This window comes from Nomascus leucogenys, chromosome 18 (assembly GCF_006542625.1).
Source record: "Nomascus leucogenys isolate Asia chromosome 18, Asia_NLE_v1, whole genome shotgun sequence".
Lineage (NCBI taxonomy): Eukaryota > Metazoa > Chordata > Mammalia > Primates > Hylobatidae > Nomascus > Nomascus leucogenys.
Window position 1 is genome coordinate 2,591,365 of NC_044398.1, and position 288,358 is coordinate 2,879,722.

General features: G+C 37.5%; 2 protein-coding genes across 11 annotated transcripts; one reads left to right on the top strand and one right to left on the bottom strand.

The window, feature by feature from the left end:
- The first annotated feature begins 78,962 nt into the window (after nucleotides 1–78,962).
- Nucleotides 78,963–238,626, top strand: SNAP91 (synaptosome associated protein 91). Of its 10 annotated transcripts, none has more exons than XM_012497051.2 (30): nucleotides 78,963–79,332; nucleotides 80,699–80,858; nucleotides 123,055–123,197; nucleotides 126,651–126,726; nucleotides 127,457–127,559; nucleotides 129,968–130,061; nucleotides 132,176–132,287; nucleotides 147,848–147,954; nucleotides 165,551–165,592; nucleotides 171,856–171,926; nucleotides 174,046–174,051; nucleotides 178,177–178,204; nucleotides 181,022–181,131; nucleotides 183,038–183,156; nucleotides 187,839–187,853; nucleotides 188,000–188,167; nucleotides 194,986–195,093; nucleotides 195,724–195,987; nucleotides 196,204–196,281; nucleotides 196,446–196,517; nucleotides 196,923–197,006; nucleotides 198,169–198,252; nucleotides 206,917–207,051; nucleotides 208,693–208,842; nucleotides 213,238–213,268; nucleotides 214,162–214,273; nucleotides 230,607–230,690; nucleotides 231,343–231,447; nucleotides 235,264–235,366; nucleotides 237,220–238,626. In XM_012497051.2, exons 2-29 carry the CDS (start codon nucleotides 80,729–80,731, stop codon nucleotides 235,354–235,356), a joined length of 2,724 nt encoding a protein of 907 aa, XP_012352505.1. In that variant the 5' UTR covers nucleotides 78,963–79,332; nucleotides 80,699–80,728; the 3' UTR covers nucleotides 235,357–235,366; nucleotides 237,220–238,626. The 10 variants fall into 10 exon arrangements, with proteins under 10 accessions (XP_012352505.1, XP_003258333.1, XP_004091145.1 ...); XM_003258285.4 differs by having other exon boundaries at nucleotides 79,257–79,536; XM_004091097.3 differs by lacking the exon at nucleotides 78,963–79,332 and adding an exon at nucleotides 79,530–79,806.
- A 23,858-nt stretch (nucleotides 238,627–262,484) lies between these two features.
- Nucleotides 262,485–274,571, bottom strand: PRSS35 (serine protease 35). The gene is made up of 2 exons (XM_003258284.4): nucleotides 274,474–274,571; nucleotides 262,485–263,832 (listed from the first exon to the last, which is right to left on the bottom strand). The coding sequence occupies exon 2, from the start codon at nucleotides 263,810–263,812 to the stop codon at nucleotides 262,571–262,573; it is 1,242 nt and encodes a 413-aa protein (XP_003258332.1). The 5' UTR covers nucleotides 263,813–263,832; nucleotides 274,474–274,571; the 3' UTR covers nucleotides 262,485–262,570.
- Nucleotides 274,572–288,358: the final 13,787 nt, after the last annotated feature.

The window sequence follows — 288,358 nt, forward strand, 5'->3', positions numbered from 1 at the left end:
GCTGATATTCCACAGAGGTTTTGTCTGTAAAATAATCCCTTACACCGTATATTCTCCATCTCACTTCCTTACACCAAGATTATTTTAAATCAGATGTGAAAAGAACAGGCACCAGGCTTTGTACCTGGGGTCTTAACTAGACTTAATGAGAATTAAGCAGTAAGATCTTAGATGCAAAAACTGTTAAATGTATTCATCAACTGAAGTTCTTTTAGCACTTACTTTGTACCAGGAACAGAGCTGTGCATGAGTGATGGAGAAATGGGTGTAATGTGATTCTTATACTTAAGGAAAATGTAGTTTTGATAGGTGAGAAAGATACATAGGCAAACAATTATGACACAATAGGTTTGGTGGTAGACTAACTTACGCAGTGATACAAGCACAGGAGAAAAGGATAATTAAACGCTCTTCCCAGAATCATGTAAGTGGTTATAGTGGCAGGGTTGAGTCTAGTATAAGTGCTCCTGCCTGCCATTCTATTATCCTGGCTTCAACAACTCCTAATAATAATTTAATACCTTGGATTTACATTTTTACTATGTTATTTTGCAATCGCAAATCCCTCTCACATAAATCATCTCACTTTTTGTAAAACGATCATGCCCCTCCTTTCCGGTGTGGTTGTGCTTTGCTGGGTAATGAGAGTCTGCATACCATCTCAGAGTAACTGCTTTCGTAAGGCAATAGCACTCTCCTCATCAGTGCTGAGAGGCAGCAGTACAATAAGGCAGGAGAGGCTGGAATGAGACATTGTGAATGTTAAGAATGGCCAATCAATATACAATTTCTGCCACCTAATGGTTTTTCAAAGTTATTTGCATGCTTGATGCAAATTCTTTATACCAAAGTATAAAGATTTGCCTGATAGTTCAACAATATAAGGGACTGTGACAAGAAAAATGTTTTAGTGTTTCATCATGTGACAAAAGCAATGTTTACATATAGAGCTTAATTTTTGAGATCTGATAACACACTTCCTAAATGTCAATATTAACTTAAATAGAAATAAGGAATAATTACATAAAAAAGGCATTACACTGCTTGCTTGTGTTTACACCATTGTGAGTATTAGTTCTAAAATCAATTTTTTTTTTCTTTAGAGGAGTTGTCAAGGAAAAAGTTAAAATTAGAATAGCTTTTGGGGACTAGGTAAGGGAAAGAAATGTCATGCAGGGAGATTCAAAATATTTGAAAGAAGTTAAAGGTAGGGAGCTTTAAGCCTTGCTTTTGATGGAAATCTGAAAACATTTTAACAAAATTCTTGAATCCTCTGTTATAAGATGGGGAGTAAATCAATGAATTGAGTGAAGTGAAAGAAACACTCAAGTATGTTCTTTCTTTAACTGAAGGAAGAGTCATCTTAGTCATTTTAGGAAGAGTCATCAAAGGGACACAAGCTCAAATAAGGGGAATAAGTTATTATTTGCTTGTCTCTGGTGAAGATGCATTCTATCTGTGAAAACTGCTTTATACCCTAATAAAAACATTGCTTCTCTTCTCTAGGAACATAAACAACTGTAGTTTTGTTTTCTTCCTTTTCTCATAGCATTAGTGATTTTGACATGGCATAGATTACATGGTACATTGGTACTAAATGGAACATAATGTACCAAATGTAATCATCACTCAAGACAAACAAATATTGTCTTCACATCGAGGTTTAGGAGAAACCACAAAACAGCATATTATTAAATATTCAGCATATTTCCTCTCTTCTCTTCATCAGAAATTGAGTATTGCATTGGAGTATACTCAAAGTGAAAAGTTGGTATGTTTTTCCCAATAACACACCTGCTCTCTAAATAGAGCTAGCTTCTATTTCGAGAGACCTAACTGAGATCACATCATACAATAAATTTCTTGTTTCCTTGGGTTGTGTTACAGTGTACTGCCATGACAAGTGAGCTATATCAAGTCCAAGAAAGTCTGAGTTAATAAATTAACTCCTTTTGGTCAAATTGATAATTAATATTGTTCAAAATTTTGATTGATAAAACCATTAAGTCTACAAATATTTTCCCATTTCCCTTTGATGTCAACACTTTATATATTCTATGGACTTAACTCTTAATTTATGGAGTCAGAAAAATTGTGTTCTAATCTCAGGTTTGCTGCTAATGAACTATGACACCTTGGTCAGGTCACTAAATTCACTGTCACTCAATTCCCTAATCTGTAAAATGAAGTGTTTTATGAGATGATTCCTAAGACATTTTTCACCTCAAAAATTTTCATTCAATTCATGAAATTATAATAGAATGCATTCTCTCAGCATTTTTATGACTACAAAATCAATAATAAAATATTATGACACGTCATTTATATTATATATTATGTATATATAATATGTCATATATTAAATTACATATAAATCAACAAGTGAATCATGATTTAGGATTGGGACTGGATCAAGACCATTTACAGATCTCTGTCAGTTTCAGAAGAAAATTAATTTTGACTAGATTCAAGGACCTCAAAGGTGCTAAACATTAAGTTACTATTTGTTTTATTGAATAGTTGAATTCCATTCAGTCATGTTAGATATTTCCTAGTTGAGTCCTAAAGGATAACTGTTTCTTAACAATAAAATCAGCAGAACTATTGTGCATATTATAACATTGCATTTCTAAAATTGTTCATGTATTTTTACCAAGTTCCTTTTGTTAGACCTAGGGGAGGAATAGACAGTGATACAAGTTTTAGAAGTTGGGACCTTGAAAATGGAGTGTGTAGGAGGAACTAGTAGCCATGACCGAGTCCTACTTCTCCCTAAATTGGTTATAACATGTAATTAAAACAATGTATTATTTTCTGTGCTTATTAAATACAGTTTTCTAGTCAGTTTTTTTGTTAGTAAACTTTATTTTTTTTAGAGAAGTTTTTGATTCACAGTAAAACTGAGCAAAAAGTGCAGGGAGTTCCCACATATCTTTATCTACACACACACACACACACACACACACACACACACACACATCCTCTTCCTCTTTCATTATCAACATCCTCACTAGAGTAGGACGTTTGTTACAATTGGTAAACCTACACTGACATACCATTAGCACCCAAAGTCCGTAGTATACATTAGGGTTTATTCTTTTTTTTTTTTTTTTTTTTTTTTGAGACAAGATCTTACTCTGTTGCCTAGGCTGGAGTGCAGTGGCACAGTCATGGCTCACAGCAGCCTCGACCTCTCAGGCTCAGGTGATCCTCCCACCTTAGCCTCCCAAGTAGCAGGGACTACAGGCATGTGCCACCATGACCAGCTAATTTTTTTGTATTTTTGTAGAGACAGAGTTTCACCATGTTGCCCAATCTGGTCTTAAAGTTTTGGCCTCCGAAAGTGCTAGGATTACAGGCAGGAGCCACTGTATCCAGCCTCGTAAGGGTTTATTCTTGATGTTGGGGCTTGGACAAATGTGTAATGACAAGTATTCACCACTATTGCATTATACAGCATAATTTCACTGCCCTAAAAATCCTCTGTGCTTCACCTGTTCTCTGCTCCCTCCCCCAAAACCTCTGGCAAAAACTGATCTTTTTACTATTTCCCCAGTTTTATCCTTTCCAGAATGTCAAATAGCTAGAGTCATAAATATGTTGTATTTTCAAATTGGCTTCTTTCACTTAGTTATGTGCATTTAAATTTCCTCCATGGCTTTTCATGTCTTGATAGCTCTTTTTTTAATGCTGAATAATATTCCATTGTCCGTATAGTCCAAGTTTATTTGTCCATTCACCTACTGAAGGACATCTTTCGTTGCTTCCAAATCTTGGCAATTATAAATAAAGCTGCTATAAACATCCATGTGTAGGCTTTTCTGTGGATATAAGTTTTCAGTTCATTAGGGTAAATACCAAGGAGCACAATTGCTGGATTGTATGTAAAGGGTATATTTAGTTTTGTAAGAAATTGCCAAATTATCATCCAAAGTGACTGTACCATTTTGCATTCCCACCAGCAATGTATGAGAATTCATGTTGTTCCACGCCCTTGCCAGCTGTTGCTGTTGTCACTGTTTTGAATTTTTATCATTCTCATTAGTAGGTAATGGTATCTCACTGTTGTTTAAATTTATAATTCCCTAAGGACATATGATGTTGAATATATTTCGTATGTTTTTCATAAGCATCCATATATCTTCTTTGTTGAGGTGTCTATTCAGGTCTTTTGCCCATTTTTTAACCCAGTTGTTCATTTTCTTATTTTGAGTTCTAAGAGTTTGTTGTATATTTTGGATAACAGTCCTCATCAGATGTGTCTTGCAAATATTTTCTTTCAGTTTGTGGCTTGTCTCCTCATTCTCTTGACATTGTCTTTCATGAAGCAACAATTTTTAATTTTAATGAAGTCCAGCGTATCAACTATTTCTTTGATGGATTATACATTTGGTATTGTATCCAAAAAGTCATTTCTGTACCCAAGGTCATTTAGGCCTTCTCTTATGTTACCTTCTAGGAACTTTATAGTTTTGCATTTTTACATTTAGGTCTGTGATCCATTTTGAGTTAATTTTTGTGAAGGGTGCAAGAGCTGTGTCTAGATTCACTTTTTTGCAAATGGAAGTCCAGTTGTTTCAGACCATTTGTTGAAAAGACTATCTTTGCTCCACTGTATTGCCTTTGCTTCTTTATCAAAGATGGTGTGATGATTAACATTGAGTGTCAACTTGATTGGATTGAAGGATGCAAGGTATTGTTCCTGGGTGTGTCTGGGAGGGTGGTGCCAAAGGAGATTAACATTTGAGTCAGTGGGCTGGGAGAGGCAGACCTACCCTCAATCTGGGCGGACACCATCTAATCAACTGCCAGTGCAGCTAGAATAAAGCAGGAAGAAGTTGGAAGAACTTGACTTGCTGAGTCTTTCAGTCTTCATCTTTCTCCCATACTGGATGCTTCCTGCCCTCAAACATCAGACTTCAAGTTCTTCAGCTTTTGGACTCCTGGACTTAGACCAATGAGGCTCTTGGGCCTTTGGCAACAGACTGAAGGCTGTACTGTTGGCTTCCCTACATTTGATATTTGGGGACTTAGACTAGCTTCTTTGCTCCTCAGCTTGCAGATGGCCTATTGTGAGACTTCACCTTGTCACTGTGTGAGTCAGTACTCGTTAATAAACTCCCCTCCATATGTACATCTATCTTATTAATTCTGTCCCCCTAGAAAACCCTGGCTAATACAAATGGGTTGGCTATATATTTGTGGGTATATTTCTGGGCTCTCTATTCTGTTCCATTGCTCTATTTGCCTATTCTTTTGCCAATGTCACACTGCCTTCATTAGTGTAGCTTTAAAGTATGTCTTGAAGCTGAGTAATGCCAGTCCTTCAAATTTATTCTTATTTAATAGTTAGCTATTCTGGCCTTTTGCTTCACTGTATAAATCTTTTTTTGTGTGTGGCGGGCAGCGGAAGGGGGAGACACAGTTTCATGCTGTGGCTCAAGTTGGAGTGCATGGTGCAATCTCAGCTTGCTGCAACCTCTGCCTCCTGAGTTCAAGTGATTCTCATGCCTCAGCCTCCTGAGTAGCTGGGATTACATGTGTGTGCCACCACACCCGGCTAATTTTTGTATTTTTAGTAGAGACAGAGTTTCGCCATGTTGGCCAGGTTGGTCTTGAACTCCTGACCTCAAGTGATCCACCCACCTCAGCCTCCCAAAGTGCTGGGGTTACAGGCATGCACCATCGCACCCAGCCATATTTCACTGTACAAACTTTAGAACCAGTTTGTTGATATCCACAAAATAACTTGCTAGGATCTTGATTGCATTTGCATTGAACCTATTGATCAAGTTGAGAAGAATTGAGATCTTGATAATATTGTCTTATTTTCAATAGACTGGAATATCTTTCTATTCAATTCTTCTTTGATATCTTTCATCGGACTTTTTTCATCAGATTTTTGTAGTTTTCCGCATATAGAACCTCATATAAGGTTTACATTTGTAATCAACAAAAAGCTTATATGAGAAGATAAGTCATAAAAACATATTTTGTAAGATTTATTCTTAAGTATTTTACTTTGTGGAGGGGTGCTAAATGTGTTTTTAATTTCAAATTCCACTTGTTCATTGATGGTATATAGAAAAGCAATAGACTTTTATATATTAACCTTGTAACCTGCAACATTTCTTGTTAGTTCCAGAAGATTTCTTTGTCAATTCTTTCAGAATTTCTACATGAAGTTGGCCCTCTATATCTGCAGGTTCCACATCCACAGATTCAAACGACAGTGTATAAAAAATATTCAGAAAAAAATAATAAAATGAACAGTACAACAAAGTTAACACGAATTAAAAAGCAATACAGTATAACAACTACTTAGAAAGCATTTACATGGTATTAAGCATTACAAGTAACCTAGAGATGATAAAGTATACAGGAAGATATGTGCAGGTTATATGCAAATACTATGTCATTTTATATAAGGGATTTGGGCATCTGTCAATTTTGGTTTGTGAGAGAGGTCCTGTAACCAATACCCCATGGATACCAAGGGATGACTGTAGATGATCATGTCATCTACAGAAAAAGATAGTTTAATTTCTTCCCAATCTTTTTGCCTTTAATTTCCTTTTCACATCTTGTTGCATTAACCAGGACTTCCAACACAATGTTAAGGAGCAGTGGTGAGAGAGGACATTATTGCCTTGTTTCTGATCTTAGCAGGAAAGTTTTGTTTCTCACCATTAAGTATGCTATTCACTGTAGGATTTGTATAAATATTCCCTCTTAAGTTCAGGATATTCTCCTCTATTCCTAGTTTACTGGCTCTTTTTTTCCATGAATGGATGTTGGATTTTGTCAAATGCTTTTTCTGCATCTCTTGGTATAATGATGTGATTTTTCTTCTTTAGCCTGTTCATGTGGTAGATTAATTAATTTTTGAATGTTAAACCAATCTTGTATTCCTGAAATAAACTCCCTTGATCATGATGTTTTAGCTTTCTAGCTGTAATTGGATTTGATTGCTATAATTCTGCAAGTATTTTTACATCTATATTCATAAGAGATATTGGTGTATAGTTTTCTTTTCTTATAATGTCTTTGATATTGGCAATAGAGTAATGCTGGCCTCATAGAATTAGTGAGAAAATATTTATTTTGCTTATATCTTCTGGAAGAGATTGCAGAGTATCAGTATAGTTTTTCCCTTAAATATTTGGTAGAATTCACCAGCGGACCCATCTGGACCTGATGCTTTTTGATTTGGAATGTTATTAATTATTGATTAAATTTCTTTAATAAATAGAGGTCTATTCAGATTGTCTATTTCTTCTGGTATGAGTTTTGGCAGATTTTGTCTTTCAAGGAATTGGTCCATTTTATCTATGTTATTGAAGTTGTGGGCATAGAATTGCTTGTAACATTCATTCCTGTGTTATCCTTTTACTGTCCGTAGGATCTGTAGTGATGTCACCTTTCAGTATTTGGGTTTTAAATGGATGAGTTGAACATTTCTTATTTTTCTGAAAAAAACAAGTTATTTTTCTTTTTACATGACCACAGTGGATTAACATTTAAAACTGGTGGCCCTTATCTAATCAAACTAAAGAGCTCCTGCACAGCAAAAGAAACTATCATCAGAGTGAACAGGCAACCTGCAGAATGGGAGAAAATTTTTGCAAGCTACTCATCTGACAAAGGTCTAATATCCAGAATCTACAAGGAACTCAAACAAATTCACAAGAAAAAACAAACAGCCCCATCAAGAAGTAGATGAACGGTATGAACAGACACTTCTCAAAAGAAGATATTTATGCAGCCAACAAACATAAGAAAAAAAGCACATTATCACTGGTCGTTGGAGAAATGCAAATCAAAACGACAATGCGATACCATCTCATGCCAGTCAGAATGGCAATTATTAAAAAGTCAGAAAACAACAAATGCTGGCAAGGCTGTGGAGAAATAGGAATGCTTTTACAGTCTTCGTGGGAGTGTAAATTAATTCAACCATTGTGGAAGACAGTGTGGCAATTCTTCAAGAATTTAGAACCAGAAATACCATTTGACCCAGCAGTCTCATTACTGGATATATGCCCAAAGGATTATAAGTCATCCTACTGGATAAAGAAAATGTGGCACATGTACACCATGGAATACTATTCAGCCATAAAAAAGAATGAGTTCATGTCCTTTGTAGGAACATGGATGAAAATGGAAGCCATCATTCTCAGCAAACTAACATAAGAACAGAAAACCAAACACTGCATGTTCTCACTCATAAGTGGGAGTTGAACAATGAGAACACATGGACACAGGGAGGGGAGCATCACACACCGGGGCCTGTCGGGGAGTTGGGGGCAGGGGCAAGGGGAGGGAGAGCATTAGGACAAATACCTAATGCATGTGGGGCTTAAAACCTAGATGACAAGTTGATAGGTACAGCAAACCACCATGGCACATGTATACCTATGTAACAAACCTGCACGTTCTGCATATGTATCCCAGAACTTAAAGTAAAATAAAAAGTGAATAAATAAATAAAACAATTTAAAAAAGAAATTAGTGGCCCTTGATGAACAAAATAGGTTATGTACTTAAGCTTTCTAATTTGATTCATAATTTGATTTTGTTAACATTAGCTATAGTCTTCTTAATAAAGAACAACACAACTAAAATACTCCTGTGAAAGGGCTACAGTAACCAAAACAGCATGGTACTGGTATAAAAGCAGACATATAGATGAATGGAACAGAATAGAGAGCCCAGAAATAAGGCTGCACACCTGCAACCATCTGATCTTCAACAAACCTCATAAAAATAAGCAATGGGGAAAGGGCTCTATAGTCAATAAATGGTGCTGGGATAACTGGCATATGTGGAATATTGAAAGCAGACCCTTTCCTGATACCATATACAAAAATCAACTCATGATGGATTAAAGACTTAAACGTAAAACCCAAAAGTATAAAAACTCTGGAGGACAGTGAGGCAATACTATCCTGAACATAGGAACAGGCAAAGATTTCATGACAAAGACACCAAAAGGAATCACAGCAAAGGCTAAAATTGACAAGTGGGATCTAATTAAACTTAAAAGCTTCTGCACAGAAAAAAAAAACTATCAACAGAGTAAACAGGCAACCTATAGAATGGGAGAACATATTCGCAAACTATGCATCTGACAAAGGTCTAACAGCCAGCATCTATAAGGAAGTTAAACAAATTAGCAAGAAATAACAACCCCATTAAAAGGGGTCAAGGAACATGAACAGACATTTTCAATAGAAGACATACATGCAGCCAACGAGCATATGAAAAAAAAGCTCAATATCACTGAACATTAGAGAAATGCAAATCAAAACCACAATGAGGTACCATTTCACACTGTTCCAAATGGCTATTGTTAAAAACTAAAAAAATAACAGAGGCTGGCAAGGTCGACGAGAAAAGGGAACACTTATACACGTTGGTGGGAGTGTTAATTAGCATAACCATTGTGGAAAGTGATATGATGATTCCTTAAAGAGCTAAAAACAGAACCACCATTCAACCCAGCAATCCCATTACTGGGTATGTATCCAGAGGAATATAAATCATTCTACCATGAAGACACATGGATGAGAATGTTCATTGCAGCACTATTCACAATAGCAAAGACACAGAATCAACCTAAATGCCCATCAATGACGGACTGAATAAAGAAAATGTGGTACATATACACCATGGAATACTATCAAGCCATAAAAAGAATGACATTGTATCTTTTGCAGGAACATGAATGGAGCTGGAGGCCATTATCCTTAGCAAACTAACACAGGAACAGAAAACCAAATATCTCATGTTCTCCCTTATAAGTGGGAGCTAAATGATGAGAACATACAGATGTAAAGAAGGAAACAAAAGACGCTGGGGTCTACTTGAAGGTGGAGGTTGGGAGGAGGGAGAAAATCAGAAAAAAGAACTATTGGGGACTGGGTTTAATACCTGGGTGATGAAACAATCTGTACAATAAACCCCTGTGACACGAGTTTACCTATATAGCAAACCTGCACAAGTACCTCCGAACCTAAAATAAAAGTTAAAAAAATAAATAAATAAAATGCTCCTGTAGAAAAGAACCCATTCTGTTAATGTGTTTCTTTAAGAAAAGAAACTGCTTTAAAATATATGGAATTCCCCAAAGAGTTCACTAAATTTTATACTGAACATCTATCATTCTAGTTGACAGTTTTCTAACTTCTGCTTTTTATCAAGAAAGAATTCAAGAATTAAGTATAAACTCCTCTCATTTAACAAGTAAAAAAACCACCCTTCTTGGAAATTTTGGTCATTCCCATAACAATATGCTTTGAAGAATTATTTTTCCAAGAAAGTCTTTCCATGACACCTATCACATAGAATTAATGAATTTATGCCAGCATCTAACACTTTATCATACATTTTTAATTATGATAAATGTATTAAATATCTAACAAGCAATTATGATAAATGCCTATAAATGTATTAAAATATTAGCCATGCTTCCAACTGCAAGAAAAAATATTACTTCATTTTTTTCAATTTTTTGGCATCTCATCTAAGTATATAAATTTTTGTTTACCAATAAGTAGCTCAAAATATTTTGAACATCCTTATAAGACATTCTTTCAAGGTATTCCTTTTGAGAAATCCAAAAAAGAGCAAAACAGAGTTCTATTTCTTGGCATTATAAATCCTCATGTCCATTTTGCATAATAAATTACTAAGTTTCAACCAAACAAGCAACCAGTAAAACAATTGTTCAGATACATAACTAGGAACAAAATAACTTTTGTCTCTCATTTATTTTGCAACTTTTTTTTGATAGCATTGATATTTAATTCATGCATATTTTTAAAAACATTTATTAATCAATTTCCTAAGGTCAAAAATATTTCTTTGACCCAACTTTTTTTTGTTACTGAAGTTTTGCTTTTGTGAACTGTGTTTCGGGTTCAACAAGATATTTAACATTTTTAATTTGCTTAATTAATTTCTTTATGTTAGCACCAGGGATTTATGGTGTTTCTTCAGACCTCTGTTTATTTGTGCATAATTCACAATGACAATGCTATGGAGCAGTGAGTGACCAAGGTGGGCCCATAGTCTTGGAGAAATTATGGACGTCAAACCCTGGGCTGACTTCCTCCCTGGTCAGGGCTAGTGGAGAGGGAATGGGTTTCCTTGTTCCTTTCTGGCATGGAGTAAATCCCAAGCAAACAGAGAAGCCTAGGGGGAAAGCGAAGTCTGTGGTCTAGAACAAGCCTTATTTGCTCTTTTCTTTCCCTCTTCTCTTCCTCTCTCCCTTTCTCTCTTCTCTTGCTATTTCAGTTTAGACTCTTTTACATACTCAGAACAGAAATTTGCTCATATTAGTTCCCATAATGATTTAATGTTAAAATCCAGAGAATTTAGCTCAGCATGGTGGCATGTGCCTGTGGTCTCAGCTACTCAGGAGGCTGAGGCTGGAGAATTGCTTGAGCCATGGAGTTGGAGGTTGCAGTGAGCTGAGATCAGGCCACTGCACTCCAGCCTGGGTGATAGAGTGAGACCCTGACTCAAAAAGAAGAAGAAGGAAAAAAAAAAAAAAGGCCAGGCGCAGTGGCTCAAATCTGTAATAGAAGCACTTTGAGAGGCTGAGGCAGGCAGATCCCTTGAGTCCAGGAGACCAGCCTGGGCAACATGGCAAAACTCCACCTCTACAAAAAATTCAAAACTTAGCTGGGTGTGGTGGCGTGTGCCTGTAGTCCCAGCTGGTTGGTAGGCTGAAGCAGGAGGATCACTCCAGCCTGTGAGGTCAAGGCTGCAGTGAGCCAATTGGCTCACTGCACTCCAGCCTGGGTGACAAAGTGAGACACTGTCAAAAAAAAAAAAAAAGCACCCCCCAAAACAAAACAGATTTTGCAGGAACCCACCCAAGAAAATGTGTTAGGAAAAACAGAAGATTCTCTCTCTCTCTCTCTCTCTCTCTCTCTCTCTCTCTCCCTCATATGACCTTTCTCTCATGACATCTCTGTTTTTCTGGGTGCATTTGCTCAATTCGCATCTATTAACTAACATCTTCTTCCTATAATTTCCATTTCCACTATGCCTCTATATCCTGACTCTACATCATACCTTCAACTCCAGTTGCCTTTTCTAATTCACTCAGTTTCTCATTCCCCAATTCCAAAATACCAATAAATAAATCTGATTGGCTCAGCTGGTCTTTTCAAGCCAGGCCATTGATGGTCCTGATCCACTCAGGCTGAGGGATAGGATCACATGGATACAGAAAGGGCTATGAGCAGGGCAGGCAATGATCAATATCTCTAGTATAGTCTTCTATTTTTCTCTCATTTCTTTTTTCAAATAGCTACTGAATACCCACCATGTACCCACCATTATTCTAGCCTCAGTCTCTACTTTCAAGAAGCTAATTGTCCAGAGAGCAAAGGAAGATGGGGATTCCAGAGAGACTCCTCAGGTAAGATGATGCCTGAACAATGTCTAAAAGAATAAGTAAGAGTCACCTCAGTGATGGGAGTAGGAGGTTGGCAAAGAAGAAAAGGAAGAACACAGAGGATTCCTGGCAGATGGAGCCATTTGTAGAAAGGAACAGAGGTTAGAAATTCACTGTAAATCCCTGGGACTGCAGGTGGTCCAGCAATGCTAGGGGTCTGGCAAGAAACAGGCTGAAGAGGTAGGTGGGGGAAGATCATAAGGTGTCTTGCAGGCCTCAAGTTTGGAGGACAATGGGACCACTAAATAATTTTCAGTAAGGCAGTAATACAATTGGATTTGTGTTTTATAAAGATATCTCTGGTAGCAATGTTGGCAGTGGATTGGACAGGTACTACTGAAGTCTAAGAAATGAATTAGAAGATCACTCTAGCCTTCAGGGTAAGAAATGATGTGAGGGTTGGAATTAAGGCATGCCACTGGAATGGAGAAGAGATGGACTTGAGAACTCCAAGGAAAGAGAATCAATGCATACAAACTCAAGATCTGAAAGGAAGAGTGACTAGAGGTCTGGTGGCTTTACCCCCTTGAATACTTTCTAAGCCCACCCCCAACACAAGTACTAGTCAAATATCTACTTCTTCTTCCCTATGTCTTACCATTGGTGTGCACAAGCAGATGAGAAGAAGCTGGGAGAGGTTATGGCTTCATTTTTAGCATCTAGGGAGCACTGTTTTACAAACTCTCTAACCCTCCTTACAAAACCTTATCCATTTGTATTCCTCAAATCTCTACCATTGGACCTGTCTTCCAGTCCATTCTTCCAAGCCCTATTTTCCTTCTTTGGCTGCTCTGCTTTTTCACATTCGCTTGACTGATATTGTCTAGAAATCCCTAACATTCACTCACTCGCACATTCAGTCAACATTTGTTAATTTCCTACTATAGACAAAGAGAAGAGAGTGATCAAAGAGCAACCCCTCCATGACACCCAAGCACTTTCTATAGCTTTGAGGCAGAAGAGCAGTGTAGACAAATATAACTACAGTGGGATTAGCAAAAAATGAGCCCTTCAGCAAGGCTTTAATGAACTCAGTGTGAGCCCAAACTCTGCAAGAATCAGAGGAGGCTCCATATAGATTTATAGATTTCACTATCTATGGTCAACAGCAAAGGTAGGGACTCATGTAACTTGGGCTATTTTCTTTTGGAGGTCCCTCTGGCCCATCTCACCTGCATGATATCCTAGATGTGCTTTCACTTGCCAGCATGCAAGCAATAAAACAATAATTTTATTTTAAAATAATTATATTTTAAACAGTAAATATTTAATATTAAACAGTAAATATATATGAAACAGTAAATATTTAAAATAATTAGTGTTTAGGGCTAGAAAAGTGGACTTTTGGAGGGTCATTAGCAGTTATCCTCCTGCCTAGAAGTGTAGCTTAATCTCCAGCCTTAATGACTCCCTGCCAACTGATTTGTCTCTAGTATAACTAACCACAAAGGATGAGAAGAGAGAAAGAATTGGAAAGGGATCCTTATTCTGAGTTTTAGCGTATACTGGCCTCAAGAGCCACATTCAACACTGGAACTAAGCTGCCTTCCTCTTTCTCATCAGGCACTTGATTCACCACAAATGAGCAAAATATTTTTGGTTCATTTCTGGAAAGGAAGTGAAACTGTGTGAATTCAGGTTACCCAACAGGGAAGGCACAGTAGGAAGAACAATAGCTGAGCACATCGGCACCGGCTTCATAGAGACCAGCAAGCAAGATGGGGTGGGACAGGGGATCAGTACATCTAATGGTCTGATATAATGCTTCATGGTTTCACAGAAGCACAGTTGGGAACAATTTAACATGGTTTGTGACAGCCGAGAAACACTTATCTGACTGAAAATCCTAGACTGCTGACATCAGGGCCCAGGGGATTCCTATTGGGCTGAAGCAATGCAGACTACAAAAAAGGCATAGCTGTAAATCATGCCCTAGAGGTCAAAACACTTACACAAGGTTACACATGGAATTCTTGCAGCCAACCAAACTGGAACAATCTTTGTCTTGGCTGCTATGTCACAGCCACATAAGATGGCCAAATACAGCTGCAAAAAGGCTTTCAGCAGTTTCACCTAGTTTACCTTCTATGTCTAACACCCAGTAGACCAGAAGATTCCCCTGATGAGACTGTTTCCCTTGGAGCATGATCCTTCATGTTCTCACACGGTCCTTTCCCCATTTCTTCAGTCAGCTGTATGGGATGCACAAACATTTTACTACCTGTAAAGCACGTGAGTTACGGCCTCATGAGTTTGGAGCGATACGTTATTTTCGGCATAAGTTGACAAATGTGATGGCATTTTATGGCAGTTTCACAGGCCCTTTCCTGATTTCCGTGTACTTGCATCTTCCTTGAAAATCAGAGCCAATTCTCCCAGCCTCCTTATTAATAGGAAAGCGAAATTTCTTCTCTTTGAGCTACAGGTTCACCCCCATTTCCTGGTAATATTCATTTCATTGCTTAAATCTACTTCAACTGTAACTTAATTTGTTCATAAAATTATCACCAGTTACATATCCTGGTTCAGAGGCTGAAAGTTATTTATGTTGTAACTACTTCTTCATGTTTTGAAACCTACTCTAAAAACTCTTAAGTTTGCTTTCAATTTTTCCAATGATTTTTTTCTAACTCCTAGGATCTCCTCAGTCCCCAGGGAGCTTACACTCCAAGGCCCACATCTAGTCTGTACCCTCTAAACAACCCCAAATGAAACATTATAGCACCTTGCATTAGTCTGTTCTTACGCTGCTAATAAAGACATACCCTAAACTGGGTAATTTATAAAGAAAACGAAGTTTAATGGACTCACAGTGTCACATGGCTGGGGAGGCCTCACAATCATGGCAGAAGGCAAAAGAGGAGAAAGGCACATCTTACATGGCCACAGGCAGGATTGCGTGTGCAGGGGAACTCTCCTTTATAAAACCATCAAATCTCTTATTCACTAACAGGAGAACAGTGTGGGAAAGACCCGCCCCCATGATTAAATTACCTCCCACCGAGACAATTCCCATGACATGTAGGAATTATGGGAACTACAATTCAAGCTGAGATTTGGGTGGGGACACAGCCAGACCATATCACACCGCTTCAGACAGACTTTATTGGTCTCATTTTCTGCCCGTTTGAATTATTTTACCGTCTAGTTTTCATTTTAGTTTTTGTGTGGATTTTGTTGGGAGATGCGTGTTCTTCTGCATGTAGTTAAGCTGTGTTGGCAGGACTGTGGGAGTCAGGGAGGCCAAAGGAGCCGAATGTAAATATGGAAGGTCAAAGCTGGGGCAGAGGGGAAAAGTGAGGGAGAGAGAGATTGAGTCTCCATAAAATTCCAACCTGCTGCAGTAGCTAATCCTTTCAAAGTCACTTCAGATACTGCTAAGTTAATGGAGGCAGTCATTTTTCCCAGATAGTGGTCATATTTGTTACCTGGACAACCTACTCATTTATTCTCTACTCCTCCCCTAAATAGGACTGCAGTCATTTCTGCACGAAACAAAACTCACAGTTCAACAGAGCCACACCATTTAGTTTGTTTAATTATAATGCTTACTTTTATAAATACCCAGCAGCACATTTTTAGAAATCTAACAAATAAACAAATACATCCTTAGATCACAGACACAGCTCTCCTATTTTGTTTGGTACAAAAAGGAAAGAACACTTATCACACCTACACACTATTTTTCCCCGTTTCCATCCACTTAAATGCACTTAAATCCACTTAAATGGAGAAATGACATGATTCCTAGTTTTCTAAACCATAACTAGAATTTACTCTGGGGAATTAGTGTGAATACTCTCGGAAAATCTTTTGTAATGATATTTAATTCCTCTTTTGTACTTTAAAACAACTTCATAACTGATCAAATAAGCAAACAAAAATTGTGGGAGTGGGGTGGGGGGCATACACAGGCTAGAGAATAACTAGAAGGCTATTCCAGAAACCCACCAAGACTTTGATTTTGGAAACTGACCAGATGGCTTCACTGGTGAATTTTTCTGAATGTTTAAAGAAGGAATAACACTACTCTTACATAAACTGTGAGTATGGAGAAACAGGAAACATTTCCAAACTTGTTTATGTGGCCAGCATAATCCAGGTTAAAAAAAACTGGCAAAGACATTATAAGAACAGTGAATTATAACCCCATATATCTCATGAACTTAAATGCAAAAAATATTTTTAATAAATGATTAGATATGCATATGGAAAAATGAAACTTGAACCTTAATTTATACTAATTCCAAATGGATTGTAGTTAGATCTAAATATAAATGCTTTGAGAATACTAGTTGTGAGAAGAAAATATAGAATATTTAATGGCCATGGGGCAGGCAAAGATTTCTTAAATAAGACACAAAAAACATTAATCATAAACCACAACAAATTACATTTCATTAAATTAGACTTTATTAAAATAATAAATACTATCAAGAGACAGCATCAACTAAATGAAAAATCACAGAGAGGGAAAATAATTTTTCAATAGATATGTTTAACAAAAGACTTGTATCTAAAATATATAAAAACGACTACAGCTCAATAAAGAAAAGCAAACCAATTTTTAGAGGTCAAAAACTCTAAATAGGCACTTCATAAAAAAGGTTACCTAAAGGTTAAATAAGAACTTTTAGAAAATGCTCAAGATTGATAGCCAGTAGGAAAGCGCAAACTAAAACCACAATGAAATACCATGACACAACTGCCAGTATGGTTGAAAATTTTTTAAATGATGATACCAAGCGTCAGAAAGGATATGAAGCAACCAGAACTCATACGCTGCTGTTTGGCACAACCTCTTTGGAAAATTGATTGGCAATAGCTATTAAAGATAAATATACAAACCCCTGTGATCCAGCAATTCTACTTCTAGGTACCTACCCTGAAGAAATGAGTATGTATTTATACTATAAGGCAAGATGAGATACCTACCCTGAAGAAATGAGTATGTATTTATACTATAAGGCACAGATGAGAATTGTTACAGCAGTATTCTATTCATAGCCCCTAACTAGAAACAACCCAAATGACTACCAACAGGAGAATGGAGAAATTATGACATATTTATACAATGAATGTTTTACAGCAATAATAAAGAATAAACTATTAATATATGGAACAAGGAAAATTTCACAGAAATGATGTTAAACTTAAAAAGCTAGCAGAAGAAAAGTACATTTTGTATTATTTTGTTTTATTAAGTTCAAAGAAAGGCAAAACTAACCTATAATGATAGAATTTTTTTAAAAAGCTCCCAAATTATTCTAATGTGCATCTAGGTTTGAGAACCACTTATATACAGAGGAGGTAACTGAGGGCCCAGAAGGTGAGGCAATTTGGCCAAGGTCTCTTGATTCCTAGCTGCTGCTGCTGCCATTAGGGAAAAAAGATTCAAACCAGCACTTCATTATATGTATTACACAATGGAATCCCAAATCTTAAACTGTGTATATTTTCCCTAATAAGCCCACTCTATGTAGATTCCATGGGCTGTCCGAGAGATCTCTTTCACCTAAGAGTGAGTGAATATTTCTGTCTCTTTTCCCATGAAAACTTTCTTTGATAATTTCTACTATTTAAAAATGACAATGCATAAGAGTATCTATAAATAAATATGAAAGAAGTGATATATATTTCTCTCAGGTGTCTTTTTATATTTCTACCTAACATTAGTTAAACCAATGTTCTGATATCCTCAGTATTAATCTTCTGATTTTTGGTGGTTTTCACTTTCTGTTTATTTAAAAAAGTATTTAAAAAGATTCTGCAAAGATTTCAGAAAAGAAGAGTTTCTCTCTCCATCAGGAAATTGAGAAACAGTGGTCCATTGCAAAATGCTTATTATGTTCATTCAGTGCTTTAATTCTACTTGACAAGATAATGAAGGCAGAAAAATGCTCACATTTTCTGCTTTTGGGGTGAGCAATGTGGAAGGCAATCAGATCAACAAAATTCAAGAATATCTCCGATGTAAACAAAAGAGATGCATTGGCACTTTGCACATCTAGTTAATAGCAATCATGACAAATAGCCCAACAAAGAAAAATCAATTGACACATTTATATGTGAAAATAATTTGAATATTCACAGTTGAAATTCACAAATGTGGGTATTGATAATCCCTGAAAAACCACAGGAAAAGTTAAAAAAAAAAAGAAGCTAGTAAGAAGAGTGACCAAAAATAATCAGCTTTATTTCAACAAGTTACATTGGTGGGGAGAACCTTCACATTTTTTTGCTTTGCTAAAATCTTTAATGCCTTCTCAACTATTTGTTTTTCTTTTCACTATTCGAGAGAGTTATCACCTATACAGAATGTCCTATGGCCTAGAAATGTGTTTCCGTATTGGTTTCTCTGAATCCCCACTCACTTTCTATCGGTAGAAGCACTGTTTCTTCACCTATAGCTTTTCTTTATCTTCAAATTTGTCGGTGATGCTAAGCAATAGCTATCCAATGTCATTTTCTTTATATTTACTATTTCCTCATACTTCTCAACAAGGCTGATAAATCACATCTGCTAGTGAATTTTTTCCACCAGTATACCATCCTAATTCACAGTCAATGCCAGGTGCACTGTGCTCCATCCACCACCATTACTGGAGTCCTTATTGTTCACTGGACAACAAGTGATACAGCTGCAAAGCTCCATCTTATCACCTGCACTCTGGCACCACTCCTGGTCGTGTCTCAGACTAGCTGCTCAGGATTCAGAAATCAACTCATGTATAAGGGAGAGGCGGGGCCAGAATTGGGCAAAGGGATATGCTAAATTGTGACATAGGATGACAGCCTCAGCCAATCCCCAGGGGAGCTGGAGCACATACGTTCATCAGAGGGGTACCACATTGGTCCTCTACACTCCACAACCATCGGTCATTGTATCTGCCATCAGTCATTGGATGTGGGCTTCTGGGAAGGCCTTTGCCCTTGAAAAATGGGGCTGTGCAGCTGAGGCAAACTCAGAAGGTGCTGACACCTGAGGCATTAAGTTCTTTCTGGAAGAGGGATTGATTGTTTCTACCACAGAGATCCATGAGGACAAATGCAGATTATATCAGGTCTGAAAAGAATTCTAATCCTCCAAAATAACCCTAGATTTCACTTGAAAGACTATAGGCTTCTTTCAGGCCTGATCTTAATTTGCAGCCCAGAGTATGGGCCAAAATTTTCCCATTTGGTTTGGAAAACACTCCAAAATCTCACTGACCTAAATACTTCGTGCACTGTAAGGTCACTAAGAGAGTTTTTGAAAATGTATTTTGGAAGGGATTTCCAGTTTAGTTTGCAAAAAAAGACGACATATAAAAAAAGGTTTTTGGAGGAAATGATGTAACTCTAACTAAAATTGATTTAATAGCATCTTATATAGGTGTGTTTGACTGTAGGCTCTGCTTTAGGTATTACTTTCTGACCTTATGAGATTCAGGCCGATTCTAGGGGTCTGGGGACCATTTTCAAAAAATCTCCTTAGTCTTTTCCTGTCTGCTGGATCCAGACCAGAATTCCATAATTCTGTAGTTTAAATTCCATCCTGGGCACTGAAAACTTTAGCCACTATAATTAAATCTAGGAGACACTTAAAAATTTCTAATTTGGAAGCATTAATCTTTTTCCCTCTTGAGAGTTTTCTTTCCTATCCTTACCATAAAACTGAACACCATGTTACCACTAAGCTTTCCCTGCTTGAAACAGCTACCATTAACCAGCAGAGTGCCCTAAAGAAGAAAAAGGTCCATTGAGCAGGCATGATGTTATCCAAAGACGCCAGAGCTTTGCTGTGAACTAATTTTAAATAAATTTTCTATGCATTAGATTTCACAAGGTCACACTATACATTTCTGTTATCAGGCCAATAAAAGTACCTTCAATAACAGTTTCAACAACAGGAAAGTGAAACCATTGTTTTTAATTGCCTTACCAAATGTCAAACCAACTTTCTTTGTTTCTCTGGTAGCCAATAATTTTATCAAATATATTTCTTGAAATAAAAACAAAAAAGTTTATTATTATAAATTTAGAACATATTTATTAATATTCCCAATATATAGTTGGATCCTACTAATAATGTAAAAATGGAATATCAACTTTATTGTAAGTGTTTACATTTTATTTCAGAAAGATATGGAGGGTTCCTTAGGGTGTATGCCTTGCAATGAAAATCAGTGTTCTCGTTTAGTATTAAAGGTATTCCTGGAATGCTTCCCTTTGTTCAATTAACTTGATTGGGATCAATTCAGATGCAACGTTTTGTCTTATTAAATGCACACTACCTCAAAATTTCTTCAAACAAAGCAAGGTTAACTTGATGTCCTCAGTTCTCCTAAGTAATTAACAGTACTCCAATTTTTCTCACTTTCTCATTGCTTCTCCAATTTCTTGTCTCCTCAAGTGGGGTGTCAGCTCCTCCAGAGAAAAAAATATCAAGCATCATTGTTTTTTATTGCCTTGAGTGTCCTGCATCAGTCTGCTGGGTAAAACAGTCCCTATGGCCTGGAAGAATGGGACAACTGAAAGTAATTTTACAATTTGATGGGGTTGAAGCTGTGTCACATCTCAGCCTGATGGGCCTATTTAATTAGTTCCAGTGAGAAGGCAGGAGAAGGATGAAGTGTCATAAAAATAGAAGTCAGTCAGCCAATGCAATTCATGTCAGCACGTAATTCTGCTTCCTCCTCCCTCCACTGTCACCATTCAACCACCTTTTTGACACTGACAGTCACAATCTGGCAGATGTCACTTCCCACCTCTGCCCTCCAGCCAAAGGACTTAAGTTGATAAAATTGTTGGTAAGGAGACAATGAAGAAAAGGCCCTTTACAGCATAACTAGTGCTAAGTCCCACAGCTCTGTAGGAATCATCTTAATAGTAAGAAATGATATCAGAGACGTGAAGTTGTTGGGGGCCTCAGAGTTCTCTAAAATCCTGCTATTAAAAGTAATGGTTGGATAGAAATGCAGACTCTCAGGCACCCTCTCTAACTACTGTCCCAGAATCTGTGGTTTAACAAGATCCTCAAGTCATTCACATACACAGAAAATTTGAAAGCCACACCTTTCATTAAATGTGCCAGAAAACTGAGCTAGAGATCTAAAGTAGGTATCTAATAAATAGATCTCAAGCTAGGTATCTAAATAAAATGTGTTAGTAAAAATTTGCTGATCAATTAATTCATTGGTCCTGAAGAAACAGTAACATGAAAATATATAACAAACATTATTAAGAGCAGGGTTTTAGTTACTAACAAAATACCAATAATTGAATGATAAGTTAAATTACATGACAATACATTGGAGTATAATTCCACAGTTCATAAATATTTCTAAGCTCCATCATAAGAACTACTTAGTAAATATTTGCATTAAGTGAAATAAAAATATTAATTTTGTTTATGTACTAGTTGCTTTGTTTTGTTTCTGGCCTGGGTTAGGTCAATACAACCTCTAAAAAGCACACCAAAGTCTTGGTCACTAGGCAAGATTTCTAGGATTTCTAAGATTTCTAAGTTGTTACTTCTTTCATCCTTGAAGTTTCTGACTGGCCTGTTATTCCCTCTCCAGCCTATCTTTGATTTTATTTTATTATTTGTTAATAAAAGGCAATATATGGAGAATACAGGAGAGTATTTCAAAGCATATAAATTATCCACAATTAAAGGAGAGTGATGTCACCAAGATGGCAGAATAGAAGACAACCTAATAATATTCCCCCACAAGAATTCTGCACCTATCCACATTCTCTCAGCAAAAGCCTCAGGATTCAGGTAAGAGTTTGTGAAACCCCAGTGGAGTCCAAGATCTTGGAGGGTCACTTTGAGAGTGAAAACCAACACCCAGGTGGCTAATCTGCCAAGATTGCTCCTGGGTTCAAGCCTGGAAATGGCCCAGTCCTCCAAGGGGCTTGGCTACAGCCCCATTTGGCCTTGAATCTGCAAATAAAACCATCTGCCAAGGGGTCCAGAAGGAATTGCACACACTAGTGCTTGGCAGAAAGGTTCATCTACTTACTGACAGCAGTCACAGCAGTGAACCTGAAAGTTGTTCTGTGGCTGGGCTCCAGCCCCCTTCAGCTGAGGTCATAGCTCAGAGCCGCTCACACAAGGACCCAGAGGGAGATTCACCCATGTCTCACAGCCCAAGAATCTGAGCTTCCCAGATGGTCTCACCAATCTCCTTCCCACAGATCCTGAGGGTACGCAGTCTCAGCTCCAGCTCCTCCTACTGCAGTCAGAGAACTATCCCATATGGGCAGGGACTTGTTGGGAGGTGTGTGCCACTTTGATCCAATGAGACCCAACTCTCCAGCCTCTCTCTCTCTCTCTCTTTTTTGGAGACAGAGTCTCACTCTGTTACCCAGGCTGGAGTACAGTGGCACAATCTCAGCTCACTGCAACCTCTGCCACCCAGGCTCAAGTGATTCTCTTGCCTCAGTCTCCTGAGTAGCTGGTACTACAGGTGTGCCCACCATGCCTGGCCAATTTTTTATTTAGTAGAGATGAGGTTTCATCATGTTTCCCAGGGTGATCTCGAACTCCTGAGCTCAGGTAATCCACCTGCTTTGGCCTCCCAAAGCGTTAGGATTACAGGCATGAGGCACCACACTCAGCTTCTCCAGCCTCTTTCTTACAGCAAATCTCAGATTCCAGTCTCAGTTCCAGCTCCTTCTCCTACAGTTAGAGAACTAGCTTGTTCATGTATGGACATGCTGGGAGATGCATACCCATCTGAGATAACATAATAAACATGCCAACCTTCATTCCACAGCAGATCCTAAGAAGACCCCATCTCAGCTCTGGACCCTCCTATTGCAGTTGAGGTACTACCTGGCTTTTGCAGGGTCCTGCAGGGTGATGCACAGCCACCTGAGCCAATGAGATGGGCCTACCAGCCTCATTCCTACCAGTAAATCCTGAGGGGGTCCAGTCTCAACTCTAGCCCCTCTCAGTGCAGTGGAGGACCTATCTTGTATGTGCAGAGACCTGCTGGGAGGCACACCCATCTGGGCCACTGGGACAGTCTTCTGAACTCAGGTCCCTACCCAGTGTTGCCATATAAACCTCAGAGCACTCATGAGACTTGCAGCAAGCCTGGACTTAGAGAATTCTCTACTGCTGAGGCAGCTGCAGTGGTCACAGGCTCAGTGAACACAGCAGTCAGTCTGCTTAGAATCTCTGGAAGGCCCTCTGAAAAAGGACAAGAACAAACAAAGCCAGACTGTGAAGACTAAAATAAATACTTAATCTCTCAATGTGCAGACATTGTTGCATGTTCATAAGCATCAAGAAGATTCAGGGAAATATGGCCTTACCAAATGTACAAAATAAGGTGTAAGAGAATGAACCTAAAGTGATAAAGATATATGATCTCTTACAGAAAGAATTCAAAACATCTGTTTTAAGAAAGCTCAATGAACTGCCATAAAACACAAAAAAATTAATTCATAAATTTATCAGAAAACATTTAAGAGATTGAAATAATTTTTTAAAATTAAGCAGAAATCCTGGAGCTGAACAGCATAGTAAATAAAATGAAAAATGCAACAGACAGCATCAACAGAAGAATTGATCAAACAGAAGAAAGAATCAGTGAGCTTGAAGACAGTCTGTTTTAAAATAGAGAAGACAAAAAAAAGAATAAAAAAGAAGGAAGCCTTATGAGATCTATGAGAAAACATCAAAAGAGCAAATAATTGAGTTATTGGAGTTAAAGAAGAAACTGAGAAAAACAAAAGGGTAGAATGCTTATTAGAAGAAATAATCACAGAAAACTTTCCAAACCTGAAAAAAGATAGAAATATCTAGATACAGGATGGTCAAAAGTCACCAATCAGATTTAAACCAAATAAGAATACCATAAGACATATTATGATCAAACTCTCAAAGGCCAAAGCCAAAGAGAAGATCCTGAAAACAGAGAGGGAAAATAAACAAATAACATATAAGGGAGATCCTATACACCTGGCAGCAGACTTCATAGCAGTAACCTTACAGTCCAGAAGGGAGTGAGACGATATATTCAGAGTGCTGAAGGAAAAATAAAAAAGCTGTCAACCAAGTACGCTATACCAAGCAAAGCCGTCCATCAAAAACTAAGGAACAATAAAGACTTTCCCAGACAAATGAAAGGTGAGGGAATTAGTTGCTACCAGAACTGTTTTACAAAATAGGCTACAGGGAGTTCTTAAAACCAAAAGAAAAGAATGTTAACATGATTGTTACACTAATATTGTAACCTTGGTGTATAAAGCACTTATATCTTTACAACAATACTAAAAGGAAAACTATTAAAAAGAATAACTACCAAACTTTTTAAAGAGATAGACAACATAAAAGTGTAAATTGTGATATCAAAAATTTTAAATGTGGAAGGAGAAGAGAATTAATTTATACTGACATTTTTACTGGTGGTCTTTTTTTTGTGATAAAAGTTAAATTGATGTCAGTTTTAAATAACTTGTTAGAACTATAGCAAGCTTATCCCATTCATGGCCCAGTGGCCCAGGACAGGCTTCAATGTGGCCCAACACAAATTTGTAAACTTTCTTTTTTTTTTTTATTATACTTTAGGTTTTAGGGTACATGTGCACAATGTGCAGGTTTGTTACATATGTATCCATGTGCCATGTTGTTTTGCTGCACCCATTAACTCATCATTTAGCATTAGGTATATCTCCTAATGCTGTCCCTCCCCCCTCCCCCCACCCCACAACAGTCCCCGGAGTGTGATGTTCCCCTTTCTGTGTCCATGAGTTCTCATTGTTCAGTTCCCACCTATGAGTGAGAACATGCGGTGTTTGGTTTTTTGTCCTTGCGATAGTTTACTGAGAATGATGTTTTCCAGTTTCATCCATGTCCCTACAAAGGACATGAACTCATCATATTTTATGGCTGCATAGTATTCCATGGTGTATATGTGCCACATTTTCTTAATCCAGTCTATCGTTGTTGGACATTTGGGTTGGTTCCAAGTCTTTGCTATTGTGAATAGTGCCGCAATAAACATACATGTGCATGTGTCTTTATAGCAGCATGATTTATAGTCCTTTGGGTATATACCCAGTAATGGGATGGCTGGGTCAAATGGTATTTCTAGTTCTAGATCCCTGAGGAGTCACCACACTGACTTCCACAATGGTTGAACTAGTTTACAGTCCCACCAACAGTGTAAAAGTGTTCCTATTTCTCCACATCCTCTCCAGCACCTGTTGTTTCCTGACTTTTTAATGATGGCCATTCTAACTGGTGTGAGATGGTATCTCATTGTGGTTTTGATTTATGAGATTTTTTGTGTGATGTTTTTTAGCTCATCGGCTATCATTAGTGTTAGTGTATTTTATGGATAGCACAAGACAATTCTCCTTTTTCCAATGTGGCCCAGGGAAACCAAAAGATTGGACACCCTGGAACTATAGGATGTTTTTGGTAAGCCTTATTGTAATAACTAAGCCAAAGCATATAATAGATACATTAAAAATAAAAAGTAACAAATTAAAACATACTACCAAAGAAAATCACTTAATCACAAAGGAAAACAGTAGGAAAAGAAGAAAGGAAGACAGGAGTTACAAAATAGCCAGAAAACAAGCAACAAAATAGCAGTAGTTATTCATTGTTATTACCTCTCAATAATAACACTGAATGGAAATGGACTAAATTTTCCAATTGAAAGACATAGGCTGAATGAAGTAAAAAATAAGGACCAACTATATGCCGCCTACAAAAACTCACTTCACCTGTAAACACAAACATAAACTGAAAGTGAAGGAATGCAAAAAGACGTTTCAGCAAATAGAAAGCAAAAGAGTATAAGTAGCTATACCTATATAAGATGAAAGAGACTTTAGGTCAAAAACCAGGAAAACAGACAAAGAAGACATTACATGATAATAAAGGTGTCAATTCAGCAAGAGGATATACCAATAGTAAATATATGTGCACCCAACACCAGAGCACCTGAGTATATAAAGCAAATAGTAACAGCTCTAAAGGAAGAGATAGACTGCATTACAGTAATATTAGCAGACTTCTACACCCCTACTTTTGGCAATGAAAAGATCATCCAGGCAGAAAATCAAGAAAGAAACATGGAAGTTAAACTATTATCTGGACCAAATGAACCAAATAGACATTTATATATTCATCCAACTGCTGCAAAATACACATTCTTCTCATCAGCACATGGAACATTCTCCAGAATTGGCCATATGTTAGGCCATAAAATAAGTCCCAACACATTCAAAAAGTCAAAATTATATCAAGTATCTTTTCTGGCCATAATAAAATAAAACTAGAAATTAATACCAAGAGGAACTCTAGAAACTGTACAAATATATAAAAATTAAACAACATGCTCCTGAATGACCAATGGGTCAAAGAAGAAATTTAAAATGATTTGAAATAAGTGAAAATGGAAACACAACATATCAGAACCCATGGGGTATAACAACATAAGTACTAAGGGGGCAGCTTATAGCAATAAACATCTACATCAGAAAAGTAGAAAGACTTCAAATAAACCTAACCATGCAACCCAAGGAACTAGAAAAGCAATAACAAATAAAACCTAAAATTAGTAGAAAGAAACAAGTAATAAAGGTCAGAGCAGAAATAAATAAAATTGAGATTAAAAACAAATACAAAATGTCAAAGAAATAAAAAGTTTGTTATTTAAACAGATAAACAAAATTGACAAACCTTTAGCTAGACCAAGTAAGAAAAAAGAGAGAAAATGAAAAATATAAAATGAGATTAAAAAGAAAATATTACAACTGATACAACAGAAATACAATAGATCATTAGAAACTACTGTAAATGACTATATGCCAACACATCTGACAACTTGTGAGATATGGATAAAATTCTGGAAACATACAACCTATCAAGACCAAACACGAAGAAATAGAAAAATTGAACAAAGTAATAATGAGTAAAAAGAATAAAGCAGTAATAAAAAGTCCCTCATCAAAGGAATGCCCAGGACCTGATGGATTCACTGTTAAATCCTGCCGGACATTTAAAGTAGAACTGATACCAATTCTCCTCAATCTATTTCAAAAAAATTGAAGATACGGGAATACTTTCAAACTCATTCTGTCAGGCGAGCATTACTCTGATACTGAACTCAGACAAGGGCATTTAAAAAAAAGAAAACTATAGGCCAAAACCAAACAAGAACATAACAAAAAAGAGAGAAAACTGTAGGCCAATGACTCAATAAACATAGATCAACAAATACTCATCAAAAATCCTCAGAAAATACTAGCAAACAGAATTCAAAAATACATTAAAAGTATCATTCACCATGATCAAGTGAGATTCATCCCAGGGATGTAAGGATGGTTCAACATACACAAATCAATAAATATGATACATCACATCAACAGAATCAAGGACAAAAACACACGATCATTTCAATAGATGCTGAAAAGCATTCAATAAAACTCAACATCTTTTCATGATAAAAAACTCTCACTAAATTGGGTATAGTAGAAACATACCTCAATACGATAAAAGCCATATATGACAAACCCACAGCTAATAACGTACTAAATGGGGAAAAATTGAAAGCCTTTGCACTAAGACGTGGAACATGACAAGGATGCCCACGTTCACCACTTCTATTCAACATACTACTGGAAGTCCTAACCAGAGCAATTAGGCAAGGGAAAGAAACAGGGAGGATCCAAATTGGAAAGGGAGAAGTCAAATTTGCCTTGTTTACAGATAACATAATCTTATATTTAGAAAAATGTCATAATTACACCAAAAAACTCTTAGAACAGGTAAACAAACTCAGTAAAGCTGCAGGATACAAAATCAACATACAAAAATCAGTAGCATTTCTATATGCTAACAGTAATCAATCTGAAAAAGAAATAAAAAAGCAATCCCATCTACAATAGCTACCAAAAATAAAATAAAATATCTAAAAATAAATTTAACCATAGAAGTGAAAGATCTCTACAAAGAAAACTTTAAAGCATTGATAAAAGAAATTGAAGAGGACACACACACACAAAAAGATTGGAAAAATTAATATTGTTAAATTGTTAAAATGTCTATGCTGTCCAAAGTGATTCACAGATTCAATGCAATTCCTATAAACTGTTATGAAATTATTTACACAAATAGAAAAACAATCCTAAAATTCATATGAAACAACAAAGGACCCCAAGTAGCTAAAGCAATTCTGAGCAAAAAGAACAAAGCTGGAGGCATCACACTGCCTGACTTAAAAACATATTATGAGACTATAGTAACCAAAACAGCATGGTACTGGCTTAAAAACAGTCACATAGACAAATGAAACAGAATAGTGAGCCTACAAATAAATCCACGTATTTACACTCAACTTATTTTCAACAAAGACACTAATAAGAAAGGATGGTCTCTTTAATAAATGGTGCTGAAAAATCTGTATCTCCATATGCAGATGAATGAAACTAAATCCCTATTGTTCACCATATACAACAATCAACACAAAATGGATTAAAAACTTGCATATAAGAACTGAAAATATGAAACTACTAAAGGAAAACATTAGGAAAACACTACAGGACATTGGTCTGGGCAAAGATCTTTTGGGTAAGACCTCAAAAGCACAGGCAACAAAAGCAGAAATGGACAAATAGGATGGCAAGCCAAAAAGCATCTATATAGCAAAGACAGCAATTAACAAAGTGAAGAGACAAACCACAGAATGGGATTAAATACATGCAAACTACCCATCTGACAAGGGATTCATAACCAGAATATAATCAACTCAAACAACCCAAAGCCAAAAATCAAAAAATCCCATTGACCCAGCCATCCCATGACTGGGTATATACCCAAAGGATTATAAATCATGCTGCTATAAAGACACATGCACACATATGTTTATTGCGGCACTATTCACAATAGCAAAGACTTGGAACCAACCCAAATGTCCAGCAATGATAGACTGGATTAAGAAAATGTGCCACATATACGCCATGGAATACTATGCAGCCATAAAAAAGGATGAGTTCATGTCCTTTGTAGGGACGTAGATGAAGCTGGAAACCATCATTCTCAGCAAACTATCGCAAGGACAAAAAACCAAACACCGCGTGTTCTCACTCATAGGTGGGAATTGAACAATGAGAACACTTGGACACAGGAAGGGGAACATCACACACTGGGGCCTGTTGTGGGGTGGGGGGAGGGCAGAGGGATAGCATTAGGAGATATATCTAATGTTAAATGATGAGTTAATGGGTGCAGAACACCAACTGGGCACATGTGTATATATGTAACAAACCTGCATGTTGTGCACATGTGCCCTAAAACTTAAAGTATAATTTAAAAAATGGGCAAAAAGACCTGAATAAATATTTCTCAAAAGAATACATATGAATGGCGTATATGTATATAAAAAACTCTTTACAAGTGTTGGTATTCAGACCATCTCAACAGAGTTTCACAGACCCTTAAAGCATTTACTAATTTCAATAGGGAAAATCTTATTGTTTAAATAGAAAATTCAAATTTTATATTGTATATTTTCTTCTGCAAGTAATTCATTTTTTCCAATGCTCATTTATCTAAAGTTCATAGTGTTTATCTCATTAATTTGTATGTGATATTTATAGTTACAGATAGTCTTTATTTGAATTATGTTGCAATTGTTTTTTGCTTTTAAAATTGTACACATTTTAATATACAAAGTTTTTTTAGAAAACTTCTATGTAAACAAACCTATCTTCTGCTTACTGAATATTTTCTTTGCTTCTAGGCTTAGAAAATACTCTCTCACCCAGAGAAAAAAATATTTATTTCTATTATTGTGTACTTATTTTCTGTCTTGACTTTTAGACTCAACTGTTTAGTCTATCTGGAATTGATTTTGGTGTATAATACAAGGATGTGAAGGAATTTTTCCAAGTTATGATATAATTGTTTTAATGCAATTTAATAAATCTTTTTATTTTCTACTTAATCATTATGCCACACACATATCTATGCACACGCACACACACACACACACACACACATGTACATATAATTTTACATATTCTATGGCCTGGTTCTGAGCTACCTACCTATTCTTGAGTGTAAAACACACTCTTACAATTATTGTAGCTCTGTGGTATGTTCACATATATGATTGGCAACTCTTATCTCATTTTTTTCAAACTTTTCCTATATATTTTCATCGTATATGTTTTGACTTTTTAACTTTTGAATTCTAATATTCTCTTATAATGGAGAATTTTATCAATATTGTACTGTTTTTTTGGAATTTGCTGAAGCTCCTTTGGCCTAGTACAATGTCAGTTTTTGTAAATGTTCAGAGTGGACTTGAAAAAAAGGTGTATTCTTTGATTAGAAGGTGCAGGGTTCTATATATATTCATTAAATAGGATTGCTGTTTCATTGTTAAGATCTTTTATATCCTTCTTAATTTTGTATTTGATTCATGAATTTTTGAAAGCTCTGTTAAATCACCCACAATAATTGTGAACTTGTCAAATTTGCTTATTGCTTTCTTAGTTTTTGCCTTAATCTCAGCTCATTGCAATCTCCACTCCTAGGTTCATGCGATTCTCTTTTCTGTCTCTCAATTAGCTGGGATTACAGGCATGTGCCACCATGCCTGGCTAATTTTTGTAATTTTTTTTTTTTTTTTTAGTAGAGACAAGGTTTTGCCATGTTGGCCAGGCTGGTCTCAAACTCCTGGTCTCAAGTGATCCACCTGCCTCAGCCTCCCAACATGCTGGGATTACAGGCATGAGCCACCATGCCCAGCCTAGTGTCTTTTTTTTAAAAAAAGTTTTCACATCTCCCACTTCCTTCTTCTGCTGATTTAGAAGCTGGATATTGTATTTCTACTCTTTCGTTGACTACTCTTAAATTTTTAAAATATATATGTAAATGTTTCTAATAGTCTACTTTTATCAGTACTTCTCTTTTTCTCTCAAATTATTGCAATTTACCTATTCAGCTACTCTACTTACAATCTTAATGTTATCTAGCATTTTATTTTTATTTTAATGCAAAAATTATTGTTAAAGTCAATTATATTTAATGACTCTTTTTCATTAATCATCTTCTGAGCTTACAGTTGTTTCCTGGATTACATGCCTCCACTCTTGATTTAGTGTTCTTAATGCTTTTATTATTTATTTATTTATTTTTTCCATCAAATATTTATTTATGAATTAACACCTTTTTATTATAAAATATAACACATACATGGAAAACTGCTTGAAACAAATGTATAGGTTAATCATGAATTTAAAAGATGCAACAACTACTCAGGTACAGAAAATAACATTGTTAGACAATCCAAAAGTGCTGCGTGTGCTCTACTCCAGTTGAAATCGTTTTTCCTCCAAATGTAACCACCATCCTAACGTTTATGGTAATGACTTTTTTGCTTTTCTTGTAGTTTTATCCCCTGTGTGCATTTCTAAACACCACATTTTTTTCTTTGTCATTTAAATCACTTAATCTACAAATTCCTCCTCAATCTCTCCTTTTTCTTTGCCATTAATTTGTTGAAGAAACCAGGTTTTGACCTATTGAATTTCCCGCAGTCTGGATTTTGCCAATTGAATCCCTATGGTGAGGCTATGTTCGTTTATCTTTTGTATTTCTCATACATTGGTACTTGGATCTAGAGCTGTGCTGTTCAATATGGTAGCTATTGAGCACTCGAAATATGGCTAGTACAAATTGAGATGTGCTGTGTCAAAATGCACACTAATTTTGAAGATTTATTACAAAAACTAATATGAAATCCCTCATTAATAGTTTTTTTTTTCTCCCTAGGAGACAGTCTTGCTTTGTCACCCAGACTGGAGTGTAGTTATACAGTCATATCTCACTGTAACCTCAAATTCCTGGGCTCAAATGATTTTCCTGCCTCAGCCTCCCAAGTAGCTAGGACTAAGGGCACATGCCACCAATGCCCAGCTGATTTTTTAATTTTTCACAGAGGTGGGGGTCTTACTGTATTGCCCAAGCTGGTCTTGAACTTCTGGCCTCAATCCCAAAGTGCTTGAGCCCAAAAGGATTATAGGCATGAACCACTGCACCCTGCCCTTAATAGTTTTTTTATTGATTGCATTGAAATAATATTTTGGATATACTGGGTTACATTTATTAGAAATAATTTCCACTTTGTTATTTTTACTATTGATAATGCAGCTGCTAGAAGATTTAAATATATGTGTGGCTGGCATTGTATTTCTATTGGACGGCACTGATCTAGAGACTCATCTCTGGTTTTGTTTATTACTGGGTTTTGCAAGACTACCTCATAAGTGGTTGTGTGTTCTCATTAGGAGGCATGTAGTCTGCTTATCCTCCTTATATAATTTAGTAAAGGTCTAGAGGGAGTAAATTCTCCTTTTCGGAGTTTTTCTGACTTTCTTCTTTTAGTTTTACCCCCCACTTTTGTACAACGGTTTAGCCACCTATTATTTTAATTTGCAGATAAGTTCCTTTGGCATCTTAAAGATATTGCCCCATTATGTTCTGACATTCTTGTGTTGCTGAGGAAAAGTTTGTGGCCAGTTTCAAAGTGTTTCCTCCCTATTTAATTAGTGTTTTCTCCTTCTCATCGCCAACACTTTTATTTTTCCTTTGATGTTCAGCAGTTTCATCATAATGTATCTTGGTTTGAATTTATTTATTCTGTTTAATACTCATAATGTACTTATGTTATAAAAATCATATATTTCCTCAGCTCAGTTATTATTTCTTCAAATATTATTTTTCTTCAATTCTCTTCTTATGGCACGTCTAATAGACATACAATAGAGCAGCAATACCTATTCTCTTTGTCTCAACTGATTTTTCCATATATCTTATCTTTTTGCCACTCTGAGCAAACTTTTCGGTACCGTCTTTCAAATTGCCAGTTCTCTTTTTTACTAAGACCAATCCAGAGTATATTGTCTTTTTAGAGTTTTTAATTTCAATGGCTTGTTTTTATTCTCACAACTTTTTTTCCTTCTACATATTTCTTTATTAATTATTATGTCAACGGTTTTAGGGGAACAGGCGGTGGTTACTTACATAAAGAAGTTCTTTAGTGGTGATTCCTGAGATTTTGCTGCACCCATCACCTGAGCAGTATACACTCTTCCAAGTGTGTAGTCTTTTATCCCTCACCCTCTTCCACCTTTCCCTCTGAGTCCCCAGAGTCCATTACAATCATTCTTACACTTTGTGTCCTCACAGCTTAGCTCACACTTATAAGAGAGAACATACAATGTTTGGTTTTCCATTCCTGAATTACTTCACTTAGGATAATGGTCTCCAACTTCATCCAGGTTGCTATGAATGCCATTATTTCACTCCTTTTTATGGCTAAGTGGTATTCTACGGTACACATATACCACATTTTCTTTTCTTTTCTTTCTTTTTATTTATTTATTTTTTTTTAGATGGAGTCTTGCTCTGTTACCCAGGCTAGAGTGCAGTGGTGCAATCTCGGTTCACTGCAACCTCCGCCTCCCAGGTTCAAGTGATTCTCCTGTCTCAGTCTCCCGAGTAGCTGGGATTACAGGCGCCCACCACTGTGCCTGGCTAATTTTTGTATTTTTAGTAGAGACGGGGTTTTACCATCTTGGCCAGGCTGGTCTCAAACTCCTGACCTCATGATCCACCATTGGCTGATGGGCATTTAGGCTGGTTCTATATTTTTGCAGTTTCGAATTGTGCTGCTATAAACGTGAGTGTGCAAGTGTCTCTTTCATATAATGACTTCTTTTCCTCTAGGTAGATACCCAGTAGTGGAATTGTTTAATAGAATGATAGTTCTACTTTTAGTTCCTTATGGAGTCTCCATACTGTTTTCCATAGGGGTTGTACTAGTTTACATTTCCACCAGCAGTGTAGAAGTGTTCCCTTTTCACCACATCATACTAACATGTATTTTTTTTATTTTTAAATTATGGCCATTCTTGCAGGAAGAAGTTGGTATCACATTTTGGTTTTGATTTGCATTTCCCTGATCATTAGTGATGTTGAGAATTTTTTCATATGTTTGTTGGCCATTTGTTATCTTCTTTTGAGAATTGTGTATTCATGTCCTTAGCTCACTTTTTGATGAAATTATTATCTTTTTTCTTGCTGATTTGTCTAAATTTCTTGCAGATTCTGGATATTAGTCCTTTTTCAGAGGCATAGTTTGCGAAAATTTTCTACCCACTCTGTGGGTTGTCTGTTTACTCTGCTGATTATTTCTTTTGCTGTGCAGAAGCTTTTAAGTTTAATTAAGCCTCATTTATTTTTTCTTTTTTTAAATTTTATTATTATTATACTTCAAGTTTAGGGTACATGTGCACAATGTGCAGATTTGTTACATATGTATACATGTGCCTCATTTATTTATCTTTGTTTTTGTTGCATTTGCTTTTGGGTTCTTAGTCATGAACTCTTTGCCTAAGCCAATGTCTGGAAGTTTTTCCAATGTTATTTTCTAGAATTTTTATGTTTTCAGATCTTAGTTAAGTCTTTGATCCGTCTTGAGTTGATTTTTGTATACAGTGAGAGATGGGGATCCAGTTTCTTTCTTCTACATGTGGCTTGCCAATTATCCCAGCACCATTTATTGAATAGGGTGTCCTTTCCCCATTTTATGTTTTTGTTTGCTTTGTCAAAGATCAGTTGGCTATACGTATTTGGCTTTATTTCTTGGTTCTCTATTCTCTTCCATTGGTCTACATGTCCATCTTTATACCAGTAGCACACTATTTTGGTGACTATGGCTTTATAGTATATTAATTGTTTGAAGTTGGGTAATGTGATACCTCCAGATTTGTCCTTGTTTCTTAGTCTTGCTTTGGATATGTGGGCTCTTTTTCTTTATTCCACATGAATTTTAGGATAGCTTTTTCTAGTTCTGTGAAAAACGATGATAGTATTTTGATGAGAATTTCATTGAATTTATAGATTGCTTTTGGCAGTATGGTCATTTTCACAATATTGATTCTGCCCATCCATAAGCATGGGATGTGTTTCCATTTGTTTGTGTCACCTATGATTTCTTTCAGCAGTGTTTTGTAGCTTTCCGTGTAGAGATCTTCCACCTCCTTTGTTAGGTATATTCCTAAGTATTTTATTTTATTTTTTTTTTGCAGTTGTTGTAAAAGAGGTTGAGTTCTTGATTTGATTCTCAGCTTGGTCACTGTTGGTGTATAGCAGTGCTACTGGTTTGTGATCATTTATTTTGTATCCTGAAACTTTACTGAATTCATTTATCAAATCTGGGAGCTTTTTTTGATGAGTTTTTAGAGGTTTCTAAGTATACGATCATATCATCAGTGAACCGTGACAATTTGACTTCCTCTTTAATGATTTAGATGTCTTTTATTTATTTCTCTTGTCTGATTGTTCCGGCTAGGACTTCCAGTACTATGTTGAATAGAAGTGGTGAAAGTGGGCATCCTTGTCTTGTTCCAGTTCTCAGGGTGAATGCTTTCAACGTTTCCCCATTTAGTATAATGTTGGCTGTGGGTTTGCCATAGATGGCCTTTATTACCTTGAGGTATATTCCTTCTATGCCAATTTTGCTGAGGGTTTTAATCATAAAAGGATGCTGGATTTTGTCAAATGCTTTTTATGCATCTTTTGAGATGATCATATAATTTTTGTTTTTAATTCTGTTTATGTGGTGCATCGCATTTATTGACCTCCGTATGTTAAACTGTCCCTGCATCCCAGGTATGAAAGACACTTGACCGTGATGTATTATCTTTTTTATATGCTGCTGGAGTCAGTTAGTTGGTATTTTGTTGAGGATTTTTGCATCTATGTTCATCAGGGATATTGGTCTGTAGTTTTCTTTTTTGGTTATGTCCTTTCTCGGTTTTGGAATTAGGGTAGTACTGGCTTTATAGAATGAATTAAGGAGGATTCCCTCTTTTTCTATCTTTTAGAATAGTTTCAGTAGGATTGGTACCAACTCCCTTTTGAATGTCTTTCTTTTCCTAGGATTTTGGACTATTTAGAAAGTTTAGTCCTACATCTTCTTGGATCTATTTCCTACAGTCATCTGTTTCCTTTTTTAAGGTCAATGTTAAGGCCCAAGGCCAGAAACAGATGGCCTTCTGCCAAGAACAGAATTAGTCTATAAGGTAGAGCAGCAGTTGTTGGTGGAGGGCATGTGTGGGTGTGTGTTTGTGTCTGTGTATGTTTTTGCCTGCTAGGGATACCTGCTTGTAAGTCTTTAAAGAAAGGAATCTTTTCTAGTAATTGTTAAGCTCTACTTCCCCTGCCTTACACTTTGTTGATTATAAAGTATTTGTCCTGAATTTTAATTATTTGAGAGGGGGGAATTATGGAAATCTAATATAAATATGCCATTATGTTCATATTTAATCCATTAAAAGTGTTTTTTCATATGTAAGCTTTAACACTTAATATGTTAAACATAGGAAGTTGTAAAACCATAACTTGGTTTTATTTGGCTGTGTGTTTATTCAGCAGTGGGAACTTTCAAATGTTCATGGATACCAGATGCCAGTATGTTATATGCTTGAACCTAATTAACTCTGTTCATTTTAATTTATTTATATCTGCTATATTTGCAATAAATGTCACTTGGCCTACTATTCACCAAGAAAAAATAGATTAAAATATAAATACTTTCTTCTGAGATTTGACAAAAAAAAATGTTACAAAGTAGAATAATTTCTGAACTATTTTTGAGATGACAAGTAATATCTACCTATGATATATATACGTGTATATATATACACGTATATATATCATATACGTGTATATATATCATATATGTGTATATCTATATATACACACATCATACATACATACATATTTTCTTTCAAAATAAGACCATAAAATTTAAACCGAATCAAAGTTGCAAGTTCAACAAAATTTCTGGTGATACAATAACAGCAAACACCAAACAAAACAATACAAAATCTCATCAGACAAGAAGGATGTAGCCAAATTGTCTTGAAATAAAATGTATGCTACATAGGTCATCTCTTTTGGAGCCCCAAAATCAATTTTCCGCAGGATAAAATAGTTTCAATCAATCATCTTTAATCAAACTAGTTTACTACAGCACCCTATTACCCATATTAAAGAACTACACATAGTATTTATAGTTTGTAAGAACTTTAAAAATAGATACCAAAAGTTATCCTTAAATTTCCACATTGAAACAAAAACTTCAAGATCTAGTAGATTAAAGTGAGCTATAATAAGAAGGAACTTCTGAAAGATTAGTCATTCTTCAGTGATTACACTGTGCAACACTTCAAGGGTCTTGAGAAGACACCAAAAGAGATTCAGAACAATCCTCAGACTGAAGTATGTCCTTGTCGTTTGTCACAAATCATTCAATTAAAACAAAAAATCTTAAATTATTATAATATAATCTGAACCTCTTCGTTTATACTATTAACCCAAAGAAAATAATGCTGTTCTATGAAAATTGTTGAAGCAGAAAGCAATAAATATACTATCATATTGGAAACTTTGGGTAGACAGGTCTTTAATAGTTAATCACAGAAAATTTTTAGTTCAGAAATTAGCTCTCCATGAATAAAATGAATCCACTTCAAAATACATTTTAAGTACATCTTTTATCCTCATAGACCAGAAACTATGTGTGGCCATAGCTGTTTCTCTAAGGTTCTGCAATGTTTTTTCAACATTCTTTCTGAGAATTTAAATGGATTTAATTTTTACTGGAATTAAATTTTAATGAAACTATCCTTCATTTCAAAAAGTCAGTGATTGGAATATTTACCATAACACAAGGTTTCTGCTACTCATCAAACTTTTGATTACAGCAGGATTTGATAGCAGCACCTTCTTCAAGTCATCTCTTTCATCTTTAAATATCAGTTTTCTTCATTTCAGCTGTCGTTCTCATATCTTATTCAGTCCTTTGTCATTACTAATCCTAAACTCAGTCCAGAAGAGAAACAACAAGTAGGTTCTGCAGGTTTGGAAGAGCTTTTGCCAGTTGTGAGTTTCTTCAGAGGACATTACTTTGCGTTGTTGAGTTCAGGACTGGGATACATGTTAAATGACATTTATTACAAACTCTCACCGCCTCTGCAATATCTCCTACAGGTTGTAGACAGCATCTGGCTAAACCAGTCCAACTCCAAGGAATTTATTATTTTTCATAACAGAATTTTTTTAATTTTGGGGGGGTGGGGGGGACAGAGTGAGAGGGTGGAGTGCAGTGGCGTCATCTCAGCTCAATGCAACCTCTGCCTCCTGGGTTCAAGCAATTCTTGTGCCTCAGCCTTCCGAGGAGCTGGGATTAACGGACATGCACCACCGAGCCTGGCTAATTTTTGTATTTTTTAGTAGAGGCAAGGTTTTGTCATGTTGGCCAGGCTGGTCTCAAACTCCTGGCCTCACGTGGTCCGCCTGCTTTGACCTCCCAAAGTGCTGGGATTATAGTTGTGAGCCACCACGCCTGGCCCATTTTGTTTTAAATACTAACTAAAGTATACTATTAATGATCTTAATTCTATAAACCTAGATCTGCCTTCATGTAATGTCCACTAATTAAGACTCCTGGATTTACATAAAGTTCATTCTGTCTTCTTCAAGACAGCTCTTAAATCTTCTTCTTGTGCTTTTGCTCCATAATATAAAATTTACTTTCTGGGGAAGTGATATCAAATTATTGTTTCATTTTGAATTTACAGTTGATTAAGCTCTTGGGCCTTTTTATCTGATGTGTTATCACACTAGTGTCCTTAATTTAGTATTTATCTTTTTGGACCTATATGACAAAATATTCTTTATTTTCTCTTGTAATAAATTTAATTATCAAAAATAAAATCCATAAATAGAATTCTAGCAATCTAAGCATGTCAAATCAATTACGTAAATTTTTCCCTGAAGTCTTTCCCATATACTTGGCAGTAATCATACCACAGATACCATTTTAAATTTTTTCATTTCACATTATGTCATAAACGTGTTTCCACATTTTTACAGGGATCCTCAAGTTTTCATCTTTTTAAAATCTTCTGCAAAATTTTCCATCAAGTTGATGTGCCAGATTCATTAAGCTTTTTTTTGGGGTTACTTTGTTATTATATTTTTTGTTATTTTAAATAACCTTACTTATTGCCTTAGAATAAACTCTCAGAAATATAAAGTTAGGGAAGCCCTCTATGAATCCACAGTACCATTGCCAAGTTGCTTCCAAAATGAAAGGAGATGCTATCCTCTAAGCGTTTAAGAGCATCTTTGTTTCTCTCAGCTTGAGGCATGGACATTAAACATATTGGGTTTAACTTCTTAGTGTTAGAAAATGAAGAACAGTTAGGATCCTTTCCTACTTTGTGCCATGTTTCCTAGCAATGCTGTGTAAGCATCTGTTATAGTCTGGCCTGCAATTACCTTTCCCAGATGCTTTCCTCCTACTTTCCTCTCTTCCTCTAAACCAAGTTAAGAACTTCCGCTTCTCGGTTCCAATAACCGCTTATACATGTGCATGTATAAGGTATACAACTCATCACATTGTTTCATAATTGTCTACGTATTTGTCTCTCACCTAGACTGTGGGGTTTTCGAGGGGAGGATGGGGTCTTAATTTTTCTACTACCGGTACCTACAAGTGTACCTAACATAAAGAATCAGGGTTTTACGAACATATCCATTCAAACTTGTCTACAGTGGTATTATCATTATAATAGTAACTTGTTATTGGTTTAAGATACATTCCATCAATTAGTATTAAGGTTGAAAATCATCTATTGTGTGCACGCCTGTAATCCCAGCACTTTGGGAGGCCGAGGCGGGCGGATCACAAGGTCGGGAGATTGAGACCATCCTGGCTAACACGGTGAAACCCCGTCTCTACTAAAAATACAAAAAAATTAGCCGGGCGTGGTGGCGGGCGCCTGTAGTCCCAGCTGCTGGGGAGGCTGAGGCAGGAGAATGGCGTGAACCCGGGAGGCGGAGCTTGCAGTGAGCCAAGATCGCGCCACTGCACCCAGCCTGGGCAACAGAGCCAGACTCTGTCTCAAACAAAGAAAAAAATCATCTACTGTGTGATTGTTTATGTTCTTTTAGCCCATTTATATGTTGGGATAGGCCTTTATATTACTCCCGTCAACCTGAATGTTCATCGAATTTCTTTTTATTTAACAAATGCTTAAATAGCACTTATCTACCATGTATTATTCTAAGCACTTTAAAAATATTAACTCAATCCTTGCAAAGTCGCTTTGAGATAGGTGCTGTCATGGTACAGGGGTATATAGAAACTAAGTAGTTTTTCTGAAGTCACATAGTTTGTAAATGGTAGAGCCAGGATAGAAATCTAGGGAGTTCAGAGTCGGTGCTCCTAATTCCTATTTTATGTATTCCTATTTTATATTTTAATTAGCTTTTCATAATCTCTGCTATAATCAATCAACTCATCTTTTGTGGTTTTTATAGCTCTTTTATTGTTTTAATTTTATAGTTTAATATTAGTCGTATTGATTTTTTTTTTTTTTTTTTTTTTGAGACTGAGTCTTTGCTCTGTCACCCAGGCTGGAGTGCAGTGGCACAATCTCGGCTCACTGCAGGCTCCACCTCCCGGGTTCACGCCATTCTCCTGCCTTAGCCTCCCGACCAGCCGGGTCTACAGTTGCCCGCCATCACGCCCGGCTAATTTTCTTTTTATTTTTTTTAGTAGAGATGGAGTTTCTTATTAGCTAGGATGGTCTCGATCTCCTGACCTCATGATGATCCACCCGCCTTGGCCTCCCAAAGTGCTGGGATTACAGGCATGAGCCACTGCACCTGGCCAGTTGTATTGAAATTTTAAAATAATTTCAGTGTATAATAGGATCCCGACCAAAGCTGGATTATGGTCCTTGGAACCCCACTCCATCAAATAGGTTGGTTATTTTTAATGTTGATTGGCCCGGCCTGTCATCTGACATCTCAAAGTAGGCTCTGAGCATCCTATTTATTGACTCCCCATCTACCCACACAATCCTGATCGTGAAAATTCTACCATTGTTTCCGGAAAGTAATTCCCTTTCGCTGCTAGTACTGAGATTCATTTATCTAATCAGACTGATTCTCCATCACTTTTGCCAGCTTCCACTGCTGGAGATTGTGCTGTTCCTCCATCAGATCAGCCTACTCATCTCAGGCAGGCCACCTGGACACTACTAGGTAGACTGTACCTTTTCCTGATAAACTCCCACTACTTTGCCCCAACTATGAGAATTCTGAGTGATAATAAAAGGTTTCCTTTGAGTCTGAACCCACCTCATCTTTTGGACGTCATGATTTTAAACTTCTTTTTACTCCTACAGACTATGGCATCCCTTAGAGTATTAATGCAGTGCCCCCCAATCTCCAAACCACAGTCCAGATACAAACAAGCATATGCTCCCAGTTTTAGCATCCTCTGACACTTCTTAGTTTTACACTGACCACTGCCCCCTATAGAGATTCTAGCCTACCTCATTGCATTGAGAAAACCTATTGGTCTTTTCCTTTACCATTTGTCCACTTATTTCAAAGCTCAGAAAGTGGACAGATTTTGAAAAACATTGGGACTGGCAGGGAAGTGTCATGCTCTTCCTTTAAGTCTTAATCTTGGTCTGGCGTGGTTGCTCACGTCTGTAATCCAACACTTTGAGAGGCTGAGGCAGGAGGACCAATTGAGGCTAGGAGTTCAAGATCAGCCTGGGCAACATAGTGAGACACCGTTTCTACAAAAAAAAATTAAAAACTTAACTGGGCGTAGTGGTGCATGCCTGTAGTCCTACCTACTCAGGAGGCTGAGGCAGGAGGATCACTTGAGCCCAGGAGTTGATGCTTTGGCAAGCCAGGATCATACCACCACATTCCAGCTTGGGCAACAGAATGAGATTTTGTCTCAAAACACACACACACACACACACACTCAAAAAAAATCATCTTTTTAATTTGACCCATTAATATACCTTTCAGGGTCCTTCTGAATATAAATTCTGTTCCTCAATATATTCCCATGAGCAAATTTATCATATAAAACTTGATAAGGGCCAGGATCTTGCCTGCAATCTTAGGGCTTTTGGAAGGCTGAGGCAGGAAGATCACATGAGGCCATGAGTTCAAGATCAGCCTGAGCAACATAGGAAAACCCTGTTTCTACAAAAAAAAAAAATTTAAAAACTAGCCAGGCACAGTGGCATGTACCTATAGCCCTAGCTACTCAGGAAGCTGAGGTAGGAGGATTGCTTGAGCCCAGGAGTTCGAGGCTGCAGTGAGCCATGATTGCACCATTGCACTCCAGTCTGGGCAACAGAGCAAAACTGTGTCTCTAAAAACAGAAACAAATAAACAAACAAAAACTTGATAAGGTAAATGTTTCTTATATCTTCACATAATTTACTGACTCAAAATTTGTGTCAAATATAGGATTGCTGACATGCGCTTAAGTTCTTCTCTCTTCTTTAAACACTTAGGGGTCCACGCAGCTGCACTGTAATCTAGTCCACATCTCTCTCTCTTGTCCACTATGTCACCATAAAAAACTTTGAGAAATGCCTTCCTGAAATCCAGGTAGATAATTAATACAGATTTGCCTAATAAAATAATCTGTTTCTGTGTTATGAGAGGAAGCGATGTCCCTAGGGATTTTTTTTAATATATCTGTTTTATTTTTATCTTAGTTGTATTTCTCTTCTACATTCAGAAGTTGTAAAGTTGATGTTGAATATTCCTAAATGGCTATTGATCTTCATCTCTCCCAAAAGCCCCTGTAGGTTTCGTAAGTAAGACCACTACCAAGGTCCCATGTTTTATAGTTTCTCAAAGTTCCTCTGAGTTAGTAAGTTTTCTTGGAAGAGTCATTAATATTTCAGAAGGTAGAATTGACTGTTACTTTATATAACTCATCAGATGTTTATTGATCACTAGATTTGCATGAAAATAGATTTCCAGGAGAGGTGGAGCAAGATGGCCTAACGGAAGCCTACTCAGACCCCACTGCATGAAGACCAAATTAACTAACTACACACAAAAATCACTATCATAAGAACCAAAAATCAGGTGAGCAATTACAGTACCTGGTTTTAACTTCGTATTCCTGAAAGAGACATTGAAGAGGTCAGGAAAGATTATCTTGAAGTGCTGATGCTCCCTCCCCAACCCCCCAGCGGTGCTGCACAGAGAGGGAGAGTGCAGCAAATGTGGGGCTTTCTAGTGAACTCTGTGCTGCTCTGTCACAGCAGAAAGCAGAACCGGGTCGAACTCAGCCAATGCTCGCCCATGGAGGGAGCATTTGGACCAGCCCTACACAAAAGGGAAATTCCTGCTCCAGTAGTTGGAGCTTGAGTTCCAGCAAGCCTTGCCACTGGGAGGTGAAGTGCTCTGGAGCCCTAAATGAACTTGAGGGGCAGTCTAGGCCACAATGACTGCAATTACTAGGCAATTCCTAGTGCTGAGCTGGGCTCAGAGCCAGTGGATTTGGGGGGCACATGACTTACTGAGACACCAGACGGGGTGGCTAAGGGAGTGCTTGTGCCACTTCTCTCCCACCTCCTGGCAATGGGTAGGTGGCATGGAGAAATCTATGTTTTTGGGAGAGGGAGAGGGCAGCAATGGGGGGCTTTATATTGAACTCTGCTGCCTTGTCATAGCAGACACCCAGCAGGATTCATCACCTGATGACCAAAGAGCTCCTGGGCTCTGAATGACCAAAGCAATACCCAGGTAATATGCCATGGGCCTTGGAGTCTGAGACTTGCTGGCTTCAGGTGTGATCCAGCACATTCACAGCTGTGGTGGCTATGGTGGAAAGACTCCTTCTGTTTGAGAAAAGCAAGGGAAAAATAAAGGGGACTCTGTCTGGGACCTTAGGCACTAGCTTCGTTACAGTGGGGCAGAGCACCGAGCAAGCCCTTGTGGTTCCCAAGTCTAGACCTAAGTTATAAACCCGCCCTGGGGCCAGAGGGGGTGCCCACTGCCCTGAACAGTTAGTCTTGGGCCTGACAGTATTAATCACAAGCTGACTGAAGAGGCCCTGGGCTTTAAGTGAACACCGGTGATGGCCTGGCAGAACCCCCTGTGGGTCGATGATGGTGGTGGCCATATAGAGGGGCTCCTCAGCCTGTGGAAAGAGGAGAGATGAGTGGGAAAGGTGTAGTCTTGTGTGGTTTGAGTGCCAGCTTAGCCACAGTGGACTAGAACACCGAGTAAGTTTCCAAGATTTTTGACATCAATCTCTGGCTCCCAGACAGCATCTCTGGACCCACCCAGGGCCAGGCGGAAGTCACTGCCCTGAGGGGAGGGACAAAAATCTGGCTAGCTTTGCCACCTGCTGATTGTATAACCCTAGGGACTTGAGTGAACTTAGGTGGCAGCCAGGTAGTGGTTACAGCAGGCCTTAGGCGAGTGCCAGTGATGTGCTAGCTTCAGGTCTGACCCAGTACAGCCCCAGTGGTGGTGGCCACTGGGGTGCTTTGTCTCGCCACCCCTAGTTGTAGGAGGCTCAGCATAGAGAGAAAGACTCTATTTGTTTTGGAGAAAGTAAGGGAAAAGAACAAGAGTCTGAGCCTGGTAATTCAGAGAATTCTTCCAGATCTTATCCAAGATCACCAAGCGGTCACTCTGTGAATCTTCAAGAACCACAGCATTATTGAATTCGGGGCCCCAATCTTTTCAAATACCTGGAAGGCCTTCCCAAGAAGGGCAGGTACAAACAAGCCCAGACTGCAAATACTACAATAAATGCCTAACTCTTCAATGCCCAGACACCAATGAACAAGCATCAGGACCATCCAGGAAAACATGACCTCACCATATGAACTAAACAAGGCACCAGGGACCAATCCTGGAGAAACAGGGATATGTAGCCTTTTAGACAGAGAATTCAAAAAAGCTGCGTTGAGGAAACTCAAAGAAATCCAAGATAACACATAGAAAGAATTCAGAATTCTATCAGATAAATGTAACAAAGAGATTGAAATAATTACAAAGAATTAAGCAGAAATTCTGGAGCTGAAAAATGCAACTGGCATACTGAAGAACATGTCAGAGTCCTTTAATAACAGAACTGGTCAAGCAGAAGAATAAATTAGTGAGATTGAAGACAGGATCTTTGAAAATACGCAGTCAGAAGACACAAAAGAAAAAAATAAAAAAGAATTATGCACACCTACAAGATCTAGAAAATAACCTTGAAAGGGCAAATCTAAGAGTTATTGACCTTAAAGAGGAGGTAGAGAAAGAGATGGGGTAGAAAGTTTATTTAAAAGGGTAATATCAGAGAACTTTCTAAACCTACAGAAAGATACCCATATGCAAGTAGGAGGAGGTTATAGAACATGAAGCAGATTGAACTCAAAGAAGACTAACTGAAGGCATTTAATAATAAAAGTCCCAAAGGTAAAAGATAAAGAAAGTATCCTAAAAGCAGCAAGAGAAAAGAAGCAAATAACATACAATGGAGCTCCAATATGTCTGGCAGCAGACTTTTCAGTGGAAGCCTTACAGGCCATGGGAGAGTTACATGACATTTTTAAAGTGCTTAAGGAAAGGAATCTTTACCCTAGAATAGTATACAGAGAAAATATCCTTCAAACACGAAGGAGAAATAAAGACCTTCTCAGACAAGCAAAAGCTGAGGGATTTCATCAATGCCAGACCTGTTCTACAAGAAATGCTAAACGGTGTACATCAATCTAAAAGAAAAAGATATTAATGAGCAGTAAGAATTCATAAAGAGGTACAAAACTCACTGGTAATAGCACACAGAAAAACAAATAATATAACACTGTAACTGTAATGTGCAAAATATTCTTAAGTAGAAAGACTAAACTATGAACCAATAAAAAATAATAACTACAACAACTTTTCAAGACATAGGCAGTACAGTAAGACATAAATAGAAACAATAAAAAGTTAAAAAGGAGGGGGACAAAGTTAAAGTGCAGACTTTTTATTAGTTTTCTATTTGTTTACTTATTTGTCTGTTTATACAACCAGTGTTAAGTTGTCCTTAGTTTAAAATAATGGGTTATAAAATAGTATTTGCAAGTCTCATGGCAACCTAAAAGTGAAAATCACACAACAGATACACAAAATGTAAAAAACAAAAAATCAGCTCATACCACCAGAGAAAGTCACCTTCACTAAAAGAAAGACAGGGAGGAAGGAAGGAAAGAAGGAAGAGAAGACCACAAAACAACCAGAAAACAAATAACAAAATGGCAGGAGTTAAGTCCTTACTTATCAATAATAACATTGAATGTAAATGAACCAAACTCTCCAGTCAAAAGACATAGAGTGGCTGCATAGATTAAAAAAGTAAGACTCAATAATCTCTTGCCTACAAGAAATAAACTTCATTTATAAATTCACACATAAGCTGAAAATAAAGGGATGGGGAAAAATATTCCATGCCAATGGAAATAAAAAAATACCAGAAGTAGCTACACTTATACAGACAAAATAGACTTGAAGATAAAAACTATAAAAAGAGATGAAGCAGGTCATTTTATAATGATAAAGGGGTCAATTCAGCAAGAAGATATAACAATTATAATAAATATATCTGCACCTAACACTGGAGCACCCAGATATATAAAACAAATATTATTAGAGCTAAAGACAAAGATGGACCTCAATACAGTAAGAATTGGAGACTTCAACACTCCACTTTCAGCACTGGACAGATCTTCCAGACAGAAAATCAACAAGGAAACATTGGAATTAATCTGCACTGTAGAACAAATGGACCTAATAAATATTTACCGAACATCTCATCTAAAGGCTGCAGTATACACATTCTTCCCCTCAGCACATGGATTATCCTCAAGGATAGACCATATGTTAGGTCACAAAACAAATCTTAGAACATTCGAAAAATTGAAATAATATCAAGCATCTTCTCTGACCACAATGGAATAAACTAGAAATCAATAACAAGAGGAATTTTGGGAACTCTGCAAATGCACGGAAATTAAACAATATGCTCCTGAATGACCAGTGGGTCAATGAAGAAACAAAGAGGGAAACTGAAAAATTTCTTGAAACAAATTATAGTGAAAACATAACATATCAAAACCTATGGGATACACCAAAAGCAGTAATAAGAAAAAAATTTTTAAGTGTCTACATCACTAAAGGAGAAAAAATTCAAATAAATAACCTAACAATGCATCTTAAAGAACTAGAAAAGCAAAACAAACCAAACCAAAAAGTTAGCACAAGAAAAGAAATAATAAAGACCAGAGAACTAGACAAGAAAGAGCAAACCAAACCAAACCAAAAAGTTAGTACAAGAAAAAGACCATAGAAAAGCAAGAGAAAACCAAACCATAAATTTAGTACAAGAAAAGAAAGAAAGACCAGAGCAGAAATCAATGAATTAAAAAAAATTTAAATTAACAAAATTGAGAAACGGTTAGCCAGGCTAACTAAGGAAAAAAAAGAGAGAAGACCCAAATAAGTAAAATCAAAGATGAAAAAGAAGACATTACAACTGATACTGCAGAAATTCAAAGGATCATTAGTGGCTACTATGAACAACTATATGAAACAATTGCTAATCTAGAGGAAATGTATAATTTCCTAAATTCATACAATCTAAAAAAATTGAAAATCTAGAGGAAATGTATAATTTCCTAAACTCACACAATCTACCAAGATTAAACCATGAGGAAATCCAAAACCTAAACAGACCAATAACAAATAGTGAGATTAAAACTGTAATGAAAAATCTCCCAGTACAGAAAATCCCATGATCCAATAGCTTCACTGTTGAATTATACCAAACATTTAAAGAATTAATACCAATCCTACTCAAAATATTCTGAAAAACAGAGGAGAAGAGAATACTGCCAAACTCATTCTCTGAGGCCAGTACTACCCTGATACCAAAACGAGACAAAGATACATCAAAAAAAGAAAACTACAGGCCAATACATGAGATGGATATTAACGTAAAAATCCTCAACAAAATACTATCAAACTGAATTCAACAATACATTAAAAAGATTATTCATTATGACCAAGTGGGATTTATCTCAGAGATGCCAAGTATGGTTCAGTCTACACAAATCAATCATTGTGATACATCATATCAACAGAATGAAGGATAAAAACCACATGATCATTTCAATTGATATTGAAAAAGCATTTGATAAAGTTCAACATCCCTTCATGATAAAAACCCTAACAAACTAGGCATAGAAGGAACATACCTCAGCACAATAAAATCCATTTAAGACAGACCCATAATTAGTATCTTACTGAATGGGGAAAAACTAAGCCTTTCCTCTTAGATCTGGAACAAGACAAGAATGCCTACTTTCACCAATATTATTTAATATGGCACTGGAAGTTCTAGCTAGAGCAATCAGACAAGGCAAAGAAATAAAGGGCATCCAAGTTGGAAAGGAAGAAGTCAAATTATCCTTGTTTTCAGATAATATGATCTTATACATGGAAAAACCTGAAGATTCCACCAGAAACATATTCGAACTGATCAACAAATTCAGTAAAGCTGCAGGATACAAAATGAACACACAAAAACTAGTGGCAATGCTATATGCCAAGAGTGAACAATCTGAAAAAGAAATAAAAAAAGTAATCCCATGTGCAATAGCCACAAAATAAAATTAAGTACCTAAGAATTAACCAAAGAAGTGAAAGATCTCTACAATAAAAACTATAAAACACTGATGAAAAAAATTGAAGAGGACACACAAAAAATCTAAAGACAGTCCATGTTCATGAATCGGAAGAATCAATATTGTTAAAATGTACATACTATCCAAACCAATCTACAGATTTAATGCAATACTTATAAAAATACCAATAACATCCTTCACAGAAATAGAAAAATCAATCCTAAAATTTATACGGAACCACAAAAGACCCCGAATAGCCAAAGCTATACTGAGCAAAAAGAATAAAACAGGAGAAATCACATTACCTGACTTCAAATTATACTACACACCTATGGTAACCAAAACAGCATGGGACTGGTATAAAAACAGACACATAGACCAATGGAACAGAATAGAGAACCCAGAAGTAAATCCATGCACCTACAGTGCACTTATTTTCAACAAAGATGCCAAGAATATACATTGGGGAAAAGACAGTCTCTTCTATAAATGGTACTGGGAAAACTGGATATCCATATGCAGAAGAATGAAACTAGACTCCCACTTATCACCATATACAAAATTCAAATCAAAATGAATTACAGACTTAAATCTAAGACCTCAAACTATGAAACATTGGTTTGGGCAAAAAATTCTTGAATAGTACCCCACAACACAGGCAACCATAGCAAAAATGGACAAATGGGATCACATCAAGTTAAAAAGCTTCTACACAGTGAAGGAAAAAATAAATCAAAGAAACAACTCACAGAATGAGGGAAAATATTCGCAAACTAACCAACTGACAAGATAACCAGAATACATTAGGAGCTTAAACAACTCCATAAGAAAAAATAATCTAATAATCAGATTTTAAATGGGCAAAATATTTGAATAGACATTTTTGAAAAAAGACATACAAATGGCAAGCAGGCATATGAAAAGGTGCTCAACATCACTGATCATCAGCGAAATGCAAATCAAAACTACAATAAGACATCATCTCATCCCCGTTAAAATGGCTTTTATCCAAAAGACAGGCAATAACAAATGGTGGTGAGAACATGGAGAAAAGGAAAGCCTTGTACACTGTTGGTAGAAATGTACATCAGTACAACCACTATGAAGTTTGGAGGTTCCTCACAATACTAAAATAGAGCTACAATATGATCCATCAATCCCACTGCTGAGTATATACCCAAAAGAAAGGAAATCAGTTCATTGAAGAGATATCTGCCATGCTGTTTGTTGCAGCACTGTTCACAATAGCCCAGATTTGGAAGCAACCTAAATGTCCATCAGCAGATGACTGGATAAAACATGTGGTATATATACACAACGAAGTACTATTCAGTCGTAAAAAATAATGAGATCCTGTCATTAGCAACAACACGGAGAAAACCGGAGGTCATTATGTTGAGATAAGTCAGACACAAAGACAAACTTCATGTGTTCTCACTTATCTGTGCGTGCTAAAAATGAAAATAATTGGCCCAGCACAGTGGCTCATGCCTGTAATCCCAACATTTTGGGAGGCCAAGACAGGTGGATCACTGGAGGCTAGGAGTTCGAGACCAGCCTGGTGAACATGGTGAAACCCTGTCTCTACTAAAAATACAAAAATCAGCAGGGTGTGGTGGTACAGGCCTGTAACCCCAGCTAATTGGGAGGCTGAGACACAAGAATCACTTGAACCTGGGAGGCAGAGGTTGCAGTGAGCTGGGATCACGCTACTGCACTCCAGCCTGAGCGACATAAGTGAAAATATAATTGAAGAACTCTTAGAGTTAGAGAGTTGAAGGATGGTTACCAGAGGCTGGGAAGAGTAGTAGGCAGGTGGGGAACAAGTGGAGATGATTAATGAGTATGAGAGAGAGAGAGAGAGAGAATGAATAAAACCTAGTGTTTGATAGTACAACAGCGTGACTATAGTCAAATATATACATATTTATTATTTATTTATTTATTTTTGAGATGGAATCTCGCTCTATCACCCAGGTTAATGTGCAGTAGCACAATCTCAGCTCATTGCAACCTCTCTCTCCTGGGTTTAGGTGATTCTCCTGCCTCAGCCTCCAGAGTAGTTAGGATTACAGGTGCCCACCACCACCCCTGGCTAATTTTTGTAGTTTTAGTAGAGACCGGGTTTCACCATGTCAGCCAGGCTGGTCTTGAACTCATGACCTCAAGTGATCTATCTGCCCACCTCAGCCTCTCAAAGTGCTGGGATTACAGGCATGAGCCACTGCATCTGGCCATTATTCATTTAAAAATAACTGAAAGAGTATGATTGGATTGTTTTGGGAGTTTTGTTTGTGTTTGTTTGTTTGTTTGTTTGTTTGTTTGTTTGTTTTTGAGATGGAGTTTCACTCTTGTTGCCCAGGCTGGAGTGCAATGGCACGATCTCAGCTCACTGCAACCTCCACCTCCCAGGTTCAAGCCATTCTCCTGCCTCAGCCTCCCAAGTAGCTGGGATTACAGGTGTCTGCAACCACACTTGGCTAATTTTTGTATTTTTAGTAGAGACAGGGTTTCACCATGTTGGCCAGTCTGGTCTCAAACTCCTGACCTCAGGTGATCTGCCCGATTCAGCCTCCCAAAGTGCTGAGATTACAGGCATAAGCCACCGCACCCTGCCGTTATTCATTTAAAAATAACTAAAATAGTATGATTGGATTGTTTGCAACACAAAGAATAAATGCTTGAGGGGATAGATACCCCATTTTCCATGATGTGATTATTGCTTATTTCATGACTGTATCAAAGTTCTAATGTACCCTGTAAATATAAACACCTATGTACCTACAAAATTAAAAATAATAAAAAGATTTCCAGTAAGTATTGTAATATAAGTAGTTAGATTTTTTTAATAGTCATTAAGAAATACTAGGAATTATTTTGAGAAGAATGCAGTGGAGACTTTTCTTCTTCATAACAAATAATTTTGTTGCTTTCAAAATTAAGCTATTTCAGTGGTTTATAGAGACAGGTCTCTTTCCACTTTACCCCAGGGGATTTCTGTCTTCATATGAAGGACTCCAGACACTTCTCTTCAATTATTTTGTTGACCTATGTAAAGTTGATTTTGGGTGAAACTGGAAGCACAAAATTGTAGGCACATTTAACTAAAAATTCAGTGACCTAATTACTTACAGAATTCAACTTCTGCCTCAGACATTATTTTGTATTACAAAATAAATTTTCAATGGTTTAGATTTAAGAAAATGGTTTCACAGCCATGATCTTAAAACTTGGAATAAAAGTCCTAAAGTGACTGCGTGTAAAAAATTCCATCCTGTTCAACATTAACCCTAACGACAGGGAAGCATAATAGAAATGAAAACCTTTTACCTCCTCTATGAAATTCTCGACATTTTCTCACTGCTATGGGGATTTTCTTCGCTGAATGCATACACATGACTTTCAGTTAGTGCTTCCCTATGGCAAGCTCTCATGATATTTTTCTCTGGTGTTCCAAGGCTAAAACTGTTAGTTTAACTCCTCACCATTAAAAACAGAATCTAATACAGATTTCTGTTTTTAAGTTTATATGTTTCTAGGGCAATGTGTAATTTATTAGTTCAGTAATCTCTCATTTCTCTAAGCAAGACTGAAAAGAATGAGTATTTTGTAATTAGGAAATTCAGTAACTGCCCCCACTGAATACTAGAAAGCAGAAAATGAGAAAGCTTGCACTGTTTTTGGCTCCTTAAATCCAGTGTTTTTTCAATGATTCATTGGCAACACCCAGTGAACAACTGTTTTCTGGTATGAAAGGCATCCTTTTACTTTAACATGTTGTCAGGAATAACACGGTCAAAATCTAAACTCTCTGTTTTAATTATCAAATACTATTCTGCTCATGTATTGCGCAGGACAATTTCTGGGCCATTTTCCTTCAAAATCTAATCATAAAAATAAACTAGCAACATATATGACTACCTCTGCAGTCACACACACTTGAGTTCAGTTCTGTAACGCTTATAAATGGGCAATTAACACTTTTGCATACTCAATTTAAGAAAGCCAGTTTAGGCCAGGCGCGGTGGCTCAAGCCTGTAATCCCAGCACTTTGGGAGGCCGAGGCGGGCAGATCACAAGGTCAGGAGATTGAGACCATCCTGGCTAACACACTGAAACCCCATCTCTACTAAAAATACAAAAATTGGCTGGGCGTGGCGGCGCGCGCCTGTAGTCCCAGCTTCTGGGGAGGCTGAGGCAAGAGAATAGCGTGAACCAGGGAGGCGGAGCTTGCAGTGAGCCGAGATTGCGCCACTGCACTCCAGCCTGGGCGACAGAGCAAGATTCTGTCTCAAAAAAAAAAGAAAGACAGTTTAATGTGATGTTAGCTATTAATCTTTTGTCACAATTCATTTTATTTTAATGCAGGCATCAAGCAAAGACATCGAATGACAACATCTACTGAAAAAGATACTTGTGGCCACTTTAGGAAAGATTAATGGTTATACACACACACACACACACACATAACAGAGTGATGAGTGTAATGAAAAATGTTAAATCCTCACATTGTAGTGATAAGTAAATTTTGCTCTGTCACAGTACAAGTAATGGAATAAAACAAATTTGCCCTTGTCTGTGTGCTAACAGAGTTTCATATTCATACACCATATACACGATAATTAGTGACACTTCACACTCTCAAGAATCATAGAGTGTAGAAAACAAGTGGAATAAAAGAGTATTATCTAATGCACCAACAATTTAAATGCACATGTGATAAAATGGGTGCTTTTAGTATAGTATGCACGGAATGAGATCTTCGAAATTTCTCGGTAGCAGGTGCTAGATATATAAATATACAGCTAGAACTTTATATTTGGCTTCTCCCGATTTGTTTCCCTTTCTCTGTTACGCTTCTCTTTTTTTAAGACATTGACCTTATTGCTATTCAATAATAGGTTACCCGAGGTGATTTTCATGTTCTTCAGATTCGAACAACAAAGGTATAGTTATTCTGTGCTTTCATAAAATTCATCTATCCACCGAGAATACTTCCTTATGAAGGGGGAATTGTTTATTCTAAAAATAGATAGCTTTTTTTAGACAAAAACAAGCAATGGGGAAAGGACTCCCTATTTAATAAGTGGCACTGGGATAACCAGTTGGCCATATGCAGAAGATTAAAACTGGGCCCCTTCTTTACACCATATACAAAAAGCAACTCAAGATGGATTAAAGAGAAATGTAAAAACCAAAACTATAAGAACCCTGGAAGACAACCTAGGCAATATCATTTGGGAACTAGGAACCTGGCAAAGATTTTATGATGAAGACTCCAAAAGCAATTGCAACAAAAGCAAAAATTGACAAATGAGATCCAATTAAACTTAAGAGCTTGTGCATAGCAAAATAAAGTATCAACAATAAGGGAAATGGTGAGTAAATTGAATGTGGTATCTTAAAAAGAGTATTAGGTAACAACCAAGGAAACCTAAATAAGTATGGACTTTAGTTAATAATAATGTATATTAATAAACCACTAATCTGCTTTCTGTCTTTAAGGATTTGTATATTCTGGGTATTTCATGTAAATGCAATTACATAATATGTGGCCTTTCGTGTATAGCTTCTTTAACATAATGTTTTCAAAGTTCATCCAAATTGCAGCATGTGACAGTACTTCATTTCTTTTTATGGCTGAATAACATTCCTTTGTATGGATATGCCACATTTTGTTTTTCTATTAATCAGTTGATGAATATTTAGGTTGTTTTAATGTTTTGACTGTTGTGAATATTGTTGCTGTAAACATTCATGTAAAAGTAATAACAAGAAGAAACTATCAACAAAGTAAACAGACAAACTACAGAATGGGAGAAAATATTTGCAAACTATGCATCTAACAAATGTCTAATAGCCAACATCTTTAAGGAACTTAAACAAATTTACAAGAAAACAACAAGCAACTCCATTAAAAACTGGGTAAAGGACATGAACAATTTTCAAAAGAAGACATACATGTTTCCAACAAGCTTATGAAAAAAAGCTCAATATCACTGATCATTAGAGAAATGCGAATCAAAACCACAATGAGATACAATCTCATACCAGTCAGAATGGTTATTATTAAAAAGTCAAAAAATAACAGATGTTGGTGAGGTTGCAGCACAAATGGAACACTTATACACTGTTGGTGGGAGAGTAAATTAGTTCAAACCTTGTGGAATGCTGTGGGTGATTCCTCAAAGAGCTAAAAACAGAACTATCATTTAACTCAGCAATCCCATTACTGGGTATATACCCAAAGGAATGGAAATCGTTCTAAGACACTTACACTTCTATGTTTATTGCTGCACTACTCACAATAGCAAAAACATGGAATCAACCTAAATGCTCATAAATGGTAGACTGGATAAAGAGAAGGTGGTACATATACACCATGGAATACTATGCAGCCATAAAAAGAATGAGATCATGTACTTTGCAGGAACATGGATGGAGCTGGAGGCCATCATCCTTAGCAAACTAATGCAGGAACAGAAAATCAAATATCACATGTTCTCAGTTATAAGTGAAAGCTGAATGATGAGAACACATGGACACAAAGAGGGGACAACAGACACTGGGGCCTACTTGAGGGTGGAGAGTGGGAGGAGGAAGAGGAACAGAAAAGTAACTATTGGTAATAGGCTTAGTACCTGAGTGGTGAATAATCTGTACAACAAACCCCCATGACATGAATTTACCTATATAACAAACCTGCACAAGTACCCCCGAACCTAAAATAAAAGTTTAAAAATATAAAATAGATATCTTTTTTTTACTATAAGAAATCCATCTATTTGATTATTTTGGATATAAAATTCATTGCCTAGTACACAATCTTCTGATTATAAGCTCTATGAAGGATACATTTTGTGCAGTATACTTTTGAAAAATTACTTATCGACTCCTGAGACTCATGATCTGCTCTTAATAGGATAACTGCATGTTTTTTCTTTCCCTAGACTATCTATAAGTGGCATTTTTCATTTTGCAAGGTTCAAGAAATGAAATATGCCAGATATTCAAATAGATGTTTCTTCCTTTGTTTTATTTTGAAGAATCATAATATTGCTTTCTAATCTGTACCACTATCTTACATGCCTAATGATTAAGAAGACTTACTCCAATGATTTAACACTGCACAGAAACTTTCAAATAAATTTTAGTTAACAAGCTCCAGCCAGCTTGCTAGTGCTATCAGGGCTCAGAACATGATACCCCGAAGTATGGCACATTGGCATGCTGAGTATTTTGAACTGAAGGAGATTGAAAGGCCTCAGAAGAAAATTTTCTATGACCTTCTCCTGCCCTCTTCTCTCTTTCCCCTTGTTCTCCCCAGAAACAGGTCATAGAAGCCAAAATTCCTCTTTCAAAGTCAGTAATAGACTTGATTATGACTTGAGTCATAGAAATTAGAACCTCTCTCCCTCAAAGCAAGCCATGAAGTCTATAAAGGTCTTTCCCCTCTCCCTTTTCCCTTGAAGATCTTCATTCCAGAGGGGTGTTGTCTATACGTCAGAGGAAGGAATGCTACACAGACAGACCAAGGAAATCTGTACAGAAAGGCCTTGCTATGTTTCTCCCACCAGTCTATTATCATTAGATCATATCCTTTATCCAATCACATTCGTACATGGCTCTCCATTCTTCATCGAACCTACAACAGTTTTCCCTGGGCCTTTAGATCTTCATTTCTGAGGCTCCTGTGTCACATAAAACTTAGATTAAATAAATTTGCTATGCTTTTTTCTTGTTAACCTGTCTTTTGTTATAGGAGTGTTGACCGTGACCCTTATGATGAGTGAGGACAGGGAGCATACCTTTCACCCATGCAGTGCCACAAGGGCAGGGCCCACTCTAATTGTTTATTACTGTACAACATCTAGAAATAAGTCTGGTACATAAAAGGAGATCAAAGAAGGCTTTTGGTATACATCCATTAGGGGAACTAGATAGCACAATCCAATGTAGTTACGATTGACTCACTTAGCTCTCCCACCATTAGAGGCTCTTCTAGGACTAATGAGAATGTTCACTGGCCTATAAAAGCTGGAACCAAGGGTTCCACCTCAGTTTGGAGGCAAACCATGTGTTTTGCTCTGTGCTTTTAACTGGTTTCTGAAAAATCTAGTCTTCTGATAATGATATGGTAAGTTAAACTGGAATGCAACAGAACTTCAATTCTGACAAAACTATTTGTTCTACATTGACCTGTACAAGCATGCCTTATAACTAATCTCAGGAACTAAAAAGGTCATCACAAGCCAAGGTTAATAATAATATTACTCTTTTCATCAAAATTATATTTGTAAATCATTTTTAATGATATAGGAAATTACTTTTATTTCAAATAACATGGGAAAATTAGGATAGCATATAATCAAAACTATTTTTTAATTATTAGAAAAATACACCAAGGAAAGACAGCAAAGTAACAACTGATTATCTTTGGATGGTAGGATTATTGGTAAGTATTTTTCTTATTTATACCTTCCTATATCTCACAATTTTTGAAAACAATAAATAGGTACTATTTGTGTAAGTAAAAAACTTCATGCTTAAAATGTTATAAAATCACTATTAATTTTTCATATATTTCATTTCTAGCTAATTGCTGCAATCACTTCTGTAGTTGAAGACGTATATTTTCATAAATTATGTGAATTAGAACATAATTCTGTTTGAAGAAATGTGTGTCAACGCTGTTATGAAAATAGAAAGATGGCCTACACTAGAACTTTCCTCCAGAAAAAAAAAGATAGACACTTGGAAATGCCAATGTATTTCTCTGAATTATATCTTTTAAAAATAAATGCATGTGAATATCTCATCTTTGTTCTATGTTTCCCCGTATTAACCTGAATTCATTGTGAATATTAACTATAACTTCGTGTCAGCTTTTTGGGAAGAATTTAAGAATTACTTTTAAAAATTATTTTTAGAAAAGGAACTACCATTTGTGGTTGCTGAATGTTTCAGTTCCCACAGTTGGAAATATCAATTAAGTTTTAGAACAAATTCCCTTTGTTTTGGGAAATTCACCAGGATGGAACTTTTAATTACATGAAAGTACCTATCATTGTTCCCGGAGAAAATTGTGAAGTCTCCACAAATTTGGATGTAGTAATATAAATGGCTGCATTTTTAGGCAGACTATAGACTTGTAGAGTTTGAGAACTGTTTTCCCAAAATATGGATACAAACAGAATGTCAGTGGCCTCCATAGTAAGATTGAATTATCCAAAAACTTGGAAGTACATTTTCACCCACTATGATTGCATTATCTAACCCTTGACTGTCAACCCATGCCTAGCTTCTTCTGCTAAAAGAACAGGTACCTATTTTCAATATCAGTCTAGGTGGGGCAAGAATTGGTGGGTCTGGTCCTTGGGACATTTCTGAAATATAGGACCAAAGAATAGGGGTCTTGAAGTGAAGGAACATGGAAATTTCTCCTTGGCTGGAGTAGTGTACTGGCGTCGAGACACCCAGGAATCTGCACAGAGCTAGGCTACAACCCCAACACGAGATTCTAATGTCCATGGTAAATCACTGAGGTACCAGAGTTTATCTCCCAAACAGTAAAGCATCATTATTCCTCACTTTGCTGAGATTTGGAAAGTTTAAGAGAAAGGGTATGTCTATACTAGGAACAAAGCAGTGTGTTGTGAACAGTGTCAGTTTTCACTTAGAAATGGCCAAAGGTGACTTGGAGAGTTCTGTAGGGCAGAGTGGCCACCAGGATGGGTTAGAAGGATGTGGTAGCATTCTCTAAGGATTCCCAGGAATACTTGAGGACAGAAATCCTAGAAAGGAGATGTCAGATTTAAATAGTCTGGGCAAGTGGGAATCGCCAATCATTATGGCTTAAACAGTAAAAGTAATGTAACTCCAAGCTAGATAAGGGTCTGCTGTCTATGCATCTATAATCTGGTATTTATAATATATTAAAACATAGTTTTGGACTTTTAGTCAATCAGATGCCAATTTTGAGTTCTCAGTTCAAGTTGTTAAAATGTGTTTAGCAAACGCTTCACCAAAAATACCCTTCCACATTGTGTTTTCAACTCTACCTAATTTCCGATTTTTTTTTCTCTTGACCTAAGAAATTATCACTCAATTCTTGTAAGTCTCATTGTTAGTTCTTTTTAAAAATGTTTTTAAATTATTATACTTTAAGTTCTGGGGTACATGTGCAGCATGTGCAGGTTTGTTACATAGGTATACATGTGCCTTGGTGGTTTGCTGCACCCATCAGCCTGTCATCTACATTAGCTATTCCTCCTAATGCTATCCCTCCCCCAGCCGCCCACCGCCCCAACAGGCTCTGGTGTGTGATATTCCCCTCTCTGTGTCCATGCGTTCTCATTGTTTCAACTCCCACTTATGAGTGAGAACATGTGGTGTTTTGTTTTCTCCTCTTGTGTTAGTTTGCTGAGAATGATGGTTTCCAGCTTCATCCATGTCCCTGCAAAGGACATGAACTCATCCCTTTTTATGGCTGCATAGTATTTACGTATTCCTCTCCTCCAAGCTAACATTCCTTTTTTATTTATAAGGAGAGAATTCAGAGAACACATCTGTTTCAAAGAACAGACCAAGTCACTCCAAATAATAAGACAGGATAAGTCAACCTTATATTCCTGTTGGGCTTCAAGAGGCGTGCATATGTTGTCAAAATCCTATGGACTCAGCACACTTCTGAGGAAAGTGGCCTGAATCACTGTCTCCTATGTAAGCATCATGGCTCCCACCACATGGTTTCAGTGAAAACAACCCTGCAACCCTGGCCACCACCTCCAGGAGAGTCTAGCCCTCAGGTGGAGCCAGAGATAAATAGTGGAAAGTGTCTGAGAACCACTGAACCAGCAGAAGCATCCAGATTCCCTGTTCATGTTGTTTGATCAGATTGGCTTCCCTTCTCAAGGAGCGAAGGAAGGGATCCTTCATTATTCTCCCACCGACACCTGCAGTCCAGGTAGCATCACCAGTCAGGCAGGGGACCAGGAGCAGACTCCATTTCTCTGCCTTATTTCCAAACCAGGTAGTCTGGAAAGTCTGAAAAGTGTTGTTATTATTTTTATTTTGGAGGAAGGAGTGCATACAAGGGTTTTGTGGGTGGGGCAGGGGCAGTCCTGGGTCTGTAAGAGCCCTGTATTTGCCTCTTTCCTTCCCTTCCCAGGGACTATAGCTGTCCTTACCCCGGAATATCTAGTCCAGTCCCTTAAGGCTGAAAGCTGAGCTCCAAATTGTCAGAGTGCAGTTCACTGATGGGGGTTCCAGGGCTGTGCCCAGAGACACAGAGGTCAGGGGCCTCTTGGCAGTACTATATCAGGGGAAATCCAACTCCAGTCCGAGCAACCGGGAATCAGAAGCCACGTTGAGTAGGATGGCCAGCTGGAAGGATGGAGCAGGTGAGAGGGCAGAAGAGGATGGTGAGTGGCGAAAATGGACAGGCAGAGGGCAGCTCTTGGTGGGAGTGAGTGTGGCAGTTAGTCCCCATGGCCTGGATCATTTCACTGGAAAATCTTTAATACTGCATGACTGCACCTGACATGAGTTATTCAAATGGTGGTGGTCCCTGGATCTATGAGCCGGTGGTGGCTTTCCACCTTTCCCTTCCTTTCTCTCTCTTTCTCTCTTTCTTTCTTCCGAGATGGAGTTTCACTCTTGTTGCCCAGGCCGGAGTGCAGTGGCGCTATCTCAGCTCACTGCAACTTCTGCCTCTGGGCTCAAGCGATTCTCCTGCCTCCTCTCCCCTCCCCTCTCCTCCTCTCCTGTCCTCTCCTGTCCTCTCCTCTCCTCTCCTTCCTTTCTCTCTCTCTCTCTTTCTTTCTCTTTCTTTTTTTGGGAGTCTCACTGTTGCCCAGGCTGGAGTGCAGTGAAGCGATCTCAGCAAACTGTGACCTCCACCTCCTGGGTTCAAACGATTCTCCTGCCTCAGCTTCCCAAGTAGCTGGGACTACAGGCATGCACCAGTGGCAGCTTTCTAAGGCTCCTCAGGCTCACCCTGCAGGAAGCTGGCACATTTCTCACAGAACACAAAGGTGGCTGCTGCACAAACACGTGGACCAAGCAGGTTCCTCCTCCTGGGGTCAGTAACAAGCTGGCTTGCCTCACAGTTAGGGACTGTAACTGCTGCTCATCCTGTGAAGTGTGGAATTCCATTTCTTCAAATGTCAGGATCCTTCAGGTGTGGAAAGAGCCTCATATCTGTGTGTCACTCCAATACTGCCCAGTCTTGTCTTTTTGGGGGTCCCACTAAGTCACTTCACATTCATTTTCGTTTTCCTCCCACCTCATTCTCACTTCCTGATAATTTTTTCTCTATCTTTATACTTTCCTTACCAATTTATTCCTTTTTTCTGTCAAGACACTCTTTATTCCTTCTAATGAACGGAAGGAGATCGGTCTGAATTTAGAGCACATACAACGGCAGGCCAAGAAACAAATCAGTGCACACTTAGAAGATCATTGCTACACTCACCTCAGTACCTCCATGCTTCCTGAATCCCAGGCTCTGTGGATGGGATCCAGGAATCTCGTATTGAAGCAAAACCACTAGGTGAGTCTTGTAAACACTAGCGTTTGGACCTGCATCAACTCTGACTCCTTCCAGGGCAGGGTCTCTCTCCTTTTCACCTTTATCATCCAGTGTTCAGGATAGTGTTTGGTTAAAAAGTAGGTGCTCAGCAAATCAGTAGTGAATGAAAGACTAAACTAATGAAAAATGACAAAATTGAATAAATATTGAAGCCCCAGCCTTAGGTAAAATCGTAGAAGAGCAGATGTAGTCAGCTTTTTAGCCTATCATGGCTACCAAATTTGGCCTGGCCTCCCAGTAGTTCCAAACCTTCCCTTATACTCTTGACCTCAGTAATCCTAATGGGAGGTTCTCTGAGTTCTTATCCCACAAACCAAACATTGTGTTTCTGTTCATTGCTTCTTTTTAAAAAAAAAAAAATTACTAAAAGTTAATTGCACAGTACCTCATTCATTCGCAGCCAGGGTCTCTGTGTGTTTTGTGTTGATAGCTCCTTAAAAAAAAAAAAAATTTGGTATAAGGACAAGGGTAAAGGAGTTTCTTCAGCGCATTCCCTCTCTTCTTCTGAGTTCTTGTGGATTCATCTCAATAGTGCCTTCAGAAGACAATACTACCAATTTCTTTCTCCTAATCCCAAGGTGAAATTCAGATAATGAAAACTTCAGGCTCCCTGGCAAGTAACCTAAGCAAAAGAGCTTTGAAAAATTTATTGAATAAAATAAAATATTTTATTTGTAGCCCCTGATATAAATAGGAAAATGGCCTTTTCATGTTTTGTTTTTGTGGTGGTAGTTTTTAAAGGAAATTACAAGTATGTTATTCTCAACATTTTTCACATATTTAAAACTAAACATTCATTTAATATTAATATGTTTTAGTTTTTTTAATTAACAGGTTTTTTAATTGACAAAAATTTGCATACATTTATGATGTTTTGAAATATGTACACATTATGGAATAGCTAAATTGAGCTAAATTAATATTATGTTTTGTAAAATAACTTTTAAGCTTAAAAGCTTAAAATAATCTTTTCCTTTTAAAAAATTACTATTAAACTCTTATTGCTTATCAAGTAATTTTTTTTTTTTTTGAGACAGAGTCTTGCTCTGTTGCCCAGGTGGGTGTGCAATGGCACAATCTCAGCTCACTGCAACCTCCACCTCCCGGGTTCAAGCAATTCTCCTGCCTCAGCCTCCCAAATAGCTGGGATTACAGGTGCATGCCACTGTGCCCAGATAAATTTCATATTTTTAGCAGAGACAGGGTTTCACCATGATGGCCAGGCTGGTCTTAAACTCCTGACCTTGTGATCTGCTTGCCTCAGCCTCCCAAAGTGCTGAGATTACAGGTGTGAGCCACCATGCCCAAAATCGTTTTTTTTTTAATCTTTAGTTTGAGCCACCAAATATTTAAATGTGATTTGCAATTTTAAAATTAGGTAAACATATAACATTCTTATATATATGCCTAATTCTTACATCATTTTTTTCCTGCAGGACAAAATATAAGCCCTCCTAAATATATGTAAGCTAAAATTTACCCTTGACAAATGATAACTGTGATATAAAAATAATTGAGCCAAATTACCAAAATTAAATATTTTAAAGGTAAGCCAAATCAAAGATAATAAGGAAATTAGAAGGCAGTTAAAATGTTGAAACAGTTTGGGATCACCAAGGTATCCCAGTGGAATGAACAATCAAGAGAGCTTATGGAATTCATTTCTCACGTCTTCACAAAAAGAAGAGATTCTTCCTATTATAGGATGAATAAATTGATTGTTGCCAGAAGGCAAGAGGATGTACTGTACTAGATAAACACTCAACAGCCTTTGGCTTTGCAGTCCTTTATTTTTACCCAATCTTTCTATTCATGAGGTCCTGGTATTTCAAACTTGATCATTAACTTATTTCTCTATTTTTCTGTAGTGTAAAAATATGTAGTTTTAATGTAGTTTCTAAGCTTTGGTGATATTCAAGTACATTTAAGTCAGTAATTTATTTTACTTGAATAGGACCACATGGAAATTTAGTCCCTCTGAACATGGTTTGAGGGCCTTCCGTTTCTGACCCTTTGACAGTGTTAGTTGACACTGGTTAATTTTCTCCTGTTTTTTTGTTTTGTTTTGTTTTTTATAAACCTAATAGGACTTAAATGTAGTTAAGATACTTTGAATAGAATAGTCTATATTTAAATTTTTATTTTGTTCAGGCTCCCATAGTAATAAATCCTAAGAGGAAGACAACATCCAGTGATATAAAAAAATTAGGAAAAGGGACTTGTAATTAATATAGAGGACACACACATATCACAGATGAACATGAATACAAATAAAAGATACAAATCTTTTATCTTAAGAAAGAAAGGGGAAAAAGAGAATGAATCAGAGATCAGAAATGTATACCTAGTGATTTCAATAACAAGCATGCTGTATGGTCTCTTTTTACTTGCCTGGTCAGTTGTGAGTTAAAAAGATTTGCAGGGCTGAGGGGGTGCCATCATAGAGTGGCACTAAGATCCTTGCAGCTCAGCGTTCTGCTGCCACAGAGCTGACAGGGGTTGCTGTGAGATTTTGTGAAAAGCACTAATATAGAAGTGTAAGATAGGGGTTTATGGGGGATGGACATCTGACTAGCTTGTGATGGGACAGAGGCAGTGGCTGAGGGTCTCAAAAGTCCTGCTTGAATACATTCTGCTGAGGGCGTAGACTTATTCCTGAAGTTAATGAGAATTTCCTGGAGAGTTTTACACAGAAGAAGAGTGTGATCACAGTCTCTTTTAGAGAATCCACTTAGGCCACAATGCAGTAGATGTACCACAGGGGAGTGAAAGTGAAGACAGGGACATAAGTTAAGAGGCTATCCAAGACAGAAATGGTAGAAGCCCAAGATAAGGCAGAGACAGGCAGAAAGCAAAACAGTGAAGAAGGGAACAGGGACCCACTAATAGACTAGCTACCACCTGAAGCATTGCCAGGTACTGTGGCAAAGAGAAAGGCACTAATTGTGTAGTGACTCTTAAAGCTTCTTCCCAAAAGTGACATATCCTATATCCACCCACAGTTCATAATCCAAGGTCACATGACCATCCCCAACTTCAAGAGGGTAAGGAAGTGGATTTCTACCACATGCCTAGTAGCAGAGAGAACCAAAACGTTTGGAGAAGCGTCTAATAGCTACACTTCCTAGTCTATAATCATTACCTAAGGAGACTCATTGCCAGCTACATATGGATTCATGAAAAGAATACACACTAAAAGAACTGCCTAAAGACCTTAAAGGTCTTTCAGTCTTGGCCATTTAATTTGTTGAAATATTAAGTTCAGTCAGGGAAAAAATACTTTTCACTTTTATTTTCCCACCCTAACCTTGGGTACATTCTCTTTTCTTAGCCCAGCTACATGAATCTCACCCCTTTTGAAGCATGGTTTAGTCATTCAATAGATACTGAGCATCTACCATGTAGCAGGTATTGGAGACATAGTGATGAACGAGGCAGACATCTCACAACATCCCTATCATCAAGGAGCTTAAGATCAGAAAAATTGAAACTAAGCAAATGATTACATGTTATTTACTTATGATTGTAATAAGGGATGGGAAGGCAAACATATTGTGCAATGAGAAGGTAAGAACAGGGCAAAGTAGAGTAGTCAGCTAGTTGGGAAGTTGGCCAGGTAAAAGTCTGGGGAATGATTACAAGCAGAGAGAAAGAAATGCTTGCAAGAAGGCCAAAAGGTAGGAAAGCCATTGGTACTCACGAGGTAATCGAAATAAATACGGTATGGCTGAAGCAGAGTAATCAAGAGAAAAGGCAAGGGGCTAGAGACTGAGGCTGAGGTGAGATCACGAAGGTAGTCGTAGAACAAATTAAGGAGCTTACATATTATGCCAAATGCTGTAGGAGGTCATTGAAGAGTTTTTGGCAGGAGAATGACATCATCCATATAGAAAATGAGGTCTGTTGAGAAGGAAATTTACAAGAATAATTATGAATGCATTGTACACAAAAGTGGCTGGTTCCTTCACCACCTTCTTTACCTCCTTCATGAGCACTCACTTTCAACCACTCCCTATCTAAGATCACATCTCCACTCCTCCCACACTAGCCCTCAGATCCTGCTTATTCTTTTATAAGAGCATTTGCCACTTTCTAATATTTTAGACAATTTTCTTATTAGTTTATTGTTTATATTCTCTTGCTAGAATTCTTTTTTCCTAGAAAGTGCCTGGCATATGGGTCTTCAACAAATATTTGTTAAATTAATGTCATATCACATTATGATTTAAAGCTGGGTTGTAAGATGATTTATCTGTCAGTGTTTATGGCTTAATATATTTAGTTTAAAATAACTATCTCCTAAATGTATGGCTCTTAGGCAAAACATATGCCGTGATTTAATTCTTATTCTTCTTCTTATTATTTTTTTGAGATGGAGTTTCACTCTTGTGGCCCAGGCTGGAGTGCAATGGCATCATCTCGGTTCACTGCAACCTCCGCCTCCCCAGTTCAAGTGATTCTCCTGCCTCAGCCTTCCGAGTAGCTGGGATTACAGGTGCCTGCCACCATGCCTAATTTTGTATTTTTAGTAGAGATGGGGTTTCGCCATGTTGGCCAGCCTGGTGTCGAACTCCTGACCTCAGGTGATCTGCCCGCATCGGCCTCCCAAAGTGCTAGAATTACAGACATGAGCCACCACGCCCAGCCATATATATGTTTTCTACTCTAGTTTCCTGAAAATAATAGAAGCTTGATCCTTCCATGATAATATTGAAGTAACCTGATTTCACATCTCAGGAGCTAGGTAAATTATTAATTTATTTTCTCACTTTAAAGATGATACTAGTAAAATAATATTTCAATCAGAGAACTATATACACTTGAGTTGTAGTTCCAAATAATGAAATAAAAATGAAAATATAGTAATATATTAATAAAATCAGTCTATCAACAATTACAGAATATTATCAGTCACATTTATTAGGCTTTTATTGCATGCCAACACTGTGCTATTGGCTTTATTTGCATTACCTCATTTGATAGTAACAGCAATCCTTTGAGGTGGATATTATGGATCAAGCACATTTTACAGATGAGGAAACTCATCCTTAAAGGCTACAAATCTTGTCCAAAGTCACACAGCTAGTAAGGACCAATGCTAGGGAATCAAACCAGGGCTTGTTTACTTCTATAACCTAAGATATTAGCCACCATCCTTCCAGCCCATAAATTTTAAAAAGAAGGATTTTTTTTAACTGAAGAATTAGTATTAAATAAGAGTCTAACATCATGTTGTTATACCTTTATCAGAAGCAATGAATGCAGTGGAAAGAACACTGGATTGGATGTTCAACAACGAAGTTTAGGATTGGTTATGCTGTTATCTCACTGTGTGTGATGATGAGAAAGTCACTTAAACTCTCTAGTCTTAAATTTTCTCATATATAAAAAGAAGGGACTAAATTAGAGGCTTTGGGAAGATTTGTAGATCATGTACAGCTTGACCACAATCTTGTAGGAATTCACTTGTGATATGGTTTGGCTGTGTCCCCACTCAAACCTCATCTTGAATGGTAGTTCCCATAATCCCCACGTATTGTGGGAGGGACCCGGTGGGAGGTAACTGAATCATGGGGATGGTTGTCCCCATGCTGTTCTCGTGATACTGAGTAAGTTCTCATGAGATCTGATGGTTTTATAAGGGGCTTCCCCCTTCGCTCAGCTCTCATACTTCTTTTCCTGCCGCCACGTGGAGAATGACGTGTTTGCTTCCCCTTCTGCCATGATTGTAAGTTTTCTGAGACCTCCCAGCCATGCTGAACTGTGAGTCAATTAGACCTCTTTCCTTTATAAATTACCCAGTCTTGAGTATGTCTTTATTAGTAGCATGAGAACAGATTAATATGACTTGCTACATAATAAAGAATATTTCAACGGAGGAAATAATTCAATGTGTTATTTTAATTTATGTTAATTTTCCACTCCTACACACAAATGTGACATCTTCACCCAAACTCAAATGCAATTCACAACAAAAAGCAAATTTTGATATCCTGAATGCACTTGAGCAGAGACAAAAAAGCTTGCTTCTCTTTTATAAGACAACAAACGAAAAAGACCATAAAACTGATGAACACCCTAGCGTAGCAAGAAAAATTGTAGCTTGCACAAAATAGTAAGATTGAGATTCAAACAACCTGATTATCTTAGGGAAGTATAACATTCATCCATGAAACCATTCAAGTTTCTTAAGAATTACAGTTCATGAAGTATATTCCAAGCCAGAACAAACATATTTACTAAGTTTTCTTTTGCCTAAAATTCATGTTAGAAATGAATTCATCATGACAACTGGCATGATAAAAGGAACATGTACATTTTACGTGCCTAATGGCACAAAAACAATTTAAGTATGTTATTTTCATTTGCTTCCCAGTTTTAAATCTATTGTCTATTGTTGTATAACAAACTTTGTGGCATACAACAGCAAATTTTTATTCTTTCTCATGATTTTGTGAGTGAATAGGACTCTGCTAGGTAGTTCTCCTTTGAAGTCTTTTATGTAGTAGCAGTCAGGTGACAGCTGGTTTGTAGTCGTTGGAATTCTCCTCTGGGCTACCTGAGATGGCTTATGCACTTTGACATCTGGCAGATGAAACTGGCTGTTTAAATGAGAGCTGAGCTGGGGTTTTGACCAGAGCACCTACACAGGGCATCTCTGTGTGTTTGGGCCACTCATGTAGAGTGGTTCAGGGTAAACACATTTCTTACACGGTGGCTGGCTTCCAAGAGGGAACATCCCAAGTTGGAATGTTCTAAGAAACATAGGTGGAGGCTATAAGGTTTCTTATGACCTAACTGCCAAGCATCAGTCTGTTGTATTTTATTGATCAAAAGCAAGTTACAGAGACAGCTCAGATGCAAGGGGAGGAGATTTATTGGGGGACTAACTACCACAGTGACACATGAAAGTAAACCTTCGTGACGAATCCACAGAAACTTCTGAGAGGTATAAAGTTAAGTCTTTCATGTAAGATTCATTGAATAAGAATCAGGGTGGTTATTCTTGTATCAATATGTTTTTTTCCACTTTGACAGAAAAGCATTCCTGGAATGAAATTCACCCTATAGTTTTACCCTGAGAATATTATAGATTTAGGAGCAAGGTATAAATTTTCTAATTTCACCTCAGGTTGTTATCTGAGCCAATCAAATTATCTTCAGCTTTATTTCTCTCGGTTTCCTGTACACATGTTGTATCTTACAAATAAATTGAAATCAAGAACATGAAGACACTTGCCCTCGTGCTGAAATAAATTGTTGGTCTACGTGTAATTAATGTTGGCTTGATTTTTCTGTATTAAATCTGATACTCAGCAGAAAACATGTGTATTACATCAGAGACTTAGCTGGGTACGGTGGCTCACACCTGTAATCCCAGTGCTTTGGGAGGTCAAGGCAGGAGTATCACTTAAGGCCAGGAGTTCAAGACCAGCCTGGGCAATAAAATGAGACCCTGTCTATACAAAAAGTAAATAAATAAATAAATCAGAGACGTAGAAAAAATCTGTTTAGTAGCATATATGCATTTATGCATATTGGCCCAGAAAAAAAATTCAATTTTTTTTTTTTTTGAGACAGAGTCCCAGGATGGTGTGCAGTGGCATGATCTCAGCTCACTGCAACTTCTTGAAGCGATTCTTGGGCCTCAGCTTATCCAGTAGCTGAGACTACAGGCACACACCACCATGCTCGGCTAATTTTTTGTATTTTTAGTAGAGACGGGGTTTCACCATGTTGGCCATGCTGGTCTCAAACTCCTGACCTCAAGTGATCTGCTGGCCTCGGCCTCTCAAAAGTGCTGGGATTACAGGAGACAGCCACCGCGCCAGCCTCAATATGTATTTTTAAAAAGCAATTTGGGGTGGTTTATTATAATTACCCTATTTTCTGACCTCTGAGATCAAAGATATTTCAACTTGTAAAATATTAAATGTCAATCCTTATTCTTGCCTAAGACTTACTGAATATCATTTATTACGTGCCTGTGCCTTCAAAGAGAACATGTCAACAAGTAATTTTTTATCTCAATATATTTCTTTCTTTTAGTCTGTTTTCTTTCTTTCACTTTAGTATATAACATTCATGGATGTAACCCTAGATTTTCCTGGCTGTAAGAAGCCAGCATCTCCAAATCTTTGCCACTGAAAATATGCTACTATTTTCAATGCTAATTAAGATCTTCCAAAACAACCCATATTTCATATATTGGTTCCATCCTTGACATTATTTATTGATTATTTATTTTAAGTATATGATACTTCTATAGGTGAGGGATTTTCAAACATTCTGCTAACACTATGTCAGGATGTTTATGTGTGGGATATTCTCCCATGTATAGTACCAGAGACATGGGTAGCATACCAAGAATAAGCTCTGGCTTCAAATACTTCCCAGTGTATTGTATGTAACTGCACACTATCATAGGATTGACTGTGAACCCACTCCACTCTATTTTGAAAAATAAATCATTCACAGATTGTATTATTTTAATTATTACTGGAAACATGGTATTTGCTCAAAACCTCTTAACCAATAGCAACATATGTGACATGACATCATTACTGGACTGTTGGAGAAACATTATTTTATACTACTTCCTCATTTTATGTAAATTGCCAACTTATTGCACAATGTCGTTTATAACATTCTCTTATTTTTTAATGTCCATAGAATTGATTTCTCCTTTCACTCCTAAAATTGGAAATTTGAGCCATCTTATTTTTTCCTTGCTCAATCTGGCTAGTGCGGTTATCCATTTTGTGATCTTTTCCAAAAAATGCCTTTTGGTTTAATTGATTTTATCTATTATTTGTCAATTTCTCTTTCATTGATTCGTACTCTTTATTACTTCCTTCTTTCTGCTCATGTTGAATTCAATTTGTTCTTTTTCTAGTGTCTTAAGGTTCAAATGTCAATAAATATTTTTAGATCTTTCTTCATTCCTAAGCATTTTAATGCTATAAATTTGCCTCTAATCACTGCTTTGCCTGCAACCCACAAATTTTGATATGTTGGATTTTCATTATTATTTAGTTCAAATAAATTTCCAATATTTCTTATGAGAAAATTAGACCCATGGGTTATTTGGAATGTGTTAATTACGAAATATTTAGAGATTTCCATATATCTATCTGTTACTGATTTTTAGTTAAATTCCACTGTGGTAAAAGAACATAATGTGTATAATTATAATCCTTTTAAATTTATTGAGACTAGCTTCATGGCTTAGTATCAGTCGGTATGGTCAACCTGGTGAATGCTCCATGCACACTTGAAGAAAGTATTCCACTACTGTTGGGTGGACTATTTCATAAATGTCAATTAGGTCAAGTTGGTCTGCAGGGCTATTTCTTTTTTTTTTCTTTTTCTTTTCTTTTTTTCTTTTTTTTTTTGTGAGACAGAGTCTCGCTCTGTCACCCAGGCTGAAGTGCAGTGGCGCGATGTCCGCTCACTGCAAGCTCCGCCTCCCGGGTTCACGCCATTCTCCTGCCTCAGCCTCCCGAGTAGCTGGGGCTATAGGCACCCACCACCACGCCCGGCTAATATTTTTTTTTTTGTATTTTTAGTAGAGACGGTGTTTCACCATGTTGGCCAGGATGGTCTCGATCTCCTAACCTCGTGATCCGCCTGGCTTGGCCTCCCAAAGTGCTGGGATTACAAGCATGAGCCACCACGCCCAGCCTACAGGGCTATTTCAAGTCATCTATACCCTTACAGGTTTCCTGTCTACTTGTCCTATTTATTACATAGAGAAAAATGCTGAAATCCTCAAGTATAATTGTGGATTTGCCTGTTTCTCCTTTTAATGCTATTAGGTTTTGCTTCGTCCTACTTTGAAGCTCTGTTCTTAGATATATAAACACGTAGAATTGTTCCATGCTCTTAATGAATTTTTCATTATGAAATGTGCCTGTTGGGGGGTGGAGCCAAGATGGCCAAATAGGAACAGCTCTGGTCTGCAGCTCCCAGCCTGAGCGACACAGAAGATGGGTGATTTCTGCATTTCTGTTTGAGGTACCGGTTTCATCTCACTAGGGAGTGCCAAACAGTGGGTGCAGGACAGTAGGTGAAGCGCACTGTGCACGAGCCAAAGCAGGGCGAGGCATTGCCTCACTCGGGAAGCGCAAGCGGTCACGGAGTTCCCTTTCCTAGTCAAAGAAAGGGGTAACAGACGGCACCTGGAAAATCGGGTCAGTCCCACACTAATACTGTGCTTTTCCAACGGGCTTGGAAAACGGCACATTAGGAGATCGTGTCCCGCACCTGGCTCGGAGGGTCCTACGCCCACGGAGCCTCGCTGATTGCTAGCACAGCAGTCTGAGATCAAACCGCAGGCGGCAGCGAGGCTGGGGGAGGGGCGCCCGCCATTGCCCAGGCTTGCTTAGGTAAACAAAGCAGCCAGGAAGCTCGAACTGGGTGGAGCCCACCACAGCTCAAGGAGGCCTGCCTGCCTCTGTAGGCTCCACCTCTGGGGGCCAGGCACAGACAAACAAAAACTCAGCAGGAACCTCCACAGACTTAAATGTCCCTGTCTGACTGACAGCTTTGAAGAGAGTAGTGGTTCTCCCAGCACGCAGCTGGAGATCTGAGAACGGACAGACTGCCTCCTAAAGTGGGTCCCTCACCCCTGAGCAGCCTAACTGGGAGGCACCCCCCAGTAGGGACAGACTGACACCTCACTCGGCTGGGTACTCCTCTGACACAAAACTTCCAGAGGAACTATCAGACAGCTGAATTTGTGGTCTCACGAAAATCCGCTGTTCTGTAGCCACCGCTGCTGACACCCAGCCAAACAGGGTCTGGAGTGGACCTCTAGTAAACTCTAACAGACCTGCAGCTGAGGGTCCTGTCTGGTAGAAGGAAAACTAACAAACAGAAAGGACATCCACATCAAAAACCCATCTGTACATCACCATCATCAAAGACCAAAAGTAGATAAAACCACAAAGATGGGGAAAAAACAGAGCAGAAAAACTGGAAACTCTAAAAAGCAGAGCACCTCTTCTCCTCCAAAGGAACACAGTTCCTCACCAGCAACAAAACAAAGCTGGACAGAGGAAGACTTTGATGAGTTGAGTGAAGAAGGCTTCAGACGATCAAACTACTCTGAGCTACGGGAGGAAATTCAAAACAATAGCAAAGAAGTTAAAAACTTTGAAAAAAATTAGAAGAATGGATAACTAGAATAACCAATGGAGAGAAGGGCTTCAAGGAGCTGATGGAGCTGAAAGCCAAGTTTCGAGAACTACGCGAAGATTGCAGAAGCCTCAGTAGCAGACGCGATCAACTGGAAGAAAGGGTATCGCTGATGGAAGATGAAATGAATGAAATGAAGCGAGAAGGGAAGTTTAGAGAAAAAAGGATAAAAAGAAATGAACAAAGCCTCCAAGAAATTTGGGACCATGTGAAAAGACCAAACCTACATCTGATTGGTGTACCTGAAAATGACGGAGAGAATGGAACCATGTTGCAAAACACTCTGCAAGATATTACCCAGGAGAACTTCCCCAATCTAGCAAGGCAGGCCAACATTCAGATTCAGGAAATACAGAGAACGCCACAAAGGTACTCCTCGAGAAGAGCAACTCCAACACACATAATTGTCAGATTCACCAAAGTTGAAATGAAGGAAAAAATGTTAAGGGCAGCCAGAGAGAAAGGTCGGGTTACCCACAAAGGGAAGCCCATCAGACTAACAGCTGATCTCTCAGGAGAAACTCTACAAGCCAGAAGAGAGTGGGGGCCGATATTCAACATTCTTAAAGAAAAGAATTTTCAACCCAGAATTTCATATCCAGCCAAACTAAGCTTCATAAGTGAAGGAGAAATAAAATACTTTACAGACAAGCAAACGCTGAGTGATTTTGTCACCACCAGGCCTGCCCTAAAAAAGCTCCTGAAGGAAGCACTAAACATGGAAAGGAACAACTGGTACCAGCCCCTGCAAAAACATGCCAAATTGTAAAGCCCATCGAGGCTAGGAAGAAACTGCATCAACTAACGAGCAAAATAACCAACTAACATAATGACAGGATCAGATTCACACATAACAATATTAACTTTAAATGTAAATGGGCTAAATGCTCCAATTAAAAGACACAGACTGGCAAACTGGATAAGGAGTCAGGACCCATCAGTGTGCTGTATTCAGGAAACACATCTCACGTGCAGAGACACACATAGACTCAAAATAAAGGGATGGAGGAAGATCTATCAAGCAAATGGAAAACAAAAAAAGGCAGAGGTTGCAATCCTAGTCTCTGATAAAATAGACTTTAAACCAACAAAGATCAAAAGAGACAAAGAAGGCCATTACATAATGGTAAAGGGATCAATTCAACAAGAAGAGCTAACTATCCTAAATATATATGCACCCAACACAGGAGCACCCAGATTCATAAAGCAAGTCCTGAGTGACCTACAAAGGGACTTAAACTCCCACACAATAATAATGGGAGATTTTAACACCCCACTGTCAACATTAGACAGATCAACGAGACAGAAAGTAGTTAACAAGGATATCCAGGAATTGAACTCAGCTCTGCACAAAGTGGACCTAATAGACATCTACATAACTCTCCACCCCAAATCAACAGAATGTACATTTTTTTCAGCACCACACCACACCTATTCCAAAATTGACCACATAGTTGGAAGTAAAGCTCTCCTCAGCAAATGTAAAAGAACAGAAATTATAACAAACTCTCTCTCAGACCACAGTGCAATCAAACTAGAACTCAGGATTAAGAAACTCACTCAAAACCGCTCAACTACATGGAAACTGAACAACCTGCTCCTGAATGACTATTGGGTACATAATGAAATGAAGGCAGAAATAAAGATGTTCTTTGAAACCAACGAGAACAAAGACACAACATACCAGAATCTCTGGCACACATTCAAAGCAGTGTGTAGAGGGAAATTTATAGCACTAAATGCCCACAAGAGAAAGCAGGAAAGATCCAAAATTGACACCCTAACATCACAATTAAAAGAACTAGAAAAGCAAGAGCAAACACATTCAAAAGCTAGGAGAAGGCAAGAAATAACTAAAATCAGAGCAGAACTGAAGGAAATAGAGACACAAAAAACCCTTCAAAAAATTAATGAATGCAGGAGCTGGTTTTTTGAAAAGATCAACAAAATTGATAGACCGCTAGCAAGACTAATAAAGAAGAAAAGAGAGAAGAATCAAATAGATGCAATAAAAAATGAAAAAGGGGATATCACCACCGATCCCACAGAAATACAATCTACCATCAGAGAATACTACAAACACCTCTATGCAAATAAACTAGAAAATCTAGAAGAAATGGATAAATTCCTCGACAAATACACCCTCCCAAGACTAAGCCAGGAAGAAGTTGAATCTCTGAATAGACCAATAACAGGCTCTGAAATTGTGGCAATAATCAATAGCTTACCAACCAAAAAGAGTCCAGGACCTGATGGATTCACAGCCGAATTCTACCAGAGGTACAAGGAGGAACTGGTACCATTCCTTCTGAAACTATTCCAATCAATAGAAAAAGAGGGAATCCTCCCTAACACATTTTATGAAGCCAGCATCGTCCTGATACCAAAGCCTGGCAGAGACATAACCAAAAAAGAGAATTTCAGACCAATATCCTTGATGATCATTGATGCAAAAATCCTCAATAAAATACTGGCAAACCGAATCCAGCAGCACATCAAAAAGCTTATCCACCATGATCAAGTGGGCTTCATCCCTGGGATGCAAGGCTGGTTCAACATACACAAATCAATAAATGTAATCCAGCATATAAACAGAACCAAAGACAAAAACCACATGATTATCTTAATAGATGCAGAAAAGGCCTTTGACAAAATTCAACAACCCTTCATGCTAAAAACTCTCAATAAATTAGGTATTGATGGGACGTATCTCAAAATAATAAGAGCTATCTATGAGAAACGCACAGCCAATATCATCCTGAATGGGCAAAAACTGGAAGCATTCCCTTTGAAAACTGGCACAAGACAGGGATGCCTTCTCTCACCACTCCTATTCAACATAGTGCTGGAAGTTCTGGCCAGAGCAATCAGGCAGGAGAAGGAAATAAAGGGTATTCAATTAGGAAAAGAGGAAGTCAAATTGTCCCTGTTTGCAGATGACATGATTGTATATCTAGAAAACCCCATTGTCTCAGCCCAAAATCTCCTTAAGCTGATAAGCAACTTCAGCAAAGTCTCAGGATACAAAATCAATGTACAAAAATCACAAGCATTCTTGTACACCAATCACAGACAGAGAGCCAAATCATGAGTGAACTCCCATTCACAATTGCTTCAAAGAGAATAAAATACCTAGGAATCCAACTTACAAGGGATGTGAAGGACCTCTTCAAGGAGAACTACAAACCACTGCTCAATGAAATAAAAGAGGATACAAACAAATGGAAGAACATTCCATGCTCATGGGTTGGAAGAATCAATATCGTGAAAATGGCCATACTGCCCAAGGTAATTTATAGATTCAATGCCATCCCCATCAAGCTACCAATGACTTTCTTCACAGAATTGGAAAAAACTACTTTAAAGTTCATATGGAACCAAAAAAGAGCCTGCATCGCCAAGTCAATCCTAAGCCAAAAGAACAAAGCTGGAGGCATCATGCTACCTGACTTCAAACTATACTACAAGGCTACAGTAACCAAAACAGCATGGTACTGGTACCACAACAGAGACATAGATCAATGGAACAGAACAGAGCCCTCAGAAATGATGCCGCATATCTACAACTATCTGATCTTTGACAAACCTGACAAAAACAAGAAATGGGGAAAGGATTCCCTATTTAATAAATGGTGCTGGGAAAACTGGCTAGCCATATGTAGAAAGCTGAAACTGGATCCCTTCCTTACACCTTATACAAAAATTAATTCAAGATGGATTCAAGACTTAAATGTTAGACCTAAAACCATTAAAATCCTACAAGAAAACCTAGGCAATACCATTCAGGACATAGGCATGGGCAAGGACTTCATGTCTAAAACACCAAAAGCAATGGCAACAAAAGCCAAAATTGACAAATGGGATCTAATTAAACTAAAGAGCTTCTGCACAGCAAAAGAAACTACCATCAGAGTGAACAGGCAACCTACAGAATGGGAGAAAATTTTTGCAATCTACTCATCTGACAAAGGGCTAATATCCAGAATCTACAATGAACTCAAACAAATTTACAAGAAAAAAACAAACAACCCCATCAAAAAGTGGGCAAAGGACATGAACAGACACTTCTCAAAAGAAGACATTTATGCAGCCAAAAAACACATGAAGAAATGCTCATCATCACTGGCCATCAGAGAAATGCAAATCAAAACCACAGTGAGATACCATCTCACACCAGTTAGAATGGCCATCATTAAAAAATCAGGAAACAACAGGTGCTGGAGAGGATGTGGAGAAATAGGAACACTTTTACACTGTTGGTGAGACTGTAAACTAGTTCAACCATTGTGGAAGTCAGTGTGGCGACTCCTCAGGGATCTAGAACTAGAAATACCATTTGACCCAGCCATCCCATTACTGGGTATATACCCAAAGGACTATAAATCATGCTGCTATAAAGACACATACACACGTATGTTTATGGCGGCACTATTCACAATAGCAAAGAGTTGGAACCAACCCAAATGTCCAACAACGATAGACTGGATTAAGAAAATGTGGCACATATACACCATGGAATACTATGCAGCCATAAAAAATGATGAGTTCATGTCCTTTGTAGGGACATGGATGAAACTGGAAAACATCATTCTCAGTAAACTATCGCAAGAACAAAAAACCAAACACCACATGTTCTCACTCATAGGTGGGAATTGAACAATGAGAACTCATGGACACAGGAAGGGGAACATCACACTCCGAGGACTGTTGTGGGGTGGGGGGAGGGGGGAGGGACAGCATTAGGAGATATACCTAATGCTAAATGACGAGTTAATGGGTGCAGGAAATCAACGTGGCACACGGATACATATGTAGCAAACCTGCACATTGTGCCCATGTACCCTAAAACCTAAAGTATAATTAAAAAAAAGAAATGTGCCTGTTTATTGCTATTAATATTCTTTACTGTAAAACCTACTTTGATATTAATATTGCCACTCCCAACTCTTTCTATCAGATCATATTGAGGTATAATTAACAAACAACAAAATTCACCAATTTTAAGTGTAAACATTGATGAGTTTTGAGAAATATATGCAGTTGTATAATCATCATCACCGTCATGATATAAAACATTTCCATCTCTCCAAAAAGTTTCCTTCTGCCCCTTTGCAGTCCCCTCCCCCAATGCCACCATCACCTGGCTCGGCACCTGATATGCTTTCTGTTTCTATAGTTTTGACTTTTCCAGAATGCCACATAAATGAAATCAAAATAATAAGCAGAATTTTTGATAGAGCTTCTTTCCCTTCGTCTAATGCATTTGAGATTCATGAATGGTATTAGTTTGCTTCTTGTTATTGCTAAGTAGTATTCCATTACGTGGATATACCATATTTTGTTTATTCATTTACTAGTAGAATAACATCTGGCTTTCCTCCAGTTTGGGGCCATTATATTATGCTACTATAAAACTGGAGTACAAGTTTGTTTTTTAATAGAATTGCGTTTTTAATAGATTTGCGTTTTAATAGAATTCCCTTGTAAATATGGTAAGACTAGTATTTGAGACAACGGTGTTCTTAAGCTGTCTCTGTTTAGTCATTAAGCTTCCAATTAGTCCTAGAATCAGTCTCAATAGTTAGGAAATCATGACTGCATACTGAACACTGTAGCAGGTGAAAGAGGAATATATAACAAAACCTTGAGATCGATAGGTATCGATATATGGCTTCAAGGCCGAGCAAAAGCCACCAGAAGCCAGGGGAAAAAATGTCAGGAAAGTTCACAAATATAGTTTTGATCTTCATGCTAGTGTGAGAATTAAAAAAAACAGGTGAACATAAATAACAACCTTTGAAAATGTCAACACGTGAAGCTATTAACCAACTCCACATCCCTGTTTAGAAATTCCTGCTTACTATTCGAATATACACTTGACATTCAATTGACGGACGTTCCAACACTATATTTAACTGGCAGAAATTACTTTTTAAGGGTACAAAGGGTTTTCCTTATGCACTCAAATGATTACTGTCGAAGGTAATCTGGGACTCGATTAATGGCTGGGTTAATTATTCTCCCTTCAGCCGACCTCAGTATCCGTTTAAGACTAAAGCGGCCAGAATTACCTGCTCACCCGGGTTCCCAGTTGTAACTGAGACAAGCGGAGGAGCCTGAGGAGCTGAAGACGCACAGGTGATGGTCGCCGATGGCCGGCAGGATCTGACATTTAAAATCGCCCTGCTCATCTGGGCCTCGGAGCCTTTGACAGGCGGGCGTGTCAGCGACAGTGTGGGGGGAAAAGGGGCTGAGCTCCGCCAGGCAGCGCGCGACGACGCCCTCGCCTCGGCCTTCACAGAGTAGAACTCGAGAAGCCCACTCGCCCGGCTTGGCCACCGCCCCCACCGCCCAGGGCTCCCCGCGCAGTCGGCGGGCAGGTGTGCGCGGTGCGCGCTCCCAGTGCGTGCCGGGTGCGGAGCCAGCAGCGGAGGGGCGGCCCGGGGCCCAGCGGAGAGCCGCTAGCTGGGTGGGTGTCGGCCTCCCCGCCTCCTTCTTCTCCCCGCCCGCTTGCCGGGGATGCTTGCGCGAGGCGCCCCCTCGCCTTTGGGCTCCCGGCCCCGGGGGGCGGTGTGTGTGAGTAGCTAGGAGGGGGCCTCGAGGCGCTCCGCCGAGGGCTCGTCCGGGTTCGTCCGCCGCCGTCACCTGACTCGTCGGAGGCGCCACAGCTGAGGTGGGGGCGGGGATGGGGCCGCAGCTTGGAGCGCTAGAGAGACGCGGCGGCGCTGGCAGAGGAGGCGGCGGCGGGCGGGTACTGGCTTCTAGGGCCAGGGGCGGTGGGCGCCGGGACCGCGGAGCTGAGGAGCGGGGCCCGGCCGGGGCTGGAGACTTCGCGCCCGGGGGCACCGGGTCTGCGCGCGCTCGCACACACCCACCGGCGCGGCTTCCCTCAGCGGCCCGGGCTCCGCTCATCCTGCGGCGGGCGGCGCCGCTCAGGGGCGGGGTGAGTACCCGCGGCCGTACTAGGCCCCCTCCCCGCTCCAGGGTCGCGCGGGGATCCGCAGAGGATAATCCCAGGGTGCGGAGAAGGGCAGCGGCCGGGTGACAGCTCCGCGGAGCGCTCCAGGTCGGGCGGGCGGGGGGCTGGGCTTCGCCGTCAGTCCGGCTCCGCTCCAAAGCCAGGAAGGGTGAGGCGCCCCAAGAGTCCGGCGCCTCCGCAGAGCTCCCGGGCGGCCCCTGCGGCAGGGATTTGGAGACCGGGGGGAAGGGGCCCGGGCGATGGGCCTCGGCGAGGCTTTGGAGCCGGCGGCGAGGAAGGAAGGGGAGGCGAGGGCATAACATGGCGCAACGCTAGGATAATCTCCTTCGCGACTGAGGGAGGACGAGCCCTTTGCTGCAGCAGCGCGAGGAGGAGGAGGGAGGCAGCCAGGGCTTGGGTATCCGATGCGTTCCCCGAAGCCTGCGGGCTGCTAGGAGGAAAGTCTGCGGAGGTGGGAGGTGGGCACCGGTGGGTGCGGCGCCCAGGGAATAACCCCGACGCACGTCGTGGCTAGTCCAGCACCCGCGGGTCAGGTTGCAGGGAAAGTGCTGATTGACAGGGGGGTCCCCAGGGGGCGAGTCTGGCCCTATGTAGGGGCCGGGGGAGAATGGGGACGGTGTCACGATGCTGCGACTGGAGCCCACGCTGGGGTTCCGTGACGGCCCCACTCACGGCCAAGACTCCCTGGACCGCATCGCAGGAGCGGGGCTTGGCGCGTTGCTGGCTCCGAGAGGTGGTGCCAGGGTGGGGATGGAGGAGGAGAGAGCCGCCGCGCGGCTGGAGGAGGCAAGGCCTGGGTGCTTGGAGGGTAGGGTCTGCGGATTAAAGCCGGACCGTTTCCCCTTGTTTCCTGCAGAAGAGGAGGCGGTAGACACGACCAGAGAAGATGTCGGGCCAAACGCTCACGGATCGGATCGCCGCCGCTCAGTACAGCGTGACAGGCTCTGCTGTAGCGAGAGCGGTCTGCAAAGCCACTACTCATGAAGTGATGGGCCCCAAGAAAAAGCACCTGGACTGTAAGCATCTCTTTATGTAAGAGGGACATGCGCACGGCAGAGGCGCCTGGGATGCTGGTGGTGCTTGGTCGATAATGCTGTGGCCTCTGATACTCCCATCCAGGTTGCCACTGAGCTGAAATTCTCCAGCTGTGAAGGTGTTCCCTTGGGTTAGCCATGAAACCTTGTCTTGTGAGCCATTTTTTTCCTCTTATTGACCTCCAAGGTCTTGGTGGAGGAGGAAAAATACACACACACACGCTTATATATATATATATACACACACACACACACACACACAGAGATTGTACACTCTGAATTAGATGTTTTTCACCTTTTTTTCTTTCTCCACCCATCCTCCCTTCTCCAAATTAGAGGAAATTAGAGGTTGCACAGTCAAAAAAAAAAAAGATGAATTTATGGAAAGTCAAACTTGTCACCCTAGTTCTTTCCTAAATACATTTCAGATAGTTCTAAGGTAGTATAATCTTTTTCAGTGTTGCTCCTGAGGATTGTTTTTGTGAGTATGGGTGTGTGTGTGTGTGTGTGTGTGCGTTATGTTACCATACCAAACAAATAAATTCAAAGTACTGAATGAGGAAATTGGACTTCATAGCTATGGCAATTTCATTTTACACATCCTGGCACACTTTGTCCCATTCTCAGAAAATGCTGGGTGAGATGACTGTGCTATGGTCACAAAATGGATGTACTTCCCCAGCATCTGAGATGGTGCAATTTTAGATGAAACCGTTTAATTCTTAATATTGTTTTTGTAACTGGTTATTTGATGGAAAAGGCTTTATTCTACTCTGGAATCTATGTATTTCTGAAATACCTTAATTAACAGTAAATATTTTGTCACTGAAGGATAAACAGAGGCACTTAGAAAAGAAAAAGGCTTTCACCTGCTTTGGGTGCTGAGGCTTCTCATAAGTCAGGCTATGTGAGTATATGTTCAGCAGTTGCTATTTAGTTCTCTTGACCTGCTTAGGATCTTCTGTTCTATTGTGATGTTTTTGGTAAAGGTGAGTGTTGGCATGAGAGACACAGGTATGGCCATAGCCATTTCCTCAGCTGGCTTCCTTTGCCCATCTTCTGAGTTTTTTTGGTCTTGGGTCTTTTCCCTACTATTTCCTTTGTGCAGCTAAGAAAATGGCACCAGTGTCAGAATTCACTCTAGCCCTATTATCTGCATAAGCGAAGCTTGATGAAGCTTACTACTGGACATTGTAAGAGCTGTCTAGCCTTGCGAACCTGTTGTCTCATAGAATTGAATAATTTTGTTTCTAGAAGCTCATCTGAGGGGAAGGTACCATTATGCCTTTCCCAAGGGAATGTTTAACTAAATTGATTGATGACAGCATTATATGTTATATAAGCAGTACAAGATGAAAGAGGCCACCAGGGCCAGGGCACCTAAGAGAAGTGGAAATCGTAAATTTATGACCAGCTCCCTTTGCTGCAGCATGCTGAATCATTTAGCCATTTTCCCATCAGTTTCCCCAACTCTGGAAGGATGATTCATGTCTTAAAGGTACATATCAGTCTAGAAAATCCTCATAATAAGAAAGGTATAGGTTATGAATTTGCTACATGCTGATCTATAATGAAAATGATAAATCAGCATACTGCTGTATTTCAGAGAACATTCACAGGTTTGAACATTTCATTAAAACATCATTCAGATAAAGACTGACTTCTCCAGATCTAAATATTTAGTCACATTAGTATTTTAGTGGAAAAGTCTTTTGAAAATTTGAAGGTAGGAGGTTTTCCAATATGATTTCTAAGATGTGGAAAATAGGGGGAAGATTCCATGTTATAAAAGAAAGCAGCTGAAATAGGAAATGGTGTTGAATTATTAATATGAATGGTCATAAGAGCTGAACATTTATTGAGCAGTTACTGTATAGCACGAACTGAGCTTTATATTATTAATCTTTCATCACTTAATGGGTTCAGGGAAGGTAATTAACTTTCATGGCTTTTTCTTTTTTCTCTTTGTGAGATGGAGTCTCGCTCTCTCACCCAGGCTGGAGTGCAGTGGTATGTTGTCGGCCCACTGCAGCCTCCCGGGTTCGAGTGATTCTCCTGCCTCAGCCTCCTGAGTAGCTGGGACTTACAGGCATGCACCACCATGCCTGGCTCATTTTTGTATATTTTTTTAGTAGAGATGGGGTTTCTTCATGTTGGCCAAGCTGGTCTTGAACTCCTTCCCTCAGGTTATCTGCCCACCTTGGCCTCCCAAAGTACTGGGATTACAGGAGTGAGCCGCCACTTCCCCTGGCCAAACTTTCATAGCTTTTAACCAGTGCACTTAACTGCCATCTGTAGTTTAGTAATATACTCTACTGAGAGAGGAGAGAAAATGAACCACATTAACCTAAATGGTCTAATCTCTAAAACGCCCGCCTTGCTTGCGTAGTTTTCTCTGGAATTGAGCATCAAAATCCCATCCATATTGCAGTCATTATAATATGCATGAAAAAATTTTAATGCTGTCATGAAAAATTGAATGAAAACATTTTAATTCTGTTGCATAAAAAAATGGCCAAAAACCAAGCACTGAGGAGTATTGGTTAGTGGTTTTTCTTTTTAATGTTTTACTTTTCTGGTAAGTCATAAAATAAAACATCTACTTAAAACCAACTTTTGGATGGAATTTGGAGACATAGGTATCACATTACTAATACATACTATTCTAAGAAAAGATGATATGGAAAACCTGAATATGAATATGTTACATGCATTATTAAGAGGACATCTTTGCTCAGAATTCTTCGTGAAGTTCCTTTAAAGAAACAGTAAACTACCTCAGTAATTTATTCACAGGTTTTCAGTAAACACCAGTTATAAAAGTGAATTGTTATTAAAACATGCAAACACATAATTAAGTTTCTCTATAGGCACTGAAGCATTCTCAAGTAGTTGGTGTTTTAGTTTTGAAAATATTAAATACTGGTTGGGAGAAAAAGAGCACAAAATGTAGAGTTTGGGGGTTTGAAACAAAAACAATTTCAATTTATTACTAGTTTGATTTGTGTATAACTTTTTAGTTTGGAGTTTAGATTGGAAGATTATAAAAACAGATTTATGGTCCTGTCATTTTTTTAAAGGTATTGGATTAATTGGGCTCAAAATCCTTATGAAATATGTATTTAATATTAATATACTGGTTTAAATGATAAATTCTTTTCTCTTTAGGTTGATAGGCCAAGAAAATTATTGTTGTTAGTCATGGTGACTTATAAAATGATTCTTAAAGATATGTGATTTATACACTTGAAGAAATGATTTGTTAACATCTGAGGGCAGAATTATATATGGTGAAAAGGTCGAGATGAAGAAACTCTAAACATTTATTCCCAGATTTTTTTCTTTTTTCAGTGACAGCACTTAATAATCTAAGTAAGGATTATATATTTTATGGCACTTTTGGATTATGTAAAACTTTCATTCCATACTCGAGTATAATAATGTCGCCCTTTGTATCTGAAAATTAAACACCTAACCAATATTGGTTTGACATTAACTTTTCTGGGTCCACCTGTACATCCTCGCCTCCTTTCCCTTGTAACTTTTTGTACCTATTTGCTAGCATATAAAATATCCAGGACTCAGTGAGTGTTTACGTTCTTAGTTACGACTGTTTGACACTTCAGTGTTGTTTGTTTTTTTCTATTTTGTATGTGATGCCCTAAAGGATAGCCCAAGTCAAATAATAAAGTAAAAAGATCAGGTAGTAATAGGCACCCAGTACCTACCCAGTATTGTGTCAAGGTTGAACAATAAAATAGAGTTGGTCCAAAGTAACATCTGCAGGGGTAAATTTGGAAAGTTTTGCAGCCCTGCTATATGATTCATTTCAGTTAGTAGTGCTTATGAATGATTTCTATATATGCTACATTGTTAAAGTATCCTATTTATGATGATCAGAATTCAAACCTAGACATTACTGTTAACATCAAAACAAACCTTATGAAAAGCCAATTTGGTTTTCAGTAATCCTATTTTTTCCATATTAAACACTTGAAGCTATTTAGTAATGAGCTTATCCCACATGAAAAGCAAGTGCTTCAAGTTCTGAATCTGATGTTTGAGAGATACTAGAATTTTACTAATGATTCTGTTCCTCCCAAATTACGAAAAAGAAAAAGATTATGTTTCTTATAAGACTATCTGGTAAAGGTAGTAGGAGATATGGACTGAGTTTTGATTCAAGACAAATACTGGCACATCCGCCCAAATTCCTGCTGCTTTAATTTTATTCATAGAATATCTGCAAAAAAGTAAGAAATTTTGTGAGTAAAAATAAAATGAAAATTTAAACCTGAGTTTGCTTTGCATAAATGTGCTTAGTAAATATGGAATGTATTTTAATTCATAGAAGTTCTGTTAGCACACTAATTCAGTAGACACCATATATTTATATTGGTGATAATTTAGCAGCGTTTTCTATAAGTGCTGAAAGATCCAAAAAGTAAGCAAAGTTTACTGAATAAAATTAAGTAGAACAATGTGTAAAAGATTAATAACACTAGAGTAACTTTGAATTTGAGAAGTACACTAACTTGCTGTAAATATATTTTAATTTGATTTTTGTTCTCATTTAACTATTAATTTTTTTAAAAAAACAGAACAAAACACGCTCTCTCACTTTTCTGTACCAGAACATAATCTGTTCCTTCCTCGTGATTTTAGCAGAAGACCCAGCCCAAGGGTGAAGAGATGGGGGAGATACACTTCTGAAAAGCATTTAGTATGATTATAATTCATACCATATATGTGTAATGGGCTCAGTGTGCATGATTCTGTGACATTGTCAAAGATGCCCAGTGTCCTAGGAGGGGAGAGAAGAGACCATGTGATCAAGGTTGGCAGGAGCAGGGGAAGCAGAGTGACAAAGAATCTTAGGTAATAGGAGGGAGCATGCTTTAAAAATGACACAAAAATAATTAAACAGAATTTATAGCAGCTAGTGGAACAATACGGATTTTTTTTCAAGATCTTTTTACTTTCTCATTTTCAAAAGAATCTTTTTTTAATGGTTTAATTTTTAAATATATTTGAGTCACTTTAGATTTTTTTTTCACTTTTTGCAGTCGGTGTGGTTAGCAGATACTTTCTTAGAATAAAACTGATAACTCAATTTGATTTTTAAAAAGTTGTTTTAGTGATTTAAAATGTTGATATGGAAAAATATTAAAAATTATATAGATAGTAGGCAAATTCATATCCTAATTGCAATATTAGCTTGTAGCATTTTAAATTAAAATCTAAATTTCTTGATATATTGCCACATTAGTTGTAATGTTTAATAAATGGTGGCTAAAGGTTTATTTGTAATTTAATCTGTGCACTTAGTTGCCATGGGACCACTCTTTTAGCTTTTCGTAAATAAGTATCCTTTAAATACCTTGCCTCCTCCCTTCAATTGACTGATGCTGGGATAGGGTGTTCTTCAGAGCTTATCTTGATAAAGAAGGTCAGAAGTGACATATAACCCTATTCGCTAGGGGCCAAGGGTGCTTTCCTTACAGAGTTGTATTTTAAGTGAGTCAACTCCTAAGCCAGCATCTACTAAGAGAACCTTCAAACATAATCATAGTGCATTTAAATAATTTGAAAAATCAAATTCCTTGCCATTAAAAATATTTATCCTTAGTTTCATTTCTTTTATAATGTTTTCTCGTTTTAGAAAAATGTATTGTTTATTTATGAAGGGGAATGTTGGCTGTGTTTTTTCTTAGGCATTTATGTAATGTGGGAGTTACCCTATTTTTTTCTTTCTCACCAAGGGAAGATTGGTTGAATGGCACACCCCTGTGTCAATTGCACAATGACTTGTGAGTAAGAAATTACAACTCTTCCTTGAAACAACTGGGTGAAAGCATAAACCAGAGACAGTTGTACCCTGAAGCCCACAGTCTTTCTAGCTGTTTTTCTGCTGTCTCTTCATTTGTCCCAGATGTGTGAGGATCCTCCTCTTCCTTGTGTACAGAAGCCTTCTTTATTATTCATTTTTAAGGAGGATCTAGCATTTTCTCAAGAGTTTTCACCAGGCGCTGTGGCTCACGCCTGTAATCCCAGCACTTTGGGAGGCCAAGGCAGTCAGATCACCTGAGGTCAGGAGTTCGAGACCAGCCTGGCCAACATGATGAACCCCGTCTCTACTAAAAATACAAAAAAGTTAGCCAGGTGTGGTGGCAGGCACCTGTAATCCCAGCTACTCGGGAGGCTGACTCAGGAGAATTGCTTGAACCTGAGAGGTGGAGGTTGCAGTGAGCCGCCGAGATTGCGCCATTGTACTCCAGCCTGGGGGACAAGAGTGAGACTTTGTCTCAAAAAAAAAAAAAAAAGTATTTTTAATGTGTCGTTCCTGGCTACTCAGGAGAGAGAGAAGCTAGGTCTCTCCCTGCTTGGTGTAGTTTTGCTTTGGGGCCTCACCATTTGATTTTTCTCCTAGGCTTAGCATTTTTTATTTTAAATTACAACTGTCCTTTCTACATGAGTTATTCTCTCTGTCATCTCTATCTTTAACATCTTCTGTCTCTCTTATAAGTATTTTCACGTATCTCCATTTAAAACAAACAAACCACACACATGTCTCTTTGGCCTCTATTATCTTGATAATAGCTTTTCAACAACCAACCTGTCATTCTTTGCTTTTTCTTTTTTCCCACAACCAAGTTGCTTGAAACAGTGATTTACTCACCATTACAAAGAAAACAGACACAACTATACCCCTCTTTAAATATTCTGTGTCTTTGAATGACATAATTCATGCATGAAATCTTAGAATTGCTATTGGATGCCAGGCATTGCCTACTCAATTGCCCAAGCCACTAACTTGAGAGTTATCCCTCATCCCTCAAACCCAGTGAGTGATAATTATATAAACACTCTGAGCTGGATGCAGTGGCTCATGCCTGTAATACCAGCACTTTGGGAGGCCAAGGCAGGAGGATCAGTTTACCCCAGGAGTTTGAGACCAGCCTGGGCAACATAGGGAGACCCCATCTCTATAAAAAATAAAATAAATTAGGCACGATCATGTGTACCCATGGTCCCAGCTACTTGGAAGGCTGCAGGGGATGTCAAGCCTGCAGTGAGCCATGATCATGCCGCTGTACTCCAGCCTGAGTGACAGAGCAAGACCCTGTCTAAAACAAAGCGAAACAAACAAAAAACTATCTGAAATCTCTTTCTTTAGTTGTCTTCTGCTTGATTTAGATCAGTAATAAGCCTCATCTGTAAAATGAAGATTAATTATAGTACCTACTTCACTTTTAATGAGTCATACATAAGATAATACATGTAAAATACCCAGCCCAGAACTTGACACACAAATATGCAATAACAATCAGTTATTAATACCACTACTAATAATAAACATTACTACTACTATTATTGCTACTACCACCACTATAACAATTCCACATGTATTGCCAGGGATTTGGCCCTTCTTCTCCATGCTTGTTTTTGCCCCCTCCTTTTAATTGTATCAGTTTTTCCTTTAATTCCAACTTTCTCTTTCTGTAGTTTGGAAGGTATATATGCTATTTCTGTTCTTTTAGTGATTAGTCTTAAAATTTTAATATGCATATGTAAAGTCTGAAGTTGATCAGTATCTCTTTTTTCTTTCCAAGAAATTTAGGAACTTTTAACTTCAATCACCTACTTCTGTCTTACGTGCTATTATTACTCAGTGTTTTTAGTTCCACCGTAGTTTTAACACGTAAAGCTGTACATTATTATTTGATGAAGGCAGTGTTTACTTAGATATGCCTACCTTGTAACTGACTTCTTTGCTCACCATTCCTTCATCATATATAAGATTTTCTTGAACTATATCCTTTTCTTGAACTATATTTTGGAGACGATGTATCTGTATATAAGATTCTAGAATGACAGTTATTTTCACTTGGATAATATTTCAGTCATTTGGCTTCTATTATTGCTCTTAGGAAAATTTATCTGTCTACCTGCCTTTAGGTAATTCCTTTGTTTGACGGGGGCTGCATTCAAATCTTCTGTTTGTCTTGTCCTTCTGTAGTGGATGTGTGTCTAGATGTGGCATTGTTTTTTGTTTATTCTATTTGGAATTTGTTGGGTTTTTTAAATCTGAGAATGTATGTCTCGCATCAAGTCTGGAAAATTCTCAACTTTTCAGTTATCATTGATTATTGCTTATCCTCATTCTCTTTCTTTTTATGTCCTTCAAACATGATTAGAAATATGTTAGACTTTATTACATCCATATAAATCTAAATATACCTTTTGTATTTTCTAATGCTTTCTTTTCTGTTGAGCATGATTTGTTTTTCAGATACCTTCCAGTTCATTAATTCTCTGTTTAGCTGTGTCTTGTCTGCTTTTATGCATTCTTAGTTTTTTACTTTATTTATATTTTTTGTTTTTGAATTTTTTCAAATTTGCCCATTTTCTGGATAATGTATGTTTCTTGCTAACATTTTTGAGTTCCTCTTTTATTTCTTTACCATTTTAAACAAAACTAATTTTATATTCTATATTTCATAGATCTATCACATGAAGTTCTGTTTCTGTTGTTTTTTCCTGATGTTCAATCATGATTCCTCATGTGTTTTGTAATTTTAGACTCTGAGGTCATGTTGGCCAGTACTTCATTTGTGGGAATCCTAGGGAGCCTGGGGTCACCTAGAAAGATTTTGCTTCAGAGAGGTCCCACAGGTGCTGTCATTCTGAGAGCACCTGAAGTTGAATTCTGCTCTTGGAGCTTCCCATCCAGTGCAGGTCCAGATCCATAATCCTTATCCGTAATTTGAAAATTCAAAATGCTCAAAAAACCAAAATTATTTTTGTAAATCATTTGGTAGGAAAAGTTGACCATATATAGTCTTTATATACTGCCTATCATGAAGAGTCATATGTTAAGCTATAAAAATATTGTCATATTATGGTATGCTGTTCAGATTGTAGTGAGGTGTTACTTAATATATGATGTCTGTACCATAATACCTTTGTAGAATCTGCAAACTCATGAACTCTGAAACATATATCGCCCTAAGGGTCTTAGATATTGGAGTGTGGATCTGTAGTATAAATTTGAATAACAAAGTTCATCAGGGGGAAAGCTATGGTTACAAATGCCCCAGATATTTTTTTCCCTTATCTACCCAGAGCCTAGGAAGAGCAGAACACATTTTGCCTTGTCTCCTTTTACTGAGAGGTATTCTTTTTTGTTTTTGTTTTTCTCTTAATTTTACTAAGGGAGTAACCCTTTGAGGATCCTAGCTTTATATAGTGGTCTTAGTTCAAACTAGTTACCTTGCTTAGTCTCAAAGGCCTTGTTCCCTGTTCCCCACAGGGCTGCTAGAATCTAAGATTCTAAGCCACTTAGATTAACACATGACTTCAGGGCAGCCTCCTCTTCAGTATTACTTTACCATGTGGTTTTCTGCAATTTTTTTGTTTTTATTTTTTTGGCCTTGGAGATTGCTTTTATTTTCTTGTGAGTTCAGCCAAATGAGTGGAAGGATGCCTGTAATATTTATCCAGGTTATCAGGTGTTTTTCCCTTGATAGTCCACCTGTATGCTAGATGTGGAACCAGCCTATTTTCTTATCTTTGTTTTTGCCTACACACACACATACCCCACAGTTCATTGCTGAACTACTTTGAAACATTCGATTCACTATATTCTGCATTACTTTTGGGCCTTTGCATGTGCTGTTCTTAAGTTTTAATATATTTTTAAAATCTAATTTCTAAAACTCGAGTTTTAGGCATTCTTTTCTGTGCCTACATCGCCCCCTGTGCATATATTTCTTTCATATCCTTCCCAGAGCTATAGTGGGATTCTCTTCAGTGGTTGTTTTCTTCCTCTAGTCTGTAGTTTCTTTGAGACTTATTCCTCACACCAAACATAGGATGATAGCAGGTTTTGGTAAATATTTATTGAATGTTTTTATTATGCTTCATATTTCCCTAATTTTATACCTTTGTTTTCTCATAAACTTTCTACTTAAAAATTTTACTTTTACCCAATAAACTTCAGAAGAGCAAGGAGTTAAATTCATTTCTTTCTCTCAAAAAACTATAAAAGCATAGAAGTGTAATATTGGACGAATACAAACAAATAGACATTAAATTACTTAATGTATATAATTAATGTGTATTTCCTGACATCCTCTCAACACTTGCATGGCCGTGATGTGACAACGATTTAATCTGGGGAAAATCAGAAAATTGATATTAAAAGTTAGAACAATGAGCAAATTGGTAAATTTGAAAAAAAGTTAGATTTTAAACAATTATATCCATAATTTTGGGGTTGTGGATTTAAAGCATATGTGGACTTCTCTCAGTACCTACCATTAACTATTAGATATTAGTTGGTTAAGTATTAGTATTAGAGAAAATCCTTTGCCGGCATTGTGTGTGTGTGTGTGTGTGTGTGTGTGTGTGTGTGTGTGTGCAGCTATTTTCTTTAGAGTTGGACACAGTTGGGCGGCATTGTTTTTCAGTATTCATTTTATAATTCATAACTACATATATTATACCTGGTTAAGATAATTACAAAAGAAAAACAATTTCAAAAGTGACTACACACTTTCAATATTCACTGAAATGATAGTATTCACTAAGTACTTGGTGATACTATTCATTAACGTGATAAAATTTCCATTAACAACTTGGGGGCTTTCAACAAGCAATTAAGGAAAGGGGGCAAGATTAACCTAAAACTTAGGGTTCTTTTTCCTTTGTAAAAAAAGCAATAAATAACAACATATTTAATTTTATTTTTAATGACCTACTTGGAAAAATTAGAAATTACTTTCAGTACTGAGTCTTTCACTAGCTTACTTAGCACAATCCCATTATTTATTCATTTAACAAATATTTGGATAATTTCCAAATGCCAGGAATTGTTCCAGGAAACAGGGATACCATGGTGAACAAGATAAGCATGGCCTTTGGCATCAGAGAGCTTGCGACTTAGTAGGGGAGACAGAAAATTAAAGAAATAATTACAGGTGATTCAAAAAGAATTAAGTTTTGATAAGGAAGGTGAAGACTACAGTGGAGGCACTTTGCAGAGGAAGAGATGTTTAAGCCCAGACTTGGAGAATGAAGGGGACTTAAAGTAGGTGAGGTGTGAACAAGAACTGCTGCAGAATGCTATCTAGGAAGAGGCTTACAGAGAGCAAGTCACATTTTAGGAGTTTGAAAAAGTTGAAGGTTGCTGGACGAATGAATTTAGGAAGACAGAGAACGTTAAGAAATAACAGCAAGGTTGTAGATGGCCTGAGATCTGCAGGGCTTTTTAGGCTCAGGAGAATCTTAGAAGTTGATCAGCCTTTTCAATTTTATAGATGAGTAAGCTGAGTCCCAAAGTGGCAAAATTACACTTTCTGTATGTGTTAATACTGAATAATTCTTATCTACCTATCTTGAATAGGTGCCCTAACATGTAAATGCCTTATTCACCTAGTTCTGATTGTTACATCTAAACCAGTGGATTTCACTGTAATATCACTACGAACCTGGTTAGTGTCAAAGTGTAGAGCTTACAGCTGTTCCAACTTCTAGCTAAATAATTCAGTTAGACAATGGCTTCATGTAGTTTTGTTGTTTTTTTCTCCCTAAAACATCTAGGTTGCAGTGTGTTCATGTTTTTCTGGCCTCTTCATTATGTATTTTAACATGTAACATTCTGGTTTTGGCTACCCTTGAGTGAGCATGAGTGTACCCGTGGAAGTTTCCATAGGAGGCTGATTGGAGACTGTGCTAATGAGTGGGCTGTGACCAACTGTTTAACATATGCATCTCCTCACTCCTTTGTGGTTCTTTCCCAACCCCCCCCACAATAATTCTCATTATTGTTCCAAAGGAGTTGCTTAATTTTTAGTTATATTTTATTGCATTTTGTGAAGGACTGTGTTACTTGGTGACATAACTGTGCCAGTGGTCTATTCTATATATATCTTAATGGAATAGAAATTTGACTTTGGCCCCTATTGTAGATTATACTAATCATTTCGTAGGATAGTGCTGTGAATTAAGAAACAAGTGTTTTTTCAGTTCAGCTCAGCACTACTTTCTCAGGTGGAAAAATAGTATGAATCGAGCACTCAATTGCTGCGAGTGTAAATGGGTATAAATATTTGGGAGGGTGGGTTGGCAATATTAATCAAAACCCTTGAATATCCTTTGACCAGCAAGTTGAATTCTACAGCTTTATATCAGGTAAATAATTGGAAAAATGTTTTGTTTCCCCAAAATTTGTTGCACAATGTATATAGGGGAATGCAAAATTGAATATACCCAAATGCTTTTTTTAAAATGATAGTGTATTCAAACAATAAGATACTGGCCAACCTTGAAAAATGAGCTTGTTAAAGTATATTTGACGTGGAAAGGAAAATTTATGAGATGTGATCATAAATCCATAAATCACAGTTTTCTTTCTTTCTTTTTCTTTTTCTTTTCTGTCTTTTTTTTTTTTTTTTTTTTTTTTGAGATGGAGCCTTACTCTGTCACCCAGGCTGGAGTGCAGTGGCTCAATCTCAGTTCATTGCAACCTCTGCCTCCTGGGTTCAGGTGATTCTCCTGTCTCAGCCTCCCTAGTAGGGAGGATTAGAGGCTCATGCCAACACACCCAGCTAATTTTTTTATTTTATTTTTAGTACAGATGGGGTTTCACCATGTTGGTCAGGCTGGTCTCAAACTCCTGGCCTCAAGTGATCCGCCCACCTCGGCCTCCCAAAGTATTGGGATTACAGGCATGAGCCATTGCACCCGGCTCCACAGTTTTCATTTTTTTAAAGTATGTGTACGCCCATAATTTTGGAAGAATATATGTCAAAATGTTGTCTGTCAGTTGAAAGATTTTTGTTTTCTAATTTATACCCATATTAGTCATGACTGTTGTGTTGGCAGGTTACAGGACTATAGATCAAAATAGTTTTGGCAAAAAGAGAAGCATTTTGGTCCTTGTAACCAATATGAGGAAGAGGCAGGGGTGAAGCTTGACCTCTGTAGTGCTTGTTCAGGATTCTCCCTCCACCTCCTATTTCTCTTGTTTCTGTTTCACACATTAGTAGTGAAGTACCTCTTCCATTCTTGAAGACTATTTCAGTGATTCTGAACTAAAGCTCCCAGGTTCACATTATCATAGCCTCACTGAGAGAAATGGGTTCTCTTCCTAGAGAGAGAGTTTTCCAAAATCACAGGGAAGAATTGTGATTTGCTTAGCATAGGTCATGGTTGACCCATGTATGTGGCATTATATTATGATTGTCAGTCTCAACCAGAACTACATTGTTGGGAATACCAAGAGCTAGTGGCATGCTACAAGTTTAATTTTTTGCTTGTATCATTGTCTGCCATGGATGGCTCCTCCTTTCTAGAAATTCTATCATCTAGAGCTTCAGAGTCCTCCACTGTCATCTATGCATCTGGCTTACAGAGGGAGACAGACAAAAAGGGGAGTATTGTAAGAGAAGATGTAGGTCCAGGCCTAAATATCATTTCTACCTGTATTCCATTGGCAAGAAATCTATTAATGGCCTCATCCAAATGCAGGAAACACTGGAGATGAAGCCTAGTTGTGAGTCCAGGAGCAGAAAGAAATGGGATGTGAATACACAGCATTCATTCTATCATGCCCATGGAAAAGAAAATTATAGTTTTTTCATCTGTAACTTAAAAATACTTCTTTTATGTCAGTGGACTCACTGCATATTCCTCCATTCTTGGTAGACACTGCAGATTAATCCTGGCACTCTTTTCTGCAAAGCTTTGATTTTGCCTCAAAATGCATCCATATACAGTGCTTTAGATTGTCACTGTCAATCACTGTTGACACTTAAGATGAAATAGACTTGCTTTAGATTGTCACTGTCAATCACTGTTGACACTTAAGATGAAATAGACTTGCTATCCCTAGTCTAGGCAATTTATCCATGCTGGATACTAAAGCAAGCTGCTCACTAGGTTTACATAGACCCAGAAATGGCATTCAGCATGGATGGTTCCAAGCTGGGATTCATCTGCCAGTGGCCCTGTCTTTATAAGCTAGTAATTCAGTGATTTGTATTGTTACGCCCTAGGGAGAAGTTCTTCCTCTCTCTGCTTGATAGCAAAAGGTAGTTGTTCTTGATTTTACATTTTGCATTAGTGGAGACAGTTATAGCTATTGTGAGACAGGGAAAAGACATTTTGAATTTTGCATTTAACATTTAAACTTTCTTCCAGTATCGAGTCTGATATTAATCAATTGCCTTAAAATATATATAATGCAAAGCATATTAGTACCCAAGAAATTTTCTTTGAGTTGCTACTTAGGTACCTACATGACTATAGTTTCTTTTTCAATTTAAAATAATTTTTTATTCAATTGTTTGATGTATGATACATTAGCAGTCTCTCCACTACAAGATTCAAGTGAAGAAAAAATAAAGGCGCTCTTTAGAATGAAGGAGAGGCCGATGTGTGGAGCACTTACTGTTCCTGGCCCATGTATGTGATTGATTGACTTCATCTTCGCAAAGCCCATTAGTTAAATACTCTTATTCCCAGTTTACAGAGGAGGAAAACAATGCCCAAGGAGGTTAAGGAGTTTATCCAAGGTCCCACGCCTAATGAGGGGAGGAGTCAGGATTTCTTCAGCAGTCCTAACTGCAAGACTTATGCCTTTTTCTTTTACATAGTGATTTTTGTTTGTTCGCTGTCTCTAGGGTCACAAGTAGCAATAATCAAAAGCAAAAACAAAAACAGTTAAAACATCAGGCCCAGTGTGGTGGTACACATTTGTAATCCCAGCTACAGAGAGCCTAGTAGTTTAAGACCCAGCATAGGCAACATAGTGAGACCCTGTCTCAAAAACAAAAACAAAAACATACCACATGAATGTATGATTGTTTTAGGAAGGAAAAGTGGGGTGAGATCCAAAGATAGCTAATTAACTAGATGGGTAAAGCTCTGTGAAGGCCCGTCTCTAGCTAATAGGGAAAAAAGTGGAAGGGGGTGGGTTCAAATGACTGTCCTTGAGCCAGTCTCACCCCTCATCAGTTATGTCTTTTGATGATTTGCTACTGAAGCATTTATTTTAACATGCTTGTTAATTAAGGACCTTGGGGGTGGTGGAAGGTACAGCAGAAAGGGCACTGATTTGTGATCAGAGTGCCTAGTGTAATTCCAGGCTCTGCTGCTTTCTGCCTGTGATCTTAGCTACATTAATTTAATTTCTTTAGACCTCAATCTCCTCTTTTGTAAGGCATCATGGGGTTATGGTAACATTTAAATGGGTAATTTTTTTTTTTTTTTTTGAGACAGAGTCTCGCCGTCCTGCCCAGGCTGGAGTGCAATGGTGAGATCTCGGCTCACTGTAAACTCTGCCTCCCAGGTTCAAGGGATTCTTCTGCCTCACCCTCCTGAGTACCTGGGATTACAGGTGTGCTCTACCACGCCCAGCTAATTTTTGTATTTTTAGTAGAGATGGGGTTTCGCCATGTTGGCCAGGCTGGTCTTGAACTCTTGACCTCAAGTGATCTACCCACCTTGTCCTCCCAAAGTCTTAGGATTGCAGGCGAGTACATTTGTTAAAAATGGCAGTAACAGCAACAACAAACTTCAATCCTTCATTACTCTATAAATTATTGTTATTAGATGAAAGAGCCTTTCAGAATCTAATAGTTCTTTTCCTAGGTATCTTTCAGGTACTGTAAGCAGAATAGATATGTACAAAGAGCTCAGCCTCAGCTGCTCTGGGCTTGTCTCTGACATCTACTTGAGAGATGATGGTTTATTCTTGGAAGATAAGAGAAGAGAATGGGGCAATTATGCCTTCACTGTACTGTTTCATTATTTGTTGATAAATGTTGTAATTACCAAAATATAACTTACGCTTTATTAAAATCGTCTCCTAAAATCAAATACAAATGACTTTGGAGTGTCCGTTATGGCTTTCGTTTATTAGTATAGATTGTTGAGACTTGATAGGTTTAGACTTAGCATTTTTTAGATGTTACTTTACACTTTTCAAATATTTAGGTTTTTGTTAAAGAAGATTATTGCTTCTTTAAGAAAATAATGGTGGTTGTCCATTGAAGTGTTTCAGATACATGGAAAGCAATAAAGAAAAACATATACGGAGTGACTTTATTATTGGGCCTGGGTTCTTCATGGTCAGCATCGTATACTATTCTTAGGTTGGAGCTGAAGATGTAAGTGCCAACAGGGAGACACTAAATATATTTGCATTGAGCACTAATAAATTGCCATTGAGGAACAATTTGTAAAATATTTAGAAAAAGAGTTAATCTAGTAGGGATGTTAATTAGAAAATGACAATCAGTAGTTGTGGTGAATCTCGATATACATTGTATATACTAATAGTGAAATATATTTGGACTTTGACCATTTTAGTACTAATGAAAAGGTAGAGAAGACTGAGTAGAACCATATAACAGAATTTAGTTAGTAAATAAGGTTACTGATATTCATTGTTTGGATTGAAGATGTTTTGAAAAATTGTTAGTGGATTATTTAATCATTTTAAATTTTACATTTAAGAATTTAGTCCTTATAGCTAACAGTAAGCTATGTAATTGTGGTTAAGAATTTATAACATTTAATAAGCTAATTTACCAGGTACAATATAATTTTAGGGAGGTTATAATTCATAGAGCTTGTCAAAATCTTAAGTAGGTCATCATTAAGAGCTATCTTATTTTTAAACATTTCATATGTGTTGTTGTGTATTTCCTAAAATTGCTACAATTAGCCAAGCTCTATTTAAGAGTGTGAAAAGGACAAATGTCTACCTTGACTTAGAGGTACCGTTTTTGAGTTAAACTTCATCAGTAGCAGAGCATTAGACTTGAAATGCATAAGAAATTGAATATTAGCAATTTCTACATCATAATGTGATTGATTACGTATATCAAATTTTGCATATCTTATCTAAAATGGTGTTATAGTGTAGTTTAAGTAATTTTCCTTATATTTTATGAAAGTCCTTAATATTTATGCCTTTCTTACACTAATTAAGTAATAATTTTTAGATTGCTAGTTAGTACAGGAACTAATCTAATACTGCCCATCTCATTTTTCTTATATGTGAACAGTTAAAAATTGAAAGGTACTAGAGCATGAGATATACAAGCAGAAATTGCCCATTGTAAGACTTACCTGTCTCTTGTGAGCTAAAGATTCATTATTCCTGTTTCAAAATTTATTCCTATGGAAATGCATCCGATTTTAGTAGGGCTTCCCTTTCCTTAGAGGTATGTTAGTCAAAATGGATATAACCAACCAAACAAAACACTTATTCAATGTATCTGTTTCTTTAGCAGAGAATTGAGTATTTTATTATTAATGTGTAACTGAGCTGAATTGTTTTCTTAGACCTACAAACCTTCTTTCAACAAGTGCTTCCTAATTTTGAGATCTGAAAGTAAGTTCCAGCATCTTTTGAGTCATAAAACCAAAGTATGAGATCACAAGTCTTTTAAAAAGTCGTGCTAAGGAGAAATACTTCAGAAATGTATTACATTTGTTTTGGATCACAGTATTATTTCTCAAGAAGAGATTTGTTCATCATAGTAGTATTAGTAAGTATTCCCTGAAAAAAATTCAAATATTCAAATTAAGTTATTGCTTTTGTAACCATAATCATTAGGAAAACTCTCAAATGTGATGCTCACTTTTATCCTGTGTTTATACAAATTTACTTGAGAGGATTTTTATATTCAACAAAAATGCAAACAAGATTTTAACTCATTGTTCAGCAAAAGGATCGAATAGGAAAAAATCAAGATTAGTAAAAATGTTTTAATTTATAAAATGAGAAAAAGTAAATGATGAGAAATAGAAAGGAAATAAAAGGAAAAAATGAGACAATTATAGTAATATACTTAAGATAAAATTTTATATCTTGAGAAAAAGGTAAAAAGTTAATGTCAAAATAGAATGTTTAAGATAGAAAAGAAAGGAATGCAAGACTGCTAACATGAAGAAATAAAATGTTTGGAAACAAATTTTTGGTATGGATTAATAGAAAATTATAAGGATATTACCATATTCACAATCTTCGAGGAGTGATGTCAAAAATTATTTAATGAATTATTTTCTAAATGCATGTCCTCATTCTTTTCTTTACTGTCTTCTCTCTTGATTTTTGTACTTAGATTATGGAATGAAGGGAGCACCATCATACTGAATTTGAATTAATTTTTACTAGGTATTTTTATATTTATCTCAAAATTATTTGGAGGTTTTCATTTTTAGTGCTTATCTTGTGTTCATTTTTACTAGTAGTCTACCACTTTTTACCATTTTTTGTATGAGTAAAGTATATTAAAGTTCATTTGTCATAGCTATATTCCACTAATTTTTACTAGAGACCATAGTATATTCTTCTAGGTGTTAGTTTTCTTGCTTTTATGATTTTATAATTTGTTATGAAAGCAAAAACAAAATTTTTAATTTTGAGGGATTAATTGGATGACAGTTTGAAGACTGTGCCATGTAGTCTCATAGACATGTTATAAAGACCTCAGTATATTCAAATATAAAGACATAGCTGACAGTTCATGAATCATGATAGCTGCTCTGTTATCAAGCTGTTTTGGCCTGCCACCAGCTTCCCTTTCTTTGGGTGGTCCTAAATGTCTTTGTCCCTAATATTGCAGATGGGATAGCAGGTTTCCTAAGCCCCACTCTGAGCCATGATGGGTGGCACACCTGATGATGAAAGATCTTAGAGCATAGACACTCTTGCTACTTCTAAGCAACACTTAATTTCATCGGGGGTTGGGGGTATAGGTAAACAGAGGGTCTTCCACTGACTTACCACTTAGTGAGATGCTGTAGGAAAACAGAAAAGACACAGCAGCCTCTACTGGGAGCCTTATAGCAGAGACCTATAAGCAAACTAATAATAACATGCCATTATAAGTGATATTGTGGTGGTATGACTGATATGTTTTGAAAGCACTGGTGGAAATGGCAAATTTTGCCTGAAGATAGTCAGGAAAGGCTTTTAGAAATGGTGATGTTCACTTTGGGAGGCCGAGGCAGGTGGATCACAAGGTCAAGAGATCAAGGCCATCCTGGCCAACACGGTGAAACCCCGTCTCTACCAAAAACAAAAAAATTTAGCTGGGTGTGGTAGCATGTGTCTGTAGTCCCAGCTCCTCAGGAGGCTGAGGCAGGAGAATCGCTTGAACCTGGGACGTGGCAGCTGCAGTGAGCCGAGATTGCGCCACTGCACTCCAGCCTGGTGACAGAGCAAGATACCATCTGAAAAAAAAAAAGAAAAAAGAAAAAAGAAATGGTGATGTTTGGCTGAGTATTGAGGGACAAATAGGAGTTTTCCAGACAAAGAAGCATGACTAGACATGGCATATTTTGTATACAGTAAAAAGAGAGGAAGGTTGGGGCTTGGTAGAAAGAATCACTGATGTCAGCCCTAAGTTTTATTAAGCAGTGAAAAGCCAATGCAGAGTTTCAAACAGGAGAGTTCCATTATTACTTTTATATTTTACAAATATACATCTGGTTATGTAGAAGATGGCTTCATTAGAGCAAAAGGAGACTAGATAAAAAGATATTAGAGTGAGTCAAGTGAGAATAAGAGCCTGAATAAGGAAATAACCAAGGGAATAAAATGGAGAGACTAGATTTGAAAGGAAATTCTGATGCAGAGGCTATGGGGTCATATATGAAATATAAGGGGGAGAGATAAGAGACCAGAGAAACCTATATTTTAATCTTGGCTCATAATGGAGTCAACCTCCATGGGTTTGAAAATATTTTTAGATATCTCACACTCAACACATCCAGGATTGAACCCTTGTCTTCCACGTCCCTCAACCTATCTTATCTCAGTCATCCACCTCTCAGTAGATAACAACTGCATCTATTCAGTTGCTCAAGCCAAAATTTTGAAGTTGCTTGACTCCTTTATTTCTCCCCTACCCCCATTTCCTTCAGTCAGTCAGGAAAATTAGTTGGCTCAGCATGTCTGCAAAATAAATATAAATCCTACAATCTCCACTGCCCCTGCTAGTCCCAGTTTTCATCATCTCTTACCAGGACGACTGTGATGGCTGCCTGATTCTGCTTCTGTCCTTCTCCTGTTCCCAAAAAAGTACTCTTAACACACCAGTTGGAGTAATCCTTTCAAACATATTTCCAGCCATGGCACTGCTATGCTAGTAACCCCCATTTCACTCAGCCAAACTTTCAAAGGGTTTATAATGGCCTTTCCAAATATCTGGATAAGTGAATAAGTGAAGTGGCCTCTGCCTGAGATGAGCTTACACTGGAGAGGGAGAAAATGGAATATATGTAAAAAGAAAATCATATTATTAATTATTTTTAAGTTCTTGGACACACCGTGATACAAGTATAGTTTAGAAATTCTAAACCACTTATATTTTAGTTGAATTTCAGGTGAATTTCATCACAAACATACGGTCCGTTTAGGATATTATTATTCTTATTTCCTGAAGGGCATCAAATAATTTGCTGCTAATTTTTTCTTAAAACAATGTTTTCATTTTCGCCATATTAGGTAAGAATAACTAAAACCATACAGTAAGCATAAGTTCATTTGAAGTAACTGATATTTTATCACAAATCCTCCTGAACATGTCACTCTATCTACATTACAAGAACTCATCAAACCCAAGTATGAGATTATCAGCACCCTCAAGGGTTAACAGCTAGGTTGCATGAGGCATAGGGTACCTGGCTAACTGTAATCAAATAAGTCATGTTAAGTCCTGTATTATGTCCATTTCTCAGTATCAAAACTTAATAAACTTGAGCTTTATCAAGGACTTACATTTTTATATAAAAATTATTATCCAAGAAAACCAAAACCTAAGTAGCATAACTTTCAGGCCCATCAACACAAAAAGGCATTATTGTTAATTAGCAAGAATGTGCAGTTAACACACTGGTAACAGTGCCTCTCTTTTTTCCTAATAGGCTTTATAGAAGTTGGCATTCATCTTGTCCTTACTCAGTTGTACTCTCATGGGAAACAGCAGTAAAGAAAAGTTTGATTACGGTCTACTAATTGAAATCAGAATTGCTAAATTTAGTGTCATCCACTGAATCATTCTGTTAATCCAAATGGATATAATCATTGGCATGAAGATGTTTAAACTGCTGTGTATTTCACTTGAAATTTAGCTGAGCCACCTAAAGCACTAGATAATATAAAAGTATGAAAGTGATTATTTTCCCATATAGTGGCCTGGGCCCAAATTGGGCCCTAAATTTCGTAATTTATTAGCTGAATTAGTCACCAAAGACCTACTAGCCACAGTTTAAAACACAAATCTTTATAAGTGCTTTGAAAAAAAGAGACTCTTCCTTAATGTTTAAATTTGAATAAAACTCCTTACACTCTACCCTTGATTTGTTGTTAAATACCTCTGTAGCCAGTAACTCTTAAAAAACTAAGTAGTGAATTTTATTGAGAGTTATATAAATATTATCAGCTTATTCAGATGAGCATTTCATGTTGCCAAAATAGTGCTTAACTAAGTAACCAACTATTACCTGTGAGAGTTCATCTAATTTCACATGTTTTGCAGGCCTGGTGTAGGAAGAACTCAAGTAAAAGACAAGAAAAAAAAAACAGCGTTGACTGTGGGATATTAAGGAAGGCTAGAATTTAAGTAACTGAAGTAAAAGCAGAGTATGTTCCAGGTTCCCAACAAACATTTAATCAGTGTCTCCTGTGCATCTACTGGTAGATGCTTGGGGTACCTTAATGAACCAAACAGCTGAAAATGCTTTCCTTGTAGCGCTTACATGTGAGGTAAGGATAAGATAATCAAAAAGAAATAAACAAAAAGGTAAGTCAATTGGGTAATATGTTAAAGGCGAAAAAAAGACCTATTTTTTTAAAAAGATGGAAGCATCACCTGAAGTGCCTGTTAAAACACAGATTTTTCTCCTTCCGTAGTGCTGGGATTAGGCCCAAGAATTTGCATTTCTAACAAGTCCCAGGTGATGCTGAAGCTGGTCCCAGGGATTACACTGCAAACCACTGGTATAGACCAATGCTTCTCAAACTCTGATTATTTAATAAACTCTTATTAAATAATCTTATCTGATTAATATCTGATTAATAACTTAGCTGATTAATAACTCTTATCTGATTAAATAAGCTCATTATTATAAAAAAAAAGATGGAAGCACAGGTATGGGAATGCATTTGGTAGGGCCTTGAATGTGACATAAAGATGACTGAATTTTCTTTGTAGGTGATTGGCTATTGAAATTATCTGGAGCAAAAGAATGATCAGCTCAAAAGAGTTGTTTTGAGAACCTCAGTTTTGTTTAATGCAGAAAGGATTGGAGAGATGGGGAATCTACTTGATAGAACTGTCTTAGAAGTCCCGAAGCAGGTTCTGCAAGGTTGGTAGGAGGTGGTTATGGGGAAAAGGTTAGAGTTGAAGACATGAAGAAGTTCATACCCCTTAGTATGGTGTCAACATAGGAAAAGGCAAGGGTCAAAGATAACAGAGGTCCATACCCTAGTTTTGCCCCATAGAATTATTAAAGAAGAAATTAAACAGTGTGTTATAGTCTTATAACCTGCTGAAATTAGCGATTATTCTTATGTTTTCCTAACTTTAATTATTTTAACGACAATGGGATGGATGTTTTCTGACAGAGAAAGCCAAAGTATTTATTATTTCCTTATTTTTCTCTCTTAGTCTGTGCCAAACAACACAGCAGGCATTGTTCCTGCTACTTCTAGCTTTTTGCCAGAAGCAGGATTTTTTCCAATATGGAAGGAGGCCTGGACCCCTGAACTGTCAGGTGTTGCTATATTTATGGGTGGCACAAAGGGAGTTTTCCCCAGCCAGCAATTACGCTCTGAGGGTGTGACCTGGCAACTGTGTTAACGTGGGGTATATTCTGATCATTCCTTTAACTTTCTTAAAGCATAAATACTGGGACTGTGGTATCCAGTCATAATTCTTGTCTTGTTTAGACACTGACGGACAAGTTTTGCTTCTTTTTCTAACAGGAACTTAGATCAGTAAAGGCATATGTTCTTTAAACTAAAGAGAATTTTAACAAGGTCTATGCCCATATTGAATATTCTCCTCCCTTTTTTGCTACTTGTTGGTTATCTTCTAGGAAAGAGGCACAGATCTTGGTGTTGTAACTCATTTTAAGAATAATTGTCATGGCTTTCTCCCTCCATCTGTTCTTTTGAAAAAGTGGAGTCATTGCAGAATGCTTCTAGGATTTCTTGTAACTGTGGTTAATGTCAATGTGATATTAAATAGTTTCTGATTTGTTAAAAAATAACAGAGCTCCAAGACTTGGAGCAACTGTTACAGGTTTTTAAGATAAGGAAAAAGGAGCATTTTTTATGGTTCTCTCAAAAAAGACTTGTTTCATATCCACTATATTTCAGGAATTTTGCTGGTGAAGCAAAGCTTGCATTCTAGTAAAGTGCACAGGTATGTGAATAAATCTTCATGATATTGTGAGACGAGCTATAAAGGTGTATACAGAGTGCGACAGAAAGGACTTTGTTTGGCAAGGTCCAAGGACGCTTGCAAAGGAGGTATTGTTTGAGCATCTAGGATGAATTGGAGCCCACTCACGGACCGGCGGAAGAAGAAAATGCCAGGCCAGGGGAATAGCATATGCAAACACATACAGTTGTGAAAGAGCATGGGGGCTTCTTATTTGCAAGCAGGCTGTGTGTGAAGAAGTAGCAGGAAGCAGTGGAAGGTGAGTGGCAGGAGGTCTGTGTCAGCCTTTCCCAACCCACGTTCCTCATCTAAACCATGGAATTCAGAGCATGATTTGAGTGAATATTTTCTTAACTTTTTCAATGATAGTATTTAATGCCAGTCCAGATGCATGAAAGAGAAGTTAACTTCTTACATATAATAACTGCTTTAGGGTATTGGGAAACCCAGGTTGAAGGGGACTAGATTGTATGAAACTATTCATTTCATCAGACATAATCACATTTGTATTTAGAACTATACTTTTGAGAGCTGATTAAAAATAGAAGGAGAAAAATGGCAGGGAAACAAAGGTATGAGGCAATTGTGATAGTGATCCACACAGAAGATAGTTCGAAGGTTATTAACACAGAGCAGGGAAACTGTTCCAGAGATTTGTAGGTGGTAGTATCTGTGTGATGTGATGGTTGACTGAATGTGGAAAACAAGAAAGAAGACAAGGATGATGCTGAGCTAGAAAGCCGAGGGGCCTTTGTGGATGGTGGTACCATTATCTGAGCTAGGCAAAGTCGGTTTGAAAAGAATTTTTGTCTTACTGATCCATCTTAGACTATCCAGGTCTACTAGAAGTATGGGCATGGAAGAGATTGATTAATGTGTTAGTCCATTTTGTGTTACTCTCAAGGAATACCTGAGGCTGGATGATTTATAAAGAAAAGAGGTTTATTTGACTCATGGTTCTGCAGGTTGTACAAGAAGTGTGGCGCCAGCACCTGCTTCTGGTCAGGACCTCTGGAAGCATTTACTTGTGGTAGAAGGCAAAGGGGGAGCAGGCATGTCACATGGCAAGAGAGGGAGCAAGAGAGAGAAGGAAATGCCAGGCTCTTTTTAACAATCAGATCTCCCATGAACTAATAAAGAATTCACTCATTACCGTGAGGACAGCACCAAGCCATTCACGAGTGATCCACCCCAAGGCCCAAACACCTTCCATTAGGCCCCACCTCCAACATTGGAGATCAAATTTCAACATGATACTTGGAGAGAACAAATATCAAAACTATATCACTTATTAAGAGACTCTTGACTAAGAACAGAAGAGGACTGAGGAAATCATCTTAGGCACACCCATTATTTAAGAGATTGGGGGAAGAAAGAAGGGCCAGTAATGGAGACTGAGAAGGAAAGGCAGAGATAAGAAAAAGGCCAGAAAAGGGTGGTTTTCCCAAATCCCAGGAAATATGGCTTTTAAAAACTAGGTCAGGATTGACACACAGAATAGGGTGGAAACTGGAGAGTGCCCATTGGTTTTGGCGTTTTAGAGGACACAGCTGACCCTGGAGGAGATTAGGAAGCATGATGGGGATGATGGTCATATGGTAGAGGCTTCCAGAGGCTAGCTGGTTATAATGAAGTCCCAAGTCTTGAATGAAGAAATGGAGACAAAGAGAAGGTGTGAGATTAGGGAATCTAGAGTATAATACAGGCATAAGAGAGGGATCTTATGTTTCCTTTTCCTCAAAAAAAAAAATGGCTAATTTAAAGATGTACTTAGAAGATACAGGGGAGAGGGTATAATAGAAAGAATAAAGAAATAAAGAAATAGGCCAGGTGCAGTGGCTCAAGCCTATAATCCCAGCACTTTGGGAGGCTGAGGTAGGCAGATTGCTTGAGCCCAGGACTTCAAGACCAGCTTGGGCAACATGGCAAAACTCCATCTCTACCAACAAACAAACAACAAACACACAAACAAAAACACAAAAATTAGCTGGGTGTGGTGGCATGTGTCTGTGGTCCCAGCTACTCAGTTGGAAGCTGAGGTCAGAGTATCTCTTAAGCCCAAGAGGTTGAGACTTCAGTGAGCCATGATTGTACCACTGTACTCCAGCCTGCACAACAGAGCGAGACCCTGTCTCAAGGAAAAAAAAAAAAAAAAAAGAAAGAATAACGACAGAGTAGACAGAAGAAAGCCTGCTGCAGGAATGAGAGCCCAGAATGTGGTGTGGCCTTAGGAAGGAGGAAGGACTCTTTATTCCCCAGCATTGAGGAGAGAAAACAGTGGACCATCATGTCACCAAATGGAAGCGAGGTCCAGAGGGTATTAGGAGAATTCAAGGAAGCTTTCATTAACCTGTGACTTAAAGAAACATTGCTGTGTGCTTATTGCTCCCCATTCTGCTAGTTGATAATGGGACTTCTGTGACCCATAGTTTCAAATTTAAACTCATATGGAGTTTAAACTGTTTTTCAGTCCAGGATTTTTGCCACCATTTGTCATTCTAGAACACTTGGGGGAATGATAGACCAGGATTGGTCATCTTTTGTACAGCTTATTATGTCCAGAGTTGATTATTGATTGACAGATACCCCTCTCATCTCTCTTTCTCTCTCAACCCTTGCTCTCATAGAGCACTGCTGCTCAAAGTATACATCCCTTTAGTTACCTATATTTTATAGTATTCTCTACCTCAAGTAAATACAGTTCTTTTCTTTTTCTTGCTTGTTTTTCCCTTGATGTTTTCTAACTTTTTTTTTCTGAGCTGGCTAGTAATCTTTGTCATGTTGTAAACCATAGATGAATCTTCTGTGGATTTTTGTATATGTACCATTGGTCTTTGTCTTGAGGATCTAAACAAATGAGGGAAAAGAGTTGAAGAGAAATGTAGGAAATAGACATCTCTCTCTTTGGACAGCAGGGCTTTAGAAAAGCCCTAAGGTTGTGTGTGTTGTTCCACAGGGCCTAGAGAGATAGAAAACCTCCTCAGAAGCAGTGACTGCTCCTGGTGAAAATCAAAGTTCAGGCCAATGCTATCTGGGGCCCTTAGGAGAAGAAGGAGGCAGCCAGGATAGGAAAGTTTGATAGGATTTTGTGGGAACCTACAATTGCTTCAGAAATTATTAGGTTGAGTTATATAAAATTGCTGATGGTGTTAACCATTTTTGACTGACAAAAATGGTAATTTCATATAATTCAACCTAGTGATTCTAAAATATACTTTTGTATCATAACCCCTTCAAAAGCTAGGGACTCCTGTGCTTGATTATGTGTGAGAGTCCCTTTTCTGTGAATCTTTTTTTGGTTATAATTGTAAGCACTATGCACAAATACTAGGTTCTTACAGACTGTTACTCATGCTGCATGGTCATTTGGCCACAACCAAAACTAGGTAAGTATTGGTCACAAGCTGGGACAGCTTCCCCGGGGTCCTACTGCAGCCCAACTTCAGTTCCTGAGATCTGCAAATTCTTACTCTAGGCAAACAGTTGTCAACAGTCTATGTCTGGACATGCTTTTGATTGTCTTGGAGGGAAGGAGGATTCTACTGGCATCTTGTGGGTGGAGGTTAGGGATGCTGCTGAACATCCTCAATACACAAGACAGCCCCTCATAATGAAGAATTTTCTGGCCCAAAATATCAGTAGTGCCAAAGCTAAGAAACTTGTTCTAGACTGAGCACTAGAGAACTCAAGAAAATACCTGCAAACTTGTATATCATCCTTTTCAGTGGTATGCATAATTCACAAAGAGAAGGGCAGAACTAAGAAGAATTAAGTTTGGAGAAGATATAATAGAATAAAACAGATTGCCTAAATATCCTACAGTTGTGAAGCTGCCTGTCTGGTGAACATGCTCAGAGCACTTAGACTTGGATAGTTTTAAAAAAGAGTTGGGTCATCAGAGAGTGAGTTTTCAATGGAATGTGACAGTGCCAAATTTTTTCTACTGCTTGAATGAAAGGAAATGAAAACAAGAACAGAAGTTATAGAATAGGGTAAGAGGGACGTTGCCATACAGAAAGTAAAAATTTAAAACCTTACTTATTCCTTTTGGATTGAATAGTTGATGTATCTACTACTATGGTTACTAAGGTGGGTAACATTTTCGGGTACGAATAGTAGTATAGGTATGAATGGGGGAGGAAGTAATAGAAACTTTTTAATCGTAAATTTTTAAACTTGATTGAGAGAGGTCTAGCCTTTTATTTGGCATAAATTACCTGGGTGACCCAGAAGGTTCTGTAAATATATTTGACCAAGTTGCTCTTAGCTCTGAGAGCTATAAAGAGATATTAAGAAGTGTCCTTATAAAGAGCTGTTAATAATTGAGTATATGAAGCATTATCTGTGCTATGGGAAAGATAGCTGTATTTTGATTTAGCTTAACTTTTTTGAAAAAAAGTGTAAGTGGACATGAGTAGTATATAATTTTGTGTTGCTGATTGTGAACACTGAAGCTTTTTAAATCTTAGAAATCACTTTATTTTAGAACTATATTCTGATTAATATTTAAGTTCTCCAGGTAGCTCTCCAAGCCTGAAGTGCATTGAAGCCTAGGGCTGAACTACTTGAAGAAACTAATCGTTGTTACAGTGTTTTAAGGATTAAAAACATAAAGTTCTATTTGGGGGTGTCAGAAAGATCTTTCGTCCTGACCCCAAACTATAGTGGAACTAGGAACTTCATTCATTTTTCCACCTGTTGGATAGAAGAGAATGGAACGGGTTGGCCTGATCAAGGATCTCAGCTGTGCAGGGCCTCGTAGGAAAAGAAGAGATAGGGATGGGGCCTGGGGCTTCAGGGGTTGACCTACTGAAAGGTTTGCCTTTCTGCTGCTATTGACTTTTATTTCTAAATTTCTGACCAGTCTTCATTTCTCCCCACAATTTACTTATCAGCAAATGTAGTCTCAGCAACTTCTCTTCAGTGTTTTTAAAGAAGTATAAAAACCATTTTTTAAAAAACTAGTTTTCTCTTTTCTTTTATTCCCCTAGGAATTAAGGATATTTATGGAGGGGAAGCTTAAATTCAGGTGTCCCTGAATATCTATGGTGGATTGATTCCAGGACTCCCTGTGGATACCAAATTCTGTGGAAGCTCAAGTCCCTGATATAAAATGTAGTGTTTGCATATAACCTGTGAACAGTCTCCTGTATGCTTTAAGTCATTCCTGGATTACTTATAATACCTAACACAATGGGAATGCTATATAAATATTTGTTATCCGATATTGGTTTTCTATTTGTATTTTTTTAATTGTTGTATTTTTGTGTGTGTGTGTGGTGGTTTTCTTTTCAAATATTTTCCGTCTGAGTTTGGTTAAATCTGAGGATGTGGACTTTGTGGATACAGAAGGCCAGCTGTATTTTTTTTCATTTCACTTAGATATTCTCTCTTTCTTTTTACTTAAATCCTGCAGTAAAGTAAAATGATGTACTGAGAACTAAAGTTGTATTCCTTGGTACTTCCAAGAGAAAACAGACTTGGATTTTTATTGGATGATTCCTCCTAGGAAGTAAGATGAGGGCCATCAAGAATAATAACAGTAAGGCTTTGGTAAGGCCAAAGAGGTGGGATAATGCTGGGAGATGGTGCCAAGGATTCTCAGTAGGGGAGGAGCAGGAGTGGAAGGTAGAAGGTTAGATCCAGTCCTGTGATAGCCTTGGAATGAAAAATAGCAAAGAATTTGAGAGACATCTTAGAGATTAGGTTATAGATACAGCAAAGGAGAAAAGTCCCAAATGCCTACAGTGCAGTTGCCATTTCTGAACTATTTATTTTTAGGAAACATAAGTTTCACGTGCGTGGGTAGGCAGCTTGATTGGAACAGAAAACTGATGCCTTGTGTCTGCTGTTTGAGTCCCATTTATGAAACGCTGATTTTTTTTATGGCTTGAGAGCACTCTACCAGGAAGTATTGAATATAAGGAGTTAAATAAGGATAAAATAGCTATTCTTTTCTGAGGATAGAGTAGGAAGTGATGGGTTGTGGTTAGAGCATGAGGGTTAGATATTTTTAAAAGACATTCAGGGCTGGTCAGTCGGTGTTGGGAGATGGTAAGTTAACCAATATGGTAAGTTATTCTCTAGAGACACCTAAAATACTGTTTTGGAGATAATTTGAATGTAAACTCCTGAAGTTTAGTTCAAGATTCTTTGAAAAAGAAAAAAACCTCAAGGCTGTCATGTAAATAGGACATGTGTTAATTTACCTGACGTACTTGAAGACTAGATATGGTAATTGATCATTGTGTGGCAGTAGCAGGAAATCAGTAACCCAAGCTGCTCATATCTTCTAAAATCTCCCTAGCAACGAAGTCAGCAAAGGCCATCCTTCCAGCAATTACTGCCAGCTTAGAGAACTGGCTTGAGATTCTTTGTGGATTGCCCAGAACACCAAGATCTTCTGTTTCAGTAGTCTGTTACAAATGGTCATCTTCCACCCCTATAGAATGATCTGTGTTTTTACTTATCCTTTTAAAGTTCTATTCCTATAAATTTCAGATTCTTAAAGCACAGAGTTCTTTTGAGAATCCCATGACAATTTATAAGAAAACATTCAAAAGAGGATAAAATATAAAAGCAATATAGTATTACAGCTGGCATGCATGTATTATTTCTACGTCACAGAAAACTGTAGGATAAGGAAATCAAGTGACTTGCTTGAGGTCACATTGTTAATGCCACAACAAGCTGTACACAAACCCTAAAAGACAAAAATATAAATTTCCAATTTTTGTCTAAATAATTTTCTACTACCCTAAGGAGTGACAATATTTGGCACACGGGCAGCTTCTCTCCACCATCCCCTTCTGAAGTAATAGTGGTGCATGGCCCTAGTTTCAGACTCATGCAGGTGGCTGGAAATTTTGCTGGCTCTTTGGAGCTCTGTGAGTTCGTGGTCAGAAGAATCATAATCAGTAATTTATAATGTTCATTTTGAAGTGTTGCTGATGCCTGTACCTCAGACTGGTCTACATTGAGAGCATTTTGGGGTATAGCTTGCCAGTGATTCTGAAATGACTGACATAACTTTGAGGGTGCCCTCTTATATGCTCTGTAGAAAGTAGATATCCCTTTGGATGTGTCTCAAACATTGCACAAGGCATGGAGTCTCCTGTGGTTGGGAATGAAGTCAAGGAAGAGAGTGACAACTAGGTGGAAGTGGGTGGAAAGAGAAACATGAACTAGATACAAGCACGGTTCACCTACAGTGTTTTTCTTTCCTTTTTCCAAAGAGTGTACAAAAGGTATTTTGTCCAGTTGTTCAGGGGCTGCAAGCTTATCATTCTTTGTTCCTTTTGGTATCTTATGTCCTCTTCCCCACGTCAAATCTATCAGCTATTCCTCTTGGCTCTGCCTTTGGAATATCCAGAATCCTACCTTTTGTTTTCCCGCCTCTATCCCATTGCCACACTAATATAAGCTCCTTATCACCACTCACCTGAACTATTAAAATAACCTCTTTTATTTGTCTGCCTGACCCCCCTTTCCCTACTGAGCCTTTGCTCCATATAGCCACCATAGTAATTCTTCAAAATAAAACTTGAGTCACAATACTCCCCTGACCAAAACCCTCTAGCAGCTTCCCATTACATTTTGAATGAAATATCAAGTCCCTTCTGTGACCTATAATGCACAGAGTTGTCTGGAACTGGTCGGTTCTCTGTCTGCCACTCTGTCCCTTGCTTGCTCTTCTCCAGTTACACTGGCTTTCTGGTTCTTTCTTGAATCCATCAGGCATGCCCTTGCCTTAGGACCTTTGCTTTTGCTGCTTTCCTCTGCCTGGAATGTTCCTTCCCAAGATGACTGAATCGCTGGCTTTCTCACTACATTTAGACCACTTTAAATTTCATTTCCTTGGGGAGGCCTTTTCTGATCACCCTATCTGAAGCAGTATCCGCTATCTATTTATCTTCTTACTTTTTTATTTTTCGTAACATTATCTGTGCTCAACATTGTATATCTAGTTGTCTGCCTGTTTCCTCCATTAGACTGTGTGCTCCATGAAGGCAGACACTGTCTGTTTTGTTCACTGCTATTATATCTAGATAACAGGTAGAACAGTGCCTGGCACGTAGTAGGCACTAAATAAAAATGTGTTAATGAATTAATATATTAATCAACAAAGTATGCCACATTCTTTTTTTTTTTTTTTTGAGATAGGGTCTTGCTCTGTTGCCCAAGTTGGAGTGCAGTGAGGCAGTCATAGTTCACTGTAACCTTGAATTACTGGGTTCAAGTGATCTTCCCACCTCAGCCTCCCAGCAGCTAGGACTTTTTGTAGAGATGATGATGTCTAGCCAGTTTGCCCAGTCTGGTCTCGAACTCCTGGCCTCAAGCAATCCTCCTGCCATGGCCAAATCTTTTTTGACATAGGCAACCAAAGGATGAATCTAATTATAACTGTGTGTGTGTGTGTGTGTGTGTGTGTGTGTGTGTGTTCCTTCAAGTGTATCAGGCTCTGTGCTATATAGTTTGCTTGCATTACCCAGTTTAGTAAAACAGCTGTCAGGTAGGTGCTATTATTATCTCCCTTACGGTAATAAAGAAATGGAGGTTAAGAGAGGCAACTTTGCTCAAGTTCACACAGTATTAAATAATATAAGGTAATTGAAGTAGGTCTCATCTGGCTCCAAAACCTTAACTCAGTAACTGTGATGTATGCTACATTTCCTAATTTTGAATCTGCCAAAATCCTATTGGAGAACAAATAGTGTAAGAGAATTTTTGTAGCATATATTTCCACAGAGAACTACAAAAAATTACAAAGTATATGTATTTTCTTCAAGATGAAAGAAGTTATTGAAATAGTTTAGAAACTAGATTACCTTAAAGTTCACGTTAATGAAGAAATACAAGTATTTATTCAGCTATATCAACTAAAGTAAATAATGTTACATTAAAGTTCACATGTTAATATAAAAATACAAGTATTTATTCAGCTGTATTAACTAAAGTAAATAATGTATTTTAAAGCTCACATCTTTCTATTTAAAGAAGAATTTATTTGAGGAAGGATATCTGTTGTTAAATTCTACAAATAAAATTTATCGTATTAGGCATATTTATAAGCTGCTCCCCTTTACCTCTATAAGCTTAGAAGGTGTCTATTCTTTTCCTACTTGCCCTATTCATCCATTATCTGCAGTTAGCAATTAAAGGTTATCACTTCTTATTCTTGTTTTCCCCTCCTTTATTCTCATTTATACAGTTCTCAGCACCTCCCCTTCAGGTATCCGTCCCACCTAAACCCTCAATAGTTGTTTCATTTGACAGTGGAGAGCCCCTCTAGCTCAGTCTTGCCTAGACTTGCACAGTTCACCCAGTACCTCTCCTTAGCCTCCCTTCTAGGAAGTGCATGAAATGTCCAATATCCTCTTTAGATTCTTGTTCTGATGATTTCCCTGTCTTTCCCATGTTACCTCAGAACTTCAATACGCAGAATTTATATTTTATAAAATTGTTTCACATTGTTAGGTCTTCATTCCACATGGGAAAAAGATAGCCCCTTTCTGCTTCCCAAAATATAACCCATTAAATATCTGTAACCAACTCACCTGAAACTGAACTTAGGCAAAGGGCTCTTATCCCACAGGAAGATACTACTAGAATTTTGAACATTCTTTGAAAGCATAGAAGCCTTGAGATTTTGAGGAGCAGTAAGATACTCAGAGAAACTTAGAGCTGGAAGATACTTGAGAGGCTATAGGTCTGGTTCCTTTTCTTTGGTGTTTTGTTGTAGCTTGTATTACTTAGCATGCATTTGGTTGCAAATAACAGAATACTCCAACTAAGGACAAAACAATAAAATTATTTATTATCTTTCCTTTTTTTTTTTTTTTTTGAGACAGAATCTCGCTCTGTTGCCTGGGCTGGAGTGCAGTGGTACTATGTCCATTCACAGCAACCTCTGCCTCCCTGATTCAAGCGATTCTCCTGCCTCAGCCAACCAATTAGCTGGGATTACAGGTGCCCACCACTATGCCTGGCTAACTTTTTTGTATTTTTAGTAGAGACAGGGTTTCACCAGGTTGGCCAGGCTGAGGTCAGGTTTGAAACTCCTGACCTCAAGTGATCCGCCTGCCTCAGCCTCCCAAAGTGCTGGGATTATATGCGTGAGCCACCACACCCAGCCTATTGTCTTTCTTAACAAGAAGTCCCCAGCAAGGGTACTTCCAGGGTTTGATTTTCAGTTAAGAAAAAAACAAAAAACAAACAAACAAAAAATTAAAACAAACAAACAAAAAAAAAACCATGATTCAGACCCAGGTGCTTTCTATAACTCCCATCTGCTATCTTCATAGTTGAAGTCTGTCCTCCTGTTGAGATGGCCATGACATCACATGCATACACAACTACATTCTTGAAGGAGAAGATACATGTTTCCATTCTGTTATATTAATAACAACTCTGTTTATTATGAAAGAAAAAGTTTTCCCAAGTGACCTCAGCAGACTGCTGCTTACATATCTAGCTACAAGGGAAGCCTGGATTGCACCTGTCTGGCATTTTGGCCTTTCTGATGGGCAGAGAAGGGATGGGGGCAGGATTCTGCTGGCAGAGAAGAAGAGGGAAGGAAATAGCTGTTGGTGAGGCAATGTTAATGTCTGTCATTTGTGCTGAACCCAAGAAGAAAAACATCTGAATCATCTGTATCACTTGTTCGTATTGTCCAGATAGCAACAATTTATTTCTGTTTACAAATGTTTGCAAGTTTGAACTCTTTGATTGTTGTTAACTAGAAGGGAGGGACGGAGGAAGGGAGGGATGGAGGAAGGGAGGGAGGTACAATGGATATTAGTTTGCAGGGGCTACGAAAACATCATAGACTAGATGCTTATAAACAACAGAAACTTGGTTCTCACAGTTCTAGAGATGGGAAGTCCAGCATAGTCAGGTTTTGGTGAGGTGTCTCTTCTGTACTGCACACTGCTGACTTCTCATTGTGCCCTTGAATGGTGGAAAGAACTAGTATGCTCTCTGGGGACTCTCTTATAAGATACGAATCCCATTCATGAGGCCTCTACTCTCATGACATAATCATTTCCCACAGTCTTCCTCTCCTAATACCATTACATTGGGGGTAGATTTCAACATATGAATTTGGCTGAGGGGACACAAATATTCAGTCCATAACAGAAAGGGAAGAAGGAAGGAAGGAGATGTAAATTTAAAAGAATTACAATGAATAATCTTGCATATATATATAAGCTTGTCCATATGGTAAATATTCTGAGCTATTATTATGTGACAGGAATATTTTAAAATTGCATTTTAGTGTGACCTTGGACTTTGGTCTACAGTTTCTCATTTCTCTTTGTGGAAGCTCAAGTTTACATGATGATTATAAAATAAAAGAATGACCAATTTTTGTTCCCCTTTCTGACATTTGTGCAAAGGAAAATTGCTGTACTAGTGGGGTTTTACAGAGTCATATAATTAAACTTAGGGAGAGATTTTAAAATGGAAGAGAGGATACTTTCCTAAATTAGGCTGCTGATAAAAGTATACATAACAATGAAATAGAAAGTAACTCTTTCTAATTTGTTGATTATGTCTAGTAAGAGTTATTGAAAGAATTGGCCTATAATATCTACTATTAGTTTTAGTATGAAAGTATTTTAGATACAGACATATGACAAGCCAGTTATAGCCATCTTTCATTTACTAAGTGTCTTTTATACATGAAGACCTGTGGTAGGTACTAGGGATCCATAAATACAGATATGGCCCCCTTATTACCTGTTAGACCTTGAGCTCCAGTCGGGGAGAGACCTATGTTGACTAACAGTGATAATTCTGTGTAATAAGGACTACAGTAGAGTCATGTAGGGTGATAATGACCACAAATGACAGTGTTCATCACATAAAATAGTTAATAGTATCCTTATTTCTAGGTGAAAAAAAATGGAGCTGCAGAGTGGTCAAATTAACTTGTCCATAAGTAGCAGAGTGAGATTGTGAACTAGGCCTCTTGCCCCCAGTCCCATGTCCTTTGCCTTACTTGCACGGAAGAGAAAATCAAAGCCTCTCTTCTATTTGAAGATAATATCAGAAAAGACTTCATGGAGAATATAGTATTTGAGATTGATCTTGAGAGATGGGCTCTCTATAGGGTGAAGGCAGATACGTTCTAGGCAATGAGAATAGCATGTAAAGATATCATAATAATTTTGTTGGCACAATTTGTATCAGAGAAAAGATTAGTAAGGTGGCTGAGTCTTCTGATGAGAGGCCGTATACTCAAAATATAAGGTATAAAGTACATACTTCAGACATTTATATTTTGTTAAATGGACAGCAGGAGGCCCCAGGGGGTTTTGAGCAAGTGACAGCTATGATCAGAAGGGCACACATGGGTAATTAATTTTTCACAAAAGTATCTAGTTGTGCTGGAGATGACTCAGAGAAGAGTTTATAGAGCAGTCCAAGCAACAGATAACAAGGACCCTGTCATAAAGAGCTATCTTTTCCTAGGATTTAAGTGATTGACAATCTCATATAGTGGTGGGAAAAGAAGCAGGTGACCGCAAATTTGAGAACTGTTTAGATTTGTTGCTATTTTCTTGTTTTAGTGAACAATTATTTATAACTCCTGAAAGTTAAAGTTGTCTTTCTACTTATACCTATTTCCTTCATTCTCTTATTTATGATCTATCTCACCTTAGAGAGATTTTCTAAGATTAATTTTCAATTGCTTCAAACTACCAAAAAGAGAGACTGATACTTTGTGGCAAGATGGGGTAACAAGTAGCAGAGTGAGATTGTCTTTATTTTCACTCATGCCTGAGACAACCAAAACACTGGACAAAAGCATATTAAATAAGTGTTGTCAGTATATTGAACACCAGGCAAAGTAAAACTGAATTTATCACAAGTAACATGATCATGCATGCAGAAAATGTGATGAGCTCTACCAAAAAGAACTGATAAGCAAGTTTAGCAGAGTTTCAGGATACAAGATCAAGATACAGAAATCATTTATATTTCTCAATATTGGCAAGAACATTTGGATACTAAAATGAAAAATAAATATCCCCGTATCTTGAAGAAGTATAAAACATTAGGAATGCATCTGGCAAAATATGTGTAAGACTGAAAAGAACAAAACATTGCTGAGAGAAATTAAAGACCAAAATCAATAGACAGACCATGCACATGGATTGTAAAACTCAATATTGTTAAGATGCCAGTTTACCCCAAATTGATCTATAGAGTCTACATAATCCCATTCAAAATCCCAGAAGCCTTTTTTGTTGTTGTTAAAGTTGATAAGCTCAGTCTAAAACTCATCGGAAATACAAAGGACCTAAAAGAGCCAAAAACCATTTTGAAAAAAATATAATAAACTTGGAGGGCTAACACTATCTGATTTTATGAATTATGATAAATTTATAGTAATCAAATAGTGTGGTATTGGTATAAAGACAGACAAAAGGTCAACAGAACAGAATAAAGAGTCCTAAAAGAGACTCAAAGATTTGTGGTCCATTTATTTTTGACAAAGATGCAAAGGCGATTCAGTGGAGAAAGAATAATTTTTTCAGCAAATGGCGTTGGAACAATTTGATATCCGTATGCAGAAAAATGAAACATCCATACCTCATGCCATTTATAAAAACTAACAATGTATTATTGACCTAAGCGTACGTACAACCCTAAAACTATAAAATGTGTAGAAGAAATGTAGAAAATCTTTGTGACCTTGGATTAAGCAAAGATTTCTTAAAAGAAAGCCTCCGTAAATAGGACTTCATCATAATTAAAAATTTCTGTTCTTTCAAAGACACGGTTATGAAAATGAAAAGGGAAGTCATAGACTTAGAGGAAATATTTGCAAGTCACATGTATGATGGAGGACTTGATCCAGAATAACTCAATAATAAAATAATCCAATAAAATTAGGAAAAGAATGTATACCAATGGCAAATAAACAAATGAAAAGCTCATGACATAAATGTTTAATGCCATTGTAGTCATTAGGGAAATGCAAAGAAAAACCACCGAGAGATACCACAACATACCTGTTAGAATAGGAAAAAAAAAAAAAAAAGACCATATCAAGTCTTGGCAGAGATGTAGAGCAACTAGAATGCTCATACACTGCTGGTGGTCATGTAACATGGTAGAAATGCCATCAGGCAACAAAGTAGTTTCCTAAAATTAAATATTTGAACTTGGGAAGATATATCTGGTATCTTTTTGGTAGTTTGAAAAACAGCTTTCTGAAAGCAGTTTCCTAAAATTAAATGTTTACTTAAAAATGACTCAACTATTCTACTTCTAGAAAATTACCCAAGAGAAATGAAGGCATATGTCCGTATAAATAGATATATGTAAATATTCATAACAGCTTTATTTGTAATCTCCAAAAACTGGAATCACCCTTAATTGTTCATCAACAGGTGAATGAATAAATAATTTTTGTATGTTCATATAATGCAGTACCTCCACAATAAAAAGGAATGAATTATTGATACATTTGATAACATGGATAAATCTCAAAGTAATTAGCTAACTGAAGGAATCCAGACATTCCCTCTCAAGAAAAAAGTTTTATTCCCTTCACATAAGATTTAGAATATGCAAACTAATTTATATTGACTGAAAGCAAATTGATGTTTGCTAAGGGACAGCAGGAGAAGAGATAGAGGAATTTTTAAAGGGTATGGGGAAACCATTGGAGGTGATGGATATGTTCATTATCTTATTTTTGGTGATGGTTTTATGAGTGTATAGGTTTGTCAAAACTTATCAAATAGTACACTTTACATATGTGCAATTCTAATGTCAACTATATGTCAATAAAGCTGTTTTATAAACTACCAAAAAGATACCAGATATGTCTTCCTAAGTTCAAATAAAACTTAGAATTCTAAGAAACTGATACATGACCTATACATAGCATTTAGGTCTCACAATTTTTAAGAATTTTTTTCTGTGTGTTTATATCTATACTTTGTTTATTTTTTAAATTCGTTAAATGAAAATTGTGTTTTTGGTGAGAGAGTAGAGCAGTGGAAAGTTATATAATAACTACTTATGAGAGCACTTGGAGCAATCACTATGGAAAAACACTTTAAAGTTCAATATGTGCATACCCTACAACCTAGCAATTCTCTTTCTAGGTATACAGGTGGCCCTGACCTATGATGGTTCTACCTCTGAGTTTTCAGCTTTACAATGATGTGAAACAATTCTGTTTTTCACGTTCAGTACAGTATTCAATAAATTACATGAGATATTCAACACTTTATTATAAAATAGGCTTTGTGTTTGATGACTTTGCCCAACTGTACGCTAATGTCAGTGTTCTGAGCACATTTAAGGTAGGCTAAGCTAAGCTATGATGTCCAGTAGGATTGGTGTGTTAAGTGCATTTTCAACTTAATGATATTTTTAACTCACAGTGGGTGTATAAGATGTTACCCACAATAAGTCAAGGAGTGTCTGTAGATGAAGAATAGTTGCTCTCAGACTGGTCTCAAGACTCTTTCGTACTCTTAAATTACTAAGGAACTGAAAAAGCTTTTGCGTATGTGAGATATTTACTATATTAAAAATTACTCATCATTTACATTAGGTATATCTCCTAATGCCATCCCTCCCCCTTCCCCTGACCCCACAACAGGCCCCAGTGTGTGATGTTCCCCTTCCTGTGTCCAAGTGTTCTCATTGTTCAATTCCCACCTATGAGTGAAAACATGCCATGTTTGGCTTTTTCTCCTTGCAATAGTTTGCTGAGAATGATGGTTTCCAGCTTCATCCATGTCCGTACAAAGGACATGAACTCATCATTTTTTATGGCTGCATAGTATTCCATGGTGTATATGTGCCACATTTTCTTAATCCAGTCTATCATTGATGGACATTTGGGTTGGTTCCAAGTCTTTGCTATTGTGAATAGTGCCACAATAAACATATGTGTGCATGTGTCTTTATAGCAGCATGATTTATAGTCCTTTGGGTATATACCCAGTAATGGGATGGCTGGGTCAAATGGTATTTCTAGTTCCAGATCCTTGAGAAATCGCCACACTGTCTTCCACAATGGTTGAACTAGTTTACAGTCCCACCAACCGTGTAAAAGTGTTCCTATTTCTCCACATCCTCTCCAGCACCTGTTGTTTCCTGACTTTTTAATGATCGCCATTCTAACTGGTGTGAGATAGTATCTCATTGTGGTTTTGATTTGCATTTCTCTGATGACCAGTGATGATGAGCATTTTTTCATGTGTCTGTTGGCTGCATAAATGTCTTCTTTTGAGAAGTGTCTGTTCGTATCCTTCACTCACTTGTTATGGGGTTGTTTGTTTTTTTCTTATAAATGTGTTGGAGTTCTTGGTAGATTCTGGATATTAACCCTTTGTCAGATGAGTAGATTGCAAAAATTTTCTCCCATTCTGTGGTTGCCTGTCCACTCTGATAGTAGTTTCTTTTGCTGTGCAGAAGCTCTTTAGTTCAATTAGATCCCATTTGTCAATTTTGGCTTTTGTTGCCATTGCTTTTGGTGTTTTAGACATGAAGTCCTTGCCCATGCATATACCTAATGTAAATGATGAGTTAATGGGTGCAGCACACCAACATGGCACATGTATACGTATGTAACAAGCCTGCACATTGTGCACATGTACCCTAGAACTTAAAGTATAATAAAAAATATATAAATATAAAAATAAAAATTACAACTGGGACAGGCTTTTTAAATTCACTTTTAAATAACAATAATAAATCTGTTAACATGTTACATATAAACATGTTAATACAAATAATACTTTTAGGGGAAATGATTGTTTTCAAAAAAAAAGCAGTGAAAAGAGTATTATCATTTTACATTTTTATAAATCTTTTTAATTTCTGGCTCAATAAAAGACCAGCATTTATATCTGTTTCTGTAATCAACCTGTTTGCATATATTATTTTAGTTAGAGTGTGTGAAGAAAATCTGGCCTCATAAAGATATTCAGTTAGAAAAATGAGAACTATTTTAATAACCTTTTCAGAAAATTGTGAATATTCTTTGATACTACACTACAATTCTCCAAGTTGTAGTTTCTTAAGTTTAAATTGCAACCTTGACTCTGAAACTATATCAGTGAACTTTTTATCTTCTGTTACATTTAAATGCATTGGTCTATATCGTACTTTGAATGCATTTTTTACCCATGCGTTATTTTGTAACATTATGCTCTAGTCATTTGGAAGATATTGGTTCACTGAGTTATTTACACCTTCCAAATGTTGACTCATTTGATTATTTTAGCTAAAGTATGTCTTTTATACATTTTGCTCAATAAATATTGTACACAGTGCTCTGCAAAGTGCCGTATGTGAAACAGACATTACCACTTTTAAGGAGCTGTGATATGGTAAAATTATGACAAATATACATCTATTTTGAACACCCAGCAGGAACAAAGTGCCTCACGTTTTAAAGCACAGGAAGGCCACATGGGACTGCATTTGAAAGGGACCAGGAAAGATTTCCTGAAGGATGAGTAAAAGTCCAATAAAGGAAAATATTGAGAGAAGGGTGTTGATGGGAAGGGGATGATGACAGAAATTTAAAATCAGTATAAATTAAGAAATAAGCCTGCCTTCATCCACTTATAATTCCGAACAATTATTGATATCCTTTAGTCTAAGGAGTTTAGATATTTTTCAGTGATAGAATATCAATTTTTAAAAACATTTATTGTGAAGAGAAATGCAATGCATAAAATGTGTGTGGATTTGGAGTAAGAAGAATACATGTGCATTTTTGTTGCAAGTGCATGTTTGTTGCATGGGATTGCCTAGGAACTGGGTATCACATGCAGATCTCTGCAAGTTAAGTGTAGACTGTTAACAGAAGTCATGCAGTGTCTGCTGTCCTGAAGAGGTCATCCTGTACTGTTGGAAGTACTTAAGTCTGTACTGTCCCGCTGTGGCTTAGCTTCTGTTCCTTAGCACATGATCTTTGGTTGTCCCAGCTAACTCTTTGACAGCATTAACTGCTTTTCTGAATGCTGGGCACTCCCTATTGGCCAGTAGATAATTTAAAAAAAAAAATACACCTGAACTCTTACTAATAGATGTGAAGAGTGAATGTATTATAAAGGTTTACCCTCTTACAAACTCAGGTCAAATTATAGTAATTTAATGCATGCATGTTGTTCTACAAAAGCTTACATGTGTATAGAATTCTTTTCTCTTTTAGTATTTGACCTCATCCTGCCACTCATGTGACAAATGTATTTACTAGCACCTTTCAAAGTTCAAATCCAAATGAGATATGCTTTTAGCTATTAAGTTTGAAGAGTACATTTATGTTACTGCCTTCAAATGGCGTATAGAATAAGTGCCCACATTTGAGACATTGTGCTTATAGCAGTAACAAAGAAGATTAAATACATGAGGCTTAGCCTTCCTGGAGTTTATAATTTTAAAAATGGCATAAGTACCAGCAAACAGGTAAATTCAGAAGAGAGTACAGAAGAAAATTAAGTAGCAAAATATACTCAAGAATAAATAAATATATTGGGTAAATAATATATGTATGTGTCCATGGGTAAAATATTAGTTTAATTTTTTAAATTTTGTTATCAGCTATTATCAAAGTACTTTTAAGGTCATATATTAGTAAACAGGTTTATATGTTCCAAGTTTGAAATGAATTTTTGTATGTAATTGTTAATATCATTGATTACTATCTTCTATTTTCATAGATTTGATCCAAGCTACCAACGAGACCAATGTTAATATTCCTCAGATGGCCGACACTCTCTTTGAGCGGGCAACAAACAGTAGCTGGGTGGTTGTGTTTAAGGCTTTAGTGACAACACATCATCTCATGGTGCATGGAAATGAGGTAAACTAAGTAAACTTTTCTTTTTTTGATGGAGGAAGGAGGCTTCTAGGAAGAGCATGGTGATGATTTAAGGCTCTTTGAATTTTCACTAATTAGGAGAAAAAGAAAAGGAAATACACAGTTACGGATCATCTAGAATACAAGTGTAATCTTCTCCTTAGCTATTTAACAAAAAATAAACTTTAAGTTAGACCTTGTCTTAGAGATATGAGGTATAGGTACACCTCAGAGATATTGCAGGTTTGATTCCAGACCACTGCAAAAAAAAAGCTAATATTGTAATAAAGCGAGTCACACAAATGTTTTGGTTTCCCAGTGCATGTAAAATTACATTTACACTTATACTGTACTCTATTAAGTATGCAATAGTATATGTCTAAAAAAAGTACATATCTTAATTTAAAAATCCTTTATTGCTAAAAAATGATTATCAAATGATCATCTGAGTCTTCAGTGAGTTGTAATCTTTGCTATTAGAAGGTCTTACCCTGATGTTGATGGCTGCTGACTGATTAGGATGGTGGTTGCTGAAGGCTGAAGTAACTGCAGAAGTCTCTTAAAATAAGACAGTAGTGAAGTTTGCCACATCAATTGACTCTTTTACAAAAGAGTTCTCTGTAGCATTCAGTGCTCTTTGACAGCATTTTATCTACAGCAGAACTTCTTTCAATATTGGAGTCAATCCTCTCAAACCTTGCTACTGCTTTATCAGCTGTTTATGTAATTTCTATATCCTTTGTTGTTATTTCAACAATGTTCATAGTATCTTTACCAGGAGGAGATTTTATCTCAAGAAACTACTTTCTTTCTCATCCATAAGAAGCAACTCCTCATCCATTCAAGTTTTATCATGAGATTATAGCAATTCAGTCCCATCTTCAGGCTCCATGTCCAATTCTAGTTCCCTTGCTATTTTCCCACACGTCTGCAGTTACTTCCTCTGCTGGTCTTGAATCCCTCAAAGTCATCCACAGGGGCTGAAATGCTCTTCTTCCAGATTCCTGCTAATGTTGGTATCTGTATGTCCTCCCATGAATCACAAATGTTTTTAATGGCATCTAGAATGGTGAATCTTTTCTAGAAGGTTTTCAATTTACTTTGCCCACATCCACAGAGGAATCACTATCTATGGTAGCTATAGCCTTACAAAATGTATTTCTTAAATAACAAGACTTGAAAGTAGAAATTACTCCTTGATCCATGGGCTTCACAATGAATGTTGTGTTAGCAGTCATGAAAACAACATGCATCTCTTTGTGCATCTCCATCAGAGCTCTTATGGTGACAAGGTGCATGTCAATGAGCAGTAATATTTTGAAAGGAATCTTTTTTTCTGAGCAGTAAGTCTCAACAGTGGGCTTCAAATATTCAGTAAACCATACTATAAACAGATGTGCTGTCATCCAGGCTTTGTTGTTCCATTTATAGAGCACACCCAGAGTAGGTCTAGTGTAATTCTTTTGTTTGTTTGTTTGTTTTCTTTTTTCTTTTTATTTTATTTTATTTTATTTTGTTATTATACTTTAGGTTTTAGGGTACATGTGCACAATGTGCAGGTTTGTTACATATGTATCCATGTGCCATGTTGGTTTGCTGCACCCATTAACACGTCATTTAGCATTAGATATATCTCCTAATGCTGTCCCTCCCCCCTCCCCCCACCCCACAACAGTCCCCAGAATGTGATGTTCCCCTTCCTGTGTCCATGAGTTCTCATTGTTCAATTCCCACCTATGAGTGAGAACATGAGGTGTTTGGTTTTTTGTCTTTGCAATAGTTTACTGAGAATGATGTTTTCCAGTTTCATCCCTGTCCCTACAAAGGACATGAACTCATCATTTTCAAATTCAAAAATTTTCTCCCATTCTGTAGGTTGCCTGTTCACTCTGATGGTAGTGTAATTCTTAAGGGCCCTAGATTTTCAGAATGGTAAATGAGCATTGACCTTCACTTCATGTTGTCAGCTGCATTAGCCCCTAACAAGAGAGTCAGGCTGTCCTTTGAAGTTTTGAAGTCAGGTACTGTATTCTCCTTTCTAGATAAGAAAGTTCTAGATGGCATCTTCTTTCAGTTGAAGGCTGCTTTGTCTACATTGAAAATCTGTTTCATGTAGCCACCTTCATGAATTATCTCAGCTAGATCTTCTGGATAACTTGCTGCAGCTTCTTCATCAGCACTTCCTGCTTCACTTTGTACTTTTATATTGTGGAGATGGCTTCTTTCCTTAAACCTCATGAACTAACCTCTGCTAGCATCAAACTTTTATTCTGCAGTTTCCTCACCTCTCTCAGCCCTCCTAGAATTGAAAAAAGTCGAGGCTTTGCTCTGAATTAGGCTTTGGCTTAAGGGAATGTTGTAGCTGGTTTGATTTTTTATCCAGACCACTCAAACATTCTCCATATTAGCAAGAAAGCTATTTCACTTTCTTATCATTTGTGTGTTCACTAAAGTAGCACTTTTAATTTTCTTCAAGACTTTTCCTTTATATTTACAACTTGACTAACTGGCACAAGAGAGCTGGCTTTTGGCCTTTCTCAGCTTTCGACATGCCACTCTCATTAAGCTTAATCACTTCTAGCTCTTGACTTAAAGTGAGAGATGTGTGACTCTTCCTTTCATTTGAATATCTAGAGGTTATTGTAGGGTTATTAGTTGGCTTAATTGCAATATTTTTGTGTCTCAGGGAATAAGGAGGGCTGAGGAGAGGGAGAAAGTCAGGGGAACAACCAGTGGTGGTGCAGTCAGAACATACGCAACATTTACTGATTAAGTTTGCCATCATTTGTGGGCACACTTCATGGCACCTTAAAACAAGTACATTAGTAACATCAAAGATCACTGATGACAGGTCACCAAAACAGATATAATAATAATGAAAAAGTTTGAACTATTGTGAGAATTACCAAAATGTGACACAAAGTGAGCGCTGTTAGACTGGCTCATCCCTGAGTTGCCACAAATCCTCAGTTTGCAAAAAGTGCAATAAAAAAGAAGCTCAATAAAATGAGATATGCTTGTGTTAAAATTATAGGTTCAAAAGATGGATATACCATGTAAACCTATTTTTAAGCAAAAATGTTAGGAGAAGGAACAATAAAATTATTTTTCCCATAGGAAAGATTCCTTTGAATCTTTGAGTGAAAATTGCATTCATAAGATATTTATTTTGGAAAATACTGATAAAATTAAAATTACCAATTTTATGTAGGATGCCTACTGAAGCCTAATAAATTGTAGTATTTCCATTATGTGCAGAAATGAAAGATCATACAATTTAATTCTAATTCAGAAAGCTTTTTTTCGCCTCAGAGAAATTCAGCATTCTAGGAAACTTTATAACTAAGTAAAAGAGATCACAATGAGAATTTGTTAAAAAAAAATCCCTTTAGTATCAGAAATTGTTTAAAAGTGTGATTTAAGAATGTGTGTTTCATTCTAATTTTTGTTTTTCAGAGATTTATTCAATATTTGGCTTCTAGAAATACACTATTCAATCTCAGCAATTTTTTGGACAAAAGTGGATCCCATGGTGAGAATATTTGTATTTTATAATTTTTTGCCAATGCTTTGATTTTTGAAGTGAGGCTATTAATCCAAAATCATTGCAACTGATGGCTTCATTGAATATTTAAGAATGTAAAAATAATTATATTTAAATATAGCTTTAAAATATTTAATTATAGACAACTCAGCATATAAAATATATATTAAGTTTATTTTGGGCATGTTTACCTTAAAAAGTAACAGTGGGTGTGCTAGACCCACAGTTGTTTTTTATGAAGGTATAGGAGACAATGAAATAAAAGATGTCTTCTCAATTAAAAAAAAGATTCCAGTCTTAAAAGAAATTTTTTGTGTGGATTAATAGGGTTTGAACTGCATTCATTTGTTCATTTATCATATTCATGTTTATCTGTTGTGTGTAAAGCAAGCACATCAAGCAAATGGAACATTATCAGATGGCTGCATGAATTAAGTCTGAAACTGGCTATTATTTGAAAAATGAACAAAAATTCAAGGAAAATTTAAAAACATATTCTGTACTAGAATGGTGGAATAAGTAATTGAAGAATCTGGAATGCCTCATGTCAAAAGTATTTTTGCCTAGAAGCAGGATTTTAAATGAGATGTATCTGATACAGTTATTGACCCTATCCTAGGACTATCACCATTTAGAGAGTTAAAAAAAATAGTACTATGCAAAGCACAGTTGAAGGTATTTTATTAATTAGTTTTATTTCTTCTTTCCCCTCCCCCAGGTTATGATATGTCTACCTTCATAAGGCGCTATAGTAGATATTTGAATGAAAAGGCTTTTTCTTACAGACAGATGGCCTTTGATTTTGCCAGGGTGAAGAAAGGGTATGTTTTTGTCTTTCTTATATTTATTAGAGGAGAATAAGTCCTTGAGGCATACTTGATTTATTTTAACTAAGCTTAAATGCCAGCTAATTTTCTTGAAGGCTCAGTTTACAATAACCTAAAAAAAGAAACTCAATAATATTGTAGAAGTTAGCCTTGAAGTTGCAATATGTATTATTTTGTTTATATCTTCATGCAGAAAAATCTGATTTGCTTCTCAGTTTATATGCTATAACATTTTTTTCTTCTCTCTAATCCCAGGACAAATTATATAACATCTTATTTGTTAAAAACTCAAAATTTTTAAACCTGTATATACCTTTAAATAATTTAAGAAGGAGGGAATTAAGACAAGATTCACTTAAAAGTATAGTGGCTGTAGATGACAATAGCGATTTGGCCTGGCACAGTGATACCTGTAAGACCAGTACTTTGGGAGGCCAAACTGGGAGGATCATTTGAGCTCAGGAGTTAAAGAACAGCCTCGGCAATGTGGGAGTTAAAGACCAGCCTGGGCAATGTAGTGAGACTTTCTCTCTACTAAAAATCAAACAAATTAGTCAGGCATGGTGGTGTGTGCCTGTAGTCCCAGCTGTTTGGGGGGCTAAGGCAGGAGGATTGCTTGATCCTGGGAGGCTGAGGCTACAGTGAGCTATGTTCATGCCACTGCACTCCAGCCTGGGCAACCCTGTCTCTAAGACCCTGTGTCAAAAAAAAAAAAAGATGGAAAATAGAAAATAGCTCTATAAATTTTTTTTGATTGAGGTGAATCTGAACTTTTATCTGTTTTTGAGAGATGTATCATCCTAGAAAACACATACATAAACACACACCATAATCAAACTAATTGTTAATACTACCAATTAAGCAAACCTCATTGAAACAGAAACACTTGAATTTTGTCTGTAATTACCATTTATTTCCCTCTAAATAGATGTATAAATCTAGTCAGAGGCATTCAGCCACACATTTGTGCATATCTTATATCTGTTCCTCGTTTGAAATAATGGCAAGGTACTATGTAGCAGCTTTAATAGTTTAGCCTCAATAATCCACACAAAAAGATGTAACTTTATTTTTGCAATGGCTAACCTGACCTTAGTTTTGGGCTACTTTTTTACCATGGTGGTGAAAACCATCAACTTGCCTATTCAAAATAATTTATTGTAGATGAATACTTTATAAAAGTAGGTGTTTTCCTTCACCCTCTTCTCACGAGAGATGATTCTAGTTCGTATGCCTTCCTCTAACTTCTTACATGGCACCATGCAACCATTGCTGATGTTCCCAGCTGCACTGTGACCTCTGCAGTAGGTCCATGGCCTTCCTAGAAACTTCTGCACCCCTGTATGAACACATATGGACACTTCGGGTTGCTTTCTCCACTGTTGGTCTGGGAGAGACCCTGAAAGTTGCCATGATCAGCATGTCCATATCATCTGGGTATTTTCTTCAACTATTACAATACTGCTGCTCCTCAACCATCACCATCACTGGATACAAGGGCTTCCTAAGAGACCTGAAGGTGGAGACAGGGTGCAGTGCACCCTTCGACATCAGCATTAACCTTCAGTCTCATCTTCTGTAGCTAAACTCTTACCTTTGTTTGGGAAAAGTGTTCTTATCAGCATGCATCTTTCTTCCCTTGATGGTTAATAGCATAAACCCTGTACTCCAAGTCATATAGGTTTTATAACTTCAAAGACATGTTTTCTCTTTCTCAAAAAAAAAAAAAAAAGGAAAAAAACTGGCTTTTTTGAAAGCTTATATTTTGGTTGGGCAAAGTGGCTCATGGCTATAGTCTCAGCACTTTGGTAGATCATGGAAGGAGGACTGTGTGAGGTCAGGAGTTTAAGACCAGCCTGGGCAACATAGTGAGAATCCCATCCCTACCAAAACAAATATTTAAAAATTAACCTGGTATGGTGGCATGCATCTGTAGTTCCAGCTACTCATGAGGCTGAGGCAGGAGAATCACTTGTGCCCAGAAGTTGGAGATTACAGTGAGCTATGATCATGCCATTGCACTCCAGTTTGGGTGACAGAGCAAGACTGTCTCAAAAAAAAAAAAAAAAAGAGAAGAAAACATACTTTTCAACACTATTACCTTTATTATAGATTTAGAAAAATCCATTCAGAAATTCAGCTTGCCTCTTTTATCCAGACCGGATTGCTTTCTTCCTAAGGGCAGTACAGATAGAAAACAAACAAGCATTGCCTATGCAGTGGAGGAATAAGAATAGATAATAGATAAGGGGGGAAATGACTGAACCTTGTAATATCTCAAATTGATCCCACAGGATTAATAAGGAAATGGGGCGATGTGGGGGAACAGCTTAGAACAATGCATATGGTCTTGAATTGTCCATGTCCAATGAAATTGTACCTTTTTTTTTTTTTCATTGCAGGGCCGATGGTGTAATGAGGACAATGGCTCCCGAAAAGCTACTAAAGAGTATGCCGATACTACAGGGACAAATTGATGCACTGCTTGAATTTGATGTATGTATCTCACTAGAAAATGTTTCTTACACAGTCAATGTTGTCTTTCATTTGAAGATGGGCTACAGGTAAATCCAAAGATTTCCTCGGGAAGCAGCTGTAGATCTTCATTTAGATGAATACTTAGTTCAGGCTGTTAAGCTCAGTAAGATTATTTAGGTTCCCCTGATTTTTCTAAGCAGTTTACCAGGTGTTTACATAAGTCATGGAAAAATATGAATGGTACATTCTTGGAACTTCATGTTCTGCGTAGGATAGTGGCTTCCTATTGTACTTGACAGGATGAAGTATCTGCAAGATGTGCCTTCAGGCAGCTAAATAACTTGACCTGCTGTTAGAAATCTTTTTTATTTTTTATTTGTTTTTTTGAGACAGAGTCTCGCTCTGTCATGCAGGCTGGAGTGCAGTGGCGCAATCTCCGCTCACTGCAAGCTCTGCCTCCCGGGTTCACGCCATTCTCCTGCCTCAGCCTCCTGAGCAGCTGGGACTGCAGGCGCCCACCACCATGCCTGCCCAATTTTCTGCATTTGCAGTAGAGATGGCGTCTCACCGTGCTAGCCAGGATGGTCTCGATCTCCTTACCTCATGATCTGCCCGCCTTGGCCTCCCGAAGTTCTGGGATTACAGGCATGAGCCACCGTGCCTGGCCTAGAAACCATTTTATGCAGATTGCATAAATGACACTATCCACCAAAGAATTGTGTTTAATCTTAGATAAATTAGTGAATTGTTTCATTGTCAATATCCTGGTTGTGATATTGTACTACAGTTTTATAGGATGTTACCATTAGGATAAACTGGGTAAATGGTATATGGGAGCTTTCTGTATTCCTTCTTACACCTGCATGTAAATTTAGAGTTATCTTAAAATAAAAAAAATTAATTTTGAAGAATCTTGAGGCTGGGCATGGCTCACACCTGTAATCCCAAACTTTGGGAGGCCAAAGCGGGCAGATCACTTGACAAGGTCAGGAGTTTGAGACCAGCCTGGCCAACATGGTGAAACTCTGTCTCTACTAAAAATACCAAAAAAAAAAAAAAAAAAAAAGCAAGGTGTGGTGATGCATGCCTGTAATCCTAGCTACTTGGGAGGCTGAGGTGGGAGGATCGCTTGAACCTGGGAGGCAGAGGTAGCAGTGAGCTGAGATCATGCCACTGCACTCCAGTCTAGACGACAGAGTGAGACTCTGTCTCAAAAAAGAAATCTGAAATCTGATTCATGGAAATAAAATATTTTAACATGCGGAGACATTCTTAACTCATATTGTTCAGCCTTTTTGTATTTTGGTAGTTGCCTACAACAACTATTTTCCTCAAATTTTAGTAACTTAGCATCTCTGTTAAGATTGTATGGTTTAGTCTATAATTGGGTGCTAATCACAACACCTACCTCCTGTGAAATTTCATGAAAGCAGCAAACCATCTTATTTTTTAACAGATTTTACAATAAGGACTTCACTAAGTATCTGTCAAATTGCCTTTCAGCTTTTATTTTCTTTTTATTCATTTATTTTTCTTTACTTTCCTTGCCCTTAGTAAGGGTTCTGTCTTGAAAGACAAAGTCATAAAGGGAAAAAGAGAAGGATTGAGGAGTGGGGAGAAATTATGCACCTTTGTGTTGACGATTAGAGTAGTTTGGAATGGGTGAATAGTTATGAGTCTCTAGAGTTATTTTAGAGGTGGTTGACTAAGGTATTTCCCATGCTATTCTTCCACACTGAGTCATTGCAGGCCCCTGGAGCCTAAATCCTTTCACAGAAACTATTAGATAGAAGAAGTGGAAGAAATGTAGCATAACAGTAAAAGTAACAAAACACTAGATGTTCAAAAGTTAAATTTGAGTAATCTATGGATTAATCCATATAAAGATATATATGTATATATATATGCACATATATCTGTCTTTTGATTGATAAGACTAACTTCATTGACTTAAATTGAAGCAAAAACATATGTAGTCCATCTTTGATACTGGTAGGGTTACTAAATGAATTACCAATGTTTGTAGAATATTCATGAATTTCTTAGTAGTCATTTGACACATTTCAATGTGATTCAAGAAAAATTAAGACTTGATGATATCCAGCTAATATTAATTTTTTCTGTTTTTCTAGGTGCATCCAAATGAACTAACAAATGGTGTCATAAATGCAGCATTTATGCTTCTTTTCAAAGATCTTATCAAACTTTTCGCTTGCTACAATGATGGTGTTATTAACTTACTCGGTAGGTGGAACAACTGAAACATTTCCGGGCTGATGGGATACACAGTAAGATTGATGAATTCTGTGGGGTGAGTCTATTGTCTCACTTCTTGGCGGGCAATATTGTGTGGAATACCGTGATAGTGAGTAAGTCCACAGATGGTGGTACTGGCAGAATGATATGGGCAGAGATGGTAAATCCATATCTAGGATAACTGGGTGCTAATCATAGTGTAGACAGATTGGTGCTAACCACTCTAGTAAAAGGAATTAATCCTCAACCTGTTACTTGGTGGATGGCTGGTCTCCCTGGACTGTCATGTTATGATGAAAGCTCAGTGTTGATCCAGGGTGTTGGCCAGCTGAGGACTCAGCAGTGATGATAGGCATATAAGCCTTGGCGATGGGAAGCCTACGCTGTTTAGCTTATTCATAACCTCCATTTCTGATATATGCCCACTTCCTATAGAGTTCTCTTAGCCCTCTGATTAGAGACTTTTTGTGGGATATGCCCTTTGGTTTTTATTCAAATGGGATGAAGATAGTCTGATGCTCTCTATCCATTCTAAGAGGTCCATCCATCACCTTTTCTCCAGACCTCCTTGTCACCAATCCTCCAGTTTTATTTTTTTCAAGTACCTTGTCATCCAGGCCAACAGTTAGTTGCTACACATGATTTGGTGTAGTTCAATGCGTCTTACCATTTTTCCTTTACCGTGAAGTGGAAAATTAGATAGATATATTTCTGGAAATTTGACTCACTGTGAAGATTTCTTTCTATGTCAAGCCATCCCTTTGTGGGGATATTATTCAGCTTTTCACTTCCAGATGGTGCCAACATGAGGAACCATCTCTAAACCAAATTTGAATGTTTTCTTCCTCAGTCAGCTGGTGATAGGGAACTCCCCCAGAGTCCATGGGTATAATTTGAGGGAGAAATGGGAAAGAAAAAGAGTAGATGCACTGGGAACATGAACCATCCATTCATACAATCTACCTGCTTATTCACAACCTGCTTGAGGCTTATCTCTTACAGACTACTTCTTTTGATAATGGAGTATGATTGCACTTGTTCAACTTTATTATTTGGTACATTAGATAACACCTACTTTAGGTCTGATGATCACTTGATGTTCTTTGGTCAAAATTTAAGTCTCTAAAAGTAAAAGGTAGGTAAAAATAAACCAAGGTAAACTGAGGTAAAAGTAAACCAAGAGCATTTTTTCCAAAGGAGATTAGCTAATGTGTGAAGAAGACATAGCTGTACTCCAAAGCACTGGAGGCCTGTACTGGAGTGTACCAGAGGCACTCTACAGCATTTGAATCTGCTATACACACTTTGAGTACTTTTAGATCTGCTGAAACAGAGCCCCACGTGGCATCAGTTTGGAGAAGTTGCAGAGTCTTCCCTTTATCTGGGCCTGACTCATATGTGACACTATACCAGATGCTTTGCTTAGAGCAGCACATACACATGTCCTCTATGTTGCCACCAAAGCAGCTTAGCAGACTTCTGCCTCTTTTTAGTTACAAAGAGTGCAAGGTACAAAATTTCTCTTTTACATGGAAGGGATTTCTCTGAAATGCACAGACTTTGGGGCCTTTAGAAACTTCATTGAGGTGGCTGGTCTCTGAGTTTTCATGGATTCTCCCATACTTTGACATGCATGTGACTTATCAAGGCAGCTAAGATACCTTCATTTCTTGCCCACTAAATACATTCAGCCTTATGTCATCAAAATGATATCCTATGGGAGTATGACAGCCAAAGAGGTTGATATCCCTGAAATAAGACAGTGAGGCTTTAATGGCATCTCTGCTAGATGACAGAAAACTACTCCTGATGGTTTCTGTTTATTGAGATAGAGATAAAAGCATTACCTAGTTCTGTAGCTGCCTACGAGGTACCAGGAGCTGTACTGACTTTCTTCTGGTAAATGAGGATACATCTGGAAACCTGCACATTAGCAGTTATCGTCTGATTAAGTTTATAATCTACTGTTAACCTCTCAAATACATACATCTTTTCATAAAACAAATATGCGAGCATACTGAGGATGTGATGGAATTTCTACCCCCATATCTTTGCAGAAATCAGAAAAACAGTGTGGATTCTGCTAGTTTTAAAGTATATCTGCTCAAACTATGCATTCAGAAAACTGAGGATATAACCACAGATAGTCTTGTGTATTCACTGGGTCTAATTTCCTTTTATAACTTAATCCCCATAAAGCCTCTACTTAGATAGCTAAAACATATAGTGACATTTTGGGTCCCCAAGTAGTAGAATGAGCTTAGAGTCAGTGTCCTTGAAAAGTCTGGGTAGGTAAATCTGACTTCCAGTTTCCAGTTCCACGTGGAAGGAGCTTAGAAGTCACCAATCTGTCCTAAAAGTAAGTACAAAGCTGAACAGACTGAAAAATCAACAGCTCCTCTGGGATCCATAAGAGAGGTGAGGACATAGGGCAAACCTCTGCCCCCAAGATTGGAGAGACAGGCAAATACAAGGAGTCATGGATTACTGGAACACAGACTCACAAGTGGAAACTGCCATAGGAACTAGTGTTGAAGTAGGAAGATCTGAACTGTAATTGATGAATTGTTGGATGCTCAATGTGGCCAAGTCTGAGAATTAAAAACTCTAAGGGAACCCAGTCAGAGGGAGCACCACACTTTTGTTTTACCTCCAGGAGCTCAACTAGGCTCCTATAGTAAATATTAGGGAAAAATCTCCTTGTGCTTCCAGGATGGGGAGGAGAAAAGGAACCATTGTGAAATATGCCAGAGCACTCTTGTCCTTAAGAAGGAGCAACTACTTAACCAGAGCCTCACTTGATGTGCTGAGATTTTATCAGAGCCTAACTGGACTAGGGCAAGAGAAATACCCAACTCTAGCCCACTACATCTATCTTGTCCAAGAGGAGAAGCCAAGAAGCATTTGTGAAGTTCACAGTCCAGAGGCATAGACTCACTAAAAAAGTGAGACCTGAACACAGGACTATGGAACACTTCCCCTCCCTGCACCTTAACACTACGTTAATAAAGATCTATTTACAGCAGTTCTTTTTACTTGGTACATCATGTACAGCTATCAAGAAAAAATTACAAGTCATACTAAATAACAGAAAAACATTCAAAAAGACAGAGCAAGCATCAGAACCCGACATGGCAGGGATGAAGGAATGATCAGACTGGGAATTTAAAGCAATTATGATGAATAGGCTAAGGGCTCCAATGGATAAAATAGGCAGCATGCAAGAACAGATAGGCAATGTAAGCAGAGAGATGGAAATCCTAAAAAAGAACTAAAAAGAAGTACTAGAGAGCAAAACCACTGTGGGCTTATTAGCAAACAGAACATGGCTGAGGAAACAATCTTTAAGCTTGCAGATATATCAGTAGAAACCTCCAAAACTACAAAGCAAAGAGAACAAGGGCTAAAAACAAAAACGTCAGAACAGAATGAGACTGTGGGACAACACAAACAACTAAAAACAAAACAAACATCAGAACAGAATAAGACTGTGGGACAACAACAAAAGGTGTCATATATGTATAATGGAATACCAGAAGGAAAAGAGAGAAAGGAACGAAATATTTGAAATAATAACGACAGAGAATTTTCCCAAATTAATGTCAGACATCAAACCACACATATCCAGGAAGCTCAGAGAACACCAAGTAGAATAAATGCACCCAAAACTACCTTAAGGCATATAATTTTCAAACTATTGAAAATCAAAGATGAAGAAATAAATCATGAAAGAACCAGAGGGAAAAAACACCTTGTCTATGGAGGAGCAAAAATAAGAATTATGTATGACTTCACCTCACAAACCATGCAAACAAGAAGGGAATGGAGTGAAATGTTTAGTGTTGAGACATCCACTTAACCTAGAATTCTTTACCCTGTGAAATAGTTCTTTAAAAGTGAGAGAGAAAGACTTTCTCAGTCAAACACAACTGGGAAGAATTTATTGCCAGTAGATCTGCATTTGCAAAAAATGCTAAAAGAATTTCTGTAGGGAGAAGGAAAATTATATGGGTCAGAAACTTGGATCTACATAAAGAAAAGAAGAATATCAAAAGAAGAGTGAGTGAAGGTAAAATAAAAACTTTTATTTCCCTTATTCTTAGTTGATCTAACAGACAACAGTTTGTTCAAAATAATAATGGCAATAATATATGTTTATGTATTTATCAAGTATATACATAAATGCTTATATATAGGTGAAATGAATGACAGCAATAATACAAGGGATAGTAGGGAGGAATTCAGATATTTTGTTATTATAAGATACACTATCAGTGAAGCATTATGGTGTTATTTGAAAGTGGCCTTGGATTAGTCGTAAATGTACATAGCAAACTCTATGGCAACCACTAACAAAGTAAAAAAGAAGTGTAATTGATATGCTAAGAAAGGAGAGAAAATGGAATCTTATAAAATGCTCATTTAAACCACAAAGGGTAGAAAAAGAGTGGAAGACAAAAATAGGAACAAAGAACAAAGGCAACAAATAGAAAATAGTAACAAATATGGTAGATACTAATCCAACTCTCCCAAAAATCACTTTAACCTCAGTGGTCTAAATGCATCCATTAAGACAGAGATTACCAGAGTAGATCTAAAAACAAGACCCAACTATATGTTGTCTATAGAAAATCTACTTTAAATATAAAGACACACATAAATTAGGAGTACAGAGATGGAGAAAAATACACCATGCTAACACTAATCAAAATAAAGCAAGAGTAGTTATATTAATTTCCAGACATGGCAGACTTCAAAGCAAGGACAGTTATCAAAGATAAAGAAGGACATTTTCTAATGACAAAGGGGTCAATTTTTTCAAACAGATGCAACAGTCCGTAATGTATATGCACCTAACAGCAGATAATCAACAAGTATGTGTGGCAAAAACTGCTAGAACTGCAAGGAGAAACAGATGAATCTACTGATAGAGTTGGATCTTCAACCCCCTCTATCAGTAATGGACAGATTCAGCAGGCAGAAAATCAGTAGGGATGAAGTTGAACTCAACAACACCATCAACTAGATATAATGGACATACATCTATATAGACTACTTGATCTAAAAACAGCAGAATGCACATTCTTCTGAAGCTTGCATAGAACATTCACCAGTAGGGACCACAGTCTGAACCATAAAACACATCTTGACAAATTTAAAATAATAGGAATCATACAGCCATCTGCTCTCAGATCACAGTGGAATTAAACTAAAAATAATAACAAAAATAACTGGAAAATCTCAGAGTAGGTGGAGATTAAACACACTTCTAAATAACACATGGGTCAAAGAAGAAAGCTCAAGAGAAATGTAAGAATATTTTGAACTAAATGACACTGAAAATACACCTTATCAGAATGTGTGGGATGCATTGAAAGCAGTGCTTATAGGGAAATTTGTAATATTGAATGCATATACTAGAAAAGAAGAAAGATCTAAAGTCAGTCACCTAAGCTTCCACCTTGGGAAACAAGAAAAAGAAAACTATTCAAAGTAAATGGAAGAAAATAAATAATAAGAATTAGAGCATAAATCAATGAAATTGAAAACAGGAAATAGAAAAAAAATGATGAAACCAAAAGCTGGTTCTTTGAAAAGATCAATAAAATCAATAAGTCTCTAGCCAGACTAAGAAAAAAAAGAGGACACAAATTACTGATAACAGAAATTAAAGAGGGGAGACCACTACAGATCTTATGGATATTAAAAAGATAAGAGAATATTATGAACAGCTGAATGCCCACAAATTTGATAACCAAATGAAATGGACCAACTCCTTGAAAGATACAATCTATCTGAACTCACACAGGAAGAAATAGACAACCTGGATAGGCCTCTATCTATTAAAGATACTTAGTCAATAATTAATAGCCTTTGAAAACAAAAAACATCAGGCCCACATGGATTTACTGGTGAATTCTACCAAGCATTTAAGTGAGAAATTATACCAATTCTTTACAATCTCTTCCAGAAGATAGAAATAGAGAAAATTCTTCTTAACTCCTTTTATGAGGCCAGCATTACCTTAACATCAAAACCAAAGACACTACAAGAAAAGGAAAGTGGCCGGGCACAATGGCTCACACCTGTAATCCCAGCACTTTGGGATGCCAAAGGGGGCGGATCACTTGAAGTCAGGAGTTCGAGACCAGCCTGGCCAAGATGGTGAAACCCCATCTCTACTAAAAATACAAAAATTAGCTGGGTGTGGTGATGGGCACCTGTAATCCCAGCTACTCACGAGGCCGAGGCAAGAGAATTGCTTGAACCAGGAGGTGGAGGTTGCAGTGAGCTGAGATTGTGCCACTGCACTCCAGCCTGGGCAACAAGAGTGAGACTCCATCTCAAAAAAAAATTAATTTGACTATTACATTACCAAGCCAGGCTATTAAATAGCTAATATTCTCAGATCTGCCTATATCTTATATTATGTCCTGAACCATTCATTTAGTCTTCTAACACTTCTGCTTCAATATTCATAAAACAACTGAGGTAAATTAGCTAATGTCTTAGATGTCTTCCAACATTAATGTCTGAAGGTTGTATTAACTATTGCAATTGCAAATTGAAAATGCAAACTACAGAAAGTACATTATTAGAATTAATACCATGATTTGAATTTTTCATTTATGTATTTTTAATAACCTTTTGCTGTAGGCTTGACTTAAAAAATTCAGTTTGCTTTTGAAATATAACCATGAATAATATTCATCTGAAAAGAAAGTAGAACTCATAATGCCAGCTATGGGGTAAAAAGAAAAATCTTTTCAACAAATTATAGTAGAACAACTGGATATCCACATGGGAAAAAATGAACTTTGAACTTTATCTCAATTAGTTGTTCAAAATATGCCTACAAATTCTTTGATACTCATCCCCTAAAAAGGTATGAATTGGCTGGGCGTGGTGGCTCACACCTGTAATCCCAACAGTTTGGGAGGCCGAGGTTGGCAAATCACTTGAGGTCAGGAATTCAAGACCAGCCTGGCCAACATGGTGAAACCCCATCTCTACTAAAAATGCGAAAAAAAAAAAAAGCCAGGCATGGTGGCACATGTCTGTAGTCCCAACTACTAGGGAGGCTAAGGCAGGAGAATCACTTGAGCTGGGAGGCAGAGGTTGCAGTGAGCCAAGATTATACTGCTCTACTCTAGCCTGGGCAACAAAGGGAGATTTCACCTCAAAAAAAAAAAAAAAGGTATAAACTAACTCCTGTCATCTTCAACGTGAGATGGACTTAGAGACTCACTTCTAATGAATAGAATGAAACTGAAGCAATGGTGTGAAGCTTTGACACTAAGTTATAAGAGGCACCTTGATTTCTTCCTCACTAGTTCTTGCTTAGATCATTTCCAGCAGTAAAGTTGTGAGGACACTCAGACAGCCTTTTAGAGAGTTCCATACAGCAAGAAACTGAGACCTTCTGTCAACAGGTATGTGAGTGAGCCACCCTACAAGCAGAACCTTTGGCCCCAGACCACTGATGGCTACAGGCATGGCCAGCAGTTTGACTGTAACTTCATGAGGTCCTGAGCCAGAATCATCCAGCTAAGCCACTTCCAAATTCATGACTTATAAGCTGCGTGAGTCCAGAAATTTATTTGTTGCTTTAACTGCTAAATTTTGGAGTAATTTGCTATTCAGTAGTAGATAATATGCCTCACAGCAGCCCTAGAAGTGAAATCAAAAGAATTACTGGCCTAAATATAAAGGTTAAAACTAAAAAGCTTCTAGAAGAAAACAAGGACTAGGCAAAGATTTCTTAATTAAAATACAGAAAACACGAACTATAAAAGAGAAAGTTAACAAGTTAGACTTCATCAAAATTACTCATGCTCCTCAAAAGACATCATTAAGAATGAAAATACAAGTCACAGAGGAGGAGAAAGTATATGTATTTATGTTTTAGGGATGCCTATCAAGAACATATAAAGAACTCAGTAATGAAGACAACTCAATTTTTATAATGTACAAAAGATTTGAACAGACACTTTACAAAAGAAGATATAAAATGGCTAATAAGCATATAAAAATTATCAATGTCATCGGTTACTGAGGAAATGTAAACCAAAATCACAGTGAGATACCTTTTGGACCTACTAGACTCAACTAAAATTAAAACTACTGGTGGTATCAAGTATTAGTGAGGATGTACAGTAACTGGAACTCGTATACACATCTGATAGAAATGTAAAATGGTAAAACGTCAAATGATTTTACCATTTTACATTTACTGTTTTACTTAAAAAGTTAAACGTACACCTAACTTATGACCCACTAGGATCATATCCTGTATACTTACCCAAGGGAAATAAAAACCAGTATCCATACAAGGACTAGCACATGAATGTTCAAAAATGTTCATAATAGAAAAACCATGAAGAAACTAAATATTCATTAATAGGTACATAGATAATAACAAAATAAGATGTATACATATTATACAATGCTATTCAACAATAAAAAGGAATTAACTGTTACATTTATTTAATAACATAAATGAATTTCAAAATCATTAGGTTCAAAGAAGCCAAAGAAAAGAGAGTGCATAATGTATGGCTATTTACATAAAATTTTAGAAAATGCAAACTAACTTACAGTGACAGAAAGGAGACCAGTGGTTACCCATGGTTCAGAGTGGAGGAAGGAAAGAACTGCAAAGGGACACAAGAAATTTCTTGAGAGTAATAAAAATGTTCTGTACTGCTATGGTTTGAATGCTCCCTCCAAAACTCATATTGGAATTTAATTGGCATTGTGATGGTATTAAGAGGTGAAACTTTTAAGAGGTGACTTTTGTCAGGCATGCACTCTCTCACCACGTGATACCTTCTGACATGTTATGATGCAGCAAGAAGGCCCTTATTAGATACAGCCCCTTGATCTTGGACTTCCAGCCACAAGAACTGTGAGCCAAATAAATCTTTCTTTACAAATTATCCAGTGTGCGGTATTCCATGATAGCAGCAGAAAATGGACTGACATGTACCTTGCTTGTGACAGTAATTGATGTTGCATATAACCGTCGACACATAAAATCTACATCTTAAATGAATGTAATATATTATATATAAATAATGTCAGTAAATTTTATTTAAAATTTAAAGAGAAAAGGAAATTACAGACCAATATCTCTCATGAACATAGTTGAAAAATCCTCAACAAGATATTAGCAAATTAAATCCAACAATGTATAAAAAGAATTCTAAACCATGACCAAGGGGATTTACCCAGGTATGCAAAGCTGGTTCAACATTTGAAAATCAATTAATATAATCTGCCACATCAATAAGCTAAAAGAGAAAAATCATATCATGTCAGTAGATACAAGAAAAACATTTGATGAAATCCAACACCCATTCATGATAAAAATCATCAGTGAACTAGGAATAGAGGGGGAACTTCATCAACTTGATAAAGAATATGTACAGAAAACTTAATAGCTAACATCATATTTAATGGTGAAAAAGCTAGAAGCTTTCCCAGTAAGATCAGGAGGAAGGCAAAGTGTCCCCTCTCACCACTGCTTTTCACCATCATACTAGAAGTTCTAGCTAATGCAGTAAGACAAGAAACGGAGATGAAAGGTATACAGATTTGGGATGGAGCAATAAGACTTCTTTGTTCCCAGATTATATGACCATCTATTGTAGAAAATCCAAAAGAATCAACAAAAAATACTTCTGGAACTAATAAGCAATTATAGCAAACTTGCAAGAAAAAAATGGTTAATGTACAAAAGTCAGTTGCTTTCTGATATACTAGCAATGAACAAGCAGAATTTGAATTTAAAAACACAATGCCATTGACATCAGCACTCCCTAAAATGAAATACTTAGGTATAAACTTAACAAAATGTCTCTAAGATCTATATGAGGAAAACTATAAAACTCTTATGAAAGAAATCAAACAACTAATAAATGGAGAGATGTTCCATGTTCATGGATAAGAAGGTTCAATATTGTGAATATGTCAGTTCTTTCCAACATGATCTATAGATTCATTGCAATAGTATTCAGTATTTCAGCAAGTAACTGTGGATATTGACAAACTGATTCTATCAGGTAAAAGACCCAGAATAGCCAACACAATATTGTTGAAGAAGAACCAAGTTGAAGGACTGACCTATCCCACTTTAAAACCTACTGTAATGCTACAATAATCAAGATATTGTGGTATTGGCAAAAGAATAGACAAATAGATCAGTGGAACAGAATAGAGAGCCCAGAAATCAACCCCTATTAATATAACCTGATCTATAATAAAGGAGCAAAGACAATCTTTTGAACAAATGGTGCTGGAACAACTGGACATTCATACATCAAAAAAATTAATCTGGACACAGACCTTATACCCTTTACAAATATTAACTCAAAATGGATCATAGACCTAAATGTAAAATGCAAAACTGTAAACATCCTAGAAGGTAACATAGGAGAAAACCTAAATAACTTTGGATATGGTGGTGACTTTTTAGATACAACATCAGAGGCGTGATCCATGAAAGAAATAATTGATGAGCTGGACTTTATTACAATTAAAAACTTCTGCTCCATAAAAAGACAGTGTCAAGAAAAGGGTAAGATGTGCCACACACTGGAAGACAATATTTGCAAAAAACCACATCTGATAAAGGACTGTTGTCCAAAATATACAAAGAACTCTTAGAACTAAAAAATAATAAAACAACCCAGTTAAAAATGGGCTAAAAACTTTGATACCTCACCAACAAAGATATGCAGATATTATCCTGTGCTAAAAGGAAATGCACTATCAATCCATGAAAAGGCGTGAAGGAATCTTAAATGCATATTACTAAGTGAAGCCCGTCTGAAAAGGCATGTTTTCAGCTCTCTGACATTCTACAAAAGGCAAAGCTATGAAGACAATAAAAAAGATCATTGGTGTTTAGTGGATGTCTCATTCTGTCTCCCAGACTGGAGTGCAGTGGCACGAACACAGCTCACTGCAGCCTTGACCTTCTGGGCTCAAGTGATTCTCCTGCCCCAGCCTCCCGAGTAGCTGGGATGACAGACAGGCACCACCACTCCTGGCTAATTTTTGAATTTTTTTTTTTTTGTAGACATAGGGGCTTGCTGTGTTGCCCAAGCTGGTCTCAAACTCCCAGGTTCAAGCAATCTTCCCGCCTCAGCCTCCCACAGTACTGGGATTATAGGCATGAGCCACCATGCCTGGCCAGATTTTTAGGACAGTGAAAATACTCTGTATGATACTAAAATGGTGGATTCATGTCATTATACATTTGTCCAAACTCATAGAATGTACAACACCAGGAGTGAACAGTAATGTATGCTATGGACTTGAGGTGATAATGATGTTCAATGTAGGTTCATCAGTTGTAACTAATATGGCACTGTTTTCGGAGGTGTTGATAATGGGGGAGGCTGTGCATGTTTAGGATCAGGGATAATATGGGAAATCTCTGTAACTTCTGTTTAATTTTGTTGTAAACCTAAAACTACTCTTTAAAGAAGTATTTTTCTAAAAAAAAAAAAGAAGTCAGGATATATCGCTTTCCCCTATGCATAGTCACTATGGTAAAGTTCCATTTGCAGAAGACAAGGAAAAAGTACTTTCAGTAGTGTTCAAGGACTTTCCTCAAGAATATCTGGAGAACTCGTTAAAGCCCAGGTTGCTGAACCTGTTACCCAGAGTTTCTAATTCAGTAAGTCTGAGGTGGGGCCTGAGAATTTGCATTCCTAATAAGGGCCAAAGTCATGCTGTTCCTGGTGGTTTAGGGACTTTAGTTTGGGAATCATTGTATTAGAACCACTCCCAGATGTTCAGACTAGCATTTTGAATTCACACATTTTGGCATATTCACCTAATTAGATACATTTTGAGGCAGGTGTGTTTTTTCATTTGTTTCCCTGATAGTGCTAGGAGTTAACCTTATGAATATGTTGTGGGTTAATTTTAATCAAGGATTTCGTGACCAATACTTTACACCTAATATTGGAATCAATATTGGTGCTATAAATCTTCACAAATGCTTTATTGCTATAATGAAACTCTGACTTGTGAGTAAGCTGTCTCCCTGACTAATGGTCATTAGTAATAGCTTATGTAGAAACTCTCAGTTTGTCTTTCAGAGATGATAATCTTTTCCATTTGGTTTCTTTCCTAGGACAATTATCCTTCAAAAGTTAATACTAGTATGACAAGGGTAATTTATCACAGCTTTACAAAGGTTCATGTTACAAACATCAAATTTGATCATTTCGAATAATGAAAATTAACATATGTTACCTTTACTGTGAAAGAAAGGTAGAGGCTCATTTTTGGATGACCAATCCCCTCTGTAAAAGTGCTGATTTCCCTAGGCCCTGCACTGGTCTGGACAGGGGAGCCTCATTAGCTGTGCCTGTGTCAGTGAAATAGAACATGTTGCCTTTCTGTGTCAATGCCACTATTATAGAAACAATTATGAGATTATAACCTAAATCCACAATGATCGAGTGCTTTTCATTGCTGAGTCCTAAATTATCATGAAGGATGCAAACAATTTTAAAAGTATCCAGAGGAGACAGAAAAAAAATTGGTTAAAATTTTGGTCACTGATTCTAAAAGGAAATTGAGATATTCCGCTTGATTTTTTTTATATTATTGCTGAAGATCAGATGCAAAGATATAAACTCAGATTATACTAAAGAGAAGTAATTTGGGTATTTGAAATTATTTATATGAAGATTGTTGTAAAAAGAGAGAACAAAAAGTATGTTTTGCCAGAATAAATCCTTATTTTCAAATTTCTTAACAAGAAAAGACTTTCCTCTTATAGCACCGTGAGTTTATCCATTGCATTAGAAAACAGGACAGAGTGGATAAAGAAAGTATCCTTAGATTTGGTCATTTTTTAAAAGACTGTCTTTTCTCTAAACTCCTAGCAAGTAGGAAACAGTATGTGTTTGTTTTCTTGATCTTTTTGCTTCCCTTAAATACCCTGCAGGGGAGGTCCATGTAAAAAGTAAAATTACCCAAAGACTGTCAACAGAAGGTAATGAGTAACTGCTCTTGATCATTAGTTCTTTGTGTAATTATATATTATTAAACTTCCCTTAAGAAAATTAAAAATACTTCTGAGGTAGTAAAATTACATGCTGAATGAAACAACTCTCAAGTATGAGAGAATATTAAAATAGCATATGTAACCAAAACAGCATGGTACTGGTACCAAAACAGAGATATAGACCAATGGAACAGAACAGAGCCCTCAGAAATAATACCACACATCTACAACTATCTGATCTTTGACAAACCTGACAAAAACAAGAAATGGGGAAAGGATTCCCTATTTAACAAATCGTGCTGGGAAAACTGGCTAGCCATATGTAGAAAGCTGAAACTGGATCCCTTCCTTACACTTTATACAAAAATTAATTCAAGATGGATTAAAGACTTAAATGTTAGACCTAAAACCATGAAAATCCTAGAAGAAAACTTAGGCAATATCATTTAGGACATAGGATGGGCAAGGACTTCATGTCTAAAACACCAAAAGCAATGGCAACAAAAGCCAAAATTGACAAATGGGATCTAATTAAACTAAAGAGCTTCTGCACAGCAAAAGAAACCACCATCAGAGTGAACAGGCAACCTACAGAATGGGAGAAAATTTTTGCAGTCTACTCATCTGACAAAGGGCTAATATCCAGAATCTACAATGAACTCAAAGAAATTTACAAGAAAAAAACAACCCCATCAAAAAGTGGGCAAAGGATATGAACAGACACTTCTCAAAAGAAGACATTTATGCAGCCAACAGACACAAGAAAAAATGCTCATCATCACTGGCCATCAGAGAAATACAAATCAAAACCACAATGAGATACCATCTCACACCAGTTAGAATGGCCATCATTAAAAAGTCAGGAAAACAACAGGTGCTGGAGAGGATGTGGAGAAATAGGAACACTTTTACACTGTTGGTGGAACTGTAAACTAGTTCAACCATTGCAGAAGACAGTGTGGTGATTCCTTGGGGATCTAGAACTAGAAATACCATTTGACCCAGCCATCCCATTACTGGGTATATACCCAAAGGATTATAAATCATGTTGCTATAAAGACACATACACATGCATGTTTATTGTGGCACTATTCACAATAGCAAAGACTTGGAACTAACCCAGATGTCCAACAATGATAGACTAGATTAAGAAAATGTGGCACATATACACCATGGAATCCTATGCAGCCATAGAAAATGATGAGTTCATGTCCTTTGTAGGGACATGGATGAAGCTGGAAACCATCATTCTCTGCAAATTCTCACAAGGACAAAAAACCAAACACTGCATGTTCTCACTCTTAGGTGGGAATTGAACATTGAGAACACTTGGACACAGGAAGGGGAACATCACACACCGGGGCCTGTTGTGGGGTGGGGGGAGGCAGGAGGGATAGCATTAGGAGATATACCTAATGTAAATGATGAGTTAATGGGTGCAGCAAAACAACATGGCACATGTATACATATGTAACAAACCTGCACGTTGTGCACATGTACCCTAGACTTAAAATATAATAAAAATATATATATAAATTTTAAAAAATACTGAAAAAATAGCATATGTTAAACCATGTGCAAATATAAAATAATGAACTTATAAAGAAGATGCTAGGCCATCAGGTATAATCCAGAGTTGCCTGGGAACTACTGTAGACAGACATGGCCTGCTGTGTCTCCATCTGCAGTGTCAATAATTATTGACTGAATGATCAATGAATAACTGATTAAAACACTGATGAAGTACTGGTTTTCTTCAAAGCATGTGTGTAAAAATTATACTCTCATATTGCAAGTGTAATGGAGCTGTAGTTCCCTAATGACTGAATTCTGGTCTTGAGAGTGTGAAAGAGAACAGCAAAATAAGCTTCCATTTTTCTGTCTAGAAAGCTAAAGGTTGAGAGAGAGAACATAAATAGACTAGAAAGTCATGAAAGATATAGTAAAACAAATTTTTTCACAAAAGTCTACTGTTTTATAAATAAAAGCCACATCATGATGTTTGAAAGAAATAATTTATGACCAATAAAAGCAAGTATCAACTTAGTGTAGAAAACTTAAATTCTTTAATTCAGGAAGGTTTATTGATTATTGCCTTATAATTTATAGATTATTAGTTTATTGTGAGCTAATAAGAAAATAAGGATTCTGTAGAATGCAGTCATAAATTTTGAGATTATCCTGAGGAAGAATTTGCTGCTATTTTCCAAGACAGGATATTGGGATATATGGAACATGAATTAGCCAGTTGTGGCAATTCATATATTCTTCTACTTTAGTTCTGTTTTCATTATTTAAATTGTTTTATTTGAGACAGATGATTATCTTGGAACATAACACTTTTCTTAATCTATTCAGGTTCCCTTTGTTTAGGTGCCTTAATACCTCATATAAGTTTTACTGCCAAGTGTTTTGATTCAAACATTAATTAAGTTTTAAGTAGTAATCTTAACATAAGCTTAGAAAAAAATAGAACATAATACTCTTTTCAAATTGCTTATCTCTTTATCTTTTCTAGAAAAGTTTTTTGAAATGAAGAAAGGACAATGTAAAGATGCTCTAGAAATTTACAAACGATTTCTAACTAGAATGACACGAGTGTCTGAATTTCTCAAGGTTGCAGAGGTAAGTAATATTAAGTTTTCTTGGGAATATAATTTTTTAAATATTTGCTCGTGTATTTGGAGTATATAATAGAAGGTATAAGAGAGTCACAGTGTATTAGGGTTGGAAGTGCCTCGGAGTCACAGTATTTTAAGGTTGGAAGTGACTTTGGAAGTCATCTCATCCAACTTCTCACTCAGAGCTGTACTCTGTACTCCTCCATCCTAATCAGATGATCATTCTGCATTCAAATAAAAGTTTCATGGATAATAAGCTAATTTGCTGCTTTGCAAGGTGGTCCATTCCTCCATTCCACCTAATAGCTATCTTTAATTTTTAGAAAATCCTTTATTTTCATTGAACCTTAGGTTTGTCTTTAGAAAAGTCTGTTTATTACTTTTAGCATGTAAATGATAAATCATAAATTCTGACCTTTCTTACTTTGACAATGATTTATACACAATGAAAAATAAAACAGAAAGCATAATTTGTTTTATAAAGTTTATAAATTGTTTCTTCAGGATGTATCTTTATACTTGATTAGAATACCTGTGTAACTATGCTGTTGGTGTTCCTGAAATTATCTGTGAATTGGTATTTTCTCTTATAAAATCCAATTAATGATTCATGCTGATATTGAAAACTATGACATTGTTATTATAGTCCTTTGGAAGAATGACAGTTGTATTTTTATCTTACATGTCAATTAACTGATTACTGGGAACTGATTGGAATGTTGTATGAAAGAGGTTCTAAGGCTCAGCAGCAAACCATACAGTGCTGCGGATGTGGGACATTCATGCCATGTTTTTGCTGTTTTTGTCATTTTGAGAGTATACTGCAAGAACAAGCATTTTATACACACAATTTAAGAAGTACTCTAGTCCATGCATTGTGTTTAAAATCTTTTATTCATAGAAGTAATAATTGTCACATGCAAATTCTGGGACCAAAATAATATCACAAAATGCTGATTGTTGAACTTTCACCCATACAACATGTAATTAGAATAAAAATCTTTTTTAAATATAAGGGAAACAAAAGGTAAAGATTAGCTTATGTAAATTGTATATATATTAAAGCACATTCATGTTTCTTTCCTCATGGGTTTATCAATGTTGGTAGTCTATAAGAAATGATAGCATTGCTTGAAATATTTTCTTTTGCTGCTATACAGATGTTATTTTTTGTATTTGGTATGATTCTGACATGGTTTAACCGTAATTATCAGCCTAATCTAGTAAAATTTGCCTAATTTCTTTCTGTGAAAAGATACATTATGCCTAAGTACCAAGAACAGATTATTTTATTGTTTCATTAAATCTTGGTGTACATTCATCTCAGTTTCTCATTTGTTATTGTATATAAGTAAGGAGCTGGCATGTGGCAGTCTGGAGTACACATTTCTCTAATCAGCATTACAAGGCTGGGCTCAAGATTCCCATGAGAAAAGTTCTGCTTATGTGTCAATTCCTTCTGTTTTAACATGTAAAATTTTACTTTTTGTCTGTTGATACCTCATGTTAGCACAAGCCCAACTGAGGCCATTGAGAAAGAGATATACAAAAATCAGATGTCACTATAAGAGTCTGTCTTTAAATAACTGGATAATAAATTTAAAAATTATTTTTATATGAACATTATGATTAAGACTTTTTCATAGAATGAATACTCATTTACAAAATTATTTTTAATAGAGTAAACATTAAATCACAATGGGACAATCATAACCATTTGTGTTTTCTTTCACATTTAAATCACATTGTTCATAATTTGAACACACAATGTTTGAATACCAGTGTTGAGTGGTTTTGTTATGATTGCTTAGTATGGAAATTTTTCAACCAATGTACAAATCTCTCTCTACTGTATAGTACTCATGTGGTCTATGTATGGATTCGTACTCAATAGCTCTCCCATAGTTAGTAACATTTACCTGAAGAGTCTTAAGAAGACTTCTAGAATATGATTTTCAAAATACAACTTTATATATTGGTTATTTGGGAAACAGTAAGTTTCTTATTGTATTAAAGAAAAGGTAAAGTAGTTGAACAAGTTCAATGGAAATATTCAAATTTCTTAAATTGCTTGAAGTACAGAAAACTTACTGTGCCTTATATTCTTATCTGAAGTCTCCTATGGCAGATAAGTAAAACTTTGTAAAATAATTTTTACAGGTAAGACATGTTTCTGCTAAATACTCTTCTCTTTTATAGAACCAAGTTATTCTTAGTTTTCTATTCTAAGGTAGATATTGGAATCGTAGGAGTTACGTCTCCCAGAATATTTGCAGACAGAAAGTGATGAGATTTCTGTAACACACTTCAATCCTCTAATGATATTGTGGTTCAGAAGTTCAGAGCAATAAAAATAGCAATGTTGAGGAAGAATTCCTAAATTGTCTCTTTGAACACAATTATCCATTTAATGGAAATACATCACCTTTTCCTGAAGTGATTTCAGTATTAGGGATCCATAATATTTTTATTTTAAAAAAATGCCTCTTTCAGTGCCTTCTTAGCACAGTAGGCAGCGAGTCATTCTCATAAAAATGCCTCATTTGTTCATATTAATATTTTTAAATGGATCATCTAAAGTAGTGTGAAAATGTACAAATAAACAGAATGCGGTTGCTTTAATTGATAATTTCCCTAATTTTTGATAATATAAGTGGGTTTAGGGAAGCATCAGTGGCTAAACTGTTCCTAAAGCCAGAGTTCAGTCATTAGAAGGTGAATTCCAGAGAGGGAAGGAAGACGGCCAACTAGACAAAGCTAGCAAATGCCTCTCCCACCAAGAGGAACCAAAATATCGAGTGAATCATCATGCTGATGATCAACAGATCTTTTGAGAGAAAATACTGAAAGTCAATAGAGAGGCAACACAGTTGCCTTCAACATAGTTAAGAGGGAGGAAGCTGGGAAGCCTGCTCGGAGCCACCACATGCCAGCTGCAGTAAAACATGACCATAGGTGCCCATCCCCCAAGGCTCTCCATCTTGCTCTGCAGTTCCTGTTCTCTACTGGCCAGGAGCTGCCATTGCTGCAGGACCAGGATGAATGCCCCCTCGCCTGCTGGCCCCTCCCAAGATTGCCTGCCTGGCCACTCCCACAGGAGGATATCCACAGCGCAACCCCCGCTTCCCTACCTGAGTGTTTTGCTGGTGGCCTGGAAGCGGTCCAGCACCCCCAGCACAGCCAGTGCTTGACCCCGAGGGGCCAGAAGACAAATCTGCAGGCCTGGTTTCAACTCCCTGGGACTCAGGCACACTGCCCACGAGTATGTTGCTGAGATCTATGGCCTGAACTCGAGTGGAGGAAGAGCCCCCAGCGTCAGAACAAAAAGAAGACTGTGACTTAGGTTCTTATGCTGGTGCAGGTTCTTGTACAAATATAGGAGCTGGGTGTCCCTCCCTTCACAAGACCCGTCTGGGAAGGGTGCGGCCTGAAAGCCACAGCTTCTTTCCCAGGGAGCCCTGCAGCCCACATCATCTGGAACAGCTCGGTGATCTGGGAGCAGAAGGCTTGGAACAAGTCTAGCCAGTCAAGATGCTCCCAGGGCAGACACTGGAGGAAGACCTGTTGGGTCAGAAGAGCACAAGCTGAGTGGGCCCGACAGCTGTCTGCCAGGCTGGAAACCCTGGGCCACAGGCACTTTTCCACTTGCGTACACATGATACCATTGCCCTGCCCAGGGATCCTTCACCCCAACCCACTGCAACACCAGACCGCTAGTAGTTATATCCCACAACCTGCTCTGACTCTCACAAGCACAGTGGGCCCCCCAAGAGTTAGAGATCTCCTGATGATCTCTCAGCTGGGACCACCCCTAAAGGGAGAGGGTAGCACAGCCTGCCAAAGCCCCCTTTTGGACAAAGAAAACATGGGTGCAGCACCAGTACTTGAAGGGGACAGCACCAAGGCCCAAGGCCTGGAAACAAACTTGGACAGGGAGTTATCTCTTGGCCCCTGCCTCCCCTCCCCAGAGCACTGCCACATACACACTGAAAAATAAGAGGTGCCTGGCTGAGTAAGAGTGTATCTGCTGGCCCTGATGTCACTGTGAAGAGCCATCTACGAGAATGCAACCTGAATTGCACCACCAAACAAAAATACATTGTTTCACCATGCAATACCTCTGAAACGCACCGCAGGAACCCATCTATAACCTCAGAACCTAGAACAGAGCCCTGACCCTCTGACAGCACTCAGAAACGAAACCAGTCAACTATATACAACATTCACCACAGTCAACCCTTAAGGGAAAAAAGAATGTAAAAACAAAAAGCCCTATCCAAATAAAAGCAAATTGACAAAAAGAAAAGCCAGCTCCCTCAGATGAGAAGGAATCAGCTCAAGAACTTAGGCGATGCAAAAAGTCAGTGTTTTGTTTACCTCTAAAGGATGGCATTAGCTCCCTAGCAATGGATCCTAACCACATTGAAATGTCTGAAATTATAGACACAGGATCCAGAATCTGGATGGCAAGGAAGCTCAATAAGATCCAAGAGAAAGGTGAAATCCAATCCAAGGAAGCCAGGAAAATGATCCAAGATATGAAAGATGACATAGCTATATTTAAAAAGAACTAAACTGAACTTCTACAATTGAAAAGTTCACTACGGGAATTTCAAAATGCAGTTGGAAGCCTTAATGACAGACTAGATCATACAGAGGAGAGAATTTCAGAGCTTGAAGACCAGTCCTTTGAATCAACCCAGTCAGACAAAAATAAAGAAAAAAGGAATTTTACAAAATGAACAAAACCTCCAAGAAATCAGGTATTAAGTAAAGCAACCAAACCTACAATTCATTGGCATTCCTGAGAGAGAAGAGAGAGTGAGCAACTTGGAAAACATATTTGAGGATGTAATCCACAAAAATTTACCCAGTCTTGCTGGAGAGATTGACATGTGAATACAAGAAATTCAGAGAACCCCTACAAGATACTATACAAGATGACCATCCCAAGGCACATAGTCATCAGGCTTTCCAAGATCAACACAAGAAAAAATCTTAATGGCAGCTAGAGAAAAGGATCAAATCACCTATAAAAGGAACCTCATCAGGCTAATGGCAGACTTCTCAAAAGAAACTTTACAAGCCAGAGATGGGTAGCCTATTTTTAGCATTCTTAAAGAAAAGAAATTCCAACTAAGAATTTCATAACCCACCAAACTAAGTTTCATAAGTGAAAGTGAAATAAAATCTTTCCCAGACAAGCAGTTGCTAAGGGAATGTGTTACCAATCAACTGGCCTTAAAAGACGTGCTTAAGGGAGTTCTAAACTTGGAAACAAAAGAAACCTGCTACCACAGAAACACATATAAGTACATAGTCCATAGTTCCTACAAAGCAACTTTACAATTGAGACTATAAAGCAACCAACTAACAATACCATGACAGGAATGAAACCTCACATATGAATACTAACCTTGAATGTAAATGGTACAAACACTGGACTGAAAAGACACAGAGTGGCAAGTTGGATTAAAGAAAAGACCCAACCTTCTGCTGTCTTCAGTACATCCATCTCATGTAATGACACCCATAGCTTCAAAGTAAAGGGATGAAAAAAGATCCATCATACCAACAGAAAACAAAAAAGGACAGAGATTGTTGCTCTTGTATCAGATAAAATAAACTTAAAACCAACAAAAGTAAAAAAAAAGAAAAAGTACAAAGAAGGGCATTACATAATGATAAAGGGTTCAGTTCAACAAGAAGACTTAATATTCAGCCAGAGGTGAGAGTTTAGGGGGAAAAAAGACTTAACTGTCCTAAATATATACACACCCAACATTGGAGCACCTAGATTTATAAAAGAAGTACTTCTTGACCTAATAAAAGACAGACAGCCACACAACAATAATGAGGGACTTCATAACCCCACTGAAAGCATTAGACAAATCGTTGAGGCAGAAAACTAACAAAGAAATTATGAACTTAAATTTGACACTAGACCAATTGGATCTGGTAGACATCTACAGACTACTCCACCCAACAACCACAGAATATATGTTCTTGTCACCTGTACAGGGTACATACTCTAAGATCCACCATATGCTCAGCCATAAAGCATATCTCAATAAATTAAAAAAATCAAATCATAACAAGTATATTCATAGACCACAGTAGAATAAAAATAGAAAGCAACACCAAGAGGAACTCTCAAAACCACACAATTACATGGAAACTGAACAACTTGTTCCTGAATGACTATTGGGTAAACAACAAAATTAAGGCAGAAACCAAACATTCTTTGAAACAAATGAAAACAGACACAACCTACTAAAATATCTGGGAGGCAGCAAAGGCGGTTTTACGAGGAAAGTTTATAGCACTAAATGCCTACATCAAGAAGTTAGAAAGATCTCAAATTGATAAACTAACTTCACACATAAAGGAACTAGAAAAACAAGAACAAACTAATCCCAAAGCTAGCAGAACAAAACAAATAGCCAAAATCAGAGCAGAACTAAATGTAATCAACAAGAAGAGGGGATCGTGGTGGATGGGAGGCAGGACTAGATTGCAGCTGAAACTTGAACCGACAGAGCAGCATATGGAGGCTCGCATTGTGAATTTTTGCTCCAGAACGACTGCAGGAATAAATCAGGAAACCTGAGATGACCCACAGACCCCCTGAAGAAAGCAGATTGCTCCTACAAGGCCCAGGAGACACCCCAAATACTGTGAGTGCCCAAACTGTGGAGGTGGGAAAGGGAGATCGTCTGCCCCTGAACACACCCCTACTGGGGAAACTGTAGGCCTAGATAACAGGAGAAGATTTTGACCTTACCTGGAACTGAGTCAATTTAGAAAGCCAAGCAAAATACAGGGATAGAAGAAGCAGTGAAAAAAATCCCTGTGGGCTTACTGGGTCCCCTAGCAAGCCATTTTTGCCTGGCCTTACAGGGGTCCTTCAGGATGGTGGCCAGAGGCACTGGGAAAAGGCCACAGGGAGAAAGAAATCTCCAGCTGAATTTTTGAGTTTTAACAATTTGAACTGATTGAGAAGCCTCTTGGCCAGAACTCGGGGAGGAGTGTGAATCTGGTGTGCAGACACCACAGGCAGGGGAAGAAGAAAAGCCATATTTGCCTTCCCAGCTGGGAGGTGGGTAGCCTGGGGCAAGTTCTCAGCCCTGCTTGCCCACTGCCTGGAAACACATTCAGTGCTGTTGCTGGGGGGCACAGTGGGAGTGAGACTGGTCTTTTGGATTGCATGGGAGCTGGGTGAGGCCTGTGACTGTCAGCTTTCCCCCACTTCCCTGACAACCTGCATGACACAGTAGAGACAGTCATAACCCTCCTAGGAACATAACTGTTGACCTGGGAACCTCACCCCCAACCCCCTCAGCAGCTGCAGCAAGACCCACCCAAGGAAAGTCTGAACTCAAACATGCCTAGCCCTGCCCTTGCCCAGTGGTCCTTCCCTACCTACCCTGGTAACTGAAGACAAGGGGCATATACTCTTGGGAGTTCCGGGGCCCTGCCTCCCACCTCTTCCTCCCCATACCACCACAGCTGACCCTGTCTAGAAAGTGCCACCTCCTGGCAGGAGGCCAACCAGCACAAAAATAGTGCATTAAACCACCAAAGCTAAAAACCCTCACAGAGTTTTCTGCCACCTCCACCAGAACAGATGCTGGTATCCATAGCTGAGAGACCCACAGACAGTTCTCATCACAGGACTCTGTGAGACAACCCCCAGTACCAGCCTGGAGCCTGATAGACTTGCTGGGTGGCTAGATCCAGCAGAGAGAGAACAATCATTACAGCTTGGCTCACAGGAAGCCACATCCGTAGGAAAAGGGGGAGAGTACTACATCAAGGGAAGACCCCATGGGACAAAAGAATCTGAACAACAGCCTTCAGCCCTAGACTTCCCCTCTGACAGAGCCTACCCAGATGAGAAGGAACCAGAAAACCAACTCTGATAATATGACAAAACAAGATTCTTTAAATCCTCCAAAAAAATCACACTAGCTCACCAGCAATGGACCCAAACCAACAAATCCCTGATTTACCTGATAAAGAATTCAGGTTAGTTATTAAGCTAATTAGGGAGGCACCAGAGAAAGGCGAAGCCCAGTGTAAGGAAATCCAAAAAATGATACAAGAAGTGAAGGGAGAAATATTCAAGGAACTAGATAGCATAAATAAAAACAATCAAAACTTCAGGAAACAATGGACACACTTACAGAAATGCAAAATGCTCTGGAAAGTCTCAGCAATAGAATTGAACAAGTAGAAGAAAGAAATCCATAGCTCAAAGACAAGGTCTTCAAATTAACCCAATCTAGCTAAGAAAATACGAACAAAGCCTCCAGGAAGTCTGGGATTTTGTTAAACAACCAAACCTAAGAATAATTGGTGTTCCTGAGGAAGAAGAGAATTCTAAAAGTTTGGAAAATATATTTGGGGGAATAATTGAGGAAAATTTCCCCAGCCTTGCTAGAGACCTAGACATACAAATATAAGAAGCACAAAGAACATCAGGGAAATTCATCACAAAAAGAATGTTACCTAGACACATTGTCATCATGTTGTCTAATGTTAGGATGAAGGAAAGAATCTTAAGAGCTGTAAGACAGAAGCACCAGGTAACCTATAAAGGAATAGTTATACCTTTAAAAGTATAACTATAAGTTTAGATTGTAGATTAACAACAGATTTCTCAGCAGAAACCCTACAAGCTAGAAGGGATTGAGGCCCTATCTTCAGCCTCCTCAAATAAAACAATTATCAGCCAAGAATTTTGTATCCAGTGAAACTAAGCTTCGTATATAAAGGAAAGATATAGTCTTTTTCAGACAAATGAATGCTGAGAGAATTCACCACTACCAAGCCACCACTACAAGAACTGCTAAAAGGAGCTCTAAATCTTGAAACGAACTCTGGAAACACATCAAAACAGAACCTCTGTAAAGCATAAATCTCATAGGACCTATAAAACAAAAATATAATTTAAGAAACAAAAACAAAAAACCAAGGTATACAGGCAACAAATAGCACAGTGAATGGAATGGTACCTCACATCTCACTACTAACATTGAATGTAAATGGCCTAAATGCTCCACTTAAAAGATACAGAATTGCAGAATGGATAAGAATTCACCAGCCAACTACCTGCTGCCTTCAAGAGACTCACCTAACACATAAAGACTCGCACAAACTTAAGGTAAAGGGATGGAAAAAGACATTTCAGAAAAATGGGCACCAAAAGTGAGCAGGAAGAGCTATTCTTATATCAGACAATACAAACTTTAAAGTAACAGCAGTTAAAAAAGACAAAAAAAGGACATTATATAATGATAAAAGTCTCATCCAACAGGAAAATATTACAATCCTAAACATATATGTACCTAACATTGGCGCTCCCAAATTTATAAAAACAATTACTAATAGACCTAAGAAATGAGATAGCAACACAATAATAGTGGGAGACTTCAATACTCCACTGACAGCACTAGACAGGTCATCAAGACAGAAAGTCAACAAAGAAACAATGAATTTAAACAGTACCCCGGAACAAATGGACTTAACAGATGTATATAGAACATTCCATCCATCAACCACAGAATATACATTCTATTCAATAGCACATGGAACTTTCTTTAAGATAGACCATATGAGAGGCCACAAAATTACCCTAATAAATTTAAGAAAATTGAAATTATATCAAGCACTCTCTCAGACCATAGTGGAATAAAACTGGAAATCAACTCCAAAAGGAACCTCCAAAACCATGCAAATACATGGAAATTGAATAACCTGCCCCTGAATGAGCACTGGGTCAAAAACGAAATCAAAATGAAAATAAAAAAATTCTTCGAACTGAATGACAGTAGTGACACAACCTATCAAAACCTCTGGGACACAGTAAAGGCAGTGCTAAGAGGAAAGGTCATAGCCCTAAATGCCTACATCAAAAAATTTGAAAGAACACAAACAGACAATCTAAGGTCACACCTCAAAGAACAAGAGAAACAAGAATGAACCAAATCCAAACCCAGCAGAAGAAAGGAAATAACCAAGTTCCAGAGCAAAACTAAATGAAATTGAAACAAAAAACAATACAGAAGATAAATGAAACAAAAAGCTGGTTTTTTGAAAAGATAAATTAATAGACCATTGGCAAGATTAACCAAGAAAGGAAGAGAGAAAATCCAAATAAGCTCTATAAGAAATGAAATGGGAGATATTACATCTGACACCACAGAAATACAAAAAAATCATTCAAGGCTACTATGAACACCTTTACACACATGAACTAGAAAACCTAGCAGAGATGGATTAATTTCTGGAAAGATACAACCCTCCTAGCTTAACTCAGGAAGAATTAGATACCCTGAACAGACAAGCAGTGAGATTGAAATGGTAATTGTTAAATTACCAACAAAAAAATGCCCAGGACCAGACAGATTCATAGCAGAATTCTACCAGACATTCAAAGAAGAGTTGGTATCAATCCTATTGACACTATTCCACAAGATAGAGAAAGAGGAAACCCTCCCTAAATCATTCTGTTAGCCCAGTATCACCCTAATACCCAAACCAGAAAAGGACATAACCAAAAAAGAAAACTACAGACCAATATCTCTGATTAACATAGATGCTAAAATCCTTAACAAAATACTGGCTAACTAATCCAACAACATATCAAAAAGATAACCCACCATGATCAAGGGTTTCATACCAGGGATGCAGGGAAGGTTTAACATACACAAGTCAATAAATGTGATACACCACATAATCAGAATTAAAAACAAAAATCACATGATCATCTCAATAGATGCAGAAAAAGCATTGGACAAATTCCAGCATCTCTTTATGATTAAAACTCTTAGCAAAATTGGCATACAAGGGACATACATCAATATAATAAAAGCCATCTATGACAAACCCACAGTCAACATAATACTGAATGGGGAAAAGTTGATAGCATTTCCTCTGAGAACTGGAACAAGACAAGGATGCCCACTCTCACCACTCCTCTTCAACTTAAGTACCGGAAGTCCTAGCCAGAGCCATCAAACAAGAGTAAGAAATGGCATCCAAATTGGTAAAGAGGAGGTCAAGCTGTTGCTGTTTGCTGATGATATGATTGCTTACCTAAAAAACCCTAAAGACTCCTCCAGAAAGTTCTTAGACCTGCTAAAAGAATGCAACAAATTTTCTGGATACAAAATTAATGTGCACAAATCAGTAGCTCTTCTATACACCAACATTGACCAAGCAGAGAATCAAATCAAGATCTCAACCCCTTTTACAATAACTGCAAAAAAAAAAATACTTAGGAATATGCCAAACCAAGGAGGTGAAAGACCTCTACAAGGAAAACTACAAAACACTGCTGAAAGAAATCATAGACAACACAAATGAAAACACATCCCGTGTTCATGGATGGGTAGAATCCATATTGAGAAAATGACCATACTGCCACAAGCAATCTACAAATTCAATGCATTTCCCATCAGAATTCATTATTCTTCACAGAATTAGAAAAAAAAATTCTAAAATTCATGTGGAACCAAAAAAGAGCCCACATAGCCAAAGCAAGACTAAGCAAAAAGAACAAATCTGGAGGCATCACATTACCTGATTTCAAACTACATTATAGGGCCATAGTCACCAAAACAACATGGTACTTGTGTAAAAATAGGCACATAGACCAATGGAACAGAACAGAGAACCCAGAAATAAACCCAAATACTTACAGCTTACTGATCTTCAACAAAGCCAACAAAAAGTGGGGAAAGGACAACCTTTTCAATAAATGGTGCTGGGATAATTGACTAACTACATGTAGGAGAATAAAACTGGATCCTCATCTCTCACCTTATTCAAAAATCAACTCAAGGTGGATTAAGGACTTAAATCTAAGATCTGAAACTATAAAAATTCTAGGAGATAACATTGGAAAAACCCTTCTAGACATTGGCATAGGCAAGGATTTCATAACAAAGAACCCAAAAGCAAATGCAATAAAAACAGATAAATTTCTGGGACTTAATTAAACTGAAGAATTTTTGCAAGGCAAAAGGAATAGTCAGCAGAGTAAACAGACAACCCACAGAGTGGGAAAGAATCCTCACAATCTATACATCTGATAAAGGACTAATATCCAGAATCTACAATGAACTCAAATCAGCAAGAAAAAAACAATCCCATCAAAAAGTGGGGTAAGGACCTAAATAGACAATTCTCAAAAGAAGATACACAAATGGCCAACAGACATATGAAAAAATGCTTAACATCACTAATGGTCAGGGAAATGCAAATCAAAACTGCAATGCGATACTACCTTACTCCTGCAAGAATGGCCATAATCAAAAAATAAAAATAAAAAACAGTAGATGTTGGCATGGATGTGGTGATCTGGGAACACTTCTACACTGCTGGTGGGAATGTAAACTAGTACAGCCTCTATGGAAAACAGTGTGGAGATTCCTTAAAGAACTAAAAGTAGAACTACCATTTGATCCAGCAATCCCACTAGTGGGTATCTACCCAGAGGAAAAGAAGTCATACTTGCACACACATGTTTATAGCAGCACAATTCACAATTGCAAAATCGTGGAACCAACCGAAATGCCTACCTATCAATGAATGGATAAATAAACTGTGAGATATGTATATATCTATCTATCTATCTCACAGTTCATATATATATATATAAAATGGAATATTACTTAGCTATAAAAAGGAATGAGTTAATGGCATTTGCAGTGACCTGGATTAGATTGGAGACTATTATTCTAAGTGAAGTAACTCAGGAATGGAAAACCAAACATTATATGTTCTCACTCAAAAGTGGGAGCTAAGCTATGAGGATGCAGAGGCATAAGAATGATACAATGGGCATTGAGGAAATCAGGGGGAAAGGGTGAGAAGAGGGTGAGGGATAAAGACTACAAATAGGGTGCAGCGTATACTGCTCGGGTGATGGGTGCTCCAGGATCTCACGAATCACCACTAAAGGACTTAACCGTGTAACCAAACGCCACCTCACCTGTTCCCCAATAACCTATGGAAATTAATTAAATAAGTGGAATTGACACCCCCAAAACATACAAAGAATCAATGAAATAAAAATTGGTTCTTTGAAAGGTTAAACAAGATTGATCGACCACTAGCTAGATTAACAATGAAAAAAAAAAGAGAGAAGATCCAAATAAATACAATCAGACAGACAAAGGTGACATTACAATTGATCCCACAAAAATAGAAAAAATCCTCTAGACTACTATGAAAACCTCTATGCACACAAAGTAGAAATCTAGAGGAAATGGATAAATTTCTGGAAACACACAACCTTTCAATATTGGACCAGGAAGAAATTGAAACTCCGTTATTGGTCTGAAAGACCAATAACAAGTTCTGCAACTGACTTCAGTAGTAAAAAAATCTACTAAGCAATAAAAGCCTTGGACCAAATGGATTCACAGCTAAATTCTATCAGATGTAAAAAAAAAGAACTGGAAGCAATTCTACTGAAACTATTTCAGTAAATTGAGAAGGAGGGATTCCTCCCTAACTAATTCTATGAAACCAGTGTCATCCTGATACTAAAATCTGGCAAAGGCACAACAAAAAAAAAAGAAAACTACAAGCCAATATCCCTGAGAAACATAGATGCAGAAATCCTCAACAAAATAGTAGCAAATCAAATCTTGCAGCACATCAAAAAGTTAATTCACCACAATCAAGTGGGCTTTATTCCTAGGATGCAAGCTTGGTTCAGCATATGCAAAACAATAAATGTAATTCACCACATAAACAGAATTAAAAACAAAAACCATATAATTATCTCAATAGACGCAGCAAAAGCTTTCTGTAAAATCCAACCTCCCTTCATGATACAAACCCTCAACAAATTAGGCATTGAAGGAACATACTTCAAAATAATAAGAACCATCTATGACAAACCCACAGCCAACATCACACTGAATGAGCAAAAGGTGGAAGCATTCCCTTTAAGAACTAGAAGAAGACAATGATGCCCACTTTCACCACTACTATTCAGCATAATACTGCAAGTCCTATAGAGCACTCAGGATAGAGAAAGAAATAAAAGGAATCCAAATAGGAAAAGAGGAAGTCAAACTATCTCTCTTTGCTAAGGATATGATTCTACACCTAGAAAATCCTCAAGATTCCGTCAGAAAACTCCTAGACCTGATAAACAACTTCAGTAAAGTTTCAGGATACAAAATCTACCTGCAAACATCAAAATCAATAGCATTTCTATGCACTAATAACTTCCACTCTGAGAACCAAATCAAGAATGCAATCCCATTTACAATAGCCACAAAAAAATTGAAAACCTAGGAGTACCTGTAACCAAGGAGATAAAAGATCTCTACAAGGAGGACTACAAAACACCAATGGAAGAAGTCAGAGATGACACAAACAAACGGAAAAACATTTCATGCTCATGGATTGGAAGAATATATATTGCTAAAATGGCTCTACTGCCCAAAGCAATCTGTAGATTCAATGCTATGTCTATCAAATTATCAACATCATTTTCCACAGAACTAGAAGAAATTATTCTAAATTTATATGAAGCCAAAAAAGAGGTGGAATAGCCAAAGCAATCTTAAGCAAAAAGAACGAAGCCAGAAGCATCACCTTACCTGACTTCAAACTATACTACAAAGGTGCAGTAACCAAAACAGCATGATACTGGTACAAAAACAGACATATAGAACAGTGGAACAGAATTGAGAACCCAGAAATAAAGCAGCATACCTACAACCAACTGATCTTTGATAAGTTGCCAAAAATAAGCATAGCAAGGGGAAAGGACTCCTTATTCAAAAATGGTGCTGGGAAAACTGGCTAGCCATATGAAAAAGAATGAGACTGTATCCCCCACCTATCACCACATACAAAAATTAACTAAAGATGGATGAAAGACCTCAAACTATAAAAATGCTGGAAGGAAACTTAAAAAATGCTAGAAGGAAACTTAGAAAATACCCTTCTGGACGTTGGCTTTGGCAAAGAATTTATGATCAAGTCCTCAAAAGCAATTGCAACAAAAATTAAAATTGACAACTGAGACCTGTTTAAACTAAAGAGCTGCACAGCAAAAGAAACTATTAACAGAGTAAACAGACAACCTACAGAATGAGAGAAAATATTCATCACCTTTGTTTCTGACCAGTGACTAATGTCCAGAATCTATAAGGAACTTTAATAAATCACCAAGAAAAACAACCTCATTAAAATTAGGCCAACGGCATGAACAGACACTTCTCAAAAGAAGACGTATAAGTGGCCAACAAACATATGAAAAAATTCTCAACATCACTAATCATCACAGAAATGCAAATCAAAACCACAGTGAGATACTATCTTACACTCAGAATGGTTATTATTAAAAAGCCAGAAAACAACATGTTGGCAAGGCTGCAGAGAAAAGGGAACTCATATACACTGTTGGTGGGAATGTAGTTCAGCCACTGTGGAAAGCAGTTTGGAGATTTCTCAAAGAACTAATAATAGAACTTCTGTTTGACTGAGTAATCCCATTACCGAGTATATACCCAAAGGAAAGTAAATTGTTCTACCAAAAAGACACATGCACTCATATGTTCATTGCAGCACTATTCAAATAGCAAAGACATGGAATCAACCTAGGTGCCCATCAGTGGTGGACTGCTTAAAGAAAATGTGGTACATATGCACTATGGAATACTATGCAGCCATAAAAAAGAATGAAATCATGCCCTTAGCAGCAACATGAATGTAGCTGGGAGCCGTTATCCTAAGTGAACTAATGCAAAAACAGAAAACCAAATACCACATGTTCTCACTTATTAGTGAGAGCTAAATCTTGGGTACACACATACAGATGAGAACAGTAGACACTGGGGACTCCAAAAGGAGGTACAAAGGGAGGAAGTCAAGGTCTGAAAACCTTCCTGTTAGGTACTCTGTTCACTATCTGGGTAACAGCATTAGTAGAAGCCCAAACTTCAGCGTCATACAATGTACCCTTGCAACAAATCTGTACTTGTACCCTGGAATCTGAAATAAAAATGGAAAATTTTTAAAAAGAAATAATAATATTTGGTAGTTGCAAGAAAAGTAAAGTCTGGAATTCTGGATTCAAACTTTATTTGATCCAGAGAGATTAGGGCAAGTGCTCTACGTCAGTGGTCTCAACAGCAAGTGACTTTGCTTCCCTCCCCTCCTCAAAGAATAGCATTTAGGGATGTTTTTTGTTATCACACTGGAGAGGGTGGCTACTAGCATCCTGTGGGTAGAGGCCAGGGATGCTGCTAAACATCCTAAAATGCACGAGATACCCCCCAACAAGAATTATCTTCCCCAAATGCCAATAGTGCCAAGACTGAGAAACCTTGCTCTAGACACAGAGAAGAAAGAGGAAAGAAGGTAGTTCAGCATTTGACACACAAATGGATCTTCTGATCTCCAGTTTGGTTTATTGTCTTTGTAGCAGCCCAGCACTTTTGCTTCATGTATTTACTTCTACATTTCCATCAGTATAATCAAAGCTCTTCATTTCTCAAGGAGAGATACTTTGGCTTAACCCACTTTGTTTCTTTGAACCTCAATTTCATTATTTATATAAAAGTGATACGATTGAACTTGTGATTTGTGTTTTTCCCCAACTTTTCACTTTGAATAATTTTCAAACCTACAAAAGAATTGATGTATAATGAACAAATATGGTCTCTTCATTGATTTACCTTTATTAATATTTTTTCATATTTGCTTTTCCTCCCTTTTCTCTTTCTCTGCCCCTACCCCCATGCTAACAAAATTAACAATATGCATATACTTTTATCTGGATATAATTCCACTTCTACAAGTATATCATATAGATATATACACACACATGCAAAATGGTGTGTGCAGCACTGTTTGCAATGGCAAGAGATCAAAAGCAAATTTAGTGTCCATTAATAAGTTACTAATTAAATATAGTACAAAGAAGTTCTATGCAGCTGTTTATTAAATGAGGACATTCTGTGTGTTGATATGGACATATGTCTAAGATATATTTTTAAGTGAAAAATATAAGTTCATTATATATAATGTGCTATTATTTGTATTGTAATGGGGAAATAAGTATATATTTGTATAATTTCATATTTCCTTGAATATACATAAAGAAACTCTGAAAGGATACATAAGAAACGAACAAAGTTAGGTCTGTGGGAGGAAGAGCGGAAATTATACCCTGAATGAGTTTTAGAACTAAGTGAGCATTCCCTATCCAGAAGGTGGGCATAATTAACTACTAAATTTAGTCTAAGCAGTGTTTTACATTTTGAGCTTCTGTTAACTAAGGAGGATACCATTGCATTTTATGCTTCAATTTATTGCCATTTGTTTTTGGATTCTAGTAGAATTCTATACATTTGTTATATCTAGCTATATTAATGAAATTACTACTCTATTATATTGAGTGAAACACTGCATAAAAAGCATATGATCCAAGTGAGAGTGATATATAAAATAATTCATTTACACCAATATTGAGCTGTTTTAACTAATTGTGTAGGTGATCTTCCATTAAATGAAAAAAATTAATTTTAAAAGTTCTTCTAATTTCTAATTTTTTTAATCCACAGCAAGTTGGTATTGATAAAGGTGACATTCCTGACCTCACACAGGTAAGCAACTCTCCCAGTGGAAGATTCAGTATGCATGAGATTATTACAACATATATTGCCACAGATGGGCATAGTCTTGTAAGCATTTCATGCATTTTGAATTTAGGCCAACCAACTTTCTTGGAAATTATTCTACTTTATTTATTATTTCTAGCCATTGAATATATTTCTGGAGGTAATAGGAAGATTTTCTTGTTCTTATGATATAGTTTTCTCTTTAAATGCAACTGAATTTAGTAAATGAACTCATCTTTTCATTTTAAACTTGATCAAAAGGAAACCTTGAATAATGTTAACAGAAGTGCTTTGGCTATGAAAAGTCACTATTTCTAGGCCTGATAATCAGAATATTAGAACTTTTCCTCCTGCTTGTCTTCCTAGTTTCCAACATGTCCCAGATACGAAGGAGACCCATGAATAGGGAAAACTCTGGTGTCACAGTTAAACTACTTGTCTCCTCTATGAAATGGAGGCATGTCCATGTATAAAATAAGCTAATAAAATAGTAGTGGTAGGTGAGCCATTTTTCTGGAGCCCATCTAGTAAATGACAACAATAGAGGGGCTTCTGTATCAATCATTTTATCTGTGAAGAGGGTACTGTATATGGTTCCTAATATATAGATTCAAGGTCGTTCATGGGTACAGCTTTATTGTATAACCTTTCTCATAATTGGCAGGAACTGTTTTTACTTAAGCACTCTGTTGTGGTACATTTATATCCCAAATATGTTATTTAACTAGAAATGATGTTATTGTAGAGATGATAGGAGAAAACATAGAGCTGCTATCTTATATACCAGTAATGAATATATGAACTTTCTGTCCTTGTAAATATAGTCATTATAATAGAAAAATAATTGTCATAATGAAAGATACCTACTTTTTAATAATATCAAAGTGCATTTAGTAATTTGCTATCCTTATTATGCCTTGAAATGTTTCCATCTTTAAAATAATATTAATCCTTAGGTTTTTAATTAAAAAATTAGGGAAACTCAAAGAAATGATCTTCTGTATTTGTATTATTAAAATACCAATTAAATATCAATAATTCTTTATGAATAAAATTCACAGAGCAATCCAGAACATGATGGCATTGTATTTTTTAGTTAAAAGTTGAGAGATAGTTATTTTTCATAGACAGAATATTGGTATAAAATATTTCGGCTACTATGAGAAAATAGTGTTTTTTGACGAGGCACATACCTGAGTAAGATATTGGCATCATTTTGGATATGGCCAAAAAATTAAGTATGCATAAAGTACCACTAAAAATCTCTTTATTAGATGTAGATTTATCTTTGTAACACTATAATTAAAAGCAAAGAAAATAAGTATGTTTTCATTTAAACTAATCATTTTTAGTAAAATTTATAGTACATTTTAAAAAATAATCCATGTAAGTAATACATGTTAACTTTTAAGACATTAAAATAATTTAGCTCTGACATTTAGAAGCTAATGAATAGCTTCTAGAAGTGGCAAATCATCTTAATTTCAACTCTATGGACACCGTTACTGTAGAATAAAAGAGAAACTAGGCTCTCAGTTAAGAATATAGGTCCTCATCTGTCGTACTTAGTTTGGGCAGTCTGAAAGGAAACAAGGAAATACTCAAATGACTACTTAAATTCATTTTTGCTTTTAACATTAGACAATGAGAGCATATCATTGAAAGTACATCATTGAAATCATATACTTGGATTAAATTTTTAATGATACTATTATAGTCATTATAATATTTATAATCTCCCCCTCAAGAAGCCCAGAAACATTATATTTTACTGAATGATTTAAGATGTGTGTTTTCATAATTTAGGGAACAGAGGCCCCTCCCTCGAAGAAAATAAAATCTTGCCCTGGGTCTGTTAGAAAGCTATTCTGTGGTAGAAATTCATTAGAATCTGTTAGCACTCTATTCTCTTCTTTTGTTATGACCTTAAGCGCCACATAAATTTCAATATTAACATTTATTTTTATGTGATACATATACACCATGGAATACTATACAACCATTAAAAAGAAAAGATCATGTGCTTTGCAGAGACATGGATGGAGCTTGGAGCCAATATCCCAAGTAAACTAATGCAGAAACAGAAAACCAAATACTGCATGTTCTCACTTATAAGTGGGAGCTAAACATTGAGTATATATGACACAATGAAGTGAACAACAGACACCAAGGCCTACTGGAGGGTAGAAGGTGGTACCCCTGTGACATGCAGTTTACCTATACGACAAACCTGCGCAAGTACCCCTGAACCTAAAAGATTTTTTAAATGTGGAAAAATATTTATTTTTAAATTAACTGTTCAGGTCGGGCACGGTAGCTCACGCCTGTAATCCAAGCACTTTGGGAGGCCGAGGCAGGCAGATCACAAGGTCAGGAGATCGAGACCACAGTGAAACCCCATATCTACTAAAAAAGAAAATACAAAAAATTAGCCAGGCACAGTGGTGGGCGCCTGTAGTCCCAGCTACTTGGGAGGCTGAGGCAGGAGAATGGCGTGAACCCAGGAGGCGGAGCTTACAGTGAGCCGAGATCACGCCACTGCACTCCAGCCTGGGCGACAGAGCGAGACTCCGTCTCGAAAAAAAAACAAAAATTACCTGTCATAGAAAAATTCTTCTAGTTCAATACAAGAATATGATATGCTTCTGAAATTTATTAACATTGTGGTTTCTTTTGGGGTTATGAGTGACATAGAGCTAAACACCCTTCTTCATTCCTGTGTAGAGCCCCTCGGCAGGTCTAATGGAAGTCTCTAATTGACCTGAGGATTTAGACCTCTGACAGTTATGATCAGGTCTGAGCTAGCATGTGAACTGTTCTGGGGTTAGTCCTTTAAAGAGTTGTTTCATCCTTAAAACCAGGATTAATCTGCAGATGGGTCCGAAGTACCAGGTTATATGGATTCGGTTCTAAGATTAGATTCTGCTTTCCACCAGGCTTGTCTGCGGCCACCATGGCCGTTCAATCTAGCCAGGTAATGAACAAAAATACCTGTCAGAAGAGAGTGTTAAAGAAGAGATGGAGATCAGAAGGGCTTCCTACTGGGAGTAGGAATAGAATGCTCATAACTTAGAAAATGATTAGAATTCCTCTTGCAGCAAAATGGAATGGGGGAATTTCATAGATATCTTTATGAATTTAATGGATAGCTTTTAGGTTAGAGACTGCACATTAAACATGAATGCAATCATCTGTAACCCTTTTTAACTTATACACATAATATCATAATTATTACATTTAAATTATTCACCAATATCAATGAAATTTGTAAGGACATTCAAAAATAACTGTTTTGGGGTAAGAACTGAATATATCAAAACTGAAATATTTCTCCTCAGCACTTTCAAATGGTTTCTTAGATCTAATGATAAAAATTTAATGATCTTGTGATTGCTTTTTTTAAATTTGGTTTTAATGATGCTTTATAAGCTATAGCATCTAAATCATAGATGGATGCTTTCTTTTGGAGCCTGGGCTCGCAATCAGCTATGAATTTGTTCCAAGAAAAGAATTTTTTAATGTTATTTCCTGTTTGTGGCGTGTGTACATTCCGAATGTAAAATATCTTCACTTATGAAAACAAACTTAGGTTTTGATGTCAGGAATTCTGGTTGACATGAAAACTACTGGTAAAGAAAGGTCTCCTTTTAAAGACCATACAACTGATGAATCAGTAACCGTATGTTGCTGTTATCTATTGGCTTTCACAGGCTGACTCTTGTTCTTTGGATTGGTGTTCCCATCTGATTGGTCTATTGACTTTGGCATTTTTAAAAACAAGAAACTAAAGAGCCTGCTCATTATACTTTGTTATATTAAATTCCTTTTACAACAGCAGAGGCATTCTCAAAGTTTTTGCTCCTTGGAAATTTAAGAGGTGGTTTTCATTTATTGTCTACTGCGTGCCAGGATATCCTCACTGCCATAGATGCAGCTGAGAAAAGGTAGACATTCCTGCACGCCTGGATATTACTATCAAAGTACTTTTTTTCTTCCAAAGACATTTGAGGAATTTATTTCTCTTCGATTTTACATGTCCTTGTAAGAAATATAAATGATGAAGCACTTTTAAACTTCTAGGTTGGAATGCTCCAAACTTAATTTCCCTTTAAGACAAAAGTCAAGTTTGATAGTCTTGTATTCTTGATAAAATTTCTCTTTCAGCTATTGTGATTTTTTTGTGTGACTTCTACTTATTTTTTCAATTTTCTCACTTAGTAAGAAACTTTACAAAATGAATAAAATGGGGACCTCTCTTCCTGGGTTTTTTGTTTTGTTTTGTTTTAGGTAACTAAGAAACTTAATAGGATAAAATATTACTGATTTTTGGTTATCCCATATTTGTTGCTATTTTGTGACTATAAATAGCATTTTTCTTAGACCATGTTTTAAACTTAGGTTTAGCCAAAAAATATCACACTTTCTTTACATTACATTTAACATTCAAAGTATCTTAAGTCTTCTAACTGGAAAGAAGTTCTATGGCTTATTTTTTTTCCTTACTGCGATCCCAGTGAAAAAATAGAAATATGAAAAGTTTATATGCCCAGACCTCCTAAATTCCATCATTGTCATCATCATTATCATCATCACTCACAATTAGTGTGACAGTTTTGAAGTTATCAGATGTGAATTCATCTAAAAATTTTGAAGCCATTTATATTTTTTTCTTTTCAATGTTATTATGTACATTCTTTATTCAATGAGCATTTCTTTATAGTTTATAATCTGGTATCTAGAACAAAATTTTATGTATCTCTTTTAAAATTCATTTTTTAAACTTAGAAATATTGTCTTAGTTGTGGTTTACTATAATTTATTAAGTCCATTTTCATCTGAGTTGTATTTTAAAATCCTAATTTTTGTAATTTCCTAAACGTATTATATCCCCCTGATAATCTTTTTTTTTTTTTAACTCTATAGCTCAAAGCTTTTAAAATAATGCTGACAGGGCTGTTCTTTTCTATCTTACCTTCATCATTTTGATCAAGTTAATATTTTGGTTCACTTAGTAATTTTTATATATCTAAATTTACATGTTTTAGTTCACTTGGTAATTTATACCTATAATAATCACATAATTACAAATATAATAATCACATAAATGTTAAGATAGTTTAAGAGTCTATTAGTGAAATGAAAAATGGATATTAAATAAATGTCCTGAATTTTCAAAATTAAAGATTTTTAATAAGAATTGTAATCTGTCATTAAAGGTACGGTGTAAAAGATACAGTTATATGAATGTCTGTGAATTCTGTGAGTTCCTTTATCAGTTACCATAGTTACTTCAATGTCCTTCAAAATTAATTTCACATTAATTTAAAGAAGAATTGTCAGAATTAAATATATCTATAAGGGTAGTTATATATTTCATTTAAGAAATGCTATTCTTTGAATGCCTATGCTGCTGTTAAGGTCTAATTTGTGTTACAACTATTTGAGAGAGACAAAATTAAATCTCTAATGCTTAAGGAATAGATTGGGTGAAACATTTGCATGAACCTATTATTTCTCTTTAAGTATACAGTGAAATGTCATCGCTTTATATTGCCTAAAATTTTATTTATAAAAGGAAGCATTCAAGTATTTCTTAATAAGAGTTGAAATTTATTAAATTTGCCAATACACAGTGCTCTGATATTACATTTGCTAAAAGTTACTTTATTATACATATAAATATATTTTTATATATAAATAGGTCAATAATACAATCTTAATTGTTATTGATTATTAGAATTATATTCTTTTCCCCACAACTCTCACTCACCACCTTTTTCAAATATATTTAAATGGTTTTTCCTAATATTTCAGACAAACATAGATAAGTGAGATTTTACTGTATTTTCAAATTTCTGTAAATTTGTATTTGGGCACTTATATTTTTGACTTGAATACAAACACTTACTCATTTTTACTGTGGTCTTATGAAAAGGAGTTGGTGAAGTTGATTTGAGTTTACTGCATATAAGTAATATATTAGTAAAAGTCTATCCGATGTAACTCTACACTGAAACCACACTGTAATGCTATTTGTTATGCAGTGGAGTTAAGTCTGTTTAAGATGAGTCTGTCTGAAAGTCCATGGAGTTTAAATATTTAAATACTGAAAGGACCTGGAATTAAATTTTCTCATATGTATATCGGGGTCCATCCACAGACTTCCACCATACAGTTACAGTGACATTACAGTGTGTTTACATTGAAAGTAAACAATGCAGACATTTATTTTTACTTTCTTATTGTAGGCTCCCAGCAGTCTTATGGAGACGCTTGAACAGCATCTAAATACATTAGAAGGAAAGAAACCTGGAAACAAGTACGCATTAGTTGTATATTCTAAATAAGATGAAAAATACTAGAGTCGTTCTTCTAAGAATGAGATTTATCATGGTACAACTTATATTGCTCTAGTTTTAGGTCATGCTTTGTTGTAATTTTCTGGGCTCCCTCAGAACCCCTACCCTTCCTATTAACTTATGACAGTGGGTATAGACAATCTCTCTGCAGGCTAATGCAGCAAGTTAGTAGATTGTACCTACATTAACTGAACCTAATGATTTGAACATTTGCCCTTAGAAGGAATTCACAATACGTGGAAAAATAGTTACTCATGTTTAAAAATCACAGCTGTTCTCATTGGACACGAGTGAAAACAAGCACAGTTTCACAAGCAGCCTTGAGCACTGTATTGTCATTGTCAACCCCACTGTGGAAAAAGAAAAGCCCTCAAGTAGAGTTTTTTGGACTCCAGTCTCTCCCTACTTGAACCATTAGACATGGCATACTACTGACATTTTATTCATAGATCCTTTTATATAGAGAATAGCAATCAAGCAGTGATAAGTACAATTTTACTAGATTTTCATACCTTTGTGTTTGGGTACTTATATTTTTGACTTTTTCCTCACTACGTGCACAAAATGTCCAGGTTCCTTTTTTTTTCTTTTTCCATCTCTCCAGCAGGTCTGAAACTTGTCTATTCACAAGGCCTGGTGTTTTCCAATCTTTGTGCCTTATTCAGACTATAATTCTGCAAGTCTTAGGATGCCCACCCTCCTTGTCCTGCTTTGTAAATCTTATGCATCCTGGGAAGGCCATCTCTAGTCCTACCTTCTCATGAAGACTTTCTTTATCTTGAACTGCTCAGTATTGTGGCTATTTCTTTTTTTACATGTATGATTTAAGTAGATTTTCTGAATCTAAAGGTTAGGGACTATTTTATACTTCATTATGTCCATTTAAACACTTAATGTAGGTCCTCTACAGAGAGAGCTTGGAATCCGTCTTTGTTGATGATACCAGCTTTCTGTTTATTCCATTTAGGTTGACAGCAGGAGTTAGTAGAGACAACCCGTAAAATGATCATTTCAGGGCTGTAGGCTGATCACAGATTTTACCTATGACAGAGCTATCAAAATGCAACTGTTTTCTGACTTTGTTGCCTCCGGACATTCTCCCAGAATCTAGGCTTCTGTCTTGATGTTACTTTTTTTTTTTTCTGGTTGTTTCATTAGCTGTGTTATTTCTATAATATTTTTTCAAGTTAGTGTAGAAATTATTGCATGTTTTAAATTTGCAATGATAAGCAACAGTATAAGAGTATTCCAGACAATTATGGCCGAGCTATTTGGAATGATGGATAGTAGGAGCTCTCAGGGGCTCTTTCAAGGTTGTTTCCTTGAAAACAACCTTGGAAGCAGGCTCTGCCTCCAATCTCAGTGTGGCGGAGGATGATCAGACTTGACATGAGATACATTAGATTACAATAAGAGATGCCCTAGTACAGTTATTTCTGGGCCCACCCTCTATTAGGGTATCTGGGTAGCCAAATGAGTTGCCTAGGATTTAAGCAAGTGGAGACGGGAAGCTGAGAAATGTTTCTGCTCCTGTGACAGAAGGACCTCTTTAGTTAAGGAAATATGCACATCCACTAAAGTTAAAATCTCTCTCTTGTGCAGTGCTGGATGCACACTGTAAGTCAGCTTCTCTGAACTCTTCCACTCAGGGTCCCCCAAACCCCACATAGGGCCACACTCTTCCCTTGTTTTTTTGTTAAATCTGTCAGTGCTGCAGTCACAGAGAAGCCTCCTTGGGTAGCTAGAATGGATCTCATTAGCCCTGACTTCAAATCTAAATTCGCCCCCTTGTGGTCACCACAAGCTATTTTTGGAAAAAAAAATAGTTATGGACATTTAGTTACATTTCTAGAGAAGTGAAATTTAAAATTCAATAATCCTCCATTTCAAATTACTTTTTTCTTATATGATTTTTCTTTTTCCTTTAAAATCATTTTATGCTTGTCATATTTCTCTTCTGAATTGGCTAAAACCACATTTGAACTTGTCTTTTGCTTATTCCCTATTTTTTAAAATAAATGAACTGTAATAGTTAACTATTCTCTTCTTTGTATGTTTGTGCTTACCTTGGAACTTAAGTGAAGGGTGAGTACTTTATGGAGTGAGTTTTTTGCATTTGGTAATTACTAAAAATGCAAAAAACACTCTTAAGATTCCACATTTGGTATTTAGAAGATTTAAAACTGATTTCTGTCCCTTTTACACATGTGTTTTTTCATTATGCTTTATTTTTGTCTCCCAAGTTGACTAGCATAAATGGTTTTACTTTCTTTTGGTCTTCTTGGATCTGGACTAACAGTTTCTCTTAGATGGATATATGTATATATATTTATATATTCCTCTTATATTTTATAAATGAAATTTTTTTTTATTTGCTTAGTAAACAAAAGATTTCCCCATGGCTGATAGCATAAATGCTGAAAAACAAATTTATAAAGAAAATTAACTACTTAAAATTGTTTTATTTGTCTTCTGGTCACAGTATAAAACTATTCTAACCTCTAAACCAAGTATATACATAAACTGAAGCATTTGCAAATGTCTGCTATGAAGAATATGTATGCCCTTTATATTTAGTACCTTGTGTCCACTGCTATTTATTTTTGTAATTGTATGCAATACTCTGTGATATACCTTTATATATTGTCTGTTTCTATAATTCCACAGTACAAAAGAGAGAAATTTATTTTATTTATGTGGGTTTACTAAGTTTTGAGGTTACAGGAAATTTAAGATAAGTCTTTTGTAATTCAAGTTATTTGAAGGATGTAGATAGATCTTTCACATCTGTATTTTTTTCTGGCTAGCACTTACACTGAAAACTATATAGGGATTATTGTTATGACTCATAAAACTTAACAAAATATTCTATTTGACGGCTTCCTATCAACATCTTGGAAGGAAATATGGACATTTGCTGTGTTCATAGTGAAACCTATGAGTTTGTAGTAATTTTACAGAATTTAGAGTACATTACTTATATGGGTCATTCATTTTCTTCTAAAATTATCTTAATGCCTTGTTTTTCCAACATGGTTCATTATCGACTAGATTTTTCTAGGTGAAATTATTAATAGAAGTATTGGTCTTTTAATAAATATTGTCTATATATAAATGATGTAACATCTTCTTTCCTAAAGGGCAATGACTAACATTAGGGTGGAAAACCAAGCGAGAAACACATAAGAAGAGCAATTTATATGTTGTGTAAGAGAGAAGCAAATGTGCCAAGCTTATCTGTGTTTTGGAGGTTGGAATGTAGACTGAGCACAGGCCCCGAGGAGCAGATAGACTTGGACTAGAATCTGGAATTCACCGTTAAAGCACGATGAGACATGGGAAAGTTATTAACCTCTCCGAGCCTGGGAACCTTCAGAGTTAAATCCGTGATTAATGGTGCTTTTGAAAGCTATGGCCCCATTGGAGCACCTCTGGTTCTCACCCTTTTAATTAAATCACAGCAGAAGCCAACTCTGGTTAGAAAACAGAGGTCACACATCCTGACAGTTTTGTTTCACAGAAAATAACTTTTTAAAGACTTCTGGTTAATTTATTGATTATAGAATGAATACCTGAATATATTCTAATTTAAAAATTCAAATAATACAGAAAATGTCAGATAATATGTAAAGTGCTAGGGATATAAAACAATGGGATGAGTTCCTTCCTTTCAAAAAACTTAGTATCTAGTGAAGAAGATAGAGAATTAAACAGGCAACTAAGATATAAGTGGGGTGATATCTCAACAGAGACAGTAGGAGAGTTTTGTTTGTTTGCATAATTCATGGGATAACTACAAGTATAATTTAGTAATATTGTTTATGTGGAAGCTTGGCAAAATGATTCTTGTACCAATTATGATTTTTCATACTTAAGTATGATATTCTTTTTTATAGCAGGTAGAACAATTCTATCATTTTTATTATATCTTCATTCTTGCTATGGGGTTGAAGATGTTATAGAAGAAGTTATAATATTTTAGGTATTAGTTTGGAAGTGTATTTCTAAAGCCATTGATTTTTTTTTTTTTTTTTTTTGAGACGGAGTCTTGCTCTGTCTCCTAGACTGGAGGGAATGCAGAGGTGCGATGTCAGCTCACTGCAACCTCCACCCACCAGGTTCAAGCAATTCTCCTGCCTCAGCCTCCTGAGTAGCTGGGATTACAGACGCGTGCCACCACACCCAGCTTATTTTTTTTTTTTTTTTTTGTATTTTTAGTAGAGGCAGTATTTTGCCATATTGGCCAGACTGGTTTCAAACCCCTGACCTCAAGTGATCTGCCTGCCTTTACCTCCCAAAGTGCTGGGATTACAGGCGTGAGCCACCGCACCTGGCCTATTCTCTTTTCTTTATTAGTATTTATAATTGTATCAATACCACTAAGAATTGGTTTATGAAAATTGCTTGAGAGAGAAACAAATTAATTTAAATTAATTCATTCTTAGAAAGTGACCAGGCCAAAGGCTTCTATATTTTCTTTGCAGAATTCAGGCTATTATTTTCTTGAATTTTTATTTAGATTTAACTCCCTTCCTTTTTCATACATAAAGGGAAGAAATAGTGGGAGTGGAGAAATTATTAGCCAAAACTCACTGGGACATTTTCCACCTTATGCTGTACTAGATTTTTAGGTTCTGAAGTAATCTACTGTAGATATTTCAGTAGACCCTTTGATACAAACAGTATAGATAAAGGTATATCCTTTCCCTCATAGACTATATTACTCTTAAGATAACATTTAGCCAAACTACATGTAACCAAGTTGTTACCCTCATGCTTGTTATATAGCAGAAATGTCTGTGCCCTTGCTACCTGTTGTTTAGATTCATTGTAAGTAGAAATTAAATTCAAACAGGAAATGGCAGGCTGTATTTGCAAATGAAGTTGAACTTAAAAGATATTAACTTGGGCCAGGCGCGGTGGCTTACGCCTGTAATCCCAGCACTATAGGAGGCCAAGGCAGGCGGATCACAAGGTCAGGAGATCGAGACCATCCTGGCTAACATGGTGAAACCATCTCTACTAAAAATACAAAAAAAGAAAAAATTAGCTGGGCGTGGTCGCGGGCGCCTGTAGTCCCAGCTGCTTGGGAGGCTGAGGCAGGAGAATGGCGTGAACCCAGGAGGCAGAGCTTGAAGTGAGCCGAGATCGTGCCACTGCACTCCAGCCTGGGTGACAGAGTGAGACTCTGTCTAAAAAAAAAAAAAAAAAAAAAAAAGAGTTATTAACTTGGCATATAATACTGTTGAATTTGCTATATCCAATAAGACAAAAATTCATAATATTGTACAAAATTCCACTTACTAAATTTCTGCTGTAATTTTGTTTTGCTGCTGCTATGTGTGTGATATTTTCTCTGTAGATGAGTAAAAAGTCATCCCTACCATCCAGTAAGGCGGCGAATATAGGCTGCTTATTGAAATGTATTTAATCTACATCTTGTTTTGTTATTCATTTTTCACTAACTGAAGTTAGTAAAATGTGAACTGTTCTGGCAGTTATTTCTGAAGCACTTTGCTAGAAGTGCTCTGCAATAGTCAATGCTACCAGTAATATAACTTAAAATTCACCCCTTCCTGATTTTCCCTCATTTTCTTAGAAAAAAGCATCGAAGTTGCTGTTTTTTCCCTCGCTCCCACTAGTTATAACAGGATGATGGGAATATTTTTCCTAGAATATTCTTGCTAGACATTTTATTACAGCCATAGGGAAAAACAAAAAACAGACTTCAATAGTATGAATATGGAAGCCGAGACATAGTTCAGGCACAGGGCCTGTAGGGATCTTCACAGTGTACTTTAACCTTAGTGATTTAAACCACTGGGTATTGGGGTTTTTTATAATTCTGCAAAGCATGGTTTTTTCCAAGCCTTCTGAAAATGGTTTTAAATTCCCATTTGGACAGTTTGTTTTTTATGGACATAGGCAATAATGTTTGACTCAAAGAATTTGAGTTGCGAGAGATATAGAAAATAATGTTGAATTTAAGTATTTCTAGCACTGGAAATTAAGTAGATGGAAAACAGTGGAAGGGGATGTCATTACTAAGTAAAAGATTACAAGTTTTTTAAAAATAGTTTGTCCATTATTTTAAAAGTCTGTATATAAAACAAGTTAGTGCTTGACCACGTGAAATCCAACTTAAAGGCTTCTACAAATATATTCACATATATATATTCAGTTTTAATTTTTTTTTATGTTGCCTTTTAGATCTGGTGCTCCCTCTCCATTAAGTAAGGTAAGTTTGGTTTTTTGTTTGGGGATTTTTGTTTTTTGTTTTTTACCATTTTACCATCATAAAGTGTACAGTTCAGTGGCATTATGTACCTTTACATTGTTGTACAACCATCCCCACTATCCATTTCCAGAACTTTTTTTTTATCTTTCAAAACTATAACTATACCATTAAACAATAACTTCCCACCTCCCTCTCTCCCCGAGCCCCTGGCAACCACCATTCTACTTTCTGTCTCTATGAATTTGATTACTCTAGGAACCTCATATGTGTGAACTCATATAGTATCTGTCTTTTGGTGACTGGTTTATTTCACTTAGCATATCTTCAAGGTTCAGCCATGTTGTACCATGTGCCTGAATTTCCTCCCTTTTGAAGGCCGAATTATATTCCATTATATGTATATACCACACTTTATTCATGCATTCATCTGTCACTGGATATTTGGTTGCTTGTATCATTTGGGTTTATGAATAATGCTTCTGTGAACGTGGGTGTACAACTATCTGTTTAAGTCCCTGGTTTTGATTCTTTGGGGGTATATACCCAGAAGTGGAATTGCTGGGTCATATGGTAATTCTAATTTAAATTGTTTGAGGAAAGGTAAGTTACGTTTTTATGTATCCTCCTTTACATATGTAGTATATGTCCAATGTAGTATAGTATACGTAATTTAGTCCTTTGTTTGGACTAAGTATTTTTAAACTTGGAGAGATTTTCATGTATTTACATTACAACAGAAAACAAATGTTATCAGTAGAATGTTTTAATAGTTGTAAAACATTTTTACATATTCTAAATCAGAGTCGTATGAGGTAGGTAATGTGATATTGTGCATGTTTCAATGGTAGAGAAATCCATTGTAATTGGATGTCTTTCCACAAATATGCCCTTTAGACAGTCTACTATAATAACTTTAATAACTCATTTACCTCCTCGTCTCTTTTTTACCATATGAAAGGACAGGATTAGGGTTATTAGTGACAAGAGTATTTACTTCTATAGGTCTCTAGTTCACATTTACCATTGTATTCTTCAGACAAAAATGTAATAGACCTGTTTCTTCCTCTTTGACAAATTTCCATTATATAATTGCTGTCATTACAGATATTCGAGGATATCATTATGGCTGCACTGGTGATTTCCAGACACCATGTACTATGCCAGTGATGGGTTGGCTGGCTGCCTAAGATCCCCTCAGGGACCTTGAACAATCAGTCAGATAAAACAAACAAGTGTAAAGCTCCATTTATTCTGATATAAGGCCAAGTTTAAAACCATTATGTCTATGTGAAAAACTCCAATATATGACTGCTGAGTAGAGTGTCGTAAAATTGTGGCATCCTTTGGGTTGGTCTGTTTCTACATTTTGGCAAAACTGAATTTTACTGACTTTTTCTTTTTGTAATAACAGATTATTTGGGTTCTGTTTTCCTAGCTCTTACATCTCCTCAGAGCTTGTTGTTACAGGGCATTTTTAATGGGCTTCTGTAGAGTTTCATTTTTTGCATTTATGTTCATAATATTTATTGCTGTCATGAAGTTCTCAGTGTTTCATCAGTATCATTTTTTCTAAACTTATTTACATGCATTGGCTTTTAAAAATCTTTTCATAGAGGATTTCTCAATGTTCCCAATGGATGACATACAATTAGCTTTAACTAGTCCTTTCTCTTCCATTGATCATGTTTTGTATTCCATTTGGAAGATTTGGATTTTCGTTCAAGAGAGAGGTCTGAGTTGATATTTTCTGATCAACAACATCCACACTGCTCGTGTATCCTCCTTTCTTGAAGTGCTAAATGCTTGGCACTTGCATATCTATTGAATTTTGACTTTTGGATTAGTTATATTCTTGGACAAACATATTATTTAAGTCTGGAAATTTCTGTAAATTTCTGATCTCCTCAGTTTTTTTTTCCCTCAAATTATTCTTTTTAAAACTTCCTTTATGTTTGGTCTGTTTGAAGTCAGATGTCCAGTTAGGGGAGTATCTGATAGCTCTGGCTTGGTCTTGGTCTTCATGAATCTTCCTGCTGTTATATCTCGTCTCCACTTACAGAACTAAGTATCAATAGATTGTTTTGAAATGTTCCATTAATCTTTCTGTTGTGAATGCATGGAGAATTAAATATACCAGACAAAATTGTTTAGTTACAATAACTAAAAATCTTGTAATATATTAATTGACTATTAATACCTCTTCTTAAAAAAACCAGTCCAGAAAAATAAATACTAGATTTTATTTTTACTATTTTAGTTTTATCTATGTCATCTTAGTGATGGGCTATAGTCATGATATCTTCAAAACATCAGTGGCTTGAATCTTGCTGGTGAATCGTTCTCTTCCAACTGTGAACTATTTCGCAAGTTAGATTTCTGGATTTGAAGGTCATCTGAGAGGACCTCACATGAAATCTTTTTAGGATGACAAGAAAAAATAATGACATTGGTTTTTTTAGCAATTACTACAATTAATAATTTTTGAAATTTTTTACAGCTAGTAAGATCTTTCCTAATAATTTTATGTTCAAGACATACATTTAGCTTCTATTTTAATTAATGAAGTCATTGCAATGTTAAGCCAAATATTTTATCATTTTATATAAATTACATTTAAAATTTGTAACATGTTTTAGCCATTATTGATTATTTATTACAATCCTTGATTTCAAATTTTATTGAGTTTTTTTTTTCCTCCACAAAAAATTACAAAAAAAAATTACTGGGCATGTCATGGGTATACAAAGAAAAGTCCTGCTGCCCTGTGTCCTGTAGATTCATATTTGACTCGAGTGTGCTGTGCATCTTCACTTTCAGTCTTCTCCAGCCACAACTGTTACGTCTCCTAATTCTACACCAGCTAAAACTATTGACACATCCCCACCGGTTGATTTATTTGCAACTGCATCTGCGGCTGTCCCAGTCAGGTTGGTTAATAAATATGCAGTTAACTGTTTATTAATATTTTATTAGAAATTGGTTTTATTTTTATGTGCTGTACCCAAATGATTTCACCAAAGGAAATTTAATCCTAGTTATGTGATATGTTGAGGTTTTTACTACACAAAGTACATTGTTTACTCCTGTGCCTCTTAAATCATTAGAAAGACGTAAGCTATAGAAATCACCTTGTTGTCACAAACTGGGAAAGGAAATGGAATAACGATACACACAGTTTCTTCTGAAATTGGCTGATATGGAAAGTGTTTTCTAAAATGTTTCTTCTTGTGGGAAGTTCAAAAGGTATTTTAAAATGCTTTAAAACACACACACACACACACACACACACACACACACACACACACACCAAACTTGGAATTGTTTGACCAATTAGCTAGTGCATATGAGGAACTCACACTCTGGTGGTAGGAGGAGGCCTTCGGGGTATTCCCGATCAGTTTTTATAGAACCTACAGATCAGAACAGTAGTGAGAAATCTGGGGGTGACTGTGCGTTCTTTGAAATCTTCAGCCTCCTAAAATCAATCCCCAGCTCATAGGTGTGTCCTCAAATAATAAATTTAGGTCAATTCCTTAGTTCATTTGCCTTAAGAGGATTCTAGTATCATTTTGTAGTATCTTTGACTCTGATTATGAATGCCCTATGTTTGGAGACATGAACTTTGAACTGAGCAAGAAATCCAAGTATTGTACCCATGTTAACTGTGTGCTTTACTCTCTACTTGCTTAGTTCTGCATTTTATAATAGCAAGTTTGGTATAACCAAGTCCTTTCTGTTACTGTTCTAATATAAATTCCTTCTTATAAAAGCTTTAAGATATTAATAATAAATATGTATTCCTTTCCTGGTATTTAGTCCAGTTGTATTTATGAAATGGACGTCAAAACTAAGCAATGGTTTCAGTGGTTTTGAAACTTTTTTTAAACAGCAGCAGAATCCTTTCTTCAAAAGAATATTACTTGGAAATCTAATATGTAAAAACAGATAAAGATGAAACTGCTGTTTATGAAGGCAGGTGGGACACCTGGGACCCTGATGGCTTGGCACCTGGCCTGGTAACCTTTAAGCCAGTGCTCCTCAAATCTGAATGTATGTGTGAATTGCTTTGGCATCTTATTAAAATGAAGATTCTGAGGTAGTAGATACAGGGTCTGCCTGAGATTTTGAATTTATAAAAATGTCCCAGGATGCTGCTAGTTTGAGGCCTATACTTTGAATAGTAAGGCTGCTCCTTGGAGCTTCTACAGACAGAGAAGCTTTGAAAAGCACAGCCTCAACTGAGTAAAAATTTAAAATGCAGTAGTCATTCTAGGTGAGTCCTCTTACAGGCAAACTCGATATATTATAGTCTAACGTAGGAAAAAGATAAATTAGTGGTTAATAATTCCCTTTAGTGTTCTTTGGTTTATAAATAAATTCTTCTCAAGACATGAATTTTTTTTCTATACAAAAGATTTTAGGAAATAGAGAAAAGATAACCTCAAGGTTATGATTTTGATTTCCGTGTAGAATGTTTCACATATGTCAAGTCCAGCCCACTCTCTGTTTTTGTAAATAAAGTTTTATTTGAACAAAGACATGTTGATTTGTTTATGTATTGTCTGTGTCTTAATTTCATTCTACAATAGCAGAGTCAAGAAATGATAGAGACCAACTGGCCCTCAAAGTCTAAAATACTTACCATCTTGCCTTTGACAAAAGTAGTTTGCCAACTCTTGGTATATGCTATATCTCTATACTTTCCAAAGTATTATTCTGTTATTGGATTTAAAATACCTAAAATCTTTGATGATTTCTGCATGTCTTTATTCAAAAACACCTTTATATTATAAAATTTCAAAATCTGGTTTTAATGTTTTATTTTCCTTTCAGCACTTCTAAACCATCTAGTGATCTCCTGGACCTCCAGCCAGACTTTTCCTCTGGAGGGGCAGCAGCAGCCGCAGCACCAGCACCACCACCACCTGCTGGAGGAGCCACTGCATGGGGAGGTGAGTGAAACCAGACAGCCTTGCCATTTCTCTATTCATTTTATTTCATTGTTTTTACTTAGGCTATAATTGTTAATATTTACTTTTTGATTATCCAAAATGGTATTAGAAACTTGAAGGGAAAATGCTAAGGATGGCATTTATTGATTGAAATATATATTGAGAGAGAGACAGAGAAAGTGCCTGTAATACAGTGAGAATGTTCAAATAGTCATATAGTTTTTACTTTAACAGTTGGAACAAGGAAGTTTTGTGGGTTTTTTGTTGTTCTTTTTTATTACTACTCTGAAATTCTGATTATTTTTAGTAATTGTTCTCTAGAGACTCAGGCCTTAGAGGATTGAGTATTCCCCTTAATTTATGGTTACTCAAAGGTAGCATTTCTAATTTGGTTTGGTCAGGTGTAGCCTCCTTCCTGGATTCTTTTAGGCCTGAATTGATTTTATTCACATTGTATTTGACTTCATACAGTTGAAATCTTTTTACAGATTCTTATTTGTACCAGAAAAAATCCATACTTAAACTGATTGACTAAGAGGAATCACATCTAAGCACTTGATTCCCACTTTATTTTTAGATCTCAGGAAAAAAATCAGCCTTTTATAAATATTTGATTTAAAACATTTAATATTAATATAAAAATTAAAGTAATTGCTTCATAATGCTCAGAGCTGCAAAGAGTTGGTTTTAAATACCATGCCCTCCTGCACCAAACTATCAAAATAAAGTTTTCAAAAAGTTTAAGACATGCTTGTACAACTATAGGAGCAACACAAATAAAAGACTTAGTACTCACTAATGAGGAAACCAGGAAGATGATAAAGCTGTCTCAAAGAACATTTTGAGGAACTGAGCATTTATAGGTATTTTAAAAGGAATGTTAGAATAAGATGGCTAGGTTAGATAGAAAGCTGTTAATGTCCTATAGGGTAATAAAAATCATAGCCTTGAGGTTATCTTTTCTCCCATACAGAAATTATTTGCATCACTAGCAGAGAAGATCTGTAACAACATAACATTGCAGAATCAGAGCCTTTAATGTACAATAATAACTAAGTCAAATGAAGTTATATTTATCTAAATAATTAAATATCCTTCGGTGGTCTTGTTAAACAGTGTGTCAGCATAACATCAAAAGTCCTATCTGTAATCTCTTGATCTCATTTCCAAGTTATTTTGGTAACAAAAGTAAGAGAAAGATAACCAGTTCTGAAATAATGTTGCTAACTATAAATAACATTTAAAATGTTGGCACATTTCCATTTTAAATATGTAAACCTTATCCTATATTGAAATGTTCAACTCCTAAGGCTACAGCTATCAATTTTTAAAATAAAATTGTTCTCTCAGCTTGATTTAACTTTATTAAATTTTGATTGGTAAAGGAAAATATTGCTGAAGAGATTTTATAAGGGCATTCTTTTTTACTCATGTTTTTATTCTGAGCTTCATCATTGATTATTTTAATTTGCTAATAATTTATTTTCATTACCATATTGTCTTTGTTAGAACTTTAATGAATAAACAGTGAAACTGTAAACTAGTCCCTTTTCCATATTCCCTGGCATGAAACTGAAGATAAATTTTATCTTTTTTAAAAAAATTTTGGGCCAGGCGCGGTGGCTCACGCTTGTAATCCCAGCACTTTGGGAGGCCGAGGCGGGCGGATCATGAGGGCAGGAGATCGAGACCACGGTGAAACCCTGCCTCTACTAAAAATACAAAAAAATTAGCCGGGCGTGGTGGCGGGCGCCTGTAGTCCCAACTACTCGGAAAGGCTGAGGCAGGAGAATGGCGTGAACCTGGGAGGCGGAGCTTGCGGTGAGCCGAGATTGCGCCACTGCACCCCAGCCTGGGCAACAGAGCAAGACTCCGTCTCAAAAAAAAAAAAAAAAAAAAAAAAAAATTGGCACCAAAAGAAGAATGCCAAATAAATAAAAGGAAAAAATAAAAGGTGAAATTTTGTTGAATTGCAATATAACATTTTTATTCATTTTCATCTCTAAATACTTTTTGCTAAGACACATAATATTGTAAAGAATTGATTGTCATAACCAATTTTATTAGAACACGTTTTAGACTTTACTAGTTAGAAATATGTAACTATTGATGATTGAAACATTAAAATATCATTGGACATAAAAAGAGAAAGCAGAGCAGTATGGTTTTCGCCAGGGCTGTACTATATGGACAGTGTAGATCATGCATTGCTCCACGGCAGGGCAAGGGGGCGGAAATCCAGCCAGAACTCTTCAGCCACACTGTGAGCCTTTCTCATTATCCTTGAGAAAGAGATGCTTTACTTTTTCTAATCTGTCTCACTACAGGGAGTACCTTTTTTTTCTTCTTTTTAAGATATTATAGCTTTTATTTTAGAATATAGCTTTTATTTTATTTTCAAATTTTAGCCATAAGACAGTAAAATGAACTCATTGGTTTACCAAAGACAGTTGGATTAAAAAAACTGGGTACAGTGACTCATGCATGTAGCTTCTGAGGAGGCTGAGATGAGAATCTCACTTACGCCCAGTAGTTAAGAGTCCAGCCTGAGCAACATAGTGAGATCCTTTCTCAAAAAAAAAAAGAAAAAAAAAAAACACCAAAAAGGCAGTTGGATCCAAATTATATTTCTGACAAAATGGGGCCTGTTCACATGGCTAAACATCAGTTGTCCCAATAGGTAAGCTAATGGGCCAAAATTTGGGGTAAAGCAGTTTCCATAGTAGTTTGATTTTAAAAGCATATTTTTATGCTTTTTTCAATTATTTTAAATGACTATAAGGTTAAAGATTTTTTGATAAACACATAAGATTAATTTTAAAATAAAAACTGAGGCCGGGCGCGGTGGCTCACGCTTGTAATCCCAGCACTTTGGGAGGCCGAGGCGGGCGGATCACGAGGTCAGGAGATCGAGACCACGGTGAAACCCCATCCCTACTAAAAATACAAAAAATTAGCCAGGCGTGGTGGCGGGGGCCTGTAGTCCCAGCTACTCGGAGAGGCTGAGGCAGGAGAATGGCGTGAACCCGGGAGGCGGAGCTTGCAGTGAGCCGAGATCGCGCCACTGCACTCCAGCCTGGGGGACAGAGAGAGACTCCGTCTCAAAAAAAAAAAACTGAGATAGTTCTCAAGTTACAATGAAAGCTAATATTGACTGAGTGCTCCTTCTGTAACAAGTACTATGCTGGTCATCACTACACTTACACAAGAAAGGTACTATCTTTAACCTGTTTAAAATGATAAATATGTGAAAACCATGTAAACTTTCTTATTTCTTTCTTTTTTAACTTTAAGTTCCGGGATACATGTGCAGAATGTTTGTTACATAGGTATACATGTGCCATGGTGGTTTGCTGCACCTATCAACCAGTTATCTAGGTTTTAAGCCCCACATGCATTAGGTATTTGTCCTAATGCTGTCCCTCCCCTTGCCCCAGGGAGTACGTTTTTATAGTTAGTACAAAGGCACCTTATAGGGCCTGATGTTCATCTTTTGATGGTTAGACAGCACTTTTGCCTCAACAAAACATCTACAACTGCAACATTTCATAGCAATAGAAAAGTCAACTATGGGGGGGAAATGCTAATAAATAAATTCTCTGATTTCTAAGCAAAATAGTAAAAATTATAAGACTTTAAGAAATTGAAATAAACTTCTATAATTTGCCCAGTAGATACCCAGTAATGGTTGAAGGTGATGCTAAATTGTAACAGATATGTGTTTGTTCATTTGACTAAGCAAAAAAATAAAATTGTTTCCTCACTCTTGTTTGATAAGATCAAGCCACTTCTATTATTGAAGCATATTTGAATTCGGTATAACTAGGCGGTAAATTATAAACTGTAAAACTCTGTAAGCCTAATTGGATGGTCTCGTTTCCAAGGACCATAGCCACTTCAAATGTCTCTAAATTTTTCTTGGGGGTTATAGGTATTAACACACATTTTTATTTCAGGGGACATTTTGTAATGATAGCATTTTTTTCCTGTTGGTGTAAAGCAACCAAATTTTAGCAAATTCCTTTTAGTAAATTTAATTTAAATTGTGCATATAAGATTTGGCATTTCTACAGGCTAGTGATGAACCCAATCAGCTGGAAGAATACAGAGGATTTTTTAAATCCTCATCTTTGGCTCCCTAATAGAGAGAGTGTTTTATTTTCTTCATAGTAAATTCATGTTGCAGAAGCACAAATAAGTGTGTGTTGTGTGTCTGTATATTTTAGACATGGGAAAACAGTTTCTTTTTATACATGCTTAAAGTGAAATTTCTACTTTTTTTGAGAAATATGGGATTACTGCCAGAATTTATTAGAATTAAAATTATTTACCAACCTGTATTTGAAAGTTAACCAATATTATGTGATGATATGACTCTGATATCTTCATGTATAAGGTTAGCTACAGCACAAGTAGTTTTGTGACCCATTTGCTTGTTAATAAAACGTGGAGTACATGTCTATAGGTGAAACTTGGTCTAGAGGGTCTCTAGGTCCCTTCTAGCTTGACAGTTCCATGATAACAGGTAGTACATTTATTTTTTAATTACAAATGGTGTAGAAGACTCATAAAGCTAAGGTTTTTTTAGTTGGTACCTTATCTGGCTTGGACATTGGTATGGTCATATGTTTCAACTTTAGCTGTTATTTATTCATATGCTGCCGTGTAATGGACATCGGTAGACCTTTTGGGAGAGGGTGAGTAAAGCTTTATTTTTAAACTTCCATTTTGACAGACTTCTGTGTGTTACAACTGTCCTTATTTTGATCATTTGGAGTCTGGTATATCTTTTGTCCTTTGCTTTTCTTCTCTCCGTTTGCTCTCTGTCTCTGGTGAAATATAGATTCTTTGGCTGCACTTTCCTCTGTTCCCTCTGAAGCACAGATTTCAGATCCATTTGCAGCAGAACCTACCCCTCCCACTACGACTGCTGAAATTGCAACTGCCTCAGCTTCTGCCTCCACTACTACAACTGTTACTGCTGTCACTGCTGAAGTGGATCTCTTTGGAGGTTAGTTAGTCTTGCTGCAACTTTCATTTTCCTTTCACGATTGCTAAAATTACTTGGGAGTTAAGGTCTTTAAAGTTTTTTACATTATGTAACAGCATGTCAGAGTGGTGAAGTACTTTTTCAATGTTTATTCATGTATATTTATCTTCACTAAATTCATCAACTTTCTCTTCACTTAATTTTAGTAATTTTATAGCAGAGATTGCAATGCATCAGGACCATTTGATTTTCAGGTTTTTTAACATTAGAATTCATGTTGCTACCTTCAGAACTCCTGCCTTTATGTTCCTGCTCTCCAGTGTCTGTATAAAAGTGGTACCAGAGCTCTCTGTCACCTTTAGGTTTATTTAGCTTTTTGGCCAGATTAGAACTAGCCCAGGGAATATTTGGGGAATGTAGGAGGAGCAACACTGGCCTAAGTTATTTGTTAATATTTAGGGCAAAAAATAATCTAAGAGTAATTCAGGTTTGGAAGCCTCTGAAGAGAGTTTAGGGATGTGCCTGTTTTTACAGCTTTAAGTTTGTTCTGTCCAAATAAAAACTTGGATCATCTTTGGTTTTGCAACTCTGAGAAAACATCTGAAGCAGCACTTGAAAGGCTGATTGAAAACAGATTTAAGTCAGTCTTTGAAATGATTGTCTAAAAATATGCTTTCCATGGAAATGTAAATTCTGACCCACTAAAATATCTTGGACTCTGCCCATGTAATATGCCTGGACCTGATGAGCCATGTGAAGCCAGTTTATTCCTATATGTATCCCTATCTGTGTGGTGCCAGTGTCCACACCTAAAGAAGTTCTCATATCAAACACATATGTCAAGTGATGTTATAGTCGTTATAGTTTTGTGTATCTTCATTACCATATAACATCTTTCCCAGGGCATTTTGAGAATATGGTAAAGAAATTGAAGGAAGAAAATGGTGAGAGCAGGAGAGATTTGGCAGGCTTTGGTGTAATCAGTATGTACCCCTGGGAACATACATTTAACACACTGTCACCTACCACTCTGCTACATGCCATGCTCCAGTCTCTAAGGTTGGCCAACATCATCCAAGACAAGGAGCACTCCACTAGACACAGCGTTGTTGCCACTGCTACACAAAAGACATTTTCTGCTGCCTTGCTGTCATTCATTTTACAGGAGAAACCTGTTTGTAAAAGAGTAGGAGAGAAAAGATTGCAGACCCTTGAATAAAGAGTCACCCATGGTCTGGCGCAGTGGCTCACATCTGTAATACTAGTACTTTGGGAGGCCAAGATGGGAGAATTGCTTGAGCTCACAAGTTTGAGACCAGCTTGAGCAATATAGTAAGACCCTGTCTCTGCAAAATAATTGAAAGCTAGCCAGTTGTGGTGGCATGCACCTGTAGTCCAAGCTACTTGGGAGACTGAGGCAGGAGGATTGCTTGAGCCCAGGAGGTGGAGGTTACAGTGAGCCATGATCATGCCACTGCACTTTAGCCTGGGTGACAGAGCAAGGCCCTGTCTCAAAAATAAAATAAAATTAAAAAGAGTCACCCACTATAGAGGGTTAGGTTTTCATTTATGCCACTATATCCTTTGAAACCAAAAATTTAAATTTTAGCTTACATTTATAAAATCAACTTCCTCTTCCTTCCACAAATCTAAATCAGGTGGTAAATAGAGTTTGTCAAAATTGTTTAGGACTGACTAAAGGTAAGCCTCTTGACCTCCTTTGGCCTCAGTTCTCCCACCTATACAACTGGAAACTTGGTCTAGAAGATCTCTAAGGTCCTTCTAGCTTGAAAGTTCTATAATAATAATAGGTAATACACTTAATAAATGTCTTGATTTAAAATCTATCCTTCCCCCACCCTCTGTTATTGATGTGGCTATGGGTAGTTTCTCATAGGCTTGTGTTAACAGAAAAAAAGTAAGGAAAATATGGACAGGATGCATAATAATTTTGTGCTGAAACATTCTACACCTTAGCTGTTTAGATTTTTTGTTTTCAGTCCACTTAGAAGGAGCTGATTACCCCAAAGAAATCAATCAACTCTATCTTACTTCCCGCGTGGCTCTCTAGAATAATAAAGACTAAGATATTTCTTTGAAATATTCTTTGTGCCATTATGCTGTTTTTGTTTGTCATTTATTTCTGCTTTGACTATATTCATCAAGTAGAAAAATCTGTATGTTTAGAAAATTTTCACGGTGGCATTCTTTGTAGCTTTAAATATAAGCTTAAAGGACGAGTACTGCAGAGAATCACATAACTTAATGCCAAAGAATGAGACTGTTCTTGTGATTTTATCAATATCCTTTCCAGTCATCTGGCTGAGAAATGAGTGTACAATGACAATTACATCTGAAAATCACATCATAATTATTTTATTGATCTGTATAGTTCTATAAATTGTCTCCTGGCTTCTGATAGCTATAAAATTTCTATCCTTTATGTTCAGGAGTCTATATATGTCATTATCTGTTTTGTGATTTTCAGTGATTTTCTGTAATTTCTTTCATGCCTTCATTGGTTTTTAAGAAATTATTCAGAGATTTAATTTTTAAAAAAACCTAAGCTAAAATCTCTTTGGCCATTTTGTGTGGCCATTTTTTAAATATTTTGTCTCTCTACAATGGGCAAGTGGTAGAACTCTAGAATAATCAGAAAACCAGTTATGCTTTGTTTAACACAGCATAACTTTACAACTTTAAAACATGCCTTTTTGAGGTCCTATGCAATAGGTACAGCAACTAAGTAGATTTCTTTAGAAAAGTTTAATGGATTTTAATTTCAGAAGGATGGCTATTTAATTTCATCCCTATCAAATATTAAAACTGTTAATGTATTTTAGTACTATATTTAAATTACAAATTTTAAAAATAATAAATTTTTGTGATTTTTAACAGAAATATTCTGATTGATACACAAATAATGTTTTAGTCTTTTCATTGTAGGTAGTTCATGTAAGTCATTAAAAAAATTTGTCAGATACATTTATTAAATGCTTCATTTTTTAAAGTGAACTTTTAAGAAATGAGATCTTTTTATGATCATGCAGAACAGGATTGCAAGGCAGTGTTATGCCTTAAAAATTTAGTAAAATTTATAAATATTGACAAAAATAAAAGACAAAATCCTTAAAAATAACCATTTTTATATTGATGCAAATTTTACTAACAATAGCACATTGATTTGAACAACACAGGGTTTTTCTAAATACTAGAATGCTAAATTGATGCTAATTCCTCTGCACACCAACAGGGATACCCTTTCAATCAGCTGCGTCAATTTGTGAACAAACCTTCATGAGATTAGTAGTCTGCAAACATTAAACCAAGTGGCTGGAAAACCAAAGAACTTACCTCACAAGCCTGATCACATTGGGTACATGGTGGTCAAAAAACTAAGTTAACCAACCTTCCTTAAAACCAATACTTAAAACACTTTCAACTAGATTTCATGTAAGAGCCTTATAACCTGGGACCTTTGGGGACAAAGAGGAACCAGAATGTGACATTTGTGCTGTTGAGAACAATTGGAACCTTTGTGCTGAGTGTGTGATTTAAGATGGCTTATGTGGCCAAAGTAGATGGAGAGAATAGGTCAGGCTGGGGGAAACAGCAGCTCTTAGATTTGAGGGAGGTAGTCATATGATAAAAAGTTTGAGAGGAAAATTCTTTCTTAGAGTGCTAGAAGGGGAAAAACGACTAGTCTGCAGCAGTCAGCTCAGTTTATGGGTTAAGGCCTAGACTGAGTCCATAACTGAAGAATAGCAGGAGCATGCATTTCTAGGAAATAGAGCTGGTTGAAAAACTGACAGAATGTAGAAATTAACTGCAAATGGGTAACATGAAAAAAAGAACTGAACTGGAAATAGCCGTAGTTTGCAATACTGGAAAGATAATGCTGCCACTTACAATGAAAAAAACTAGATATTTTAAAAATTTTGTTTATTTTTTAACAAATTCAAGTTTTATCTCTCACAGTTCTGGTGGCTGACTGAGCTCAGCTGGGCAGTTCCCACTCAAGGTGCCTTTTGTGGCTGCAGTCAGACAGTGATTGGGCCTGGTACCATCTGGACACTGATTCATGTCTCCTTCGGGGCTAGGAAGATTCAAACAGCTGGGGATGGGAGCAGCTGCAGCTCCTACCGTTAAGAAAATTTCTGACAGGTGTAGATGAGTTAAGTTGATAATATTTAGTTTCAAGTAACAAGAGAAGCATTAAAAGGAGATGTCTTGCTGACAAGTGGATTTTTTAAAACCCTCTTCTGAGGATGTAGCTATAACAATATGGGCTTTATCTCCATACACATAAGTGATAACCTAAAGGGGTCAGCCCATAAATATCTATTTGATCCCTGGCACTAATGTAACTGGTGTTTATTCAATTATAAAGAAGGGAGTAATATAATAGAATGAGGCATATTTCATAAAAAATGCAGTACAGTGGCTAAACACATAAAGCTCAGACAGCTCTGAGCCAAATCCTAACTCTGCCATTTTCTTGGTATGTAACTTTAGTTAAGTCATCACACTTTTTTAAAAAAATAATTTTTAATTGAAAAAGTATATGTGTGTGTATATATACATATATCTCATGTACAACATGATGTTTTGAAATATGTATACATTGTGGAATGGCTAAGTTGAGCTAATCAACATATATGCATTATCTCACTTATTATTTGTGATGAGAACACACACACTTTAAGCTTTGGTTGTGTTGTCTACAGAATGGAGACAGTAGAACCTAAATCACAAGATTGTTACAGAAATTAAATTTAATAATGGCAATATATATGACTGCTATGTGTTTCTACTCTTTGCAATATTATTGGCCTCAGTTCCAAATTTTATAGGAACGAAAAAAAAGAAAACAACTGACCTGACTCGTGGCAAAACATTTACAGCCCTCCCAAAATCTTTTCTTACTTCTCTTATATTCTTCTGCCCTGTTCATAGAGTGTGTGTTGCTCTAAGTCCTCAAGTATAGTATCCTTAACATGGCATTTAGAAAGTAGGCCTAACCTATCCCTTGATGTATTCTTCATTCTTTAGTTTTATTTATTTGGCCTCTCAGCTGACCTGACACTCAAAACATATATTCCTGGCCGGGCATAGTGCCATAGGCCTGTAATCCCAGTACTTGAGGAGGCTGAGGCCAGAGGATCACTTGAACCCAGTAGTTCAAAGCTATAATATTGCCACTGCACTCCAGCCTAGGCAACAGAGCAAGACTCTGTCTCTAATAATAAATAAATTGAACATATATTTCCTCAGTATAACCAAGAGGAACAATCAGATCAGATTAATCCATAAGATATTAATAACTGATGTCCTGTTGTCCCTTCTAGGGATATTTGTGATTTGGTAAAGGGCCTTTTAACCCAAGTAAGTATCTAGTTTAATGTTTGTTATTCCACGTAAAACTAGAACTCTGCATTACTAAAGAGTGTTTCATACTCAGTTTGGGACATGCCAGGTCAAACTGAGAAACAAGTATCTTGACAGTAGCATGTCCTAGAGCCTAATATACTAAGTAAATCACCAAGGAAGAGCATGTACTGTGTAGCACTTCCCAAGTATATATGACAAGTTATTTTCATGACTGAAGGAACAGTGTTCCAGGAAACATGGGTAGATATTGCGGAAGACAGTATTTGGGGATGGGAAGTCTAGCAGGTAAGTGACAGGTTCTAGGTGGGTGCTGGTCCCCACTCTCCAGGGTTTTCTTCTCCTAAGTCTGTCATGCTTATCATGGCTGGATTCCTTCTGTACTTTTGAAACTATAGCATCTCTATGCAAGCTCAAAGACTTTTTACCTTAATTAACATTGTTTGTTGGTAGAAACACACTGGGAAGCATTTGTACACATCAGCCATTTGTAAAGTGGGCATTTATAAACTGTGGCTGCTTATATGTTAATGATATTCTATAAATAATAATACACTTGTAGTCTTAAAATGTGAAACTATAGTTTTAATCTGTTGAAAATAGATTATTTTCCAAATAACTAGAAAAATATAATTGCATTATGGTATCATACCCTATTTTTATCTCTTTATGTCTTTAAAATAAGTTATTGGTTATGTTTGAAAATGCTTTTCAAGGATAGTGAAGACTTTAACACTTAGGAATGCTTAGTAAACTTAGTAAGAGTGTTTCATACTCTTTCATACTTAGTAAACCTTAGTAAACTTAACACTTAGGAATGCTTAGTAAATCTTAGTAAAATTATTGCTTATGTTTGAAAATGCTTTTCAAGGATAGTGAAGACTTAACACTTAGGAATGCTTTGTAAACCTTTCATGTTAACGCTGTAATTTTGCCTGTACTAGATTATAAAAAATCTTAAAACTAGAATTATTTACATTGCCATTGTATATTTAATTTTATTGGCATTAAAGAAGATATTATGTTTGCTAGAAACTATGAGACAGGGACATTTTAATAACACAGTGAATCAGTGTTACCTGGACATGAAAGTTTAATGTCTTAAATTACATAATTAAAATATTTTTTATTTTAATTTTTACATCCATTAATTTCTAATGATACATAAAACATGCTTCTCAGAGCCCTTATACAATGAGAATCTCATTACCTTTTGGATCCTATTAGGCCTCAGCAGTATCAACACTATATCACTTGCATGTTAACTAACATGAAGGTGTGCAAAGAATAATTGTTTTGTGACCACCAACAGTGCATGGGCCATAAAAATGCATTTTTAAAAATTCATGTTGTATAAGGGAGCCTTCTTCACAATTTAACTTGGTTCTTTTACTATATTTTCTTCTCTTTTTATTCTTTTAATTTCTACTGTTTTAAAAACCGCACCCAAGATGCCTTTGCAGCTTCTCCTGGGGAGGCCCCTGCAGCATCCGAAGGGGCCGCCGCACCAGCTACCCCAACCCCTGTAGCAGCAGCACTTGATGCATGTTCAGGAAATGGTGGGTTTAAAGTCATTAGCCAGTCTGTTATTTTTCTGTCCTAATGTAAAACCCCTGTAGTTAGAAGAGGCCATATGTTTTTCTAATTTTATTTTCTTCTGAGTATAAAGTATCATTCATCATAACTGAATAAATAATCCAGCATTTAAAACATTAAGACAATGAAGTACATACTTATCAAAATTGACAATTTCTTAAGATTGACAATTTTTGTCAGTGCAAGTATGCTGTCTTAATGTTTTTCTTCTAATGCTATATTGTACTCTTCTGTAACATTGAGTTCAAATATATTGGCATGTTTTAATGAATTTTCAAAGCTACCAGATTGACCAAATTAAGTGAAGATTTGAAGGATAGCAATCTCTGATCCTAGACTGTAGGTTAATCTTACAGCACTTTGCAAAGTGCTTTAGTTTGCTAACTTGTGGTACCTACTAAGTTTTCCTTTTTCTTTAGAAAAACATCCTAATCACTAACCCCTGCCAGTAGGATAGTAATTAAATCCAAGGAGCCTCACACTTAGCTAGTGTGTAAATATCTGTGTAGGGTATCTCTTGCCATAGTTATGATGCTGTCTCTTGTCTCTTTCCTTACTGATGCTGTGTGTGTCTCCACTTTCCTTTCCAAAAGACCCCTTTGCCCCGTCTGAAGGTAGTGCAGAGGCTGCACCTGAGCTGGACCTCTTTGCAATGAAGCCACCTGAGACCAGTGTTCCTGTAGTTACCCCTACAGCTAGCACAGCCCCTCCGGTTCCCGCAACTGCTCCTTCTCCTGCTCCTGCCGTTGCAGCTGCTGCTGCTGCCACTACCGCTGCCACCGCCGCTGCCACCACCACTACCACCACCTCTGCTGCCACCGCCACCACTGCTCCTCCTGCTCTAGATATCTTTGGTGGTAATTTTTTGTTATTGTTGTCGACGTCTCCGTCTAGTGGATTGAATTCTGGTCCTTGAGATATACTGCATGAAGACTGTGTAATTAAATGGTTCTCTAGAAACCATTTGCTGCTTAATTCAGAGTTCTTCAAAGTGCTAATTCAGGACTGGGAAGTGATGCTGTGTCAGGCTTATTGTTCAAGTTGAGTAAAGGCATGTGTGTTCTTGGTCTTAGATTTATTTGAGTCCGCTCCTGAAGTTGCTGCAGCGCCTAAGCCAGATGCTGCTCCTAGCATAGACCTGTTTGGTACAGGTAAAACCAAAGCAACCCTTTTTTTTCACTTTAGTTTCTTAGATGTTTTCCTCATTAAGCTCTTTGTACTCACCTGTGATAATGCATTTGTTAGATTTTTGACTTTGATTTCAGCTTTCTGCTACTTACCTCTGCTTGGTTTTGGTTTGTTTCACTTTTGGAAGATGCTTTCTCCTCTCCACCACAAGGGGCCTCTCCTGTGCCTGAGAGTTCTCTCACTGCTGACCTCTTATCCGGTGAGTGCTTTGCCAAGGTCAGGCCTTCAGAGTTGTCTTGTGGGAGTAATGCATGGAGAGAAGGATATAACATGTGGGTTTTTCTTGAGTTCTTTTAAATTTAAAATGTACTTGAAAAGAAAAACTCACTCTTGGGACCATCATCAACCATTGAGGGTTAATATTTCAAATTTAAGGCTAGTGAAAATTTTTTTCACACTGAAACCTCTGACCTCAAGGAGTCAATTTTATTTTGTTCTGGAGAGTGTGTATTTTAAAATCCATTTGCTTTTCCTTAACTGTTAAGATTGTCCAGTCTTTCTGCCTGGAGTGAACCATGAAATCCCAAGATGCCATTTGTCAGGTCTCATTGTTTTCTTTTCCTTTGGGTGACATGCACTTTTTCCTGTCTGTGCTTCACTGCAGTGGATGCATTTGCAGCACCATCTCCTGCAACCACTGCCTCGCCAGCAAAGGTGGATTCTTCAGGTGTCATAGACCTTTTTGGGGGTGCGTATTTCTCCTCCATCAACACTTAAGGAATCTTTTTTTCTTCAGATAATTTTTAGTCTATTTTATTATATTTCACCATTTTTTCTTTAGGCTATATAAAATTCTATCTCTTAAATGTAAACTTGAGTTTTTAAGGTCATTTTCATTTCTTCGTCATCATCATCTTCATCCTCATCATTTCATCATAACTTTCAGTGCATGACCTAACAAAACACATAATTTTTCACTTGATGTTTCCAACTTTTTGTTCTTTGTCCTAATGTAGAATTACCTGACTGGAATTTCCTTCAACTGTTCTTCCTTGGTGATCCTGATCTGTTGGCTAAATCAACATCTCTAAGTTCTTAAAAGCCAAATAAACATGACCTATTAATAGATAATTTAGAAATGAAAACAAGCCAGTTAAAACTGAAAGCATAAGTCTAGATGTTGTACCTTATTCTTTAGGTTTATTTATAATGTTTTGCTATCCTTACAAAGAGTTAGAAGGATTGGAAAATGTGTTGCTGATTTAAATATATTTCCCTCTTCCTTTATGTGTTATCTGAGGGCAGGAAGATGTACTGAATTAACTCTTGAGCTTGAATACTATCCTTAGAAAGCTTAACCCACATTGAGTACCTCCTGTACATTGAAGCATCGTGGACATTCCATGATGGGTACATGAGGAATACAAAGATGTTGCAGTGTCTGACATTGAGGGGCTCAAGACTTGTGTCAAATAAACACTAAACCTTGACATGTAGGTACAAATCATATTGCTGCTCCTTGAATTAAGTTTATTAATTTTTTAAACATTTAATAGAATTCTAAATGGAAAAATTCTGTTGTATTACCTTTAGGTAAAAAGTTTAAAACCTTGCTTCTGTTTTGACAGATGACAGGGTTTAGTCCAAAAATTTTATTCTTAGAAAAAAAAAAAAAAGAATTCCCTTAATCTTACAAAGAGGTATTACTTGTTAATATTTTAGAACTCTTTTTGAGCGAATAAACCAGTCAGAGCATAATTCAATTCATGTGATCATTTCACACACCCACAAAAGACAAGCTCACTGTACACTGTCATGTCTCTGCATTTCTCTACATAATACTAAAATTACTTACTGTACTTACTTTTTACACTTTCTTACTTTTCCGCTGCACAATGGATAACGGATAGATGCATTTGGAAGTAGTGCTTCTGAACCCCAACCTGCATCTCAGGCTGCTTCTAGTTCATCAGCATCTGCAGACCTACTAGCTGGTAATTAAATTAAAATGGTATTTTGTAGAAGTTAAAGTTGGATATATTTTTATAAGTAGCAATTATAAAAATTACATAAATTGCAGGGTTCATGTTTTCTTTTTCTTTCAAGACATGAAATTGAGGGAGGGGGCAAGTATTGAAAAACTGACTATTGGGTACTATGCTTATTACTTGGGTGACAGGATCAATCATACCCCAAACTTCAGCATCTCGTAGTACACCCATGTAACAAATCTGTACTTGCCCCCTGCAAATCTAAAACAAAATTGAAATTATTTTTAAAAAAATAATTTTAAAAGACATGAAATTGAAAATTAAGTCATTGTACAATAGAAGTTTGATTATTTCTCAGGGTTTTATGAAACTAGTCTTAAAGTTGCAGCTGTATACAAGCCACCTTTGTGGCTTCTTGGATGCTCCAAATCTGCCTTATTTTCAGCCAACGTGTTTCCTTTAGATTTTTTAAAAGGTAATGTGCTTATGTAACAATTTTTGTCTTGTAATGTCTATGCCCATCTTTTTTTAAAGGAATTTGTGGGGAAATGTACCATGATGTTTGAAAATACATTTCATAATACATGAATCACTCCAGGAGAAACTGTTACAGACTCCTACCATTGGGTCAAAACTGCTATTACATAGACCACTGTTTTTTTTTTTTTTAACAAGTTGATCATTTTTCTATGTGAAAACTCATGGGGTGATCTCAGTTCAACAGGGTCATGGTGTGAAATAGATTGGTACAGTTTGCCTAGGATTACTGCTTGTGGCCCAAGTAGTATATATAGAATAAAAGGAAACAGTTCAAGGACTCAAAAACAGTAAAAGCCAACTATTGCTCTTCCTTGGGAGCAAGATAAAGTGTGTGCTTAGTGATAGCCTTGACCTAGAAATTATTATTTTCATAAGCAAAGCATTATGAAAGACCAGTTGCAAGACCACAGTAGTAAGTTTAAGTTCAGATCATTAGTCAAACTCACAAGACATTGTTGGCTGACCTTACTCTGATTTTACTTAGACAGGTACATAACAGGAAGCACAACAGTAGTATCACAGAGGACTCAGTCACTCAGATGCAGCTTCTGAGGGCCCTCCACAGTCACCACAAGGGATGAATTTTGGTCCTAAGGTTGACAAGGGGCTGACGAGAGCATGGGTCACATCACCACTGGGAAGCTGCCATGCATGTCTGAAGTCTTTCATCTTAAATACTGTGCTAGTGCTAGCCATGTAGACCTTGACAGAGCGTATGAACAGTTCCCTTTTTTAGTGTGGATATAGCCCATAAAGTTACAAGTTATACAATAAACAATCCTGGCACCAGGCACAGCAAGCTAAGGAACATTTATTCTTGGATTAGTAGTAATGGCAGATGTTAAAGGACCCTCATCAGCCTTCAGAGTTGTAAGAAGTTTGAGTTGAGGTCAGATCTTTCCTCAGGAAGCTAAAGCAGGTAGTCATAGCCCAGCTGTTAACCTTTCCTTCCATAAGTAATTCAGACCAGCTATTTCGCAGCCTTTCCCACGGGCAATAGTTCCCTAGTGTCTTTCCCATCCTTTCCAGACTACCTTGATCAAACATAACAGTCTTGCGTGCTGAAACCATTCGTACCAGTGACTACCACTAGGTATTTTCCTCAACACTGAAGAACCAGGGCCCCACCGTGATACTGCTGAGAACTTTGGAAGTTGCGGAGATTATAAGAGGCAGTACGCTTAACACAAACCACAGCTGGTTACTGGGGGAAATAAACTGCTAGTTTGCCTGGCTTTTATCCAGGCCTAGATATTCTTACATCAGCTTCCAATTGGCTACAGAAACTTTCAAACTCTTACTAAACCAATAAACTTCATATTCATTTTGGGGTTTCAGCAATAAGATTTTAACATGCCACAGAAACAGCATAGTTTTAATGGCTATTTGGGGGATCATGACCTTGTTAACTTTAAAATGAGATTAGTGATTACAAACATTTTGCTTTGAAGTTATAATTAAGATTAAAACGGCCCGTAAAATCAAATGTTCTGGCCTTTCGCAGAAGCCTATGAATTATTTCTTACTCTCCTGGGTGTCCCATCCCCTGCCACAGATCTCAAATGGGGACTTGAAGCCTACCAGACAGGAGCCTGGCAGAGCGGTCAGCCACTGTTGACCACCTCCAGTGCTGCACGGCCACATTGTCTACTCCAGGATCCTCCTCCATTGTGGCCTCTCTATGTCCTCCAAGGCTAGACCCTGAGATACTGTGTTTCTCAAAGAGCCGAGGACACTAGAAACTGGAGCTGAAAGGCCAGTCAAAGCCTGTGGGAAAAGGGAGTGTTCCCATCCAATTCCAAGTTAGAGGTCAGTAACAGAGGCAAGAGATTTGACCCTGGGGGATGCAATAAAAATCTAAAAACACATCTAGAACAAGCCTGAAGGGGTTTGTCACCTTCTGCCAGGTTTAACTGCACATACCTGTGCCACAACTGCACAGCCTGGTATATGGACAGGTCCAGCAGGGGAAGTGTACAAAAAAAGTATGTTAGTTCACTTTACAAAAAATAAAATTATTCAATTCTGTCGTCCATTCTGAAATCTTATTAAAATGGGGTAGAAAACAGGAGAAAATCATCAATGAAAGTACCCAATGTCATCTACATAGGTCTCATTTACTGTACACTTTCCATTTCTTTTACTGCATCTTCTTGTGACTCTTTCAGTGATAGGCAAAGTTACATATTGTGTACACTTTCTTATTTCTCTCTTTTCTATTTAAATAATATTCAATGTAAATCAGTACAGATGAATTTTAATGTCTCATTTGCTTTCAAAACAATTCTTGTAATTTAATGTATACATATGTCAGTGCCTGATTTATTTGGCACAATGTGAACTATTATTTCACCTTATATCCTGATATAAGGGGTTGGGCGCAGTGTCTCACAATCATAATCCCACTACTTTGGGAGGCCGAGATGGGCAGATCACTTGAAGTCAGGAGTTCAAGCCAGCCTGGCCAACATGGTGAAACACTAGTCTCTACTAAAAACAAAAAACAAAAATAAGCTAGCATTAGAAATTTTAACTTACTTTTAATTTCCGTAGGGCTTAATTTTGGGGGCTAATTTTTCATACTTCCCTGTTTTCTTATAGAAAAATATTTCTCACACTTGTTCAAGTATCAAAGCATAAGGAAGTCATATTCTCACTAAAGAACATCATGGAATATTAATATAATTCTATCCTGTGAACTAGGAGCAAGTTTCCTAGCCAAAAACAAAAAAATGAAAAATGAAAAAAATTCTGCTAATAAACAGAATATAAAACCACAGTCACATTTATATATGTAACCTAGCTGACAATTGGCTGTTTCTGAGTTTTCACAATTCTCATACATTTTTATTTAATACATATTAAGTAGGACAAATATTTGGGGCACTGTGTATAGTAATTTGCAGTGAAGCTTAGCATTTGTATTATAGTTGTGTCTGTGTTTATTTGGGGGAGGGATCAGCTAAGTCCATAGTCTGTTGAAACTAAGAGGATTTTTAAAAAAAATAAATGAGCCTAGTCATAGGTAACAAGCCCACAAATATGATCAGAATCAAAGAGAGAGAAGAGAGAAAAAGATTCTCTAGAATACTGTGATTGCCTTTAGTAATAAAACTGTTTTGAGAAAGAATGAAAGAGAAAAATAATATGCAGACACTGTCATGGGAGGTTTAGACTGTTCAAAGGGAACCTTGGTCACTGGACTAAGGACTCTTTCCCCATGCCTAAGATTAGATTTTTTTGAGTGAATACATTTACGTGTGAATCATAAAGATAAGGCAATAAATATATGATATAATTAAATGTTAAAATGATTTTAGAGATTTTAAACTAAACATTAAGAACCATTTTAAAATTGAGGCGAAAGCTTTGTTAAAAACTGGTATTATTTTGAAACTTGAAAACAAAGACTAACTAGATAGTCTCTTGAAAATGAACCTATCTGTCATAAAAACTATTCTTCTTCTTTATTCAAATTCAGTTTTAGAACTGTCAGATAATACCAGTTCCAGAATTAAACAGCACTTGAAATATTTCCTTAGTCTTCTTGTACCCCTTGAGTAAAAATTTTAAGGTGTTTGGTGCATGCAGTATAGTGAAATGATATAAAATTCTGGAGAGGACAGCTTCCAATGAGGCCAGACTAGAAAAATCATTATCAAAATAATGAAGAAAGGAAGGAATGGGGGGACGGGGGAAGCAGAGGGGAGAATCCATAACAACAATGAGTAATTCTCTCCAAGCCATTGAGATTACTGGTAGGATACAGATATTATCCATATCTCAGGTAGTATCTGAATGAAAACTTGAAAGTTAAGTTTTTAAATAATAAAAGTAAATATTTCATACAGTGAAGAGTAAAGCTGTCAAACTGCTCAAAATATACCAACCGAAAATACAGATGTTTGAAAGCTAGAGGCAGATTACTGGATGACAAAGGTAAAAATGGACTGTTAAGGAAGTTAGGTGTGTTGAGGAATATGCCTAACATCTGAGGTTGGCATCAAGCAGGACAACCATGTTTTTCCATCATAGACACAATTTTAGGGTGACTGCACCATAAATCTCTACTAGTATAAGAGAATTTCACATTCTATCTTTAATTGCAAAGACAGGGGACTATATGGTCCAGCCTATGAGGCCCTTTGTAGTTTTGCATTTGTTCTCTTAACCACATTAATTGCTTAAAATGAGCCACAGAAGTCCTTGAACTGAATTTAAAATACAAACATACCCAGTGTGGAATTAAAAAGTAACAATTTCCTATAAAAGGCAAAGGTCTACAGAGGATCAGTTCTGTCATCCTGTGTGGGAGTGTCTTTAGCAGTAGTTTTAAAATTGCACTGTTGCGGCCGGGCACGATGGCTCATGCCTGTATAATCCGAGCACTTTGTGAGGCCGAGGCGGGCAGATCACAAGGTCAGGAGATCGAGACCATCCTGGCCAACATGGTGAAACCCTGTCTCTACTAAAAATACAAAAATTAGCTGGGTGTAGTGGCACACGCCTGTAATCCCAGCTACTTGGGAGGCTGAGGCAGGAGAATGGCTTGAACCCAGGAGGCAGAGATTGCAGTGAGCCACGGTGGCGCCATTGCACTCCAGCCTGGTGACAGAGCGAGACTCCAGCTCAAAAAAGAAAAAAAAATTGTACTCTTGCAACTGAAACAATATGATGTGTTATATAGACTATGTAGACTACGACAGTCAGACTTGATATATCTGAATCAATAGAACTTAATTAAGAGTGTAGGCTACTCCCCTTTAGAATAATACATTCGTAAGACTAATCATCTGTGATTAAAAAGCAGTGTATCAACAGATGGTTGAGTACCTGAAAACAGTTTGCTCTTAGTTATAGTGTAGGACAGTTCAAATATGATTACAGGACGCACAAAAGCCTTACTCTGTTTCCAATTCCATTCCATAGAGCACCTTTCTTTTTGTTTTTGTTTTTATTTTTTTAAGCAACAAGGTCACCCTCTGTTGCATAGGCTGGAGGGCATTGGTGTGAACATAGCTCACTGCAGCCTTGAACTGATGAGCTAAAGCAATCCTCCCACTTCAGCCTCCTGAGCAACTGGGACTACAGGCACATGCCATCATGCCCCCTGGCTAATTTATATATGTTGATATATATAGATAGATATATAAAAATGAGGTCTCACTGTATTGACCAAGCTGGTCTCAAACTCCTGGCTTCAGGTGATCCTTCTGCCACAGCCTCCCCGAATGCTGGGATTACTGGCATGAACCACCATACCCACCTAAATGTCTTTCTTAATATAAATTAGAACCACATAGAAAGATAAGTTGTTTAGGTTTTTCTATTAACTATATTCCAGGGCCCTAAAACTTTTCAGTTAGTTACCAGGGGGAATTCCTCAAACTCTTCATGAATGACTGTAATGTTCCTGTTTAGTTCTTCATTATTGCAATTATTTTTTTGAGATAATCAGTTGGTCATTTTATATCACTTAATAGCTGTTTAATTATTCTAGGCTTGTGAGGGCACTTACTTCATAAGAACCGAGTATAATGGGAAAAAGTCATCCTGCCAGATCTCAACAATTTTATAAATGTATAGGAAGGTTACCACTACAGCATTTTTTCTGGATGCGAGAAAGAGGCTGTGTGGTACAGTGGCAAAGAATCCAGACTCTGGAGAATTCCTGTTTGGAATCCTGGATCTGCCATTTGCTTTCATATGACCTTAGACAAATTGTCTAACATCTCTGACCACAGCTTTCTCATCTTTGAACCTCATGGGGTTGTTATAAGGATTAGATAAGCTAATGTGTGTTTTAGATTGAACTGTTTAAAACTGCTGATTTTCTGGGATCAAAACAGTCAAATATCAGCCATTCGTGTCGTTCATAGGGTTCACCCTAAAAAAGGAAACCTAGAACAGTGCCTGGCACTTGGTGAGTCCTGGGCCAATGTTGGCTTACCCTAAATTTTCTTAGAGAAGGCACTATTTTTTTTTTCAGTGAACAGCTTTATTTATTCACCTATAGATGTGATCTTAGCATAAAGTGGAAATAGCACTAAGCAGAGTGTCCTAGGTAAATGCACTCTTTTTCCTCTTTTTACTGAATCTTACCAGTGTGTTAACTTCTCTTTGAGTCATTTCTTCTAGCCATGAGATGACAGGATGGAATCAGATGATCCTGAGGCCCTTTCCAACACTAATATGCTGTGATTCTAAAATAAATTGTCCTTTCCATGGCCAAGTTTTAAGAAGTCAAGAGTCAAGTTTTCTCCACATTCACCTATAGAAAGAGAATCACAACATAGAACAGTTGCCTAAATTAACCAGACAAATTCCAACTTGAGGTACGGGATAATGTTTTTTAAAAATCAACATTAATACAGCCACCGATCTTCCTAAAATCAAAATGGTCACATTCACAAAAATAATTACTTTTAATCTGCCTTGGCTGGGCCAAGCTCTTACTGATTTAGAGAATGTCTTCTTCAGTAAAGAAAGTTACATGATACTTGTGCCATTCAAATACTAAAATCACTTAAAGTAGCCATCATGAACTGTAAAGATCATCTAATAAAAAAGTTTTTTTCCAAATTAAAATTTTTTCATACGCATATGAGGAAAGCCTAAACCCACATCACTGTCCATTTCTAGGAATAACATAACTCAAACAGCATTGCCACCTGCTTTAGAAAATAGTAGATAATTTTAGTGGAAATCATTTTCAAAATTTTAAATGGATTCTGTGGAATGTAAACTTAAGGATGTTTTTTGAAACATTGTTTTTGCAAGCAGTTTGTGAAGAAGAGACAATGTGGCTGGATTTGAAAGGAATATATACTTAAACTTTGTATAGGAATTACTTCTGGTAGTAATAAATTCTTTTATAATAGAACATCATCCAGTGTCTTGTTAAGAAATCACTTCCCTCACAGGTTGTATATTTTTGTTCAGCAGCAATACAGAGTGATCTCTGCTTCTGTTTCTGTCTCTTGATTGAGAGAAATGTTTTGCTTACAGCCGTCAAAGGATAAATACTTAATCTGAGGTTGGATTACTTTACAGTAGTCTTTGATTTGTCCTCACCTTTTATATTCAAAAGTGTCCTTCATTTAATAAACACTAATTCAGTGTTTTAGGCACTGTGCAGGATATTAGTGGAAAAAAACGTGAGTCCTTGGCCTCAAAAAGCCATCTGGGGTTGGAGTCGGGGCAGTGGGGATAAATACATGTAATGAGAGTAGCAGGGGGCCATGTACCAGGTGCTGAGGATACTCGGCATGTATATGGGGATGTGGGTGGGATGCAGCTGGTAGTGGGTAGCAGTGTGAGGGCAAGGAAGTCCTCCCAGAGCAGACATCTGACACTGCGAGTGGCGGATCACTGCTGCATCCTGCTTTGCTGCGGGGGCCAGTGAGTAGAGACAGAAGGACCTGATCACTATACAAAGGAATTCAAATTATATGAATTGAAAAATTATGGGAAGCTGATAGAAGATTTTGGAGAAGTAACTTTGTCAACATTTTCCACTTGGAAAGATCACTCTGGCTGCACTGTGAAGACTAGATTGGAGGAGATCTAGACTAGAGACAGGGTGCCATCGCACTCCATGACTGTTCATGAATCCAGAGAGCAGGGTTGCGGGGGCCTGCACTGGTGGTAACGGCAGTGGGGCTAGAACATGTATGATAGATGTTAAAGATTTGATGTGTATTTTTATTATTTGTTTTGCATTTTATTATAATTTGCAGTAAACATTTTCTAGAAACTGGATATTATGATTTGAAGAACAAAATTTCAATGTAATGAGACTGTCTGAATCTTAACCCTAGTGATACCTTATTTGTTTTATATACTCCATTGTAATAATAGATTTGCTTGCTATAGTTTCTCTTAATAAGGGTATACTTGTGTGCTATCTTATTTCTAATTAAATTAAATCTCTCATTAATGCATGTCAGATTTCAAAATATTATGCTTGAACAACTTTTCAGAAATGAGCTTCTCTGTTTCACTCACTGCTAATCAACATGCAGTCAATTCCTTTTCAGTTTTCTATAACTTTTTAAATTCTGTTTTTATGGCCTTTACCCACCTTTATGTTATTTCTGCTTATTTTTTTTGGAACTTTTTTTTCAGGATTTGGGGGTTCTTTCATGGCCCCTTCCCCATCTCCAGTGACTCCAGCTCAGAATAACCTGCTACAGCCCAATTTTGAGGCAGCTTTTGGGACAACGCCTTCAACTTCCAGCAGCAGCTCCTTTGATCCATCAGGTGAGGCAGTGACTTTCAAACATTCTTTTCATGTGTCCTGGTAATAAAAAAAAGTACTACCTAAGGTTAGTATGCTATCAGGAAATTTACAACAAGCAAATATTGAGTGATAATTTGGTTTATAAAACATTAATAAATCTCTCTCATTCAGTAACTTAAATTAAAATTTACAGTACGTATTGGTATCCATAAGAATAACCTGCAATCCTGTCTCTGTTTCTGTTTATTTTTAGCAGAAATCTAACTTAACCTGCACACCGTCTATTTGCATGAGCTTACATGCACATGGTTTAGAGATGGTTAAAGAAAAACAAATACTTTGTACTAAATCTTTGTACAGTGTTTGAATATGTGAACACTCCCACTGCTGTTGCTTACATCCTCTGAAGCCTGCATGGCCCTCAGTTTTATGAAGTTGAGACACAAATAGTATTCTTTGCCTGCCTTTAACCTTTCATCACTGCTGTCATTTTGTTTGTATTCTCTTCCATTCTACTCTTCCCATGCTGGGTCCTTACTACAAATTTTCACTTGGTGAGTTTTTGGCAATTAAATGTGTTTCAGAAACACCCTAAATAAATCCTCTGCCTGACAATTTGGTTGCTTCTATTGCCAGTGCCTAGTTGAATGCTGTCCTTTTTCACTTTAAAATTATTGTATAGTAGTTGTTATGGTAGATATACATAGTTTTTTGATAAAATTTTACAACTACAAAGTTTTTGACATAGAACATATTAGCAACATCTTATGCAAATGCTATGTGTCTGCATTTAGAATGGACTTTCTGTATTCTAGGAACTGAACAATTAGTAACTTATTTGGTGATCAGGAGCCATCAGTGATGCATTTGATCCCTAATACTTAAAATAGTATTTAATTTACTTATGCTCTTAGAGTTACAACCAGAAATCATTGCTCTAATGAGAGAGAAAAAAATCAAAATTATTACTTTTAAAATGTGATCAACTTTTTCATGTACCTATTACTAGATGCTGACTGTTATATCAAATATTATTTTGTTTCCTAATTTCGTAGGAAACCAAGAGGTGCATTATTTTCCCATTTAAGAATTATTTTTAAGGTAAACATTTTAGGTTTTCAGAGTAAATTATGTAGATTTCACCATAAAGCACATTAGAAGTCTTTTCGCTATTTTCTTGAATAAGAGCAACAGTGGCAATATTGAATGCCTATATAAAGCAAGCATTATAATAAACCCATGACATATATCACCTAATTTAATATTTACAACAAAGCCATGTATTGGTCATACTGTCCCCATTTACAGATGAGAAAAATAAGAAGCTCAGAGAGTAACTTTCTTAAAGTCATATAGCCAGTGAGTCATGCAGCTGAATTGAAGCCCAGTTCTGGCTGCGAAGTCTGTGTTCATTCCTGTACATTATACAGATTTTTTTTCCATCCTTGTTCATGTTCATTAGTATTTTCATACTTTATGAGTAGAGATATGTTGACATGTTCTCTTGGTGTTACAGTCATGAAAAGTGTGAATTACTTGCCTTGTTTTATAAGACTTTATATTCACTTGTTTCCATAGTATCAAAAGACAGTTTTACTTTAATTTCGCACATGATCTTTTTTTTTTTCAATTATTCTGAACCTAGTCTATTTGATTTCCAGTGTTTGATGGTCTAGGTGACCTTTTGATGCCAACCATGGCACCAGCTGGGCAGCCTGCACCTGTCTCAATGGTACCACCCAGTCCTGCGATGGCAGCCAGCAAAGCCCTTGGAAGTGATCTTGATTCATCTCTTGCCAGCTTAGTAGGCAGTGAGTAATCTATTTTTTTTTAACTGAAGCATATGTGAATTGTTTTTTGTTTCTCTCTCTCTCTCTCATCTCATATGTTTTGTTTCTGGAGTCTCTTATGGGTGAGTATGGCAGGGAGGGAATAGAAATACTTAGTGCTTTACCCAGTGCAGGTCCTTGGAAGGCAAACAGTTCCTATGCCATTGGCTCACAAGCAGTACCCATGTCATTTTAGTCTAAATTATTAAAGGTATAATCAGGGATCATATACAAGTATGAAACCAAGTGTATTATGTGTAAAAAGCACTTAACTTTCCATTTCATTTGGAAATAAGAACATAGAGTAACTTACATGAAGTATAGTATCTTTATAAATTGAGTATCCAGCTGAGTTTCAGTCATTTGTTCAACAAGTATTTATTGAATACCAAGCATTCTTCCAGGCTCTAGAGATAAACCAGTGAGCAAAACAGATAAAAATGTCTGTACTTATGGCACTTAGGAAGGGCAGACACAAACTTTAAAATAAATAAATTCTATAGTGTGATAGATCATAAGTTCCATGGAGAAAAAACAGAACAGACAAAGGAGAGCTGGGAGTGCTACAGGGTAGGAGTTAGAGTAAGCCTCAACAAGAAGGTAAAATTTGAGCAAAGATTTTGAAGGTAAAGGGGTAAATAAACTATGTGATGTTCTAAAGAAGGACATCTGCAGGAAAATGAAATAGTCAGTGCAAAGGCTTTGAGGCTGAAGTTTGCCTGGCAGATTCAAGGGACATCCAAGAGATGGGTGGCTAGAGCTGAGTGAGTAAAGGTGAGAGTCCTAGGGAGGAGGGCAGCTTTTATAAAGATCGACCTTTGCTCTTAATTCTGAATTTTGTATTCATGTGAATGGGTTTACCACTGTAGATATGTAATATTATTCAAGGTAGTATCAAAAGTTTAGCAGATCACTGGTACAGACTTCTTTACCTGTGAATTTGCCTGTGGACATACATTTTGTTTTCCATTCCTTCCCTGTGATTTGAGCAACCATGAAAATGCTTTTATGACACCCGGGGAGAGGTTATTTGCATATTTCCTCCTACACAGGAGGAGGAATTTCATCTCACGAAGTGATTGCTTTCTCTGCATACTATAATGTATCCCCTTTCAGAAATAAAGGACTCATGCCTCCAGCTGCTGAGAGTGCCACCAACACACAGCCCTCAGCTGTCAACCACCTTTGAGAATGATCCCAGCTGAAAGAAGCTAACCCGCTAGAGCAATAGCCAAACAATCTTGAAAAAGAAAAAATTTGAAGCAATCGTGTTTCCAATTTCAAAACTTCTACAAAGCTACAATAATCAGGACAAATGGTACTGGAATAAGGATAGACATAGAGACCAAAGGTATAGAATAAAGATCCCAGAAATAAACCCATGTATATAATCAAATGATTTTTGACAAGGGTACCAAGACCATTCAGTGAGGGAAAAGACATTCTTTTCAGGAGAAAAAAATTGGGGAAAGACTAAATAACCTCATGAAAAAGAATGAAATTTTACCCTTTACTTATACAAAAAAAATTAATTCAAAATAAGTCATACAACCAAATGTAAGAACTAAATCTATACAACTTTTAGAAGAAAACCTAGGAGTAAATCTTTATGACCTGAGATTAGGTTATGTTGGGTTGCTTAGATGTGACACCAAAAGTACAAGAAACAAAAGAAAAAATAGATAAATAGGAATGTATCAAAATTTAATACTTTTGTGCAGTAGACAATACCATTAAGAAAGTGAAAGGACAAACCATAGAATGGGAGAAAATATTTGCAAATCATTTATCAGATAAGAGACTTGTACTCAGAATAAAAAACTCTCACAATTCAATAATGAAAACACAAATAATGCAATTTTTAAAATGGCAAAGAATTTATTTGAATAGACCTTTTGACCCAAGCACCCTATATTCTCCAAAGAATATATACAGATGGCCAATATGCACGTGAAAAGATGCTCACTGTTATTCATCAGTGAAATGCAAATCAAAACCAAATAAGATATCACTTTATACCCAATAGGATGGAGATAATTAAAAAGGCATATAACCAGTCTTGATGAGGATATGGAAAACTTGAAACCCATAGACATTGCTGGTAAAAATGTAACATGGTTTAGCTGCTATAGAGAGAAGTCTGATAGTTACTCAAAATGTTAAACATGGATATCGTATGACTCAGCATTTCCACTCTTAGGTGTATGGAGTGGAAGTGAAAATGTGTATGCACACAAAAACTTGTACATGAATGTTTATAGTATCGTTATTCATAATAGCCAAAAAGTAGACAACCCTAATGTTCATCACTTGATGAATGGATTAAAAAACATGATATATCTACATAATGAAATCTTATTTGGCAATAAAAAGAAATGAAGTACTGATACATGCTACAACTGGATTTACTGTGAAAACATGCCAAGTGAAAGAAGTTGGTCACAAAAGACTATGTATTTTCATATATGATTCCATTTATATGAAATGTCCAGAATAGACAAATGCATACAGACAGGAAGTAGATTGGGGCTTCAAGGGGCTGAGGGAAGTGGAGAGGAAGAGGAGTGACTGCTAGTTGGTACAGGGTTTCTTTTTGTGGTGACAAAAAAGTTCTATATTAACACTGTGAATAAACTAAAACCATTGAATTACATACTTTAAAAGGGTGAATTTTATGGTATGTGAATTGTATCTCAAGAAAAATGTTTTTATAAAACATTTTTCAGTGTTAGCTGACGCTTCTACTGAGACTGCATTGCATTCTTGCCCAATCACAGTTTCCTCTCTTCCGTTTCAAAATAAATCTCCTGCATGCTAATCTCCATCCCAGAGCCTTCTTCCCAGGAGACCTAGCTTGCAACAGAGGCCCAGGCCCTCAGGTAACTCATTCCCATCTGCCATGAAATTTGACGAGGGATTCATGTATACATGTGTAAGATACACTTCTGCTTTCTTTTGCTTTTTCACATGAACAGGCATAAATACTTGGTTTAGCTTTTTAATCACTTAATACACATATATTTAGTTTTATAGTCTAATTGAAAAATAGATTTTAAAATAAATTTTGTCTTTAAAAAAAACTAAAATTATAGGTAATCATTTTTATATTTGGTGTTCAGTTAATAGATACCTTATTCTGTTTTGTAATGCCAAGATTTGGTAAGAAATAAATATTAACTTCATCCTCTAATACATTGATTATGCACCTGACTAGGGCTGTTGTCCTGGCTGTTCCCTCTGCCTAGAAAGCTCTCACCCAGACTCTGCTCAGCTTTGCCCAACTCTCACGTCTATGAATCCTTCCCCAAGTGCCCTGTATAATATTCTCTGGCCCCATGCTTATCCTACCCCTTCAACCCCACTTACTCTGCCCTTCCTTTTCATTTTTCCATAAGCTTTCCATATCGCCTTCTAGCAGCCTATATAATTTACTTTTTAATTATTTTATCATCTGTCTGACACCATTGGAATGCAAGTTCCTCCAGGATAGGACTCTCTGACTGTTTTCTTTACTAATATGTTCCAGGTGCCTAAAACAGTGCCTGGTATATGTAGATGCTCACAGAATATTTTCTGAAGTAATAAATGAATTGATATTGGAGCAGATTGATTAAGCCAACTATGTCAAGGGATTCACAGAGCCACTGGAAGGACACATGGGACTCAGCACATCATTGTATTCACAGCTGAGATTTATTATGGAAGCAGAGGAAGGATATACAGCTGATGATAAGGGGAAAAGACAAGCAGAGTCTGGAAGAGTCCACATGCAGACTTCCTTATGCTATGTCTCTCCCTCGAGGAGAAGAACATACGCTTCACCCAGCAACAAAAATGCAGCAGCATGTGTGAGGAGTTTACACCTAAAGAAGACCTTTAGAGACTCCACACCCAGAGTATTGATTGGGCAGTGATCATGTAGGCATTTCTGCTTGGCATGTGCCAAAATTTCAGACTTGCAGAACGAAAGTGGATATTCCGCATAAACCATATCGTGTGTACAAATAGTAGTGTAGGCACAGTGATCCACTTTTATCGTTTAGGGCAAGTTTTATCCCAGTATAGAGAATAATTTACTAACCAAGTTCCCAGATAGCAGCCTTTCTAAAATAGCAGCATCAAACCTGCTGTGTTTACTCTTTTCTGGACACCAGTTGACATTCAAATGGATCCTTAAGTCTAACATGAAGTAAAAGAAAATGTTTAATTTATCAAAATATTTCCTAATATAGTTTCTTTTCTGTATAACTGAATGCAGTCATTCCTAGGCAAAATAAGGACTTTTTTATAGACTTCCGATTATTTGATCTTTTAAATGTCATATCATATAAGCTGAGTGTAGAGATTTACATTCTTTTTTCTTTTATCCATTTATAGATCTTGGAATTTCTGGTACCACATCAAAAAAGTAAGTGTTTGGAAATTATGTGATTTCCTTTTGACAATATATTTGTATTCATTTGAGACTATCAACCATTTTACTCATTGGAGTAATTATTCATTCTCATGCTAGATAATTTCACAATTGGTTTTTATTTCATCCCAGATTTGTGTTGTTGTTATTTTACTGGAAGCTCCAAACTGTTGCTTTGCAATGAAAAGGAATAATCTATTTCAATCTCCGAGATTGTCACTAAGTTATATCTAGAAATATTTCGGATTTGTGGCTTGAATATTTTAATAGCATTAAATTCTAGATTCATTACCATAGTTCTAGCTAACATGAATTTTAAAAAGTCTTTCACGGAGTATTAATTGTAAGGAAAGATAGTAAAAATGGTAAACAATATATTGTTTTTTAGATATATATTTTGTCACTGAAATTGGGACATATTTTTCAGTGGATGGTGTCTTACGATCACTGTAAGGCAGGTTGCAGTCATGATACAGTTGTGTGAAACATTCTGCTGAACCCTCTAAGATCCAGAAAGTGCCATCATCAGTGCATTTAAATTCAACAAAATCTAAGTGTACAGTATATATGATATATTTATTTGCATTTTTAATAACAAATGAATTCAGTTGGATTTTCTGACATACTTTTCTTTATAGAGGATAGGAAATTCCTATACTTATTGAGGTCCAAACTCTAAATGATTTTTTTTCAAATGCTTTTAAGCTTTCTTAGATACAGCTTGGCAAGATTCCTTTGTAAGTTTTAACTGCTGTTCTTATTACTACACCACTTGACTCAAAGAAACTGCTTTTAAACCCAAATAAAATAATCTAAGGAGCCACACACCATTTTTTTCTGATTTGTGTTTTTTTGTTTGTTTGCTTGTTTTGTATGGTTGATTTTAGGGGAGATCTTCAGTGGAATGCTGGAGAGAAAAAGTTGACTGGTGGAGCCAACTGGCAGCCGAAAGTAGCTCCGGCAACCTGGTCAGCAGGCGTTCCACCAAGTGCACCTTTGGTATGTAGCAGTCAGAGCCCAGGGCAGCGCAGGCAGTTTGCCAGTTTCCAAGTGTGTAGAGTAGGGTGCATTTTGCTAACTTTGCTGCTGACGGTGTACTTATTCCTCTGCATTGAAGAAATATTAGCAAGTAGCACTCCATCCCAGGGGGCTGCCCTCCATTCTTAGGTATGAAAACATTTGGTAGCCTCTATTTTGCTGTGGGAAGGGGGAGAGAGTAAATAAGCAAGATGCAAAAACTAAGCAAGATGCAAAAGTTACCAAAATGCACATTCCAATGACTTTATACTTAATAATGATTATGACCTTTTAAAAATTTTAAATATTTTAATTAATATTTATACTTCCATATTTGTAAAATTATGAAAATGATTTATCAAAAGCACTTAATATCATTGATCATTTTATCTATCTTCCCATATTTCTTGCCCAAATTTTCTGACTGTCTCAGTAAGTAATAACTTTTTTTCTTACCAGAAAGATTGGGCAGTTTTGTATTGTGTAAGTTCATTTTAAAATCCTATTACTTTTGCTCGCCATTTTAAAATTTGGAACTACTCACACCATCTTCTCTATAAGGTTTAAATAGATTTCATGTCTGTATTTTAAATTTCTATTAATATATTAATACTGCCATTCACTCTGGGAAAGAACACATGACTGGAAATAAAGACTAACTATTGCTTTGTGAAATTTGCTGACACAAAAAGAACGTGTTTTCAGAGTAGCAAACTGTGTAATTTTTCTATATATACTCTGTGTTTAGCAAAACTAAGCTAATCACTGTTTCCCAAATTTACTGGGAGTTTTCCACCTTTGCTTACCCTTCCACCTATCTAAATCAAACCCATCTCTAAGGCTTTCTTGATGTCATGCTTTCCTTGTTACCTGAATTCTTATCATCACCACCACCAGCCAAACAAACATGCAAGAAGTAAATTAATATAAATTCTAATTAAAAATTTTCTCCCATTCTGTAGGTTTCCTGTTCACTCTGATGGTAGTTTCTTTTGCTGTGCAGAAGCTCTTTAGTTTAATTAGATCCCATTTGTCAATTTTGGCTTTTGTTGCCATTGCTTTTGGTGTTTTAGACATGAAGTCCTTGCCCATGCGTATGTCCTGAATGGTATTGCCTAGGTTTTCTTCTAGGGTTTTTATGGTTTTAGGTCTAACATTTAAGTCTTTAATCCATCTTGAATTATTTTTTGTATAAGGTGTAAGGAAGGGATCCAGTTTCAGCTTTCTGCATATGGCTAGCCAGTTTTCCCAGCACCATTTATTAAATAGGAAATCGTTTCCCCATTTCTTGTTTTTGTCAGGTTTGTCAAATATCAGATGGTTGTAGATACGCAGCGTTATTTCTGAGGGCTCTGTTCTGTTCCATTGGTCTGTATCTGTGTTTTGGTACCAGCACCATGCTGTTTTGGTTACTGTAGCCTTGTAGTATAGTTTGAAGTCAGGTAGCGTGATGCCTCCAGCTTTTTTCTTTTGACTTAGGATTGACTTGGCAATGCGGGCTCTTTTTTGGTTCCATATGAACTTTAAAGTAGTTTTTTCCAATTCTGTGAAGAAAGTCATTGGTAGCTTGATGGGGATGGCATTGAATCTATAAATTACCTTGGGGAGTATGGCCATTTTGATGATACTGATTCTTTCTACCCATGAGCATGGAATATTCTTCCATTTGTTTGTATCCTCTTTTATTTCATTGAGCAGTGGTTTGTAGTTCTCCTAGAAGAGGTCCTTCACATCCCTTGTAAGCTGGATTCCTAGGTATTTTATTCTCTTTGAAGCAATTGTGAATGGGAGTTCACTCATGATTTGGCTCTCTGTTTGTCTGTGATTGGTGTATACGAATGCATGTGATTTTTGCACATTGATTTTGTATCCTGAGACTTTGCTGAAGTTGCTAATCAGCTTAAGGAGATTTTGGGCTGAGACGATGGGGTTTTCTAGATATACAATCATGTCGTCTGCAAACAGGGACAGTTTGACTTCCTCTTTTCCTAATTGAATACCCTTTATTTCCTTCTCCTGCCTGATTGCCATGGCCAGAACTTCCAACACTATGTTGAATAGGAGTAGTGAGAGAGGGCATCCCTGTCTTGTGCCAGTTTTCAAAGGGAATGCTTCCAGTTTTTGCCCATTCAGTATGATATTGGCTGTGGGTTTGTCATAGATAGCTCTTATTATTTTGAGATACGTCCCATCAATACCTAATTTATTGAGAGTTTTTAGCATGAAGGGTTGTTGAATTTTGTCAAAGGCCTTTTCTGCATCTATTGAGATAATCATATGGTTTTTGTCGTTGGTTCTGTTTATACACTAGATTACGTTTATTGATTCACGTATGTCGAACCAGCCTTGACAAAGGGCTAATATCCAGAATCTACAATGAACTCAAACAGATTTACAAGAAAAAAACAACCCCATCAAAAAGTGGGCAAATGATATGAACAGGCACTTCTCAAAAGAAGACATTTATGCAGCCAAAAAACACGTGAAAAAATGCTCATCATCATTGGCCATCAGAGAAATGCAAATCCAAACCACAATGAGATACCGTCTCACACCAGTTAGAATGGTGATCATAAAAAAGTCAGGAAACAACAGGTGCTGGAGAGGATGTGGAGAAATAGGAACACTTTTACACTGTTGGTGGGACTGTAAACTAGTTCAACCATTGTGGAAGTCAGTGTGGTGATTCCTCAGGGATCTAGAACTAGAAATACCATTTGACCCAGCCATCCCATTACTGGGTATATACCCAAAGGACTATAAATCATGCTGCTATAAAGACACATGCACACGTATGTTTATTGCGGCACTATTCACAATAGCAAAGACCTGGAACCAACCCAAATGTCCAACAATGATAGACTGGATTAAGAAAATGTGGCATATATACACCATGGCATACTATGCAGCCATAAAAAATGATGAGTTCATGTCCTTTGTAGGGACATGGATGAAGCTGGAAACCATCATTCTCAGCAAACTATCGCAAAGACAAAAAACCAAACACCGCATGTTCTCCCACTCATAGGTGGGAATTGAACAATGAGAACACTTGGACACAGGAAGGGGAACATCACACACCGAGGCCTGTCATGGGATGGGGGGAAGGGGGAGGGATAGCATTAGGAGATATACCTAATGTAAATGATGAGTTAATGGGTGCAGCACACCAACATGGCACATGTAACATATGTAACAAACCTGCACGTTGTGCACATGTACCCTAGAACTTAAAGTATAATTTAAAAAAAAATTCTAATTCAAATGTTTTAGAAACACATCATTAAAATATTGTGTTCCAGAAATTAATTTAAATATCTGAGTTTTGGGATGCAGAACACATTTTCTTTTCTTTTTTTTTTTGAGACGGAGTGCAATGGCACATTCTTGGCTCACTGCAACCTCTGCCTCCCGGGTTCAAGCGATTCTCCTGCCTCAGCCTCCAAGTAGCTAGGACTACAGGTGCCCGCCACCACGCCTGGCTAATTTTTGTAGTTTTTAGTAGAGATGGGGTTTCACCATGTTGGGCCAGGCTAGCCTCGAACTCCTGACCTCAGGTGATCCTCTCGCCTCGGCCTCCCAAAATGCTGGGATTACAGGCACGAGCCACCACACCCGGCCTAGAACACAGTTTCTTTTAAGTAGCTGTATTGCTATTTTTATATATAAAAAGTTTTAAAAATAGTATAATAAGTTCGAATCAATCTGAAAAAGGCCTTTTGAATGAAGAATTTACACTAAGCAGTACTAGTAGTATTAATTAAATTACATAGTTTCTAAGGAAAATACTTTTTGTGCTCAGACTTGGGTTCTCTAAACTCGTTTCCTCTGGTCTTTCCACCTCATCTTGTGGTGTTTGTGAGAGAACAGGAAATTTAGGCACTTAACGTTCTCCGACTTTGGTGAGTTCACAGTATGAAATAACTTAGTTTTAAGAAATGGTTTCTAACAGATAACAATGATAAAAATACCTATTAAATCTAGATATTTTTCTCTTTATATCTTTCTGTGCATTATTTTAAAACAGTACTTAAGAAGACAGTTTTCATATTTAGCTATAAAATAAAGGGTTTCAATTTAATTCTTACGAAGGATATTCAGTAGAAAACTACAAATCTCTTTTAAACCAACTTATGCCTAGGATGACTGCATGATATATTTCCAAACCAGGAATAAAGGTTTGAGGGTGAAAGGGACTATCATCATTATTACCCTGGGACCCTAAACATGGCTTGTGCCTGTTGGCCCAGGTGCTGAGACCATAAGCAAGTAGCACTCCAGCCCAGGGGGCTGCCCTCCATTCTTAGGTATGAAACATTTGATAGCCTCTATTTTGCTGTGGGAAGGAGGATAGAGAGTAAATAAATCTGAATAAAATCCCCAAAGGAAGAAAAAAGCTTTTTTACACCTGATTTGGTAAGTCTATTAATACTACATAATGACGTTAAATCTCACAATGTCGTCTATATTATCATTATCAAAGTAAAGGAATTAATCTTCCTATTGTCTTCTGTGCAGAATTAGGCCCTATTTGTTGTTCCTAGGAATTTATACTTTGGTGATGTTGCCCTTATCACCAGGATAAAACTTTTGTTTTTTAACAAGTTAGCTTCAGAACAATCACTGGTAGTAGCACAGTCTAAAATGAGTTAAGGGTATTGGAAGGCAAGGTGGTGAGAACATTAGTATCTGGCAGACAGGCTGTAGGTTAAAAAAAAAAGGAAAAAAAAAAAAAGTTGGCTGGGCACAGTGGCTCATGCCTGTAATCCCAGCACTTTGTGAGGCCAAGGCAGGTGGATCACTTGAGGTCAGGAGTTCAAGACCAGCCATGACCAACATGGTGAAACCCCATCTCTACCAAAAATAATGCAAAACTTAGCAAGCCATGGTGGCATGTGCCTGTATTCTCAGCTACTCAGGAGGCTGAGGTGGGAGAATCACTTGAACCCAGGAGGAGGAGGTTGCAGTGAGCTGAGATTGCGCTACTACACTCCAGCCCTGGGCGACAGTGAGTCCCTGTCTCAAAAAAAAACACAAGGAAAAAAAGTTTAGAGCCTGAGTTAGGGTAGAAAGGAAGAGAAGAAGACAAATTTTCAGTTAGAATCCACACAAGTGGGGATTTTTACAGATAAGGCAGCTAAGACAGTGGTTGCCCAGTGTATTATTCCGTTTTCACACTGCTGATAAAGACATACCTGAGACTGGGCAATTTACAAGAAAAGGAGGTTTAATGGACTCATGGCTGCGGAGGCCTCACAATCATGGCGGAAGACAAGGAGGAGCAAGTCATATCTTACATGGATAGCAGCAGGCAAAGGAAGAGCTTGTGCAGGGGAACTCCCCCTTCTTAAACCATCAGACCTCGTGAGACTTACTCACTATGAAAAGAACAGCACAGGAAAGACCTGCCCCTATGATTCAGTTACCTCCCATCGCATCCTTCCCACAACACATGGGAATTCAAGATAAGATTTGGATGAGGACACAGCCAAACCATATCATTCTGCTCCTGGCCCCTCCCAAATCTCATATCTTCACATTTCAAAACCAATCATGTCTTCCCAACAGTCCCCCAAAGTCTTAACACATTTCAGCATTAACTCAAAAATCCACAGTCCAGAGTCTCATCTGAGACAAGGCAAGTCTCTTTCACCTATGAGCCTGTAAAATCAAAAGCAAGTTAGTTACTTCCTAGATACAATGGGGGTACAGGCTTTGGGTAAATACAGCCATTCCAAATGGGAGAAATTGGCCAAAACAAAGGGGCTATAGGCCCCATGCAAGTCCAAAATCCAGTGGGAGAGTCCAATTTTAAAGCTCCAAAATGATCTCCTTTGACACCATGTCTTATATCCAGTTCACACATGATGCAAGAGGTGGGCTCCTGGGCCGGGCATGGTGGCTAACGCCTGTAATCCCAGCACTTTGGGAGGCCGAGGCGGGCAGATCACAAGGTCCAGAGATCAAGACCATCCTGGCCAACACGGTGAAACCCCATCTCTACTAAAAATACAAAAATTAGCTGGTCGTGGTGGCACATGCCTGTAGTCCCAGCTGCTTGGGAGGCTAAGGCAGGAGAATTGCTTGAACCTGGGAGGCGGAGGTTGCAGTAAGCCGAGATTGCTCCACTGCACTCCAGCCTTGTGACAGAGCGAGACTCCACCTGAAAAAAAAAAAAAAAGAAGTGGGCTCCCATGGTCCTTGGGCAGCTCCACCCCTGTAGCTTTGCAGGGTATGGCCCCTCTCCTGGGTGCTTTCACAGGCTGGTGTTGAGTGTCTGTGGCTTTTCCAGGACCATGGTGCAAGCTGTCAGTGGATCTACCATTCTGGGGTCTGGAGGACAGTGGCCCTCTTCTCATAGCTCCACTTGGTGGTGCCCCAGAAGGGACTCTGCGTGGGGGCCCCCATCCCACATTTCCCTCTGCGCTGCCCTAGCAGAGGTTCTCCATGAGAGCCCTGCCCGTGCAGCAAACTTCTGCCTGAACATCCAGGTGTTTCCATACATCTTTTGAAATCTATGTGGAGGTTCCCAAACCTCAATTCTTGGCTTCTGTGGCTCAGCACCACATGTAAGCTGCCAAGGTGCTGAGGGACTTCCACCCTCTGAAGCAACAGGCCAAGCTGTACCTTGGCCCCTTTGAGTCACAGTTGGAGCAGCTGGGACACTGAGCACCAGGTCCCTAGACTGCACACAGCAGGGGGACCCTGGGCCCAGCCCATGAAACCACTTTTTCCCCCAGTAAACCTCCTGGTCTGTGATGAGAGGGGCTGCTACAAAGGTCTCTGACGTGTCCTGGAGACATTTTCCCCATTGTGTTGGTGATTAACATTCGGCTCCTTGTTACTTATGCAAATTTATGCAGCTGGCTTGAATTTCTCCTCAGAAAATAGGATTTTCTTTTCTATCACATTGTCAGGCTGCAAATTTTCCAAACTTTTATGCTCTGTTTCTCTTTTAAAACTGATTGGCTTTAACAGCACCCATGTCATCTCTTGAATGTTTAGCTGCTTAGAAATTTATTCCACCAGATACCTTAAATCATCTTTCTCAAGTTCAAAGTTCCACAAATCTCTGGGGCAGGGGCAAAGTGCTACCAGTCTCTTTGCTAAAACATAACAAGAATCACCTTCGCTCCAATTCCCAACAAGTTCCTCATCTCCACCTGAGACCACCGCAGCCCACATTTTCCCGTCTTCTTCTGAGCCCTCCAAACTGTTCCAACCTCTGCCTGTTACCCAGTTCCAAAGCTGATTCCTCATTTTTGGGTGTCTTTTCCACAGCGCTCCACTCTACTGGTACCATTTTTACTGTATTAGTTTGTTTTCACACTGCTGATTAAGACATACCTGAGACTGGGCAATATACAAAAGAGGTTTCATGAACTTACAGTTCCACATGGCTGGGGAGGCCTCACAATCATGGTGGAAGATAAGGAGGAGCAAGTCACATCTTACATGGATGGCAGCAGGCAAAGAGAGAGCTTGTTTGGGGAAACTCCCCCTTATAAAACCATCAGATCTCATGAGACTTACTCACTACCACAAGAACAGCACGGGAAAGACCTGCCCCCATCATTCAATTACCTCCCACCAGGCCCTCCCACAACACGCGGGAATTCAAGATGAGACTTGGGCCGGAAGACAGCAAAACCATATCATCCAGGTTTCTGTGTGAGGCAGTTTGCTAAATAATGAGGCCACTAACCCAGAAGGGAACAAAGGAAAAGCACTTTGAAAGTAATATTAAGTTGAAGAACTTCCTTGGTCATTACCCACCCTGAGATCAAGACTTAACTGTGCAAAGTTAAGAATTCATCAAGTACTTAATTAACAACTGTTTTGCATCCTTAGGATAACAAAACTGCTGACTGATTGGTAGGCACTTTCACAGAGACTGAGATTAATGTCTCATTTTTTTAACCCCGAAACTCCTTATTTTTGTTTATGAAGCAGAAAAATTTTAATTATTGGTAATTAAAACCCACGAAAGTGAAATATGGAAAGTTTTAGCATAAAGTATCCACAGCAGCTATGGAAAGAGAAATTAGAACAACAGAAACTATTTGTTACAATAAAGAGTTCCGTAAAGTTTTATTTCTTTTATTTTACTTAGCATTTTACACCACAATATAAAGGCTCTCTTATGCATAGTTATTTTATCTTTATTCTTAGTTTTATCTATATTCTTTTATAAATTCACTGCCATTTACTCCATTTATTTTTTACAAAGCTGTTCTTTCCTAACAAAGCTGTGGCTTTGCTTTTACTTAAGAAATTATTCTGAGGGAACTATTCCGGCTTTCTCTGACATGCCCTTATACCCTGCCTCCCCAGTTGATCTCTTCCAACCTTCTATTCCTGTATTGTCTCTTTCTAGGAATACTCAGGGAAAAGAAGCTGGAGACACCAGAAACAAGTGCTTCAGAAGCAGCAAAGCAGTGTTTCCAAATTTTCCTTGTAATCTACAGGTCTTTGCTATTGAGAAGGAGATGAAGGATGCAGATTTGGGAAGGGGGATCCTTTTGCTGCCTTTTTAAAGTTTTTATTGATAGATAAGTAAGATTACTTTTCCCCACTTATTCCAAATTTCCCTTAATTGCTTCTTAGAGGTGTAGCTATAACATTTTTCAGATCACAGAACCCAAGTTAGATCTAAAAACCTTAGCAGGACTTGAATATTGAACTATGTCTGCTGGCAGGGCTCTGTCACCATGGCCATCAGGAGCCCTGTGCTTCCTGGGTTACTTATTCCTGTTTTACTGTGCACAGGAGACCTATTTTTTTATATATATACTTTAAGTTTTAGGGTACATGTGCACAACATGCAGGTTTGTTACATATGTATACCTGTGCCATGTTGGTGTGCTGCACCCATTAACTCATCATTTACATTAGGTATATCTCCTAATGCTATCCCTCCCCCCTCCCCCCATCCCACAACAGGCCCCAGTGTGTGATGTTCCCCTTCCTGTGTCTGAGTGTTCTCATTGTTCAATTCCCACCTATGAGTGAGAACATGCGGTGTTTGGTATTTTGTCCTTGCGATAGTTTGCTAAGAATGGTGGTTTCCAGCTTCATCCATGTCCCTACAAAGGACATGAACTCATCATTTTTTATGGCTGCATAGTATCCCATGGTGTATAAGTGCCACATTTTCTTAATCCAGTCTATCATTGTTGGACATTTGGGTTGGTTCCAGGTCTTTGCTATTGTGAATAGTGCCGCCATAAACATACGTGTGCATGTGTCTTTATAGCAGCATGATTTATAATCCTTTAGGTATATACCCAGTAATTGGAGGGCTGGGTCAAATGGTATTTCTAGTTCTAGATCCCTGACGAATCACCACACTGTCTTCCACAATGGTTGAACTAGTTTACAGTCCCACCAACAGTGTAAAAGTGTTCCTATTTCTCCACATCCTCTCCAGCACCTGTTGTTTCCTGACTTTTTAATGATCACCATTCTAACTGTTGTGAGATGGTATCTCATTGTGGTTTCGATTTGCATTTCTCTGATGACCAGTGATGATGAGCATTTTTTCATGTGTCTGTTGGCTGCATAAATGTCTTCTTTTGAGAAGTATCTATTCATATAATTTGCCCACTTTTTGATGGGATTGTTTTTTTCTTGTAAATTTGTTTGAGTTCTTTGTAGATTCTGGATATTAGCCCTTTGTCAGATGAGTAGATTGAAAAATTTTCTCCCATTCTCTAGGTTGCCTGTTGACTCTGATGGTAGTTTCTTTTGCTGTGCAAAAGCTCTTTAGTTTGATTAGATCCTATTTGTCAATTTTGGCTTTTGTTGCCATTGCTTTTAGTGTTTTAGACATGAAGTCCTTGCCCATGCCTATGTCCTGAGTGGTATTGCCTAGGTTTTCTTCTAGGGTTTTTATGGTTTTAGGTCTAACATTTAAGTCTTTAATCCATCTTGAATTAAGACCTATTAAGTTTTTATCGAACAAGTGGGAAGATACTTGCAATTCAGAAATATGTGCATTTTGCAGGAAGATCACTGTTAAAAGCTTTGGACAAAATAAATTTAACAAAGTTGAGCTGGGTGCTATAACTCACCCATATACTCCCAGCAACTGAGGCAGGGGGATCACTTGAGGCCAGGAATTTGAGACTAGCCTGGGCAGCATAATGAGGCCCCATCTCTAGAAAAATTAAAAAGTTAGCTGGGTATGGTGGCACATACCTGTAGTAAGAGCTATATGAGAGGCTGAGGCAGGAGAATTGCTTGAGCCCAAGAATTTGAGCCTACAGTGACCTATGATTATGCAAGTTTAACAGAGTTTATTTAAGCAAAGAATGATCCATGCATCAGGTACCGCTCGGAAACAGAAGAGGTTCAGAGAGCTCCAGCACAGCAGTGTGGACCATGAACTTTTATTGGCTGATAGAGAAGTACAACAAAATATATTTGGTTGATCAGAATAGAAAGACCATAATTAGAGGTTAGTTGTTGATCTCTGTTTGATAAAGTCTCTAGTTAGAATCTATTAGTTGGCAATTTCTGATTGGTAAAGTCTCTAGTTTCATTTTATTATTTATGTTGGGCTTCATTTTGCTTACATGAGAACTCAAGGTGCTAGAGCTGCACCAGTCAAGTGGCATCCCAATTAAAATCTTATCACCCCTGAATCTAAGAGTTAATCTACCATTTTAGCAAAATGACTAACTCAGACAATTTCTTCAAACTCTTTGACCATTTATTTGATCAGGAATTTCTGCAGGTTAATTTTGCTTTGATAACTAATTAAGCCATTTTCTCTTTCATAGGCTGAAGTCCTAATGATGCAATTCAGGTCCAGTAAATAGCCTACCACCTACCCTGTTGAAATGATGGGTAAAGCATTAATATGAAATATAATTTTATAGGTATTTTCTTTCTTTTGAAAAATTTTTTATTGAGATAAAATTCACATAACATTTAAATTCACTATTTTAACAACTTAAAGTATACAATTCAATGATTCTTAGTATATTTACAGCATTGTGAAACCATCACCATTATCTAATTTAAGAACATTTCCAACACCCCAAAAAGAAACACAGTCCCTTTCAATTTCCCCTTACCTTTAGAGCCTTTTATGCCTGCCTTATTTTACTTAACATAACATTTTCTAGGTTTATCCATGTTGAAGCATGTATCAGTACTCCATTTTTATGGCTGAATATATTTCATTTTATGAATATACCACATTTTGTTTATCCATTCATCAGTTGATGAACACTTATGTTGTTTCTATTACATATAATAGATTTTTGTTATCATATATGAGTTTTCATATAAACATATATCCTCAATTCTATTTGGAATATACCTAGGAATAGAACTCTGGGTCATGTGTAAGTCAATGTTTAACTTTTGAGGAACTGCCAAGCTTTTCCATAGCAGCTACGTTATTTTACATTGCCACCAGCAATACATACGGTTTCAAGTTCTCTATATCCTCCCAACACTTGTTATTTTTCTTTTCATTATTTATTATATCATTCTAATGAGCATGAAGTGGTATTTCATTGTGGCATTGATATGCATTCTCCTAATGACTAACAATGTTTAACATCTTTTCATGTGTGTATTGATCATTTGTATATCTTCTTTAGAGAAAGGTCTATTTATGTTGTAGGGGAGGAAAAAATATTTTTTCCTACTACCCTCCTAGACTCTTTGGCTGGGGCTGTGAACATTGGACTGATCAAAGACAAATTAAAAATAATAAACAGAAGTTCTTAGCACATGCATCATGCTTACACATGGGAGCACTAAGGATGAGTAACTCAGAGCTTGATTAGAACATGGGCTTAGGTGGCATCTTAGCAAAGGAACAATATGTTTTTAGAGAAGTCACAAGACAAAGGAAAAGGACTTTGACTCTCTAAGGTGGCAAATATATGGGAAACTAATGGCAGTTCAAGGCTAATTAGTCAAGTTTGTTTTGCATTTTGTTCTGATGCCCTCTTAGGCTGATTAGGGTCTCAAGTTATCTCTGGTGATGAACTTTTGTCCCTGATAGAGAGGGAAGGAGAAATATCTCTGTAAATTTGTGTTCCAAATAGTGAGAGTGAAGAGAGCTTTTCTTGTATCTGCTTCTTTTCAGTTGCCTTCAGCTCAAAGTAATGATTATGCCAAAGTGTCATATTTTGGGGTGGCATATTCTGCTACCCTACAACATCCTTAGCCCATTTTATAATTGGGTTGTTTGTCTTTTTATTATGGAGTTGAAAGAGATCTTTAAATATTCGGGATACTAGATGCTTATCAGGTAAATGATTTGCCAATATTTTTATCTCATTCTGTGAGTTAGCTGTTCATGTTCTTGATAGTGTCCTTTGATGCACAAAAGTTCTTAGTTTTGATAAACTCCAATTTATCTATTTTTTTCTTTTATTACTTGTGCTTTTGGTGTCATATTTTTAAAAACTATTGCCTTAATCATAGGTCTTGAAATTTTTTACCTGTTTCTTTCCAGGAGTTTTATAGTTTTACCTCTTACATTAAATTTTTGACCTATTTTGAGCTCATTTTTTTTATATGATAGGGGTGCAAATTTATCATTTCGCATGTGGAAATTCAGTTGTCTCAGAATCATTTGGTTAAAGGGCTATTCTGGCTGGGTACAACAGCTCATGCCTGTAATCCCAGTACTTTGGAAAGCTAAGATGTATGGATTACTTGAGCTCAGGAGTCTGAGACTAGCCTGGGCAACATAATGAGACCCTATCTCTACAAAAAATAAAATAAAATTAGCCAAGTGCAGTGGCATGCACCTGTGGTTCCACCTACTCAGGAGGCTGAAATAAGAGGATTGCTTGATCCAGGGAAGTAGAGAATCACTTGAGCCAGGGAACTGGAGGCCGCAGTGAGCCATGATCATGCCGCTGCACTCCAGCCTCGGTGACAGAGCAAGATCCTGAATAAAAAAAAAAAAAGGAAGAGAGAGACTATTCTGTCTTGATTAATTGGTTTTGATAACCTTGTCAAAAATTAATTGACCATCTGACATATTGGGCTGGATAATTTAAGAAAGAGAAAAAAAATTAACCATAGAGGTATGGGTTTATTTCCAGACTCTTTATTTGCTTGTGTTGATCTATATGTCTGTCCTTATGCTAGTACCACACTGTTTTGATTAATGTACCTTTGTATTAAGTTTTGAAACCAAGAAGTGTGATTCCCCCAAATTTGTTCTTTTTCAAAACTGTTTTGGCTATCCTGGTTCTCTTGCATTTTTACATAAATTTTAGGTTCAGATTATCCATTTCTCCAAAAAAAAGTGGTTGAAATTTTGATAGGGATTTCATTGAATCTGTGTAGCAATTTGCAGATTATTGCCATCTTAATATTAAGTCTTCCAACCCATGAACAAAGGGTGTCTTTCCATTTATTTAGTTCTTCTTTAATTTCTTTCAACAATGTTCTATAGTTGCAGTGTTCAAGTCTCATACTTCTGTTAAATTTATTTTTTAATATTTTATTGTTGATCCTATTATACATGGAGCCATTTTCATGATTAAATTTTTCGATTGTTCATTGCTAGTTCCACAGGAACACTGCACTGAGTTTTGTATATTGGCCTTGTATCCTGCAACTTTGAAGAACATGTTTATTAGCTTTGACAGTTTTGTTGTATATGGATTCTTTAGGGATTTCTATATATAAGAAACATTGTGTCATCGATGAATAGAGATAGTTTCATTCATTCTTTCCAACCTGGATGCCATTTCTTGCTTTTTCCTGCTAACTGCCCTGACTTAGAACTTTGAGAACCTCCTTGTCTTGTTCTTAGGTAGAAAGTTTTCAGTCATTTTTTTTCAGTCACTAAGTATGATGTTAGCTGTGGGCTTTTTGTAGATACCCTTTATTGGGTTGAGGGATTTCCTTGCTATTTCTAGTTTGTTGAGTATTTTTTGTCATGAAAAGCTGTTGGACTTTGTCAAATGCTTTTCTGCATCTATTGAGATAATCATTGTTGTGATTTTCTGTTATTTGTTTATGAGGTCTCTCTTAGGAAAGTGGCTGCAAACTCTAACCCTGCCCTGACAGGCCTCAAAAGAAGGTTGCTGTTTACAATGTGCTTTTCATGGAATACTTCTTTATTGTGGTGGGAAGCCTCATGTCTAAGATGTCTCTCTCACAGGAAGCTTGTTTATACTGGCAAATGACCTTGTGGCTCTTGTCTAACCTGTGTTATTTCTACCAAGATAGCCACTCTCTAAGAGAACTTGACCTGCAAAGAAGTTAGGTGTCAGTTAAGTGAGACACAGAGGAGGCATACAATAAAACACATGAAATTACAGAATCTGTAAGTAATAAAAGTTACAGATCCCAGGGAGAAGAGGGCAACATGCCAAAGGGAAGTGGGGAGCCATCCAGGACACATGTGTTCAACCAGTGGGTAGGAGCAGAAGAGAGTGAGAGTGAGGGATCTGTGGGCCAAGGCCTTTATTGGGGTCCAGGATATCACCTAAGCAGGTTTCCCGCAGGAATTTAATTGGTAGGTTTAAAGCAAGCAGGCACAAGTTCCATGGAATGATGCTGTGACTGAGAGTTGGTTGTTGTGGCATATGTGCACAGTTAGCTCTGCAGAGTGTGGGGGACAGTGGGGTAAATCAAGTAGGTTTTATCTAGCTATCCCATAGGGAAGGTGATGGTATGAAGCAGATATCTAGATGGCCACCTTAAGGAACTGGGGGGAGGCAGAGAACTAGAAATTGTGTCAAGAGTGACTAAGCCCTGCTTCTGATATGAGAAAATTAAGGGTGTATCCAAAATAGATGCTGAGATAACATAAATTATAAGAGTTAACTATAATCATGTATTTTTTTCTTTTATTCTATTAATATGGTATATTGCATTGGTTAATTTTCATATATTAAGCCAACCTTGCATTCTTGGGTAAAACCTGATCATGGTGTATAATCTTTTAATATGCTGCTGGATCCAGTATGTTAGTATTTTGTTGAGAATCTTTTCATCAACATTCATAAGGAATATTGCACTGCAGTTTTCTTTTGTTTGTGATATCTTTGTCTGCCTTTTGTGTCAAGGTAACACCAGCATCAAAGAATGATTATAAAGTGTTACTTTTCTTTATTTTAAAAAGCTTGAGAAGAATTGATACTAATTCTTTATACATTTGGTAGAATTCACCAATGAAGATATCTAGTTCTGGGTTTTTCTTTGATTGAAGTTTTTTGTTGTTGTTACTGATGTTTTTTTAGAGACAGGGTCTCACCTTGTCACATAGGCTGAAGTACAGTGGTGCTATTACAACTCACTGCATTCTCAAGCTCTGGACTGAGGCTATCCTCCCACCTCAGCCTCCCCAGTATCTAAGACTACAGGCACACACCACCAAAAATTAGGCCCAGCTAACTTTTAAAAATTTTTTTATGGAGATGGATTCTTGCTATGTTGCCTATACCACTATGTTGCTGGTCCTAAACTCCTGGCCTCAAGTGATTCTCCTGCCTCAGCCTCCTAATATGCCGGAATTACAGGCATGAGCCACCACGTCCACGTAAAAATCTTGCTTAATATAAATTAGAGCCATATAGAAAGATTAGAACAATCCTCAAATGTCTAACCCAATACTGTTAGAGGATATAGTGATAGGAAAAGACAAGCTTAGGGAAGTTTGACTCATTTCCAGGGAGGATGGGTCTAAAAAGATAGAGAGGAAGCCCAATGTTATGAGCAAACTGCAAGCCAGCAAGTCCAAATGACGCTATAACTGAGAACATCAAGTCAGTAATCTTGTTTATATCATTGGTGTGGTGCTAGAACCATTTTCCTTTTTAAATTTAAAACTGAAATTTGAGATTTTCTTTACATATCCACTCATATATATTTGGCATGCATTCATTTTAAAATTCTGTCATTTTAAAACCAAATTATGTTCAGCTTGGTACAGTGGCTCATGCCTGTAATCCCAGCATTTTGGGAGGCCAGGGCAGGAGGATTGCTTGAGGCCAGGAGCTTGAGACCAGCCTAGGCAGCATAGCATGACCCATCTCTACAAAAAAATTTTTAAAAATTGGTCATCCATGGCGGCATGTGCCCATGGTCCCAGCTATTCAGGAGGCTGAAGTGGGAGAATTGCTTGAGCCCAGGAATTCGAGGCTGCAGTGAGCTGTGATCATGCCATCGTACTCCAGCCTGGGCAATGCAGTGAGACCCCATCTTTAAAATAAATTTAAAAAAACCAAATTATATTGTTCTTTTTGTTTGTTTATTGTTGTGCGCATGTTTGTTTTGTGTGTTTTTGTGTTATTTGTGTGTGTATATCTGTCTGTCTGTGTAGCAAGGAGCTGTACCTCCAACCAGTTCAGTTCCTCCCGTTGCCGGGGCCCCATCGGTTGGACAACCTGGAGCAGGATTTGGAATGGTGAGTGATGACCTGTGCTAAAAATTGTAATCAACATTTCTAAATAATTTGCCAAATCCCAAATTAGTACGTATTCCTATAGAATATAATTCTTCCCAAAACACAGTAAGTAAAACTTAAAAAGTTGTCATCTGCTTTAAACCTTAAGTAGTCTACACATAAAGTGATAAAATGAGTTATAAAATACTTTCGTTCTACCATCAAATTAATTTCTATAGTACATTGTTATATCATTTTTGCTATAAAATTTACAAAATATAGTATTAGCCCAATCATCAAAATCAACCCTTAATTATTATACTAGGACTTTTTACTCACCAATTTTACCAGCCAATTTTAGGACCATCTTTCATAAAGTAACAAATTTTTATCTCTCCAAGAATTATGCTTAGAGAAGATGACTAAACAACAAAGCTTGGTTGGGATGGGGATACCGTGTGGCCAACCAGGCTTATGCTACCCACCCAACTTAGCGACTGTCTCCCTCACAGTACAGCCTCACATTATCCCTAATTAAAATTACAAATTGTACTTCCTCATAGTCCTGGATTCCTCAAATATTGTCAGAAGTACATAAAAGCAATAAATGTCAGGATAGTGCCCTAGTGGGTTCCACTCATGCTCTGAACCACTCTCCATTCTTCCTCCTCAGCCTCCTGCTGGGACAGGCATGCCCATGATGCCTCAGCAGCCGGTCATGTTTGCACAGCCCATGATGAGGCCGCCCTTCGGAGCTGCCGCTGTACCTGGCACGCAGGTCAGTTTCTTCAATGTCCACAAATCAGTGACGTTAACTAATAAGTGTAAAACATTGGTGTAGCAAACTGTTTAAAAAGTGTTTTTACCTAATGTAATCCTCATACCTGTTGCTTCAGAAGTAAAGGGAGCATGGAAGACAGATCTGCAAAAGTGTGAGATTTGGGGAGAAAAAAATGATGGAAATAACTCACTGTCTAAAGATCCCTCCATTCTCTTCCTACTTAATTCAAATTGGTTCCTGAGAACATCCAGATATTCAGGGCATCCAAGGCATGTGTCCCAGAGAAATGGGTGCTTCTGGTCTATAGTTTTAGTATGTGTTCCCAGCATTAGCCAGAAAGGTTGGCAGCACAGTCCTCCAGACTGCCATGTCCACCCAAGACTCGTGACACTAACTGCAGTAAGTTTGCCAAACTGCAAAGTCTGTGAGAATAGTCCCTTTTAGAATCTCCTCACTCCAGACACAAGACACACATTTGTGAGTCCCCAGGGCCACTCCCACTTCAGACTAGCTGGCTACAAATTTGAGGTTTTTCCATGGCCACCCTCAGGTTAGATAGTTTCCTAGAATGATTCACAGAACTCAGGAAAGTACTAAACTTATAAGAGTTTTATTGTAGTAAAAGGATACAAATTAGATCCAGTTATAGGAAGAGATGCATAAACATCATCTGGGAAAGTTCTAAACATGAAGCTTCTTTGTCCTCAGAGGTGGGTTCTCCTCTGGGCATCATCATGTGACAGTACACATGCAGTATCACAAGCTCATCTGAGCTTCAGCATCCAGCATTTATTGATGCTTCATTATGTAGGATTGATTGGTTGAATTTTACCCATTTTGTGGAACTCAATCTTCAACCCCTGTTCCTCCCTGAAGATCAGGCTGGTTTTGTGTGGCCCAAAGACCCAGCCCTAAAATCACATGGTTGGGCTTTCTGCCTCCACTCTGAGTCACCTTGTTAGCATAAACTGTCAGGTGGTGTTCCCAGAGCCCACCTTGAATAACAAAGACATGCCTATCATTCGAGAAATTAGAAGGATTTAGAGGTTCCCTTTCTGGGCAAAGGAAAAAACCTCAGTTTAGGTAAAGCTAAATTCCTTACTACACACTGTGCTACTTTCCCTTCAGAAATGCCAAAATATATTACACTTTGTTGAACCGTTTTGCTGCTAGTGGTGCTAGTCTTAGTGATGAATCATGCTTTCCTGATTCCTCTTTTAAATTGTCTGGCCAAGGTGATGTTACATGTAGAACCAAAGAAGTTTTCATCGTGAGAAATTGACTTGGATGGGGTCAGGACACCAAATTACTACTTTGGTAGCAGCATGCTTTGCAAACTAGACCAAATAGCTCAAATATATTTTAATGATATGAGTAAATGTTTTCAGTCCTATAATATTTTTAACTTATCAAATCAGTATTTATACTGTCTTATCCATGGAATACCTGCTGGGAACTTTCTGAGTGTACTTTAATCGCTTTTGCTTCCTTGATGCATCTCAAAATCCATCGACCTGTTCCCAAAATTTCCTTTCAGCTTCTTCAGTTTGCCCCTCAAAAGCAACAGGGACCAAGAGAAAGAATGGTGGATGTTGAAAGACAGAAATTTAGAATGTGAGAAGTCCTAGCCTTCATGGCCATTACTGGCCATAACTGGCTTCAGGAGAAATTTTCTAGTCTACCTGAAGACTAATGAACCCTGTGTAGTGTTGTTTTTGGGGACAGTCGGAAGGTTTTGGGTATAATGGTTGAGGTTAAGTATAACTTAGATATACTTAAATTCTAAGGGGTCTCATTTATCATAAATGTTTCCTTAATGTTTGAATAGATGCATGACTGTCATCTTTTTGAAAAAAAGAAATATTCCTGTTATTATGCACTTGGAAAAGTGTTACTGAGATTTCTTTTAACCTTATTGTGTTTGATATACTGAAAGCTTCAGAAATAAATGAATATAATTTTATTACTTAAGGCAGTTGTTTTTATTGTATAATACCAATGTTAGCAACAATTTATTTACTTAATTAGAAGAATGAAAATGAAAAATAGTATGATGGAAATACATTGTTTTAATCAGTAATTGAATTCATAATAAGCCAGGTAATGATACACCATATTTATGTAATTTTTAGATTATATTTCCTATATCAGAGAAGAAGCATAATTGTACTAGATAATAAATGTGAGTTTGTAGCTTCAGAAAACAAAGTAGTTTTTTTTATTACTGCTGCCTGGACTATCCCAGCATTCTTTCATTGGCTGGTATCATGATATTGTCATCTCACCTAATTATCAATTATGGACCAATCTTTGAATTGATTTAAGGAACTTCAAGCCTTACTTTTTATATATATATATATTTCTATGAAACAGGTCCCATGTTTTTTGTTGTTTTTTTTTGTTTGCTTGTTTGTTTATTTGAGATAGGTTCTCCGTTGCCCAGGCTGAAATGCAGTGGTGCAATCATAGCTCACTGCAGCCTTGAACTCCTAGGCAACAGGGATCCTCTCACCTCAGCCTCTCGAGTAGCTGGGACCACAGATGCAAGCCACTGTGCCCAGCTAATTTTTTTTTTTATTTATTTTTCGTAGAGATGAGGCCTCGCCTTGTTGCCCAGGCTAGTCTCTAACTCCTGGCCTCAAGTGATCCTCCTGCCTCGGCCTCCCAAAGTGCTGGGATTTTACAGATGTGAGCCATCACACCCAGCCCATATCCCAGTTTTAAACATGGGAATTTGACAGATAGATAATATAATTAGTCAGTAGTTTCTGGACATAGGACCAAATCTCAAAATCCACACTACTGGAACTCTGTTCACTGAACTAATAAAAATATACATCACTGCCCCACAGTCCCAGCATGTTACTACAAGCATAGGAGATTAATTAGACTCAAAGCCTAGATGTCAGCTACTACTCTGTAGACTACATGAGATTTTTCAAGAGCTTGTATCCTGTAAACGTCAGCTCCCAGAAGTTATATCTGTGACACAATGAAAAAATAATTCAGATTCTGGTTAAACAGAAACAAGGCAAGTTAATTGTTTGTTACTTTTGCTACAAGTCCGATATGATTCTTTCCTATAGTATTTAATAATTAGTTTTAGCCTTCTCTGAAAGCTGAATAGATTGCATTAGAATGTAGTGGCATTCACTACCAGGAAACTATTTGGTCTTGTGAAACAAACAGTGCCCTCGAACTTGACTGATTTTCACTTAAAATAATGTATATGAAATTCTAGTGTATTTAGCTAATAAGTGTAAGTAATTTCTTAAATAGCTTTCTGCAAACCATTTACTATTTTTCCTTCAAATTCACTCTCACTGTAGGAAAAGCCATTTAAATAGATTTATTAGTTTAGAGGTACTAATGACTCAAAGTAAAAATGCTTTTGTATAGAGAAAACAGTTGTTTGTTTGTTTTACTGTTTGTTCATAATATCTTTATGTTACTAGTGTTTCACATCTTCCCTAAGTCATATCCATATTGTTCTACTGGAGTCCCCAAATTTTACTTTGGCTAAATCCAATGTCAGAGAAGTTCAAGAAAGCCAAATATCAGTTGAAGTGTATTTTACCAGTCCAGAATTAAACACAACTCTGTGACTATGTAGAACAAGTAGATTTTATAAACCTTTAACCATCTAATCTTCTGCATGTTTGTTTTCTTTGATATGTGTTCTGCCTAATGCTTCTCTCTCTCTCTCTCTCTCCCCCCCCCACTCCCTCTCTACCTCCCTCTCCCTCTTACCCCCTCTCGCATTCTCTCTCTGCTTTCTGTTCCTGCTCTTTGGGGCTGGCTTTTTCCCATTAGCTTTCTCCAAGCCCTACACCTGCCACTCAGAGTCCCAAGAAACCTCCAGCAAAGGACCCATTAGCGGATCTTAACATCAAGGATTTCTTGTAAACAATTTAAGGTATCTAATATTGAGCTTTTCCTGTAGGCTTGTAATAATGAGCTATACAATATTTAGCTATTTCAGAGGTATTCATTATTTCTGCATTTTGAATAGCTGTGTATAATAGTAATAATGTGTTTATACTTTTAAATTTTATATTAAAACCTATCTTTAAGAGTTTTTTAAATCTTAATTTATATAACTAGGAGGGAAGGTAACCTCCAAATTGTCCTTATCCTGGAAAGCACAATGATTAGCTTTAATAAAGCAAAAAGGTGCCCAAGCTACTTGGTAAATTAGAAAATTACCACTTTATTATATCATGACTGGAATTTATAGAAAGCTAACATTTATACTATTGCATTTAGAAATCATCTAAGAATATATTTGAATGCATAATTGTATTTTTCTTGTTTATCCTTCTTTTGCCTCATAAAGCTTAGATTATTACCCTTTACATTTCTGCATTCAAGCAGAATTTTAAATTTCTAATGTTCTAGTTTTAAATTTCACAAATTTCATATAATTTATGAGATGACTCATGCTGAAGTTATGGAAGGAAACGAATGAAGGAAAAATGTTTACTATTGACCCCAGCACCTAACACAGTGGGTAGGTTCTCAACAAATCCTTGCTGAATGGACGAACATAATTTACATGGTACTTTTCACATCCACTTCTCAGTAGGAGAACAGTCACGTGAGATAAACTAGCCAGATATTTTTTGTCTTCATTTCACAGCTAAAAGAACTGATCCTTGGGCGTTAAGGAATTTGCCCAGGGTCCCACAGGGAAGAATTGTAAGAGGCTCAGTGTTTCTGGACTCTTGTCCAATGTTGTTTTCATTATGCACCTACTGTGCTACGTATGATTCTTAAAAACCTTCCCTAATGTCTACTAAGACTTTTGTGGATGCTTGATTTGTTTTTTTTTTTCTTATACAAGATTAATGATGTATTATTTTAAGGTATTAACATCTCAGTCAAGTAAACTCTCCTTATGCCCAACTTTTCTATTCCACTTTGGATTGGCTAATGTAGACATAAGTGAGACAATGAACACTTAATAAGTTTCAGGAGTGACCAAAGAAACTGCATAGAGCAGCCTGTATTCACCTCTTAGTAAATGTTGCCCTAATCATATGCCAGGAACTTTGATAAGTACAGGAAACAGATATGCTTGAGAGTCCTTGCCAGAGAGAGAGACAGAGAGAGACAAAGAGAAAGACAGAGACAGACAGACAAAGACAGAGACACAGAGAGAATTACTGTTTTATGAAGAGTTATCTATGTGGCTAAGCCTTAAGACCCCACAAATGTTTCCAGCAGAAATGAATGATGCATGAATTAGCCAGGGAGATGAGTGGGAAGTGGCTGAGAAAAGGCATTGGGTCGCCATGAATGTCTCCGTTCTCTTCTATTCTGTCACTGGTTCAGCTGTTTAGTAAGTGACTCATTGAACACCATAACTGAATACATGAAAAAATAATGTAAGGTCATTGCCATGCCCCCTTTTTCTTTAGCTGCCCTTTTTAAAGGTTAGCTGCTCTTAGATACTGAATGCTATACCGAATGTCCTGCTACTAAAATTTCTAATATGTATCTAAATTTCAAATTTTTGTTGATATAATTATTATCTAAAATGAAACTATACATCGAAAGTTTTTTTTTAATTTCTGGCTAAACTTTAAAAATTTTAAGCTTGTTTTAAAGAGCTATGAAAAGTATGTAAATTTGAGTTTGTCCATGCAGAGACCTTTTTATGTAAAAGTTGTTTGCGGAAACTATGAAGTAAAATTGCAAGGGAGGTAAAATGTTTGAGGACTATGTAATATTCTTCTTTTGTAATTCTAATTTTTGTTTTCTTTACAGCTGCAATTTTTGTGACTGAACAGGAAAATAACTGAGTTTGGAGACTTCAGATAAGATTGATGCTGAGTTTCAAAGGGAGCCACCAGTACCAAACCCAATGCTTACTCATAACTTCTCTTCCAAATTGTGTAGCACAGCCGTGAAAGTGAACATTAGGAATGTGTACTACCTTAGCTGTTATCCCTACTCTTGAAATTGTAGTGTATTTGGATTATTCGTGTATCGTACGATGTAAACAATGAATGGATGTTACTGATGCCGTTAATGCTTTTCTGGACTTCGCCTGAGGACAGATGATGCAGCTGTTGTGTGATGAGCTATTTGGAAAGATGTGTCTGTGTTTTTGAAGGTTTCAATGTACATATAACTTTTGAACAAACCCCAAACTCTTCCCATAAATTATCTTTTCTTCTGTATCTCTGTTACAAGCGTAGTGTGATAATATCAGATAATAAGGAAAACACTCATAAATATACAAAACTTTTTCAGTGTGGAGTACATTTTTCCAATCACAGGATCTTCAACTGTTGTGAGAAATGTTTATTTTTGTGGCACTGTATATGTTAAGAAATTTTATTTTAAAAAATATAAAGGTCAACATCCATAATAAATACTTCTCTTTGAAGCTACCTTATCAAGAACGAAAAATCGTATGGGAAGAATCCCCTATTTATCACTGCTATATTAAAATATATATATATTTTAATTATATTTGACAGGTTTTGCATCTAAATTGACCTATTTATTCATTCTTGATTAAATGCACTGAAAAGTAAAGGGTCTGTTTGTATCATGTTCATGAAAATGCAGTTAGAGAGGTGCTATTCAAGTGATTCCGAAGGCACCCCAAGGTATATCTGTAATTTAAAGATTACTGCAAATATTTTTACTTTACTGTGGGTTTTTAGTACATCTGTTGATTTAGTATTTCTTTGTGTGTTTTGTAGACTAGTGTTCTTCCATCCTTCAATTGAGCTCAAAGTAGGTTTTGTTGTAACGTTGTGATTAGGATTTAAACTAATTCAGAGAATTGTATCTTTTACTGTACATACGGTATTCTTTAAGTTTTAATTTGTCGTCATACTGTCTGTGCTGATGGCTTGGCTTAAGATTTTGATGCATAAATGAGGTCACTGTTGATCAGTGTTGCTAGTGGCTTGGCAGCTCTTCATAAAAGCATATTGGGTTGGAAAGGTGTTTGCCTATTTTTCAAATTATTTAATAGATGTATGGTACCATTTAAAAGTGGTTGTATCTGAATTTACTGTGGGGATAACATACACTGTAATGGGGAAAAATTACCTAAAACCAATTTCAAAATGGCTTTCTTTGTATTTCAGTTTAAAAACCCAGTGCATGTACGCCCTCTGAGATGCAATAAACACCTTGAACAAAGAAATGCAAACATAACGTTTCTCTCTTTATGTTTTGGGGAAAAGGTCTGTTTCACATGACACACACAGCAGACAAAATATTGAAGATTTTAAAATACTGTTCATGCCAATAGAGTTTTGATTATTTTATAAAAAATTAAAAACAAGGAAAAAGCAATTTTAACAAGCTTTCATTAAACTTGGGGCTCTGTAACTGCTGCCAAATAAGTTGAAATTCCATATTTCAAAATGTGTATGTATTTTTATGCTGAACTTTCTTTTATTTATTTTGTTAATTGTGCTTTAAGTTTTAGGGTACATGTGCACAACGTCCAGGTTTGTTGTTACATATGTATACATGTGCCATGTTGGTGTGCTGCACCCATTAACTCGTCATTTACATTAGGTATATCTCCTAATGCTATCCCTGCCCCCTCCCCCCACCCCACGACAGGCCCCGGTGTGTGATGTTCCCCTTCCTGTGTCCATGAGTTCTCATTGTTTTATTCCCACCTATGAGTGAGAACATGCGGTGTTTGGTTTTTTGTCCTTGCAATAGTTTGCTGAGAATGATGGTTTCCAGCTTCATCCATGTCCCTACAAAGGACATGAACTCATCATTTTTTATGGCTGCATAGTATTCCATGGTGTATATGTGCCACATTTTCTTAATCCAGTCTATCATTGATGGACATTTGGGTTGGTTCCAAGTCTTTGCTATTGTGAATAGTGCCGCCATAAACATACGTGTGCATGTGTCTTTATAGCAGCATGATTTATAATCCTTTGGGTATATACCCAGTAATGGGATGGCTGGGTCAAATGGTGTTTCTAGTTCTAGATCCTTGAGGAATCGCCACACTGCCTTCCACAATCGTTGAACTAATTTACACTCCCACCAACAGTGTAAAAGCGTTATTTCTGCACATCCTCTCCAGCATCTGTCGTTTCCTGACTTTTTAATGATTGCCATTCTAACTGGCGTGAGATGGTATCTCGTGGTTTTGATTCACATTTCTCTAACGACCAGTGACGATGAGCATTTTTTCAATGTTTGTTGGCTGCATAAATGTTTTCTTTTGAGGAGTGTCTGTTCATATCCTTTGCCCACTTTTTGATGGGGTTGTTTGTTTTTTTCTTGTAAATTTAAGTTCTTTGTAGATTCTGGATATTAGCCCTTTGTCAGATAGATGGCAAAAATTTTCTCCCATTCTCTAGGTTGTCTGTTCACTCTGCTGATGGTTTCTTTTGCTGTGCAGAAGTTCTTTACTTTAATTAGATCGCATTTGTCTATTTTGGCTTTTGTTGTCATTGCTTTTGATGTTTTAGTCATGAAGTCTTTGCACATGCCTATATCCTGAATGGTATTGCCTAGGTTTTCTTCTAGGGTTTTTATGGTTTTAGGTCTTACGTTTAAGTATTTAATCCATCTTGAGTTAATTTTTGTGTAAGGTTTAAGGAAGAGATCCAGTTTCAGCTTTCTGCATGTGGCTAGCCAGTTTTCTCAACACCATTTATTAAATAAGGAATCCTTTCCCCATTGCTTGTTTTTGTCAGGTTTGTAAAAGATCAGTTGGTTGTAGATGTGTGGTGTTATTTCTGAAGCCTCTGTTCTGTTCCATGGGTCTATATATCTGTTTTGTTACCAGTACCATGATGTTTTGGTTACTACAGCCTTGTAGTATAGTTTGAAGTCAGATAGTGTGATGCCTCCAGCTTTGTTCTTTTTGCTTAGGATTGTCTTGGCTATGCGGGCTCCTTTTCAGTTCCATATGAAATTTAAAGCAGTTTTTTCCGAATTCTGTGAAGAGAGTCCATGGTAGCTTGATGGGGATAGCACTGAATCTATAAATTACTTTGGGCAGTATGGCCACGTTCACGATACTGATTCTTCGTATCCATGAACATGGAATGTTTTTCCATTTGTTTGTGTCCTCTCTTATTTCCTCGAGCAGTGGTTTGTAGTTCTCCTTGAAGAGGTTCTTCACATCCCTTGTAAGTTGTATTCCTAGGTATTTTGTTCTCTTTGTAGCAATTGTGAATGGGAGTTTGCTCATGATACGGCTCTCTGTTATCAGTGTATAGGAATGCTTGTGATTTTTGCACATTGATTTTGTATCCTGAGAGCTTGCTGAAGTTGCTTATCAGCTTAAGGAGATTTGGGCTGCGACGATGGAGTTTTCTAAACATACAGTCATGTTGTCTGCAAAGAGAGACAATTTGACTTCCTTTTTTCCTAACTGAATGCCTGTTATTTCTTTCTCTTGCCTGATTGCCCTGGCCAGAACTTCCAACACTGTGTTGAATAGGAGTGGTGAGAGAGGGCATCCTTGTCTTGTGCTGGTTTTCAAAAGGAATGCTTCCAGTTTTTGCCCATTCAGTATGATATTGGCTGTGGGTTTGTCATAAATAGCTCTTATTATTTTGAGATCCATTCCATCAATGCCTACTTTATTGAGAGTTTTTAGCATGAAGGCTGTTGAATTTTGTCAAAGGCCTTTTCTGCATCTATTGAGATAATCATGTGATTTTTGTCATTAGTTCTCTTGAAGTGATGAATTATGTTTATTGATTTGCGTATGTTGAACCAGCCTTGCATCTCAGGGATGAAGCCCACTTGATCATGGTAGATAAGCTTTTTGATGTGCTGCTGGATTCGTTTTGCCAGTATTTTACTGAGGATTTTTGCATCAGTGTTCATCAGGGATATTGGCCTGAAATTTTCTTTTTTTGTTGTGTCTCTGCCAGGTTTTGGTATAAAGATGATGCTGGCTTCATCAAATGAGTGAGAGAGAATTCCCTCTTCTTCTATTGTCTGGAATAGTTTCAAAAGGAACGTTACCAGCTCCTCTTTGTACCTCTGTAGAATTTGGCTGTGAATCCGTCTGGTCCTGGACTTTTTTTTGCCTGATAGGCTATTAATTATTGCCTCAATTTTAGAACTTGTTATTGGTCTATTCAGGGATTTGACTTCTTCCTGGTTTAGTCTTGGGAGGGTGTATTTGTCTAGGAATTTATCCATTTCTTCTAGATTTTCTAGTTTATTTGCATAGAGATGTTTACAATATTCTATGATGGTAGTTTGTATTTCTGTGAAATCAGTGGTGATATCCCCTTTATCATTTTTTATTGTGGCTATTGGATTCTTCTCTCTTTTAATTCTTTGTTAGACTGGCTAGCAGTCCATCAATTTTGTTGATCCTTTCAAAAAATAAGCTCCTAGATTCATTGATTTTTGAATGGTTTTTCGTGTCTCTACCTCCTTCAGTTCTGCTCTGATCTTAGTTATTTCTTGTCTTCTGCTAGCTTTTGAATTTGTTTGCTCTTGCTTCTCTAGGTCTTTTAATTGTGATGTTAGGGTGTTGATTTTAGATCTCTCCTGCTTTCTCTTGTGGGCATTTAGTGCTATAAATTTCCCTCTACACACTGCTTGAAATGTGTCCCAGAGATTCTGGTACATTGTGTCTTTGTTCTCATTGGTTTCAAAGAACATCTTTATTTCTGCCTTAATTTTATTATTTACCCAGTAGCCATTCAGGAGCAGGTTGTTCAGTTTCCATGTAGTTGTGTGGTTTTGAGTGAGTTTCTTAATCCTGAGTTCTAATTTGACTGCACTGTGGTCTGAGAGACTGTTTGTTATGATTTCCATTCTTTTGCATTTGCTGAGGAGTGTTTTACCTCCAATTATGTGTTCAATTTTAGATAAGTGCTATGTGATGCTGAGAAGAATGTATATTCTGTTGATTTGGGGTGGAGAGTTCTGTACATGTCTATTAGGTCTGCTTGGTCCCGAGCTGAGTTCAAGTCCTGGATATCCTTGTTAATTTTCTGTCTTGTCGATCTGTCTCATATTGACAATGGGGTGTTAAAATCTCCCACCATTATTGTGTGGGAGTCTAAGTCTCCTTGTACGTCTCTAAGAACTTGCTTTATGTATCTGAGTGCTCTTGTATTGGGTGCATATATATTTAGCATAGTTAGCTCTTCTTGTTGAATTTATCCCTTTACCATTATGTAATGGCCTTCTTTGTCTCTTTTGATCTTTGTTGGTTTAAAATCTGTTTTATCAGAGACTAGGATTTCAACCCCTGCCTTTTTTTGTTTTCCATTTGCCTGGTAGATCTTCCGCCATCCCTTTATTTTGAGCCTATGTGTGTCTCTGCACGTGAGATGGGTCTCCTGAATACAGCACACTGATGGGTCTTGACTCTTTATCCAATTTGCCAGTCTGTGTCTTTTAATTGGAGCATTTAGCCCATTTACAATTAAGGTTAATACTGTTATGTGTGAATTTGATCCTGTCATCATGATGTTAGCTGGTTATTTTCCTCGTTAGTTGATGCAGTTTCTTCCTAGCCTTGATGGTCTTTACAATTTGGCATGTTTTTGCAGAGGCTGGTACCAGTTGTTCCTTTCCAAGTTTAGTGCTTCCTTCAGGAGCTCTTTTAGGGCAGGCCTGGTAGTGACAAAATCTCTCAGCATTTGCTTGTGTGTAAAGGATTTTATTTTTCCTTCACTTATGAAGCTTAGTTTGGCTGGATATGAAATTCTGGGTTGAAAATTCTTTTCTTTAAGAATGTTGAATATTGGCCCCCACTCTCTTCTGGCTTGTTGAGTTTCTGCCAAGAGATCAGCTGTTAGTCTGATGGGCTTCCCTTTGTGGGTAACCCGACCTTTCTCTCTGGCTGCCCTTAAGATTTTTTCCTTCATTTCAACTCTTGTGAATCTGACAATTATGTGTCTTGAAGTTGTTCTCCTCAAGGAGTATCTTTGTGGCGTTCTCTATATTTCCAGAATTTGAATGTTGGCCTGCCTTGCTAGGTTGGGGAAGTTCTCCTGGATAATATCCTGCAGAGTGTTTTCCAACATGGTTCCATTCTCCCCGTCGCTTTCAGGTACACCAATCAGATGTAGATTTGGTCTTTTCACATAGTCCCATATGTCTTGAAAGCTTTGTTCATTTCTTTTTATTCTTTTTTCTCTAAACTTCTCTTCTCACTTCATTTCACTCATTTGATCTTCAATCACTGATTCCCTTTCTTCCAGCTGATCGAATCGGCTACTGAAGCTTGTGCATTCACCAGAATCTCTGGGACACATTTAAAGCAGTGTGTAGAGGGAAATTTATAGCACTAAATGCCCACAAGAGAAAGCAGGAAAGATCTAAAATTAACACCCTAACATCACAATTAAAAGAACTAGAGAAGCAAGAGCAAACACATTCAAAAGCTAGCAGAAGGCAACTAAGATCAGAGCAGAACCGAAGGAGATAGAGACACAAAAAACCCTTCAAAAAATCAATGAATCCAGGAGCTGGTTTTTGAAAAGATCAACAAAATTGATAGACCGCTAGCAAGACTAATAAAGAAGAAAAGAGAGAAGAATCAAATAGACGCAGTAAAAAATGATAAAGGGGATATCACCACTGATCTCACAGAAATACAAACTACCATCAGAGAATACTATAAACACCTCTACGCAAATAAACTAGAAAATCTAGAAGAAAAGGACAAATTCCTGGACACATACACCCTCCCAGGACTAAACCAGGAAGAAGTTGAATCTCTGAATAGACCAATAACAGGCTCAGAAATTGAGGCAATAATTAATAGCTTAATAACCAAGAAAAGTCCAGAACCAGACAGATTCACAGCCGAATTCTACCACAGGTACAAGGAGGAGCTGGTACTGTTCCTTCTGAAACTATTCCAATCAACAGAAAAAGAGGGAATCCTCCCTAATTCATTTTATGAGGCCAGCATCATCATGATACTAAAGCCTGGCAGAGACACAGTAAAAAAGAATTTTAGACCAATATCCCTGATGAATATTGATGCAAAAATCCTCAATAAAATACTGGCAAACCAAATCCAGCAGCACATCAAAAAGCTTATCCACCATGATCAAGTGGGCTTCATCCCTGGGATGCAAGGCTGGTTCAACATACGCAGATCAATAAATGTAATCCAGCATATAAACAGAACCAAAGACAAAAACCACATGATTATCTCAATAGATGCAGAAAAGGCCTTTGACAAAATTCAACAGCCTTCGTGCAAAAAACTCTCAATAAATTAGGTATTGATGGGATGTACCTCAAAATAATAAGAGCTATGTGTGACAAACCCACAGCCAATATCATACTGAATGGGCAAAAACTGGAAGCATTCCCTTTGAAAACTGGCACAAGACAGGGATGCCTTCTCTCACCACTCCTATTCAACATAGTGCTGGAAATTCTGGCCAGGGCAATCAGGCAGGAGAAGGAAATAAAGGATATTCAATTAGGAAAAGAGGAAGTCAAATTGTCCCTGTTTGCAGATGACATGATTGTATATCTGGAAAACCCCATCGTCTCAGCCCAAAATCTCCTTAAGCTGATAAGCAACTTCAGCGAAGTCTCAGGATACAAAATCAATGTGCAAAAATCACAAGCATTCTTATACACCAATAACAGAGAGCCAAATCATGAGTGAACTCCCATTCACAATTGCTTCAAAGAGAATAAAATACCTAGGAATCCAACTTACAAGGGATGTGAAGGACCTCTTCAAGGAGAACTACAAACCACTGCTCAATGAAATCAAAGAGGATACAAACAAATGGAAGAACATTCCACGCTCATGGGTAGGAAGAATCAGTTATCGTCAAAATGGCCATACTGTCCAAGGTAATTTATGGATTCAATGCCATCCCCATCAAGCTACCAATGACTTTCTTCACAAAATTGGAAAAAACTACTTTAAAGTTCATATGGAACCAAGAAAGAGCCCGCATTGCCAAGTCAATCCTAAGCCAAAAGAACAAAGCTGGAGGCATCACGCTACCTGACTTCAAACTACTACAAGGCTACAGTAACCAAAACAGCATTGTACTGGTACCAAAACAGAATTACAGACAAATGGAACGGAACAGAGCCCTCAGAAATAACGCTGCATATCTACAACCATCTGATCTTTGACAAACCTGACAAAAACAAGAAATGGGGAAAGGAATCCCTATTTAACAAATGGTGCTGGGAAAACTGGCTAGCCATATGCAGAAAGCTGAAACTGGATCTCTTCCTTACACCTTATACAAAAATTAATTCAAGATGGATTAAAGACTTAAATTTCAGACCTAAAACCATAAAAACCCTAGAAGAAAACCTAGGAAATACCATTCAGGACATAGGCATGGGCAAGGACTTCATGTCTAAAACATCAAAAGCAATGGCAACAAAAGCCAAAATTGACAAATGGGATCTAATTAAACTAAAGAGCTTCTGCACAGCCAAAGAAACTACCATCAGAGTGAACAGGAAACCTACAGAAAATTTTTGCAATCTACTCATCTGACAAAGGGCTAATATCCAGAATCTACAAAGAACTCAAACAAATTTATAAGAAAAAAACAACCCCATCAAAAAGTGGGCAAAGGATATGAACAGACACTTCTCAAAAGAAGACATTTATGCAGCCAAAAGACACGTGAAAAAATGCTCATCATCACTGGCCATCAGAGAAATGCAAATCAAAACCACAATGAGATACCATCTCACACCAGTTAGAATGGCAATCATTAAAAAGTCAGGAAACAACAGGTGCTGGAGAGGATGTGGAGAAATAGGAACACTTTTACACTGTTGGTGGGACTGTAAACTAGTTCAACCATTGTGGAAGTCAGTGTGGCAATTCCTCAGGTACTGGAACTAGAAATACCATTTGACCCAGCCATCCCATTACTGCGTATATACTCAAAGGATTATAAATCATGCTGCTATAAAGGCACATGCACACGTATGTTTATTGCAGCACTATTCACAATAGCAAAGACTTGGAACGAACCCAAATGTCCAATAATGACAGACTTGATTAAGAAAATGTAGCACATATACCCCATGGAATACTATGCAGCCATAAAAAATGATGAGTTCGTGTCCTTTGTAGGGACATAGATGAAGCTGGAAACCATCATTCTCAGTAAACTATCACAGGAACAAAAAACCAAACACCGCATGTTCTCACTCATAGGTGGGAACTGAACAATAAGAGCACTTGGACACAGGAAGGGGAACATCACACACCGGGGCCTGTTGTGGGGTGGGGGCAGCAGGGAAGGATAGCATTAGGAGATACACCTAATGTAAATGATGAGTTAATGGGTGCAGCACACCAACATGGCACATGTATACGTATGTAACAAACCTGCACGTTGTGCACATGTACCCTAGAACTTAAAGTATAATAAAAATATATTTTTTAAAAAAGACTTATTTTTCCCCTCTACTGAAACTTTGTACCATTTGACCAACATCTCCCCATCCTCACCTCCCACCCCACCCAGCCCCGGTAGTCACCATTCTACTCTCTGCTTCTATGAGTTTGACATTTTTAGATTTCACATATAGGTGAGATGATTCAGAATTTTTATTTCTGTGCCTAGTGTATTTCAGTTAACATATTGTCTTCCAGGTTCAACCATGGTGTCTCAAATGACATAATAGCCTTCTTTTTAAGACTAAATAGTATTCCATTGTGTATATATACACACCACATTTCCTGTGTCTATTTATCTACTGATGGACACTTAGTTTGATTTCATATCTTGGCTATTGTGAATAGTGCTCCAGTGAACATAGGAGTACTGATATCTCTTCAACACTGATTTCAAATCCTTTGCATATATATATCCAGAAGCAAGATAACTAGATCATTTGGTAGTTCTCCTTTATTAGAGTTTTGATAGCTTTGTCTATTATAGCAGAAGAACTTACACTAATTGACACCCCATCTTGAATATTTGAATCATTTCATATATGTTGTAATGATTGTAAAGATGGTTCTCTCAGTATTAAATTGTCTCCCTTCTCCAGCCTTGGTGACAGAGCAAGACTCCGTCTCAGAAAAAATAAATAAATGATTGTCTCCCTTGTTCTTTTTCATGTTATTTACTGCACTTTTTTAAAAAAGGATAGACTAGAGACTTTGGAAGAAGTCCTGAGGTTCAGAAGAAGAGGAAAGGCGTGGACATGTACAAAGAAATACGAACTCGATGCACAGAAAGATAAATTTGTGCAAAGGCTTCTTTCTGACCCTTAAGTAGACATCTTTAACAAAGATGCCCACAATTTTGTTGATGGAAAAAGGCATGGTCTTGCAGCAGTGATTACATGTGGTTTGTGTAGAAGCACTTGCTGGAAATCAAAATAAGTGTGTATCTTAGTTGAAGAGTCACATTGACCTATACTTTTGAAGCAAAATGTCTTGTTTGTTCTATTTAAAATATTTTGTTTTTTGTTAATCCTCTTGGAGTTTTTTTCCTGGTTAGGAAAATCATTTAGTTTTATTTTTATTTTTTGAGGGGTAATAAATTTTTTGGTTTATGTTAAAAGATAAAGAAATTATTTTAAAAGATATTAATATATGTCTTTAAGTTTATAAATCAATTTGAATTTTTCCTAGGCACAAATTCTTACAGATCAAATAATCACATAATAAAAAAATTGAGGTCTTGATGAGAAGACAAGCTACCAAGAGATTGTCATAACTTTGGACAAAACAGATAATAGTCTTATCTACATACAAACTAACCCATAAGATAATATGTGTTGTTTTCTTAGGATTTTTTTTATTATACTTTAAGTTTTAGGGTGCGTGTGCACAACGTGCAGGTTTGTTATATATGTGTACATGTGCCATGTTGGTGTGCTGCACCTTGGGTTTTAAGGAAATTTGTTTCTCGTAGCCTGGTTGACAGCAGATTTCATCTCTGGATGCATCATTCAGATCTCGTCTGTAATGAGACATATGAGAGAGTGATGTTTTGTGATTTAGTGATATAGTAGTTAACCTTTGCTAAACTCTCACGTTAATTTAATTCTGTGAATTAATTTCCACTCATCGCATACACATTCAATTTTGAAACATAAAAGTTTTCTATAATTGATTCACAGAGCAGAGTTTTCAAACTCTTTAGTGTCAGGACCCCTTTACATTCTTAAAATTTATTGAGGCTCCTCCTAAAGCTTTTATGTAGGTGGGTTATGTCTGTCAATATTTACTGTGTTAGAAATTAAAACTGAAATTCTTTTACATTTGTTTAATTTTTATTTATGTATTAGATTGGTGCAAAAGTAATTGCTGGTTTTGCCATTAAAAGTAATATAGTAAAAGTGGCCGAACGCGGTGGCTTATGCCTGTATTCAGTCCCAGCACTTTGGGAGACTGAGGTGGGCAGATCACTTGAGGTCAGGAGTTCAAGACCAACCTGGGCAACATAGTGAAATCCCATCTCTACTAAAAATACAAAAATTAGCCTGGCATGGTAGCATGTTTATCATGCTATAATGTCAGCTCCTCGGGGCTGGGGCAGGAGAATCACTTGAACCTGGCAGGCAGAGGTTGCAGTGAGCCAAATCATGTGACTGCACTCCAGCCTGGACAACAGTATGAGACTCTGTCTCAAAAAAATGCAGTAAAAGTAAAAATATAAATATTAAAACCACTATATATTAACAAATAAAATATTTTATGAGAAATACTACTCTCTGCTTCTATGAGTTTGACATTTTTAGATTTCACATATAGGTGAAATCTTAGAAAAGTACTGTTTTGCAATTTTTGCAGATCTCTTTAATATTAGACTTCACAGAAGACAGCTGCATTCTCATATCTGCTTCTGCATTCAACGTGTTACAGTAGCCCATGTCCGATAGTTATTGGAAAATTCCATTGTGAGCACACTTGCGGGAAAATGAGTGTCTTAGTATTACTGTGAAGACAGTTTTGACATAGACCTTCTGAAAGGTTCTCTGGCATCCTTAGGAGTCCCCTGACCGCACGGGAGGATGGGTGCTCCAGCTGGGAAATGGGCTGGCATGGCATGGGCAGCATCCATCACAGAGATTAAACTCCATTCCTTGGAGACACCTTACACAGTTTCCAATATCCAGTGACACTTTCTAAGAACATAAAGAAGCTAATGGATGCTTTTGGCCAATGATAAAATTTAAAGTGTTTCTACTTGGAGATCAAAAATATTAACAAATGTACTTTGTGAATTGATGATGACTTTTTTAAAGAAAAAAATATTTAATGATGGATTAGACTGAGATGGAAGATGATATTGAACATAAGAATATCGAGAGTGAACATGGTAGTGTGGTGCAGGTTGCAACCATCAGGGCTGGAGGAGGGTGAAAATGTTGAGCAAAAGCCTATGATTACAAGAGACTGTAGACTAGAACAGCACCCAGGAATGCAAACAGTAGCCCCACAAAGTGGCAGGGCCTGGAGCGGTCCCCTTGCAACAAAGATAAAGGGAGACAGTCACCTCTTAGTGATCAAGTTCTCTGGCGTTAAACCGCCCTTTGATACTAAACTCATCTCCAGACACCCAACATCCTTGTGGTTCATCTTTCTTTTTCAGTGTATGAAACATCTTTGGAGTAAGTTAACTACTTTTATAATTTGTAACGGTATCTGTAAACCAGAACACAATGGTCTGAAAACTCTTATAAATGTGTCCCAAGGAAAGTTGGAGTTATTTTTTAAATCATTCATATTTTGGATCACGTGGATTTTGGCACTCTATTGAAAAACAGGAAATGCAGTTGTGACCATGCATGTAATATTTCAGATGTAAATTTAGGACCAGATTTTTAGAAAACCTGTCTTTTAGGGAAAAAAATGAAGATTTAGAGATAAAAGGAGCATTTTGTTTAGAACAGAAAAAGAAAGGTAGCTAGGTGTGGCAGCTCATGCATACCTGTAATCCCAGCACTTTGGGAGGCCAAGACAGGCAAATCACTTGAGCCCAGGAGTTCAGCACCATCCTTGGCAACTTGGCAAAACCCTGTCTCTAATGAAAATGCAAAAATTATCCAGGCATAGTGGCATGCGTCTGTGGTCCCAGCTACTCGGGAGACTGAGGTGGGAGCACTGCTTGAGCCTGGCAGATTGAGGTTGCAGTGAGCCATAATTTTATCACTGCACTCCAGCCTGGGTGACAGTAGGGACTCTTTCGGAAAGAACAAGGAAAGGAAGGAAGGAAGGAAGGAAGGAAGGAAGGAAGGAAGGAAGGAAGGAGAGAGAGAAGGGGGAAGGAAGGATGGAAGGAAGGAAGGGAGGAAGGAAGGAGAAAGAAATGAAAGAAAGGAAAGAAGGAAAGAAGGAAGGAAGGAAGGAAAGAGAAAGAAAGAAAGAAAAGAAAGGAAGAAAGAAAGAAAGGGAGGGAGGGAAAGGAAGGAGAGAAAAGAGAAGCAAAGAGAGAAAAAGAAAAAGAAAGAAAAAGGAAGGAAGGGAGGGAGGGGAAGGAAGGAGAGAGAGAAAACAGAAGAAAAGAAAGAAGAAAAAAGAAAAAGAAAAGAAAGAGGAAGGAAGGAAGGGAGGAAGGAAGGAGAGAAAGAAGGAAAGGAAAGAGGAAGAAGGAAAGAAAGAAAGAGAAAGAAAAGAGAAAGAAAAGGAAGGAAAGGAAAGAAGAAAACGAAAGGAAGGAAGGAAAGGAAGGAAGAAGGGAGAAAGAGGAAAGTTAGAAAGAAAGTAGGAAGAAAGAAAAGGAAGAAAGAAAAGGAATAAAGAAAAAGAAAAAAAGAAAAGAAAAAGAGGAAGGGAGGAAGGAGAAAGGAAAGTTAGAAGTCAGAAAGAAATCAGAAAGAAAAGAAAGAAAGAAAAAGAACGAATGAAAGAGAAAGAAAGAAAGGACAGAAAGAAAGAAAGAAAGAAAGAAAGAGAAAGAAAGAAAGAAAGGAAAGAAGGGAGGGAGAGAGGAAGGAAGGAAAAAGAAAGAGAAAGAGAAAAAGGAAGGAAGGAAAGAAAGAAAGAAGAAAGGAAAGAAAGAAAAAAGAAAAAAGGTGTAGTTGCTATTTGAGTTCAGAACAAGCTATAGTTATATGACTTACTGATTATGTTGTTAATTAATAGGTTAGTTCACTATAGAACCACGTTTTTTATTTAACTTTCTTGTCATTATTAAGGGTATTGTCAATGTTATTGATAAGTATCCTACAACACTTTTTAACATACATGTCTAAGAATGAACTCATTATCTTTTTCCCCAAGCCTAATCTTTCTGTCTTGGTCAGTGGTCTCACCATCTACCAAGTCTCCCAAACCAGAAGTTCAGGGAAGAGAACACCCTCAACTCTTCTCTCCTGTATTCAAAGGCCACTAAGTATAGTAAACCTTCAGCTCTCTAAATATCTCACAAGGTGTCCTCTCTTGCCTTTCTCTCTGCCTTTTCCTTACCACAGCTACTCCAGCAGTCTCTGTATTGGGCTCTTTTGCTTCTAGTCTAATCCCCACTCAAACCACCCCAGGGCAGCCTAAATAGTGCTTCCAGAAGGTTTCCTTCTCAAAATTCCCATTTGATCACATTTACCTGACATAAAACCCGCATCAATTCCTAGTAATCTGAAGGTTAAAGTCCAAGCACTCTAGCATACCATGCGAAGTCCTTCCAAAAGCTGGTCCAAGTCTAGCTTGGAAGCTTTGTTTCTTACCATTCCTGGCCACTAGGAGGCGCCAACCTCCTACAGCAGCCATTTTAAAATACTGTATCCTAAACACAGTGGCATTATGATATACTAGTTTCCACCAAAAACCAAACTTTAATTTGGGGGTATGTGCAGGAGAGAGATGCTACTGTATGTGAGCCAATGACTGCCCACACATAGCCATGATGTGGCTCCAGGACATCTGTTCATGGAGCCACATCAGTCATGTAGCAGTCTACATAAAGTGGCACAACTGCACATTTGTTGGGTACAGTGTCACTTATTTCCCCAGGCCATGAAGAATGCCTCTTAAAGTAAATGGTCCAAGTACAGTGGCAGAGTACTAAACTCAGTTCTGTCTCAAAAATAACACACTTTTATTTTTAGGTAATTGCTTGATAAAGTGGTAATTTTGTTTGGCAGCAGATCGTTGGCATTAAGTAAGTCCTGATTTTTAAAAGAAAAAGGTAAAAGAAACTGCATTTTTGCAGGTATTTCAGAGGAAAAAAAATTTTTTTACATTTTTTTAAGTTCTTTTTTTTATTATTATACTTTAAGTTCTAGGGTACATGTGCACATCATGCGGGTTTGTTACATATATATACATATGCCATGTTGGTGTGCTGCACCCATTAACTCATCATTTACGTTACGTATATTTCCTAATGCTATCCCTCCCCCCCTCCACCCACCTCACGACAGGCCCTGGTGTGTGATGTTCCCCTTCCTGTGTCCAAGTGTTCTCATTATTCAATTCCCACCTATGAGTGAGAACATGCGGTGTTTGGTTTTTTGTCCTTGCAATAGTTTGCTGAGAATGATGGTTTCCAGCTTCATCCATGTCCCTACAAAGGACATCAACTCACCCTTTTTTATCACTGCATAGTATTCCATGGGGTATATGTGCCACATTTTCTTAATCTGGTGTATCATTGTTGGACATTTGGGTTGGTTCCAAGTCTTTGCTATTGTGAATAGTGCTGCAATAAACATACGTGTGCATGTGTCTTTATAGCAGCATGAGTTATAATCCTTTGGGTATATACCCAGTAATGGGATGGTTGGGTCAAATGGTATTTCTAGTTCTAGATCCTTCAGGAATCGCCACACTGACTTCCACAATGGTTGAACTAGTTTACAGTCCCACCAACAGTGTAAAAGTGTTCCTATTTCTCCACATCCTCTCCAGCACCTGTTGTCATCCTGACTTTTTAATGATTGCCATTCTAACTGGTGTGAGATAGTATCTCATTGTGGTTTTGATTTGCATTTCTCTGATGCCCAATGATGATGAGCATTTTTTCATGTGTCTTTTGGCTGCATAAATGTCTTCTTTTGAGAAGTGTCTGTTCATATCCTTTGCCCGCTTTTTGATGGGGTTGTTTGTTTTTTTCTTGTAAATTTGTTTGAGTTCTTTGTAGATTCTGGATTTTAGCCCTTTGTCAAATGAGTAGATTGCAAAAATTTTCTCCCATTCTGTAGGTTGCCTGTTCACTCTGATGGTAGTTTCTTTTGCTGCGCAGAAGCTCTTTAGTTTAATTAGATCCCATTTGTCAATTTTGGCTTTTGTTGCCATTGCTTTTGGTGTTTTAAACATGAAGTCTTTGCCCATGACTATGTCCTAAATGGTATTGCCTAGGTTTTCTTCTAGGGTTTTATGGTTTTAGGTCTGAAATTTAAGTCTTTAATCCATCTTGAATTAATTTTTGTACAAGGTGTAAGGAAGGGGTCCAGTTTCAGCTTTCTGCATATGCCTAGCCAGTTTTCCCAGCACCATTTATTAAATAGGGATTCCTTTCCCTATTTTTTGTTTTTGTTAGCTTTGCCAAAGATCAGATGGTTGTAGATGTGTGGTATTATTTCTGAGGGCTCTGTTCTGTTCCATTTGTCTGTAATTCTGTTTTGGTACCAGTACCATGCTGTTTTGGTTACTGTAGCCTTGTAGTATAGTTTGAAGTCAGGTAGCATGATGCCTCCAGCTTTGTTCTTTTGGCTTAGGATTGTCTTGGCAATGTGGGCTCTTTTTTGGTTCCATATGAACTTTAAAGTAGTTTTTTCCAATTCTGTGAAGAAAGTCATTGGTAGCTTGATGGGGATGGCATTGAAACCATAAATTACCTTGGGCAGTATGGCCATTTTCACGATATTGATTCTTCCTACCCATGAGCATGGAATATTCTTCTATTTGTTTGTGTCCTCTTTTATTTCATTGAGCAGTGATTTGTAGTTCTCCTTGAAGAGGTCCTTCACATCCCTTGTAAGTTGGATTCCTAGGTATTTTATTCTCCTTGAAGCAATTGTGAATGGGAGTTCGCTCATGATTTGGCTCTCTGTTTGTCTGTTGTTAGTGTATAAGAATGCTTGTGATTTTTGCACATTGATTTTGTATCCTGAGACTTCGCTGAAGTTGCTTATCAGCTTAAGGAGATTTTGGGCTGAGACGATGGGGTTTTCTAGATATACAATCATGTCATCTGCAAACAGGGACGATTTGACTTCCTCTTTTCCTAATTGAATACCCTTTATTTCTTTCTCCTGCCTGATTGCCCTGGCCAGAACTTCCAACATTATGTTGAATAGGAGTGGTGAGAGAAGGCATCCCTGTCTTGTGCCAGTTTTCAAAGGGAATGCTTCCAGTTTTTGCCCATTCAGTATGATATTGGCTGTGGGACTGTCATAAATAGATCTTATTATTTTGAGGTACATCTCATCAATACCTAATTTATTGAGAGTTTTTATCATGAAATGCTGTTGAATTTTGTCAAAGGCCTTTTCTGCATCTATTGAGATAATCATGTGGTTTTTGTCTTCGGTTCTGTTTATATGGTGTATTACATTTATTGATTTGTGTATGTTGAACCAGCCTTGCATCCCAGAGATGAAGCCCACTTGATCGTGGTGGATAAGCTTTTTGATGTGCTGCTGGATTCAGTTTGCCAGTATTTTATTGAGGATTTTTGCATCAATGTTCATCAGGGATATTGGTCTAAATTCTCTTTTTTTATTGTGTCTCTGCCAGGCTTTAGTATCAGGATGATGCTGGCCTCATAAAATGAATTAGGGAGGATTCCCTCTTTTTCTATTGATTGGAATAGTTTCAGAAGGAATGGTCCCAGCTCCACCTTGTAAAAATAAAGATGTTCCTTGAAACCAATGAGAACAAAGACACAACATACCAGAATCTCTGGGACCCATTTAAAGCAGTGTGTAGAGGGAAATTTATAGCACTGAATGCCCACAAGAGAAAGCAAGAAAGATCTATAATTGACACCCTAACATCACAATTGAAAGAACTAGAGAAGCAAGATCAAACACATTCAAAAGCTAGCAGACAGCAAGAAACAACTAAGATCAGAGCAGAATGAAGGAGATAGAGACACAAAAATCCCTTCAAAAAATCAGTGAATCCAGGAGCTTATTTTTTGAATCGATCAACAAAATTGATAGACCACTAGCAAGACTAATAAAGGAGAACAGAGAGAAGAATGACATAGATGCAATAAAAAATGATAAAGAGGATATTACCACCAATCCCACAGAAATACAAACTACCATCAGAGAATACTATTAACACCTGTATGCAAATAAACTAGAAAATCTAGAAGAAACGGTCAAATTCCTGGACACATACACTCTCCCAAGACTAACCAGGAAGAAGTTGAATCCCTGAATAGACCAATAACAGGCTCTGAAATTGAGGCAATAATTAATAGCCTACCAACCAAAAAAGTCCAGGACCAGACAGATTCACAACCGAATTCTACCAGAGGTACAAGGAAAAAATTTTTTAATTTAAAAATTCTGTCTTCTAAGATTGTTAGCTGCAAATTTTTCTAACAACTCATCCATTTAAAGTAGGCTTAAGGAGAAAAAAAGTCATATGTCCTCCTAGATCTCTCTCTAGGGTATACTAGTAAATTATTTTCTTCTATTTCCTGAAATTTATATTGTTTTGTTATCTGGAGTCTAGGTTAGTAGCAGTAGTTTAAATTCTAAGTAAAGCAAAAATTGCAGAGTCTTGGCTCCTATCAATTAATAGGAGAGGAAGGGCTGGTCAAGGAAACCCGCCTGTAACAGAAAGAGGTCTCTCTTCCTTACCTTGCAGAAGCCCCTAGTACTCTGGCTATTAGATTACTCTGGATATCCCCGGATTGCTTAGCTAACTGAGAAGAGGTAGGCTCCATAATGGACAGTTCTTAGAAAAATGTTGTGTTGTGAGCTATACCACAAACTCTGGTAAGCTGAAGTTTAGGAGTAACATAATATTGGGGAGGGGAGGATGTCTAGTTTCAGAGAACAAAATTTGCACCAGCACACACACTCACCTTAATTCTACAGGGCCACACGATTGCTGATCTCTCCTCGTAGGAAATTCCAATTTGTCTTTCACAAACATAAAGTAAAACAGAATGCAACTAATTTATTATATGCAACTATTGATTGTCTTAGGTAACTTTTGCAATCTTACAATACCAATTACAATGATCAGCACATTATATTTGGTCAACATTTGCTCTCTACAGGGCAGTCCACTATGATTAGACAACTAAGGTATTTTATTCTGCATCCTGAGCTTTTCTCATTATACCAGAGTTGCTATGTCTATCTCCTAGCACTGTATGTATGCATAAATTAGATGCAGCTGTTTGACAACTTTCAAACTTTCAATAACACACGTTAGCCTTCAAAATGCTGAGATATTTTTTACCCTGAAGAATGAGCAAAATATTGGGGTAAGGTTTTTTCCTCAATTTTTGAGGCTAGAATTTCATTTGAGCCTAAAAACAAGTCAATTCCCATTATTTAAATATTTCATTATATTTTTAATATGATACACAATTAAGACAATACCTATAGCATTTTGGAGCTTCAGCATATAGTGTAGAGTAAGTAATGCCCTGAAAGAGTAAGCATCAATGAATAATTGGTGGTAAGTTTAAGCATATATGGATCATTGCCTCTGTGCCAGGTACGAGTAGTTGAAATAATGATGATGAAAGTTAGGAAAAAGAGATTGGCTGTCCTGAGCTGCCGTTCATACCCCTTTGCCTAGTTTCTCTAGTGACACGTGCTTGTGGATTCCCTGGGTCTGGCCCAAGGTGCAACCTGTGGGTTTAGAAGTTTAGTGCAACTTGTAGGTTTACACACGTGTTATGGACTGTGTGTTTGTGTCACACACCCACCCCTAAAAATGTCACATGCTGAATCTCTAACCCCCAGTTGTGATGGTATTTGGAAATGGGGCCTTTGGGAGGTAACTGAGGTTAAATGAGGTAATAAGGATGGGGCCCTCATGATGGGATTAGTGTCTTTATAAGATGAAAAAACCGAGAGAGTCTGCTCTCTCTCTCTCTGCCATCCTGCTTGTGCACAAAGAAGAGGTCACAGGAGCATACAATGAGATGGCAGCCACTTCAAGACAAGAGAAGAGGTCTCAAAATGAAACTTACCTGGATTTTGGACTTCCCAGCCTCCAGCGTTGTGAGAACTGAATGTCTGTTGTTTCAGCCGCCCAGTGTGTGGTGTTTTGTTATGGAAACACCACCACCTCACCTGTGGGTAAGGAAACTAGCCCATATTGAGATCATAAGTCATTCTGCCCACCATGTTATAGACAGTTAGCTAACTGGATCAAAACATCAGCTTTTAAGAACAGAAAGGAAGAAGCAGGGAATTTCCCTCCCTAGATTTTATAAGTAGAAAAGAAAACCATCTGAGGATGGTTTTTCCCCTTAGTTGAATAGTGAATCAATAAAAACATGCGGGTGGGCACAGTGACCCTCACCTCTCATCCCAGCACTTTGGGAGGCCAAAGCAGAAGGATCACTTGAGCCCAGGAGTTAGAGACCAACTTGGGCAACAAAGCAAGACCACATCTCTACAAAAAAAACTTTAAAAATTAGCCTGGCCTGATGGCACATGTCTGTAGTCCCAGCTACTTGGGAGGCTGAGGCAGGAGGATCTCTTGAGGCCAGGAGGAAGGCTTCAGGGAACCACGATCACTCCACTGTGCTCTAGCCTGGGCAACAGAGCAAGATTGTATTGAAATTTTATTTTAATAAAAATTAAAACTTGTGAATCTGCCTATAGGTCGATGCTGTTTGAGGAGGACATGATTTCACCACCGATTAGACCAAACCTCCTAAATATCTCTCAACCTAATGATTTGGCCATTGAAGAAAGAACAATGACCTAGTTGTAAAAATCAGTTTACTAAAAAGGCTCTTCTGTTAATTAAGTGAAGATGCTTTTGCTGATCATTTTTAGTAAAGTGGTTTTATTAAAATACTTTTAAAGCCTGGCAGGTACTTTTACAAATCAGTAGCCAAAAAAGTATTTGTTATTGAGAAACCACACTAAAGAATAATGATGCTAATTCTAGGTTATTTATAGCTATAGAGCCACATTCTTGTACTATATAATTTATTAAGTTATTCAGTTTTATTCAGTATTATTAAGTTATTCAGTTTGCTACATACTGTAAACATTATATTGTGTATGTCTTGCATTTTATTCCAATGTTGACCGTTTTAATTACTCATAAGTTTTTGTCCTTATATTAGTAACTCAGGTATTTACTCTCATCCAACATAAACTGTGATTATTAATTAAGAATATTGGGATAAGGCAATAGGACCAAGCACTGGATAGTTCAAGAATGTGGCTCTATAGCTATAAATAACCTAGAATTAGCTTCTTATTCTTTAGTGTGGTTTCTCAATAACAAATACTTTTTTGGCTACTGATTTGTAAAAGTACCTGCCAGGCTTTAAAAGTACTTTAATAAAACCACTTTTACTAAAAAAGGTTATATTTCTGAATTAATTTTAATAACTAAACAAGGAGTGAAAAATTTTCTTATCACTGGACAACCATTTGCAGAGAATATGATGGAAGGGGATTAAAACTTAAAGTATAGGGTTAAACTAGATGATCTTTTATAGTCTCTTCTTATCCTGAGATTCTTTCTATGAAGTAAGAATTTAAAAGAATTATTCTATCTACAAGTAAGAAGGGTAAAAATATGTCCAGGACTCTGATCTTGGTTATTGCTATGGTCTGAATGTTTACGTCCCCCCAAAGTTTGTATGTTGAAACCTAACCCCGAAGTTGACAGTATTAAGAGGCAGGGCATATGGGAAGTGATTAGGTAGTGAGGGCTCCTGCCTGGTAACTGGGATTAATTCTCTTATAAAAGGGGCTTGCATAAGCTTAGGTGCCCTTCCACTACATGGGACACAACAAGACGGTGGCATCTATGAGGAATGGGCCTTCATCAGACACTAAATCTACTGATGCCTCCATCTTGGACTATCAAGCCTTCAGAACTGTGAACAATAAATATCTATCATTTAAGAGTTCCCAGTCTATTTTGTTATAGCAGCCTAAATGGACTAAGACAATCACACATTATCTAAATCTTTTTCAAAATAAACATTGGATTAACTAAGAAGCATATCAAAAAGGAAAAAATTGTTAAGTTGCTTCTACCCACATGCATTTCGTTTGAACAAGAAAAAAAATAAATAAAATGTTATTTAGATAAAGAGGGAATGCCACAATTTTAAATTTCAGTTGTTTTGAAAATGGTTATTTGAAATCCACCATTGGTAAGATTCCCGACAATAAGTCAGTACAGTCCTTTGCACACAGTAGACAGGTATGCATGTAAGTGTGTTTGTTTAGCTACGTGAGTTCAATCTAGTTCTCAATTTCAAATCTGACAAACATAAGAGAAAAAGTATATGAAGCAAAGCTTTCTGGTTAATGCAATATATTTTAGTGTTCCTAAATAGGTCATATAAGATTCAGGATTCACTTGGAAAAGAAAAGTGCATGACAGAATTAAAAAAAAAACAACAAAAAACCTCTAGCCAGGCATGCTAATGCATATGCCTGTTATCCCAGCTACCTGCAAGGTTGAGGTGGGAGGATCTCTTGAGCTCAGGAGTTCAAGGCTGCAGTGAGCTGTAATTGTGCCACTGCACTCCAACCTGGGCGACAGAGCAAGACTGTTTCTAAAAGAAAAAAAAAAGTCTCTGCAAATTAAACAAGCTCGATTTTATATTTTTGAAAAGTATATCGGACAATGATTTTAAGAATTATATATATAATGAATATATACTCAGAATTTAACCTTAAGTACCAAACTATTTTACTCAGCACCCAAAGGTATTCTAAACTTACTCAAATCCTATGAGTTATATTCAAAGACTCTAAGATGAGGATTCTGTGTATGTGTCTGTGTGTTTGCAAGTGTGTAAGTATGCAAAATTGACCTTGGAATATTTTTGTTTCTGTGATCACGTAGATGTTTTCCCCCCAAAAAATTGAGCAAAATATTTGAGTCAATAGCCCTATACCAGAGGAAACAATAATAAAATACTACTCAGTGAAATGTGCTTGGAATTAAATCAAATCATTAAAAAAATAAAATGGTAGTTAATACTTGCTGAAATCCTCTATACAAAACACATATGGCTGGGCATGGTGGCTCAAATTTGTAATCCCAACCCTTTAATGCCAAAGTGGGAGGATCATTTGAGGCCAGGAGTTTGAGACTAGCCTGGTCAATGTAGGAAGACCCTATCTCTATTTCAATGAAATAAAAAAGCATATATACAAAAGCATATATACAGATACAGTAAGAGTTATAGCTAATTTATTTTTTTAATTTTTATGGAATTATTTTTAAGAGGTTTACATTATGAAAGAATCTACACAGCCAGGTGCGGTGGCTCACGCCTGTAATCCCAGCACTTTGCGAGGCCAAAGCAGGTGGATCAACCGAGGTCAGGAGTTCGAGACCAGCCTGACCAATATGGTGAAACCCCGTCTCTACTAAAAATACAAAAATTAGCCAGGCGTGGTGGCACGTACCTGTAGTCCCAGCTTCTCTGGAGGCTGAGACAGGAGAATTGCTTGAACCCAGGAGACAGAGATTTCAGTGAGCTGAGATCACGCCACTGCACTCCAGCCTGGGTGACAGAGCCAGACATCTCAAAAAAAAAAAAAAAAAAAAAGAATCTGCGCTTGTACTGAATTTCTGCTATTTTGAACACCATTCACAAAATCATTTATCATAATCTAATCAATTATTTCTTGGCATACTAGTCCACAGTATAACTCCCCCTTATTAAAAAATAGTAAGATAAATTGGAACCCTGGCAGAATCAATGACTTGAGTGTGTCAAGAGAGAAGAGAATATGGCCTTAGAAACTACCAGAAAGAACAGACCAGACCAGAAATAAGGCCTGCAATTGCTGAATTTTACAGTGTACTTGATTATAGATCACTAAAATTCTTTAAACATAATGCCCTGAACTATTCCCTTTTTACAGCCTTTTAGCAAGTAGCTATTTATCCAAGAAATACACATTGAGTGCCTACTCTGTGTTTTGCCCCAGGGCAGTCACTGGACTCTGCTTACACTACAGGACGGCCAGAATGAGTGTTGCAGCCTTGGTTCCTAGGAAAATAACCAGACCCTTCTTTTAAAAGTCATATTCATAAATTTTATTCATTTTTAGGAAAGGACATATCTAAAATTACTACTCAGAGAATTCACCCTATGGTCCTCATACAAAAGCTGGATTTTGTCAAGGAGAAAAAGAATCTTTCTTGAAAAAGATTACAGAATTCTTTGTCCTAAAAATGTAGCACCTCATACATAGGATGTATAGCATAAAATAATGTGGCTTTCAACACATGTTCCTTCATAATTTGTGAAGTGTCTTCCCTATGCACACATGAAAAGTCCATATTTTGAGTATTAGTTAAATAAAAACTTGAGATCTTAAAATGTCTCAGCTTCCCTATTTCTAAACTAGGTTTATTCCATAGAACAAACTATTTCTCCCATTTTTAAATAATACACATTGTAATTGTTATTTCTTAAAGCAGTAAAACAGTTAATAGTTTTGTTTATAATGCTTGCTTTTTCTTCTGATTTGTAATTATTCAAAAAAACTAAACTAAATGTCTCAGACCCAACAGATAACACAATATAAACACTGAGGGCATGAGCTGAATGGATGCATCTCAGAGTAGTACAAACTGTGTTGTAACTTTCTGTCTCTATTCTGATACTAATTGCATTACCATCTACTTTTATCTATGCAATTTCCCATTTAATACACAACCAGCATCCTATTAGATTCTTCTTAGAGTAGGACCCTGAGAATAAGTCCATTAAGAAATCACATGTTATTTATAATACCTGTTTGAAGGTTTAAAGTGTGTCTAATTTTTAAGAAGGCAACAAAATTTTCCTACAAACGAAACTCATCACCATGTATACTTGGCACTGAAGTGCCCATCTGGTTTCAATATCTGTACCTATACATTTTTTAAATGGATGACAATCTCCTGACTTTGAAAAATGTTGAAATGCTATTGATAGGGTTCAAGTCCAGGCATAAGCTATGAAGGGATCTCACTACAGTAAGCAGAGCTGGTTTTCTCTGTGATTTGGATGAGACACCGCCCTGTTTCAGGTCTCTGTTAGCCATAAGCACAATTGGCATCGTTGCCGTGAATCCAGAGGCAAATCTGGGCGTATTTGAGGGGAGTGATGCGAACGGCAACATTGTAGTCCTTCTGGACCCCGTGGACATCCACCCACTGGTGGCCTGAGTAGACCGCAATGATTTTGCGCTTCCAGTTCTTTTTGTCTGGATCTTTCAGACGCAGATAGACCCCGGAACCGGTGGAGCCCGACTCAGCATCGCAGTATTGGTAAAGGAGATCGCTGGATTCGTCGGACACACTGCAAAACCGATACACCAACTGATCGGCCCTATCGTTATCAAATCCTGAGAAGTGGATCATTCCACCAGGCATTTTCCTGATCGCTGGGCTGATTCCAAGTTCCATGTATTTCTTTTTGTGCGCGCGCTTCAGCTCCAGGAGGGCATAGTCGTACTCCAAGGCAGCGTCCCCCAGGCCTCCTCGTGCCCAGCCCTTCGGAATGTGGGTATTCTTGACCCGGGTCCACTGGAAGGAAGGCCTCCCTTCGGCAAGCCTCTGACCCCGGCCAGCTTGTTTTCTGCTCCTCCCACCCTTGGCTCTCTCCTGCAGATGCTCTCTGGTACCCTCTCTTGGGTCACCACCACTAGCTTCTCTTCTGCTCCTCTTAGAACCTCGACGTTTCTTGCCTCCACTTTTATTCCTCATCTTCAACAACCCTACCCTTAGCTTTTTACTCCCTTTGACATAGTCCTTTCCATCATGAACGCAGTGGGCAGCAGTTAGAACGTGCTGAGGGGAAAGGAGAATGCCACTACAGCCCGTGGAAAGCTTCACAGCTGTGCTGAAAGGGAAATTGGTCAAGAACCTTTTGTCCAAGATGCTGAACCTGCTGTCGGTGCCATACACCTGTCTCTTTCTCCTGACAGATACTCCCTTTGCGGTGATATTTTGAGTCGGCTCAAGAACCAGATCTTGAACTTTCACCCTGGTTAAGGTTCGGGTGCCATTCTCAAAGACAGTCTCATAGGAGAGATAATCCTCCAATTCAGAAAGGCTGGGAGTTGGGAGTTCCTTCTGGCATTCGATGCCACACGCTGTATTTACCATCATCTTAGCATCTGCCTCAAATGCGGGGCTGGTGAGATGGAAAGTCCTTTCACTGACAATCCGGGGTACCTTTCTCAAGTGCCACATAAAATCCCGTTCCATTTCAGATCCATCAATGAGGGTCCACCCAGGGGTGAAAAATATCAACCAAAGTAGCATATTTTCCATTTTGATCTTCTAATTTTGTCCTTAAAAATAGAAAAAGAGAGAGGTTTACAATGTTTTCTTTTTAAGTCTTACTTATCCATTTCATTTAGCCCTTGGATCCTAAATGTACCTTCACCACAAAGAGGTGTCCTTATTTTCACCTTACCTAGATTTTATTGACATTAGATAAACACTGGTAAGTGGGCTCACACAGACTTCCAAAATCAGTAAATTGTTTTCCACCCAAACTTCCCTCCACCAGCCCTAATCCACCTCGTTCTCACCCCAACCTGTCATCTCCACCTCTATCTCCCCAACAGCCTCATGCCTGAGAGAGTAGAATACGGTTGTAGGTTCGGATCCTCTGTCGGCTAAGCCACACTCTCCTCCTTAGATAACCTACAACATTTTATCCAGATGATTTAGAAATAAAGATAAAAGCAAATGTGCTGCAGTCTTTTCTCACACTTAGCTACTTAAAAACAGGGATCATAACTTCTCCATCTCTAGACTGTAACTGCCTAGCACAGAGCTCAAAAAACTGCTCATTGGATACAGTGAATGTCCATGAACCGGGATTCGCAGCCCAAGCTGCTGTGATGGTGCAATGCAAATTCTTGGATAATATTTTAAAGCAGTAAGAGTATTAGCAATAAATAAATGGCTAATTAATCTTCTATTGATCTGCTTCGATTTTTATAGAATGCCTGGTCATAAAAAGAAAATATATAGCACAGGCCATTTTATGCCAAAGTAAGAAAAATGTACCAGGCATTTTTAAAAAACAAAGTTGTGCTTGAAACCACCCTCTAAGCAAAGCTCCATACAAAATGCCTTATGGTGGGACTTTACTGCAGTGAAAATTATTTGTAAGAATTTATGAAGTACAGGCTATTTGGGGGGGACATGATAATGGTTAGATATAGTCCCTTTTCACCATAGGTCTCACCATCTAAGACCAGTGTTCTTGTGTTATTTAAATATTGTTAAAGGTGCCAGTACATAATAAATTTTATAATACCTCTCCTACTGTTCACATCTTCTTGCCCTCTTTTTCTCTTCTTGAGGCTCACTGGCATGTACATGTATCTATTTAGTGGAACTGATATGTATCAGCCATCTTTGCTTGGAGGTGGGTACAGTAGGAGCACGCTGGAGCAGCAATTTTGAACCTCTGTGTCGCTATTATTTGCCAGCTATGCTCCAAGTCATTTTTAACTAATAGTTAAAATATCAAGACTTAAGCAAATGATTTGTACTTTGTATAAAGCAGAGGCAATTCAGCATTCGCTTAGTCCTACAATATCATCCTCAATGCTTTCTGGTAAGCTTTATTTTATTTATTTATTTTTTACATGGAAAAGAAAGCACATTAGCAATGGCCCACAGCCCTTGTACTACAGGGTACACCCACAGGATGTGTGCACCGGCACAAAAGGCAAAAGTCAACCCTGATGCAGAGTTCAATATCGGTCTCCCTTGATACAACAGAATTTATGTTGCCGTATACAAGTACAATAATTTTATTAACAAATTAAAACATTCTTTTGATCAAACAAATATGTATGCTACATTAACCTATTTATTGTTTAACTGTGATATATTAATGAAAACATAACATAATTAATTTGAACCATTATACATTTGGAAATATCAAGCAGGCCGGGTGTGGTAGCTCACACCTGTAATCCCAGCACTTTGGGAGACTAAGATGGGAGGATCGCTTGAATACAGGAGTTCAAGACCAGATTGGGCAACATACTGAAACCTCATCTCTACAAAAAAAAACTTTTAAAAAATTAGTCAGGCATGGTGGCACACGCCTGTAGTCCCAGGTACTCGGCAGGATCGCTTGAACCCAGGAGGTCAAGGCTGCAGCAAACCATGATCATGGCACTGAACTCCAGCCTGGGCAACAAAGTGAGACCCTGTCGAAGAGGAGAGGAGGAGGGGAGGTGAGGGGAGGGAAGGGCAAGGGAAGGGAAGGGAGGGGAGGAGATCTGCACTTATGTCACAATATTTTCTAATAGTCACCACTGCAAAACAGTAATTATATCATCAAGGATTTTGTAGAGTAGAGCCACTTAGTATTTTATTTTGTCTTCTATGCAATTTTTCACAATGGTATTTCATCAAGTTTATTTAATTAGAATGAAAATGGCTCACAAGTCAGTAACTCTACTGAGCGCTTGAAATTATAGCTCCCAGGATGAAAATTTATGTCCTTGGCTGAAAAAAAAAAAGTGAAAATCAAAGAGTTATTTGCTGCTACTTAGCTTATCAACAAACCAAAATAGATAAAAATGATATACATCATTATATATATTTTTAAATCTACTTGATTCTCAGCAAAATTTCAATCAAGGGAGTTGTTTTGGTGTGGGAAACTTTTTCTTAATTGCTTTTTCATTTAGCTCTTTATGACAACAGCTGTCCACTGTGTACTTAATATATGATTACATCAAAGCTTGAAAGTCAGCCAAATACCCACGTCAAGAGACACAAAGTGTCTCACTTGGTATATCTTAACGCTTCATACTAATGATCTGAGGGGTAATACACTTGTGAAAGGCATTCCTGGGCAAAATAAAGGATGCCTAAGTAGTGTTACTGTGATATTTTTTCCCCAGTTAGGTTTATCCTGTGCCATAATTCTGTAGCCAGGCTTTTAAGAAAGCCTCATCAGAGTTGAATTGTATTTAAGTATAATTTTATTTCTGGCTATGTAGATGACACTGGTTTATAAAGCTATTGTTCTAATCAAAGGCCTTGGACAATACTTTGGAAATTTTCAATGCTATTTGAAACCATGCTTGGTACAAAGCAATGATTTGACTTATCAAATGATAATACCAATGATACAGGCATGGTTTTCCTGCTCTGTGTTCACGTTCACATTCTCACAGCAGTTACGAATGGTGGTTGAGAGCCCATATCTTGGTTGCTCGCCAAAAGGAAACACCAGACCAGGGGTTCTCAAAGGACAGTCCCTATACTAGTAACTTCAGCATTACCTGGGAACTTGTTAAAAATGCTCATTCTCAGGGCCTGCCCCAGACCTACTGTTAGAAACTCTCCTGAAAGGGTGGTGGAGAGTGACTCCCAGCTAGGTTTCACCAGCCCTCCGGATGACTCTGACACTCAATAAAGTTTAAGAACCACTACAGTAGCCAAGGCTCTGGCGTAGCAACATGAGCCATACCCCAGAAGGTGCTCTTTCCAAGGATGATGGCTTACCTGGGTTTTAAACGACATCTGCTTCATCTCCGTGTACAAAATTAATTTATTCTGACTTCATGCTTTTACTATGTTAGCAACTGACAATATCATATCACTCAGCCAATTAATAAAAACAAACATAACTTACTTTTATTTTTATTTTTAATTATTTTTTGAGTCAGTCTGGCTCTGTCACCAAGCTGGAGTTCAGTGGTGTGAACTAGGATCACGTAGTGATCCTATGTGCATCATATGTCTCAAAAAAGAGAAATTCATAAGGTTTATATGTAATGCCTCCAATATCTGATACTACAGATCATTCAGTGGCATTGGTTCACCAGCCCTGCCTGGTGCCCTTTGAGGGAGCTCTGTGCAGTGGCACCACAGGAATAAAAGCCATGCCCACGTCTACCCTTGGGTATGGGAAGGGCAGAGCTTTGTAACATGACCTCAGAATCACAGTAATAAGAGGACATGGATTTAGTTAGCCTAATTTGGCCTGTAATTTAAAATTGGGCAAATGTTTAAGGACACTTTCTTTTGGAAAATCTAAGTTTGTCTTGTGGTAAAATGTCAATGTGGCATAAATGATAGCTCTTACTGATAGAGCAATCCACAGTTTGTTCAGTGGCTACATCTACATATGCCCATTATCCAAAAAGGACTAACTCATTGATCTAAAAAGACACAGTCCCAGTTGAAGGGGCAGCTATAATATTTTGAAAGTCTAACGTCCCTTGGCTTCCCCATCCCCCTCATTTTTCCTGTCTTCCAATATAATTGTGACCTGCACTGTCCATTTCCAGATGGTTTGGATTTGGGGCTTCAAATTCCAATTTTGGTTATTGAAAGCAAAGTTGCGGTGATTGCTGTTCACCACTGTGAGTCAGCATACACACAGCTGATTGTGGGCTGGACCCTGAAGGCAGATTGAGTAGAAGCGAATTAAGGAGGAAGTGGGAATGTCTGTGTATGTAGACGAACTCTTACTGATGGAAAAGATGTAATTACACATTTGTACCCAATCTATTAATAGAAGTGACCACACTTAACTACGAGATCACTTACTATTACTCTTTGTTATTTGTTTATAGTTTCTTAGAAATGTGATTGCTGACAGCGTTGAGAATATTTGTGTATCTGTACTCATAGTGGTTATGAGTGCAGACCAAGGAGTGGGAAGGCTTGGGTTCAATTCCCTCTTCACCACTTATGAGACATGTGCATGTGGGCAGTTCACTAACTCTCGAAGTTTCACTTTCCTCATCTGCAAAGTGGGGATAATATTACAGTAATTTCAACTTCATAACATTGTAATGGAGATTAAATGAGATGATACATGCAAAGAATTACTACTGAGCCCGGAGAATAGTAAGCAGTTAACACATGTCATTTTGTAATTATTATCCTACCTTAATTGGTGAATTGGTATCACTTCAAAACAGGTTGTTATATAAGCCAAAATTAGAGACCTTGTAGTTTTCTAAAAAGTCAGTTTTACAGTCAAATATTTTTATTTCAAGATAGTTTCCAACTCACTCTAAAATTCTTTTTCTTTGTTTTGTTTTTTGTTCAAGGAAAGCTTCACTTTAGAGACTTCCCAAATGAATGCTTTCCTAATTACTCATTTCTATGAATATCCATGGCTCTGTAATATATTTTTCTCATTGCTATTAAACTTAAGTGTGATTAAACACTATGCAGCCACAAAACACTTAAATTGCATTTTCTGTGTCTTATTTATAGCCTGGATCTACACTGGGAATTCTGGAACTGCATCAGACCCTCAGCCTAAAAAGAAACAGAGCCTATGTCGACATAATTAAGGGAGTGATCGACAATGAAAGAAAAACAACTTTTTGAGTGAGTCTATCTAGAGTATATAGAATCCTGTGATGAAAAGACACTATACCTTAAGGCTCAGTTTCTCTTTTGTGTTTTGTTTTTTACCCTAGAAGTTTATAGTCTAGCTTAGATAGAGCAGGCAAACTAGTGAAAGATTAGATGGCTGCCCACTATATTAATATTTCAAATCAGTTATTTTTCCTGTCTATGAGAAAGCAAAGATGCTGACCTACCATTGAAGGACCTGCGCTGAATTGCTTTCCCTCACCAGGTGACAAATTCACAATTACTTACGCCTTTCTTTTCACCTGGTTCCTTGTAATGTCTAGTGAGGTACTTGTCCATATTTATGTATATAGCATGTTGCCACGGGACACAACTTTGCATTGATCCGTCAAACAGTTCCTGGGAGGCTGCTGTGGGTCAGGAACTACTCAGTCATATCAATGACCCTGTAGGGCCAACACCACCCTCTACCTTAGTGTGTATGTGAGTACACGCCAATGATTGCATGACCACCTTTTAAAACTTGGCTGTCCTCCATTTAGCCATCTGCAATCCCAACCACCTGTCCTTCCCAACACCACTGGCTCTGTTTACATGGATACCTAAATGTGAAGACATGCTCTCATCTCCTCCTCTACTTTCATCCTCCAACTACTCAGGATTGACACACGACAGGGAGACACTGGGGCCTGGCCAGATGATTCTGAATAACTGCAGAGAGAAATGGCTTAGGCAAAAGGCCACAGCAGGAGAGGGGGAGAGTTACAAGTGACATAAACAGGAATAAAGCAAGCACTAAAGAAAGCGGTGATGTTTGGGATGACAATTGTAAAAACTTTCATAGTCAGTTTTATTTGGGGGAACAGATGCTGAGGAGAAGGGGTATCTTATGAAATCTAATCCCTGACCCACTGAGGCGCTCCCTGACAGCAGCACTGCATGGAGATAACATTTAATTTAGAAAGTGTATGAGAAAATAACAGTGTCTGTAAGGTAATAAAAAGGGGGAGTAAGAACTAGGGTGTTTCAATGATTATGGGGGCAGGGCTTTGAAGCCAAATCAACTTTAAGTACACCTGCCACTTGTTACACTGTGATCTTGTGAAGGTTACCTAATCTCTCTAGACATTTTTTCCCACATTTATTAGATAGAGATAATATTTTAGAATATTTTTGTGAGAAACTAGTATGATAAGCACTATGCCCAGAGCACCGTGAGCACTCTACAAAGATTAAAGCCAGTGGTTTTCATATCAAACAGGGGGAGCCAACACTCAGGTAGATAGTTACAAGGTATTTCATACATCTCTAACTGCCTCATTGTGGCATGCCAAATATCCTCATCCCCAGGACCTGTGACTATTTCCCACACACGAGAAAAGAGACTTTACAAATACGATTACGTTAAGGATTTTAAGGTGAAGTGGTTAGTCTGGATTATCCAGGTGGGTCCAATGCAATCACAGGGGCTCATATAAGAAGGAGGCAGACGGGTTAAGAGTGGGAAGAGTTGCTAGATGGAAGCGGAGGCCAGAGTAATGCAGGATCATGAGCTGAGGCATATGAGTGGTCTCTAGATGCTGAAAAAGGTAAGGAAAAAAGTATTTCCTAGAACTTTCAGAAGGAGGAACATAAATGAAAATGTGTTGTTTTAAGAAAAATATGCAGAAATGCAATTTTAAAACTAAAAACAGAAGATCACAATACAACTTTAGATTTCTTTTCTTTTTTTTTTTTTTTTTTTGAGGTGGAGTCTCGCTCAGTCGCCCAGGCTGGAGTGCAATGGCGTGATCTCGGCTCACTGCAAGCTCGCCTCCCGGGTTCACGCCTTCTCCAGCCTCAGCCTCCCAAGTAGCTGGGACTACAGGCGCCTGCCACCATGCCCGGCTAATTTTTTTTGTATTTTTAGTAGAGACAGGGTTTCATCGTGTTGGCCAGGATGGTCTCGATCTCCTGACCTCGTGATCCACCCATCTCGGTCTCCCAAAGTGCTGGGATTACAGGCGTGAGCCACTGCGCCCGGCCAAAACTTTAGATTTCTGATCTCCAGATGCATGAGATAATAAATTTGTGTTGTTTTAAAGCACTAAGTGTTCGGTAATTTGTTACAGCAGCAGTAGGAAACTACTACACTTACAAAGGTGAGAATCGAGTTTTCACAACAGTCTGCGTGACTGTTTAGAAAGAAAGAAGTAGTAGGAAGTGGCGGAGGCTGTGGCTCACACCTGTAATCCCAGCAGTTTGGGAGGCCGAGGTGGGTGGGTCACTCGAGGTGAGCAGTTCCAGACCAGCCTGGCCAACGTGGTGAAACCCCGTCTCTGCTAAAAATACAAAAATTAGCCGGGCGTGCTGTTGCACACCTGTAATCCCAGCTACTCGGGAGGCTGAGGCAGGAGAATCCCTTGAACCGGGAGGCAAAGGTTGCAGTGAGCCGAGATCACGCCATTGCACTCCAGAGCGAGACTCCGTCAAAAAAAGAAAACAGAAGTAGTAGTAGTAGGGAGTGATTAAAAAGTAGAAAAGGGCCAGGCGCGGTGCCTCACACCTGTAATCCTAGCACTTTGGGAGGCTGGGATGGGAGGATCACTTGAGTCCAGGAGTTTGAGAGTAGCCTGGGCAACATAGGGAGACGGTGTCTCTACAAGTGTGGTGGCACATGCCTGTGGTGCCAGCTACTCTGGGCTGAGTTGGGAGGATCACCTAAGCTGGGAGGTGGAGGCTGCAGTGAGCTGTGATTGTGTCACTACACTCCAGCCTGGGCAACTAGAATGAGACAGGGCAATCCTGTCTCAAAACAAACAAACAAAAACAGTGGAAAAGAATGTTTCCTTCTGAGACTTAAAATATAAATGAAAATGTGTTATTTTAAGAAATAATATACAGAAATGCAATTTTAAAACTAAAAACAGAAGATCAAGATAAAACTTCATAGTGGTAGGATGCAATATTGCTAGAGGAAAAACAAGAATTAGAACAAAGTAGATAAATTTGTCTATTCAACAAATGCATACTAACTGCTAACTGTGCCGTGCATTTCGAAGCCTTTTTTAAAGAATCTCTCTGATAGTCCTTAACTGTTGAGTTGGACTAGAACATTTTTAAGATTTCTTCCAGCTTTAAAGTTCTGGAGTAAACCACAAATGAGAAAACACAAGTAATTACTCATCAGTGCTTCTCAGGAAGGTTCAATTCCTAGTCATCCAGGAAGAACTTGCCTGTTATCCATGTTGCTACCACTAGATGGCAGAGTTAGCCTGGTGATGGCACATCTAAGGCGGGTATTTAAAATGTTTACACTTACTCAGCTGTGAAATAGATTTTATTTTTAAAAGCATGTAAGATTCAGCAGGGGCAAAACTTTTAACTGGCTAATAATATACTAAATGGCTGTGACATAGGGAGACATATGGAATTTATTACATTTAGAAAACCCACCTACAGGCCACAGAGCCCATCCTGATGAACTGAGGGCTGATAATGCTGTCTACAGCCAGACAATTTTCTGGCAGATAGTTTTTCAAAAACAGTTGTAGTGCCAGCACACTTCCAGCATGACCTACAGCACTGTGAACTAGTCCCCCAAACGTGCCACAATTCATTTCAATGCTAAGAAAAATCTTGAACGTGCCAAATATTTCACATATGGTCATCAAATACTTTATAATCCATCACTAAAGGGTAAGCTCTCCACTGATTCTAGGCTGAGAATAAATGGCAAGAAAGTTCATTGACAGTGGGCCAGTTTCTATTCAAAATATCATACCATAGCACTATTTTCAAGTTTAGTTTCATAAATGGAGACCAAAAAAATGTCTGCTTAAAAAGTTTGGCAGTACTTGAGGGAAAAGAAGCTGGTAAAGTTACACAGTTGATTATTTTACAGTAACCCACAACTTCTGTTTCTCATCACAATAAAAAACAAAACCTCCCTTTGTTTGGGGGCTATTTTTACATGACCCGTACATCTCAGTTTCTGCATTGCTATGGATAAATCAAATTGTGGGTGAATGACATTAAAGGAACCCCAAGAGGACTCTTTCATATGCTGCCTGATGAAGTGCACAGCATATAGCTCTAGACTTAGCTGTATTTTTCAAGTTGGCCTTTGAGAGCAAAGAATATCTATAAACAGGTATGCTGCTTTTCAGGTTTTAAAGCATCTGTGGTCACAATGTTTTTAGCTAACCCACATCAGTTTTACCTATACGAAGCTTAACGTTTTTTAATTATAGAATAATAGCTTGCATACTACTAATTTAACTTTACTGTTTCCTAACCTCTCCATCTCAGATTTCTCATCTGCAAAGTTAACTCAGTGCTAAGGTAAAGTAGCTCAATCCCCCCAAATTCTGAGTCCGATCCTACTTTTAAAATGCAATATGCTTGTTGGATATTTGAGCATTGGGCAGAGGAAAATCATTTACCCAGTGGAGAAAATTAACTCATACTAGCAATTGTTTATTAACATCTAATGAACATATACTGTATGTCAAGTATATGCTAAACAATCTCACATTTTAAAACGTGAAAAAGCTTCTTAAAAGCATGCAGTTTTCCCAGCTATCTGGAAGAAAAATGGGGGACAGTATCCACGTCCACCACTTCCCTCACTAAAACAACTCCTCTAATATTTCCTAATAAAAATAAAATTCCATATGATACTTGGCCGCTACCTTCAAGCCTACATGTCTTATTTGGCAGGGATTTTAACATTCTGTCTTCTAAATTATAAACCAGATTCTAAATATAATTCTCCAGCCAGCAAAATATGACTTTTATAATCCTCTGTGGAGACAAATGTACTTCGGATAAAACAAGAATGAATTTCAGAAGTCAGAAGGGTTAATAAGGGGTGAAAGCCCCCTAGACACAGCATGCAGCTTCTTTTCAAATCAAGGACAGAGTAAAAATGTCAGAGCAATCAAGCGGGAGTGTTTCTACAACTTTTTAAAAAACCTTTTATTATAGAAAATTTCAAGACTACACAAAAGCACAGTGAAAAGTATTAAAAGTTGAGAGAAAACTATAACCCCCATGGGCACATCACCAGCTTCAACTATTGTCAATATTTTGCCAGTGTTTCATCCACCACCACCACCCCACACGCTTTTTTTTTTTTTTTCAGCTAGAGTATTTCAAAGCAAGTCAAAAGCTTTTCTACTTCATTTCGCCTCCTCATTTTCTAAACGTTTTCCTATGCTCCTTTTGCTGACCCCTGCAGCCAAGTTGATAAAAGGGTAGAGGGGAGAGGCTAGCTTTCACAGTAACCCCCCCAAAGAGACTTTTCAGGAATGCGTTTTATACCTTTCTCAATGGCATCTGTTAACAATCATAAAAATAAAGAGGGTCCCCTCTGGTACTGCTTAAGCAGAAAGAATTCCATTTATATTCCAATGCAAACATTGTTGCTGTTAATATTCAACTGTGCAGAGGCCAGCACACAGAATTGCCTATGGGAAGGGTGGTTAGTTTCTTTGAGGACTGAAGGAAAGTGCCAAGTTTGATCCCTTTCTTCAAAGTCCTTCAAAGAAGCTCTCCTCGGGTAGGTCCTGCCTTTCTCAGGGAAATTTCTAAGTTCTAAGGTTGTTGGGTTTGGGGAGCTTCATCTTTACCTGCGAGGCTTGTTTGGTCCCCGAGGGCACTGTCAGCTGAGATCAGAGCTGGGAGCCTCGCAGCCAGCCTGAGCCGGAGGCCGCCCCGCCAAGGCCGGGCCACAGCACCCGGAGCTCGCCACTGAGACTGCGGAGGAGGAGAGAGCTGCACCGCGGCAGGAGATGGGAGGGGAAAGGGGGCGATGACGAGGGGGGGCGGGCGCGGTGGGATGGAGAGGGGGGAGGGGAGGGGGAGGAGGTGGGCAAGAGGAGACGGAGAGGGAGGGCGGAGAGGGGATTTCCCTGGAGGAACGGGGCGGACCTGGCGGTGTCTCGCCCCAGCATTTCTGCCCCCAAGCTGACTTAAGCAGTAGGAAAAATTCATGAGTAGGTTCACAGGGGATGCCTGTCCCTGTGATAGTATATGCACTCCTTTAACAGTCTCAGGAGTTGTTCAGTAAGAGTCTCACTCCTCACTGCGTGCTGTTGAGACCCCAGGCACCTAGAAGAATGGAGGGCGCCTCCCCAACCCTATCCCAAGCTAGTCTCCACCCGGGACCTCGCTTCTCTGGACACACAAGCCGCAGGGTTACCCCGACTTGTACCAGGCGCCCAGGCTGCACACGAGGATGGGGGCCTCAGGCTGGGACGCCTGGACCCCCGGGAGCGTCCTGCGCTGCCTCCAGGGGGCGCGCGTCAGTTTCCGTCTGCAGGGAAAAGGCTGGTTTTCTTCTTTGGGCGAGTAACCTTTAAGGTCCTTTCTCATCTCAGTCCCACCAGCATTCTAACCTCATCCGTTCTCTCGACCTTTTATTCTCCTTTAGGAGAGGGGTGGGGGCCACATGAGAAAGGAAGCTTCATTCGTTTAGCAACAAATTCTAGTGGGTGACAGGTCTGGGGCAAGACGCACTGATACAACAATGAGTATAAAACTCGGTCCTGGCCCTGAAGCAGGGAGATCAAGTAAGTGAGTGCACAAGTACTTACAACACAAGGTCTTAGCATGCCTTGTAACACCTGGTTCGTTAGTGGGTTATTGCATATCTCAAGTTTCTATGTACTTTTAATGAGATCATAACATACTTAGCATTGTCCCTCGTTATACTCAACGGACTGGCTCCAGGCCCTCTCCCCCTCAGCACCCCCACACTAAAATCATCTCATATTCAAGTCCAAGTCCAGCTGTGGGCCCTGGGGAACCTGCGTATGGGAAAAGTCTGCCCTCTGTCTAAGCATTTCTGCCTGAAAATACTGTTTTCTATCTGCTTTTGGGTGAAAAAAAATCTGTGTATAAGTGGACCTGTGCAGTTCAAATATGTGTCCAAGGGCCAACTATGTATACGGTTTCATTGCTGTTTTCTCATTTAGCATTGTTAACATATGCATTTACCCACATAGTAAAATCTATTGGTAACTTTTACCAGTTAGAATTAGTTCTGAAGCTCTCTGTCTCACCAATTAGATCATAATAGTCATATTCATCTTCGAATCACCACCATCTACCACAGGGCCTGGTATATAGTAGCTGCTGGATTATACATGGAACTAAAAAGTTTGCTAGTCAGATGGAGTGTGGAGAAGTCACAAAGTCTGGAACTCAGAATGGGAATCCTGCCTGACACTAAATAGCTGTGTGCCCTGGGCCTCCGCTTTTTCATCTGTAAATTGAGATGGTTGAGCTGGAGGAGTTCCAAGGCCTGCAGCTCTCAAACATTTTTGGGATTCTAACACTGTATAAATCCAGAAGGATTCACTGTGGACCCAGGTCTGCTTCCTTCACTTTATTCAGCATTCTCCACTGGCATCACAGAAAGCAGACTTCCAGGGCTCTCTCATTTTCATGCCCCCCTTCCTGAGCCTTTGACCCCAAGCCCTCTTGTACCCTATTTCTGGATCTATTCCAGGTTGTCTTATCATCAATTTGACTGTTTTCAAAATTTATCGCTTTACTTCATCTGGTCCTGATGCTTCATATTTACTATTTCTCTAGTTCTAGGTTTCTGGCTTCCTCCTTATTTTAAAAAAATTTTAATTCATTAAATTTTGAGAGACAGGGTTTTTAAATTCTCACTCTGTCACCCAGGCTGGAGTGCAGTGGCAGGATCATAGCTGACTGCAGCCTCAAATTCTGGGCTCAAGCAATCCTCCCACCTCCACCTCCCAGGTACACAGGCACATGCCATCTCACCCAGCTTTTTAAATTATTTCTTTTGTAGAGACAGGGTCTTGCTATGCTGCCTAGGCTGGTCTTGATGTCCTGGCCTCAAGCGATCCTCCTGCCTCAGCCTCTTAAAGTGCTGTGATTACAGAAGTGAGCCGCCGTGACTGGCCAGAATTCTGGCTTCTCTTATTCAGGATTTCCTCTCCTGGCCTAGTCCAGGCCCTCAGGTATTCTATAGCAAAGTATGAGCAGTACAGAAACCCATACCAAACTAGATTGTCAACCCATCAAATTCCTCATTCTGGTCTTGTAATGATGGTCCTATAATTTTCCAATGCTTCTCAACCAGCTTTCTGCATGGGAATGAAAACTTTGGATAATATAACTCTTACCATTTTGGGAAATAATGCATTATAGGAAATGTTATCAGTTAAAAAAAATAAACTCATAAAAAAGTTTCCGGCCATGTCTCCCCAAGCTCCTAGACTTTATCTTCAATTATTGTGACTATCGTGACCAAAGACTTTATCAAATTACTTTTAATACAACCCAAATTCTTGGTTAATGCACCAACAAAATTGATAACTATCTGTCCTTTGTGAGGTCCCCAGCTTAATGGAGGCATTTGTATGCTTCTCCAGAAATGGAACCAAGAGGCCCAGAACACATCTTCTGTCACATTTCAGGTCACGAGGGGTGCAGTGGCCTCTCTAGAAGAGAAGCCATGACCACTGTCAGGCCTGGCTATGATTAAGGCTATACTACTTAGCCTTTTTTTCTAGACTTGATTTCCCAACAGGCTGAGATCAAACTAGAATAAATCTCTATCCAACACTAAATCTTACTTATCATGGAAATGTACTTGGAAAGTTTTAGCTGTGGAAAGACAGGAAGAGGAGATGTTTCACGGTCCATGGTGAAGGTCTAACTGATGACTCAACCTTGTAGAGGGACCTGAATTGCTTTGGCTGTAATCTTCCTGTTAACTTTTAATCCCAAGGTTTTATCAAAACTCTTTATTATTTATTAGGCTGTATGGTTGTGCCTGTTTAAAAACCTAGGGGTCCTTTAGTTAAGGCAGACTGAGAAAATTAAGCAGACGTAATAAGTAAAAAAGATAAGATAACATTTGTCCTCAAATTAGATATACCGTGATAGAAGCCACCTATGATCTGCTAATTTGAGAAACAGTTGCTGGCGTTCCACAAACCTGCAAAACCATTGGCTTTCTCTAATTTTCTGGGTGGCCCAAGGAAATGCAATGATGTTTTCCCCCAAAAATCTAAAAGTTGGGTCCCTCAGTGCAGCCCCTCCTCCATTTGGTCATGTTCTTTCTGACAGGCAGTGTTGATCTCTCTACTGCCTTTGTGCCAGCACTGGTCCTGGGTACTTGCCACACTGTTTCAGAATTATTTTTTTCCATGTCTGCCTCCCAAATAGGACAGCCTCAAGGGCAGCAAAACTTTTATATATCGGGCACTAAGTACAGTCCCTACAACTTAGATGTTTAACAAATGTTAACTGAGAAAATCAAATGGACCAGAATCAAGACATTCTACCACTCTCATCTGTAGTTTAGACACAATAGAGTGAATTATCAGAGGAAACTGGATTTCTTACAGAAATCAGAGACTTAACCTAGAAGCATCATAAATAAGTATAAATTAAAAATCTGAAGAGGACACGAACTCCGGGAAGTGCAGCCAGGACTAAAGCACTGGGCCCCAACCAGAAAGTCTCCGAGAGACAGGATTTCACAGGACATTGCCAGAGGAGAGAGACTCCTGTGAAGTTTAATTCATAGGCCTGTAAATTAAGGCTAATGGATCAGAGTCATTTATATTCCAAGTTTGGAAATTTATGATAGCTTTTTGTTTTATTTTTTATTATTACATGTTTTCTTCGTTCTGGAAATGATGATTAAATTACTAGATGACATGAATAAGCCTTCAATAAAGAGCTTTATCAGAGTCAAAGTATCCTGGGCAAACCACCTATTTAATCACATACCCAGTCAAGAAGAATGAAGGCTATTCCTCCTCCTTCTACACAGCCTCTGAATATGGAACTGAACCGACCATGGATAAGAACAGTGTACTCAATGGAAATATATCTTGGATTAGGAAACTAAGGTTTGAACCTGAACACTGCCGCTTATTAGCCATGTGATTTAGGCCAAGCCACTTAACCTCTGGGAGTCCCTGTCCCCTCATTTGAAAAGTTAGCATGATAAAAGTTGTCTGGAAGAGTGGTTATGAGGGGCAAATGTAAGAATGTATGTGGACACCCTTAGCTGTGGCCTGGCACATAAGTGCTCGATAAGGAGAGCCAGGAATTGGCCCCAGGAGCAGAGTCCAGTAAGTGACATATGACTGGTTTTTGTGCTTCCACGTGACTCCCAGGAAAGGCAAGAGACCACGGTACCTCTAATGGCAGCTTCTCTCTGTTATACTCTCCCTTCCTTTTTTTTTTTTTCTTTTTTGACATGGAATCTTGCTCTGTCACCCAGGCTGGAGTGCAGTGGCGCAATCTTGGCTCACTGCAACCTCCGCCTCCCAGGCTCAAGCGATTCTCCTGCCCTGCCTCAGCCTCCCGAGTAGCTGGGACTACAGGCGTATGCCACCATACCCAGCTTATTTTTGTATTTTTAGTAGAGATGGGGTTTCACCATATTGGCCAGGCTGGTCTTGGAACTCCTGACCTCAAGTGATCTGCCTGCCTCGGCCTCCCAAAGTGCTGGGATTACAGGTGTGAGCCACCGCACCCAGCTCCTTCTCTTTCTTATAATGCCCCAAGACTCTCACTAGATCCAGAGACGAAGTATCCATTAAATCAAATAACCTTCATCACATTTAGGTAACCACCTAGAGGATGAATAAACAGGACAAGATCATCAATGAAGAGATGATAGTTGTGGAGAACAGTGAGAGATGTGCATAACTCACAGGGTAAGTCACATTTTATCCTGAAGGACAAACATTTCAGATTGCAGATGTTTTGGTGTGGCCAGAAAATTTGAAGATTTTCATTAAAAATTTGACTTCTAGGTTTTTTTTGTGTCTGAGTGAAAAATTAGACCATCAGGCAAGTCTGGTCCACATTCCCTCATGGCAGTAGTCAGCTGAAGCTAAGTAGGAGCTAACAATTTAGATGGAACAGGCCCGCTTGAGGTCGGCAGGTGTCACCACTCCTTGTTGTTGCCTCCATATGCTGTCACTGTTGGTTTCCATTTGCCATCTCCAATGCATCATTGTTTCTCTTACTCCTAGCCAATTGCACAAACTACATGCAAGGGGGCTACCAGAAAAGATAAGGATCATTTGCATATCAAAAAGGGAATCCTGGAAGCAGAAGGCATTGTTGGGGGAGAGAGAGAAGTTTTTTAAACTTAGAGTGGAAAGAACAGCTAAGACACTGTTACAATAGTTCAAGCTAGATATTATGAAGCTTCAAACCAGGCGGTAGCCATGGAGGTGGAGATGGGGAGAGAACAGATTCCAAAGATTTCACAGGATTCAAATTGAGTGAGCTGGTGACTGAACATAAGGAGTGAGGGAAAGGGAGGACTGAACATAAGGAGTGAGGGAAAGGGAGGATTTCAGGGCTCAAAATAAATCAAGCCTATGTACAGGGATACTTATTGCAATCATTTTTGTATAATAGCAGAAGAGAAGAAAGAAAGTGAATGCTCATAAAAGGAAAGTAGTTGAATACACTATGGTATATCCATACTCTGGGATATTGTGTTGCTATTATCAGGAATAAATCAGGACCAAGCCAGCTGCGTCGTAGGGATTTCCTCAGTGTAGTTAAGTGAAATGCACGGAGGAACATATATAACATGGTCCCATTCATAGAAAAGCAGCAACCAAAGAACTTACATATGTATCTATATGTAGATATGTGTACATAAACGCATATGTGTGATTATGATTATGTGAATGAAGGAGAGGGTATGGAAAATATACTGTATTTTAGAAGGTGGGGGTAAGCGGAGGGGGAACAACTAAGGAGAAAGCAAAAAATCTGTATTAAAAAAAGTCATCTTGAGCTTTCAAAGAATGTATATGACTCTGTTTTATCAAATTGCGTATGTTTATATAACCATGAAAAACATGCATGAGATTGTCATATGGAGCTTGAGGGACTCCGACTTATTTTAATTTTCTTATTATAGATTGTTTATAAAATTGGCATAAAACCCCTACAATATGTGAAAAGAGGCTTTTAAAAATTAAGTTAGGATCAGGCGCAGTGGCTCACACCTGTAATCCCAGCACTTTGGGAGGCTGAGGTGGAAGGTAGGAGTTCGAGGCAACAGCTTGAGCCACAAAATGAACCCTTGTCTCTACAAATAATAAAACATTAGCTGAGCATGGTGGCATGTGGCTGTAGTCCCAGCTACTCAGGAGGCTGAGGGAGGAGGATTGCTAGAGCTGGGGAGTTTGAGGCTGCAGAGAGCTAGGATTATACCACTGCACTCCAGCCCAGAGCAAGATGCTGTCTCAAAAAGAAAAACTTGAGCTTATTAATTTTTTAAAAACCACAATAAATCTATTTTAACATAGACAAACACAAATCAAGGTATATTTTTTTCAGCCATTTCAACATTCCTCGCACATTAGGTCTAAATCCTGCTTCAGCTATTTACCAGCTGGGTAAATTCAGGCAATTTGCTTAATCTCCCTCAGCCTGATTTTCCTTATTTGAAACATTGGAATGATAATCTCAACCCTGAAAGGTGTTGTTAGGATCAAATAGAAGAATATCTAAAGTATTATAGCTCTTATTATGACAGCCCATAGTAGGCTCTCAATAAATGGCAGCTACATTTCAAAATCACTCTCTACCCCTGCTCATGGGGTCACAAGGGTGACATGATTGATGATTTCAGCCATGGCCTACAGTCCCTCCCTAACATCCACTGAAACTTCTTGTTTCAGTTCCGGGGATAATCGTCCCTTCCCCTTTTCTCTCAACTTTGGTCAGTTACTTGAGGCCTGGGAATGAATTCTGGTCTGCTGTCCAGTGAGCAAGCAGCAGGGCTCACACACTTTTTTCCTCATCCAATTTTAGCTGATCTCACTTCATAGTTTAAAACCTAACCATCGAATTCAAATTCAAACCTCCTAGCCACATTAAATTTGACAAATAAAAGCCCTTATTTTTGTAAGTTTTTTTATTTTTGTTTATTTGTTGGTTTGTGTAGCAAGTTTTGCCCAAAATATAAAGGAAAGGATTAAATAAATACAGGGTTTTGATGTGATAGCATTACTAAGAGCTAGCTAACTAGCTAATGTATTTACAGAGTCACTGCTCCCTCCCTGCCCCACAAATATAACGGAAACTACTTGAACTTTTGACACAAATATGGTCAAATCACTTCAACGGAACTAAAATCACCTTATATTTGCGTATTTGTTTAGTGTCTGCACTCTTGAGAAGGAGATACTAAGACATTTCCGATAAAGCTGTACTATGTTGGCACTGAAATTGCCTAAAGTATTTTATTCTTAGCCAAGAAATTCCACATAGGACTAGATAAAACAGAATCATTTGATTTGCTGAGTTCTCTGTTTTATTTCTGAATATATCACTGATACTGGGAAGATGTATAAATGCATTTACAAACGTAAATCCAAATCACTTGAAATTTTCCCTCAAAGGCTGGCTCATGGAGCACAGAACATTAAAACTCTAGTCTGTCCTAGCCCAAAGCTTTTCAAAACAAGTATCAAAGAGCTGGACTTTGGGTATTTCTTGAATTGAATGGAATATTTTATTTGTGTAAGAGTTTCTGAATAGAGTTTGCTTTTTGTGTGTGTCTCTAAATTACACTTTAACCTTCTTCAAAAGGCAGAGCATTTTGAATACTGTAGAAAACAAACCTTCAGATGTGGCCACTTATAGGAAAAATTCTGTTCAATTTGGTTTACCACGATTAGTAGACAGTAATCAACATTTACTGTGTATAATGCCTGAGGCATTGACATTTTGGATAATGCCAATTCTGCATAATTTTTTATTGTAAGTGGCTGTCCTGTGCAGTGTAGGATGTTTGAAAGCATCCCTTGCCTCTACACACTAGATACCAATAGTTCATCTTTGCACCATGCCTCACTGCCCAGCTGTTTACAATAAAAAATGTCTGCAGACATCACCAACTATCCCTTGAGATGTAAAATCGCCTCTGGTTGAGTACCACTCACTGTCCCAGACACTTTTACACGGGTCATTTTAATAACTCTTCATAACAGAGTCTATAAGAGTTTAGGTAATTTTCCCAAGGCCACATACTAGTGAGTGAGTGGGTTCCTGGGATTCAAATTCCAGTTGGTATAATTCCACAGCTGCACTTCTTTTAGAAATCATGCTGGAAAAAAAAAAAAAGAGAGAAGAGGGTGAGAAAGCCAACTTAGGCTCAACATTTCTTAAAACAAATTTTATTCTGAGTGCCTGAGTGCTATTCCTTCCCAATACTTTTCCATATTCTCCAACACCATCCTTGTCCCCAACATGTGCTTATAGCTGCCACCAGCTCCCAGCCCTTCCCTCCAACAAGTATGCCATTTTTCCCTGAGACATCAAAGCTATCTGATGTGAATAGTTTAAGCATTTTTGCCTTCTTCTCACAATTATTCTGGCACCCAAGCCATCCTTTACTATCCTTCTCTCTAAGCCCAACCCCTCTCTGTGTGACCTTGATTATCCCCCTCTCATTTCCCTCTGACTTTTCTTCATGAATTATCCCCATTGCAAATTATCCCTACTACAAAGCTTCAATTCTTCCCTAAGCCTGCGAACATGCTTATCCCACTGTGATGGTTAATTTTATGTGTCAACTTGGCTAGGCCATAGTACCCAGCTATTTGGTCAAACATTATTCTAGATATTCCTGTGAAGGTACTTTTTATATGGAATTAACATTTAAATCAGCAGACTTTGAGTAAAGCAGGTAACGCTTCCTGATGTGGGTGGGCCTCATCAAATCAGTTGAAGAACTTAATAGAAAAAAGGCTGACCTTCTGTAAGTAAGAGAAATTCTGCCAGCAGACTGCCTTTGGACTTAAGCTGCTTCTCTTCCCTGAGTCTCCAGCCTGCTGGCCCAGCCTGCTGATTTTGGACTTGCCAGCCTCCACAACTGCATAAGTCAATTCCTAAAAATAAATTTCTCTATACTGTATCTACATCCTATTGGTTCATTTTCTCTGCAGAGCCCTCACTAAGAAACCTTTCCCCTGAAGCTGCTTTGCATCTAAGCTCAAATGTTCTCTTCTCCACAAAGTCAGTTCAACTAACCTCACTCCTTCCTCTGCTGGTGTTGCTCTTATAGCCATCATAGGTGATGTTTGAAAAGTTGGGAATTCTGCGCTGTGAGGACAGGTGTATTAGTCCGTTTTCATGCTGCTGATAAAGACATACCAGATAAAGACACTGGGTAATTTATAAAGAAAAAGAGGTTTAGTGGACTCACCGTTCCACGTGGCTGGGGAGGCCTCACAATCATGGCAGAAAGTGAAAGGCACATCTTACATGGCAGCAGGCAAGAGAGAGAATAAAACCAAGGAAAGGGGAAACCCCTTATAAAAACATCAGGTCTCATGAGACTTGTTCACTACCACAAGAACAGTATGGGGGAAACCATCCCTGTGATTCAATTATCTCCACCTGGTCCCTCCTACAACACATGGGAATTATGGAAACTACAATTCAAGACGAGATTTGGGTGGGGACACAGCCAAACTATATCAACAAGGCCTTATTTATTTCGTTTTTACATTTTCCACACAGTAGCATAATAACCTGAGCATAGTAAATAATTAAACTTACTCATTTGAAAAGTCAAATTCTTAAATGATGCTGAAAATAATTGAAACTGAGAAAAATGCAACAATAAACATTTCCTTTGATATTTCTGGATGTATATATTTATGAAATTTTCTTATTAAAAACATCTGTTCTGAGAAATGTAATCCTCTTTTCTCAAACATTTACAAAAAAATGTTTTCTGGAGTTGCAGTAAAAGAATAATGCAAATGCAGAAACCTATAGCTTATGATTACAGAACTTCAAGATCAGAGGAGGAATCATCTGCCAGATTCACATGGTGATGAACAGACAGGGTGAGTGGCAGGTATGTTTTTACTTGCCTTCCACTTCTCCCTATAATGCCAAGTATGTTCATAAAAAATTAGAACATTAGGGGGAAAATTGAATTAATTGTGTATTTAACTAGGTTTTTTTTAAGTAAATAAGAAAAAGCAATAGGGTTCAGAGAAGGAGAATTTCTGAAATTAGAGAAAAACAGTTATATTGGATGGAATTTTGAGCATTAGGCTCTTAAGCAGAAAGTGAGTTTTAAAATAGAAACATATTTGTAGAGAATTATAGGCGTTTTTAAAAAATTCAGTGGATTTACCACTTTTTTATTTTTTTTTTTAAGATAGCATCTTGCCCTGTCACCCAAGCTGTAGAGCAGTGGTACAATCATGGCTCACTGCAATCTTGACTTCCTGGATTCAAAAAATCCTGCGACCTCAGCCTCCCAAGTATCTGGAACCACAAGCAGGCACCACTGTGCCTGGCTAACTTTTTAGTTTGTGTAGAAATGAGGTCTCTCTATGTGGCTCAGGTTGGTATCAAACGCTGGCCTCAAATAATCCCCCTACCTCAGCTTCCAAAGTGCTGGAATTCAGGCATGAGCCACTGTGCTTGGCCTTGCGGATTTTTTTTATTTTATTTATTTATTTATTTTTATTATACTTTAATTTTGAGGGTACATGTGCACAATGTGCAGGTTTGTTACATATGTATCCATGTGCCATGTTGATTTCCTGCACCCATTAACTCGTCATTTAGCATTAGGTATATCTCCTAATGCTATCCCTCCCCCGTCCCCCCACCCCACAACAGGCCCTGGTGTGTGATGTTCCCCTTCCTGTGTCCATGAGTTCTCATTGTTCAATTCCCACCTATGAGTGAGAACATGCAGTGTTTGGCTTTTTCTCCTTTCAATAGTTTGCTGAGAATGATGGTTTCCAGCTTCCTCCATGTCCCTACAAAGGACATGAACTCATCATTTTTTATGGCTGTATAGTATTCCATGGTGTACATGTGCCACATTTTCTTAATCCAGTCTATCATTGCTGGACATTTGGGTTGTTCCAAGTCTTTGCTATTGTGAATAGTGCCGCCATAAACATACGTGTGCATGTGTCTTTATAGCAGCATGATTTATAGTCCTTTGGGTATATACCCAGTAATGGGATGGCTGGGTCAAATGGTATTTCTAGTTCTAGATCCTTGAGGAATTGCCACACTGTCTTCCACAATGGTTGAACTAGTTTACAGTCCCACCAACAGCGTAAAAGTGTTCCTGTTTCTCCACATCCTCTCCAGCACCTGTTGTTTCCTGACTTTTTAATGATGGCCATTCTAACTGGTGTGAGATGGTATCTCGCTGTGGTTTTGATTTGCGTTTCTCTGAGTCCAGTGATGATGAGCATTTTTTCATGTGTCTGTTGGCTGCGTAAATGTCTTATTTGGAGAAGTGTCTATTCATATCCTTCGCCCACTTTTTGATGGGGTTGTTTGTTTTTTTCTTGTACATTTGAGTTCTTTGTAGATTCTGGGTATTAGCCCTTTGTCAAATGAGTAGATTGCAAAAATTTTCTCCCATTCTGTTCACTCTGATGGTAGTTTCTTTTGCTGTGCAGAAGCTCTTTAGTTTAATTAGATCCCATTTGTCAATTTTTCCTTTTGTTGCCATTGCTTTTAGTGTTTTAGACATGAAGTCCTTGCCCATGCTTATGTCCTGAATGGTATTGCCTGGTTTTCTTCTAGGGTTTTTTATGGCTTTAGGTCTAACATTTAAGTCTTTAATCCATCTTGAATTAATTTTTGTATCAGGTGTAAGGAAGGGATCCAGTTTCAGCTTTCTGCATATGGCTAGCCAGTTTTCCCGGCACCATTTGCTAAATAGGGATTCCTTTCCCCATTTCTTGTTTTTGTCAGGTTTGTCAAAGATCAGATGGTTGTAGATGTATGGTATTATATCTGAGGGCTCTGTTCTGTTCCTTTGGTCTATATCTCTGTTTTGGTACCAGTACCATGCTGTTTTAGTTACTGTAGCCTTGTAGTGTAGTTTGAAGTCAGGTAGCATGATGCTTCCAGCTTTGTTCTTTTGGCTTAGGATTGTCTTGGCAATGCCCACTCTTTTTTTTGGTTCCATATGAACTTTAAAGTAGTTTTCTCCAATTCTGTGAAGAAAGTCATTGGTAGCTTGATGGGGATGGCATTGAATCTATAAATTACCTTGGGCAGTATGGCCATTTTCATGATATTGATTCTTCCTATCCGTGAGCATGGAATGTTCTTCCATTTGTTTGTGTCCTCTTTTATTTCCTTGAGCAGTGGTTTGTAGTTCTCCTTGAAGAGGTCCTTCACATCCCTTGTAAGTTGGATTCCTATTCTCTTTGAAGCAATTGTGAATGAGAGTTCACTCATGATTTGGCTCTCTGTTTGTCTGATTTTCGTATATAAGAATGCTTATGATTTTTGCACATTGATTTTGTATCTTGAGACTTTGCTGAAGTTGCTTATCAGCTTAAGGAGATTTTGGGCTGAGATGATGGGGTTTTCTAGATATACAATCATGTCATCTGCAAACAGGGACAATTTGACTTCTGCTTTTCCTAATTGAATACCCTTTATTTCTTTCTCCTGCCTGATTACCCTAGCCAGAACTTCCAACACTATGTTGAAAAGGAGTGGTGAGAGAGGGCATCCCTGTCTTGTGCCAGTTTTCAAGGCAATGCTTCCAGTTTTTGTCCATTCAGTATGATATTGGCTGTGGGTTCGTCATAAATAGATCTTATTATTCTGAGATACTTCCCATCAATACCTAATTTATTGAGAGTTTTTAGCATGAAGGGCTGTTGAATTTTGTCAAAGGCCTTTTCTGCATCTATTGAGATAATCACGTGATTTTTGTCTTTGGTTCTGTTTATATGCTGGATTATGTTTATTGATTTGCATATGTTGAACCAGCCTTGCATCCCAGGGATGAAGCCCACTTGATCATGCTGGATAAGCTTTTTGATGTGCTGCTGGATTTGGTTTGCCAGCATTTTATTGAGGTTTTTGCATCGGTGTTCATCAGGGATGATAAAAACTCTAAGCAAACTAGGAACAGAGAGGAACTTCATTAACTTGATAAAGAACACCTATAGCTAAGATCATCCTTAATGGTGAGAAACTAGACTCTTTCCTCCTAAAATTGGGAACAACACAAATATTTACCCTCTTATCTCTCTTTTCTATTTAACTTCATATGGGAAGTCCTAGCTATAGGACTTGCAGTAAGACAAGACAAGAAATGAAAAAGTATATCAACTGGGAAAGAGGAAATAAAACCATTTTTGTTCAAATATGGCATGAAAGTCTGTGTAAAAAATACCAAATAATAACAAAACTCCTGGAACTAATAAGCAATTACAGCAAGGTCTCAGGATAAAAAGTCAATGCGCAAAAGTCAATTATTTTCCTACCATGCTGTCAATAAGCAATTGAAATTTTCTTTTTTTAGGGATGGGTCTTGCTATGTTGCCCAGGCTGGACTTGAACTCCCACACTCAAGCCATTTTCTCACCTCAGCTCAGCCTCCCAGAAAGCTGGGACTACAGGCACATTCCCTGCTCAGCAATTGAAATTTGCAGTTTAAAAGACAGCAACATATACAATAGC

Bases quoted from the DNA above. Each gene is read 5' to 3' on its own strand.
- SNAP91 (XM_012497051.2), top strand. From the start codon at position 80,729: ATGTCGGGCCAAACGCTCACGGATCGGATCGCCGCCGCTCAGTACAGC. The intron at 126,727-127,456 runs GTGAGAATATTT...CCCCTCCCCCAG, and splicing joins GGACAAAAGTGGATCCCATG to GTTATGATATGTCTACCTTC. The intron at 188,168-194,985 runs GTTAGTTAGTCT...ACCGCACCCAAG, and splicing joins TGAAGTGGATCTCTTTGGAG to ATGCCTTTGCAGCTTCTCCT.
- PRSS35 (XM_003258284.4), bottom strand. From the start codon at position 263,812: ATGGAAAATATGCTACTTTGGTTGATATTTTTCACCCCTGGGTGGACC.